Source organism: Parasteatoda tepidariorum, chromosome 1 (assembly GCF_982258835.1).
Source record: "Parasteatoda tepidariorum strain Cologne lab strain chromosome 1, Ptep-v5.0, whole genome shotgun sequence".
Classification (NCBI taxonomy): Eukaryota; Metazoa; Arthropoda; class Arachnida; order Araneae; family Theridiidae; genus Parasteatoda; species Parasteatoda tepidariorum.
The window spans coordinates 112,134,807-112,423,164 of NC_141755.1; the positions used below are offsets into that span (position 1 = coordinate 112,134,807).

Sequence of the window (288,358 nt, forward strand, 5' to 3'; positions counted from 1 at the left end):
TGGACTGCGACGTTAGGTCGCATGTTCGTGACCTGAAGTCTCTGAAGAAATCTAGCTCTTACAGATTGACATGTGTTTTCTTCAAATTAGCTAAGAATTCTATAAATAACATATTTAAATTAATAACATTTTTAAAGGGCTGGAGTGGTCTAGAGTAAGGTCCTGGACTGTGACTTGTTCGCAAGTGCGTGCCCTGAAAAAGACCCTAGTGCTTTAAGTGTTCTTGTGCAACTTGAACGTTCATAGTGTTGTGCAACTTGAACGTTCATAGTGTTGTGCAACTTGAACGTTCATAGTGTTGTGCAACTTGAACGTTCATAGTGTTGTGCAACTTGAACGTTCATAGTGTTGTGCAACTTGAACGTTCATAGTGTTGTGCAACTTGAACGTTCATAGTGTTGTGCAACTTGAACGTTCATAGTGTTGTGCAACTTGAACGTTCATAGTGTTGTGCAACTTGAACGTTCATAGTGTTGTGCAACTTGAACGTTCATAGTGTTGTGCAACTTGAACGTTCATAGTGTTGTGCAACTTGAACGTTCATAGTGTTGTGCAACTTGAACGTTCATAGTGTTGTGCAACTTGAACGTTCATAGTGTTGTGCAACTTGAACGTTCATAGTGTTGTGCAACTTGAACGTTCATAGTGTTGTGCAACTTGAACGTTCATAGTGTTGTGCAACTTGAACGTTCATAGTGTTGTGCAACTTGAACGTTCATAGTGTTGTGCAACTTGAACGTTCATAGTGTTGTGCAACTTGAACGTTCATAGTGTTGTGCAACTTGAACGTTCATAGTGTTGTGCAACTTGAACGTTCATAGTGTTGTGCAACTTGAACGTTCATAGTGTTGTGCAACTTGAACGTTCATAGTGTTGTGCAACTTGAACGTTCATAGTGTTGTGCAACTTGAACGTTCATAGTGTTGTGCAACTTGAACGTTCATAGTGTTGTGCAACTTGAACGTTCATAGTGTTCAGAGCGTTACATTTAGATATCGACACTAATTTAAAGGCTATTAAATTTTAAATTACTGTAATTCGTTTAAAAAGAGTATCAAAGGTTTGTTTAATCGAAATTGAGGGCTTTTATTCAGTTTTAAATGTTCAAAATATTTATAGTTGAATAGTTTATTTGTATTCCACAAATTCGAATGAGAAAGTTTTAAAAATTATAAAGTATTCAAGATGAAAAGCTGTAGAAATATACATCAAAAGCAGAAATTTTAAATTTAAATTGCAAAAGTTTTATTTTAAGAAATAGTACTTTAACAGAGATAGTACTTTTCAGATACTATTAAGATTGTCTAGGATAATTTGTTCTTAACGGACATTCAGTTATACTGATTGAAGTTTATGAACCTATGTACTTCAATTTCAATAAAATTAAATTTTTACTGCAGGATAAACTTGTAATACTAATCAAATATGCGTTAATGTTGTAAATAAATGTTTCGGCTCTGTGTAAAACTAAATTCTAGTCAACTTTTAATTAGAAATTGGAATAACTAATGCGTATTGACTTCATCTTTTGTAACATAACACATTGAACATGCACATCTCGCAATCAAATGTAAACTGATTCGCCATTACAAAGCCAATGTGACTGATCCACTACACACGCGCACCATAGATTCATTTGATTAGCCACTAGAAAATAGACTAGGAGCCACGCAGTTGGCTGTAGGGTTATTGATATGGGTGAAAAAATATCTGTGGCCAACTAATCGATAGTAACTTTTTTGTCCCCAATACCGCTAGCCTTTCGTGTTCTGAAACCCTGATGGATGTTACAGTAGGATTAACAAACTAGATTAACCATTACAGCAATTTTGTCCAATAGCTCTTCAATATTGGCCCAAAATTAATCAATAAAATCAATTTCTTTAAACTTTTCCTAAAACTAGAAAGCCGCGGTCACCAGGGGCTGCAACCAGACGATAAGTTAAGGACTGAAATATTTTTAATGCAGTGACCACCTCCAAATCTCCAAGTAAGAGCTGAAAGAATTAACCAATGAGTGTTGGACCTTTCTATAGGGAGTGGGCCAGTTTTCTAAGTCTTCGTATTTCCCAGAGAAAAACGAAACTACGTCTCGTATTTTTTCCCGACCTCCCAGTTTCTTAACAATGCTCTTTTAAAAATTTTTTAAGTTTCTGTACTGGTTGGGGGACTTGAAAGACTGTGGAACTCTAGTTCTAATCTCAACAAAATCAGTGGCACCTTAATTTCATTTCCAGCACTAGCTCAAACGACTAATATCAAGCTTAATTACTTTCCTTCATTAAAAAGCTTAATCTAACTAATATCAAGCTTAATTACTTTCCTTCATTAATAAGTCACTTTAATGAGTTTACAACTTACCTTGATATAGTCTTAATTCAACATCTTTTAATTTAACTTTTATATTGTGTGTCTACTAATTCATTCCCTTTGAGCTAGTCTGGACAGTCTTCAGTGGGTCTGTAGGATTGGGCATTGGACGCACAGGGAATACCCTCTTCAGGTTGGTTCCCCTGCCTGGGATTGTTTGTTGCGTAGGATACATCAAAAAGCTGCTAAAGCCGTATTTATCAAAAACTTGCCGTGACCCGCTTAGAGGGTCGACTATTATGTTTTTACAATTAAATCCTTTGTGAAAAATTGCGACATATTAATACGCATATATGGCAGTACTTTTACTTTCGTTACTTGTACCGCCGGTACAAGTAAAAAGTACATACTTTTACTTGTACTTCGTTACTTTTTAAATTTGGTACTTTTACTTGTACTTTCGTTACTTTTTTAGGGAAAAAGTACAAGTATTTGTAAAGGAAATATTGAATGAAATCGTTACTTTTTTCTAAAACTCGGTAAGCTTTCTAAAAAAAAAAGAAATTAAATTTAAAAATAAATGCTTATGTTTTAATTTATAAAATTAATGTGCAATATATATGCATTCACAGCTAACTTTGTGTTTAAATACTTTCTGTTTCAACTTATACTGCACATTCAATTATTTTTAACTAGCTCAAAGATCACAAAGCTATCTGAAACCCCGTGTTTGCTTTGCTTATGTTTGTGCTTTTAAAACGTGTTTCTAAAGAGTAAAATAATTTTAAATCAATGGTAATTTAAATAAATAAGAATAATAAATTAAAATTAAAATCAATAGATGAAATTTCTTTTTCGTGCAAATCCATAAAAAGTTTGATACTAAAATTATATTTGTTTTTAAAATTATATTATACGATTATATTATAAAATTATATCATAATATTCTTTCGAATTTAAAAATAAATTCATGTCCATAACTTCCAAAATTAAAAATAATTAAATAAATAACAACAATTTCGCAAAAACATTAAAGAACATAAGAATATTATTCAATAAAATTTTAGGTTACTTTGAATTTTCGATTTCCTAGAAATGTACTTTTTAGTCGTTATTTTTTTGTTTAGTACTTGTACTTTTACTTGTACTTTTTACTCGTTACTTTTTTAAAAATACTTGTACTTTTACTCGTTACTTATTAAAAGTAACGTTGCCATATATGTTAATACGTAAACATTTAATTGCATATTTAGGTTTGAAACTTGTAACTAAATTTAATAATTTTATAACGCTTGAATAAAATTCATTGTAACGAAACGTATGGAACGTAGAATAATTATTGTAAAGGAACATAACTGTTCCAACTGAATGAAACTAAAATTACCAACATAAGCATTGCTGAAAGATATTAAATTCTTATTACCTCTTTTTACTATAAACTTTTCATTTTTTGTATTTGTGTCAAATCTTCAAGTGGGCATTGTAAACTTTAAATCAGAAATTGTTTTCCCTAGATACTATTGTTTGCACAAACAATATCGAAGATGCAACAAAGTGTTTAAAATTATCAATGTTTTCTTGCTAGTGTTGTAATGTAGAAGCTTTAAATTCTATTCAAAGTTCACGAAAATAATTGCAACCTTCTCTCAAACTGGTTCCTAAAACATTTCTTAAGACAAACTTTGAACATTCAAAATCTTTAAAATAGAAGAAATTATTACAGGAATGTCAATCACTCGCAGCAATTTTACATTACGCTGGCTTTTAGGACACTGAAATCTTACAAATCACAATTTTAATTCGGTTAAAGCACTGATATCTATAGTTCCATAACAGATGACGATGCAATTAAGTTTTTTATCTAATATGAATCGTCCTAATCTTTAATCTTAAATTTAAGATAGTCTTTAATTTGCATTTTTACTAAGTTTCTAAAATAGCTAGAGTACAGGAATTAACTACATCACATCTCGCTGGATGACAAAAGTTTCAAAAGAACTATAATCAAAATTGTCAGTGAATTATCGTCCATTTTTAGCTTTGACTACATTGCGAAGACCTATAGTGTTCAAATTTCAACTGGAGCTCTGTGTCTTAAAAAATCTGACCCCTCCTTAAATAAAAGCTTTCTAAGTGAGCATCTGGAAACTCGTACCTTAAATTTTCCTAAAAGTTAGTTCAGTTTAATAATCTCTTCGAATCTAAAACTAATGAAAATAATTTTGTTCATCTGCAATTAAAGTTCAGGGAGGCTCACCGGCGAACGCCAGATCTAGAATTCTGCTGTATTTAATTTTTATCATTTTTGCAGGATAATTTTGGGGTAAGCGCACTAAAATTAACTCTGCTTCATTTTTGACAATTTATAACCAGTGCCTTGGTGGCTTAGGGGATAGCACGGCCGCCTCCTAATGAGGTGACCCGGGTTCGATCCCAACAATAGCTGGCTGCTTCGAGATCCGCACCCAGTTTGCACCGACCCAGGACTGACGTAACATATCTTCAGGGATAGACGGATCATGGGTTAGTTCTCCTTCCGTAAGGCTAACCATGGAAGGATTTAGTGGTCTTCCTCTCAGTGTAACTCAAATGCTGGTTACTTCCATGAAAGTCCTGCAGGAAGGCAAATTTCTCCCAACACTTGATCAAGATGTTCCCTTGTCTTCCGGATTGGGTTTGAAGTGAAAAGTCAATGGAGCTGAATAATAGTAGCCGTAAATCCGAAAGTGGATCTGCCATTCAATGACTATATTATTTATACCCATTGAAATGAACAATCACTTGCCTCCTTCTATCAGTAATTTAATGAAATTAAATCAGTTAAATGTAAATGAATGTTTGAGCCTGCAAATTTTATTCCTTATTGGTTCCTTTCAGTAGCGCATGCATCTTTCTTTGTTCTCAGATACAGAAAGAAAATATACTGTGGTTTAGATTGAAAAGTTTTAATTGCCTAAAATCTTGGTTTAGAAGCTATTTAATGTCCCCTTTAAAAAATAAAAAAACTTAATGAGCTATTAATGAGCTTGATTGTATGGGCCGCTTTAACACCACTTTATATAACATCTGTATTTTTGCTACTGAAAACAAATTTTGGAATATTAAAAATATTTCCTGTCTATTATTTGCAATAGAGTATGATCTGTTTTTTTCTATGCTGCGAAACTTCTACGAAAACAAATTTATTTCTTTAAAAATGTAATTTTAGTTGCTTAATAGGTATAATATCAATTTTCAAACCAGTCAATTGTATATATTTGTATAATATCTGTTAGCTGCTATCCTGTTCAGTAAAATTCTAATTTTTTAATGTGTACTATTTTGTACACTTTATAAAACTTTTCATTTTAGGAATTGTGATTATGTATTCACAAATGTTTAAATTGTACAGTACAGTTAAGTTTATTGATTTTGTGTATCATAGCTATTATGAATCTCTGTTACTGAACTGACTAGCTGGTGTGATCTACTTTAGATCAAAAGCAGTGGTAAAGAAACGTTTTTAGTGTTTCACTGTAGCTTTTTGTAATACACTAAAAATATTTTAAAATGGTTAAAAATGTATGCCATGAGGTATTTCTCTCAATTTTCTTTGAGAAAACTATACATATGTCCAAGTGATGGAATAGCTAATCAAAGAATTTGATTACTTTAATTTCTTGGAATAGCAAAACTATTCAGATTAGCTCTTAGATCTCTCTCTCAGAGATTAGATTAGATCAAAGATCTGAAACAGTTTGCTTCAGATCTTTGAAGTATTAGTTAAGGGTTATGCCTTATAGGAATGTGAACATTTTTGTATTTCTGTGTTATTAACCTGTCAACACGTGTAACTAGTCATCTATGATGAAGTTATAAAATAATTTCAATATTCGTAAATTGTGAAATAGTTTTTTCTGTACTTGATTATAAAGTTGCAAAACAGTGGGGCGATTTTATAATTCGGTACTTGCACTTCGAAAAGATCAAACATTCCCACTCATGTGATGACAGCGCCATCATATCGTCAATAAATAAAATGGCGTTTCAAAGTTTAGCTAAATTTTCCACATAAGTAAAAATGTTAAGCAACGTCAGCTTAATTGAATACAGCGCTGTATCGCACATTGCACTTGATTGATAATACTTAGTTTTATCTTTTGTTTATGTATTTTATTGTAACAAGTGACAAATATTTGGAAATTTTATTCACCTGCATTCACATAAGGTTCAGAAACCTGGGCAATATTAAAATTGCTTGACAATATAATGGTTATTTTTTGGGGGATTGTTTTGATAATTCTAGGTGCAATCTATATTAATGGTACAAGGAAAAACATACAATGAGATGTACATGCTCTGTAGAACTATATTCTACTGCATAAAATTTTCTGGAGACAGTTACCGATTTGGCTAATAGTCCTTAGCATTCAAAATCTTGAAGCCGATTAGAACTGTAATAAGAAGCAGGCTTAAATCAAGAGGGGTACACTGGATTTCAAAGTGCTTATAAGAATCTTTTCCCCTGGCAAAAAAGTAGATTCTAAATGAAAAATTCTTAAATAAGTTTTCCACGAGGAGCTGTGGAGCAAAATTTTACTGACTATTCACGTGAAACTAAAGCTCTTAATTTTCGCTGAGAGGTTTAAGTATTTGTTTGAATGAAAAATTTTAGTTCGCTTCAAATCCCCATAAACTGCTCTTATTACTTTATCTGAGTCTTTAAAAGTCCCTTTTATTTGACCAAATTGTATGAAATTTTTGTTAGTTTATGACTAATTTATAAATTTTAATTTTTAATGTTAACCCATAACCATTAAACTTTAGTCGTCAAAATCGTTCAGTTCTGTGAGAAAAAGAAAGTAAGACACGCATCACCTAATTTTTATTTTAACATTAGTAAAGATCGAAAAATACTCTAGAAATACATTACTTATTTTAAAACATAACTTACATGTTTAATATGTTAAAAGCCATTTGCTTGTAGTGATATTAATCAAAGTGATACAAATTTTCTGGCTTTTAACTAAATGCACTTCCTAATAGTCTGTATCAGCTTTAATTTTGGTAGATTTTACTAAATTATTTCAGCACCTTTTTCAAAATGACCTTAAACAATTTGAATAATCAATTTTCATTAAATATCAATTTATTCTTTTTTTCCCATTCGTTTCACCCAGCAATGAAAGCTTAATTGAAAAGCTCTTCTGTATTTGACAAGCATTCAAATGTGAGTCACAATGCAGAAGTTTAAAATAAATTCCTGCATAGTTTTTTTCTCGCTTTATAATAAAATATGTGTTTTAATTATCTTGAATACTGTAAAAATCGAAAGCACCTGACTCTGGTATAAAATTCAAGCTTTTAACATCAATAAAATTTGAGAATAAAATATTTATCTCTACAGTTACTCATATGATTTCTTTAGTAAAGCTTTAAACTATTACGACTCGACGCTTTTGACTATACTTTAGAAGCTTTAAAGTCCAAAAAGATCTTTACACCAATATGTATGAATATTTTAAAAGCTTTTAATGTATGAACAGTAAAAAAAAAATGAACATTTGTAGCTGTACGAACTCTTATCTATAATGTGTAACTCTAAATTAATCTTGCAGTGAACTACTGGGGTATGAAAGTATAAACGTATTACAGCAACTAAACTCTTACTCTTCTAACTATACTCTTCCTTTTGTTCAGGAACAATATTTAAAATAATATTGGTTTCTTAATACTACTTGTTTATTGAATTGTTTAATTTATCCTTTTTGTTTTGTGCCTAGGTACTGTTTTTGTCTTTTGTATTTTTCAGGATTGTCTATATTCTTGATTTGCGGCCGATGTGCAAGTTTTGAGGTGCCATGGCTACAACATAGGATGAAAAGTTTCAAGGAAGAATCAATTTTATGGGGAAACGACTGAATAGACGAAAAATGCTTCCAGCTCTAGGAACTTGCCAATTGTTTTGCTAGCTTTGTAGGTGAGCACATTGAACTTTAATTACAATACTCAGATTTATTATTTGTTTATGTATTTTATTGTAGCAAGTGATCTATTTTTCACATACCTTTAAATATTGATGCATAATATGTTATACATGGCTTCGTGCCTGTCTTTGTGTTAAGTAAGAAATATAGGGGTGAAAGAACTGAAATAAGTTTGAAAGAATTTTTGTGAAGTATTATAGAATGTATCAGTTAAGAGAATTGATACTTGTCATGCTTGGCTTACTCAAAATAGAATGGAAAGATCTGTTACTAACGTAAACAAAGCAACGTTTTTACAACCAATCAAACTAGAGATACCCACATTGCATCACTTGCAGATATCCTGTTCTGAACTCATCAGTTTTTGATACGTTACGATAAAACTAAAAAACTTGAAAAAGTAAATCCATAACTTTTTCTTGGAATTTTTTGTTAACTTGGTTAACTGTACCACTTGGCAGGCAAATATTAACATATTCATTATTTTTCTAATAAGTAAGAAAGTGTCAAAAGAAACTATTACCCATTTCTAACTTCATTTTTAAATGTAATTTAGCATTCTCCTTCCTGAAGCTACTAGTAACGATAAACTTGCCTATTTTACTATCTTTCAAAATTCATACGAATATAACTATTTGATTCGTCGATTAAAATAAGTCTAGAATGCTTTTATTTGTTATGTATGAAAACTATAATCGGATAGTCTAGATCTAAAGGTTATTTCTATTCTCCATGAACTGAGCGATTTAATTAACATTGTTTTATTGCAAAGTTATGTTATTTTACTTCTGAAGTTTTGAGCTACGTATAGTATAATTGTTCTTAAAATACGATTAAGCTCACTTTACTGACTGATTTCTGAATAACCACTAATATACACTTAGAAGTTTCATTTTTTCAATTCTATAGTTTGGAATTAAGTCTTCTCTTCGAAAGAGGACATAAGTGAAATTCGGCAACATTCATTATTTCATGACTCAGCAGTCCTTTCAGAGTGTGGACATTTAGAATCTTTCATTTTATACTACCCTCTTCCTAGCCACGATGTCCCATATGTTAATTTTTACTTTTTCAGAACCTCCATTAATACAGTCAATCTGGATCTGCCTCAGGTTCTAGTTTGTTTAAAATGCGAGTCTGGATAGTAGGAAGGATGGGTCAGCAGATATGTTCAGCAAATTTGCTGACGTTTACTTTAATGCGGCTCTTCCTCCAATTTTTGCTTCCCTGTACAACTCATAGTTTCCCAGTTACCGTTTATTCACAGAGCTCACAAAATCCTTCTCAAAACTTTTCTCTCTAAGGCGGCTATTCTTTTTTCATGGGATCATGACAAAGCTCAGGTTTCTGAGCCGCGTGTAAGCGCAGGTCTTTTTTATATTTAAATTTGCTTCTTTTTACTCACATAGAACTTCTAAATTCATTAAGACAACTATTCGAAACAACGCCTCGTTTTATCGCTATTTTTTTCACTGAAAAAAATCTTATTAATCACATTGGCAGTAAGTAGATTAAGATTCTGCCTAGATCTGTTTATTAAATAACTGAAAGGATCATTAATAACGACGTGAAAAGGACAAAATTTATCTTTTAATCATTGAGGATGTTTAGCATTATGAACGTCTGCAAGGAAATTTCACTCATACGCTTTCGTTGGATATTTACGAAAAGAAATCCTGAATTGTGGCAAATATGTTGCTATTGTAATAGAGAAACGTATTCTGAAACGAAAAACTTCAATGAACTGGTCTGAACAAGTGTGAAATCCGAATTGGAGCAGAACGGCCGTCTAGCACTCTCCTCTTCGAGCTTCACACTTGTTAGCCGTTTGGGAACTTTTCCGTTTTTCAGACTACGGTGCCGTAAGGGCCGGGGTTCCATAAGAACTGGGGGGTCCTGGATTGTGATGATAGCTCACATATCCGTGACCTGAACTCTCTGAAGTACCCTTGCTCTTACAGCGAAATTTAGTGGTTAAATTAGCTACATTTTTCTCGCTCTAGTTAAATTAACATTTAAAGGCTGAGGTGGTCTAGAGTAAGGGCCTGGACTGTAACTAAAGGTTGCAGGTCCGTGCCCTGAAAAGCTCCCAGCACTTTACTAGCATTGTAACTTAGTACAGACGTTCATATTGAATTCACAAATTTCAACTTTTACGGTATTTTCCAGGTAGATAAATTCGAAGTAAAATTTGTTAGGGAATAAAATGGGAAATTTATGAAAATGTTAGCTGGTGTCGTTCAAAGTTAAACTTTAAAAGCAAATAACAATTGACAATTTTTGATACCAAAATTTAATTTGAAAATCTAGCTTAATATTAGAATGAAATGCCTGAGACAAATATTGGGAAATTTTATTCACCTTTATTCATTCTGCATTCACATAAGGTTCAGAAACCTGGGCAGTGTTAAAATTGCTTGACAATATTATAGCTATTTTTGGGAATTGTTTTGATAATTCTAGGTGCAATCTATATAAATGGTACAATGAAAAACATACAATGAGCTGTACATGCTATATGGAACTATATTCTACTGCATAAAATTTTCTGGAGACAGTTGCCGATTTGGCCAATAGTCCTTAGCATTCAAAATCTTGAAGCAGATTAGAACTGTAAAAAGGAGTAGGCTTAAATTAAGATGTGTACATTGTACTGAGGTTTGTAGTACTGAACAAACTTTTACTAACTATTCACGTTAAACTAAAGCTCTTAATTTTCGCTGAGAAGTTCAATTATTTGTTTGAATGAAAAATTTTATTTTGCTTCAAATTCCCATAAATTGCTCTTATTACTTTATCTGAGCCTTTAAAAGTCCCTTTTATTTAACCAAAATGTGTGAAATTTTTGTTAGCATATGACTAATTTGTAAAATTTAATTTTTAATGTTAAACCATAACCATTAACCTAGAGTCCTTCAGTCATAAAAATCGTTCAGTTCTGTGAGAAAAAGAAATTAAGTAAGACACGCATAACCTAATCTTCATTTTAACATTAGTAAAGGTAGGAAAACACTGTAGAAATATATTACTAATTTTGAAATTACTTACATGTTTAATATTCTAGAAGCAATTTGCTTGTCATGATATTAATCAAAGTGTTACAAATTTTCTAGCTTTTAACTAAATGCACTTCCTAATACTCTGTATCAGCTTTAATTTAAGTAGATTTTACGAATTTATTTCAGCACCTTTTTTTAAAATGATCTAAACAATTTGAATCAGTTATCAGTTTTTCTCGCTTTACAATAAAATGTGTTTTATCTATCTTGAATAGTGTTAACATCGAAAGCATCTGAATATGGTATAAAATTCAAACTTTCATTATTCAATAAATTTTAAAAATAAAATATTTATTTTTACAGTTGCAGTATATTTGGCAGCTTTTAATATATGAAATGTAAAAAAAAAAATGTTTGAACATTTGTAACTGTACGAACTCTAATCTTTAATGTGTAACATTGAATTGGTATTGATATACTGTGGTATGAAAGTATTACAGCAAGCATACTCTTTATTGTTCAAGAACATACTGTTGTTGTTGTTGACGTATGCCATTAAGGCATGTGATTGTTCTTGTTTTCCAGTACTGTATTTCAAATAATTGTTTTCAAATACTTGTTTTTTTTCGAATTTACTGGATTGTTTAATTTATCCCTTGTTTTGTGCCTAGGTACTGTTTTTGTCTTTTGTATTTTTCAGGATTGTCTGTATTCTTGATTTGCGGCAGATGTGCAAGTTTTGAGGTGCCATGGCTACAACATAGGATGAAAAGTTTTGAGGAAGAATCAAATGATTTGATGAACCAACTACTGAATGGATGGAAAAACGTTTCCAGCGCAAAGAAATTGTCAATTGTTTTGCTAGCCTAGTTGGTGAGACGATGAACTTTGATTTTTCTCTTTGTTCCTCGACGCTCTTTTTTAATGAGCAATTGAAAGTCCAACAGTCACTGAATGCTCTCTAGATTATATGCTGTCTACGTCCAAATAAAACCCGCTGTGAATAAGACTAAGGAATAAGACAATTACCTCCCAATGAGTCGGCTCAATTTCTCAGTGATAAACGGAGTGTGAGCATACCGTCGAGCTAACCGTGGGAGGTTTTCCTGGTTTTCCTCTCCATGTAACGCAAATGCGGGTTAGTTTAATATAAGTCCTCCAGGAAGGCAAGAAATATGAAAGCTTTAAGATCACGTCAATTCTAATATGTAACGATAAAGTTATATGTAATTATCTGAGAACTTTCGAAATTTAGAGACTAGTAATAAACCCAGAAATGGCTTTTGTTTAACTCTGGCTCAACCTTTTTACGATGTAATCTATTTTGTATATTGTTGTCATACTGACTATAGCTAATTCTTGTTAGAGGAACATAATTCAATGGAGAATTAAAAAGAGTCACTCTATTAAATACAATCTGAAATATTTCAAATTTTTGCACAGACAGGGCCAAGTTAATTTTTAAAGAGCAATATATTTAAATTAAGGAATAGCAATTTTTAATGCTGTAAGAATTGAAGACTGGAACAGTAAAAGGCTACGGCGGCAGACAGACTAGTGGTCGAAGTTTAAAAAAGTGGTGTTTGCTTAGTAAGAAATTGCAGAATTAGGAAGAAAAAAAACCGCGTGAATTTTTTACTAGAAAACTAGCTAACCCACATTGTAAGAAATGTTTGCGTTCTTATATTTACAAGGAACTTTGAAAAATATTTATATAGGGCTATTTCAGAATTTAATTATTTTGAAAAGGGGTCAACTTCACTTTGGATCCATTGGAGAAAACCTCTTTTCAAAATAATTTAATTTTTGAAATTGTATATTAAATGCGTCATGTAATATTAAAATAAACTTTATTCAAAACTTTTTAAATGAAAAATTTAAATTTTCACTGAATTTCAAGTAATTAATAAATATGTTGGTTTTTCATATCTAGGCTTAATTTTCTTATGATGAAAATTCTATTTCCAAAAGCTTTTGCGTTGCGTTAGTTTTATTTAATTTTCTTGTATTAAATTTATTTGGGTAAGAACTGCTTATAGGGGATAAAATTTTAAACATCTATTCGGAATGATAGACATCTAATTTCATCAAGGTTTTTACTTCAATATGTTTTTTTAAATATATTTAACTATTTCATGGAAATCCTAACTTGTGAGAAAATAGGAAATTCTAAGTTAAATTATACTCTTCGATTAGTTCGTACAAACTGTAGGACATAAAATTTCTATTCTGCAACAGAACTTCAAATCATAAATATTAGTTTTATTAATAGTACACATATCTGAGAGCTAAAATTTTTTACATCGCCTTCGTTTAAATTTCATTATAGATATACCAGCTAATCTAATTGTTTTCTCGCTGAATTTGTTTTAAATGACATATTTATATAATTGTTCATCTGCAATTTCCTTAGGAAAATATTTTGTGCCCCTCTTAAGTTTGAGTAAATTCTAAAATGTTATATTATTCCCACACTTAGAATTGTAAGGACATGCCGAAGTCAAATCGGGTATTATATTAAACTAGTAAACAAAATAGAACTGATAGTAAACAAAATTGAACTATTAGCGTCACCAAAGCTTTTAACTGCTCCAGTCTTTTGTTTTATGTAAAGAATTTTTTCAAGTTTGAATTTTATTTACTGTAACATATTGGTCAATTTTCTTCAAATTTTAATATTAACTACCTTTAAATTTTACACTTGTATAAAACTAGAACTAATGTGACTCTTATTTTGATCCTAATTATGTTGAAAAGTGGAAAAGTTGTAGTAATAAAAATGTGTTTCTTTTTATAGTTTATTTCAAGTTTTTCCATTCAGTTTAAAGCTAATTGAGACTGCATTTAGATACATATGATTGTATTAAATTTTCGATAGATTGTTTGTATATGTTGTACGAGATGTTTTATAAAATACATGAAATTTAAATTTTATTTGTTTTTGTAATATATTAGATCTAAATAAATGTGTTGTAATTTTAATTTTTGGTCTTTTTTTGCGTTTTTCTCTCTTAGATTACGTTGGAAAATTTTAATACCCTTAATTAAACTTCGGCAATTTTAGTTTTTAAGATTAAAATGGTTTTCATGTTGACAAGACTTCAAAACTAGCTTTCGTATCTAAAATCTTTCTGCAATATCGAAGCAGTACTGTTGTACGATATCAACCTTTTTAAGTAACTCTTGTTTCAATAATCAGAATTTTAATTTTTCAAAAGAGTGACCTCAACTATTGTTAGCTTTTTGTCATAATTGATTTAAATGATCGGCACCTAGTTAGTGAAACTCTGATCATTAGAACAACTTATTCAGGGCTACATCTTTATTTTGCTCTCTGCTTACACCTTTCTTTTCTTCCTTGTGGAGAAATTGACCAATTGATAGCTTTCATCAACTACCTTTTTAATTAGAGATGAGCAACAACGCAATTAAGCCCAATTTAAATTTCCAAAAGTATTTATTCCAATGTTATCTCTTGTGGATTAAAAACTGATTAGTGAGGTATTTGTTGTTGTTTCTTGTCCTCTAATTGTCTGACGAAGTCAGACAAGATCCAGTAGGTTGTTGACCCTCAAAGTCAATTACAAGAAGTGGAGAAGCATATAAGTCCTCCTTGGAAAGGTTCAAGCAGTCGAGGCTGAGGCATTTGGAGCAGACTGCATAAGTCTTTCTTCCTTTAAAGTACGAGAGACTATTCGTGTGTCCACTTGCCAACCTGGAAATAGCTGTTTGAGATGCTCTATATGAACAAGTGAAGAGCCCGGTTTCTTGGCCGCATACCAATGATGAGAGGGGGATCCTCCACTTTTTTGATAGATGGCTTTTGATTTTGGACTGATACTCTGAAAAGGTAAGGGCTGACGACGAAGATGTTAAATGATTACAGCCTTCCTTGGCCAATCGATCCGTTTGCTCATTTCCAAAGACCCAGTGAGGTATGTATATTCTCTAAGTTTGGTTTTGATAATCTTTCATTAAGAATGTAGTTTAATTTTTCCTCGTTATTCGAAAAATTTTATAATTGGAAATTCTTAAAGCAAAGGTTTTGACAAAAACATCTTGCGTGAAGGTGCCCAGCAGGTAGTTTATATCCATAATTTGTTCTCCAAAGTCTTATTTTAAGCAAATTTCAGATTTCAATTTATTACCAAATGATAGGTGAATTATATTCATCACGCGCCGTTGTTTATGCCTTAAGATTCTTCTTACTCTAAATTTCAGGTTAAAATGTTTTATTTTTTGAACTATCAATGTTCTTAAAGTGCCCACGTTTCGATTTCATTCAGAAAGCATAAGGGTATATTTTTAGTATATCAGCATGAGGGCCTGGTTTAGTAATAATTAGAGTTTTTCGATTAAGTTCTTTGGAGCTGTAACGAGAACTTCGCAACAATAGGTGATAACAGTCAAATATGAATGATTTGTAGGGTATTTACCAGTGTGATACGGGCACATCCCCAAAGACAAGCCTTTGAGAATGTGCAGACGTGTTTTAATCACACTTTCAATATGCAAGTTTCCAGCTTAACTTATTGTTGAAGACCACTCCTAAATAAGTAAATTCATCCGTGTGTAACAATTCTTGTAAATCAGCTTTGGTCGCATATTCTGGTGCATCAATGAAAAATCTTGCACAGCAGACTTACTTAGGTTCACCGTCATGTTGTGGGGGCGGAGTTAATCGACCATACCAACCGTCATCTATCAAAAGGTACTTTGTAATAGAATCAAGTTAGCATGCTTTATATACTAGTGAATGATGTTAAACTTTTGTAGTGGTAGTTACGCCACAATGTTATTCTCTTTAAATAGGGGCTCAGTTTAAAAGTTTTTCCGTATCTTGTTTAGCATTTTGTTTTAAAAGTTGGATACCAGGTTATCCGCAAACAAGACATTCCATTCAGATTGCCAGCAAGGCCAGAATCGGATCGTTTATATAAACATTAAAAAGGGAACAGCTGCTCACTGCTCCTTGGGGCAATCCATTCTGAAGGGTATATAGCTCTTGGAGATTGATCGCCCGTAGCGGACTTTGCAGCTTCTTTGGCTTGAGAATGAAGAAAACCAGTTCATCATCTTGCCCTGCACTCCAGTTTCCTGAAGTTTTTCGTTCATTTTTTCTCGCCACACGGAGTCGTATGCTGATTTAAAATCAATGCAGATTGCTTTCATTACCTTTCTTCTATCAAAGAAATCTTTAACATTTGACTCAGATGAGCCACCTGATCGGCAGTGTTCTTATGGAAGCCAGCTGATTCATATCTAAGCAGGTCATTGGTTTCAAGAAACCAATTCAATCTGCTGTCAGCCATTAATTTGGCTGGTTAGGGAAATCGGCGCGTAACTTTCGGTACTCGAGGCATCTTTTTTTTCAGGATAAAAGCAATTGTAGTTCCTTTCCAAATATCAGGTACCATTCCCGAGATGCAGTTAAAAAACCTCAAGAAGAGCAGACTTTGCGTTTGGACCAATATGTTTGAGAAATTCGGCATGAATTTTGGTCCTGTTCTGGAGATTTTTTGATTTTTAAAATATTCAGGCAAACAGGTGAGTTCTTCTTCAGAGAAGGGCAAATCAAAGATGTTCTCTGCATCTGTCAGATCATTGGTCTGAAGTACAGGAGGTTTGCAGATGTTTCGTTTGGGAACTCTTGATGTTTTTCTAGCGTAGTCTCCTTTTTTACTGTGATTGGCAGTACAAATTTGCAAAAGACGTTTAGCAATATCGAGGTCGGAGAAGAATCTTCTATTTTGGTATTGTGTAGGAACCCTCTTAAGAGTTGCATTCTTGTTTGTTAAATTTGAAATGAATCTATACGTGTAAGTTGTCTTTTTTTTATAGTTTATATTTTCGATGAAGTTGTTAAAAGTCTTTCGCTTGGCCTGCGAGAAGATTCCTCTTGAAGGATTCCAGCCTGTTTCCTCCACATTTGTACGGCGATCGGTCTTTTCGTAAGCTCTGCTTTTTTTCCTCAGCCTGTCTCTCTTCATTTTTATGACCTTTTATAGTTCCTCTGACCGAAAGCACCTATAATTTTTAACTTTTCCTCTGGGTATGCAATTGAGAATTAAACTCATTAAATCTGTTTATCAGGTGACATGTGAAAATCCTGAATTTCACCTCTCACTGATTGGACGAGAGTTCCCTCCTTTCTTGAAATTCCAGGAAGTCCTTGGCGATTCTTGAGCTGCTTGGTTGGGTCATCTCAAGGACTTGTCCCGAACCTGGATCCCCAATAACGTTTCTTTGCGTGAATGGAAAAAGTCCAATTGATACAGAGTAAATCAGGATTTTTCTTTAAATTAGGGCTTTTTTTTTGACAAAATTAAGTAAACAATTTTAAAAAGGTTGCCATGGGTGATAAATTTATAGCAGTATATATTCATAATAGTTTAGTATTGTATATTTAGTCACTTTATCTTTTAGAATTCCGAATGACATCACTAGGGAAGTTACATCTTCTAATTACCTAACCATCCCAAAGAACTTTACCCCCGTGATTACGCTTAGTGTTTAAAAAAGTGAGTATGTATTTCTCGTTTAACACTAAACATACCAATACTTAATGCATTCCTATTTCTACCATAGACGGGAAAATGACCAGACTTTGTTTCCTGATTGAATGTACGATATATGGATATTAGGAAGGATATAAACTGAAAAAAAAACTTTATAATAATTGAACGAAATTGCATATTGCCAATTATTATGTATTATAAAACACAAAGAATAAGAAATCATTGCTCAACGAATTTTTTAGATTAAAAGGGTGTTTAAATTGTGCATTTTCCGCAAACATATTTCTTATTATTATTTCTACAATTCTTATTATAATTAGAAATATAATTCGTATAATTATTCTTATAATTAATATTTCTTCTTAGAACTTGTACTGGTCACGCAGTGGACTGATCGTTAAGACACGGTTCCCAGCAGATCACCGAAATCAAGCATCACTGGCTGCGGTCAGTGTGCGGGTGGGTGACCACTTGGATCAGTCTGCGTAGGGACCGATTGTGTGCGGTATGGGTCCTCGTTAAACTGTTCTACTGTAAAGTGCTCGACTTCGCGTGCAGGTCGTAGGGCTACCGAAGCGGGGGTGCCATCCCCTCCGCATAGGATCAAAATTGTGATGGCATGTCTTCGGATCATCCGTCGCCAATAGCCCATTGTGCAGCTTTAGTGCGACGTAAATGAACAACAACAAATAGAACTTGTGCTGTCTTGTTTCGACATTTTTCTGGGTCAAAACTAACAGTTAGTTAAAAAAAGAAATGAAGCTATCAAAATAAAACTTAAGCTACTTACCAAAACATTTAGTTTTTTTCCCCTCACAAAAATTTTAGGTACTTTCTTAAAATTTGAATTGAGTTATTCTGATTGAATTAACTACTGAAAGTCTTTGCAGAAATGTGCAACTAATGTAATGCAATGAGCTGAACATGCATTACGTCGTCATTATTTGATCCGATCACCTTATGAAGCAATAAATTGTTCTCCGGTTGTGGTAGAAATAGTTATACGACTAGTATTGTTCGAAACAAAATATTTATAAAAGATTATTAACTGGATACAACAGTTAGAAAATGTGCGAAAACGATAAGATGTTAAGCGCATTTTCGATGACAAAGTTCTTAAACTGTCTTCTGACCGGTTAGGGCTGCAGGTCTGTCGCGGCGCGAATTTCCGCGAAATTGTCATCTTTTTTCCTAAAATCAGCGAATTTCTCAATATGTCTTGACTGGCGCGAAAATTGCTTAAAATGTGATTTTTTTTTTCATTTTTTATTTATTTTTATTAAACAGAATTTTTTATTTTCCTGAACCTTAAATTGAACATGTAAAATTGATTAGAAATTTAGGGGAGTGAATTAATAGCAAAATGATATGAAATTAGTTCAGAGATAATCAATATCTTGTCAAGGAAGGTGGTCTTTCTACACTTAGGGAGGGTAATTACCTTCCTGAAGTCAGTAACAGTACAAAAGAAATTGGAATCACAAAAGGAGGAAAATATTATGAATCAAATCTTAGACAGAAAAATTGTTATGCATGCTATTGCAAGGGGCAATGAAATTTCTATTGCCTTACTACATATCAAGTTAATTTTTCCTAGGCGGCTTCTTGTGATTTCTTAAATATTGATCAGTTTCTTAGATGAAGGGGGGGACCAGTAGTTAGTAGGGACTTGTAACTAGTAGTTTGAATGTAGAATGTTTGAGTTTTCACAGCAATTACTTCTTACAAAGCAACGGTCAAGGAATTGCGCGTTGATGAAGGAAAATTGATCGAGTTTTGGAAACCAAAGACCGAACGCTCCAAAATTGGCAAAAGTGGCAATTCGAAGTTTGTCGGTGCCTAAAAACAGCGTTGACGCAGAAAAATCGTTTTCTAAGTTTAAAAATGTATTAAGTGATGAAAGACGAAGCATAAATGAGAGTAATCTGACAATGTACAATACTTTTGTATCAAAATTCTGTTCATTTAAATAAAAATATTAATATTGCTTGAAATTCAAAGAAATACTTTTGTTGTGTATTTTTACGCTTTTTTTTATTATTTGCGCAATTTCTGTCTTTTGCATCATTTATATAATAAATTTCTTTGTTTAGAATTTGCTTAATTTTCAAACTTTCCCGCGATTTTTTCCTCGAATTTGGGGTCTTTTTTCCCTCGACACATTTGCAGCCCTAATTATGGTACGTTTTGTGTTAATTGTTAAATTTCAACTCTGAAAAATAAACTTGAGCTGCTCTCATTTTTCTTACATTTGAGCTGTCCATCATAAAAGCTAGACATTTGAAATTCTGTGCACGGCGCCGTCTCTGCTGATCTTTGTGGAAAACTGCCTGAATGTGAATAACCCCCGTTTGACTATGTTTTAGTTTCACAGCCACTCATTTGTTTTAAGGTGACAAGGGACTTTCAAAGAAGCAAAAATTTGTCAAAAAATCGATATTTTATATTTTTGAAATCTAGGCATTTAACTGAAAATTAAAAAAAAGAAAATTCTGGAATAAGAGCAAAATTGAAGAAGTTATGGCCATTTCAGTTTTGACCACACCCCTTTGTTTACCTTTTTTTGTCTGCAGATAACTGTTAAAATTAGTTTCGTTTAAAATTAGTTGATTATTTTGTTATTATTTTTAATAAAAATTAAAGTATATAATTATTAACCTAGTTCATTAGAAAATATTTATAGGTATTTATATTAAAAACAAGAAATATTTGTTCAGAAGTAAAATTTGCAATGAAAAAGTAGTAAAAGTCATTTTTCTCAAAATGTCGTTTTTGACAAATTTACAATTTTCAAACTGTTCCAGCGTAATGAATTTTCATTCTATTGACCTGAGAATTTAATGCTATATATTTATGAATATCATTAACATTTTGTTGGAAAAGTTTTTTGAATTAAGTGAATAGTATTTTTTTTATACATGATATTTTATAGTTGTATGACGATTTTTTCCTAAAAATGTAGGTTTTTAAATGTTATTTGTTTCCATAATAAAAAAAGTACTCCTACAATTTTTTCAATATTACCTAATATGCAATATTTTAAAAGAATTTTGTCATTTTGACAAAATTTCAGACGCCAGGAGTAATATTAAAAAAAAACATAAAAAATTCAAAAATGTAAATTTTTAATTTCTTAAATTTTGAAATATTTTTTTGAAATTTTGAATAAAAATTGTTTTTAACAATATTAATATTCTGAAAATTATAGTATTCTGAAAATTTCAAGCAAATCCCTTGATAATTTCAAAAAAAAATTTGAAAGTCCCTTGTCGCCTTAAAACTAGGGGAAAAGCATTATTTTCAGACCAAAATATTTCTTAAACAAGAACAGCTGTAACGAGAAGAGATTTGAACAGTCCTACACAAGATCTCCAGTCCTTACAGGATTTTTTTGGGAAATTTCCTTCCTCCAGGTTAATTTATTAAATTGTGGCTCGCGACCCCAATGGAGGGTGCCAAACATTTTAGAAAATTTTTATGCTTTATCAAATACTTTTACAAAATATATTTGATTTGAAGCTAACTAGTTTTAATTGTGTAATGTTAAGTTTGTTACTCATATTAAAATTTTCGCATTAGTTTAGGTCTTAAGGGTAAAAATCCTAAAACTGTAGTATGCTACTGTAAAAGTGAAACATTTTCACTTATACGTGATTTGCGCAATGTTTAAGGGGGAGGGTCTAAATTTTGTTGCCCCCACACCACAAATTTAAGATACCCTGCTCTAAATAAAACTCATGGTCATAAGATTATCAAAGTGCTAAACATTAACCCTTTGTATCACCGCGTCACATATCTGCAACATACATGAAAATTCAATCCTATAATGAGGTGGATTTACCTATAAAATCGAACTAAATTTAGGTAAAGAAAATATTGCAAACTCGGGGGAACCAAATCTTGGTGCAGCTGCCAATATTATAATGCGTTTAGCAAGAATTGTTCCACGACATAATTGCAGGATGTACAATTTTTTTACAACAATCCCCTTGATTGTATATTTGGCTAAGGAGGGATTGAAAAATGTGGTGTGAGACCTTGTTACCATGAAAACAATAATTTCAAAATTTTTCACGTGAAGTTTTAAATATATTGGAATTTTTGTGCTATTTTTCACGATATTGGAGATGTTCAACAAATGCTTTTTATCAATAAATTTTTAATTTCAAGGTCTTAATTTCTTCATTATTTTTTACACGCTTAATATGATGTATTCTAACATCCACGTAAATATTTCTTAAATCAGAGTTGTTGAATTACAAAGGGTTAAGGCAGAGGTCGCCAAAGTGGTCTATATAGACCCCAGGGGTCTATTTAACCAAAGCGGGGGTCGATCTGAGACAGGGGGGCGAATGGGGGTCGATCCGAATCGGAAGGGTCAATTGTGGATCGAAAAAAAAAACAGTTCTCAATACGCAAATCACACATACCTAATTAAGTATGTGAAATTTGTGATTTTTTTTTATAATTGACTCAATATCAGTTTCTTTATAAAGCATAAATTAATAAACGTATATTTATTGGGGTGAAACAAGTATTTACGTACCACCGCTCAGTGGCACGAACTCAGCGCAGTTTATAAGTCATATGCATATGTGCGCTTGTCCAAATGTCACGTGTGACGAGCATTGACGTTACAAATGCAGATATCATACGCAGTTTCAGCTATCTTTGCAAACTGTGTTGAATATTTGCAGTGTCATTATTAAAACTTTTACAGTTTTGGATAATTAGTTATTGTTTCGATAAAACCATTCGTTTGGTTTAGATATCAATTTTAATTATCAATGCACAAAAAAAGGTAAGCATTAATAATATGGATTAGTACAGCCCGCGACAAAACTATAGCACACTTTGTACTTTTTTACAAAATTCACAAAATTGACCAATTTTGACGAAAATTAAAATTGACCAATTTTGAACCCAATATAGCGAACCTTGCAAAAAAACAACAGGCACACCCATCTCATTGATGAAGAAGCAGTAAATCTTTTATATTTTTACTTTACTTTTTTATTTATACTTTACTTTTTTATTTATACTTTACTTATTATATCTACGTATGCATAACTACTTATTATTTAATAATAAGGTATTTAAATTTCAATATTAATATATTTTTCATGAAACTATTGTTACACAATGTACTGTTAATTTAATAAATGTTTAAAATCATAAAGTAAATGTACAAACACAGTATCTAATATTGTTTTATTTTAATTAACAGAAAATTACTTTTGCGGGGGTCGATGGAGATTTCGAAGAATTATATGGGGGTCGATGATCAAAAAAGTTTGGCGACCCCTGGGTTAAGGTGATGTTCATAAAAGGTGTTAATTCTACTTAGAAAACTGAAATTTATTTCATTTAGCAATATATTTGTTCCTAATACTTTTTTATTTTATTTCAGGTATTAAAAAGTATCAACGTTGTCCGAGTAGAACGGTCAGTCTCAAGATGACCCTAGTGACGTCGCCATCCTCTCCCGATTGGGTGGGTAATCATACTTAAAGGAACATTTCTTAGATTCGTTAAAGTTCAGTTTTTGTAAGATTTCCTCTCATTTTTTAAATTTAATCTTGGCTCTGTGTAAGTTTTATTTAATAACCGACAAACAGCCAACCTAATTCTGGGTTTCCATGTTAAACTCCGTAGTCTTGCAATTTTTAACCCAACCCAGAAGACGAGGGAGCTCCAGGATTAAGCATTAGGACGAACTAGCCTTTGTGAAAGGAATTTTTGATGGAACTAATCCACATTTGCGTCACAAGGAGAGGAAAAGCCTTCTACGGTTAGCCCGACGGTAAAGGAATTCTAACCAATGATCAGTCAGTCTGCAATTGAAGATATTTGCACTGTGGTTGGTGATGCTAATAATAATCTGCTTTTAGACTAAAATATTCAGTTATGAGTAGAGCCCGGATTTTGATGCCCCTAAAAAGTGCAAAAAATTCCCCTTAAAAAGTGCAAAAAATGCCCTTAAAAGGGGCAAAAAATGCCCTTAAAAATGCAAAAATTGCGCAAAAAATGCCTTAAATAAAGTAAAAATATCGAATTAAAAAAATGTTTTGCTCTTTAAAATTATTATGAGTCATTTAAAAATTATAAAACAATGCAATACTTGTTCTACGCTGATTAAAGTTTGAAAAATATGTTTTATATCCTAAAATAACAAAAAAAGGAAAATATATTGACACCAAAATATTTTTATTTTGTATAGAAACTTTAATGGATATAACAACTTCCATCTCATAATATTACTAAATATCAAAATTACATTGGATTATTAAATGTTTTTCGATAATTTGAAATGTAAACGAGCGTCTCTTGTCGGAAAGTAAATTTTCATTCCTGCAGAAGCTTCTTTCAACGTCTACTGATGTTATAGGTGTGTACTTGAAAAAGACGGTCTCACTTACTGACGTTTCTTCAATTTGAAAAGATTTTGCTTCACCTGTTAATATCCTATAGATTTTCTTCATTGTTTGGAAGCCAGTGTAATAATGAAAATTGATAAAAAATAATAAAGATTGGAAAAATTGACGAAAAACTTTAAAAAAATGCATTAAAATGCAAAATACGCCCCAAAATTTAAAGAAAAATGCCCTATAAATCTAACAAAATGCTCTAAAAGACAAAAAATGTCCAAAAATGCAAAAAATGCAAGAAAATGCAAATGTCATCAAAATCCGGGCCTTAGTTATGAGCTTAAAACATCGAAAATTCTAAAGACCTGGTTCTAACGATTCCTGATAACAGCCAGATTTCTTTAAAATAAGTATTAAAATACTGAAATTTCTAGAATGTGCGTTACTAGAACAATGAAATCCTTTAAAACCTGTGTCATCACAATTTAGCGTTTAGGCTCTTGGCACTCTTTCATGCCGGTAACATAGTTTTTTAAGCCGCTTACACGTTCGAATCATGTTGCGAGAAGAGATTCACCGGAAGCTGCTTGCGAAGTATGGGGAGGGTTGCTCAAACAGCAGAAAAAAGCGTGCACACCTGAAACTCCTGGGGGAATGTGGGACACGAAGGGGGAGTTCTGCTTTCTCTTTGTGTTTCCTCACTCTTTCAGCAGTTTCGGGACTCTTCAGTTCATTCGTGCAAGCTTCTGCGGTGGAACAGTGTCCTCATAGTGTGCAGAGTGCTTCCGGTAGTACTTGTAATATCTTAGTGCAGAATTGGAGGAACTTGACTTTTGACTTTTTTCTTTTTAAATGTGCTTTCAAAATCATTTAAGATGCATAAAATTTAATAAAACTGTTAGTAAAAATCTCTTTGTATTACTTAAAAAATGTAGGTTTTGGCAAGAGTTTTGTACGATAAAGACCAGTATTTTCATCCTGTCTTACAACGCTCGTATGAAATCTTCTAAACAATGGGATAAAAATATTTTAAATTTAATTTGAGTCATTGTGGCTCAGAGGAAAGAGCGTTTGCCTTTGAATGAGGTGAACTGGATTCGAATCCCAGCGATGGCTGGTTGATACGAATTCCGCATCCAGCCCGCACAGACCACAGTGATGCGCGTTCTTATTGGTTACCGCCATTGACTTCAAAATGTTATTGAAGGTACACAATTTTTCTCAAATTAATTTTAGTCAGTGTCATCTCATGAGGAAGAAAGTGTGTTAGCGTCACGGAAACGGGATAGATGGATAAAATTTAGCATCACTAAAAATGATCTCTATTGATATAATTATGTGTAAAAACAAATTTTCCAATTATGAAGAATAGAACTATTTTAAATAGTTTTTTTTTGTTAACGCTTGCATTTAATATTATATCATAAAAATTGGTTAGCTTTAAAATATGAAGGTTTGGTTTGTTTGTGTGAGATAATTTATTTTAGAAGAAACTAATTTAATTTTCAACTCTAGAATTGAATGATTGATAGCATTGTCTTTAGTGCACTCTGACTGCTGGTTGTACATCTTGTTCAGAGATCGTCAAAAAGTGCTCTAAATGAGAGCGTCAAGCAAATATTTTGAATACATTTTAATCTAATCATTTGTTTTTTGTCACATTTACGCTTTGTGTAATGTAACAATTTTCTCTTTCAAATCTTTTAATAAAAAATTAAAAGAAGATTTAAATTAGAGTAAATTGTTACGTTACACAAATTAAGTAAATTATTGTATGTTACTGCTTTTAGTTATTAACTTAATATATGTATACCTAGAATGTAACTAATGAAGTATCATTGTAAAAAAACTAAGAAATACAATAGTCAGTAACTTTTGCATAATTTTAAAGGTGTTCATAATTTCATTAATGTGAAATATTTATTTTGAAATTAAAATATGCAAAATAAAGATTTAATAAAAAAATAAAAGTAAGATTTAAATAAAAATTCTTACATTACTCAAAGAGTAAATGTGAGTTTTTTGCTGATATATTTTTACTTTTTTTTGTGTCCTTTTTAATTTTTTCGGCATTTGTTGCAAAAGGTTTGCCCGGATCTGTGGGAGAGGTTTTAATGGCCTCTGCTAAAGGTTTTATTCGACACAATCTCTGGAAAATTCCGTTCCTCCCAAAAGTGGTCGTAAATGAAGGTAGCAGCTACATCTTTTCTGGAAGTTACTGAAGTTACTTTTTAGTGTTGCTGAATAATAAATACTTTACACAAAGTAGTGTATAAGAACGTTTTTGGTGTAATGCAACACCGTATGGTGATTCACTGCACCATTTTATCTGTAAAATAGTTGCCATCATTATTGGTGTTGCAATATATAAAATTTTTTAGTGTATTGAACATTTTTCCTTACATAAATTAAGTGAACAATATTTTTGTTTTCAGAATTACTGCTGGAAATTACCGTCACCACTGAATGTTCCTTCATCGCCAACTACAGTTATTCTGCTACATCAGATGTCTCAATTGAAACTGCTCCAATCAGGTTTTTCATGTTCTTATTGTCTGCTTTTCTTCCATGTTTTTCACAAATTTGATTGTTGTAAGATGTCAATTTCTGATATTTCAGATATTAATTTCTATTCTTTTTGAAATCTAAATTAACTTTTAAAAACTCAAGTTAAAAAAAAATATTCAGTTAAGAAAATTTTCATTTTGGCTTTAATATTTTAGCAGCTTTTGCCTTAATATAACTTTCAGAATTATCTCTATAAAGAATTTTTCATATCTACTTTTCAAATTTATCAAAATTACGAGCAAATGAACATAATTTTATGGACGTTTCTGTTAATTGACAATCTTAAGAAATCAGTTATCGGTTTCATCTTCAGGCACACAGTATCCTCAAAGGTAGAATATTCACGCTGTTTAATTTAATTGCATCACTTTCTATTTATAAACAAATGCCACCTTTTTTTGAAAAATACTTATACCTGGGCTTCATTCTCTTATCAAACATTATTTAAATAATTTATGAATCGAATTTTTCAGAATGCCTAAGGTGCGTTCTGATGTAAAAATATTTAGATTCGAACTTATTAATTTATTTTTTCTTTTGGGGTCAAGTAATTTTGGCCTATATTAGCGAAAACTAAGTTTTTTTTCTCAGTGATCTCGTTTTTCTGAATTTTAAATAGAAATTTGAGGCAAGTCGTTATTAATTTTAAGTCTTACTTTAGGTTGTCTCTATTTTACTGTATAAGAAATGAAACTGAGAGCATAGATATTTAAAAATAAAAAGTGAGAAATGATCAAAAGCAACGTTAGTATCGAGAATTGCCTAGCAGTGTAGTATATTTTTTGCTAATGCTTAAATTACAGAAAACATTTAAAAAAAGTAGAGCAATTATAATTTACTACAATGACTTGGACTAAACAATTATCTCAGCACTTTAAAATTACGAAATTTATTTATAGTGCATAAATAGTTGGTACAATTCAATTTTTAAGAACTCTAGTTTTTGTTTTGAAGAAAAGTAAATTAAATACAAAACTTTCAAATTCAACATCGTAATCGCGAAAACTTTAATTACATAATTTATGAATGTGTTTTGCGCTAGTTCAATCTTTTTTGCACAACATTTGGCTTTAAAGCTAAAAATTCAAAACTGCATGTGTAAAAGTTTCCACGTTTGTTTGGTTTTCCCTTCAATTTGTTGTACTGTTTTGTTGTAAATAGTAAATGTAATGCATCATACGGAGCAGGGGTCGATCCAGACATTTTGCGAAAGGTCCAGTTTTTGTAAAATTGTGAAAATTGCTCGTAATTTGAGAATATAAAATAAGCGTTAAGTCGCATTCTTTCAACCAGGGTCCTGTTCTGTGAATTTGTGCAAATAGGGTTCTGTTATTGCAAAAAAGTTTCAAGGAGTTTTTAAATTGTAAATGGATACAAGATTATGCTCAACACTGTAAAATTATAATGAAAAAAAATTGAATTTTCCAAAATAAACGGCTATTGCTGTTACTAAGTTAGGGATGCAACATACAAATATTTGGTATTTAGCCTATACTGCACAACATAGAATATTCATTTCGGACAAATAGTAGAAACAAAATCACTCACATTTTTCATAATTTCAATTGACATATTTTAAAGAACACGACTTAGTTACGTATCACTTCTAATGTGTTACACATTAAGTAAACTTAAACAATTTATAATATTTTTTTAAGAAATTGACATAAAATATAATGTAAATAAAAAATTAACTTATCAAATTTTATGAATAATATATTGCTCAATTATTTATTTACAGAAAAAATATCATTTAATAACAATAAGAATGTACACACCATGTTTGTAGAAATAAAAATATTTTCTTAGAATACTGCATTTGGAATTTATGAACTTTGACTTCGAAGAGGTTAAGGTACATAATATAAATGAAATGAGATCAGACTTAGCCTTAGAATTAAAGCAGAAAAACATGATTAACAAAATATTCGAGCAATGTATGTAGATTGCCAGTAGATTTGAAAATAGCTATAATTGCTGAACCCTCAGTATTGGTCAATTTTCCCGCCCATTTACAATAATACGCAAATTTCTATCGAGTGTCTCTTGTGAAGGGTCCGATTAAAAGATAAATTATTTTGAAGGGTCCGTTAACGGACACAAATTTCTTCTAAACAGACCCCTACGGAGTCAAACGAACCGTCGTACCAAACGGATGCTAGTTTTCCCGCACAAAGAATTAATACACTGAACTTGTGAAGAATAAAATCATTTCAAAATACTCTTTACATGTTTTACTAATTCATAGCTCAGAATTATCTACAGATTGAAATTAAATACTTAGACAAGACTAGGATATATACACATTGTAATGTACATAGTTATTATTTATAAGTTTTAATGATTGAATGAAATAAAATTGAAAAAATTCCATTCATAAATGCAGAATTAGTAGACTTTTGCTTTTAATATGCGATTTAAAAAATGTATTATACGAAACAAGATTTAAAGCTAAATATTAGACAGACTAAATAGGAGGGAGTTAATTAAATAATTAAACACGTTTACTGTTCTACATACTGAAACTTGCAATTAAAATGGCTATATATATACATTAAAATTAATATACTTTATAAACTTTACGTCAAACATAAAATTTAAATAAAAATAGAAATTGCTTTTAGATTAATCGGGATGCATAATTTAAAACAATTTTAGAAATTGCGCTTTAAAAAGCAGAAAATGTCCAAGTTTCTTAAATTTTTACAAATTTCGTGCAATTTTTTATTAAAGTACTTAAATGCTATTTTATATTTTTAAGGATTAATGAAATTTAAATTTTAAGCTTGACAAATTTTTATAATTTTTAGAAAGTTAAATGTCTTATTTTTGCTGCTGCAGTAACAAATAACTCCTAATATACTTATCTCTTAACTTACTTTAACATTACCCTAACACTAACTTGCTGCTTCAGTAGTGAAATAAGATTTTTAGATTTGTTTAGAACATTACCATGCAGAAATAAATGAATTAGATTTTCCAGAATAAGAGCCGTATCTAGTTAGTTTTCTAGAAATTTTGAGATTTAATAATCACTTTCGTATAAATTTTAACAATTACAATACCTAAGGCTTACTGAAAGTATGTAGAACAGTCTGTTTATTTGAACGAATACATTATCATGAATTCTTTCAAATACTCAACAGTTTAAAGTTGCAAAATCTAAAAATTTTTCGAGACAGTAAATTTTTAATGAAACAAATCATTTTCTACAAAGAAACAAATACTTAAAATCTTACGAAATAATTCATTACTTTATTGTGAAAGATCCGTGTTGTACTTTGTACCGTTCTTCGGTACTTTCAGACTTCATTTTTGTAATTCGAGAAGTTTATCATGAATTAATAGCAAAAATATTTCAAGAAGTTTCTTAAGTTAGTTTTACGATGGAAATAAAGTTAAAAGATAAAACTTGGTTCTACGAATAAATTTGTATCTTTTAGTCCTATCAACTTTAAAAAATTTGACTGTTTAAAACTTAACAATTTTAAGAGATAGTCAAAACAAAATGTAAAGAAAATATCAACAAACACAAGCAATTATTCACAATAGTAGTTTACGAAGACAGTGTACATTCTCTTAACTCACTTCCCCCCCTTTCATACAATGGAATACACGCCAGGTTTTGCTGTATTCGATGATGCAATTCATTAGAAATTACAACATAATTAGTAATCAAAGAATTAATATTAATCGTACTTTTACAGGTTCCTAAATTTAAAAAAAAAATTAGTGTCCTTCCCTAAGCGGAAAAAAAGGTGTCGATTCCTAATAAGACAAAATGTTAATGACTTCTAAATGGTTATACGGAAGCAAAATATTTAAGAGGCCGAATAAATTAATTAGCATAATAAGCAATTTAAAGTAGAATGAAAGAGATCTGCTTTTATGAAATCACACTGATAAACAAGCAATTATATGAAAAGCAAAACATCAGATTTGAAGGCTGAAACAGACCAGTCAATTAGCTGTCAGGGTAGTTAACCAAAAGTTATAAATTTTTATCTCCCCACCCTTTATTTGAGGTTTTTCGAATCTCCCTTGTTGACAGCTTGCAAGTTTTCAATATTATGAGTTGGTTATCAGTTTAAGAAAATAATGTAAATTTGATATCTAAAGTTTAATCTACTTTTAAACATTTCTAATTTGAACTAATAAATCAATTTAAGACTTCTGATGAGGCTATATTTAGGAAATTTCTGCTCTTTTCTGTTCCTGGTTCGTAGTAGCTCAGCTACAGCAAGAGATCAATTAACGGATAAGAGTTTAGGTATGTTGGTCATAGTATTAAGTATTGACATTTTTATGGGTTTATTATAGCAAACTACACTCGCCTTCGTTCGATCAAAGATCGTTCGAAACGAACTAAGTTTCCCTTTTTAGTTTAAATTCCAAATATAGTATTCTAAGAAAATATTTCTACTGTTGCAAACATAGTGTGCACATTCTTAATAAATGACATTTTTTTGTAATTAAATAATTGATCAATTTATATTTATTCATCAAATTAATTAAATATTATGTAAACAAAAATTTCAGGCAATTTTTTGAATAAAATTTTATAAATTTAAGAATTTAAGTTTACTTAATGCGTAACACTTTAAAGGTGATACATAACTAGGTTGTGTTATTTAAAATAGGTCAATTGGAAATATTAATGTGAGTGATTTTTTTCCCTTCCATTATTCGCTCGAAATGAATATTCTGCGTTGAGCAGTATTGTCTAAATACCAAACATTTGTAGGTCTCTAATTTAGTAGCAACAATTGTTGAGCATAATCGTGTATCTATTTACAATTTAAAAACTTCTTGAAAAGGTTTTCGGCAGTTTTTGCAATTACAGTACCCTATTTGCACACATTCACAAAAGCAGGATCCTGGTTGAAAGAATGTGACTTAAAGCTTATTTTATATTCACAAAGTATGAATAGTTTTTTCACAATTTTACGAAAACAGGACCTTTCACAAAATCTCGGTACAGACCTCTGAAGATTCCGGTTCGCTTTAAGGAAAATAATTTAGTCTACCTCAAATATTTGTTTATAATTTAAACTCAGTTTTTAAGGTGCTCGGCACTTTTCGACCGTTTAATTTTCTATCACTTAAATTCTAACTTGTCTGTTGTGTAAATCTGTGTGCCTCATGTGTTTAGTTGCAATTATGTACTGCTTGAATAGGCAGGCAATGCTGTTTTGATTTTAATAAAGGTACGAGTTGTAATTTAGTTTGTAAAATACAATAAATTGATAGCAATTTTAATGATAAGGAAATTCCAAAGTAAAATGTTTAAGAAGGACTTCTTACGCAAACTTCTAGTTTCTTACTGAATCAGTTTTTTACCCACTGATGGTTCTGCACGTAAAGTCTTATTTTAACCAGCATTCTTCTCCTCTTAGCAAAGACCAGTTTTTCCACGTAGTTAGTAAAACAGTGAATAAAAGAGTAACATTCTCTCAACTTTGCCTAACAAAAAAGTCAAATTTTAGAAAAATAGCTTAATTACAGAGCGTTTTAATCAGACTGTATAGACCTTGGAAGGGATCTTTTGGGGGCGAAAGTAACATCTCACACGCTCAAAATGTTAGAACTTTTTGATAGCAGGGAATAGTGTACAAGTATTCATCGATATAGTCTGCAATCTCAATTTGATATATTCTAAAAGAGTTAACTAGATTCTCTGCACAATATACTACGGAATTCAGGGTCGATTTGATACTAAACTTATGGAGATATATAGATTTCTAAACTGTGAACTTGATTACTATTCTTCGAAAAATTTCTTTTCAATTCGACGATTTCAATACCATATAAGTACAGATGTGCTAGACTAAAATTTCGAAATCTCTCAACAAGTGTGGAATTCGAATGGGTAGCGGTAGACGGCCGTTCTGCTACTTCTTCGAGCTCTACACTTGTTCAGCTGTTTCGAGAATTTTAGATTCTTTCGTGTGCATTGCTGTACATGAAATATACCAGAAGTAAGGGGTAGGCTTACAAACTGGGTGGACCTGGACATAGACACTGGTAGTATATTCGTAAGCCGAAGAAGCCCAGCTCTTAATGGTGACTAACATATAAAAGTTCCTTTTTGTTAAATTAGGTACTATATGCTCGCAATAGAATATTTGCAATAATTTTTAAACAGCTGGAATGGCTGTGAATAAGGTTCTTTGATCGTGAGATTTGATCCCTGAAACTCCTATAGATTTAAAATTTAAAACTAGAAAGTTCATTGTGCTTAGAAATCTCTGATTAACTTGGACTGCTAAAATTTTTCCAACTTGCGGAAGATTAGCCGTGATGGCTGAGGGGACAGAGCGTTCGCTTTCCATTTAGGTGCTGCGGGTTCGAATCTCAGCCACAGCTGATCGATGCGAATTTCGCTTTCGGATTCCGCACGTGAAATATCCTCAGTGGTAGACTGATCATAGGTTAGTTCCTCTTGTCGTGACACTGACCGTGGGCTGTTCTCGTGGTCTTCCTCTCCTTTTAATGCAAATGCTGGTTGGTTTCATCAAAGAGTAGTTTACGGAGGCAAATTTTTCCCAATACTTGATTCAGGAGTTTCTTTTTCTTCTGGATTGGGTGCAAAATTATAAGGTTATGGAGTTGAACATTAGTAGTCTTAAACCCAAGAATTAGGTCAACGACGGTTATAATATAAGAGTGAGATCGCCAATAGTAATTGATATCCATTAATGTTTCGTTTAAAAAGTTTCACATTGCGTTTATTTGGAATGATACTAATTTAAGTTTGACGCTAATTGGTTTTTAAAAAATTACAGATACCGCTAAACAAATATTAGTTTTATGCCGAATGTTTAACTAGCAAAAGTTATCATACTTTCTCAATTTCTAAAAGTCTGTATTAAAGTGATAATAAAATTTTCGTAAATCTTAAAAATTTTTGCAAAGTTTCAGTGGAAATGAACAATTAAAACTCGTACGTTTATTTAAGTCTAATAATAAAAAAAATATTACCTACCAAAAGGAGTTAAATTAGAAATAGCATTTAATAGTTTTCATTAAATTCTAAGTTTTTAAATTAACTATGAAATATGTCTACTTTAATAAATTATATTCCTTTGTGTCAAATTTATATTTTTGGACCAGCATATTTTTAGTATTAGCTTTTCGAACCCTAAATTTTATAGCAAAAGCAAAATTTTATAACTTGCATTAACTTGTACATTTTAGTTGTACTATTTTAGTTGAATGCCCAACTCTAGTGGAATTACTGAAATCCTAAACGTTAGTTTTTCCTAAATATCAGTTAAATTGACATCAACCTAAACTGTATATTAGTGGCGTTTTCTGTAGTTTTTTAGATATCATGTATATAATCCGTATTTAATATCAAATGTGTAATCTCTGCGTATAGTGTAAAATGAAATTAATACTATCAAACATGAATACTTGGAAATATTCATTAATTTTTATATTTTTTCATAAATATAAAAATGAATGAATGTATCAAGTGTGTAATGTTTATGTATGTCGTTGCAAAAATGCTATATTAGGAAAGATATATTGTATTTTGTATTTTTATTTTGAACTCTGTCATTAGTAGGGCTCATTTGCCACTAAAAGTATACATATGAAATAAAATTATCAGTGCAAAAATCCTGTCATTAATTCTTAAACTATAAATAGAAAGCAAACTTTAATATAGAGCTCTACTATCCGGTTAATTATTTGCTACTATAAAATTGACCCAAATCAGTTAAGCATATAATATTTAAAAGAGATTATTGAATAAAAATGCCAGAGTTTAAATAATTAGCTATTAAAATATAATAAGTGTTCTAAATTTATGACAGTTGACTTAATTTAAAAGTTTAACATTCTAATCAGCCTAGATCTGATATCGAGTGTAAGCTGAGATTGCCGAATATTTGATTTAATAACAAAAATACGCATAAAAATGATTCGTTGTAAGCATTTTTAAATTGACAAATGTAGAGGGGCTAAGTTTTATTTGGACTTAAAATATATTTTCTACTTTAAGGCTTAAAACTGAATCGATCGTTTTGAAAAGGGGATCCCCTTCACTTTGGATCCAATGAAGATATTCCCTTTTCAAAATGCTAAGTTCAGCTTTAACTCTACAAGTTATTTCAAAATTTCAAGTTTTTAAACAAATAAAATGTAAACTATAATTTAAACTTAAAATAAAGTTAAGTTTATTCTATGAAAGTTAAATTATGAAAGTTAACTTTTCTTGCTCACTACAATACAAGATTTTACACAAGACTACTTTACAAGATTCAGGAGCTTTGATTTTTTATTTTATTTTATTAAATGCAGTAGAGCTCTGCATTAAACTAGACAAACTGTTTAACAAGGTAGATAAAGTTAATTAAGTTTAAATATCAGATGGTTTAAAACTTAAAATATTTATTAATCACCTGATTTTTAGTTTCTTAAAGTTGAAATGTTATAATGAAGAAAGTGTAGATCATGATTTTGTTTACTGAATTTTTTCGCGAAACAAATTAGTGGCAAATGTTTATAATGTATAATTGTAATACACTAGTGTTAGAAACTTTTTACTGTAATTGAAAGAAATTGTACCATGGTGTATATATACAATGTTCAATAAATGTATTTTGGTTATAGAAATCTTGCGTTGGAACAATTTTTCTTAAAATATAATAAGACAAATTTAAAAATCTAACTGGTGTATGTATTTATATTTAGTATAAATAAAACTGTTTTGGTTATGAATTTTCGATTTTGTGTTTATTTTTAAGATTAAGGAATGTGCCTAAAGAAGCTCTTGTACTTAACACTCTCTCTGAAAATAAAATTTTTTGAGGTTTTTGAAAATCTGCTCTCAGATGAAAATAGTTTATGCAAATTTGAAATGTAATATGTTGTGAAACTCTGCATGTTTGGCAAAAATTTGTGAGCACAACTTTAATAATGAATATAAAGGAATACATGAAATTCTGGATCTAAGACTTAAGCTCTTTCAAAGCATTTTTGTTCTAAATCATTTAAGCTTATCTGTTTAATGTGACTCTAAACTGTCTCAAAGTTAAGATTTTTCCCTTAAATGAACTTTTCTGATTCAGTCGAAATTGGTATAATTGAGTTTTTTTTCAAAAGTAAATTTGTATAATTAAAAGTCAAGCAAAGTTTTGGTTCCTCACCTCAGGTCTTTGGCTCCTCACCTTTCAGCTACATTATTAGGTAAATTTTTCCGTGATACTACTCAAAAATGGAGCAAAATTATAATATATTTTAAGAGAAAAGTGAAAAAAAAATTTTTTTTTTTTGAAACGTTAGCCATTGAATATGATCTTTTATTTATTATTCAGTGTCCTTGAAATAAATGTTATTTTGAAGAACTCTCTGCTACCGACCTTCTACTGATGCAATCTATTATATAAGAAATATGTGACTTGAAAAAGTTCGTAGTTTTTCTCTCCTCCGATAAAACCAGTCTTCGTTCAACCCTCATTCATCTCTCGGTAAGTTTCACATACTAAGTTTTTTTTTACCCCCTTTCTAGTAATCCTATTTACTAAACACTGCTCCTATAAATATATATACAGTACCTGGCCCTATTAGACCCACTCTAAGATTCTATGTAAAATTATAATTAACAGGTGATACGGTTTTACTGTTCTTGCGCGACTGTTTGTAGTTGTTCTTGTATCAATGGTTTAACACTGTCATGAAATACGCTAAACATAAATACAAATAGGAAGTATATAAAAAAATCTCCCGAACTAAAACCCATTACATCAGGGGTGTCAAACCCAAAAGCTACTTTGGGCCAAATAAACAATGCTTAACTTCAGGTGGGCCGTAGAAAAAAAAAGTAAATAAATAAATCAATGTTCATAGAAACAAATATTTTTATTTTGAATAATACATTGTAATAAACATATGTAAAGTTAAATTATTGTATGATACTGGACATATCTTCTCTGCTACTATCTTGCCTATTTCGGGAGAAATTTTATTGGCCGTGACGACTTTCAAAATTGACCCAACGTGAGCGTTATTAATACGGTTTCGAACAAGAGATTTATTTCCATTCATAACGGAAAATAATTGCTCGCACTGATAAGTACTTCCAAAGATGGAAATAATTTCATATGCGAATTTTCGAGTATTTTCAAACCTTGCCGGTAAATATTTGTAAAATTCAGGCATACCCACTTCAATGAATTTTGCCTTCAAATTTGAGTCTCATTGAATCTCAATCTTTTTCATTTGCATATTACTGGGTACTGAGTCTATATTTATTGAGAAAATCGACTAAAACAAACGAAATTTGTCTTCCAAAGAATTAAAATCTTTAAACCTTGTTTTACATTCTGCTCTAAGATTTGAAATTTTTTCTGCGTATTTTTGATACGATGCAGTATCCCTGGAAGGGCAGGTGCCGCAAGTCAATTACAATTTTACATTTTCGAGCGTACAATTTAAAATGATCCGTATAGTTTATAAATAAAGTATATTATAATTTCATATGCTTGTTTTCTTTCTAATTTACATTTCTATTTTATTTTTACTTTGCGTCGGATATACTGACTGGGCCGCAAAAATGTTCATCTCTGGCCGCATGTGGCCCGCGGGCCGCGAGTTTGACACCCCTGCATTACATGCATGTTTATATATAAAAGTAATGCATCTTGCAAAACACGTTATTATTGAAAAAACCACAGGTTGTCTAATATTTTTCTCTAATTATTATAATGCACTAATATAATACCTGATATCATAAGTAATCTATATTTATATAATACATTTAACCCCTTGAACGTAAACAAGTACAGACCGATTTCAGTTACGTAATAACAATAAAGTTGTATAGTGTCATCTCATAATTAATATTTTAAATAGAATCTCACCACACTCGCTCCACTCACCGACCCCCCACTACTACTTCTCATTCATTTTGGGGTTTCTTGACGATAACAGCAGATTGTTTACATTAAAAGTATTATTCTATTTTTAATAATATCTGTCATATTTCATAAATAATACTCCTATTTCAATCAAGTTTTAGGAATTCGTTAATGGTAAAGTATTTACACTTATTGTACACTACTGCAAAGAAGTTTATTTAAAGAAATTAGACAATAAAAGCTCCATTATGTTATTGTAAATGATATCCCAAACCTCTCCACTTCACGCTCTATTCTTTTGATTGGTAAATGAATTTTTTCTATACATTTTTGGTTCAATTGAATGAGATCAATCCCGAAACTAAAAGTTGCGAAGTTATAACGGTTTTACGTACAAAAAAAAATAGCAGACTTTCAGCAGAATAGCAGAATGAATCGATTTGCACTTTTACAGACGCAATGAATCGATTACAGCCAGAATGAATCAATTTGCACAGGTGTTTTTTAAGGGACATATTTCATTGAAAAGAAAATAAACTTATTTTATAATGACTTTGCATTCTTCTAGAATAGTGATTCTCAACCTTTTTTTTTTCGTTGCGGCACACTTTTAACGATTTCGAAATTTGACGGCACATAATTAAAAAAATTAGATTTAAAGTAGTTTAATTACCTATTTTACACTATGTTAAATAGTTTGTGATAATAATTTTGAATGTGAACTAAAATAATATGTACTACAAAAGCAAATTTATTAAGGGATTAATTATTTCTTTCCACCAATTTTTTATTAGTTAGTAACAGTTATTTATTTTTTGCTAGTTATTAATTGTTAGCTTGCTTTCTATAGTAATTAACTGTTAGTTTTTTTTGCATTAACTGTTATTCTTTTGTGAATTCTTGTTAACTAGTTCTTTTGCTAATTATTAATTGTTAGCTTAATTCTTGTAAGTTATCCTTTGTTAATTTGCTTATTAATTGCACAGCTTACTTTAGTGATTAGCTCTTATAACATTTTTTTAAAATTGTGTGTCATATATAATTTAAACACTTCCATCTTATTTTATTATTGTCAGAGACGAGACAAAAATGTTCACGTGGTTAAAGCGTGGAAAAATTACAAGAAGTATATATGTATATACATATATATAAATTTTTCTTTAATTTAAACTTTACTCATCATAAAAAAAAGCATTATAATTTTTATTGTATCATTTCTAATACTTGGTGGCACATTTTAAGAATTTGGCGGCACACAAAAGTGCCGCGGCACAGTGGTTGAGAATCACTGTTCTAGAAGATTGTTCCAATTTGAAATGGATTTGAAGTACATTGTTTTTATTGGCTGAAATGACGAAAGAAATTAATTTAACTACTTTCTAATTAAACTTTACAAAATCAAGAACTGATTTGTTTGGAATTTTAATCGTAAGATTTCAAATTATTTAGTTAATGCAATAATTTTATGTAGTTTTTTTTTTTTTTTTTTGATTAATAGTTTTCTAACCGTCGTTGAACTGCCAACCCAAATTTTGGGTTTACGACTATCAATGTTCAATTTCGTGGTTTTGTCCCAATGCAGAAGACAAGAAAATTCCTGAATCAAGTATTGATAGAAATGTGCCTTCGTGGAGGGATTTTTGATGGAACTCACCCGTATTTGAGTTACGTGGAGAGGAAAACCACGAAAACCTCCCATGTTTATCCTGACAGCAAGGGGACTCTAACCCATGATCCGTCCACCACTGATGATATTTTACGTCAGTATTGTGGTCGGTGCGAGCCGGGTGCGGAATTCGTATCGACATGAAATCGCTGGGTTTCGAGCCCGGTTCACCTCATTGGACCATTGACATCGACATCGACATCGAGGACATCGGTTCCTCGGACCATTGCGACTCTCTGAATAAGAGTTTAAAAAAAAATGGGAGAAAAATTATAATTTTTATAGTTTCCTACTGACAACTGAAAGAAAGAAAACATCATTGAAGTGAAATTTTGTTGATTCAAAAAACAATAGAGAAGTAAGTTATTAGTGAATTTGCTCTTTAAAAAAAAATAGTGAGTGGAGTCCCTCCGCGCGGAAGAAGTTAAACTTCGCAACCTGCGACGTTAATTGTAGAAGAATCAGCAGTCGTGGAAGGATCACTAGTTCTATTCAACGACTCTTTTTCCTGCTCCGCTCGCTTCCGTGCTCTATAATAACGGTAATTATGTGCATTTTTCCCTCTTGAACCAGTGGAAGGGCTTGTGGTTGCCTCATCGTTTCGCCATGGAAAATGTATTTGTATTGATAATGTATGTGAATGCGTCATAATGTAATTTCAGAAGAGAAAACCTAACAATCAATTGATATTCACAAGAGACGTACCTTGACATAATCTTAAACCCGTCGCATTGTCCGTGGGATTGTTTTCACTCATTTTTTACTATTGTTATCCACTAAATTTGAAAATAAAAAAATACTACCCTATTAAATTATACTAGGAGGCTCCTGCCCCCTGCTCGCTAACCCCTGAGAATTGCTACGCAATCCTATGTGGTTCACGCCGTGAACCATGGCTCGCTGCGCTCGCTCGGCAATGAACACAATGTTCTAGCACAAAGACATAGTATATTATCATCAAAGACATAGTATTGTACTTATGTAGAGGAATTCTATCAATGTTCTTATTGGCTTTTAAAAAAGTATATTAGCTATTTAGATTGTACATGGTGAAAAAACCATTACATTAGCTAAATAAGAAACATATCAGCAAAATAAATTATCAAATATTGCAGTTACTCACCTAAATTCAACTAAATGTGTATAATAAATTAGTTAATGCTAGAAATTCTGAAAGTTTTAGAATTTTTTTTTATTATTTTAAAATATAAACTTTAAACCCTAACTTTTCCATGTGAGATAATAACCCTCAAAAAGTCTTTCATTTTCAAGAACACAAAAATTTGTTTTATCGCCAAATGAAATATTTTTTGGTGATCAGCATTATTGAAATCAATTTCTATATTAATTATCATTTGTGATAAAGTACATAACATTTTAGAACAGAATAAGGATGTTTTACTTACAATAAATTAAAATGCATGGCTGTAAGCATTACCCGAGAAATACCACGTGGAGGTCACCATGCTGAATTTCTAATCAGGGAGTTTTGATTTTGGCAGTTCCCCTTGCCTACTGCCAATAGAAGTTTCAATTAAATTTTTTCCAAAAAAACATTTTTTTCTGTAAAGCTCTAAGAAATTAACACTAAGCATTTAGAATTTCTTTGAAAACACAATTATAGATTTGGCATCTTGGAGCAATTACTGAAAGGCTGTCAAATGACTTAACTCTTGACAGGCCAACATAAAGTTGTCCATGACTAAAAACTTGTTTAGTCAATACTAAACTGATTTTCTCAAAAGTCTGATCTTGTGACTTATTTATAGCTATGGAGAAGACCAGCCTAATTAATTCCTAATTGAGTTTAAATTAAATATTATCATGTTCTTAGGACATGAATCTGAATTGAACAACCTGACAATGCTCACTCTGGTTATTGTTTCCGTTTTTAAAAGCGCTATATGTTGAGCCACCTCATGTGACATTTGCCATGTGACATTTATAGCAGCAATCATTGGTCAATTTTCTAACGTTGCCATTCGGGGAGTTGTAATGAGGCTTTTTTTTTGGTGCCGTGTAAGAGAAATATATATATAGATGTGTATCAAAACAAACTAAAAAAATATTTACAGAAAAACAATACTTTTATTATTTTTATGCTGGTGAGAACCAAAATAATGTGGAAATGAATGAGGGAAAACTGGATCCTACCACGTGATTTTCCGGCCAATAAAAATGTAGCGCTAAACGTTTAACGCAACCTTGTTGGAAGTCGCATAAGAAGTATAACTTCAATAAGGATATTAATTCAAAAACACATTTACTGTAAGTGAGAATAAAAAATAATTTTCTAACTCAATTTTACTTGGATGGCAAACCATGATGATTTTTATAATAAAATACTTTGTTTTATCACTTTATGCATTGGGACATCCTTTAAAAAAAATTTTCAAATAGGAGGACGTTAAATAAATTGCTTGAGTTCAATGACTACCAAATTTATGGATTATAATTCTTTTTTTTTTCAAATATTTATTAATAAGTTTTTTTAAAAAGTACAGCAGATTCCGTAGGAGAGACATCAAATGAAATACACCGAAAAACAATCTCCTTCAATATAGCGGGTATAGATAGTGGTACAAAACTTGGTCGAGGCATACAGAAGAGGTCATTTATAACAACATAACAAAAAAAATTTGTTTTTCAAATTTTTTTTCTATCATCAATGTACTAATTATAAGACAAGCATAATAATGAATTAATCTTTAAAATTTAGTTTTAATAAAAACGTATTACTAATTCCATTTTAAATATATTATTGAAAATTGATATAATAAAAATAAAGCATTAAAATTAACAAAATAGTATGATAATAGTATAATAAAATGCTATAAATAACCCAAAATATAAGTTAAGGTGATAATCTGCGTGTTATCAAAAAACCAAAATGATTGAGAAGTTTGAAATGAGTAAGAAATTTTGAGGAGTCGCTGAGCGAAGCGAGCAGGTGACCTATATTGCTCCATATAATATATAATTATTATAAAGAAACTATGTACAAAATATCCAAAATAGTCATTTCTTTAATAGATATCATTAGAAATCATCACAAATTTATACTTTTACAGTTGTCTGACATCACGCTCTTTTTTCTTCCAATTCTTACTATTAGTTCACATTCTCCCTACATATCTTGTTCAAAATTCAAGTTCAAATACATTTTTTTTACTTATAGTAGATGACATTTGATGTTAATGCCGATTTTTCAAAAAAAATTCATCAGTTAAATTTAATTTAATTAATTTTTGTTTTGTATGAGAGACATTTTTTTAAAATTATTTAATTAAAAGTAAACTAAAATAAAATTTTACTTTGTTGCCCTAAGTATTAATTGACTTTAATTTTTGTAATGTATTGTGGTACTTGATTCCGCTGCTGCAATTATTCTGCAATTTTTACGTCTTCGCGAATTGCATATAAACTTAAATCGATATTTCCGATAAAATATTTGCATAAATAACCGGTAGGGTCAAAAATAAAGTATATATTGAAATTTTCACACGCGTCGGGCATATGTCGGGGAAATATAAGCTACAATATAAAACCACTCTGTATTAAAAGAATATTAAAGAACAAGTTTTGTTATGCCATCATCAGCGTGACCTCGAAATACTATGTATTCAAGGCTGAAGAACGAGTCTACCTTTTTTTCTTTCTACTTTACTCATTCTTTCAGACGATATTATAATATCATGCATGAATTTAAATAATATAACGAAATCTGTTTAGTTAAAAAAAGAAACCTCTCGAGAAAATTTGCATGGAAGTTGGAGATTTTTACATTTATTTAAGAAATTGTTGTAAAATTTATAGTTTGCACGATGAAAAAAAATTTCATCGGAACTTTTTATTAAAAATAAAGTAATGCATACAATTTTTTTGAAAACCATTCACTTCATTTTATATATATGAGTAAATGTGAGGAAAATGCATAAATTTAGAGAAAATATATCTTTTATATATTAGGAAAAATTCTGAAATTACTTTTCTATTTCATGATCTTAAAAACGTTCTCATTTTATAAATGAAATTAAAATAGAGTAAAAAGCGCATTTTCTTCCATTTAGAAATCTTTTTAATAATTTTTAATGATATCGCACTATTTTTCAATATTATTTACACCAACCCTTCTATACGTTAGTCTCTAAATATCATACTTTCACTCTACACGTGTTAAGCTAGATTGTATAAATACATGGAAGCAGTTCGAAAAAAAAAAAGCTTTTGTAACAGATCATATTCTGAATTTTATTTTTAAATTTTAAGTATGTTCTTTTAAATATATTTGTGAGCATAGCAATAATAATAATTACACGTGCGTTTATTTGGTTTGAAAAATGCGAGACTTAACATTTTGTAACATTTTTGACAAAACATGTATCACATGTTTTACTTGACGAATGTTAAATGGAATATAATTAAAAAAAATAATGAATAAATCTTAAAAATAATTGTTTTAATTGAATGAAATTATTTTTGGAAGAACAAGTTTTATAATTGTGTGCCTAATTTTTTTTATTCGATTTGGGAGAGATTCCACCCCCTCCCCCCGAATCATCAGTTAAAACATCTTACAGAAACTGATGAGTAAAAAATCGAACAAGAGATCAAGAACTCAAAATTTTGTTTGAAATATTCTCGAAAGACTTATTTCAATCTTTCCCGTGGTTCAGAGGAAAAATTTCGCAGTCCGAGGAAATTGTTCTGCGCTGCTACTAACGCGCAAAAAAAGAAAAAAAAGAAGAAAAGAAATATCATTTTTTTTTCTGTAACTAGCATAGCGAAATTAAGCTTGATGAATAATGTCTTGTCTGAGGAACAATTAAAGATAAAAGCTTGACTTATTAATTTCAATAAAAATGTACCTAAATCCTTGTTGGTAATGAGCTGCATTGTTTTATTACCAAAATATCTTACTTGGAAATAAATTCAACTATAGATATTTTTTTTATAATTTTTGTTATACTATAACAGTCGTAGAACAACAGACACAATTTTTGGATTTACGAGTACTAAAGTTCAACTACGTAGTCGTGTTATTTTTATCCCCATTCAAAAGACAAGGGAACTCTTGGATCAAGTATTGGGAGTAATTTGCCTTCGTGGAGGACTTTTTAATGGAACTAACCCGTATTTGCGTTACATCGAGAGGAAGACCACGAGAACCGTCCACGGTCAGTCTGACGACAAGGGGACTCTAATCTATGATCCGTACCTTTTTTTTTCTTCTTATGAATTGCTGACCTCTGATTTACCTTTTCTTATGAATTGCTGACGTCAAATTAGAAAATCGTTTTAACTCTAGCACGTCAAGTTTTAAAGATAATGATAATATACTGATTAAATTTCATTAATATTCATGCACGCTTTTATCGGGGACGCACATTTCCACCACAGAAGAACAGTTACAGTCCCTGGCCAAATTATTACACTCACTATAAGATTCCATGTAAAATCTTAACTATCCTATTAACAGCTTTATTGTTTTTTGCGAGACTGAAACCAGTTTGCACTTGTTTACGTTAGTGTACCAATGGGTTAACAATATAATGCAATACGTTAAAAATAAATACAAATAGGAAGTATATAAAAAATCAATATTTTTACAAACACTTGAATTTAATGCTCAATTTTATTAAGTTTGTTAAACTCGAATTTAATGTTTTTTTTTCCCGATTTTTTTAACAGTACATAACACAATCATATAATAAGCTTAGTTTCATTATGATATGTAATGTATCAATCAACAATAACATCTTATTTTTAAGACTTTCTCAAAGGAATAATTTATGAAGGAGGAAAAGGAATAATTTATGAAAGGTTTAAGAATGTCAAAAGACATTAAGAAAACGTAAAAATTCCACAGTATTCCGAGCATTTTTAAAGAGAGTTTTTAAGAGCTATTTAACACTAGATGGCCCAAGGAAGTCATTTTGACTGGTTTTTTTTAATTTCAATGAGCAAAACAATAATGTATAATAATGACACAATTTCTTAGAATTTTTTTAAGACTTTTTGTACAACATACACTTTATTTTTATTGCTAATATTTACTAATAAGCCGACCGGCCTGTGTAGGGGTTAGGGAACTGCCCTTGCATCAGAAAGGTTCTGTGTTCGAATCCCGGGCAAGGCATGGATGTTCTTTCTTTCTCTGTACTGTCTGTCCTCACTGTGGGAGCAACGTTGGCCCACCTAATGTGGTGCCTCTGAAAGAGAGGCCAACAAATCTGCCCTGTAAATGCCTGAATTGGGTATAATATAAAAAAAACACAACTACTTCCACTTAGTAGGAACAACATTTACCATGACGCAATGCTAAATTATATGCCACTATCCACATAAATGCCACTATCCACATAAATCAATTATTAATCAAAAATCGAATATCAATTACTTTTCTTTATAATGCAATAAAATCTGGCGAGCAGCTATTTAAACGATCCAACACTTCGTTTGTTTATTTGTGGCTTGAAGTTAGGCTCGCAGAAAATGCCGTTCATGGGTTAAATTTAGTAGGAATAACACAACTTGTGACGTAGGCTATAGTATACCCAATTGACGAAAAATGTTAGCACAGGTGGGCATTGGGAAAAAAATATTTACTAATAACTTGTTATACAACTGCAAGTAATATAAAAAATTAATTTTAAACAAATTTATTTACACATTATTTATTCTTTAACAATGCAGTCATTTTGACTGCTTTTGGGCAATATAGGTATATACTAAGTTTCCGTCTTTCTAGTGTTAATAAAATTTTACTGTGGAAGACAGAAGAACCTTGTTACATCACTGGCCTACGGGGAAGATGTCTTGGCCCCCACTGCCTGAAAAAAACGTCTGTTATTTATTTTTGACATTGTTTTTTATTCTTTCTTTACTGATTAATCTGTATTTGATATGATTCTTCTATTTTGCAAAACATTTTTAGTTCGATTTAACATTAATTACCTTAATCAATTAAAAATCCATCCATTTCTACGCTTATACTATATTTATATAGTACCTAATTTCAAAGAATACCATTAGTATTTCATGCTAGAACTAACAGTAATAAGTCATAATTTTTTAATCGAGATCATATTTTGTATGACTTTTTTTCTATTTTAGATTTTTGTCTTTGAGATGGCTAAATTCTAAAGGAGATAGATGGAAGTAAAATCAGCCGTCCTCTAATATTTATTGCAGCGACATGAAGTCGGGCAGAGATGGTTTCAGAGCATGGGTGATAGCATTCGACAATTTCCTTATCAATTTCATTGTGGTGGGACTTGGGAGAATGTCGGGCATTCTGTACATCGCCTTCATGAAGATGTTCCATATAGATAGGCAAACAGCCTCCATGCCATTCAGTATACAACAAGCTGCTAGGACATTCTTTGGTAAGTTTTAAATAACATCTTCGAAAGCATTTTAATAAAATTATTACGTCATAAGTCACTAAATTTACTACGCAGAATAAGTTTTTAACTTACCACCATACACCTCGGATTTATTATGGAGGGTATAAATTTAAATCTCTTGTGTTCCATAAAATATTTTGGATTTAAAGCAATATATTTATGAGCAATCAATATGAATGTTGCAATCAAGAATTTTACTTTTAAATGAACTTGAATAATATCTATGATTAAAATAAATCTTGAACTAGCTTTAAATTTTTAAAATGTATCACTATAAAGGCATTAAAAATATCATTTTCAAGATTTTTTGGGCATGCTAAAATATCCTACTTGGAAATAAGTTCAACTATAAATAGGGTTTTTTTTACGACCCAATTGCTTTTGGGTTTACGGCTACTCATGTTCAACTTTGTAGACTTGTCATTTGGAACCCGATTCCAGAAGACAAGGGAACTCTTGGATCAAGTAGTAGGAGAAATTTTGGAGGACTTTTTGATGGAACTTACCTGTATTTGCGTTACATGGAGACGACGAGAACCGGTTAGCCTGACGGCAAGGGACTCTACCCCATGATTCATCTACCACTGATGATATTTTACTGTGGTCGATGCTAGCCGGTTGCGGAATTCGTATCTACCAACCATCGCTGGGGTTCGAACCCGGGTATCCTCATTGGAATGCAAACGCTCCATAGATAACGCTGGAATTCAAACACTCTTATATAATACATCTAGCATGAAAGACATATGTGCACGAATTAAAGAAAGAGAAGTAAATATTTTCGACTAGGCGATGTCACTGTCCTATGAAAAATAAAATTATTACGTATTTTTAAAATATTTGATCATTAATTTTTATACATTTAAAAACTTTAATTCTTTTAAACACTGAGTGAAATTGGAAATTTTTACCTGCATATAAATGTGCAGAAATAAATATATGTATTGTGACTTATTTTTTTCGTCCAGAGCAGAGGTCGCCAAAGGGGTCTATTTAACTAAAGCGGGGGTCGATCTGAGACAGGGGGGCGAATGGGGGTCGATCCGAATCGGAAGGGTCGATTGTGGGTCGAAAAAAAAAAACAGTTCTCAATACGCAAATCACACATACCTAATTATGTAAAATTTGTGAATTTTTTTTATAATTGACTCAATATCAGTTTCTTTATAAAACATAAATTAATAAACGTATATTTATTGGGGTTAAACATATATTTACTTACCACCGCGCAGTGGCACGAACTCAGCGCAGTTTATTAGTCATATGCATATGTGCGCTTGTCCAAATGTCACGTGTGGCGAGCATTGACGTTACAAATGCAAATATCATACGCAGTTTCAGCCATCTTTGCAAACTGTGTTGAATATTTGCAGTGTCATTATTAAAACTTTTATAGTTTTGGATAATTAATTATTGTTTCGATAAAACCATTCGCGTAGTTTAGATATCAATTTTAATTATCAATGCATGTAAAAAAAGAAGGTAAGCATTAATAATATGGATTAGTACAGCCCGCGACAAAACTATAGCACACTTTGTATTTTTTTACGAAAATTACAAAATTGACCAATTTTGACGAAAATAAAAATTGACCCATTTTGAACCCAATATAGCGAACCTTGCAAAAAAATCAATGCAATTGATCAAGAAGCAGTAAATATTTAGTTACTTTACTTATTATATCTACTTATGCATAATTACTTATTATTTAATAATAAGGTATTTAAATTTCAACATTAATATATTTTTCATGAAACTATTGTTACACAATGTACTATTACTTTAATAAATGTTTAAAATCATAAAATAAATGCACAAACACAGTATCTAATAGAGTTTTATTTTAATTAACAGAAAATTAATTTTGTAGGGGTCGATGGAGATTTCGAAAAATTATATAGGGGTCGATGATCAAAAAAGTTTGGCGACCCCTGGTCTAGAGTAATATTAGAAGAAATTCTGTAAATACATCATCACGTTTAGCTCTTGATCAGTTTACCGAACATGGTCTTATATTATGAATTACCTTCAAAGATTTACATGTATCGATAGAAAGTTTTGATGCTACAAAGCAATATAGTATGATTTAAATGTCTTGATTTTAGACCTGCCTTGTTTTTAAAAATTAGTTTGCAAAATAATTTTAGCAAACTTTTGAAGATAAATAACTTAAATTCTCTTTTTATTAAACTTTTCTTTTTTTCGGTGAAACATAAAAAAAACTAATACATTAGAAGAAAAAAAATTGTGACGTAACTACCACTATTGATTATGTTCCCATATTGGGGATCTCCTGACGCGATATGAAACTCTTCTTCAACATCGATGAATGACAGGCCCTTAGCCAGGGGGGGGGGAACGTCGGGACAAATCCCCCCCCCCCCCGAAATTCTGGAATTCAAAACTTTTTAGTCTTTCTTTGAGCCTCTCGGTAAAAAGAAAAAGAAAAACTGTCTTTCTTTGAGCCTCTCGGTAAAAAGAAAAACTGTCGAATCAAATCTTTTCCCAGTACACCACCTTCGCTAGTGCATCATCTTCACTTGACCTTGTGGCTCATCTTTCCTTCGGTTAGACTCCTCCCTCGAAATCAATTGTTTCTCAGCATATATTAATTTATGCAATTTCAGAATCTACGCAGATTTCATTGACATCGAAAATCTCATGGGAGAAATGGAAGTACAGTAGAGTCCCGATTATCCGAGTTTCCGCTTTAACCTAGCTATCAAATTTTTCAAGGATTTTTTTTGTTCTAGTTTATTTTTAAAAAAACAGCTGAAAAATAAATCTGAATTTTATCTTCCAAACACTCAGAAAAACTGTCTGAGGAAATTATCGTTTATATCTTCAATAATGATAATGAATCTAGCGAAGATGATGAAGACAGTGATTATTAAAATCAACATATAAAAATCTCTCATACAGATGGACTAAAAGCTATCGAATGTACTATTGAATATATAGAACAACAAAAAGTGGCGACACCAGCCTTCCTGTTATCCCTAAAAAAGGCGAAACATTACTACAGAAAAGCGCCAAAGTTACGTAGAACGAAAAACGATTTAGGACTTTTTTTAAGTAAAAACTATTTAATTCTCGTAAAGTATGCTTTTTAAATGTTTTTAAGTAAGCTTTTTAATTATAATATGAATTGTATGTGGTATACATTTTGTATTTCTTAAATATATTACATTTATATCTTCTCTTTTTCTTTCCGTTTTTATACTCTTCGCTTTAACCGAGTTTTTCAGTTATCCGAGTTTGTTGCGGTCCCCATTAACTCGGATAATCGGGACTCTACTGTATAGGCATCAAAGTGGAACTTGCGTGAACCTCTTAGTAGACCAGATACGGCACTTTCAGCAATGGAAGAATGCGACAGTATCTTTTTTCTCAAACATTTATTGCTTGTTATCAATATTGGCTACGTTGCCAATCACCACGGCAACTGCAGAAAGAACTTTTTCTACTCTTAAACGCGTTAAGACAGCAACAAGAAAAGCTACTAAAGAAGAAAGGCTAACAGGGCTAACTTTATTAAGCATATTTCGGGATATTCCGGTTTGTCCTAAAAAATTAATCGAAAAATTTTCTTCAATTCCCTGTCGCATGTCTTTGCAAACTTTGCTTACAAATTGATTATAATTATTATGTAATATTAATTGAAAAATAATTATTATGTAATATTTTTTAATTACTAGTTTAACTTTTGCAAACAACAGAATAAACAATATTTGTTACAATGTTTTTCTCCTACTTTGCATGTCTGAAACTGTCCTTGCTTCGTACCATATCCCCCCCCCCTCGAAAAAATATCATGTCTACGGCCTTGATGCATGGCCCACAATGACCAGTCGATTGGTTCCCAAAATAGAGCTCAAAAATCCGGTGAAGTAAATACAATTCTCCTGACCAGTAAATAAATAAATAAATAAAAATATGCCGGGGAAAATAATAATTAAATAAATAAAAAGCTTTAATCAGCTAGTGGCATCGAATTCTATCTCAAATAAAATTCTAGAAGGGGAGTCATGTGGCATAACTACCACTAAGATTATATTCCCTTATTCTTGGCACATATTCTGCTCTAGTGGTTATATCGTTTCTTTCGGTGTCTTCAGTCACGGGAAGGGGGGGGGCGGATACTCTGTGGCATATAAAATCCAGGGCTAAGGAGAATAGAAGGGCTAGTTCACTCCGCTCTTAGAGCTGAAGCTACGATTTCCCTCCTCATGACGTCACTGTGTCCACAGATCTCGGAAGATTGCACGCAAAGATATTATGTTAACTTTGCATCTTTCTCTTTGTAAAAATAAGTTAGACTTTTTCTGGTTATTAGCTTTCAAACTTTACGTAATTGACACATTATTTCCGTTCATAAACTTAGTTCAAAAAAACTTTCTCGGCCATTATATCAACAAAAAAAAATACCATTTTAAACTTATAAAAATGTTTTACTAGTTGGCGAAAATGACACTATAAATACTTTATTTTAAAAAGTTCAGTTTTAACTTTAATTATTAAGAAAAATGAAAGCATATATCGACACTAATTTAGAATACCTGATTTTAAAATATGCCGTTAATAGCAATTTGTTCATACTTAATCATTAGGAAACATTAACTTTAAACGCTAATTACTGAAACAAAATAATAATTTAGGTTCGCAATGACATTAGAAATTTTACAATTGTTTATAGATATTTAAAGTTACGATGATATAATTTATAGATATTTAAATTTAAGAGAATATAATTTTTAAAAAAAATCATAAATATTTAGAATAACTACATTAAAAAATATGTTATGAAATTAGAAGAATTCCAACTATATACTATATATTTTATTTATACTTTTTATTTACATTTTAATTTTCTTTGACTTTATCCATTTTTTAATTTTTTTTTACCTGCCTTTCTTTTTGAAGTAACGAGGCGGTTTCTGTTTTGATAATGAATTTTTATAAAAGTTCTTAACGACAGAATAAACGTATTGCTGTTTTATATTAACTGTGTCATTTCGGCATCCATTCTTTACATAGTTGTTCATTTACTTTAGGGAACACGCGGAAAATTATATTTTATCCTTTTGTTTTCCTATCAAATTTTTTTCAAGTTGCAATCGCACAAACTGGCATTTCAATAATAGTTTTAAATTCTTGTAAATTCGCTGCAAAAACTGAGGAAAGTCATTATAGAAAATAACAAATGTCTTAGAATATCTCGCAAAAAGAAATGCTCCAATATTAGTTAGAGCTAGTAATGCCGAACGCTCCGTTCTTGAAGTAAAAGTGCGAGCTTTGCGCCAAAGTAAAGTCACTAGAGAAAATCGGAGGATTGGCGCGGCGAGAGCTACTTCAAAGGAGGGAACCAGCCATTTTATTCTCTTTAGCCTTGTATAAAATCATCGCTAAGCGGACATAATAAATAATGCAACCCTAGAGCAGAACGTCTTTTGCAAATGTGCCCGTAATGGAACGTTAAAAAAAATTTTTTTTCAAGCAACAATATGATGCTTTTCTTTTTTTAGAACAAAATGCTCGTTTGACTAAATCTTTGAACTATCTAATATGGGATAATTCCATACCATCAACTGCCGCTATAAGTACAAAGTTGTACTTTATATTAATAAAACCTTCTAAGCAACGAGTGTGATCTCATATTTTCTAAACCACCTCATAATAATATATCTTCCCTTTGAATCTAAGTTCTTGAAAACAAATGGATACCCTATTTTAAATCAAAAAATGTAAAAATCAGTCATTACATTGAAACTATGTGTCCATCACTTAAATTTTGCAGGATTAAATATAACTTAATTGCAAATTATAAATAAATTATATACTTAATGTAATTAATATATTAAATTTCCAATAATTTAATTGTGATTGCATTAATAAGGCACAAAAAATAATAACTAAAGCTGGCTTTTCACATTAGTAGTCAGAATTGCTTTTTATTACAAAGAATGTAAATTATCTAAGTATTTATTACTTATAACCTAATATTATTAAATGATCCAATTTTCATATTTAGTCTACTTTCTTTTACATCGAGTTATCTAAATGTCGTGACACAAATTCAAATGGGTAAATATTAATCGGGGATAGTATTTATCGACAATGTCAACATTCATCTATGAAAAGGTACCCCAACACAGAATCGAGTTAACATGTCTTATATACTAGTGAACTGGAATTGTATTTTTGTAGTGGTAGACACATTACAGCACCACCAGAATCATAGCCGCGATAGAATTCGATGAATGGGATACCACTAGTTGATTCATTGCTGATTTGGGAAAAGTCGGGAGAGCTGTATTAAGATCACCGTACTTTTGAGTGCTGTATTAAGTCCGCGGTCACCCCTGTGTTGCCTTCAGCAGTCGAGTGTATACGCTGTGTGTGATCGGGACTGAGTAGCAACAGCGTGAGGAGGTGGATAATGTCGCAATCACAAATAGCAATTTAACCGTTGAATGTGGATCATCCACTGAAGTAGGTGTTTTCAAATCGAAGTGGGGGGGGTCTTTGTAAAGGGAGGCGTGTTCCCTCACCAATAGTAATTATCGACAATGTCAGCATTCAACTATGAAAAGGTGCCCCAACGTAGAATCGAGTCTTAGCGAACTCAAATCGTATGTTTGTGGTGGTGGACACACTACATGAATAAATGGAATCCTTAGTATTATTATATGAAATGAATTGATGTTTTAGGACCACTTGCTGGAATCTTGGGTCAAAAGTATGGAATTCGGTGTGTCACAATCATCGGAGGAATAATCGGGACGATAAGTGCCATATCCTGCTATTTCGTCATGGATATTACTTGGATCACAGTTCTCTGGGGATTAATGTTTGGTAAGACATCATTCCAATTAAATCAACTATTTCCACCATTTGCACAAGAATGACCATTTTCACATACCTTGAACTACCATTGTGGTCTTTTTGACCATAATTAAAAAATAAAAAATTAAAAAAAGGAAGAAAAAAGGAAAAAAAACGAGAACAAATATTTGAGTTTTAATTCAGATATCATTATAAAAAAATTACGTTAGGATTATTTTTATTTATTTCATTATTCTGCTTAATTTAAATGGAATTTTTTTTTATTTATGAAAAAAATTATCTTTACTTATAAAAGTGATTTACTTATAAAAGTAAGTTGGTTATAGTTTTTTTTGACCTATGAAAAAATTATCTTTTTTTCTTAAAGTAAATATCATCATAATAAAGTTGCATATCATATTTTTTGATCAATGAAAAAAATTATATTTATAAAAGTAATATCATAATAAAAAAGTTGTATATAATTTTATCATCTATGAAAAAAATTATCTTTATTTACATATCATCACATATTATCACAGTGATATCATCATAAAAATGTTGTATATCACTTTTTTTTGATTTATGAAAAAAATTATCTTTATTTATAAAAGTATCATCATAGAACAATTGTATAACACTGTAAATATTAACTCATTATTTGAAATAAAAGTAATGAATAAAAAATTCTTAACATTTTCCACAAAAATGTTTCATTCGTGAACAATTCTGACTTGTTTTGTCAGAAAGAGAATTGGCGGCGTTCATTTCTTCGTAGTTTCTGGAAAGTTAAGTTTCTTCGATGAACAATATGACCCATTCAAAGACAAAGCTCTAAATAAAAGAAATTTGCGGAAAGTTATGAACTTTAATTTTTATTTTCGGAAGGGAATTCATATTCTAGAAACCGTTCGTGTCGTATGCAATCAGCGGATGGAATACATCTACGGGTTTTAAACCGGTTATCTTTACGGTAACTCCATTCGAGTTATAAACTCTTTCTTAGTTAGGTATAGTATTCAAGATGCAGATGAGCTCTTTATATTTGTATTAGTTTTTTTTGTCAATTACTAAATTATTTTTATGCGTGGTATTTGTAGATTTGCCAATTGATGGGAATTATCTACCATTCAGCCAAATTGTAGCAACAACTGAAAATCCTCTTGCATCGGACAACCGAAAATCCTTTTTGAGAAAAACGTCCGTTTTGACTTTTTAAGGACACGGATGAATTAGTTTCAAAGTGGTCAAACTGATGCTTCTGTCTTTATTTGTTCCCAGAAAAATCTAACTCTTCCATCGAAATATTGTTCCATAGCAAGGCAGAATTTTAAGATTATTTCTCGCGTATTGAATGCATTTTTAACTTGATTTGCACGGCGGAATGTGTTTATTGAATTTCATAGATCTATCCTGCTTTAAGATAGAAATTGGGATTTTCCTCAAATCCTTATCATTTCTCGAGTTTAAGAGCAAATGTGTCATTGATCGCAAGCTCATCAATCGACGCCATGGAAGTTTGCCGGTCATTGGCGAACAATAATGAGCAGAAGATAGATGGTGAAAAACAATAATAAAACGAGTAAATAGTGTCGATCTAGTCCGGCACGTGAAGTTGAAAGAATGTGTTATTAGAAATAATTTCTAATCTCTGTAGCAATCATTTTGCTCGTTGTTGTTGCTTAGGCAGAACTTCGATTTATGCACTTAGAATACAGTGAACCTTGAAGGGACCGAAATTTCGGTTCGCTATACCGGGAGTTCACTATATCCGTACTACAAACAATTTTTCCGAACTGCTCCCTAAACTGAGATGGAAGAAGCAAACAAGAAGGAATGCTTATGACTCTACTCCACTCGATAGATGGTTTTAAAAATCGGTACATGTATTTTATGTAAAAATTTCAAAATGACCAAAAAATAAAGAAAAAAAAATCAGTCAAAAACAGAAAAAAAGTTCATAATATCCACTTTCCTTTCTTCCTTTGGTTTAACTATATCTACAAAAAATATTATATGTGTATAGCAAGGCACGGGAGGAGCGAACATTTCGTTCACTATACCCGGTAGTTTGCTATAAACCGTCCATGTTAAGTGACGCCAGAGGGCGTATAGGCCAGAGGGAAAATTGTTGTAGGAGTAGTAGTAGATGTTTGTAACTGCAGCGAGGAACCATCGCCGCATCTCTCAATAAAATTGTTTTGTTTGAAAAAGGAAGAAAGCTATTATAAGTGCATGAAGTACCTACTTTCCATGCAAAAACATTGATTGATCGACCCTTGCTGGTCCATGTAATTCTTTCATACAAATTAAATATTAAGTTTATTGTTACAGTCCTCTTTTCGTAATTTAGAATACTTCAAACACACTGACTCGATTCAGAAGTAATCGAAACGCAAACAATGGTCCACGCCTAGCCGGAACTTTGAACAAATAAAAATGGATATTAAAACAGCGAATCGTCAGTGTGGAGCTTTGAAAGCTAAATTAACAAATTTAGAACATTATGTTACGTCAATTAAAGCAATGTCTGCGGTGGAAGAGAAACCAACGCTCATTGAATTAAATCATAAACTAGATAATCTCAAGAAATTTGAAACTGATTTGGAAAATCTACGGCTACAATACTACAAAATTGCAAAAGATGAAGATATAGAAGAGATCGATTCATCCCTGTTGGAGATTGAAGAAAGAATAAACAAAACACAGATAAGTCTTCTTTTATTAATTCAAAGTGTATCTAACTGTACTGGTATAAAAGAGAAAAACATTAATGAAGATAAACCAAAACTATTTAATTCTTCTTTACCTACTATTCCTTTACCTATGTTTAATGGTGATTATGAAGAATTTAATAACTTTAAGTTAGCTTTTGAAAACTTAATCAATTGTCATACTTATTTATCAGATGCACAAAAGTTATTTTATTTACGCTCATGTTTACAAGGTAAAGCAAAACAAATTGAAACCAGTGAAGATACTTATGTTTCATTAATGAAAGCTTTAACCGAACGATTTGAAAATAAACGTGTTTTAATTGATACGCATATAAACAATATAATTAATTATCCTTCTATGATTAATGAAAATGCAAAGAGTTTACGGGATCTTTTAGACAGTGTAAACAAAAATATCAGATCTTTGAAATTGCTTAATTTTGAAAGAAATAGCCTTTCGGATGCATTGTTTATAAATATAATAATTCCGAAACTAGATAAAAATACCAGAATCCAATTTGAACTAATGTTAGAAACACAAGATATCCCGTCTTTAGACGATTTGTTGTTATTTATGGAAAAAAGAAGTCATGTTTTGGATTCTATCAATAGAAATGTACAAGCGAAAACCTCTACCCCTATGAATAAACTTTCTAGTAATTCATTTCAACGATCAAAAAGCGCATTACTTAATTCTCAACCTAATGCATGTGTTATATGTAAAGATATTTCCCACTCTATTTATCAATGCTCCATTTTTAAAAGTTATAGTGTTTCAGAAAGATATGAACTTGTAAAGAAAAATAAATTATGCATAAATTGTCTTCGCCCAAATCATACTGTAGCTTTTTGCAAAACGAAAACAAAATGTTTCTGTAAAAAATCTCACCATTCAATGCTTCACCGGGATAATAATTATTTCACTTCGCCCACTCAATCTACGATTCCCGATGTGAAGGTCGCTCCCCCCTCTACCTCTCCTTCATCAAATATCGAAACCGCAAGCTCGGCGCTTCTCACATCTGGAAATTCAAACTTTGTTTTGATTAATACTGCTATAATTTACATCCAAGATTCGCATAATAAAAAGATACCCTTGAGAGCTGTTCTCGATTCTGCAGCCCAATCGAATTTTATTTGTAGTGAAGCAGCAAATATTCTAGGAATAAAAAAGGAAAAAATAAATATTCCGATTAGCGGATTAAATGACAGTTCATTCAGCGTTAAATCTTATATGACCACTCGTTTATCTAATTTAAATGATGATTTCAAACGCTGTGTGGATTTATTAATTGTTCCAAAAATAACTGGACTAACCCCTTCTAGAACTCTAAATCTTTCTGATTTGAAACTTCCTTCTAACGTAACATTAGCTGATCCTCATTTCTATGAACCAAATAAAGTACAGATATTATTGGGAGCTGAATTATTTTTCCATTTTTTAAGAGAAGGAAAGATTTGTTTAAAAACCAACAACTTAATTTTACAGAACACTTGTTTTGGTTACATTGTCTCAGGAAGTATTGATTATTCAAAACCGGAAACAAATCTATTTTCAAGTAATCTTTGTTTTTTGACTTTGGAAGATATAAATAATTCAATTAAAAAATTCTGGGAAATAGAAGCGGTTGAGGAAAAGAAAACAATCAGTGATGAATTGGCTTTTTGCAACAAACAATTTAAAGAAACACATTATCGAAAGGATGACGGACGATATGTTGTTCAAATGCCGTTAAATTCTGATAATGTAGAATTAGGTGATTCTAAAGCTTTGGCATCCTTGCGGTTAGAACAATTATGGAAAAAATTAGAAAAAAATCCTAATATGCAAAAACTTTATTCTGATTTTATGCAAGAATACGAAGATTTAGGCCACATGGTTGAAGTAACATCGGAAGATAATTTGAATTTGGATTTTGTACTTCCTCATCATGGTATTTACAGACCGGAAAACTCGAGTACTACTCTCCGCGTCGTTTTTAATGCTAGTGCTAAATCTACAAATCAAAAATCATTGAATGACTTTTTGCTTAAAGGAGGTATCATACAAGATGATTTATTTTCTATTATGCTCAGGTTTCGAAAGCATTCTTATGCTTTTTCCGTGGACATAAAGAAAATGTTCCGTCAGATAGAAATTAACCCATCACAGACTCACTTGCAGAAAATTCTTTGGAAAAAAGGAAAGGATGAACCAGTTCGTGTTTATGAATTGAAAACGATTACATACGGAACTACTTGTGCTCCTTATCTTGCTCAAAAAACTCTCCAACAAATTGGCATCGATGAAAAAAGCAAATTTCCTCTTGCAGCTTCTGTAATACAAGATTTCTATATGGATGATTGCCTATCGGGATCATCTAATCTACAAGAAGCTAAAGATATTCAACGAGAATTGACACTAATGCTATCTTGCGGTGGAATGGAGCTCCACAAGTGGTGTTCAAATCATCCGGATCTGCAACTTGGGGATACAGAAATGTATCCATTTGATGATACACCAGAAGAAAAAAGTGTAAAGACTCTTGGAATGCAGTGGTTCCCTTCTAGCGACACCTTTGCTTACAAAGTTTCTGTGAATCCAAACCCATCCTATACGAAAAGATCTGTTTTGTCCGAGATAGCTCGCATTTTCGACCCACTAGGATTGGTTGGCCCTGTGATTTCAAAGGCAAAGATCTTCCTTCAACAACTGTGGTTGCTGAAAATTGATTGGCCTGATCCACTACCTCAATCCGCTGCTCAAGAATGGCATAAATTTGTATCAGCTCTTCCTCTACTCGAAAAGCTCAAGATTCCTCGTCATGTCATCATAAACAAAGCAAGTCAGATCTTTATTCATGGATTTGCAGACGCATCCGAATCTGCGTATGGAGCTGTTGTTTACCTCCAAAGTATCTCTCTAAATGGTTCTATCTGCAGCCACCTTCTATGCAGTAAGTCAAGAGTTTGCCCATTAAAGACAATGACTATTCCTCGACTCGAGCTTTCAGCTTGCCTTCTGTTAGCACAACTTGTTCGAAAATCTTTAACTGCTCTAAAGTTAGAGATAAACGGAGTGATACTGTTTACTGATTCCACTATAGCGTTAGCCTGGATCAGGAGCTCTCCTCATTTATTAAAGACCTTTGTGAGTAACAGGGTTACTCAAATTCAGCATCTTACAGACACCTTTCAATGGAATCATATTTCATCTCAGAACAATCCTGCAGATGCCATTTCTCGAGGACTTTCTGTTCAAGAAATACTAGTGAATGATTTGTGGTGGAACGGTCCATCCCATTTGACTCAAAAAACTGACTTTCCACAACAAACAGCTGAGAGTGTGGCAGATACTCTCTATTTGCGTGAACTCAAATCTCCTAAAGACATTAATTTGAAAAAGTGCACTGCTCCTGATCCCAATGACATTCAATCTGTTTCTCTTATTACCACCAATGATAGATCCTTTTTAGAACAAATTCTTAACCTTTCTAACAGTTTTGTTAAACTAATTCGTGTTGGTGGCAGACTTAGAAACTCTGATTTATCGAATAATAGTAAATTTCCCATTGTGCTGCCCAGCAAGCATAAATTAACTGATGTAATTTTGAATCATTATCATTTGAAGTATTTTCATTTAGGTGCACAAGCACTCTTATTTCAAGTGCGACAGAAATTCTGGCCGCTTAACGGCAGAAATAATTGTCGTAAAATTGTTCATTCTTGTGTGATTTGCTTTAAAAATAAGCCTGTAAGTGTTCAACAAATAATGGCCGATCTACCAAGGGAACGTGTCACTCCTAATTTTGTCTTTAATGTCATAGGGGTTGACTTTTGTGGCCCTTTTCTAGTAAAATTTAAGAATCAGCGTAAAGGAGTGTTAAATAAGATTTACGTAGCTGTTTTTATTTGCTTATGCTCAAAGGCTATACATCTTGATTTTGTTTCAGACTTAACCACTCAAGGATTTATAGCTTGTTTGAAACGTTTCTTTGGTAGACGAGGCAAGTGTTCGAAAATCATGTCTGACAATGGAAAGACATTTGTTGGAGCAAATGTGGAGATTAAAAAACTTTTGAAGCTTGTCAGTTCCCGCGATGAAAACTTGTCTAACTTTCTCTCAAACGAGAATATTGTATGGGAATTTATACCCCCAAAATCACCTAATTTTGGGGGCCTTTGGGAAGCTGGGGTGAAGGCTTTTAAATTTCATTTCAAACGAGTGATAGGTGGCCAAAAATTGACACTTGAAGAATTTGTAACTATTCTAGCTGAAATAGAAGGAGTATTGAACTCCCGGCCCCTCATTCCATTGTCAGCAAACTTTGATGATTTTCGAACATTAAGTCCAGGTCACTTCATAATTGGGAGACCAATAAATGGCCTTCAAGAACCACTACTTAGTGATATCAAGGAAACTCATTTGTCCAAATGGCAAAGGGTAACTAAATTTAGTCAACAAATTTGGCAATTGTGGAAGAAAGATTACTTAAATAATTTGCAGAGTCGAACCAAATGGAAATTTAGTAAGGACGATGTAAAACAAGGTACTCTTGTTTTAATGAAAAATGAGCAACTTCCTGCCACACAGTGGTCAGTTGGAAGAATTGTGGAAATATGTCAAAGTAGGGATGGAAAAATAAGAATTGTAAATGTACGTATGCCTAATGGTAAAATTTTCAAGAGAAATGTCAGGGACATTTGTATATTACCTCTTGAATGAAAAAAAAAAAAAAAAAAAAAAAAAAAATTGTTTTTCTTATGCATATTCTTTTTAGGAGAAATTATTTGAGTGAATTAATTTTGTTTATAATTATATGTATATTAATCAGCACATGTTATCCTATTGTATTTGTTCTCAATTTGTAATCATAGCAGAATTTAGTTATTCATTATTTTTTATGATTCTAATAGTATTCATATGTTCTATGTATTCTATTGTTAGTTATATTGTTTATTGAAATTATGTAATTGAATTTCAATCGGGGGGAATGTTAAGTGACGCCAGAGGGCGTATAGGCCAGAGGGAAAATTGTTGTAGGAGTAGTAGTAGATGTTTGTAACTGCAGCGAGGAACCATCGCCGCATCTCTCAATAAAATTGTTTTGTTTGAAAAAGGAAGAAAGCTATTATAAGTGCATGAAGTACCTACTTTCCATGCAAAAACATTGATTGATCGACCCTTGCTGGTCCATGTAATTCTTTCATACAAATTAAATATTAAGTTTATTGTTACAGTCCTCTTTTCGTAATTTAGAATACTTCAAACACACTGACTCGATTCAGAAGTAATCGAAACGCAAACAGTCCACTATAACGGGGTTTGAATGCAAAGCATAAAACTTTTATTAAATGCTTAAGAAAAGTCATGAAAAAGAAGTAAGCTAGTATAATTATTTTAGAACTTATTGCTAAAGTTATCTTTCGTCTTCCTTACGTTAAAATGTTTCATATTAATTGCTGCGAAATTCCATTTTATACAAACGCCGGCTGGAACACAGACAGCATTCAGACTAAACGAAATATCTAAAATTTTGCTTTCTTTTCTAAATGTAGCATCTTATTAAAAGTAAATTAATAAATTTTAAGAAAAGTTAATGTTTAATACCCCCGTAAAGTACAAAAAAGCGCACGCTGTGATAACTTTAGATCTAATGATCGTATTTTCACGTACTAGCACTTAACTTTAAGGGTTATAGTGCCTAACCTTAAATATGCTAACTAAAATGATTTGATATTTTGATACCTACTACTCCCTCCCCTCGTAGCACTCTCAGCAGGTGACTAAGTATCGTCCTATTTTAAACCAAAACACACTGCATTAAACTGTAAGACTTTTAAGGCTACTTTTCCTGGAAAATCCAACTTTGCCATAAAAATAGAGGTTTCTAAAAGATAAACATGGTAATGTTGCCCCAAGTTTTTGTTTGTAGTGGAGAAAACTTTAAGAATTTGATCTTGGTACGATTTAATGCATTCTTTTAAAGCTATGTAATGAATAACAACAGACATTTTCCATGAGAGTGTCAAGAGCATCTTGACGAAAGTCCATACAAAATTACTATCACCGGTACAATAGAAAAAACACTTGCATGGCAAGCAATCCTAAAAATATATGTTATGTTTGTATATGCATGCTTAATTTATTTCATTATTTTTATCAGGTATTTGTACAGCGCTGACCACTACCCTAAACCAAGTACCCATAGATCAATATTTTGACAAGTACAGGACAACCGCAGGCGGATTTGCGTTTTCTGGCGGATGTGTGGCGGCTTTTATTTTTCCTCTCATACTCGAACACCTCATCAGATCATACGGAATGGCTCGAACTTTTCTCGTTTTGGGTGCTTTCATATTCCTCGTGATTCCTGCCGCATGCTTGCTCGTCGAACCACCCTGGATCAAGAAGAAGAAAGCAAACACCGAAGAAGAAACACTGATTAGCAATCGCACCTCTTACAATACATTTTCCGAATCGAAAGAGACAATAGACTTTGACTATTTAAAGAAAGAGAGTGAAATAGTATTCCACCTCTTCATTCTGATGATGGAGGACTCGGAATTTTTTTCCGGTTCCGTTTCGACCATTTTGGGAAATTTCACGAACTCCCTACCCTTAGTGAAAGAGTTGGAAGATCTGCAAAATTATCTCCAAAATAAGTCTCCCAAATCGGAAACAACCAGTCGATCGCAAGAGACCTACAAGACGTACGAGGACAATCCTCGGTGGCATTTCCTAGCCGATAAACTGCAGCAGTTGTCTGAAAAAAACCACAAGGCATTGCTTTTATATTTTCCAGAAACATCACACGACGAAGTGGCGAAAGTGATAGGAATGTTGAAAACATTGAATAACGGTTTATCGAAACCGAAATTTCTCGAGGAACTGACGGAGTTTCGTCGACGATTGCAGGAAGAAAAAATGGCGAAACAATCCAACTCTTTCATTCATCACATAAAGACGGCTGTTAAACTCCACGCAAATCCCATCTTTTTGTTGATTTGTTTGTCACGGGGCGTTTTCATGCTGACCTTCATTCCCCTGGTGACCATCATAGTGGACTTTGCCATGGACCAAGGCTTGAAACAGAGTACTGGGAAATATCTTATCCCGGTTTTATCTTTAGGGGATTTATTGGGCAGATTGTGCCTCGGATGGATTAATGACAGCGGTCTTCTCAGCCTTCCGAAATTCATGCTCGCGGTGATGCTTCTTCTGGCATGCAGCACGGCCACTCTACCCCTCATGCACTCCGAAGTAGGCATCATTCCGGCCATCTTGATTTTTGGTATGCTGGAAGGATCCCTCTTCATTCGACACCAAATCTTAGTTTCGATGTATATGGAAGAACAAGAACAGGCCATAGGAATGGGATTCATTAATTTCCTGTCTGGATTCATTGGATTTGCTCTTCCATTTTACATAGGTACTACTTTTCTTCATCTTCCTTATCCTATGTACCACTCTTAAATTACTTTTGATATAATGATCGGATCTTCACCGGTGATCTCAAAGGATGAGTGCAGACAATGTTTTTTAAATTGCGGAAAATCAGACACGAAAATGTACTTTCTTTGAATAAATATACCTTTTTTTCAACAGATTCGGATTCTGATTCTCAAAATATAGAGGATAGCCGCCATTTGGTAAATAGGGTCCCATTAGGTTGTCCAGGAGAGCAGTCCAAAGTTTGAACCCCTCAATTTTTTCTTTTTGTGTGTTTCATCATATCTCGAGAACTTTTTTTTAAGCGAATTGAAAACTTTTTGCACACAATTATAAAATTTGCCTATCCAAAGATAATTTCATATAAAATATAATTTTTGCTAAGTATTTATTATTTTATTGAATGATAATCGAAAAAATTTTGAATTGCAAGGTATACAATTTTTTACATCATTTTAAAGAATGCAATTATAAATGACAAAATGGAAAAATTTGAGCGAAATCGATCGAATATTTCCTGAGAAATCAGGTTTTGAAAAGGCAATTTTTTAAAATTTGATTTTTCAGGAGCTAGACGATTGATTTCACTCAAATTTTCTATTTTTCCATTTAAAATTGCAGTAAAAAATTGAATAACCTTACTATTTACAATTTTCTCGATTATCATTCAATAAAATAATAAAAAATAATAAATTCAAAGTTTAAAATAAGAGTTGATTTTATATACGTAGAAATGTTTTTGGAAAAATAGACTTTTACAATTTACTTAAAAAGATCTCGAGGAATGGAGAAGTACGCGAAAAGAAAAGTTAACAATAAGGGGACCAAACTATTTGCACCCTATTTCCCATATTGCGACTACCCCCTATATCTCAAGGATCTGTCAAAAATAAAAACGAGGTGTGTTTATTCAGAGAAGTATATTTTTCGTGTTATTTCGCAACTCAAACTAAATCCTGAACAAATTAATTGATATATTTGAGATCAACCTTTCTCTCAAACTCTTATGATTGAGTCCTAGCACATCCAATCATTAGATCAAAAATTATTTAGGAGAGATCCACTGTACACATGCTTGTATCAGAAAACTTTTTGTTCTTAGAAATCTCTCCATATATATATATATATATATATGTTACGCTTTGAAAGCCTAAACATTGTAAGTTCGTAGTGTGGCCGGTGCTTCTTGAAAAAGATACAATCATAATATAATTTTATTAAAGTGAGGGCCAGAGCCCCAGAATGACAACCTTACATGCTGGTGGATAGGTAGAGAAAAGCACATTTGACCTTGGAAAGAGGGTTTTTATATCTTTCTGGACAATATATTTAAATGTTAATAGGTCTGAGTAGCGTGGGACTGATCAATTTCCCAAGCTGCTAAAGCCACATCATCACATTTTTTGAGATAATTTGATCAATATTATTACTTTCTTGTGGGAAAGGTTTTTAAACGTTTGCTCGGTAGATAAATGCTCTATTTAAGGATTATATTTAATATATAATTGTTTTAACATTACATATATATATATATATATATATATATATATATATATATATATATATATACAGTCCTTGGCTAAATTATGACACGCATCATAAGATTCTATGTAAAATCTTAATTACTCAGGTGATACTCTATACAGCTTTATTGTTTTTACGCGGATGTTTGAACTTGTTTGCGTTCGTGAATCAATTGGTTAAAAGAGACGATGTATAATATAAATATAGACTATTTATTATATCAGGCATTATATTAGTATATTATAATAATTAGACCCAATTATGAGACCCGCTGTAGTGTTTTAATACTTACATGTGTTACACGAGTTTATAGGCAATGCTTTTATAGTTAAACACGCATGTCATGGGTTTTTATTCAAGAGATTTTTTTTATAGACTTCCTATTTGTATTTATTTTTAACGTATTGCATTATACAATGTTAACCCATTGATACAGGAGAGTAAACAAATGCATCCGAGTAAAAGCAATAAAGCTGTTATAGAGTATAATTATAATTTTACATAGAATCTTAAGAGTGCGTCTAATAATAGGGCCCCAGGGACTGTATATACGAGGGGGGCTATTTAAACTGCTGTTTGTAGAAAATGCAACACCATGAAAGAATCATCAGAATCAAATGAAATTTAATGCAGAAACGACTTGTACTGATACAAATAAATGATGAAATTTTCAAAACAAAAGAAACAAATTAAGCGTCCGAAATCAGTATTTGGTGCAGCCACCACGCGCTGCAATAAGTGCTGCTATACGACGTGGCATGGAGTCAAACAGATGTTGAATATCTGCTTGAGGAAGAGAATTCCATATCGCTTGTATGCGCAACCAAAGTTCGTCTTTGGAAACTGCAGGACGCGGATCACGAGTGAGACGCCGACCAACCATATCCCACACGTGCTCAATAGGCGACATATCCGGCGAATAAGCAGGCCAAGGAAGAAGTTGCATGCGTTGTGCTGAACAGAAGTCTCTAACAGTCCGCGCAACATGTGGGCGTGCATTATCCTGCTGAAAGATAGCTCCAGGGATGCCTTGAAGGAAAGGAACGACTTCGGGCTGTAGCACTTCACGGACGTATCTGTTGCTATTGAGATTACCCTCAATTCGTATCAAATTGGATCGTCCATGATACGAAATCGCACCCCAGACCATAACTCCGGGTGTTCGACCACTATGTCGTTCAATAATACACTCAGGAAGGCAGCGTTGACCGGCATAACGTCTAACACGAACACGGCCATCATGGGTCCACAAATTGAAGCGTGATTCATCTGAAAAGACAACTTGGTGCCAATCAGCTCGCCAGTCTCTGTGCTCAAGAGCCCACTGCCGACGCAGCCGTCGATGATCCGCCGTGAGGGGAATCCTGTATAATGGCACCCTTGCACGCAATCCACGGCGCAGCAGACGACGACGAATTGACGAAGCCGACAATTGTACACCTGTAGCAGTAGACCAATGTGCTGCCAGCTGCCTGGAGGAAGCTGTGCGATCATTCACCGCCATGCGGAGCAGGTGTCGATCATCGCGCTCTGACGTCACCTTCTGTCGTCCAGTGCCTGTTTTTCGAGTTGTTCGGTGCTCGTCGGTCCACTGCTTCCAAACTCGCATCACTGTGGAACTGTTCCGCTGCATACGAGCTGCTATTGCGCGATAGGAAAATCCTCCTTCTCGAAGGCCGATTATCCTCCCTCGTTCAAACTCCGTAAGTTGCTTGAATTTCTTATTCTTCCGTCGTGGAGGCATACTCAGGTCTCACTAAACGTTTGCCACTAACAAATAATCATAGACTATTTTCAACGTCCCGCTACAGCACTTTATTTATACGCTTTCAGCATCAATTCAGAGGGCGCTGCGCGCGCCACGCACGCGCGATGGCTCTGAAACTTTATTAATTTGCATAATATCCTATAATTGACATTTGCTGCGAATTTCATTTGATTCTGATGATTCCTTCATGGTGTTGCATTTTCTACAAACAGCAGTTTATATTTCTGGCCTAATAATGAAAAAACAAACAGGTAGGAACGAAATTGGTTTTTTATTGTTTTTCAAAATATTCTCCATGATGATCAATACACTTTTGCATGCGTTTGAACCAATTTTCAAAGCACTTTTTCCAGTCCGATTGCTCCAAAACATGCGATTTGAATGCATCAACCGCTTCTTCGGGGGTCGAAAATCGTTGTCCACGTAATTTATTTTTGATGTGTGGGAATAAGAAGAACTCATTGGGTGCCAAATCAGGGCTGTACGGTGGATGACCCATCAGTTCGATCTTTCGCTCCGTCAGAAATGCCTTTGTTTGAGTCGATGTGTGAGAGCTCGCATTGTCATGATGAAGAATGATTCGCCTGCTCTTCTGCTTTTTTCGAATTTCTCCGATGACTTCTGGCAAACAAATGGTCGTGTACCATTCAGAATGGACCGCCCTGCGTTGCTCTAACGCCACTGTTGCCACATGACCGTTAATGCCGAAGAAACAGACAATCATTTGTTTCGATGTGCTTCTTCCTCGAACAACTTTTGTTGGTTTTGCCTCGTCTTGGAAGACACATACAGTGGATTGCTGTTTTGTTTCCGGCTCATATGCATAGATCCATGATTCGTCACCTGTGTAGATGTTATACACAGCCTTTGATGTACCTTGAACGTATTTTTCCAACATTTCCTTGCACCAATCGACACGAGCCTTTTTTTGAGCGTTTGTCAGATTATGCGGGATCCAACGCGAACGAATTTTTTTCCCGCTCAAATGTTCATGCAATATTTTATTGATGCTAGTCATACTAATGTCCAAAGACGCCCCTATCTCACGGTATGTCACATGACGATCTTACTTTATCAGTTCACGCACAGCATCGATCTTTTCTGGCACAACAACGGATTTTGGACGACCTGCACGGGATTCGTCCTGGATCGAACATCGACCACGATTAAATTCGTTATACCAATTTTTACAGTGCTGTAGGATGGCGCTTTATCGCTGAATAAAGAATTAAGTTCATCGAAGCACTCTTGTCTCGACAATCCACGTCGAAAGTTATGAAAAATAATGGCACGAAAATGTTCACGATTCAATTTCATTTTTTGAAAGAGAAGAACTTTTCAATTTACTGTCAACAACACGAATGAAGCTATAATGGTAAATCGTCTACTGAATTTATGTTTAAAAATATCAAACTTTCGATTAAAATCGTCTGCGGTCGCCTAGCAACACTTACTGTGGATAGTGGCAATAAAGATTTTGCAATAAATAATTTAATATCCCTCATGGCTGCATTTGGTGAAATATAAATGGCAATTCGAGAACAGAAAACCTAACAATCAATTGATATTCACAAGAGACGTACCTTGACATAACCTTAAATCCGTCGCATTGTCCGTGGGATTGTTTTCACTCATTTTTTACAATTGTTATCCACTAAAGGGTAGACTATACTTGAGGGTGCCCCAGCCAAGTTGTGATCGCGATTGATCGCCAAGCTAGGCGATGTTGAAAACCAATCGTGATTCTGATTGGCTTAGATTTTAATCGTGATTCTGATTAGTTTAGAATTTAGCGTTGTTTTTACATGAATTTTTAAATGTAATTTCAAAGATCCGTTGGTTCTACTTTGGATACCGGCTGGTAAGGTTATTTTTGCTTCTGGTACTAAAAATGAATACTGTCAATAAGATAAATCTTAAGTTTCTGTACGAATTTAATAACAATGAAAAAAAAACAGTGATTGACTGGTGTATAATTGAAGGTTTACTTAGTAAAAGATATAAATGTCCTGTTTGTGGGTTACCACGGCGTTACGGGCAAACAAGTATGGCGCCAAACATAAGTCGCCAATTTCGCCAAGGGGCACCCTCAAGTATATTTTCCCCCCACTAAATTTGAAAATGAAAAAATACTATCCTATAAAATTATATGTGTATCAAAACAAACTAAAAAAATATTTATAGAAAAATCAATACTCTTATTATTTTTATGCTAGTGAGAACCAAAACAATATGGAAATGAATGAGGGAGAACTGGATCCTACCACGTGATTTCTCGGCCAATAAAAACGTAGCGTTAAACGTTTAACGCAACCTTGTTGGAAGTCGCATAAGAAGTATCACTTAAAAAAAACGCAAAATAAATCAAAATATTTTTTTTATATTTTATTAATAAATACAAGGAACTAAAACAAAACATGTTGTACAAGTTATAACATGAAATTTTAATTCTTTTTTATGTGTAAGAAACATTTATTTTAAAATCAGTTTAATGTCCCGTGTTATCTCGGGAAAATGAAATAAGTTAGATATCATCAGTCTCTGTGGGATTTGTTCTTAAAACAATGGGGCAACACAAAGTGATACTTTTCAAAAGTCAGTGAAGAAATACGACATTTTTTTTACTCTTACTGCTGTGTCTATTCAGCAACCATCGTATATACCAGTGGCATCCAACTGACGGCCCGGGGGCCGCATCAGGCCCGCGAAGCTTTTTTTTTGTGGCCCGCGAACTAAAATATAATAGTTCAACGGTGTATAATTCAACGGTGCAAAAATATTTATTTCTCAGGTTTTGCATCCAAGAAAATATTTATTCAAATACAAAAATAATCGTGTATGTTGCTCTTTTTATATAATTTAGCATGTGTGTATCAGAAATTTTCTCGAAGAAATTCTTCGATTTAACTTTCAGAAACCACTCATCTTGGACGAAAATATTTACATACACATTTGTAAATTTTAAATTTAAAATGTAACTATCTATTCTCTGGTGGTTGCAGCAGACAAACCTCAATTTTCTCATTGAACATTTTGTGTGCTACTATGTAAGTTTTAATACCAACCTTTATACCAAGTTTCATATCTTAACAATTAGATATCTGTTGCGCATTAATTGTTTAATACATAGGTGCACATTAAAGTTATTGTAGCCCGAAATTCTTAATATGCAATTAAATATTTTTAAAAATCTGCTTCTTATTTTAACTTGTAATTCAATACGTTTATTTTGTACAACTTGATATAAAAATCTGACAGTAATATTTAATGTTCCTTCAAACATAAAAGAGTCCTTCATAAAATTTTCATAAAGTTGCGGCCCGCCATTTGATTTGTGTTTTTAATTGTGGCCCCCGTCCTCATGTAAGTTGGAAACCCCAGGTATATACAATCACACAATCCAACAGCAGAACTTCCAATCACAGCAGATTATGTTGTTTTTTTGCTTCCGACCGAGTAAACACGTGATAAAACAAAATGTACTGACGCATTCTGCTACGCCCTAGTTTTCTCGGTATAATAAATATTGTTAATATAATAACTCGAGTTAAGTTGTGAGGGAAGCTGCGGTTAATAATGAATTTATCTGTTTGCAGGTTATTTCAGAGATGTGCGTGGATCTTATGACGGAATGTTCTATCTGAATGGTGGTATATGTGCTTTCATCGGAGCCTTGTGGATTTTCGTTCCCTCCTCTTCTAGAAAATAATCATCTAATAAATATTTTAAAAGGTTGTTGACTGCAGTCCTTTTACTGACCCACACGTGAAACCTTGGCAGGGAGGGCAGCTAAATCTTTCAACAAAAAATAAGCACCTTTTAAAGTACTTTTAAAGCATCTAAAAATATTTTAAGCGATATACAGGGTGATTCTAAAAAGATGGACAAAATTTTAGGAGGTGATAGTACACACCCAAGCAAACAATTTTTATCAAAGAATGCGTGGTCGAAAACAAAACGACTTTCATTGTGTATAATAGAGATTTAAATTATCTATAGAGATAGCAATATTAAAAAATTTCGATAATTACAGCTACAAAAGTGACATTTTCATAATCTATATCTACTGTTATCAGTGATATTCTCTTATTTGATGCACTTTTGTATTGCAATACATTGTAATAATATTAGTGTTCACAGATTTTTCAATTTAACTGCTTTCTTACTTTCACATTTGTCAATATTTCCAGAGTTAGATAGCGCACAAGACTCAAATGCATTTTAGAGTATGCATCCGCCATAAATTAAATGCAGAATTTGTCAAAAAGTCCACACAAAAAAGGCACGATATGCCAAACAAAGTCTTTTAGTATTTGCTGTAAAGAGTGAACGCTTAATACAAGGTTAGTTTCAAACTTTTTTGGATGGCTGTATTGAAAGAGTAGTTCGATTCGAATGCATAAGGGATCGTATAAATATATTACAAAAGCAAAATAGGAGAGGTTTGAGATTATTTATGCTGACAAGAGTGAGAATTATGATCAAAGCTTACACATTCAAACGGCATTTTCAAAACTTCTTGAAAAAACTGAAAAATTTGTATTTTAAACTATTTCTTAAATTAACTTTATTTCAAATTTAAAGAATTGGATAAAACTACTAAGAGTTTCAGAAGTGAAGAGATTGAAGGTAAGCACAAAATTCCTGAAGAATATTAGACTAGAGAATTTGTAAAGAGTTGAACGCTTTTGTAAACTTCCACATTTATTTTAAACTGATTTTTACCGAAATATTTCAGTTCTAATTTTCAAAACAAATCTTAATTTTTTTCATTACGAGTTTCTTTGGTTAGTAGTATAAGTGCGATTCTTTTTCTGACAAGAGAGGAAAGTCCAAAATTCCCAAAACAAGCTTACGTAATATTTGTTTACCCTCGCCCCCCCCCTAAAGAAGCTAAATCTGGTAAGAAGTTATATTGAGTAATGAACACTAAAAATAATTCAAAATTACAAATTTATTCAAGATATTTACAGGAGTAGTTTAACATTTAATAAAACAATGCATTTGTACAAGAGATAGTTTAATGTTTGCTTAAAATAATTTCGTACGATTACAACACAGATTCCAAAAATTTCTAGAACAATTTATTCCATTTTCAGATGTCCAGGTGCAAATCTTGCGAACTACAGCAGTTGAAAGTATGTTAATTTTATTAGCCATATCTGTATTCTTTAAATATTTATTACTTTAATTATTCAAATCAGAAATCTGTTTACATGCTTCTTAAAAACCTTGTTTTTAGGCAGCAGTTTGAAGGTTCTCTTACAATAGCAGAAGTATACATAGTTCATTTCAAAATTGGTAATTCAATGAAACAGTGCATATAAGTATGGAAGCAAAGTCTCAATAAACTAATATAATTCACAATTTTCGTAATAAACGAATTAATTAAACAGCTTTCAAACAATTTTAAAAGTTAAAAATTTAAATTCTCAATTCCAGACAGTTTTAATAAATCTTAATTTTTATATCAAATAATACTGTTCCTTAATAGAACTCTTTATGTATGAGTATATTGTTAAACCCAAAGCATTTCCTGCGATTCAACACTAGATAAGACTTGTCACTATTTTTCAACTAATTTGCTATTTTTGTTTTAAATTATCTTAAATTATTGAAATAAAACCCAAGATTATAAAGTTTAAACTTAACTCAGTGGTGCGACAGCCCTAGAGGGCCAAGGCCTACTGTGCCCATCTCAGTTTTCTTGACCTTGGGCTCTGGGGTGCAGGAGCAGAAGTTCCGGTCAGGTGGTCAGCCGAACGCGTAACCCCCAGTGTTTAGTTCCCAAGTATGATTGGTACTCATTTATCGACCCACTGAAGGGATGAAAGGCTGAGTCAACCTTGCCCAACCCGAGGATCGAACCAGGGACCTGTGGCACGACAGCGCGAAGCACTACCGCTCAGCCACCGGCCGTCATTATAAAGTTTAAGTAACATATTATTTAATAGACTTAAATTTTATCAAATTTCATAGACTTCATTTAAAATTACAAGTTACTAATGGCACTGAGATTTAACGGAAGCTTTTCACATAGTTCGAGTATATGCTGATCTACTACAGAAGCTTCCATGCATGAATCGAGAAGTTCTGCTGAAAGAGTGCGGAAGTAGGAAGCAGAACGGTCGTCTACCACTTCCAATTCTTGCATGCATGCGAGCAGCTTCTATAGCAGATAGTTGCCCTCGTATTGTGTAGACTTCAGTAAATTTCAGTGTATTGCAGACGCATTAAAAATTAAATGGATACGGAATTTTACGTAGATTAAATATAAAAAAAAGTAAATTTCTTTCAGTTTAATTACTTAAATTTATTCAGAAGTGCAGCTGTTTATTTCGAAGTAATCTGTACATTTTAACTTTAATGTGTATAATCTATTTTTGTAAAGGTCGATAATATATGAACTTTAATATATTTCATAAATTTAGTTTTGATCATTTTCTTGCAACCCTATGCAAAATTACCTTTTTTTAAGGAACAGTTCTAAATTAAACCTATTCTTACTTTAATTGGAAGGTTCAATACTTTTCTAATTCAAAATTTAGGATTTCCCCTGAAGAGTTTTGCATTTGCTTAAAAGTAAAGAAATTATTGAAAGTTTCGCTTTAAATTTTTCCTGCATTAAACCAGTTACGCATTTTTAAAGTATAATTACCTTTTAAAAATTATTAGGTTAATTGAAGTTTAAATATCAAGTTACTCACTTTTATACCATCATCACTATTAAAATACTGATTAAGGTACAATTTAAGTATAATTAATTGAAATATACACTTTACCTATTACAGGAACGGTCATCCAAACTGGTTTCTTCCCCAATTTATTAGAATTTTATGCACTTATAAATGTATAATATGTTACTTCGAAGAAAGATAAAAAATTTAATGAAGTTTCTGAAAACTAAGGAGATAAGTTTTGTACAGAATTTACCTCGCACGCTCTTTTACGTAATTCTCATCCAATTGGGTCAATTGTAACATTTTTTGCTTAACTATTTTTAACTAACAAAAATTCCAATATATTATAAGTATTAATTGGCAGACGGGTAAAGTAGACTATCCTCTACTAGAAAAAAAAAAATAAATACCTTATTTTAAATGTTATTATATTAGTTATTAACAATTTTCGACAGTCGTGCACTTGTTACAATCGTCCCCACTTACGGGGTCAATTGTAACAGTTCATAAATTCAACTAAAACATAGTTAATTATGCATATTATCATAGTTGATATTTTTTTTTATTGATAAAAATAGTAGTGATATTTTAGGAGTAAAAATAATAATGAGCAGAGACCTAAAGGGTTAAACTTTTAACTTTAAGGGGTTAAAAATTTCAATTTATGCTGTGAAAGATGACAAATAAACTAATGCACTTGCAACATAATATAAATGATATAGAACTAAACTATTTGTGGTTCTTAAGGAGTTAAGTAATGGTTTGTAAACATGAGTTTATTTATTTTCAGCTGTTACAATCGTCCCTTTACTTATTGTTACAATCGTCCCCAAGACGCCATTTCAGCTTCATTTGTTAAAAACAATGCTAGTTAATTAACAAAACTAATCTTTTTTTTGAAATGTTAATTAAGGTGTCCACTTGCATATTCTGCTAATAATTTTTACGTGTTTAAACAAAATTACTTTGTTACAATATAATATTCTAATACCAAAAAAGTACTTGCGTATTGTGAAAATATCTTTTGTGGTGTAACTCTTTCAAAAGTACATAAAAATGGTTGCCAGCAGGGGTGCGCATGTAGATTTATTAACTAGATCTTGTACGCTACCTAGGAACTAAATCTAGAACCCGACACTCGAAATTTTTGCTCTGTTACAATCGTACCCTGTTACAATTGACCCCACTCTCCCCTACTGCTCCTTAAATTTCTATCAAATTAATATCGGCATAGCAATATCTAAATATCATGTATTTATATTTAAATGCAATATTAGATTGAAATCTTGATTGCCTTTTAAAAATTTTATTTGCATTAAGTTTAAAATCTTGATCAGAACCTCCAAGATTTTTAACTCAGAGGGATCAAGATTTGGTTAATGATTGTCCAAATGGGACTTTGATATGTCCCACCTCATCCAGGCTGAATAATAGGACCCATGAAACGATTGGTTGGTATCTGCCCCTTTGGCTATCTTAAGATGTCCTATAACAGCCCTAAATTTCTTGGTAACATTGTTTAATCTATACCTATTAGAAAAGCAGACAACTTTAGGTAGTTTTAATATAGTTCGCTTTAATCTCTTAAAGCCGAATTGGATTAATTGTTGTTGTTAATTTACGTTGCACTAGAGCTGCACAATGGGCTATTGGCGACGGTCTGGGAAACATCCCTGGGGATGATCCAAAGACATGCCATCACAATTTTGATCCTTTGCAGAGGGGATGGCACCCCCGCTTCGGTAGCCCGATGACCTGCGCGCGAAGTCGAGCACTTTACGGTAGCACAGTTTAACGAGGACCCATACCGCACACCCTCGGTCTCTACGCAGACTGATCCAAGTAGTCACCCACCCGCACACTGACCGTAGCCAGTGATGCTTGACTTCGATGATCCGCTGGGAACAGTGTCTTAACGATCAGTCCACTGCGGATCCAAATTGGATTAATATTTTATATACTTCACACTGGTTAATAAAATAACGTTACGTCGGATTCCTCACGGATTAAAATTTATTCCGAAAGGACATTAATAACTAGCCTTAAGTACTCTAGAACAGTGATGGACATCATTCACGAAAATTTTATTCATGACTAAATTTATTCAGAATAAATTCATTCTGAATGATTCTAAATTCATTCTGAATCATATGAAATTTTAGTCATTATTCATCATTCATTAAGCAAATGTATACAAATTTTTGAATAATGATTGATGAATAAACTCATTAGTCATGACTAGGACTGGGCGATATTAGAAATTATATATCGTGATATATCGTCAGTTTTGCATCGCGATATAGCGATGTATCGCGATATAGTATTTTTGAATTTCATTTACTTTAAAGCACAGAAAGTCAGATTTCTATCAAGACTTCATACGCATATTGATTTAAATCAATTTATAAATTTGAAAATATATATGTTTTGCTTAAGAAAGATATTAAATAAATTGACTAAGATGTACAAATCTTACTTAAAATATTTATTGAAAAAATGTGTGTAGATACAGAATGAAATATTTGCACTTCTTTATCGTTTATAAGGTATAAGCAGTCTTAATTTAAGTTAACCCCTAAAACACCCTTAATGAAAAAAAATATTGTTATTAAACAAAAGCTGATTTTAAAATTTCAAAATATATTTTAATTAAAATAAAAGTTAGATTGACTAAAAGTCGAAGTTTAAAATTAAAAATGTTCGAATTTTAAACTAAAAAGTAAACATAAGATTTGTAATAATTTCTTAAAATTTTCGTTCTCCGAAAGATTTCTCAGTTTAAAAATAAAAAGGGAATTTTATAAAGATATCTAGCTGAAATTATTGAAAGAAAATTTAAAAAATTAAAAAAAAAGTTTGTTAAGAAATTCATTATACACTTAAAACAAAGTGTTAAAAATATTTTTTTTTTAAAAAAAGAAACTTTTTTTAACAAATCAATATTTGCTTGTACTATTATGCGTAAATAATTACAGAATTATTAAGTTCGATCGTAATGTTCAAATTCTTAATGAAGAAGTAAACACAAGTTTTGCTATATTTTCTAAAAATGACCACGCAAATAACAAAAGATTTCTTAGTTTAAAAATAAAAAAAATAAATAAAAGTGAAATTTATCAATATATTTACCTAACAGCATAGGAACAAAATTTAAAAAATAAGTTCGTTAAAAAATTATTTGTATGCTTAAAACAAAGGGCTAAATAAAGTTTAGAAAAAAAATGCTTCTTAAACACTATTTTTATTATTATTTCATATAAATAATTCAATTAAATTAAATAATGACCGAATTATGAACGAAAAACAAAGTAAGGCAAAGTTTCTTAATTAAATTCTTAAAAATAAAAACAAAAGAATTGTGATATTCGGTAATATATTTAACTAATTAACTAATAATATAAAACGAAAATTAAAAAAAAATAATGATTTTACTCTCTAATAAAACGAAGTAGTAATTGATAAAAATAAAAAAAAGAAATGAATAAAATTCGCAAACTTTTCGAATTCTTTTGAACAAATAAAGTTTATTGACTTATGTCCAAAAAATAAGTTTTGTTTTTAACTTTACTTCTAAAAATAAAAACAACTCAAGATTTATAAATTTAAAATCAGTAATAGAAGCCCATTAAATTATTAGAAGTTTTATCCGAAAGGTTTTTAATAAATTAAAAGAAAGTAAAAAAATAACCTAACAAATTTATTTACTTTGTAATTCCTTATGGATGCCTTAAATTAGATTTCCGATAATTTTCACATTTAAAAATATAAAAAAAGTTTTGTCAGAAAATAAATAAAAAACTTACCTAATTAATGAAGAAACTTTTCTTTATAAATTCTTTTCAATAATAGATTGCGTTCAGAACAAGGTTACGACGGCGATCACGAAGTTAATCCCATTGAAAGTAATCTACAAGAAACGATTTCAAATCGCGAAGGTGCGAAAACGAACATGTGATATAACGATATAAGGTCTCAAAAGTGATTCTGATTCTACCGCTCATCAGTCAAGGCTGTCTCAACATAACGAAACAATATCGTCTTCCACAGCGCGAGTTGGCATCGGAACGTAAGAGAAAGTCCTTGCGTGTATCGCTATATCGTTATATCGTCTTCTTCACTCGACGCTTAAATCAGATTTCTGATGCATCGCTTGGAATGAAAGTTGCTGTATGCATTTATGCTGTATGCATTTTTGCCGATATAGGCGTTAAATCGATGTGTCGCGATATATCGATTTATAGCCCAGTCCTAGTCATGACTAATTTTTCTGAATAAAATTTTGAATAACCAGCAAAAAATGCAATCGATATGTCCTTGTCTATAACGAGATGCAGAACATCGTTTGCTCTTAAACGTCTTATTTTAGGAGATAAACTATAAAACTAAGACTAAGAATGACTATTTATTTTTATACTATTTTAACTAACTCCAGCGAAACATACTTAATTGTGCTAGAAAGTAGGTTTATAACAGTTTAGTTACTTAAGTTCATTCTAAAGTTTTGTTCTAAAATCTATAAAACGCAATTTTTTTGAAAACAAACTATAATACTATTTTAAATTTTTTAATAAAATTTTAACTTAAAAAATTAAACGCTTTTTTGCCATGTAACCATTTCTCAAAAGTATGCATTATGTTAGACAAAAGTAAATTTTCTCAAACATTATATAAATATACTTGAAAAGGATTAACGTTTTATTTGTAGTTGTCATAATCGTAGTCAGAGTATTCCGTGCCCATTTTTGTTGACCAGTGAAATTATTGAGTTATTCTTGACTAATGAATAAAGGATACTGAATAACGAATAATGAATGATTTATTCCTTATTCAAAATACTTCTGACTAATGAATAAATCTTTATTCATCATTCATTATTCAGATTTTGAATAATTATTCATCATTCTTTATTCATTATTCTGAATGACGCTGCTCTAGAACAGTTTCTTTGAAACTAGTTCACGAAAATACAGTCATCGTAATGATAGGGTTGATTTATTAAGAGGGAACCGTTTTCTTTGAAACAAAATTTTATTACAATAGAAGTTATTTTTCAATTTCAGAAAAATAGAATTACTTTAAACTGGCTCTTAAATATTTCGAAAAAGTTAGGAAAGTAATTTTACTCTTCGATTTTATGAAAATATTATAAGCTTCACCAACTTATCCTCTTAATACACTCTAAACAGTGGCGCGACAGCCCCATGAGGGCCAAGGCCTACTGTGCCCATCTCAGTTTTCTTGATCATGGGCTCTGGGATGCAGGAGCAGATGTTCCGGTTAACCGAACGTGGAACCCCGAGTGTTTAGTTCCCAAGCATGCTTGGTACTCATTCATCGAACCACTAAAGGGATGAAAGGCTGAGTCAACCTTGCCCAGCCCGAGGATCGAACCATTGACCTGTGGCACGACAGCGCGAAGCGCAACCTCTCAGCCACCGGGCGTCTCTTAATATACTCACAATACGTAAAATCTTTTCCTCTCATACTTTGTAGCGTCATGAAAAGTCCTTGAATTTGATACGGTTTAAAACCAAACAGAGAAGCTCACTCGGAAATTAATCGAGAAGTTTAACTATGATTAACTTCTGGGTTTTTCTTTAAACAGGCCAACGATGCAAAATATCTATAAATAATTACAGTTCCTCCAATTCTGCACTAAGATATTGCAAGTACTACCGGAAGCACTCTGCACACTATGAGGACACTGTTCCACCGCAGAAGCTTGCACGAATGAACTGAAGAGTCCCGAAACTGCTGAAAGAGTGAGGAAACACAAAGAGAAAGCAGAACTCCCCCTTCGTGTCCCACATTCCCCCAGGAGTTTCAGGTGTGCACGCTTTTTTCTGCTGTTTGAGCAACCCTCCCCATACTTCGCAAGCAGCTTCCGGTGAATCTCTTCTCGCAACATGATTCGAACGTGTAAGCGACTTAAAAAACTATGTTACCGGCATGAAAGAGTGCCCTAAACGCTAAATTGTGATGACGCAGGTTTTAAAGGATTTCATTGTTCTAGTAACGCACATTCTAGAAATTTCAGTATTTTAATACTTATTTTAAAGAAATCTGGCTGTTATCAGGAATCGTTAGAACCAGGTCTTTAGAATTTTCGATGTTTTAAGCTCATAACTAAGGCCCGGATTTTGATGACATTTGCATTTTCTTGCATTTTTTGCATTTTTGGACATTTTTTGTCTTTTAGAGCATTTTGTTAGATTTATAGGGCATTTTTCTTTAAATTTTGGGGCGTATTTTGCATTTTAATGCATTTTTTTAAAGTTTTTCGTCAATTTTTCCAATTTTTATTATTTTTTATCAATTTTCATTATTACACTGGCTTCCAAACAATGAAGAAAATCTATAGGATATTAACAGGTGAAGCAAAATCTTTTCAAATTGAAGAAACGTCAGTAAGTGAGACTGTCTTTTTCAAGTACACACCTATAACATCAGTAGACGTTGAAAGAAGCTTCTGCAGGAATAAAAATTTACTTTCCGACAAGAGACGCTCGTTTACATTTCAAATTATCGAAAAACATTTAATAATCCAATGTAATTTTGATATTTAGTAATATTATGAGATGGAAGTTGTTATATCCATTAAAGTTTCTATACAAAATAAAAATATTTTGGTGTCAATATATTTTCCTTTTTTTGTTATTTTAGGATATAAAACATATTTTTCAAACTTTAATCAGCGTAGAACAAGTATTGCATTGTTTTATAATTTTTAAATGACTCATAATAATTTTAAAGAGCAAAACATTTTTTTAATTCGATATTTTTACTTTATTTAAGGCATTTTTTGCGCAATTTTTGCATTTTTAAGGGCATTTTTTGCCCCTTTTAAGGGCATTTTTTGCACTTTTTAAGGGGAATTTTTTGCACTTTTTAGGGGCATCAAAATCCGGGCTCTACTCATAACTGAATATTTTAATCTAAAAGCAGATTATTATTAGCATCACCAACCACAGTGCAAATATCTTCAATTGCAGACTGACTGATCATTGGTTAGAATTCCTTTACCGTCGGGCTAACCGTAGAAGGCTTTTCCTCTCCTTGTGACGCAAATGTGGATTAGTTCCATCAAAAATTCCTTTCACAAAGGCTAGTTCGTCCTAATGCTTAATCCTGGAGTTCCCTCGTCTTCTGGGTTGGGTTAAAAATTGCAAGACTACGGAGTTTAACATGGAAACCCAGAATTAGGTTGGCTGTTTGTCGGTTATTAAATAAAACTTACACAGAGCCAAGATTAAATTTAAAAAATGAGAGGAAATCTTACAAAAACTGAACTTTAACGAATCTAAGAAATGTTCCTTTAAGTATGATTACCCACCCAATCGGGAGAGGATGGCGACGTCACTAGGGTCATCTTGAGACTGACCGTTCTACTCGGACAACGTTGATACTTTTTAATACCTGAAATAAAATAAAAAAGTATTAGGAACAAATATATTGCTAAATGAAATAAATTTCAGTTTTCTAAGTAGAATTAACACCTTTTATGAACATCACCTTAACCCAGGGGTCGCCAAACTTTTTTGATCATCGACCCCCATATAATTCTTCGAAATCTCCATCGACCCCCGCAAAAGTAATTTTCTGTTAATTAAAATAAAACAATATTAGATACTGTGTTTGTACATTTACTTTATGATTTTAAACATTTATTAAATTAACAGTACATTGTGTAACAATAGTTTCATGAAAAATATATTAATATTGAAATTTAAATACCTTATTATTAAATAATAAGTAGTTATGCATAAGTAGATATAATAAGTAAAGTATAAATAAAAAAGTAAAGTATAAATAAAAAAGTAAAGTAAAAATATAAAAGATTTACTGCTTCTTCATCAATGAGATGGGTGTGCCTGTTGTTTTTTTGCAAGGTTCGCTATATTGGGTTCAAAATTGGTCAATTTTAATTTTCGTCAAAATTGGTCAATTTTGTGAATTTTGTAAAAAAGTACAAAGTGTGCTATAGTTTTGTCGCGGGCTGTACTAATCCATATTATTAATGTTTACCTTTTTTTGTGCATTGATAATTAAAATTGATATCTAAACCAAACGAATGGTTTTATCGAAACAATAACTAATTATCCAAAACTGTAAAAGTTTTAATAATGACACTGCAAATATTCAACACAGTTTGCAAAGATAGCTGAAACTGCGTATGATATCTGCATTTGTAACGTCAATGCTCGTCACACGTGACATTTGGACAAGCGCACATATGCATATGACTTATAAACTGCGCTGAGTTCGTGCCACTGAGCGGTGGTACGTAAATACTTGTTTCACCCCAATAAATATACGTTTATTAATTTATGCTTTATAAAGAAACTGATATTGAGTCAATTATAAAAAAAAATCACAAATTTCACATACTTAATTAGGTATGTGTGATTTGCGTATTGAGAACTGTTTTTTTTTTCGATCCACAATTGACCCTTCCGATTCGGATCGACCCCCATTCGCCCCCCTGTCTCAGATCGACCCCCGCTTTGGTTAAATAGACCCCTGGGGTCTATATAGACCACTTTGGCGACCTCTGCCTTAACCCTTTGTAATTCAACAACTCTGATTTAAGAAATATTTACGTGGATGTTAGAATACATCATATTAAGCGTGTAAAAAATAATGAAGAAATTAAGACCTTGAAATTAAAAATTTATTGATAAAAAGCATTTGTTGAACATCTCCAATATCGTGAAAAATAGCACAAAAATTCCAATATATTTAAAACTTCACGTGAAAAATTTTGAAATTATTGTTTTCATGGTAACAAGGTCTCACACCACATTTTTCAATCCCTCCTTAGCCAAATATACAATCAAGGGGATTGTTGTAAAAAAATTGTATATCCTGCAATTATGTCGTGGAACAATTCTTGCTAAACGCATTATAATATTGGCAGCTGCACCAAGATTTGGTTCCCCCGAGTTTGCAATATTTTCTTTACCTAAATTTAGTTCGATTTTATAGGTAAATCCACCTCATTATAGGATTGAATTTTCATGTATGTTGCAGATATGTAACGCGGTGATACAAAGGGTTAATGTTTAGCACTTTGATAATCTTATGACCATGAGTTTTATTTAGAGCAGGGTATCTTAAATTTGTGGTGTGGGGGCACCAAAATTTAGACCCTCCCCCTTAAACATTGCGCAAATCACGTATAAGTGCAAATGTTTCACTTTTACAGTAGCATACTACAGTTTTAGGATTTTTACCCTTAAGACCTAAACTAATGCGAAAATTTTAATATGAGTAACAAACTTAACATTACACAAATAAAACTAGTTAGCTTCAAATCAAATATATTTTGTAAAAGTATTTGATAAAGCATAAAAATTTCTAAAATGTTTGGCACCCTCCATTGGGGTCGCGACCCACAATTTAATAAATTAACCTGGAGGAAGGAAATTTCCCGAAAAAATCCTGTAAGGACTGGAGATCTTGTGTAGGACTGTTCAAATCTCTTCTCGTTACAGCTGTTCTTGTTTAAGAAATATTTTGGTCTGAAAATAATGCTTTTCCCCTAGTTTTAAGGCGACAAGGGACTTTCAAATTTTTTTTTGAAATTATCAAGGGATTTGCTTGAAATTTTCAGAATACTATAATTTTCAGAATATTAATATTGTTAAAAACAATTTTTATTCAAAATTTCAAAAAAATATTTCAAAATTTAAGAAATTAAAAAATTTACATTTTTGAATTTTTTATGTTTTTTTTTATATTACTCGTGGCGTCTGAAATTTTGTCAAAATGACAAAATTCTTTTAAAATATTGCATATTAGGTAATATTGAAAAAATTGTTGGGAGTACTTTTTTTATTATGGAAACAAATAACATTTAAAAACCTACATTTTTAGGAAAAAATCATCATACAACTATAAAATATCATGTATAAAAAAAATACTATTCACTTAATTAAAAAACTTTTCCAACAAAATGTTAATGATATTCATAAATATATAGTATTAAATTCTCAGGTCAATAGAATGAAAATTCATTACGCTGGAACAGTTTGAAAATTGTAAATTTGTCAAAAACGACATTTTGAGAAAAATGACTTTTACTACTTTTTCATTGCAAATTTTACTTCTGAACAAATATTTCTTGTTTTTAATATAAATACCTATAAATATTTTCTAATGAACTAGTTTAATGATTATATACTTTAATTTTTATTAAAAATAATTACAAAATAATCAACTAATTTTAAACGAAACTAATTTTAACAGTTATCTGCAGACAAAAAAAGGTAAACAAAGGGGCATGGTCAAAACTGAAATGGCCATAACTTCTTCAATTTTGCTCTTATTCCAGAATTTTCTTTTTTTAAATTTTCAGTTAAATGCCTAGATTTCAAAAATATAAAATATCGATTTTTTGACAAATTTTTGCTTCTTTGAAAGTCCCTTGTCACCTTAAAACAAATGAGTGGCTGTGAAACTAAAACATAGTCAAACGGGGGTTATTCACATTCAGGCAGTTTTCCACAAAGATCAGCAGAGACGGCGCCGTGCACAGAATTTTAAATGTCTAGCTTTTATGATGGACAACTCAAATGTAAGAAAAATGAGAGCAGCTCAAGTTTATTTTTCAGAGTTGAAATTTAACAATTAACACAAAACGTACCATAATTAGGGCTGCAAATGTGTCGAGGGAAAAAAGACCCCAAATTCGAGGAAAAAATCGCGGGAAAGTTTGAAAATTAAGCAAATTCTAAACAAAGAAATTTATTATATAAATGATGCAAAAGACAGAAATTGCGCAAATAATAAAAAAAAGCGTAAAAATACACAACAGAAGTATTTCTTTGAATTTCAAGCAATATTAATATTTTTATTTAAATGAACAGAATTTTGATACAAAAGTATTGTACATTGTCAGATTACTCTCATTTATGCTTCGTCTTTCATCACTTAATACATTTTTAAACTTAGAAAACGATTTTTCTGCGTCAACGCTGTTTTTAGGCACCGACAAACTTCGAATTGCCACTTTTGCCAATTTTGGAGCGTTCGGTCTTTGGTTTCCAAAACTCGATCAATTTTCCTTCATCAACGCGCAATTCCTTGACCGTTGCTTTGTAAGAAGTAATTGCTGTGAAAACTCAAACATTCTACATTCAAACTACTAGTTACAAGTCCCTACTAACTACTGGTCCCCCCCCCCTTCATCTAAGAAACTGATCCATATTTAAGAAATCACAAGAAGCCGCCTAGGAAAAATTAACTTGATATGTAGTAAGGCAATAGAAATTTCATTGCCCCTTGCAATAGCATGCATAACAATTTTTCTGTCTAAGATTTGATTCATAATATTTTCCTCCTTTTGTGATTCCAATTTCTTTTGTATTCTTACTGACTTCAGGAAGGTAATCACCCTCCCTAAGTGTAGAAAGACCACCTTCCTTGACAAGATATTGATTATCTCTGAACTAATTTCATATCATTTTGCTATTAATTCACTCCCCTAAATTTCTAATCAATTTTACATGTTCAATTTAAGGTTCAGGAAAATAAAAAATTCTGTTTAATAAAAATAAATAAAAAATGAAAAAAAAAATCACATTTTAAGCAATTTTCGCGCCAGTCAAGACATATTGAGAAATTCGCTGATTTTAGGAAAAAAGATGACAATTTCGCGGAAATTCGCGCCGCGACAGACCTGCAACCCTAACCGGTCAGAAGACAGTTTAAGAACTTTGTCATCGAAAATGCGCTTAACATCTTATCGTTTTCGCACATTTTCTAACTGTTATATCCAGTTAATAATCTCTTATAAATATTTTGTTTCGAACAATACTAGTCGTATAACTATTTCTACCACAACCGGAGAACAATTTATTGCTTCATAAGGTGATCGGATCAAATAATGACGACGCAATGCGTGTTCAGCTCATTGCATTACATTAGTTGCACATTTCTGCAAAGACTTTCAGTAGTTAATTCAATCAGAATAACTCAATTCAAATTTTAAGAAAGTACCTAAAATTTTTGTGAGGGGAAAAAAACTAAATGTTTTGGTAAGTAGCTTAAGTTTTATTTTGATAGCTTTATTTCTTTTTTTAACTAACTGTTAGTTTTCACCCAGAAAAATGTCGAAACAAGACAGCACAAGTTCTATTTGTTGTTGTTCATTTACGTCGTACTAAAGCTGCACAATGGGCTATTGGCGACGGATGATGCGAAGACATGCCATCACAATTTTGATCCTATGCGGAGGGGATGGCACCCCCGCTTCGGTAGCCCTACGACCTGCACGCGAAGTCGAGCACTTTACAGTAGAACAGTTTAACGAGGACCCATACCGCACACCCTCGGTCCCTACGCAGACTGATCCAAGTGGTCACCCACCCGCACACTGACCGCAGCCAGTGATGTTTGATTTCGGTGATCTGCTGGGAACCGTGTCTTAACGATCAGTCCACTGCGTGACCAGTACAAGTTCTAAGAAGAAATATTAATTATAAGAATAATTATACGAATTATATTTCTAATTATAATAAGAATTGTAGAAATAATAATAAGAAATATGTTTGCGGAAAATGCACAATTTAAACATCCTTTTTATCTAAAAAATTCGTTGAGCTATGATTTCTTATTCTTTGTGTTTTATAATACATAATAATTGGCAATATGCAATTTTGTTCAATTATTATAAAGTTTTTTTTTTCAGTTTATATCCTTCCTAATATCCATATATCGTACATTCAATCAGGAAACAAAGTCTGGTCATTTGCATGGTAGAAATAGGAATGCATTAAGTATTGGTATGTTTAGTGTTAAACGAGAAATACATACTCACTTTTTTAAACACTAAGCGTAATCACGGGGGTAAAGTTCCGGACTTTGGTATGGTTAGGTAATTAGAAGATGTAACTTCCCTAGTGATGTCATTCGGAATTCTAAAAGATAAAGTGACTAAATATACAATACTAAACTATTATGAATATATACTGCTATAAATTTATCACCCATGGCAACCTTTTTAAAATTGTTTACTTAATTTTGTCAAAAAAAAAAGCCCTAATTTAAAGAAAAATCCTGATTTACTCTGTATCAATTGGACTTTTTCCACTCACGCAAAGAAACGTTATTGGGGATCCAGGTTCGGGACAAGTCCTTGAGATGACCCAACCAAGCAGCTCAAGAATCGCCAAGGACTTCCTGGAATTTCAAGAAAGGAGGGAACTCTCGTCCAATCAGGGAGAGGTGAAATTCAGGATTTTCACATGTCACCTGATAAACAGATTTAATGAGTTAATTCTCAATTGCATACCCAGAGGAAAAGTTAAAAATTATAGGTGCTTTCGGTCAGAGGAACTATAAAAGGTCATAAAAATGAAGAGAGACAGGCTGAGGAAAAAAAGCAGAGCTTACGAAATGACCGATCGACGTACAAATGTGGAGGAAACAGGCTGGAATCCTTCAAGAGGAATCTTCTCGCAGGCCAAGCGAAAGACTTAACAACTTCATCGAAAATATTAACTATAAAAAAAAGACAACTTACACGTATAGATTCATTTCAAAATTAACGAACAAGAATGCAACTCTTAAGAGGGTTCCTACACAATACCAAAATAGAAGATTCTTCTCCGACCTCGATATTGCTAAACGTCTTTTGCAAATTTGTACTGCCAATCACAGTAAAAAAGGAGACTACGCTAGAAAAACATCAAGAGTTCCCAAACGAAACATCTGCAAACCTCCTGTACTTCAGACCAATGGTCTGACAGATGCAGAGAACATCTTTGATTTGCCCTTCTCTGAAGAAGAACTCACCTGTTTGCCTGAATATTTTAAAAATCAAAAAATCTCCAGAACAGGACCAAAATTCATGCCGAATTTCTCAAACATATTGGTCCAAACGCAAAGTCTGCTCTTCTTGAGGTTTTTTAACTGCATCTCGGGAATGGTACCTGATATTTGGAGAGGAACTACAATTGCTTTTATCCTGAAAAAAAAAGATGCCTCGAGTACCGAAAGTTACGCGCCGATTTCCCTAACCAGCCAAATTAATGGCTGACAACAGATTGAATTGGTTTCTTGAAACCAACGACCTGCTTAGATATGAATCAGCTGGCTTCCATAAGAACACTGCCGATCAGGTGGCTCATCTGAGTCAAATGGTTAAAGATTTCTTTGATAGAAGAAAGGTAATGAAAGCAATCTGCATTGATTTTAAATCAGCATACGACTCCGTGGGGCGAGAAAAAATGATCCAAAAACTTCAGGAAACTGGAGTGCAGGGCAAGATGATGAACTGGTTTTCTTCATTCTCAAGCCAGAGAAGTTGCAAAGTCCGCTACGGACGATCAATCTCCAAGAGCTATATACCCTTCAGAATGGATTGCCCCCAAGGAGCAGTGAGCAGCTGTTCCCTTTTTAATGTTTATATAAACGATCCGATTCTGGCCTTGCTGGCAGTCTGAATGGAATGTCTTGTTTGCGGATAACCTGGTATCCAACTTTTAAAACAAAATGCTAAACAAGATACGGAAAAACTTTTAAACTGAGCCCCTATTTAAAGAGAATAACATTGTGGCGTAACTACCACTACAAAAGTTTAACATCATTCACTAGTATATAAAGCATGCTAACTTGATTCTACTACAAAGTACCTTTTGATAGATGACGGTAGGTATGGTCGATTAACTCCGCCCCCACAACATGACGGTGAACCTAAGTAAGTCTGCTGTGCAAGATTTTTCATTGATGCACCAGAATATGCGACCAAAGCTGATTTACAAGAATTGTTACACACGGATGAATTTACTTATTTAGGAGTGGTCTTCGACAATAAGTTAAGCTGGAAACTTGCATATTGAAAGTGTGATTAAAAAACGTCTGCACATTCTCAAAGGCTTGTCTTTGGGGATGTGCCCGTATCACACTGGTAAATACCCTACAAATCATTCATATTTGACTGTTATCACCTATTGTTGCGAAGTTCTCGTTACAGCTCCAAAGAACTTAATCGAAAAACTCTAATTATTACTAAACCAGGCCCTCATGCTGACATACTAAAAATATACCCTTATGCTTTCTGAATGAAATCGAAACGTGGGCACTTTAAGAACATTGATAGTTCAAAAAATAAAACATTTTAACCTGAAATTCAGAGTAAGAAGAATCTTAAGGCATAAACAACGGCGCGTGATGAATATAATTCACCTATCATTTGGTAATAAATTGAACTCTGAAATTTGCTTAAAATAAGACTTTGGAGAACAAATTATGGAAACTACCTGCTGGGCACCTTCACGCAAGATGTTTTTGTCAAAACTTTTGCTTTAAGAATTTCCAATTATAAAATTTTTCGAATAACGAGGAAAAATTAAACTACATTCTTAATGAAAGATTATCAAAACCAAACTTAGAGAATATACATACCTCACTGGGTCTTTGGAAATGAGCAAACGGATCGATTGGCCAAGGAAGGCTGTAATCATTTAACATCTTCGTCGTCAGCCCTTACCTTTTCAGAGTATCAGTCCAAAATCAAAAGTCATCTATCAAAAAAGTGGAGGATCCCCCCTCTCATCATTGGTATGCGGCCAAGAAACCGGGCTCTTCACTTGTTCATATAGAGCATCTTAAACAGCTATTTCCAGATTGGCAAGTGGACACACGAATAGTCTCTCGTACTTTAAAGGAAGAAAGACTTATGCAGTCTGCTCCAAATGTGAAGCCCAGCTGGCCTCAGCCTCGACTGCTTGAACCTTTCCAAGGAGGACTTATATGCTTCTCCACTTCTTGTAATTGACTTTGAGGGTCAACAACCTACTAGATCTTGTCTGACTTCGTCAGACAATTAGAGGACAAGAAACAACAACAACAAATACCTCACTAATCAGTTTTTAGTCCACAAGAGATAACATTGGAATAAATACTTTTGGAAATTTAAATTGGGCTTAATTGCGTTGTTGCTCATCTCTAATTAAAAAGGTAGTTGATGAAAGCTATCAATTGGTCAATTTCTCCACAAGGAAGAAAAGAAAGGTGTAAGCAGAGAGCAAAATAAAGATGTAGCCCTGAATAAGTTGTTCTAATGATCAGAGTTTCACTAACTAGGTGCCGATCATTTAAATCAATTATGACAAAAAACTAACAATAGTTGAGGTCACTCTTTTGAAAAATTAAAATTCTGATTATTGAAACAAGAGTTACTTAAAAAGGTTGATATCGTACAACAGTACTGCTTCGATATTGCAGAAAGATTTTAGATACGAAAGCTAGTTTTGAAGTCTTGTCAACATGAAAACCATTTTAATCTTAAAAACTAAAATTGTCGAAGTTTAATTAAGGGTATTAAAATTTTCCAACATAATCTAAGAGAGAAAAACGCAAAAAAAGACCAAAAATTAAAATTACAACACATTTATTTAGACCTAATATATTACAAAAACAAATAAAATTTAAATTTCATGTACTTTATAAAACATCTCGTACAACATATACAAACAATCTATCGAAAATTTAATACAATCATATGTATCTAAATGCAGTCTCAATTAGCTTTAAACTGAATGGAAAAACTTGAAATAAACTATAAAAAGAAACACATTTTTATTACTACAACTTTTCCACTTTTCAACATAATTAGGATCAAAATAAGAGTCACATTAGTTCTAGTTTTATACAAGTGTAAAATTTAAAGGTAGTTAATATTAAAATTTGAAGAAAATTGACCAATATGTTACAGTAAATAAAATTCAAACTTGAAAAAATTCTTTACATAAAACAAAAGACTGGAGCAGTTAAAAGCTTTGGTGACGCTAATAGTTCTATTTTGTTTACTATCAGTTCTATTTTGTTTACTAGTTTAATATAATGCCCGATTTAACTTCGGCATGTCCTTACAATTCTAAGTGTGGGAATAATACAACATTTTAGAATTTACTCAAACTTAAGAGGGGCACAAAATATTTTCTTATGGAACTTGCAGATGAACAATTATATAAATATGTCATTTAAAACAAATTCAGCGAGAAAACAATTAGATTAGCTGGTATATCTATAATGAAATTTAAACGAAGGCGATGTAAAAAAATTTAGCTCTCAGATATGTGTACTATTAATGAAACTAATATTTATGATTTGAAGTTCTATTGCAGAATAGAAATTTTATGTCCTACAGTTTGTACGAACTAATCGAAGAGTATAATTTAACTTAGAATTTCCTATTTTCTCACAAGTTAGGATTTCCATGAAATAGTTAAATATATTTAAAAAAACATATTGAAGTAAAAACCTTGATGAAATTAGATGTCTATCATTCCGAATAGATGTTTAAAATTTTATCCCCTATAAGCAGTTCTTACCCAAATAAATTTAATACAAGAAAATTAAATAAAACTAACGCAACGCAAAAGCTTTTGGAAATAGAATTTTCATCATAAGAAAATTAAGCCTAGATATGAAAAACCAACATATTTATTAATTACTTGAAATTCAGTGAAAATTTAAATTTTTCATTTAAAAAAATTTGAATGAAGTTTATTTTAATATTACATGACGCATTTAATATACAATTTCAAAAATTAAATTATTTTGAAAAGAGGTTTTCTCCAATGGATCCAAAGTGAAGTTGACCCCTTTTCAAAATAATTAAATTCTGAAATAGCCCTATATAAATATTTTTCAAAGTTCCTTGTAAATATAAGAACGCAAACATTTCTTACAATGTGGGTTAGCTAGTTTTCTAGTAAAAAATTCACGCGGTTTTTTTTCTTCCTAATTCTGCAATTTCTTACTAAGCAAACACCACTTTTTTAAACTTCGACAGCTAGTCTGTCTGCCGCCGTAGCCTTTTACTGTTCCAGTCTTCAATTCTTACAGCATTAAAAATTATAGCTATTCTTTTATTTAAATATATTGCTCTTTAAAAATTAACTTGGCCCTGTCTGTGCAAAAATTTGAAATATTTCAGATTGTATTTAATAGAGTGACTCTTTTTAATTCTCCATTGAACTATGTTCCTCTAACAAGAATTAGCTATAGTCAGTATGAAAACAATATACAAAATAGATTACATTGTAAAAAGGTTGAGCCAGAGTTAAACAAAAGCCATTTCTGGGTTTATTACTAGTCTCTAAATTTCTAAAGTTCAGATAATTATATATAACTTTATCGTTACATATTAGAATTGACGTGAGCTTAAAGCTTTCATATTTCTTGCCTTCCTGGAGGACTTATATTAAACTAACCCGCATTTGCGTTACATGCAGAGGAAAACCAGGAAAACCTCCCACGGTTAGCTCGACGGTATGCTCACACTCCATCTATCACTGAGAAATTGAGCCGACTCATTGGGAGGTAATTGTCTTATTCCTTAGTCTTATTCACAGCAGGACTCTGTTTTATTTGGAAGTAGACAGCATATAATCTAGAGAGCATTCAGTGACTGCTGGAATTTCAATTGCTCATTAAAAAAGAGCGTCGAGGAACAAAGAGAAAAATCAAAAGTTCATCGTCTCACCAACTAGGCTAGCAAAACAATAGACAAGTTCTTTGCGCTGGAAACGTTTTTCCATCCATCAAATCATTTGATTCTTCCTCAAAACTTTTCATCCTATGTTGTAGCCATGGCACCTCAAAACTTGCACATCTGCCGCAAATCAAGAATACAGACAATCCTGAAAAGTACAAAAGACAAAAACAGTACCTAGGCACTAAACAAGGGATAAATTAAACAATCCAGTAAATTCGAAAAAAAACAAGTATTTGAAAACAATTATTTGAAATACAGTACTGGAAAACAAGAACAATCACATGCCTTAATGGCATACGTCAACAACAACAGTATGTTCTTGAACAATAAAGAGTATGCTTGCTGTAATACTTTCATACCACAGTATATCAATACCAATTCAATGTTACACATTAAAGATTAGAGTTCGTACAGTTACAAATGTTCAAACATTTTTTTTTTACATTTCATATATTAAAAGCTGCCAAATATACTGCAACTGTAAAAATAAATATTTTATATTTAAAATTTATTGAATAATAAAAGTTTGAATTTTATACCATATTCAGATGCTTTCGATGTTAACACTGTTCAAGATAGATAAAACACATTTTATTGTAAAGCGAGAAAAACTGATAACTGATTCAAATTGTTTAGATCATTTTAAAAAAAGGTGCTGAAATAAATTCGTAAAATCTACTTAAATTAAAGATGATACAGAGTATTAGGAAGTGCATTTAGTTAAAAGCTAGAAAATTTGTAACACTTTGATTAATATCATTACAAGCAAATTGCTTCTAGCATATTAAACATGTAAGTAATTTCAAAATTAGTAATATATTTCTACAGTGTTTTCCTACCTTTACTAATGTTAAAATGAAGATTAGGTTATGCGTGTCTTACTTAATTTCTTTTTCTCACAGAACTGAACGATTTTTATGACTGAAGGTCTATAGGTTAATGGTTATGGGTTAACATTAAAAATTAAATTTTACAAATTAGTCATATGCTAACAAAAATTTCACACATTTTGGTTAAATAAAAGGGACTTTTAAAGGCTCAGATAAAGTAATAAGAGCAATTTATGGGAATTTGAAGCAAACTAAAATTTTTCATTCAAACAAATAATTGAACTTCTCAGCGAAAATTAAGAGCTTTAGTTTAACGTGAATAGTTAGTAAAAGTTTGTTCAGTACTGCAAACCTCAGTACAGTGTACACATCTTAATTTAAGCCTACTCCTTTTTACAGTTCTAATCTGCTTCAAGATTTTGAATGCTAAGGACTATTGGCCAAATCGGCAACTGTCTCCAGAAAATTTTATGCAGTAGAATATAGTTCCATATAGCATGTACAGCTCATTGTATGTTTTTCATTGTACCATTTATATAGATTGCACCTAGAATTATCAAAACAATTCACAAAAATAGCCATTATATTGCCAAGCAATTTTAACATTGCCCAGATTTCTGAACCTTATATGAACGCAGGTGAATAAAATTTCCCAATGTTTGACCCAAGCATTTCATTCTAATATTTAGCTAAATTTTCAAGTCAACTTTTGGTATCCAAAATTGTTAATTGTAATTAAAGTTTAATTGACTTTCGACGACACCAATTAAAATGCTCAAAACTGTCCCATTTTATTCCTTAACAAATCTTAACCCGAATTTATCTATCTGGAAAATATCGTTAAAATTAGAATTTGTGAATTCAATATGAACGTCTGTACTAAGTTACAATGCTAGTAAAGCGCTGGGTCGTTTTTCAGGGTACGGACCTGCAACCTTTAGATACAGTCCAGGCCCTTACTCTAGACCACCTCCGCCTTTAAATGTCAATTTAACTAGAGCGTGAAAAATGTAGTAGCTAATTTAACCGTTAGATTTCGCTGTAAGAGCATGGGTACTTCAGAGAGTTCAGGTCACGGATATGTGAGCTATCATCACAATCCAGGACCCCCCAGTTCTTATGGAACCCCGGCCCTTACGGCACCGTAGTCTGAAAAACGGAAAAGTTCCGAAACGGCTAACAAGTGTGAAGCTCAAAGAGGAGAGTGCTAGACGGCCGTTCTGCTCCAATTCGGATTTCACACTTGTTCAGACCAGTTCGTTAAAATTTTTCGTTTCAGAATACGTTTCTCTATTACAATGGCAACATATTTGCCACAATTCAGGATTTCTTTTCGTAAATATCCAACGAAAGCGTATGAGTGAAATTTCCTTGCAGACGTTCATAATGCTAAACATCCTCAATGATTAAAAGATAAATTTTGTCCTTTTCACGTAGTTATTAATGATCCTTTCCGTTATTTAATAAACAGATCTAGGCAGAATCTTAATCTACTTACTGCCAATGTGATTAATAAGATTTTTTTCAGTGAAAAAAATAGCGATAAAACGAGGTGTTGTTTCGAATAGTTGTCTTAATGAATTTAGAAGTTCTATATGATAAAAATGAGTAAAAAGAAGCAAATTTAAATATAAAAAAGACCTGCGCTTACACGCGGCTCAGAAACCTGAGCTTTGTCATGATCCCATGAAAAAAGAATAGCCGTCTTAGAGAGAAAAGTTTTGAGAAGGATTTTGTGAGCTCTGTGAATAAACGGTAACTGGGAAACTATGAGTTGTACAGGGGAGCAAAAATTGGAGGAAGAGCCGCATTAAAGTAAACGTCAGCAAATTTGCTGACCCTATCTGCTGACCCATCCTTCCTACTATCCAGACTCGCATTTTAAACAAACTAGAACTCGAGGCAGATCCAGATTGACTGTATTAATGGAGGTTCTGAAAAAGTAAAAGTTAACATATGGGACATCGTGGCTAGGAAGAGGGTAGTATAAAATAAATTATTCTTAGTGTCCACACTCTGAAAGGACTGCTGAGTCATGAAATAATGAATGTTGCCGAATTTCACTTATGTCCTCTTTCGAAGAGAAGACTTAATTCCAAACTATAGAATTGAAAAAATGAAACTTCTAAGTGTATATTAGTGGTTATTCAGAAATCAGTCAGAAAAGTGAGCTTGAACGTATTTTAAGAAAAATTATACTATACGTAGCTCAAAACTTCAGAAGTAAAATAACATAACTTTGCAATAAAACAATGTTAATTAAATCGCTCAGTTCATGGAGAATAGAAATAACCTTTAGATCTAGACTCTCCGATTATAGTTTTCATACATAACAAATAAAAGCATTCTAGACTTATTTTAATCGACGAATCAAAGTTATATTTATATGAATTTTGAAAGATAGTAAAATAGGCAAGTTTATCGTTACTAGTAGCTTCAGGAAGGAGAATGCTAAATTACATTTAAAAATGAAGTTAGAAATGTGTAATAGTTTCTTTTGACACTTTCTTACTTATTAGAAAAATAATGAATCTGTTAATATTTGCCTGCCAAGTGGTACAGTTAACCAAGTTAACAAAAAATTCCAAGAAAAAGCTATAGATTTACTTTTTAAAGTTTTTTAGTTTTATCGTAACGTATCTAAAACAGATTCGTTCAGAACAGCAAAGTGATTCGTTCTGCAAGTGACGCAGTGTGGGTATCTCTAGTCTGATTGGTTGTTAAAACGTGACTTTGTTTACGTTAGTAACAGTTCTTTCCATTCTATTTAGAGTAAGCGAAGCCTAACAAGTATCAAATCTCCTAACTGATACTTTCTATAATCCTTCACAAAAATTATTTCAAAATTATTTCAGATCTTTTACCCCTATATTTCTTACTTAACACAAAGACAGGCACGAAGCCATGTGTAACATATTATGCATCAATATTTAAAGGTATGTGAAAAATAGATCACTTGCTACAATAAAATACATAAAGAAATAATAAATCTGAGTATTGTAATTAAAGTTCAATGTGCTCACCTACAAAGCTAGCAAAACAATTGGCAAGTTCCTAGTGCTGCTAGCATTTTTCCGTCTAATTCAGTCGTTTCCCCATAAAATTGATTCTTCCTTGAAACTTTTCATCCTATGTTGTAGCCATGGCACCTCAAAACTTGCACATCTGCAGCAAATCAAGAATATAGACAATCCTGAAAAATACAAAAGACAAAAACAGTACCTAGGCACAAAACAAAAAGGATAAATTAAACAATTCAATAAACAAGTAGTATTAAGAAACCAATATTATTTTAAATATTGTTCCTGAACAAAAGGAAGAGTATAGTTAGAAGAGTAAGAGTTTAGTTGCTGTAATACGTTTATACTTTCATACCCCAGTAGTTCAATGCAAGATTAATTTAGAGTTACACATTATAGATAAGAGTTCGTACAGCTACAAATGCTCATTTTTTTTACTCTTCATACATTAAAAGCTTCCAAAATATACATACATATTAGTGTAAAGATTTATTTGGACTTTAAAGCGTCTTAACTATAGTCGAAAGCGTCGAGTCGTAATAGCTTAAAGCTTTACTAAAGAAATCATATGGGTAACTGTAGTGATAAATATTTTATTTTCAAATTTTATTGAATGCTACAAGTTTGAATTTTATAACAGATTCAGGTGCTTTCGATATTTACAGTATTCAAGATAAATGAAACATAATTTATTGTAAAGCGAGAAAAATGCCATGCTGGAATTTTTTATTCTAAATTTCTACATTGTGACTCACATTTGAATGCTTGTCAAATACAGAAGAGCTTTTCAGTTAAATATTCATTGCTGAGTGAAACGAATAGGAAAAAATAATAAATTGATATTTAATGAAAATTGATTATTCAAATTGCTTAAGATCATTTTGAAAAAGGTGCTGAAATAATTTCGTAAAATCTACCAAAATTAAAGCTGATACAGACTATTAGGAAGTACATTTAGTTAAAAGCTAGAAAATTTGCATCACTTTGATTAATATCACTACAAGCAAATGGGTTTTAACATATTAAACATGTAAGTTATGTTTTGAAATAAGTAATGTATTTCTACAGTATTTTTTGATCTTTACTAATGTTAAATTAAAAATTAGGTTATGCGTGTCTTAATTTCTTTCTCACATAACTGAACGATTTTGATAACTGAATGACTATAGGTTAATGGTTATGGGTTAACATTAAAAATTAAAATTTATAAATTAGTCATAAACTAACAAAAATTTCATGCATTTTGGTCAAATAAAAGGGGCTTTTAAAGACTCAGATAAAGTAATAAAAACAATTTATGGGGATTTGAAGCAAACTAAAATTTTTCATTCAAACAAATAATTAAACTTCTCAGCGAAAATTAAGAGCTTTAGTTTCACGTGAATAGTCAGTAAAATTTTGCTCCACAGCTCCTCGTGGAAAACTTATTTAAGAATCTTTCATTTAGAATCTACTTTTTTCCAGGGGAAAAGATTCTTATAAGCACTTTGAAATCCAGTGTACCCATCTTGATTTAAGCCTGCTTCTTATTACAGTTCTAATCGGCTTCAAGATTTTGAATGCTAAGAACTATTCGCCCAATCGGCAACTGTATCCAGAAACTTTTTTGTAGTAAAATGCATTTCCATATAGCATGTACAGCTCATTGCATGTTTTTCCTTGTACCATTAATATAGATTTCACCTATAATTATCAAAACAACCCCCAAAAAATAGCCATTATATTGTCACGCAATTTTAACACTGCACAGGATTCTGAACCTTGTGTGAATGCAGATGAATAAAATTTCCCAATATTTGTCACTTGTTACAATAAAATACATAAGAAATGATAAAACTAAGTATTATCAATCAAGTGCAATGTGCGATACAGCGCTGTATTCAATTACGCTGACGTTGCTTAACATTTTTACTTATGTGGAAAATTTAGCTAAACTTTGAAACGCCATTTTATTTATTGACGATATGATGGCGCTGTCATCACATGAGTGGGAATGTTTGATCTTTTCGAAGTGCAAGTACCGAATTATAAAATCGCCCCACTGTTTTGCAACTTTATAATCAAGTACAGAAAAAAACTATTTCACCATTTACGAATATTGAAATCGCTTTATAACTTCATCATTGATGACTAGTGACACGTGTTGACAGGTTAATAACACAGAAATACAAAAATGTTCAAATCCATATAAGGCATAACCCTTAACTAATACTTCACAAAGATCTGAAGCAAACTGCTTCAGATCTTTGATCTAATCTAATCTCTAAGAGAGAGAGAGAGATCTAAGAGCTAAACTTAATAGTTTTGCTATTCCAAGAAATTAAAGTAATCAAATTCTTTGATTAGCTATTCTTCACTTGGACATATGTATAGTTTTCTCAAAGAAAATTTTGAGAGAAATACCTCATGACATACATTTTTAACCATTTTAAAATATTTCTAGTGTATTACAAAAAGCTACAGTGAAACACTAAAAATGTTCCTTTACCACTGCTTTTGATCTAAAGTAGATCACACCAGCTAGTCAGTTCAGCAACAGAGATTCATAATAGCTATGATACGCAAAATCAATAAACTTAACTGTACTGTACAATTTAAACATTTGTGAAGACATAATCACAATTCCTAAAATGAAAAGTTTTATAAAGCGTACAAAATAGTACACATTAAAAAATTAGAATTTTACTTAACAGGATAGCAGCTAACAGATATTATACAAATAAATACAATTGACTGGTTTGAAAATTGATATTATACCTATTAAGCAACTAAAATTACATTTTTAAAGAAATAAATTTGTTTTCGTAGAAGTTTCGCAGCATAGAAAAAAACAGATCATACTCTATTGCAAATAATAGACAGGAAATATTTTCAGTATTCCAAAATTTGTTTTCAGTAGCAAAAATACAGATGTTATATAAAGTGGTGTTAAAGCGGCCCATGCAATCAAGCTCATTAATAGCTCATTAAGTTTTTTTTTATCTTTTAAAGGAGACATTAAATAGCTTCTAAACCAAGATTTTAGGCAATTAAAACTTTTCAATCTAAACCACAGTATATTTTCTTTCTGTATCGAAGAACAAAGAAAAATGCATGCGCTACTGAAAGGAACCAATAAGGAATAAAATTTGCAAGCTCAAACATTCATTTACATTTAACTGATTTAATTTCATTAAATTACTAATAGAAGGAGGCAAGTGATTGTTCATTTCAATGGGTATAAATAATATAGTCATGGAATGGCAGATCCACTTTCGGATTTACGGCTACTATTGTTCAGCTCCATTGACATTTTACTTCAAACCCATTCCAGAAGACAAGGGAACATCTGGATCAAGTATTGGGAGAAATTTACCTTCCTGCAGGACTTTCATGGAAGTAACCTGCATTTGAGTTACATGGAGAGGAAGACCACTAAATCCTTCCATGGTTAGCCTTACGGAAGGAGAACTAACCCATGATCCGTCTATCCCTGAAGATATGTTACGTCAGTCCTGGGTCGGTGCAAACTGGGTGCGGATCTCGAAGCAGCCAGCTATCGTTGGGATCGAACCCGGGTCACCTCATTAGCTGGTGACTGCACTATCCCCTAAGCCACCAAGGCTCTGGTTAGAAATTGTCACAAATGAAGCAGAGTTAATCTTAGTGCGCTTACCCCAAAATTATCCTGTAAAAATGATAAAAATTAAATATAGCCCACTTCCACATCTGGCGTTCACCGGTGAGCCTCCCTGAACTTTAATTGCGGATGAACAAAATTGTTTTCATTAGTTTTAGATTCGAAGAGATTATTAAACTGAATTAACTTTTAGGAAAATTTAAGGTACGAGTATCCAGATGCTCACTTAGAAAGCTTTTATTTAAGGAGAGGTCAGATTTTTTTAAGACACAAAGCTCCAGTTGAAATTTGAACACTATAGGTGTTCGCAATGTAGTCAAAGTTAAAAATGGACGATAATTCACTGACAAAAACTGACAATTTTGATTATAGTAGTCCTTTTGAAACTTTTGTCATCCAGCGAGATGTGATGTAGTTAATTCCTGTACTCTAGCTATTTTAGAAACTTAGTAAAATTGCAAATTAAAGATTATCTTAAATTTAAGATTAAAGATTACGACGATTCATATTAGATAAAGAAACTTAATTGCAACGTCATCTCTTATGGAACTGTAGATATCAGTGCTTTAACCGAATTAAAATTGTGATTTGTAAGATTTCAGTGTCCTAAAAGCCAGCGTAATGTAAAATTGCTGCGAGTGATTGACATTCCTGGAATAATTTCTTCCATGTTAAAGATTTTGAATGTTCAAAGTTTGTCTTAAGAAATGTTTTAGGAACCAGTTTGAGAGAAGGTTGCAATTATTTTCGTGAACTTTGAATAGAATTTAAAGCTTCTACATTTTGACTAGCAAGAAAACATTGATAATTTTAAACACTTTGTTGCATCTTCGATATTGTTTGTGCAAACAATAGTATCTAGGGAAAATAATTTCTGATTTAATGTTTACAATGCCCACTTGAGGATTTGAAACAAATACAAAAAATTAAAAGTTTATAGTGAAAAGAGGTAATAAGAATTTAATATCTTTCAGCAATGTTTATGTCGATAATTTTAGTTTAATTTAGTTGGAACAGTTATGTTTCTTTACAATAATTATTCTACGTTCCATACGTTTCGTTACAATGAATTTTATTCAAACGTTATAAAATTATTAAATTTAGTTACAAGTTTCAAACCTAAATATGCAATTAAATGTTTACGTATTAATATGTCGCAATTTTTCACAAAGGATTTAATTGTAAAAAACATAATAGTCGACCCTCTAAGCGGGTCATGGCAAGCTTTTGATAAATACGGCTTTAGCAGCTTTTTGATGTATCCTACGCAACAAACAATCCCAGGCAGGGGAACCAACCTGAAATGGGTATTCCCTGTGTATTCAATGCCCAATCCTACAGACCCACTGAAGACTGTCCAGACTAGCTCAAAGGGAATGAAATTAGTAGACACACAATATAAAAGTTAAATTAAAAGTTGTTGAATTAAGACTATATCATGGTAAGTTGTAAACTCATTAAAGTGACTTATTAATGAAGGAAAGTAATTAAGCTTGATATTAGTTAGATTAAGCTTATTAATTAAGGAAAGTAATTAAGCTTGATATTAGTCATTTGAGCTAGTGCTGGAACTGAAATTAAGGTACCACTAATTTTGTTGAGATTAGAACTAGAGTTCCACAGTCCCCCAACCAGTACAGAAATTTAAAAGTTTTTTTTCAAAGAGCATTGTTAAGAAACTGGGAGGTCGGAAAAAAATACGAGACGTAGTTTCGTTTTTCGCTGGGAAATACGAAGACTTTGAAAACTGGCCCACTCCATATAGAAAGGTCCAACACTCATTGGTTAATTCTTTCAGCTCTTACTTGGAGATTTGGAGGCGGTCACAGCATTAAAAATATTTCAGTCCCTTACTTATCATCCGGTTACTGCCCCTGGTGACCGCGGCTTTCTAGTTTTAGGTAAAGTTTAAAGAAATTTATTTTATTGATTAATTTAGGGCCAATATTGAAGAGCTATTTGACAAAATTGCTGTAATGGTTAATCTAGTTTGTTAATCCTACTGTAACATCCATCAGGGTTTCAGAAAACGGAAGGCTAACAGTATTGGGGACAAAACAAAAAGTTACTATCGATTAGTTTGCCACAGATTTTTTCACCCATATCAATAACCCTACAGCCAACTGCGTGGCTAATCAAATGAATCTATGGTGCGCGTGTGTAGTGGATCAGTCACATCGGCTTTGTAATGGCGAATCAGTTTACATCTGATTGCGAGATGTGCATGTTCAATGTGTTATGTTACAAAAGATGAAATTGGAATAACTAATGCATATTGACTTCTAATTAAAAGTTGACTAGAATTTAATTTTACACAGAGCCGAAACATTTATTTACAAAATTAACGCATATTTGATTAATATTACAAGTTTATCCTGCAGTAAAATTTAATTTTCTTGACATTGAAATACATAGGTTCATGAACTTCAATCAGTATAGCTGAATGTCCGTTAAGAGCAAATTATCCTAAACAAGCTTAATATTATCTGAAAAGTACTATCTCTGTTAAAGAACTATTTCTTAAAATAAAGATTTTGCAATTTAAATTTAAAATTTCTGCTTTTGATATATATATATTTCTACAGATTTTCATCGTGAATATTACTTTATAATTTTGAAAACTTTCTCATTCGAATTTGTGGAATATAAATAAATTATTCAAATATAAATATTTTGAACATTTAAGACTGAATAAAAGCCCTCCATTTCGATTAAACAAACCTTTGATACTCTTTTTAAACGAATTACAGTACTTTAAAATTTAATAGCCTTTAAAATAGTGTCGATATATAAATCTAACGCTCTGAACACTATGAACGTTCAAGTTGCACGAAAACACTTAAAGCACTAGGGTCTTTTTCAGGGCACGCACTTGCGAGCAAGTCACAGTCCAGGACCTTACTCTAGATCACTCCAGCCCTTTAAAAATGTTATTAATTTAAATATGTTATTTATAGAATTCTTAGCTAATTTGAAGAAAACACATGTTAATCTGTAAGAGCTAGATTTCTTCAGAGACTTCAGGTCACGAACATGCGACCTAACGTCGCAGTCCAGGTCCACCCAGTCTAAAAGTAACTCTAGCCCTTACTGCCTTATTCTACATCAACGTGAAAATCGAAAATTTTCAGAAAGATTGGACGAGTTCGAAAAGGGAGCAGAACGGCCGTCTACCGCTACCAGTTCGGGCACGCCCAACCATTCTGGAACTTTCAATTTCACGCCTGTACCTCTAATTGTCGAGATACTCTTATTCCTAAAATTGTTTTTGGAGAATTTCCTTATAACTGATGAAAACGTGCCGCTGAACGCTCATAGTGTACCATGTCTTCTTGGAAATTTCGCTTTCTTGCTTCGGCTATACTTTTCAGCTGGAAATTTAAATATATAGCCGTGGGAATAGTATATTTGCCGAAACAATGGTAACTGAGAGTAGAACTGATTGCGTTACCTTGTCCAGTTTCGGCTATAAAGAATACAGAAGGCTTTTATTTCTCGAAACATTTTAAAATTTAAGGTTTAATTAGATGCGACAAACAGACTGCAGCTAAATTTTATATTAAAATTCCGAATTTAAGTGAATTTGTTCTGCATAAAAGTTGCACTTATAAAGCTGGTAAAACATTAAAAATATTTATCTTATATCGAAGCTAATTCTGATTTCAGAATTTAGAAAAAAAACTTTAAAAGAACTATTGTCAAGAAATATGTAATCCTTAGAATTTTATTTCAAAATAATTTCAAAATAATCCCGAAATCCGATGAAACCTGAGATTTAACTTTTATTTTTGAAAGAGGAAGAAAACTGCATTGATATTCAGACATATGAAAAGGATTTTGAAATTTAAAACAAATTCGTGGAAAATGATAGTTGTTAAATTGATATGTTTCACTTTTGTATTCTCTAAGCTTTAAATCAATTTGGTTTTATGAATAAAAAATTCTCAAATTAATAAGTTATACGAATCTTGAATGACGCAGAATTGCGGTATTTAAGTCGAAACTTAAAGGGTCAGCTATCCAATTCTTTATCGGAGATCCGGAGCTTATAACCCTGTAAACAGAACACTGGTGAATCAGTTTTTAATTAGAGTATCAAAATTAACCATCAGCTATTTTGGTTTACTAAACGCGCCGAAAGCAGATGCTTAACCTATCAGACAAAATTTGCAAAGTTCTTGGAAGGCTTTTAAGCGTTTAGCTTTAACAAGAAATCCTACTACTTTCGAAGCGGCTGTTGAAAACGCCCTTTTAAATGAAATCAATTCACAATTTACTGAATGTGTTCATAATTATTCTATGGAAACAAAACGAAATTTCCAAGAAAATGCTTTAGATCTCAAAATATCGCAAGTCCTAGATCAGTGGTTCCCAACCTGGGGGCGATAGAGTACCACAAGGGGGCGATAATTCTTTGGGGGGCGATCAGGGGGCGACGAGTAATCAAAAGATAAAAACTGTTAATAATATTAATAACAAAAGCTATTTCAGGATTGGATTGAATGTAGGGTTTAGTGGCACAAAGTCCAAAAGAGGACATGCTGCGCCAAACAATACGGTAAAAACAGTTCATAAGACATGATGCGTGCAACACTTAGTTATTCGTATAATTATAACTGATAAAATTGTATAAGTTGATGAATAAAATCAGATAAAAGTGTGAATATGATATAAAATACATGAAGTAAGTAAAGTGAATAAAATTGCAAATGTATTAAAACATTTATATACAGTTAAAAATACCAAGAGCACGTCAATACGCAAAAATGTTTGGATGATGAATATTATCTAACAAATCTTGCATGCATAAAATAGAATACGTTAACCGATACTGGTTAAGACATGGGCATGTTATATGATGAATTGTGAGAGAAACGCTACAACCATGGTTCTCCTAGCAACAAATGGAGGTGTGTCAACCGGGTATGACCAATTCGAAGACGGGTTAGTTTTACATCTGCTCTACGCAATCGCAGTACTGGGAAATGGTCCAAATCAGATTTGATGCTGTGGAGTTTATTGAAAACGTTGAGGTCCCATTGTTGTTGCCATAATGATTTTACAATTTTTCGAACATGTAGTTTCATGTCAGATTGATTGATTGAATGTAGAGGTTTTATGGCACAAGATCCAAAAGAGGATATGCTGCGCCAAACAATTAGTTTCATGTCAGAGAAGGGTACGGACAATGTTAAAACAGATGTGGCAGATCGTGCAGCTGAGTCAGCTAGTTCATTACCTGGAATACCAACATGACTTGGTACCCAAATCCCTTCTTCTGAAGAGTAGTTAGCAAATGAATAATGAAACATAAAATTGGATGAGTATCACAGTGAAACTTTTCTAATTGGCTCAAAACGCTCATACTATCGGAATATATACAATACTTCCGAGTAGAGCGTGTAGAAATTAGTCGTAATGCTAATAAAATAGCTTCAGCAGTGAAAACGGAGCATATATCAGGAATTCGGTAGCTGTATGTGAAAAAGCTATTTAAGATCGAAAGCATATGTGAAACTTATGGTTCTGGTGCAGACAAAGAATTATGATAGTTAAAAAATTTCAAGTTCATTATCGCTTTCGTCATACGCTTTGGTATCGCAGGCGGAAATCAGACCTTCAAGAATTCCCTTTTGTTGAACGTCTTTTATATACCTTTTATAAATCTTGTTATTAGTTAGTGACTGTTAATTGTTAGGTTGTTTTATATAGTTATTAATTGTTAGCTTGTTTCTCACCGTTAATAATTGTTAGCTTGTTTTCCACATCCATAAATTGTTAGCTTATTTTTTACAGTTATAGCTACAATGCTTGCATATTGAAATGTCAATGGATTCGAAAAGGAAGTGCCTTCAGTATTCATCCGAATATTTAAAATACAGTTTTATCGTGTCAATGCAAAATGTGCAATTTCCATATCGTCTTTTGTGTGCTGAAACATTTACTAGTAATGAGGCGTTGAAACCCTCACGAATGAGAGACCATTTATCGAGATAACATAGTGTGGTGACCATAGCCGGATTATACCTTTCGTAGGCCCTAGGCATAGCCGTTTTTGGGCCCTCCCCTCCTTCCCCCACTCCTCCCCTCTTTTCAAAATATATGCTAAACTTTTCTTGCATATTTTTTTTTTAACATTTTTATTAATATCTATGGATTTTAGTTTACAAATTTGTTTATCGAAATTTTGTCAGAATCTGAGATTAAACTAAAAGCGCAAAATTTGGTGAAAATTTACTCATCCGATTTAGAGGAAAACTTTGTAGATGAATTTTTACTATTTTCAAATTTGTATGAACATAAATCTGCACAAGAAATGTTGAAGGCTCAAATTAAAGCTAAACTTGTGAATACTTTTCCTAACGTTCACATTGCATTAAGAATATATTTGTAGATTCTTGGATCAAATGTAGAAGGAGAAAGCTCTCTTCAGATTAAAATTCATAAAAAATAATTTGCGTTCAACAATGAATCTAGATCGTTTGGCATCGCTCGCACTTATGTCTATTGAATACGACATTTTGCGTAGTTTGGAATTCGACAGCATAATACAAGATTTCGTTGAATCCAAAAATCGCAAAAAAGTAATATATTACATCATAAGATTCTGCAAAATAATTTATCACCGCAAAATATTAGATTTTTATTTGTATCTTCATAATTTTGTGCAAAATACACTTGTTTTTAAAGCTAAATTATTTTTGTCAAAAAATTTTTTTCTCCCAAGTTTTTCGTAGGCCCCTGAATTTTGTAGGCCCTAGGCACGTGCCTAGGGTGCCTATAGGTTAATCCGGCCCTCGTGGTGACCCATAACTATTTTCCCTTTTCTTTATCCTTCAATCACAATTTTCACGAAGTGAAACTTCTAATTTGAAACTGAAACCCAAAATTGGGAACTGAAACTAAAATCTGTCTATCAAAATTCTAATCCAATAATATAATTTCTCAAATTAAATCTAGCCAATCATTGCACATTAAAGGTGTGGCTAATTCATTTCTCTGGTCAGATCCGAACCGAACACGGCATCTTTTCGCTGCTTAAACTCATTGCCAATGGACGTGCAGTCCTAACTCTCCATTAATTTTATTATTTTACATGTAGCGTATATGTCTGTGATGTGGTTAATAAAATCTTAATGTTTAACCTGTAAACCTTCTGATACTTTAAGTGTACCTGTGGCGTAACTACCACTACAAATATTAAATACCAAATCACTAGTATATAAGACATGTTAACTTGATTCTATCACGAGGTACCTTTTGATAGATGAAGGTTGGCATAGTCTAAGATTAAACTCCCCACATTGGTGACCTACGGACGTGATAAGAAATTGTGAATATTGATGGATGAATCCACATTAAACAGTTGATTTGCTTAAAAATATACTGCTCAAAAAAAAAAAAAAAAAGAAATCCGGTGAAGTAAATAAAGTCTCCCGGTTAATAAATAATAATGAGCGAAATGCTAGAAAAAAAATAGCGAAAAACTATAAAAAAATGAGAAAAATATACTGCTCAAAAAAAAAAAAGAGCGAAATGCTTGGAAGAAAATAAATATAATGAGCAAAAAATTGAAGTTAATAAATAAAACAGCATTAATCAACTAGTGGTATCTGTTCATCGAATTCTATCACAGATAAAATTCTGGAAGGGGAGTAATGTGGCGTAACTACCACTACAAATATTAAATACCAAATCATCAGTATATAAGACATGTTAACTTGATTCTATCACGAGGTACCTTTTGATCGATGAAGGTTGGCATAGTCTAAGATTAAACTCCCCTCATAACTACACACCACAATCCCATAATAGTGATAAAGTTAGCAAACACCTAAACTATTTTCAAGGTCTGAAATCTAAATTTGAAAAATGGCCTAATTTAAATGAACTATTTACAAAAGAAACAACTGATCTTGACGAAGGTCTTCTTGCTTCCTACAAAGTTTCCTTATTGATTGCTGAATGTGGTAAACCTCACACGATTGGCGAAACTTTATCTACTACTAAAAAAAAAAAATGATGAAATAATGTTGGGTGAGAGATTGAGCAATAAGATAATTCACTCTGAGCAATAATACTGTGTCCAGGCGTATTGATGAGATGGCCGTAGAATCAAAACTCAAATTTTTGAAAGAAGGTAAATTTGCGTTGCAGATTGATGAATCAACTGTGATAGATAACAAAGCTATTGTATTAGCTTATGTGAGTTCATAAATGAGAGTAAAGAGACTAACGAGGAAATATTGTTTACAAGAACTTCGATCACTGATATAAAAGGATCGTAGATTTTTAAATTAGTCAAAGATTATTTTAAGGAAAAATAAAATTCTCTTTACAAATGTAAGTGCTTAGGCTACAGATGGTGCTCCTGCCATGTCTGGTCGTCACACTGGGTTTCTGGCACACTTTAATAAAAAAGAAGTACCGGAGGTCATCACCATTCATTGTGCCATTCATCGTCAACATTTGGCTGCAAAAAAGTTGAGTGGTGCCTTGCATGACACTTCACAATTCGTTATTTCTGGCATCAATAAAATCAAAGCTAATTCTCTCAGTGACCGTTTGTTCAGAGAACTTTGCCTTGAAAATGATGAAGATTTCGAACGCTTGCTCTGTACATACAGTTGTGAGATGGCTTTCAAAAGGAAACTGTTTGTGCCGTTTCTTCGAATTATTAGACTCTGTTATTGAGCTTCTTGACCCCACTGATCCTGTTTTAAGTGCGAGTTTGAAGCAACGCAAGTTGGAAACTGTGTACCTGACGGATATTTTTGAAAAAATGAACGAAATCAACATAAAACTTCAAGTAAATAAATGCAACACAATCAAGGCCAAGGGAATCATATCTTCATTCATCGCCAAATTTTATATCTACAAGTCAAACATTGGACGCAGAGAGCTAATGCAATTTCCAACTCTTAAAAAGTGTCCAATGGCAGATATCGAGATTCTCGAAAATAAAATCTTAATTTTTACTGATCACCTTGATCAGTTAAAAACGGATATGGAATCAAGATTTAAAGATTTGATGAAATTATAAATTCCGGATTGGATTTTCGATCCTTTCTCTTTTGAAGTTGGGGATAAGCTCACTTTCTCTCTGCAGACTGAGTTTTTAGATTTGAAGTATGACTGTGAGGCTAAAGTCGTCTATAAAAAATAGAGTTAGCTTGGGTAAAGCTTAGACACTTTTCCACAATTTTGGAAACAAACTGGGCCGCTTCTTATCTCGTTCCCGTCAACATATTGAGTGGAGAGAGGACTTAGTTCTACCACCCGGCTGCTCACAAAGCTAAGAAATAGGTTGGACATTTGCTTCAAAGGAGACCTGCGTTTAAATCTGAAGAACATAAAACCTGACATTCAAGCTTTAACTGAAATACGCCAAGCACAGGGCAGTATTTGAAGTGATAAAAATATACTTTCTCACCCTTAATTTTTTCCTCAAATTTTAGTTTTTAACGTTTTAACTTTTTCTTGATTACATTAATATATGAATTTTAAAAAATATACTTTAGTTTTCGTTATTCCATTTTAAGTGTCATTTCTTTTGGAAAAGAGGATACACAATTTTTTTAATTAATAAAAATGGCAGAATAAAATTGCCTCCTTATTTGTATTTCAATTTAAATCAAAATCAAATATAACTTAGCATATCTTCAGTGTTTGGTCACTCCCAAGCAGCAATGAATGGTTTTTGAGCAAAAAGAGAAAGGGGCGATATGTGTCAGCCAACCCCAAGAGGGGGGCGATGGTCCACAAAAGGTTGGGAACCACTGCGTTAGAGATTCATTAAGTCAAACGTTTTAAATATTTGTTTTTACAATTCATTGTTTTCTGAATACTATAAACTATTAAAAGAGTCAATCTGTAAAATAACATCAAGTTTTATGCGTCAAATTGATGAAGAAAATTGAACTTATTTCACCAAATCAAAAATTCTAATATTCTATGCCTAATTGAAGAAAACCTGAACTCTGACTGGCAGTTCTTGAAAATGTGACAAATTTAAATTAATGGTTAGTCATTTGACAAAAATATTTTAGACACAAAAGTGACACAGCATTAATGATAGACAATAATTAATCAGATAATGCAACTGAATTGATTGGAATTTAAATTCATGAATGTTTATATAGGCTAGGTAAAGAGAATTTTGAAAATTAAAAAACTTTCACCTCAATTGTACCTCTTGTATTGCCTCAAATTTAAATTTACTACGAATAAAAATAGATTACCTCCCAAATTAAATAAAGGTGAAACTTGATAAATCGACAATTTTTAGAGTTTCTTTTTTAGATATTTCAACATTTTGAGCATTACGAACTACAATATACACACTTTAAAAACTAATTTTGAAAAATACAAATTTTGAAACTACGTTTTTCAAGCAGACTAAAGGAAAAATGTCATGTTTGATCTAAAACAAAAAATTTAGGCATTTGAGGTCTCTTAATTAGTCGTAAATTGACTGAATCTTTGGAAATTCTCTAGCACAAATCTAATATTTGAGCAGAATAGTTAATCTAAATATAAATCTTTTCGACTAAGTTCCCTTTTTATTTCTATTTGACGGTCAGAAAAATATTCACTTTGTTCTGTTATAAAGAGTCAAAAATCTATTTAAAAAGTTGACGGCGATAAAATTTGGACGTACATTTTTGTTCAGTAGCCAGAAAATTTTAAACTTACATTACTGTGCACGGAGTTTCATTAGAGATTTGATAGTTCTAGCTAGTCGGAAAGTGATTAAGATTCAAACCTCACTTACAATAAAAAAAGCTAAAATATTTAAAACTGAGTATTAAGATATTAAGTTTATTTTAAAATAGCATGCATCTATGATTAATCAGTTTTGTACAATTTCAGATTTTTAAAATTAATTTGGAAGTTTTGGAAATTCTGTTTGAAAGAAAAAATTTCAAAATATGTCCCCAAATTTTTTAAATAACTTAAAAATTCATTCATTTGAGACTTTTAAGTTCAATTTATGCAATTGAATCAAATTTAAATACATTATTTTCCTAAAAAAAAGGAGACTATCTTAAAATTTACGTTATAACACAGTGGCATTGTATTTTGAGTATCAGGAAAGGTTATTTTACAAGAGATTAATATTTTTAAAAAAATGCAATTAAGCTTTAAATATTTGGTACACTGTGTGGTTGGTCTAAAGACGTTAAAAAGAAACTAAAACCTCGAAGACGATTTCAAAAAATAATGAAATCAAACCTAGAAAAAAAAAATCTTTTTTACTCTAATCATTGACTCACTTTCTTATTTCAATATTTCTTTTACGTCCAACAATTTAGTGTAGATTAAAATATCTTTCTTTAAATTTAGACACATAGAATTAAGCACTTGAAATCTTCAAGTATTATATTAACAAATCTAATTTTACAAACTGGAAAAAATAGTTTAAGAATATTACACTGGTAAGAATTAAAACAATACAAGTTAAGGAGAAAAAATGCTTATCTTTGTTTTCTTCATGTACTTTCACAGATCCAGCAAACGTTTCCTTTATTATTGTAGTAGCATCTCCAGTTAAATTATAATTTCCACAGAAATCATTACCATGTAACCTGAAACAAATAATAGCATTAAGAGATAGCGTCTTTACTTTTAAAAAACTAAAATTACAGATACTTAAATCATAAAAGGATAACATAAATAATAAAATTGCATCAAAAGGTTGTAAAATATCTTGAACGCTGTGCTTCAAGATGTTATTAAAGTTGTCTATTAATTCCTGTATTTTCTTTAAAGAAATACCTGCATTCTCTTATAAATTTTTGCTAAAAAAGATAACTTCAGTTTTAAACGTTCGTATATGTTGAGTACGGAACCAAATGTTGCTGGTCAAACACTCCTTAAAAATTAGATTTAGAAAACTTATTTTCTAACTACAGTTACAGCAGGCGCGAGAAAGCAAAGTTATTTTTTATAAAGTAAGTGAATTTGTTTCCATTAAGTAAAACGTAATGAGAAAGTAAATAAAAAGTAGTATTGTAAAACAGTATTTTATTAATAATTACAAAATATTAGTTAGGATAAAAGGATAATTTTAAAACAAAATAGCTTTTAAAAATTAGGTAAAAAGTAGAAGTCAAAAATTAGTTTTTAAATAGTTTTCCAAAAAACTGTTTTTCTAATAAATAGTTCAATCACTCTATAAAAAAAGACAAGAGCATGAAAATAAGTTTGATTTTTCTATTATGAATTTTTGCAATTTTTTTTAGGGATAAATTGCGAAATGATATTAATATTTAACAAATTTTAAACTTTTAACAAGCATTTTTATCATATCATATCATATTTTATCATGCATATCATATTTTAAATGCTTTTTATAGAATCTAAAATAAAATACAGCTCCTTTCTTTTAATTAAATTCTGAATGCGATGTACATATTAGGACTATAAGGATAATATTAAGATTAATTATTTAGTGTGCAGTAAAAAAAAATGAGGTCCATTTACTTCATGAAAATAATGTCAAAATAGCTTGAAAATAACAATAAGTATAACACTTTATTGAAGATTTAACTACTTATTTTATGCTCTTTGAACACGTAAAAAAGTAAACTGAAATACATTAAACTTTAAATATAATCCAGTAAAAACTTTGAAAACTTGACCTGCTAATTTAAAAAGAATATACTAGATGCAAGAAGTAACGATAGTAAACTTACCTTTTAGGATTGAACTTAGAAAACTTTCAGGGCCCACAAACTTCAATACGAAGGCATATTATTCAATTGCGTTTGCAATACTCGTGGGCAAAGAAAAATGAATCGATGAGCTTTTATATACGTTTTTTTAAAAAAATGTGCGTGAAATCACTTCCGGTCACTTGTGTTTGTTTAATTAGAGAAATTTTATATGTTTGGAACCGGGGCCTTCCATGCCGAGCGGTATCGCCCGCCAAACGGTCTTTTAAACGTGGAGGTGGCGGGGTTCGAATCCCGCCGTAACACTGGATGTATTCTTTGGGATGTCCTTCTACTTGACAAAGGTTTATAAGCCTTAATTAAGCACACAAGCCTGCAAATGTTTATTGTATCAGTAAACAATATGCTTAGAACCTCCTCCTTGTGCTAGAAGTATTGTCCTTCTGATAACGCTTGCCCAGCAATGGACTGATCGTAAAGACGTGGCTCCCAGCGGAACACCGAAGTCAAGCATTACTGACTGCGGTCTGTAAGCGGGTGGGTGACCACTTTGATCATCATCCGTAGGGACCGAAGATGCGCGGTATCGGTCCACGTTAAACTGTGCCATCGTAAAGTGCTCGACTTTGCGCGCAGGTCGTCGGGCTACCAAAGATGGGGAGCCATCCCCTCTGCAGAGGATCAAATTGCGAAGGCACGTCTTCAGATCATCCTCGGGGATGTCTCCCAGATCGTCGCCAATAGCTCATTGTGCAGCTCTAGTGCGACGTAAATCAAATACCTAACTACCTTCTGATAACGCTATGAACAATTCCGTCAAACGCTGTGAACGTTGCGGGCCGTAAGTTCGATATATCTTTGAACTGTACTTTCTTATTTAGTAATTTCTGATCACAAGAATTATCACTTTGTATCGAGCACGCATGCACGTACGGTTGAATAAATAATTGTCGTCTTCGTGGCAACAAAATAGTGTCAATACGCTGAACACTTTGAAGTGTGAAGGCGTCGGATTCCTACTCCAAACCCTGAATATATAGGTCCTTTTTTTATCTGATGTCTATTCCCTTATCCCTTAATGGCAAATAATTGAGTACACAGGATTTTATTTATTGTTATATACTAGCTTGTATGCTCTTTTCAGGAGGCCGGAATATAGCTCGGATGGTAGAGCGTTGGACATGTCGAGAGATCTTGAGTTCGATCGCCTCCGGCAGAAGACGGGTTGGAAGGAGGTTTTCAAAATGATGACTAGTGCACGTTAAATCTGTCCGGGTCACAAAGTCTACCAAATTCCTATAACAAATCAATACCTCTGGGTGTACTGGATCTTAGATTGATCATGCTCTGGTTCAGGTCGAAATTATAATCTGTGGATGGGTATGTAAATGTGTCTTCCCTGTCAAACGGGTAGTGACGTATGAATGTTGTCTCCCGATCATCCTCAGAGATGTTTCTCACACCGTCGCCAATAGCCCATTGTGCAGCTCTAGTGCGACGTAAATAAATGTACCTGTATGCTCTTCAGGAAGTACTGCTTTTAAGATCTTGTCAATTTGTAGAGCAGATAGTTCAAGTAAGAGAAAAACATCACAAAGATGCATCCAGGACTGTTGCGGAATTCGAACCCGCTACGCCCACGCTGCAGAAGATTTTTCGGAATGGCGAGACTACTCATAGATAAATAATGTGCATCAATATGCTTCGCTTCAATTGCCAGGGTGGCCGTGAATCAAAGAACTTGATCATTAACAGAAAAAAGTCACGGATTCTTTCTACGAGAGATACTGAATAGCATCAGCGTTTTGAAAGCACGGAAATTTTAAATCGAGATAAGAAAGAAAAAAACAACAACAATGGTGGTCCAATGATAATTACTGAAGTTACCAGTTGAAAAGTTTATCATTTAACAAGGGCTTTTAACTTTACATACACAAAAGCTTTTAACTTTAGAACTAGAGAGGGTCTTATATTTTGCCGGGATGAAATCGGTAACAACTGGTTTTTACTACTAGTCGAAACTTCTTTCGGAAAAGGTAAGTATAGGTACTTTATTTACGTTGCACTGTGGCTGCACAATTGGGTTATTGGCTGGCCTCAACAAAAACTCAAAATTCTAGGAATTATAACAACTGTGCTTTCTTAGGTTTGACAATTATGTTTAAATAATTATTTTTTTTAAAAAATTAAATTACTTTCTTGCTTGAGTAGTAAATATTCAGAGTTTTCGTTGTGGGCGGGTAACAAATATTTTGAAAGCAGATTTTTTTTTTAATTAACAAATGATACAGTAATAATATCAAAATTTAATAATAATATTTTTCTTTGCCTCTCAATCAGATTTTGTCTCTGAAATTGTTTTTTCTTCTCAGTTGCTCTTTCAACTTTTTCTTCCTCGCTTTCTCTCTTTTTTGTTGATAATCTGCAAACTACTTAAGGGGATTTTCTTCGATTTCTTTCGGATAATTTCATGATCTTCTTCTGCTATTCCTTCTCCGGGAAAAGAGACTAATGTATATGTTACCGGCAAAGTATGCAATCCGGCATTATATATAATGCCTGAAACTAGCCGGCAAAGTATGAAAAGATTTATATTTCACACATTGCCTAGGCATTCTACAGAATGCCGGATGCTATTTAGGCAAAATATGAAATAAGCGTCCTGATGAGTACTATTATGTAAATGATGTGCATGTTACTGTGAATGACCGAAATCGGTGGTTATTGACTTTCACCGGTGAAAGTTGACAATCACATAGTCGCTTTGCTGAATATCCGAAATATGTATTACATCCGATTTGATATTAATTTATTCGTGGATATGATTACATTTATTCGATATTTTAATACTTACTGACGATAGATTTGAAGAAACATCAGTGTTTGGAGTATCGGGCAAATATATACCGGGCAATGATACTTGACCTTAAAAAAATATCAGTGTAGGGTATACCGTTCAAATGTATACCAAACAGTGGCACTTGACCTTAAAAATCATCAGTGTAGGGTATACCGGGCAGTGGCACTTAACTAGACCTAGTATAAATTTAGGACATTCACCAAAGATCTAGTCATACTAGGTCTAGTTAAGTGCCACTGCCCGGTATACATTTGCCCGGTATACCCTACACTGAAGTTTTGAAGGTCAAGCTTCTTTCAAAGCAGGGCAACACTCTCAACTAAATAGTTTGAGTTTCTGGTCTGGACGAACCCTTTCGAGGGTATTAACTTTAATTCTGCACTCACTTGCAGAAGATTAAAATTTAAAATATAACTGGAATTTAAAAACTGGAATTTTTCTTGTGTTTTATGTGTATTATTATCTGTATATCTGCGTGTGTATATATATATATATATATTAAATTAAAATTATAGAGAAAACATGGAAAATAGTAAAGATTAAGGAAAAGAGAAGAAATATTATTAAAATAAAATAAAATGTAAAACAAATTCTAAAATTTAGCATTTTGTTTCAATTTTCTTCGTTTTTATTCTCTTTACTTTTTATCTTTTTTATCTTCATTGTGTTTTTGGACAATGACTTGGGGGCCATTCTCAAATTCATCACGAATTAAGAAAATCTTTGCAGATAGAATGTTAAAAATTTCTTTTTTTATTTTTTATTTATGAGCCAATTTTCTAAATTTTACAATTATTGGATAGAAGAAGACAAAACTACGTAATTAATCAATTAAAATGCTGAAAATATTTAGATAAAGTGGAAATATCGGAATATTTTTGGGGGGAATTTTTTACTGGGAAGTAACACTTCTTCTTATAATTTTAAATATCATACTTTACAATCTTTCAATATTAAAAAAAAATCAAGGGTGTGTTAAATGAAGTTTCATTAACTCAAATGAAGATTTAAAAAAAGAAGAAAAAATGTCATATAATTAGAAACATTTTCGTAGATTACTCAAAAACAGTCAACCCAATTAAAATGTCCCACGAAAACTACATTTGATGTAAATGTTACCGTTAATGGCCATTTTCACCGGTGAATGCCAACAATCACATAGTTGCTTTGGTGTGTGTATATATATATATATATATATATATATATATATATATATATATATATATATATATATATATATATATATATATATATATATATATATATATATATATATATATGATAGAAACTAATAACTAAACTGTGTGAAAGAAAATTAAGTCAATATATTGTTTAAAACCAATTAAGGAGGGGTTGAATAATTAGAATACAACTGTGCAATTGGTTGGGTAACCATTAAAGTTTATATGTTGTAAAAGATAATTTTGAATGGCCTAGTCTTATATATTTTTGCAAAATGATCTTTTCTAAAAATCGTATTTTATGCTGCATATTATTTTTGGACAAACTAGATTTACATTTCTGTGCAATTTTTTTTTTTTTTTTTTGATTCGCTTAAATAATTAGAGATAAATGAAGTAGTGCATTAAAGAGCACACTCCTGTCTGCTGGTACCCTATGTTTCAGATTGCCCTTGAATTTCAGGGCCAAAAAACTCCGGAATGCAAATTGTTCAAAGGAATTAGCCCTGATGATTTTGTAAGTTAAAATATTGTCTGCACAAATGAATCAGCCTATTTAAAGTTGTTTTTTCGAACCATTAAGGTGCTATCTTAGCACGCGCAAAAATTCCGCATCGAAATTTTTTTGTTTTTCTTCCATTTTGAACATTGTATTTTTCAGGTAATTTTACCTTTACTTATAAATGTGGGCACATAAGATCACTTGTCATATCTTTTAAAGGATTCCGGGGGGGAGGGACATTTTAGGCTGCTACAGTATTTTTTACTCACATTCAAGAGACTCATTAAGGTTGATCTCCTTCAATTTGATTTCAGAATGAAGTTGACCTATATCCTGAATGGACCGAAGGGAAAAAAATGCATTGCTTTGTATTGCTCATTATCTAACAGAAAAATGTCTGCATTTTTAATAAATGTAGTTAGCTCTATCCATGTTTCCATAACGACATGGAAAACTTCTAAAAAGGCTCTTATGTTTTTGTGACTCACAAAAGATTACATATTTCATAAAAAGAAGAAGCGTTTTGCCCACAGGTAGGAATTCACTTTCATTAATTGTTAACTTTAGAATGAACATTTAATTCAATATTTATTTGAATTTTTTTACTACCCCATTAAAGTGTATGAAATTTTGAAAGGAGAAAAAAAAATCTCTACTTTTATTGTTTAGAAAAAGTTTTGAACTATGTTTATTAAAGTATTCTTGCATCTTCGTAATTTTGTATTCTTGCACTGATTTAAATCAACTAATTTTTCAAATTGAATCTGATTTACGCGTAATTTCAAAATGGTTTACAGTAAATGACTTAAATTTAAATCTAAATAAAACTAAATATATTTATTTCTGTTTAAGAAAATCAGAATTTAACTTAAATTTAAAATTTCACTCTCTGTCCTGCAAAAGTACTAATGAAAATTGTCAATGCTATATTCTACAATCTGTAAATAATATCAAATATTTAGGACTATATATCGATTCTTATTTGAAATGGAAAACACATATTAACAATTTAGTTAAAAAATTGCGTTTTGTTTTAGTTAAATTTTATCACCTTAAGAATAAAATTCACTTTAATTTTGTAAAAGCACTCTATTACTCCTGGTTTTATTCCTTAATTAATTATGGTGCAATAATATATGGCGGTGAATATCAAACTAATTTACTTCCTTTAATCTCAGTTCAGAATAAATGCTTCAAGATTATTAATTCTCTAAACATAAATAATTCAAGTATAACTACTACCAATATATAGACAAGAATTAACCTATTACCATTTCGCCATAATGTATTTTTCCTTATTTTACTCTATTTACACAACAATAAATTAATATGTAAATTAAAAACTAATGTGTCTGAAAGGAGACCAACTGAAATGTATGAGATTTCCCACTTTACAAAAGAAATTTCACGAAAACAGTTTTTTTACTTAGCACCTAAATTATATCATAAATTACCATTCCAGTTGCAAAACATCCAAATATATTCTTCTTTTAAGCGTGCTTTATTTCAATTTGTGATGAACATTGACGATTTAGATCTCTATTTTTCACTTTAAAGGAAGCATTTGATTTTTTATACCAGTCTTGTGCCAATCCAAATGAATTTCTAATGTTACCTTTGTTATTTTTTTATATAGTTTCATGCATTTTTTTTTTTGTTTTCTATTATTACAGTGTTCAACAATATATGACGTCTTATGATGAACAAAATAATTTATGATTGTAATACCCCCCCTTTTTTCCCTTTTTTTTAAATTTCTATTTTAAATTTATTGTATTACTTTTCTTTGTCGCCTGGACAGGATTTTCCTCTTGATGACGAATATATATTCTTTGTATTTATGTGTTTTTGTTCCCAATAAAGTTATATATATTTGTTTGTAAAAAAATTTAACGACATAAACTCACTTTTAAAATAAATAAAAAAAATAAATAAAAAATAAAAAAAGCAGTGTAGTGTTTTATCATAATCGTTTATCATAATAGTGTTTTATTATCATCACCCATTTCTTTCAATTTTGCAGTTTTTAATCTTTTTTTTTCAATGATTTAAGTTCTTAAGATATAATAAAATTTAATATAAATAGAAAATACAATGCATTACAGGATATTGCATTCTATACACATCAATAGATATTACAGTGGGGATAAGTCAGCTGAAATGTAGAAAATCACAGGATGTTTAAAAAAAATAGTATTTTTTCAGAGAGTAATGACAGAAAATGTCGTTTTTACTTTCAATTACGTAGCTCAGATGAACTCATAAATACAATGAAATACTTCTTTTTAAAAAAGATCAATTCATTAAATTTAATTAATAATCTTTTAGTGTTGCATAAAAATGGTAAGTTGTAATTTTTAGCATAATATAGAATATTTTCACATAGTATATCTTCGCAGTTCGGTCCTGGAACACAATGCGCTTCACTTAAATAATACATCCGTGAGTTAACCTGAAAATCACTTCTCATAATTTTTCATAACAATGAAAAACACAGGTGGATAAATCTAATTTTATATATGCTTCGCTTTGCAAAGGTTCTTTAAGATGCATATATCGTCTGGCATTTCAAGCATCCAATTAGATAAAGCCGTTTGAGAAGAATCTTAGATGTCAACTGAAGCACAATTCCTTGGTTAATTATGTTCGAACCACAGTTCTAGAAAATGATTGTGGGTTCTGTTTTAGAATGGCTGTTTTATTAGAATCCAGTGCTGTCTTCGCAATCCTTGGCTCCTACAAAACGGGAGCCAACAATAAGACTTTCTTGATAGAGTTATCGCCTCCCAATGAGGTGAACCACGTTAGAATCCCTGAGATGGCTGGTCGAAATCAAGAGAATGTCGACTTTCACAGGTGAATGCCAGCAATCACATAGTCGCTCTGGTGAATGTCTGAAATCTTTGTTATTATCCGATTTGATATTAATTTATTCGTTGATATTATTCGATATTTAATTATATCTGCTGAAGGTAGACTTGGAGTAACATCAGTGTTCGGAATACCGGGAAAATGTATTCCGGGTAATGGCATTGAACCTTAAAAAAACATAAGTGTAGGGTATACCGGACAGTGGCACTTAGCTAAACCTAATATATATTTCGGACATTTACCAAAGCGACTATGTATATTGTAGGCCTTATAGTTAGTCTATAGTAGCTGATTTTGTGGAGTGTAGAAAAATCCAAAATGGCTGACGAATTTTTGAAATCGGAGGGAAACTTAGCGACAGGACTTTGTAAGATTTTTGTGTGGGACTACCAGAGTTCCCCATTAACACATCCCAATGGGTACTGACATTCTAATAATAAGTTTAGTTCCAAAACAAATCACTATTTCCACACAAAAAACGAAATATTTAAAAAATCATATTTTTTCCTAAATATTTTTATATTTTGACACATCCAAATTTCTTATTTTCTATTTCAAAAGCATTACTTTATACACATTTTATTGAAATAATGAATGCTCTAGCCCAGGGGTTTCCAACTTGCATGAGGCCGGAGGCCACAATTAAAAACACAAATCGAATGGCGGGCCGCAACTTTATCAAAAAGTTTTGTAGGACTCTTTTATGTTTGAAGCAACATTAAATATTAGTGTCAGAGTTTTACCAAGTTGTACAAAACAAAAGTGTTGATTTACAAATTAAAATAGGAAGTAGATTTTTAAAATATTTAATTTTTATTAAAAGCATTTTTAAAAATAGTAAACAAATAATAAAAATCCGGGCTACAATAACTTAATGTGCACCTATGTATTAAACAATTAATGTGCAACAGATATCTAATTGTTAAGGTATTAAAACTTACATAGTAGCATACGAAATATTCAATGAGAAAATTGAGGTTCGTCTGCTGCAACCACCAGAGAATAGATTTTGCAATTTAAATTTAAAATTGACAAACGTGTGTGAAAATATTTTCGTCCAAAATGAGTGGTTTCAAAAAGTTAAATCGGAGAATTTCTTCGAGAAAATTTCTGATACGCACATGCTAAGTTATATTCACAAAATATGAAAAAAAGTGAAATAAAAAAGAGCAACATACACGATTATTTTTGTATTTGAATAAATATTTTCTTGGATGCAAAACCTGAAAAATAAATTTCTTTGCACAGTTGGTATATTAAATTTCACAGAAGCGAAGAAACTAGGTTTTTATGAACGAGAAAAGTATTTTAAACACATCTAGATTTTTTGCGAAAATATTCCTAAAAAAAATGACAACTAATATATTTTAGTTCGAGATTATATTTTAATATATTTTAATATATTTTAGTTTACAAAATATTTAATATATTTAATATATTAATTTAATATATTTTAGTTTATTTAATATATTTTAGTTTACAAAAAAAGGATTCGCGTTCCGGATGCGGCCCCCGGGCCGCCAGTTGGAAAACCCTGCTCTAGCCCTAATACTTCACTTGAAGTAGCAGTCTTTATTAATCTTAGAAAAATCCAATACGGCCGGCTTCTTTTTCAAAATGGTGGAAAATCTATCTACAGATCTTTAGGGATTTTCATCTGAGACCACTTGACCTCCCCCCCCCCAAAAAAAAATTTTCCAATTTGTCCCTACTTATTATTTTGAATATTTGGGTTTGGTCAAATATTCGTTGAATTTGACGGAACTATTAGAAAATACCTGGTACGATGTTTGACTTTTTTTCCTCAGCTCATCCAAAATGCAACAGAAGTTCTAGAACCATGCATAATGGCCTACACTGTGAGAGTCTGCCCTACCCATGGAAGGGTGTGGTTTCCATCATCATCCGATCGGAGGAAGAAGAGGAAGAAGAACGAATTGTCGGATTCCGACGAAGAGAAGACGGTCTGGGAATATTGCAGAAAAGTGTTCGGAAGTTCCTCGGTGAGTGGTGTCAATCATATTGCACTCGCAAAAACTAAGAGGAGGAGATTCTTCTGGGCTTTCATCTTCCTGGCCACTCTCGTTGGCTTCTTCTATCAGTTTGGCGCCTTTCTTCTCCAATACAGAGAGTTTCAATCCATTGTTCAAATAGATATACAGAATGCTGGATCGCTCATGTTTCCTGCCGTCACTCTCTGCAACGCCAACAGGTACTTCATCATTGAATGTCTATTTAAACTCTTATTTCCCTCCATTTTTCACAGAATAGTTATAATCACCTTCATTTCAAGTATAATCACTGCTACAAGAGCACCAAAAAAGATAACAGAGAACGATCCATCTCTAATTCAGCGCCCCCATAGGTATAATTTGTTATGAGAGCATGAAGGACTATGTGACCCGACCGATTTAACATGTGTCAGTCACCATTTACTACACGGGGAGTCTTCGGTCGGCTGGATTTGAACTCCGGTTCTCATGAACTTGAATCCAACGCCCTGCCAACCAGGCTATTCTGGTCCATTTTAGTCTCGCGTAAAATATTAATGTACAAACATTTTGTGTTGTTCAGAACAAGCACTTTTAAATTAATACTAAATGCCTAATTTGATAGTTGCCAGATTTGGCAAATGAGAAGTGTTTCATCTTTCGAAGCTTCGTCTAATGAATTAAAAGAAAATGAGTAAACGCCCACGAAAGTGGTGCAGCCGATTCAGAAGACACACTTCAGAATCGGAAACAAATATGCATATTCTCTTAATGACGTTCTAGGAGTATACAGTCTTTAACAATTTTTTACAGCTCCCAGAACGTCATTAAAAGATTATGCAATTGTAGTTCCGATTTTGAAGTGTGTGTGTGTACAAATAAAGCATTGACGCATATCTTTTTTTTTTTCTTTCTAGATTCAAGAAATCCTCATTTTGTAGCAAGTTTCGTGATTTCTGCCCTCGAAATTTATCTGCAATGGATGTGAGTATATATATTAAAAAAAAAATTTTTTTTTCACTTACAAAAGACTTTTGAAATGTTGACTAAAATGTATGAAAATATTATTCAAATTTTGGTGTTCAAAATTAAAAGAATTTTTAGATTTATTCGGTTATCAACAAAATTAATTAACCGATTTTGAAAGATTTTTATATCCTTGGGCCGGGCAGGGTTGACTCAACCTTTCATCCCTTCAGTGGGTCGATAAATGAGTACTCCAGTGTTTTGTTCCAAGTACCCTAGTGTTTAGTACGCGGAACCCCAGTGTTTAGTTCCAAGCATGCTTGGGAACTAAACACTGGGGGTTCCGCGTTCGGCTGACCAAATGACCGGAACATCTGCTCCTGCACCCCAGAGCCCAAGGTCAAGAAAACTGAGATCGGCACAGTAGGTCTTGGCCCTCTATGGTCTGTCGCGCCATTGAGTTTAGTTCTTTTAGCCTTGTAATTTTGGACCTATCCAGAAGACAAAGAAACTCCTGGATCAGTACCCCAGGTGTATTGATTTATTATAGGAACATGGAGGACTTTGTGACTCGACAGATTTAACGCGCACTAGTCACCATTTACTACACAGGGAATCTTCGGTCGGCAAGGATCAAACCCGCGACCTCTTGGACTTGGGCCCAGTGCCCTACCAACCAGCCTATACCGGCCTAGAGTAAGCATTGGGTTAAACAAGCCTTCGTGGAGGACTTTAAATGAACGCTTTCATCAAAGAGGCATTATAAACTATCAACTTTTGAGGAAGCACTGTAATGGGTGAGCGCCATGGAATCAGAATTCGTACTGACCAGCCATCATAATCGAATAAATTATTTTAATTTTGAACACCGGTGAGCATGAGATAATTCGCTTGCTACTTAAAATGCTTGCTGATTAAAATGATGTACTAGAGATTAAAATGTCCCTTTTTCATCTCTAGTCTTTAACAGAGAAGGAGCTTTTCAACTTTCAGTTGACTATTCTAAGGGAAGGTCGTTCCGATCTAAGACACTCATTGGGACATTCCATGGAAGATCTGCTGGTCAGTTGTGCTTTTACAGGCAAGCCAACTATCAGAGGAGATGCCTGCTTTCGGTAAATATCTAGCATTTTGCAATGTTAAATGCTTCCTCAAATTTAAGCATTTTATTTGTATTTTAACACAAAAAAGAAAGTGTTGATTGATAACGATTCGCTAAAATTTAAAAAAAAAAAAAAAAAACTTTATTTTACGTTATAACAATGTTTCCTTTAATGGTTACATACGTTCTTCGTCTTGGTTCATTGTGCGCATGCGCATTCATTCTCCAGCAACTGCTTGATACAAAAAGTAGTGTGACGAAACACTCGTTCTTGCTGTAATCAGGACGTAAAGCATCGTTTCTTGACATTTTTTTTTTTAGTGGAAAGTATTTGACTCCATCTTTTTCTATTCAGAAACAATCACGCTTATGCACACATGACCCAGTAAAGTTGGGTTTCTTATGATACAATCAAGAACAGTTCGTTCAGAACAGTGTTAAAATAAACAAGTTTGTAATTCAAACATACGCATAGCAAGACAGACTCATTAGGCTTTACACAACAGAAGCGGAATTAAATATTTCATAAATTAGAAATTAAAATATCCTTATTATATAACTGACTGCTAACTTAAATAGACGTTCAACTAACACAGCCTTTTGATCTGTTCAACTACAGGCCCTGGCCAAATTATTAGATGCACTGTAAGATTCAGTGTAATTTGATCGAATTATTATCTGATATAATCAATATTCTGTATTTATATAATAAATCGTCGAATTTATCCAATAGTCGAATTTGCATTACATACCGTCTAATTTAACCAATTGATACACGTACGTAAACGAGTGCAAACCGGTTTCAGTCACGTAAAAACAATAAATTGACCTGATAATAACGATTTTACATATAATCTTATAGTGCGTCTAGTAATTTTTTCAGGGACTGTATAATATTTAAAATTGAAAAAATCTGTTAGTCTGATGTCTTAAAAAATGAAGGGAGGATTTGTTGCAGAAGATTCAAGGAGTTCTATGATCCAGACTTGGGTAACTGCTACACGCTGTCACCCCTCCCCACCGATGGTGAAGAGGAACTCAGATCTACGGAAGCAGACGTTTGGCAGAAAATGAGTGGTAAGCCATTCTCTAACACCTATTAGGAGCAAATAAACGAACAATTGGGTATACTATAGCCTACGTCACAGGTTGTGTTATTCCTACTAAATTTAACCCATGAACGGCATTTTCTGCGAGCCTAACTTCAAGCCGCAAATAAACAAACGAAGTGTTTGATCGTTTAAATAGCTGCTCGCCAGATTTTATTGCATTATAAAGAAAAGTAATTGATATTCGATTTTTGATTAATAATTGATTTATGTGGATAGTGGCATTTATGTGGATAGTGGCATAGAATTTAGCATTGCGTCATGGTAAATGTTATTCCTACTAAGTGGAAGTAGTTGTGTTTTTTTTATATTATACCCAATTGAAACATAAAGTTTTTGAAATAAGGTAAAAATTGAAAGAATGACATTAGAAACTGTCATTATATTAGTTACATTTTCAATTAACTGATTCGAATCTCTCTATTGGTTCCACACTATTGATTCTTACTCAATATTCACATAAGCATTTACTTTGTTGACTTAATGTCTGATTCTAAAAATATGTTTGTAGGTTACATATCAGAGATACTACTTCAACAGAACGTGATGAGTTAGCGCAAAAAGTCGCACTTGTACGGTAGCTTTTGCATGTAAGATTTGAAGATACTGAGCATGCTCACGTTAATTTTAGATGCTACGTTATGTTGGTGTAGTTTATTCCACGAAGACAAAGCTACTGGCACGCTGTTTATAGCTAATAAATGTTGTTTTCTGTTTAAGCCGACCTTCAAACTGAAGACATGGAATGAGAATTTGAAGAAATGTATTTAACTCGTAGGTTAGATTTTCTGATACTTAATTAAAACAAGAATAACAAAAAACTTCGTTGAAATTATGAAATTCTCTTTTATTTGCAACCCGGGAAGAGGTTTACAGGATCTCTCTGGTTCATACCTTAAAAATAAACTCACTAACTTGTATAATAAAAGTTAAAAATGAAAAAAAAAAGAATTCTAAAAAAATTATCAAACAGCAGTGGTCGCCATAGCAACTCATGCTGAGAGGACGCATGCGCACTATTTACTGTTACTCTTGAACAGTATTGACGAAATTTAGAAATGAATCGTGCTATATAACTACTGATTTACCTATGTAGTTTAAAGCAAGCTACTGTAAATTATTTGTGGACCTCATGCAGGAACTAAATTTCTTTAATCTTCGGTCACAAATCTAAATAATATGCCTCATTCTTTCTTTATCCCTGACTTCATCAAAATCTACCAAATATTTCTACTCACAAAACAGCAGTTTTACATCGAGCAAAGAATCTTGAGTCGTATGCTACAGCTTTGTAGAGATCGTCTACGCCTATTGTAAATGTTTGTTTTGATTTCGTGGTTCGAAGTTAAAATGACATTCCACTACGATAGCGTTTCTTACTTGCGGATTTTGGCGAAATCTATTATTTTCCCTTACGTAAGTTCCATATTTTTTCAATAGTGCATGCGTACTAGAAGTGAGCATACACAATTACTTGAAACCTTACGTACAGAAACTAACGTGAATTTGCGAAATCTCCCTATTATAAACATTTCGTTAAATATTCCCGACTTGATCTGTCATGATCCCTTACATAGAGGTACTGATCTCAAAATAAAAATAGTTGAAAGGAAACAAATCAAAAATTTTAAAAATTATTCTTTTTTCTCTTTATAGGTGTTCTAGATCGAACACCAATTGGGAATTATTTAAAACATAATTAAAGTTGTTTAAGGTTGCGTGCTTTAATTATTGGAACAATAAAAAGAACTTAATTTAAACCATTTTTTTAATAACAATAATAAAAAAGGATAATAATAAAAAATGCAACTGGCAACTCGAAATTAGCAATTCTAGAGCTCGAATATGAATAAACAGAACGTATAAAAAAGAAAAGAATGAGTAAATAAAATGTTTTTTCTTAGAACTAGTGACGCCATCTGTTGGCGTTTATTGAAGTTACGGTCCACCACACTCTTCAAGTGGACTAAAATCACAAATATTGGCATCACCCCTACAATCCAAAAACACTTCGAAAAGACATACGCTGAGGGGGGGGGGAGGGTAATTGAAGTGATTGCAAAATCAGTGAATAGTTCTTGTGAAATGAAATTTTGAATATACGAATTTTTGAAAATGTTAGAACTCAGAAACTATCTGACTGAACGCGCACAAACTTTTGCATTTTCCCATATGAAACTACATTCTTTAAAAATGATGTAAAAATGTTAATAATTATAATTAAATATTTTTTTTGAGTTCAATTAAAAAAATATATAAAATAACAAATAATTATATTAAAAAAAAATTTTTTTTGGAATATTTTTGGATAAACACATTTTATAACTGTGCGTACAAGGATCTCTCAGTTCGCTTTAAAAGCTCTCGGGGGGGGGGGGAGGTACAGCGAAACGCGCAAAAAGTAAAATTAACATGAAGGAGACCAAATGTTCGATCTCTCTCTTGAAACTATTAGGACGATATTTTGAGAGTCCTACGGAAAAAATATGAAAATTCAAAGCAAGTCTGTTTCTGTGTCTTAAAATATCGCCTGAACTAAAGGCAAGATTAAGCTCTCGAACCTTTCATTAATGTAATGACACATTTTCCTCTTATTTAGAACTAATTATGATAGCATTGACGTGATGACATTGTTTCTTCTCATCTAGAATTAATGTTAGTACGTGATGATGACAATGTTTCTTCTTATCTAGAATTAATGTTAGTACGTGATGATGACATTGTTTCTTCTCATCCAGAATTAATGCTAGTACGTGATGATAACATTGTTTCATCTCATCTAGAATTAATGCTAGTACGTGACGACAATGTTTCTTCTCATCTAGAATTAATGTTAGTACGTGATGACAATGTTTCTTCTTATCTAGAATTAATGTTAGTACGTGACGACAATGTTTCTTCTCATCTAGAATTAATGTTAGTACGTGATGACAATGTTTCTTCTTATCTAGAATTAATGTTAGTACGTGACGACAATGTTTCTTCTCATCTAGAATTAATGTTAGTACGTGATGACAATGTTTCTTCTTATCTAGAATTAATGCTAGTACGTGATGATAACATTGTTTCATCTCATCTAGAATTAATGCTAGTACGTGACGACAATGTTTCTTCTCATCTAGAATTAATGTTAGTACGTGATGACAATGTTTCTTCTTATCTAGAATTAATGTTAGTACGTGACGACAATGTTTCTTCTCATCTAGAATTAATGTTAGTACGTGATGACAATGTTTCTTCTTATCTAGAATTAATGTTAGTACGTGACGACAATGTTTCTTCTCATCTAGAATTAATGTGAGTACGTGATGACAATGTTTCTTCTCATCTAGAATTAATGCTAGTACGTCATGACATTGTTTCTTCTCATATAGAATTAATGTTAGTACGTGATGACAATGTTTCTTCTTATCTAGAATTAATGTTAGTACGTGATGATGGCATTTGTTTCTTCTTATATAGAACTGGTACTTGTTGTGAACGTGGAGACGACTGAATATTTAGAGCCAGATCGAGATGCCGCTATACTTGTCACTTTCCACAGTCCTGAGGTGTATCCCGATCCCTTCTCTGATGGGACAGAAGTGAAGCCAGGAAACGCCTACAATTTCGGATTAAAAAAGGTATTTTGCATGCTTCCCTTAGATATAGCACAATCGGTTTTTACTTATGTTATGGCCTGTACTAAATGGATGGGCTGCACGTGGAATTAATTTCACGATCTCTAACATATTGGAAATCAGTTAAAAATCAAAATAAAATAAGAATAGAATTTTTGTCGCTTAAAACGTACAAAATTTGTTTATACTGAGACTTCCAATGTATTTACAGTGCAACAATCAAAAAGAAGAAAAAAAGCTGAACACCATTTCAGATGATATTGTTTCTTGCTTAACTAACTAAAGTGATCATCAACCATTCTTCATACTGTTTGACCATCACGAGATGAGACCTGATATCAGGCTATATTCCTGAATTGTGTCGCTTCCTCTTTTAATAAGAAGCTTGACAGCCCAGTGGTTAGAAAATGGGTCGGGGTTCTATTCTCGATCCTGCCAAAGATCCACCGTGGTATGCATGCTCAAAAAATCTGTCGTCCCACGGTCGATCACTGAGCAGTACCATGGGTGCAGAGATCTAAAATTTCCCACTTCAGATCTATGTCTAAATTGAGGCCACACAAATTGTGATGGCAAGTCTTCAGATCATCCAGAAGGATGTTTCCCACACAGTCGCCAATAGCCCATTATGCTGCTCTAGTGCGACTTAAATAAATTACTTAACTATAGTTTGTCTATGTAAAAACTTCCCCTAGCCATTCGTCTGGAGAAACGGCAGTGACAATGGTTACAAGGTTTTGCCATTATTCAAGACAGGGTTTGGTTTGTTGGGTCTTTATTTAAGACATGGTTTAGTTCGATGAGAGAAGTTGTAGTTATAGTTCATCTACGTCACACTAGAGCTGCACTATGAGCTATTGGCGACGGTGTGGGAAACATCCCTGAGGATGACTCAAAGACATGCCATCGCAGTTTTGATCCTCTGCAGAAGGGATGGCTCCCCTGCTTTGGTAGCCCGATGACCTTCTCGAGAAATCGATCACTTAGCGGTAGAAACGCGGTCCGATAGCACGCATCCTCGGTCCCTACGCAGGCTCATCAAAGTGGTCACCCACCCGCTTACTAACCGCAGCCAGTGATCTACTGGGAACTGTGTCTTTACGATCAGTTCACTGTGAGACATATCATGAGAAAAGTCATAACATAAATTCTTCGATACAGTTTCTTATAAAACTAAAATTTATTAAGGAATATAAAATTTTAGGAATATTCATATTTTTTGAAACTTACGTTAAGTTTTAGTTTTTTAATCTAATTTTATAAGAATAATTAGATAGCCCCAGCGAGTGGTGAAAAAAATTATCTAGGTTCGATCTTAATTGAATAAATATCACCATTTTCATTTAATAAATATTTAATACAAGGTGGCTTCGATTTTGAATGTTAAATTTTTGTAACTTCATTCCTAATAGCAATTTATAATTTTATATATTTTAAATTTTTATAATTATTTATAATTTTTCAAATAATTTTATTGTTGTAATACTTTTCTGCCGCCTTATAGTTTATACTAAAAGTTATAGGGTAGAGTCGGGTGGCCCCGCCCACTCAAGGAGTATTGCTTATATTTCTGTATAATATTGAGTAATAATCAATATTTTTGAATTTTTCTACTGTTTTATCATCTAATTAAATAATGCAAAAAGAATAAACCAAAAAAAGAATAGTTTAACTTTAAAAAATAGATATTTAAAAAAAACATGTTTTTCAGCTCTTTTCAAAATGTGTCGGGTAGTCACGCCCAGTTACAAAAATTATGTTTCTTGACTGTTTTTTCAGGTGTAAATGAAAATGACCAATGTATTGACAATAGATAAACCTCATTTATCATTTTTATCACAAAATTATTTTATTTATTACATATTTATATACCTTTAGTGAATTCTATCATTTAATAACAATCATTTAATAACAACAATATTTGTAGTTAAAAATGCATATAACATTCAAATTTGAAGCAATAAAATAATAATCTTTGCAACCGTACATTTATCGACGAAATAAAATTAGGCGGTGATACCCGACATTCATGTGAGCGGGGCTACCCGAAATCCAATTTTTTTTTTAAATTTGCAATTACTCGAACAATTTTTCACAAATAGACTTCTTTCTTTGTGCAAATTAAACTTAAGACTACATACTTTAATGCTGCATGTATAGAAAAAATTATTTTTTTAGTATTAAAATGAAGTTTAATCGAAACATTCAACCAATTTTTCTTAATTTCATGACTACTGTATTCAATATATTTTCAAAACTATTGTTTAACATGTTACCCAGCTGCATAAATACTTGAAACTTTGAAAATAATCTTTTTTTAAAATAACAATTAATGTCTGATGGCCCATTGACTTGTGATCCGAATATAGTGAACCGAAATTTTGGTTCCATGAAAGTTCATTATATCCGGGTTTGACTGTAATTGTGTTCAAAACTTTCCGATTTTTTTCATTAGTTTTGGAAATACCTGTAGGACAAAATGCACTAAAACTGAAATTGATATTGAGGGGCCCCCAAATTATTGGGAGGGTTTTTCCAAATTGTGTTTATACCCTCGATATTGAGGGTGAATAATCTAAATGCATCAGTAAAAAATATTTTTTTATCTAAAGATAAATTATGTTTTTGTAATTAAAAATGTTATTCGCACACATTAATTAGCATATTTAAAGTTAAATCCTCGAATCATTAAGGTTAAGTCGAATTTTAAAGAATTCGTTTATTAAAAATTCGATTTCTGAGGAATTATTCGATTGATTCCCTTCACATTGCATATTTTGCCATATAGAATTACTTTCTTTAAAATGTTGTCAAAATTTGTGTGCCTAAATAATTGCGGACGATTACAAAAATTCTATTCGTATGAAATTGACAGTGGGCGGGGGTACCCGACACTCCCCTATAAGAATTTCTTTATTTCCTTATAAATGTTTTTAATACTAGTTTTAATCTATAAACTTCTATTTGCTTAATTGAAAGAAAGCCTAATCTGAGTATCCAAAAAAAAATTTGTTTTTAAAATACGTTTTCAGAATTATAAATGAACAATTTATTCATACATTTTCTCTGTTTACCGTAAGAATGGCAATGGTTCAAGTGAGAAAAATGTGTGAAATTTTATTTAAATAATATTATTATTTTCTTTAATAGTATATACTGCAATTTATGTTATGTGAAAGTTGAAGCAGAATACATTATTGTTTTTTTTACATGATTTTATTTTTAAAAATTTTTTTAATGAACTGAATGAGAATTTAAAGAAGGTAAAACGTATTTTTAATAATATTTAAATTGCATTGATAATTTTTGAATTAAATATTCTACCCAGATGCTATTTATATTTATCATAATAAAGTAACATTAACAAGAACCTTAATATGAAATTATATGTAAATAATTTATAACAGCATTCAAAGAGTTACAGCGAATTAAAAATATGGCGAGAATCTATGAGTAGGTGACGTCATAAAGAGTGGTGAAGAACAGATGGGGAAAATTTTCCTAGGAATAGGATTTTCTGCGATCAAAGTTTGTTTAGTGAAGAGTATATATATTAGAAGAGTATATGTATGTATATTGTTGTTGTTGTTGTTAATTTACGTCGCACTAGAGCTGCACAATGGGCTATTGGCGACGGTCTGGGAAACATCCCGAAGGATGATCCGAAGACATGCCATCACAATTTTGATCCTCTGCGGAGGGGATGGCACCCCCGCTTCGGTAGCCCGACGACCTGCGCGCGAAGTCGAGCACTTTACGGTAGCACAGTTTAACGAGGACCAATACCGCACACCCTCGGTCCCTACGCAGACTGATCCAAGTGGTCACTCACCCGCACACTGACCGTAGCCAGTGATGCTTGATTTCGGTGATGGGAGCCGTGTCTTAACAATTAGTCCACTGCGGGACATATATATATATATATATTTGCCGGAATTTTTTCGCGTACTAGGATAACATCTTAATGGTTCGAAAAAAACAGCTTTAAATTCATTTGTGCAGACAATATTTCAACTTATAAAATCATCAGAGATAATTTCTTTGAACAATTTTTATTCCGTAGTTTTTTGGTCCTTAAATTCAAGGGCAATCTGTAAAATATTGCACCAACAGGCAAGTCTCTGACCTTTAATGCATTGCTTCATTTATCTAATTTTTTAAGCGAATCAAAAAAGTTTTGCGCAAAAATCTAAAACTCCAAAATAATATGCTGCATAAAATATGATTTTAAAAAAAAATCATTTTGTAAAAATATATAAGACTAGCACCATTCAAAATTATCTTTTACAAGTATATATATATATATATAACTTACTATTTTCCAATCTTTAAAATACCAATAGAGGTGGAAGAGAATTTTGCCATGAAAAATTTCCCCCATGGTATAGCGTCCTTTTAATTAGACTAGCTGTTTGTGGGGTACTTGGGATTTTTAGTTTAATAAGATTGACCCTATAAAGATGGATAATATGTTTGAAATATTTAATCCACAGAATACAGTTGAAATGTTACCAGCTCCATACAGCTCCAACTGCACAAACTACGAAATACTTCCATGGGAACGGCTACACGACAAATCTTTGAGTCCAAGGGTAAACTGTGCATTTCATCATATCTTTTATTCATTTTAAAGAACCATGTAAAGCTCTTTCTGAGAAAGGAATTTCAAGACACCATTTTCCCTCAGCATTGATTATCTTCACTGCGTAATAAGTCTCGGAGAGAACTGATTTTCCACATTGTTGATGGGTCAATATTTAGTTGTGCCATTCTATCGTCATTTTTGCGAAAAATGGACATAAACCATTCCCACCCCTTTACAATTACTATTTCTATATAGTCACGATCAGTGGCGTATGCAAGGGAGGGGTTTAGGGGTTTAAACACCCCCCTTGAGCTCAGACAAAATGGCAAAAATAAAAATTTTAGTAGAAATTATGCGGGATATTATTTTTTAAGACTATATATTTTTATTTGCCTTATGCCTACTTTTTTTTCTCACTTTATTTCTCAGAATACTGAAAAAACATTTACTATAATAGGGTTGTACTTTTCTTTTGAAACCAAATTCACGTGATACTGTTACGGACTGGTTCCTTTCTGTTCTGCCAGTCGCGATAGTTTTCGAGACTGTCATTCGCAAGGTCTTTAAGCGATGATTCTGGAATCGACGTTCTGTCGCCTTCGAGACAATTCGAGAATTTTGGAGATGCGGTAAAAAATTACATAAAAGGGGTAACGGAGTAAAGTGGAGTTAGTTAGTCAGACAAAGAGTTATTTCTGCCGCTTGTCTTTCTGAGCTTGTCGCTAAATCTGTTTTGTTTTGTCTTAACAAAAATTCATTCAAAAGCTATTCTTATGAAATTCTTAAAAAGTTTAATCAAATGCCGAACTCCACTATTTTGCGTCGCCACTATTTCGACTAGTGAAGAAATCAGTAACAATACCATTGGAGATACTGTGCTCGTTGAAGTTGTTCATTCCAGCTCGAAATTTTGAGATCGTAGCATAGCGGATATTTCTGTGTTAATATATATATATATATATATATATATATATATATATATATATATATATATATATATATATATATATATATATATATATATATATATATATATATATATATATATATATATATATATATATATATATATATATATATATTGTTACTGTTCGTGGATCTGTAGGAAGTCAAAACGCAAGAATTTAACAATCTATCTATCTATCTATATTATATAAAACGCTAATACGTATATGTATCAATAAAACCGATGATATTTCTTTTCTCGCGCTGGTAACAGTTTTCATTTTTAATTGTTAGGTTTCGGCGCGCAAGAGCACGTAGTGAGCAACCAGATAACAATAACCAGAGTGAGCATTATCAGGTTGTTCAATTCAGATTCATGCACTAAAAACATGACAATATTTAATTTATACTCAATTAGGAATTAATTAATTAATTGAAGTGAAATGCTTTAAAAGGCCGCTGTTGAATTGATATTTTTCTACTGGGAGCTACCTTAACGTCTAAACGTTAACGTCTAACGTTTTTCTGCTGTACAGAAATGTGATACTTCCGTTGAAGAAAACGTTTCTAGCATAACAAAATCTGATGAATGTGAGAGTGGCCCTCAAAGTGTTACTTCCCACCCATATGACATTGGACTGTTTTCAGAAGATATTACATGCGAGAAGATATTACATTATGTTCTTAAACTTAAAAAATCAAATCGAAATTTAACTAAACAATGTTGTCTAAATAAAAAGTCAAAACTGTCTAAATTAGGGAAATAATAGTGCTTTATTACATACTCGAATTTCTTTTAGTAAATTAAGTTACAGAAAATTATGAAAACCCCCCATTGAAAAAATTCTGCGTACGCCACTGGTCACGATGCTCTCGATTTCAAATTCATTTTAGTAAGTGAAAATCATATCGCAGATTCAAGATTTGATGAGTGCTGCCGTTCATTACCATAAGTAATAAGAACATCTCTCTGGTCATGCACTGTAAGAAATTTAATATTAAACAAAACAAAGAACACTTTATTTCAAGTTTAAAGAGTGCAGTTAAATTTAAACACTGTAAGGTCTCTGACCAAATTATGAGACGCATTCTTAAGATTCTATGTAAAAACTTCATTATCAGCTGATACTCTATACAGCTTTATTGTTTTTACGCGGCTGAAACCGGTTTGCACTTGTTTACGTTCTTGTATCAATGGGTTAAATGAGACGATACATAATATGAATTCGACAATCGGATAAATCAGACGATATATTATATAAATATAGAATATTTATTATATCAGGTATTATATTAGTATATTATAATAATTAGATTAAATTATTAGACGCACTGTAGTGTTTCAATAATTGCATGTTTTGCACGAGTTTATAGGCAATACTTTTATATTTAGACATACATGTAATGGGTTTTTATTCGGGAGATATTTCTGTAGATTTCCTATTTTTGCACTTACTTTTAACGTATTGCATTACAATGTTAAACCATTGATACACGACCGTAAACAAGTGCAAACACTCGCGTAAAAACAATAAAGCTGTATAGAGTATCACCTGATAAGTATGATTTTACATAGAATCTTAGAGTGTCGTGTCTCATAATTTTGCCAGAGACTGTACTAAGAGACTGTACTTTGCCAGAGACTGTATTTGGGTGAAATGTAACGTATCGAGAGAAAAAAAAATAGTGCGTGGAGTCCCTCCGCGCGGAAGAAGTTAAACTTCGTAACCAGCGACGTTAATTGTAGAAGAATCAGCAGTCGTAGAAGGATCACTAGTTCTATTCAACGACTCTTTTTCCTGCTCCCCTAGCTTCCGTGCTCTGCTGTAATCATTGTGTATTTTTCCCTCCTGGACCTCTTGAACCAGTGGAAGTGCTTGTGGTTGTCTCATCGTCTCGCCATGGAAAATGTATTTGTATTAATAATGTATGTGAATGCGTCATAATGTAATTTCAGAAGAGAAACAATCAATTGATATTCACAAGAGACGTATCTTGACATAACCTTAAATCCGTCGCATTGTCCGTGGGATTGTTTTCACAAATTTTTTACAATTGTTATTTGAAAATAAAAAATACTACCCCCTTAAATTATATGTGTATCAAAACAAACTAAAAAAATATTTATAGAAAAACAATACTTTTATGACTTTTATTATTTTTATGCTAGTGAGAACCAAAACAATATGGAAATGAATGAGGGAGAACTGGATCGTGATTTCCCGGCCAATAAAAATGTAGCGTTAAACGTTTAACGCAACCTTGTTGGAAGTCGCATAAGAAGTATCACTTCAAAAAAATACATAAGAAACAATGCCTTTTAGTGTAGCGTTTAAGTTAACCCCTTTTTGTCTCCCCCTCCCCCCTCAATAAATTCATGACTTAAGCTCACTCGAGTATCCTTAATCATTGAGACCAAACCTCAACTTTAAAAATAACTTCCAGCTTTTCCCTCATTATTTCTGTAGTGAAAGCATTTTTTAAGTTTTTGACACTGGAATTCTGTACTGTACGTTTTAAGTTATTTCTTTGTATTAGATGTGCACGGCAGAATGCTCTCAAAGTCTGCAACTGAAACAGTGCAACTACGTCACAGTGGAATTGAGTTTATTTTTCGATGCATTGCCATGGAAACAAGAATCATTTGATCCAGGTATCCCATCTTTTCTTAGAATTAGAACATTTTTATTTTAAGCAGAATAATTTGCGAAATAAATCAATTTAAAAATCGTAAAGCGCTTTGTAATATACGTCTTGAAGCTTTTAATTCTTTGATTCTGACGCAGAGTTTCTACTTTTCATTCATCAAATCTCCATTTTATACGCAAACAGAAATTTGTTTTTAATGATCCGTTGAGTGACTTTTTTTAAACTAAATTATTCTTTCCCCGGCTAAATTATTAGACGCACTATAAAATTCTATGCAAAATCTTAATTTATCACGTGATACTATACATGTTTATTGTTTTTACACGAACTGAAACCGGTTTACACTAATTTGCGTTAGCGTAAGAATGGGTTAAAATTGTAATGATTGGATAAATTAGATAATAAATTCGACGATGGGATAAATTAGACGATATATTATATAAATATAGAATATTAATTATATCAGGTATTATATATTAGTATATTATAATAATTGAACTAAATTAGTAGAGGCACTGAGTGTATTAATAATTGCATGTTTTTTTACGAATTTATATGCGATACTTTTACTTTCAAACAAACGTGGAATGGGTTTTAATTCAAGGGATTTTTCATATACTTCCTAATTGTATTTATTTGTAACATATAGCATTACAATGTTAACCCATTAATACAGGAACATAAACAAGTGCAAACCTCGTAAAAACAATAATGCTGTACAGTTAATTAAGATTTTACATAATTTGGTCAGGGACTGTCTATCAGTTTCTTGTTATCGGCTCTGATTCCGGTACAAGAAATAGAATATACACTCTATAACAAATGAATCGAAGCACCAAGAAGGAGTTGTCCGATTGAAACGAAAATTGGTGGATAGGAAGACAATGTGAAGAATAAAAAATGATTAAAATTTCAGAACAATTGAATAATTTATTGCAGAGTTACAGTAACAAGTTCAATAAGGTGTTGACCCGCCTCTAGCCTGGATACAAGCTGCCACACGGCGTGGCATAGACCGATAAAGCTCCCGGCTGGTCTCTTGCAGTATTTCCTGCCAAATTCGATTCAATTGTCGAACGAGGTCATCAACATTCCGTGCCAGATGCAATCGCCTTCCCATCATATCCCAGACATGCTCGATGGGAGAGAGATCTGGTGATCTGGCAGGCCAAGGAATAGTTTGACAAGCTTGCAGACAGTTCATAGCAACACGCGCCGTATGTTGTCTGGCATTGTCCTGCTGAAAAACCAGCCCAGGGCGCTGCAAAAGGAACGGTAGCAAAACAGATCTTAGGATTTCGTCGAAGTACCGCTGTGCAGTAAGTGTACCTCTAATGACGACCAAAGGGATCCGGCTGTCAAAGGAAATGGCACCCCAGACCATAATGCCTTGTTGAAGGCCGGTGTGACGTGCAATAGTGAAGGCAGGATCCCCCCCTCTGCGTCTCCAAACACGTCTTCGATAATCGTCAGGACACAGCTGGAAGCGGGACTCGTCGCTAAAGACTATACGTCCCCAGTCGGCATCATTCCAGCCATATCTGTTCAAAACATTCATGCATACGAAATTTCAAAGCAATCGGATGATTGCTTCCTGGTGCTTCGATTTTTTCGTTATAGAGTGTATATATCCAAAAATTGAACACGCAATAAAAGTATAATTTTCCCCCCCTACATTTTTCTGATCTAATTTAAACAGCGATATCTGCAATTGAATTTTTAATTAATACTACTTATAGTAATATTTTCAAAATACATACTATTTCAATTACAGGACAGACATTTTAAAATGTGTAATATAAATACTCTTACATAAATAAATAAAAAACGAAAGTAAGCTGTGAAATTTGATGATAACTTAAGTTTATTTGAAACTAAAGCCATCATCGTTTATGATTCGATGCGTATTTCACAACATACATTTATCAAAACGAACCCTCTTTTCCTTTTAGTGATTTTTTAGAGTTGCTTTTGTAGCCAAAACTAGAGAAATAAATTTTTTAAAAAAAGGCCGTATATCTGAAATGATTCTCTAAGTATTTTTTTGAGAAAGTTATTAAAGAAGTCCTTCATTCAAAAAGGATCCAAAATGTCATCCAAGAAAATAATGGTTTTAAATTATCTATTTCAATAGCAATGGAACAGTACATATTTATGTAAGATTCAGGAAAAAGATTTCGTAATTTATTCATTGGGCATAATTTTTAAAAGAATCAATTTAGTTCCTAAATCCAGAAAAACTACTGGATCAAGTATGAAACTATTTGCCTGACTTGGAGAAAAACAAAAGGAGATTTTAACCCTTCGACCGAATAGGCTAATTATTTAGTGCTAAATATTAATTAAGTTACGAAATCGAACACGACGTATTTTCTTCGAATAAATATATTTATTTACATATTTGGATTCTTAACCTTCAAAATACGGGGAGTAGCAGCAATCTAGGAAATAGGCTCCCAAAGTTTGGTCGCGACCAAAGTTCGGACCCCTTCATGTTAATTTCACCTTTTTGAATTTTCGTTATATTTTTAAAACTAATTAAGTAATTCAAAAACAATAGCACCCACTCATAAAACCCGTTTTCCCAAAGACAATTCCATGCAAAAGATAATTCTTAATAATTATTTATTATTATTTTAATTAGGGATGAAAAAAATTTGAAAGATGAGGTATACATTTTTTATACCGTACTAATCTGCATATTTTCTAAAGAAATATCTAATGTTTCCAATTATTTTTATTGAGTAGCAGCCAAGAAAAATTAATATTAATTATCTCTTAAAAAAATAATTTGGTGATAATAAAGAAATATTTAAATGGGTCGATTAATATTAAAATGTGGGTTAACTTGACTCTCGTGCACGAAGGGTAAAATTTCATTCATGTTTTTTTTCGCCAATAACAGATTACTAATGCCTTTTATTAAAATTATAAAATATGATGTTTCTTTTTGAGTCTTCTAAAACTTTATACATCATCTTAACCTTACAACAAAATGTTTTAAAAAACAGAGAAATCGAATTTTAAATACACGACTTTTTTAAAAATTCGATTTCTCCGGAACTATTCGACCGATTTCGCTCACATTTTGTATTTTGCCGTGTAAAATGACATACTTTAAAATGAGGTAAAATAGTGTATACCTTTCAATTTAAAATTTTTCGACTATTATTAAATAATGTAATGAATATTTACTAAAAATTAATCTTTGCATGGAATTATTTTCAAACAATAGAATTTTAAAATTGTGTGAAAAACTATTTCAAAAAATCTCGAGCTATGGCGAAATATGCAATAAGTAAAATAAACATTATGAGGTCGAATCTTTGCGATCGCTCTCCTGACCAAACTAAGGGAACCCTATTTCGCGGATTGCGGCTGCCCCCTATATTCTCGGGGTCAGAAATCCGATTCCGTCGAAAAAAGGGCATGTTTATTCAGATAAAGTACGTTTTAGTGTCTGATTTCATAACTTAAAATATCATCTGCATTAATTAATTAACATATTTAAGGTCACTCCCTCGAATCATTAAGAATGAATCCTAGAACGTAAAGACCCGATTGCGTATATTGTATAAACAAATGTTTTTATTGCAGGTCTATCATATATCTGATAATCGAAATTCTCTCTCTCTCTTACTGTACTTTGATTATTTGTAATCAATATTACTCGCAATCACGTTTCTTGATGTGATTGCAATTAATCATGATGTAATCGAATATCAATATTACTTGTAATCGTAATTACCTCTGATTGCGATAACAATAGTAATTGATTACACAGTAGTAATTATCTGCATTAATTATTATGAGCAATCGACTCCTGACTCTGGTTTTAAAAATTAAATCAAATGCTTTGTCCATTTTCTTAATACTCATTTTAGACTACGCCCATTTTTCTTAATATCTATGTCGATTTCCATAAACGAGCATCTCGAGCTTTGTCCATTTTTGTAAACATGCGTTTCGAGCTAAGTCCATTTTCGTAAACGCTCGTTTTGACCTGTGTCCATTTTCGTAAACGTGCATTTTGAGTTGTTTTCAAACTTAAAAGTTTTTTCAACCCCAGCACGTTTTTATATTTAAATTCGAACCAGAAACTTAACGTAGCTTTCGTTGAACCATTATGATTTCAATCGTAGAAATTAGATATCTACGTTTTCTTTTCAGAAAAAATCGAATGTGCGGAGCGTGTCTCGAATGAAACGATGGAATTTTGCAGATCCTTATGTCGAGTTCCATGCAAGTATGTTTGAATTCTTCGTTTTAATAAAGAACTAGCCCATTCTTCGCATTGAGTGAATAAACGTAATCAATATATATATATCTAATAACGTAATGTCTGTCTGTGGATGTATGTCCTTCGTAAACTCCAAAACCATCCAAACGAGAGAGATGAAATTTGGCATTGTTCAAAGGTCGAGGAGTCGACATTAGAACATTCTACGACGAACCATTCATGAGCGAAAAAGGAATTTTCAGATAGGTTAAACTTTAGCCATTGTTTTAAAATTTTGCTATAAATGATTCAGTTTTCAAATATTTTGAAGATAACACCCCTAGTAAAAATTTTACATTGGCCCCAGTTGGTCGAAAAATTATCTAATACAGGTCCCATAAGAACATGCACAGAGGGACCTATATTGGGATGTCCAGATTTTTCAATATGGGGTCCTAGAATGATGGATCTCAATATTGGAACAAGATTCATTTCTATATATCTAGGACCGAGACCGGGATAGCCTTGTCTGTAGGGCGCTGGGGTCATATCCAAGAGGTCGTGGGTTCGATCCTCGCCGGCCGAAGACTCCCAGTGTAGTAAATGGTGACTGATGCACGTTAAATCTGTCGAGTCTCAAAGTCCTCCATGTTCCCACAACAAATCAATACCTCTGGGGGTACTGATCCAGGAGTTTCCTTGTCTTCTGGATTGGTTCAAAATTACAAGGCTACGGAGTTGAACGTAAGTAGTCGTAAACCCATGAAATTGGGTCGGCTGTTCAACGGCGGTTATAAAATAAAATATATATCTAGGACCAATATTGAAAACATCCCAACATTAAAAGTTCCGACATATAATAATATTGGTTCATTATTGAAAGCCATTCTAGGACCAACATTACAAAATATAGACACGCCTAAAACTTAAGAAAAATATCACACACAAGATGAATAAAGTTTGCCATGTTTTGAGTATTATCTCTTATTTAGTAAGTGTGCAATTTATCGCAAGTTAGTAATTTTTTGGGTTGCATTATAGCATGTTTGCGGTGTCTTTTGAATTCATTTGTTAAGATTTAAATTGATAGAGCGCACTACATTTAAACACTACAAGTATCATAATATTTGTTGGGTGTCGTGATTTTTCAAGCTTAGGTCGGAAGTTTTACGACGAATTTCAACCCCTAGCACCCTCCTTGCTTAACTTTTCATGGTCAACCATAACCATATATTCTGTCGATCGCTTTGCGGTAAAAAAAAACATTTCTTAACAAAAATTATTTGAATAAAATATTGAACCACTTCATTGAGGCTGTAATAATAATTTTTTTCTCATTTGTTTTAAAGGCAGTCAAACTATGAGGTCACAATGGACTCTTCCACCTGGCCACGGAGAGCTAAAGTAAATAAAATTCCTTTTTTTTAAATACATATATTCAATTCTCCATTTTTCCAAAAATATAGTACAGTCAATGCTCGATATAACAGCCCTTGTTGTCTAGACAAAAATAATATGAGATTGTTGTATAAGGAATACAGAAAAATATTGCAAATTTTTACTCACAACTAATAAATACAGGAATAAGTTTTCAAAACATGATATGAAATAAACTGCCGAGTTGGATTGCATCTTTCAGGGAGTAGTATGCTTTGCAGAGTCCACCAAATTCTTATGTTGTTTGCTTCGTTGAAATTTTTAATTAAAAAACGCCTTATAGAGCAAGCACTACAAAAATCATAATATTGGATGGCTCCCGTTTTCCAGCTTTGGCGTAAAAATAAATCTGATGTTGTAACCCCTAGCGAGCTATCCGGGCTTAGCTTTACACGGTCGACTCTCCTCCGTCCCATAAAACCATCCACGGTCAACCAATCACTAGAATGCGAAACGGCGGGATTTAATGTGAGTAGTCAAAATTGTTCACATAAACAATTTTATACACATTTTTTTTCGTTGTAAATCAAATGATAACATTAGGGCCGGGGCACTAGGCCCATGTCCAAGAGTTCGATCCCAGGTTGGCCGAAGGCTCCCCGTGTAGTAAATGGTGACTGATGCACTTTAAATCTGTCGAGTCGCAAAGTCCTCCCTGTTCCCATAATAAATCAAAACCTCTGGGGTTACTGAACCAGGAGTTTCCTTGTCTTCTGGATTGGGTTCAAAGTTACGGAGTTAAACACTAGTAGTCGTAAACCCAGAATTGGGTATGGGCAGTTGAACAACGGATACAAAATGATTATATTAGTTGGTAACTCTAAGTTAACCTAGTAGAAGACTATTTCGTCATACTCAGTGGACAAGTTAAAGAACGAAATATTTCGCCATTCACGAAATACTATTGCAATGGGCATCATATTACTGGAGGCGTGATAATAAGAAACGAGTTGAAAAAGTCTGTTCCCAGATTAATGACAAAATTGGACTCGAACCATCAGCAGTGTTTTCAAGATTCAGCAATAATGCTGTTTTGATTTCATCATAATGTATGCAAATTCTCTTCTCTTTAAAGAAGATAATTATAGACGGCCAGGTCATCGCTTGAAATTCTAATGACTAAATTTTCTTTACTTCCATCCCTAGTGAATAATAAAAAACTGATTTTTTTCAACTGTACTAAATTTTAAAAATATATATATATATATATATATATATATATATATATATATATATATATATATATATATATATATATATATATATATATATATATATATATATATATATATTTTTAATATTTTTTAGATTTGTATATTTGAAAACTTTACTAATTATTAATGTGAGATTTTTTAACATATAATTTTAGGTTTCTGAAGAAACTGAGCTCGGGAAGTGGAAAAAGAGACCTTTCTATGAAATAACGTAAGAATGTATTTAAAAAATGAATAATCAACAGAGATAGGAAATACTAGATTCAGGGTATCTGCTACATTTTAGATTTTCAAATTAATGACTTTTCATGACTCATTCCAAAATTTTTCATGACTTCAGGAAGTTACCATTTTCTCCGACAAAAACACAACAATACATTAAAAAAAGCATCATAATAACATTCATTGAAATGATGAGTGTAACCAAAACTGTTATACTCTGCATCTCCATATTTATAGATTTTAAATTTAAAAAACAGAGTTGAAGCAATAAAATAGCTGAAAAAATACAAAAGCAAATATTTTTTTTCTACAGTATTATATTCCAAAGATACATTTTTTGTTTATCAGAAAAGAAATAAATACTCATGATCTTTAAGTTCCCATTTCGGAAAAAAAAATGTTCGCCAATGACTGGTTTGCTTCAGCTAGAATTTGAAATGGATAAAATAAAAATAATAACAAAAATTCTGAAATCAGAGAAGTTTAAAAGATAATTCGCTCCAGAAATGTTTTTTCTTTCATTTTTTGAAAGAACTCCATAATTTTTAAGGAACACGATAAAAACATTTTATATATTTATAAAATATGACTGTGAGTGAGGATTTTGTTGCCAATTCAGATATTCGGCGCGCCCTGAAATTGGGGGGGGGGAGTAAATTCCATTTTAAGAATTAGATTTTTCGCTGACCTAAATTCATGACTTTCCATAATTTCTCATGACTTTCCAGGTGCGCAGATACCCTGTTATTAAAAAATGTAAATTTTTCTAAATTCCAAAATTTTTTTCATTTTATGATAATTTTTACTTTTGGTGAAATTGCCCAAAATTTATAAAAATTTAACATTTCAAAATGCTAAAGCTTTTTATTTTAAATCCTTTATTTAAATACTCAAGCAAGCAGCGAACTGAGTGAATAATCCATATTTATTCAGAAACTCTCCCAGTTTCTGAACTATACAAAAACTGGGAGATACTGTCAAAATCTGGTAGATTTGGCAATAATAATCATTTTGATAATCAGCCGATTTAAAATAGTTTAACCATGTCACACACTCTCTCTGTGAACATGTATATTTTTATGAAAAAAAGGATCCTTAAATTTATGTATAACAATGAATTCACAGACTAAAAATTGCAAATTCTTTTGTCCATTAGGAACAACTTAGCCCATATTAGAGCCTATTACATAACAATGGAGGACACTACACTGAAACATGCTCCTAAGTATCAGGTAATTATTATATTTAGAGTATGAAACAACAATTTTATTACTTGAAAAATTTTTTAAAGTTGGATTGTGTATGTAAATTGGATTGTTATTGTATAATCTATTTGTATAAAAATATATGCTAATATTGTAATGCTATAGAAGGTGAAATAGCTTAGTATAACTGAAATATCCCATAGATTGCACTTTCAGTGGTCACCATTTTTTGAAATAAGAAAATAAATTTCCTTGTACTCTCCTAGCTTGTAAAGAAAAACTCAAATTTCCCTGTTATTTTAGGCGATGTTTAAATTCCCTGTATTTTCCAGGTTTTCCCTGTGGAGTTGCAATCCTGTAAAGAGTTCATAATTTATTTGATATCTTGGTTGCTCATAGAAAATTGAGAAGGAAAAAAAAAATTCCATAACACTATGTTGAACAAATTAAGAAAGATTATATATTAAAAAATATTCCATAAGTATCTTTCATGGAGCTTTTAAATTCTAACTAAGATAAATTACAAGAATAAAGAATTATTTTTTTCTGATAATTATTCTCAACACCGTTCTCATGGTCATTCTTCTTTTAAAAAATATCATTCAACTTATTTTATTCATTTTTGGGATATGCAAACACAAGGAACAAACTCATACCTAATATTAAATGTTTTTATTGTTCATATTAAATATTTTCAAAATAAGTTTTCTTTTTTAGCATATACACAGCTACTAATGAATTTTGAACCCTTTTTTTAATAATGCTGGGATTTTTTAAAATCAAGCTCTTTTATTTAAGGTACCATAATAATACAAAAAAAGAGGAGAATTATTTAGTTAAAATGTTGTATAAAAATTAAAAATGCTACTCAAACCTGTATGAGTCACGTCTCGCAAAATACAGTTCATGTAATTTCACATACTATCGAATCGTGGATGTTTTATAGCACATTTCAGTTTAACAGGATTTTTTTTTAATGCTTATTTTAAACTTATAAATTTCAGATCTTGACACGGCACGCAAAAAATTTGCTCAATTGAGAAGTGTGGAGTTTATTGTCAACATGAAACAAAAGAGAATTACTAAAAGATTCAAACGGTAGTTAGATCTAGATGATAATTTCATAAAATGAAGATATTTAAGATACAACACATTTTTATTTAGCATACATTTATTTTCAGAAGATGTAAAAATTTAGAAACAATTACACTTCATAAATTTGCCTTAACAGCTTCCCTGATTATCCGAGTTAACTCGGGTATGTATATATTTATCATCCCGAGAAAACTCGTGCTTAGGAGGTGTCAGTACATTTTGTCTTATCACGTTTTTACTCGGTCGGAAGCAAAAACACATAATCTGCTGTGATTGGAGGTTTGCTAAGTTTTATTTGGAAGTTTTGCTCTTGGACTGCACACGTGTTTTGAGCCATTGTAAATACAATGGTTGCTGAACTTACATAGAAAAAGAGTAAAACAAAATGGCGTATTGTTTCACTGACATTTGAAAAATATCACATTGTGTTGTTCCTTGTTTTAAAAACTATCATACAAAGACTAATATTTAACTTTTTTCATTTGCCTGAGATAACTTCGGATAGTAAACTGATGACAAATTAAATATTTTTAACCTATAAAAAATATTATAATTTCATCTTAGAACTTGTGTATTATGTTGTGCTTTTAGTTCCTTATATTTATTAATAATAAAAACAAAAAAATTATTTTTTGCATTTTTCTGAAAAAAATAGGAAAGGGAAAGCAGTTAAACAATGCCTTATGAAAATAATTTTTATAATGATTTGATTGCCTTGCCAGGAAAATAAAATAGCGCCAAAGGGCTCTGTATTATTACATCACTTTTTGCAATCGTCACTTTTCCTTTTCATTAATAATGTGAGATAAAATATAGTTTTCAATATTAGAAATTTGATTTGCAAGAAGAGTGTTAAATAATAAAATGGCTGCAAGAGACTCATTATTTTACATTCTATTTTTTAGGCATTGGAAATGTTTAGTCACATTGGAGGGTATGTTGGAATTTGGCTGGGAATCTCTCTCTTGGCTCTCTGTGAATTTATTGAAGCAACCATCAGAGTTGTCACCTTTGCGCTCAGTCGAAGGAAAAATAAGACAACAACTAAAAATAAGTCTCAACTAAAGAAGAAAGTTTTCAATTCACGCAATAAATAATTAAAACGAGACAAGCATTACTTTTTTTAAACTTTTATAGGCAAATGTTACAAGAACCAAAAATCTCGCAGCTATATCAAAGGAAAGTTCTAAATCAATTGCAAGTTCTATAATTTTCAAATAAAATATTCAATTTAGGATGTATTAATTGTCATAGGGAACCAGTTTATTTATTTTTTTTTTTAAAGATATTATCTTCAAAATGAATGAAATTAGTAGTCAAAAATAGAAACTTCATAATGTGTAAGTGGTTTCAATTCACATCTTGTAAATCAAGCAATGTGCAAGAATGTACAAGTGACTGTTATCGAAACAGTAGCTAAAGATATTTTTGATACTTGTGCAAGAAGGAAAGAAGAGGAAAAACTATTCTTACTGCACTGAATTTAAGAAATTAAATTCTCTGACTAGGGTTTAATACTATCTTTCATCGGAAAAACAATCTCTTTTTATTTAGAAAGTCAAAAATTGGATTTTGTAAGAGACCAAAGGAAGATAAAAATCCTTCATTGAAATTTTAAAATTAACTACTTTTAATGGTTGGTGAAATTGCACCTAAATTTTAACTATTGCCATTTTCTGTGCTAATTTTAAAATAGGTCAGTTTCGGGGTAAAGCTTGCCCCTCCCCCAAGCTTTAACAAAAATCATATACCCAGACTGTTCATGTTCTGAGTCAGAACACACACACTGCCTGATCAAAACTCTTATACTATCACTGATACATAAATTCAATACAAAAATTAAGTTTGCTTAGCAATAAGGAACTTTATTAATACAATTTATTAATACTTAAATACATTAACACAATAAAAATGTATCACATCTTAGAAATAAAATAGCTCGAACAATGACTGCCATTAATAAAATCACAGAAATATAAAAAAACCTGGCTTTTTAAAAATCCAGTCTCCAAGAACAAAATCGTTTTAATATCAGAACATGCCAAAATCAACCATAGGGAAAAAAATCCAAATTAAAACTGTTTATGAATTGAGAAAAATAATGGAATACTTAATATTATTCAATGTCAATGATCATTCAATATAAAGTAAATCAATGCACTACACATGTCAGAAAAATACATTTAGTTTTTAAAATAAACTTTATAGCAAAGAAAAGGAATTATTAAACAGGTCAAAAACTTTGATAAACTTTCAAATAATGCTGAATCTTAAATTTTGCTAATCAAACAAATATGTTAATAATTTAAAATCTTTCAGTAAATTTAAAAAAAAAAAAAATGTAATCCATGTTTAATCGATATGTCAAATGTATATTCAATAAAATTAAAATAGAAATGAAATATAAATAATGAAATCAATTTATCTTTTAGTGTATTTGTAAAGTAAAACTTCGGAATTTTTTTTCCTATGTGTAAATATTTCGGATTATGAAATCAAATGTTCTTAGGATTATAGCGATTTTAATGAATGATAGGCACTGTATTAACATTGCATAAAATTTTTTAAGCAGATAATAGAAACAACAGTACAGGGATGCCACTCAAATCTGGAGAAAAAAAAAATTCCCTGCGTTTTCCCAGTACATATTATACACTATATATTAAGATGAAACACAACAATTACTGTACTCTTGTGTCAGTTACAGTGGGTTAACTATACTAATTTTAATTGAGGGAAAAAGTAACATACTTAAATAATACTATAGTAAATGAAATAGTTTAGTATAGCAGCAATATTCCATAGATTACACCTAGAGTGGCTTTTATTTTTTGAAAGAGGAAAATATATTTCCTTGTATGTTCCTAGTTTGTAAAGAAAAACTCACATTTCCCTGTTATTTTAGGCATTGTTTAAATTTCCTGTATTTTCCAGGTTTTCCCAGTGGAGTGGCAACCCTGTAGTAATGTTCTGTAAAGTAGAAAAAAATGTACAGACACAGAGAATAGGAATATATTAATAAAAAGAAAAGTAGAAAAAAGATAGCATTGATGTATCGAAAATATTTCACACTTTATACATAACAAAAAGAAGGTGCCACAAAATGTTTTCACTTAAAAAAAGATGCAACAAATTCCTTCAGACCTCGTTTGAAACAGTCCCTGCATTTCTCAACTTCGTTTCAATGACATTGGATTTTGGTTGGAAATCAACAGTATTTTGTTGGTCTTCTGATGTCGTCCATCCAGCATTCTCAGCTTTTATATGCTTCTGCAGTTCTTCTTCCTAAAAACAAAAATCATTTAAAAAGAAAATGATTGGTAGACATTTTATATACGCCACACTATAGCTACACAATGGGCTATTGGGCAACGGTCTGGGAAACATTCCTGAGGATGATCGGATGACATGCCTGTCGATTTTCATCCTCAGCAGAGGGGATTGCTCCCCTGCTTCTGCAACCCGACCACCTGTGCGCGAAGTTGAGCACTTTATGGTAGAGCAGTTAAACGAGGACCGGTACCGCGCGCTCTCGGTTCCTTAGTAGGCTGATCAAAGTGGTCACCTTCCCGCTTACTGATCGCAGCTAGTGATTCTATGCCTTTCAGATAAATCTACAGTGGGGAGGCACATTTAAAAAAGAAAATAATTGCGACTTTATTAATATTCTTCTTCTTAGCTGCTGTCATATTGGACAAATTTATGCACATTTACAACACATATGATTGTATATTAGCATGCAAACTAGCAGTTAATGTTTCACAGAACTTAACAAATACAAAACGATAGCTAAAAACAAAATGTAACCTCATGCATAATATTGAGAGTGTGGGGAGCGGAGTTATCGACCATGCCAACCGTCATCTATCAAAAGGTACCTCGTGATTGAATCAAGTTAGCATGTCTTACATACTAGTGAATTGATGTTTAATATTCGTAGTGGTAGTTACGCCACAAGAGTATACTCCAATAAAATCAAGTAAAATATACTAACTTCTTTAGTTATCTTCTCATATAAGTCTAATTCATACTGGTATTTAGGCGATGTTATTCCAAGAAACCAGGCCAAATGTTCTCCAAGGTAATCACAGACTAAAATAGAACAGAACATGCATTAATACATTTTATTGAATGTTTCTGAATCAAAAGAAATTTTAAAACAGCTGAAGTAGATTTTTTTCTTGCAGGGTATAGACTTAACAACAAAATAGAATGAAACTAATCTCTCTCTATATTCAAATAATAAGTTTGCATGTGCTTACTGTAGATGTGAAGGGTCTCAAGTTCAAGAGTCTGTCCAGGCCAAACTTACAACTGTTTAGCGGTACCTTCACTAATTCAACTTTAGGAATAACGGTAGTAAAAATATTTTATCTCGAAATTTGTAACCCGTAAGAAATGATAAATCCATATTTTTGTGTTGATTTTTTAACATAATTTTCAATTTTCACAAATTACGTGTAAAGTTTCACAAAATAGGTACCCCTCAGAAAAACTTAGACGTACCCCCGACGTAAAACAGGATCACTTTCTGGCACAAAATTTAATATGAATGTAGATAGATGTTCAAGCCCAATAATTTAGAAATTTTTAAAATTTTTTCATACAAAAAAATAGTTTAAATTCAAACTTTAAGGTATACTAGAAAAATTTTAGCTATTAAAATTGCACATAAATTAAAAAAAAAAAAAAAAAAAACTGAACTAAATATAGTCTAAAAAATAGGTCTTGACTATCAGCTATGTATTATTTATTAATATTTGAGATAGGTTATAATGTATTATTTTTAAAACAAGTCCATCTGTGAAAATTGAATTGATTTATCATAATCAAGTTTTAATAGTACAATTAAATTAACTAACCACATACTAATCATAATCTTTACTTCATACAATATAATCTGAACCAACTTTTAGATAATATGATACAAAAATTTGCATAAATTAATATAAAAATTAAAATTTTTTACTTTATTTTCAAAAATTGAACAAAAAAATTTAAACTTTCTGGTACATTAAATTTTTATTAATTATATTTGAATTAGTTTACGCATGAGGGCTGCTAGAAGGAAAATGGCCGAAGCGGCCGACTTTTGGAACCAGGAAAAAATTGTTTGAACCAGTGTTATAATACTTATTGCTAAAGCTAAACAAAGTTATTGGTTATTTCTAGTTTTTTTCATTTCATCTAGTTTCTAATATTTCTTATCCTGTGTCTTGGACAGTAGTGTACGCAGGAATAAGGAAGTATAATAAATAACTTGTTATACAGAGTTCTCCCTAAGAATAAAACAGGGTAGGGAGCTGCCTCTCACAAAAGGACTTTTTGAGTTTTACAGTGTTAAATGCTTCTTTTCTTTCTCGTTTAACACAGTAAAAATTTATCAAAATGAGTAATGTTATGGAATAACTAAATTTGATACTTAAAAATTTTTAAACTACCCTCTTATACTATTTTATGTGCACATTTCAAAAAAATAATTCTCTCTCATTATCAGAAGAAGAGAAAAATTTGTAGTTTGAGAATAATTAAAGGGGTGAAATATTTTTTTTAAAAAAAAAAAAGTTAACTAGAAAAAATTATTAACTGATAATAAACTTGAAAGTTTCTTATATAATTTAAACTGAAAATTATGAGAAAATAAACATTTAAAAGTGCATTAAAAAAAAGGTAGTTATTTAAAAAATAATTTTAAAAATTAAAATCACTAAAAAATTATTAATATCCCCCCCCCTGAAAAAGTTAAGAATAATCCTAACAGAGTAAATATTTGAATTTAGTAATCAAAATTAAACCAATAAACACAGATCATTTTACCAACGTGTAATAATTATTTAAACAGTGAATTAATAGTTTTTTCAACGGAATAGGAATAAAAAGGTTTCGAAGGATGGCGGCTAATTTTACGAAAAGGTCAAAGAGGATGTATTTACAGGGATCAAGTATCAAGCAGGGTGGATGGCCCTTCTAAAAACGCTTAGAACACTGAGTTATATATATGAAATTTTAGGGCACCTTCGTGCTGAATTACAATTACAGGGTATTTAGCAGCTTTGAACTTCAGAAAAAGGGATTTAGGGCTAAAATATTTCTTTAGAAAAGTCTCATTTTCTACAGGGTGCGTAGCCAAATCTTTGAATCAAAAATAAGCACTTTTTAAAAAATATTCAAGCACTTCACAAAAATTTTCAAGCACTCAAAAAATTCATATTCAATCAATGATATTATTGAAAAACAAAAACTTTCTATAAACAGTTTTAGCGTTAAAAAAAACCCAAAAAGAAACAGGCGTAAATCGAAACAATCGGTACTTTCCCACATCACCGAGTGAATTCAACTTGACCCTGAACTCAGAACAAAATTACCCTTACCCCCTACGTCAAAAAAAGTGTTAGAAGTAAAATAAAATAAACAAGAACAAAATTAAAATAAATTAAAAAGGAAAACATTTCATAAGGATCTGATATTCTCTATCCGAATTAGAGCACTCGGGTTTCGGTTTCAAGTGTGCGCGCATGAGCAAGTCATAACGTGAGTATGACATGAAGTCCGCGTGAATGATTAAGTAGCAAACTCCCCATTTTTCTTGAAATGCATGGGATCCAGCAGATATCACTGAAGGGAAAAAAAGTATTATTCGAAAAAAAGCACTTTTTAAAAACGCCAGCTGAAAAAAGCACCTTTAAAAGCTTTTAAAAACGAAATCCCCCAAAAAGCACCTTTAAATACTTTTTACAAACGCTACGCACCCTGTTCTAAAAGCTGTTTTTTCTTTCACAAGAAAAACATGTTTATAGCATTGCCAGTCAACTTATAGTCTCTCAAAGGATGATTTTTTCCAATGGTAGTAAAATAAAAATTTAATTACAATTATAAACAGAAATATCTGTTTTATTTGGCTGACAGTGCAAAAATAATATGGTATAGCTACCATGTACTTTAATAAATTTTAATTTACTCATGTGTAGGGGATAGTCACAATCATTTTAAATTAAACTTAGAAATCCAAGAAACAGCAAGCATAAAGTTTAGTACCAATTTAAATGTAAAAATAGAGTGTTAAGGGAAATGCAAAGAAGTTTGTAGCTATGCTCAATATTCACTACATAGATACACCTTATGAAAGTAATCTATGAATACTGACTTGCAACTACTTGAAATATGCAAAAACTTGATAATTAATGCCATAATCCATGCTTTTGTTTCAAAGTGATTAAAATTTTCATGAAAATAAACATAAAAAGACACATATAAAATTATTTTACTAAACAAAAGATAATTTTCAAATTTAAATGATCATAGACTTAGTCACTTACACATTTCTCATTTTCAAAAATAAAAAAAAAATAGGCAAGAAATATTTATCATCATACTTTAGTTTTTGATTCATTAATTTAAAAATTTGTTTTATCTAATTTTAGACTAGAGCAAGTTGATTAACTGTTAATTTTGCTTTGCCATCATTATCCCACTATTTAATTTTATGGGTTGCCTTCTAAGTAGTTCTTGTAGCTTTGGTGAGCATTAAATGCTAACAAAATGAATTCCGTTATAGTAGGGACTAAGTAACCTTTTTCAATTTTATTTTTTTCATTCCTGAAAAGACCACGATTTTAGAAAAACCAATTAATAGTTTCTATAATTTGGCTATAATTTTTACACGATATATAATATAAATCCTAATTATACTTTAATTCAAAGCAAGTTTTGTATATGATTTAATATCCAATAAAATCCACAGTGACAAAAAAGAAACTTAAACCAGGTTGTTAACAGTTTTAGTCATATTTTGACAGCTTTTGACGCGTCATGTCAAAAACCAGTTTTTTACATCAAAAACCCAACTGTGGAGGTGAGTTATGCTTTTGAATAAATTTTAATGGTGAAAATCATGTATTGCTCCTTTGAAAGAAAGCCGGTAGGAAAACAAAAAGCAATTATTTAATTTTTGTAAACACTTTATTATACATCTCACCCCCCCCCCTGATCTCATCATAACAAAATTGAATTTCAAGGAAATAAAAAAAATTAGATGGACAAAACATATCAAGTAAGAATACTCCCTAAGCTTCAAAAAATTATAAATTGAATTTTATTATTCTTCTAAGATTTTTAACTTTTTTTGTTATTGCTAGTTTTACCGACACAATTATTTAAAATACTGACAGAAGAATTACTTTAAACAAAGAAACTATAAACTGAACCATTCAATAAATCAAAGTTAAACAATCGCTTTGAAATCGAAAGATCATTATCCCTTCATTAATTGATGAAGGTAAATATCTTACCAGCAAGTGTCCTTGAACCAAACATCCACAGCAGGTATTCAAAATATGGGATCCACTTCAATGAACTCTAAAAATAATCACATAATTTATATAAGTACTTTTTTGTAAATTTCATGCCAAACAATCGCAGAAAAACTTCAAGCAATATTTTTATATTGAAATAATTTAATAAAAAAAAATATTTCTTTAAAATTCGGAGGCCAAAGCTCTTTACACAAAGTGTTTGCTTGAACCAAACACAAGTAAGTTTGTGAACAGTGAAGATAATAAAATAAGATTTAACATTGTTTTACGTGTGTTTTGTGCAATTTAAATGTAACTGGTTCAAAGGACCAGTAACTTACTGATATACATATAGGGTGCAGAGCCAATGTTAACCTTCATCTATGAAAATGTACCCCAAGATAGAATGGAGTTAACATGTCTTATATACTAGTGAACTGGAATTGTATTTTTGTAGTGGTAGACACATACACTACAATGTAATTATATATTTAGTATCTTTCTTGTCAGAATTGAAACAATAACAAAAGAACATTATTATTTGACAATAAGAACATTTCTTGTAAACATAAGAATAAATTCAAGATTATTATATATATATATATATATTTTTCAAAGGGTGAAATAATCTACTTAAAGTGTTTAGATGGCAGACATGTGATTGCTGGAAGGAGAAATTTTTTTTTTTTTTTTTTTTTGTAAGTACATAATTTTTATAGCCTTTTTATCTTTAAAAAATAAAAATAAAAGCAGCTCAGCATCAATTGAAAGAATATTTTTCAACTTTTGCTTAATTCATTTAAAACTGAAATGCAAGCTTAGATTACAGAGGGCTTTGAAACTCGTGATTTATAATCACATGTTTCGTGGAAAGAATTTAAAGGAGAAGTATATGAAAACTCAATAAGGAACAAGATGATTTTTTAGAATTTTTTTATAAGATGATTGTTCTTGGATTCAATAATTAAACAAATTAACAGATTAGATAAATTGCCATTTTACACATTTTTATTTATAATTATGTAATAATTATAATAATAAACTATGATTTTCTATGGAAAAAATTACTGGTTTGTAACAGTAGTTGTCAAAACAAAAAGGGGGTTCACTGTCAAAATGATTAAAGGATTGAACTGATTATCAACAGAATATATTTGATTGACGACTTGTAATCTTATAACTACTTTTGTTTAAAATTGCTTCATACTTATAATAGCTAATAACTATTATTACACCAAAATGTTTGTTTTTGACAATTATCAAGCATATGTTAAGAAGAGGTTTTTGTCATGATTATTAAAACTGGATAATCGTCAACCCTGCCCAACTATTTATGAATTCGAAATGTTATCTTTGTAAAGTAAAATAAGTATCCATATAAAGTGAATATAGATAAAAATATAGCTTAAAAAAATTAAATTTAAGCTGTATTTTTATTGATTTGCATTTGCACTTTTTTTTATTTTTAATAAGAATTGGATAATATAGAATGTTTTCACAATCGCTTTAAGATATAATTTTAAAAACTACACCAGAATTTCATAAATTCTATTTCTAAGTTAGTTTTAATTCAAAACATTTTGATTATCAACATTAATTTTGATACTAAAAACAATTACATTAGATAGAAACTTGTGTAATTAAAGTTTCAATCTATCATTACCATTTCTTAATTGTAAATAAATTGTTCAAATAAATGTGAAATGAAGAATAAAACTTCAACCAGAGTAAAAAGTCAACTGAAATTTTATTGATCTATTTGAAAGGAAAGTTTATTAGTTACAGACACAAAATATATAGATAAAAAAAAAATTATGATTAATTCTGAAGAAAAATACCACCAATCTACCCATTTCGAAACCATAAACAATTTAGATGAAATAGACAAATTATATTTTAAAATATAATATTAAAAAAATATATCATGCTTTTATATTATTATACAGCAAATCAAGTAATTAAGAAAAATATATGTTAAAACTAAACAAAAACAAACTAATTATAATTATCCAGGGTTGGGTTTTTGACGTCAAAAAGTGGTTTTTGACATGACAAGGGTATAATACTGGTTTAAACCGTCAAAAACCCGTCAAAAACTAAAGTTTGCCAAAAAAATAAATAAACTTCAAAACTACCAACAGTTGCCATGCATTATATTGAAATTTAATTATACTATAGGTAATCAGCAGGTTTTAAAATATTTTTTAATTAAAATTAAAGTAAAATAACAGATTTAAAATCTCAAAAATTTATATTCAAATGCATGTGCAGAAAAATTTTGCACAAAAATTTTTTAAATATTTATATTTTGAAAAAAAATTTTTTTTTTGATACTTAAGAAGATTAAAAGTTTATTAGTATGCATTTTTGACATAAAAGGAACATATAACTAATATTTATAAGGAACTTACAAGTTATGTTGTATAAATACAAACTTGATACAAGTGTATAAAAAATTTTTTAATGTTATACCGAATATCTTTATTATCCAGTATGTTAATTTGAATTTAAAAGTAGTTATATTTGTGAATAATTATAAATATAATTCATATTGTTTATTATATTTATTTATAATTATTACACTTATCATTTTAAAACAATTTTTACCTCTTAATTTTTTTCCCCCACTTGTATTAAGAATACAAATAATGCATATCTTGAAAGCAAGAAGTAATTATTCAACAGCTGAATATTTAGATATTCAACAAAACTATGTATATAGTATTCAGCAAAATGAAATTCACAAGTATTTGGATAAACTAAATTTTCAGCATAGTAAATGAATAGGCTGAATATACTGTAAATCGACAACTACTCTGTGTATTTAACAGAAAGCACTTAAATTTGTATTGTCTTATGTTAAAAAGATTATTAAGAAGATTTAAAAGAATATTAAAAAGATTTTTCTTTAAAAGATGTCTAATGTACAAAACTGCTAATGTTTATCTTTAAAAATGTCTAATTTTTAGTATAATCTATACTATACACTAAATTTGGTTATAAATAAATTTCTTAATAATATCACTGCAGATTTTCAATAACACATGAAAATGAATACATAATATTACAAAAGATGTGAGCTTTCAAAAGTACAAGATTTTGGTTACTATTCAAAATATAAGTGTTTCTTCAAAATTTAAAATTTATTTTTTCTAGAACATATTTAGAAACACTATCCTTTATAAAAAATATATAAATTTTATGTATTAATTAAATTTCACATATGAATATAGGTTTTTGACATTTTCGACATTTTTGACAGTGAGGTTTTTGATGTGACAGTTTAAACCATGGTTTAAACTGTCAAAAACTGTCACATGTCAAAAACCTGCCAACCCTGTAATTATCCAGTTAAATATTATTACTATTCTATTTCTCAATTACGGGTCCTGTTTTCACAAAAATGCATGTTAAAATTACAAGTAAGAATTTTGTTTTTAAATCATCATGTGTTTGTTTACAAAATGCGGTTTTATTTAAGGTAATATAAAAATATAAGTGATACAATTATTGTGATACTATTATGATTATAAGTAATACTATTTTTGCAATGAAAAAGTAAAAATTCTAAATATTTCTTCAAAATATTAGATCATATATCATTTAAAAAGATTACCTATAACTACATATCAGCTATATTGATTCATATAAGAAAAAATATTTTCTTCGTGCGTATTTAAAGCATTTAAGGACAGTCATTACATTTTGCCAAGCACTGATTTGTATAATATAATCTTAAAATATTCAACATTTTTTTAAAGATGAGAAGTTCTAGTTATTTTAAGCAAGAGTTTTGTAAAAATCAACCACATACTGAAAATATGAAGAAGAAATATATATTAATCAAATATATTTAACCAAAAAATTCTCTCACTTCAGGTTATATTGTGCTGGAAATGAATGGTTACAAAATATATTGCAACTTGTTACGATAATTTTGTGGTTGACAGTTAATGTAAACAATAATTAAGAAATTTTTTAAGGTAACTTTTTAATAGTTTTAAATTATCAGTACACAACTACAAGAATAAAAAGTGTAAGCATGCGATCAATAAATTTAGATCCCAGTTTGATTTAGAATAGTATAAAAAACTAGTCACAAATATAAGCTAAAAACTACCCATACAGGATCAACGACTGATTGAGACTCTTTTCCCTGAGCATCTACAACTTCTTCTTCATCGGAACTGAATTCTTCTAAGATTCCATCACTGAAATAAATCAACCGTTTAGGAGCTTTTTTTCGTTGTAGATCCATAAGATTGACTTCAGTGAAGCTTTCTTTCTCCGTAGTAGTCTAAAATTTTGAAGAAAACATTATAAATGTAAAGCATTAATATCTTTTGCATACGTTGCTAAAAAAAATGAAATAACAAAACCGAACTATTCCAATACCATGGCACAGAATTTTCGGACTATATTGTATATTGCAGAATACTTCCAGAAGCTCTTTGCGTATGCTTATAACTTCATATATAAGATTTATTTAACGGATGGTTCTCGTTGGGAAGTTGGACTAAATGTAAACAAAGGATGGTTGATCGATATATTCATCGCGAATTATTGTAACTAAAGTATATGCAGCTTGTAGCTTTCATATAAAAGAAAGTAAAAGATCATTTGTGACAAAGCAAATTTAAGTCTACTTGGAGATCCCAAATATTAAATTTTATAAACTGAATAAATGGAGAGCCTGTATTTCTTTGCAATTTTTTCAAGTATATATACATTTAAAGAACGAAAAACTGTTACGTATCGGATGCTTTTCCAATACTGAATTGTAAAAGTTTATTATTTATTAATCAGCATTGTAAACATGTGATTGAATACGAAACTGATGACGAATTAAATATTGGTATCTTTTGGAGTTTACTTCGAGCAGGTTGCACTGAAATCCTTAAATTTTTTTATAATAAATAATGTCTGACGATAATTTATTACAGTTCGTTCCATTTGCGTCTGCACTAGAAGCAGGATTTTGGTATCAATTGACTAAAAAGAAACTGGAAGTTTTCAAATTAGATGACAAACCTGTAGAAATTCAAGCGTTTTACTCTAACAGTAAGAATTTGTTTTCTTTGTCTGATGATTTACGTTAGTGCTCTTAAATTTCATGTTGTCATTGTTTACTAATGTTTCTTTTTGAAATTGGTTTTAGAGCTAATAATGAGAGCCTAGCATTTTTTACCAAATGCATGTCTGGCATCAATTCTTTCTTTTAATTATTTATTTTTAGTATTTTATAAATAAGAACTATTGGCTAGGGGGGAGAGATTTCCATATTGTGATCATTGGTGGAATAATCACCAAGTCTTTGCAACTTCTGAGCAGCAGGCAGTGAGAAACTAAAAAAAAACATCACGGATAGGGACAAACTTCAAGGGTATAACTCGTAACCAACCTTAGGTAAACTGTTTTTTCATTTTAAAAAATTGCAAGTTTAAAATCTATTTGGCAACTTTGCGGTTGTAGTTGGCTCGACATATCACAATACAGAATAGGAAAATGACTGTGAAATGAGAGGAACATTACATTTCAAAAGTATAGAAGTTTCTCTTTAAAAAAAAGTGTCTTAATTTACAGTAGTGATGGCCAGGAGCAATGACTAATAGGTTAAGGCACTGTGAACTATAATTGTGAAGTACCATAGTTCAATCCCTTATTCAGTCTTGTTATTGGGACAAGAATTAAAATTGCCTTTCTAATTAATGACTAATAGGTTAAGGAGCAATGACTAATAGGTTAAGGCACTGTGAACTATAATTGTGAAGTACCATAGTTCAATCCCTTATTCAGTCTTGTTATTGGGGCAGGAATTAAAATTGTCTTTCTAATTAATTTTATTTTATAATCGTCATTGACAAGCTGACCGAATTTTCGGGTTTACAACTACAACAAAATTACCTTACTAAATAATTTTATTTTATAACCTTCGTTGAACAGATGACCGAAATTTTGGGCTCACAACTACTCATGTTTCTACTCCGTAGCCTTGATCCTTCTACCGCTGAGGATATTTCACGTCAGCATTGTGATTGGTGCAAGCCGGATGCAGATTGTTATTGATAAGCCATCGCTGAGATTCGAACCCAGGTCACCTTATTGGAAGGCAAACAGTCTGTTCCTTGAGCCTTTGTGATTTTTTCTAAATAATTGCTGATAGACCTCTTATGGTATTTGGGTATCTGGGGTTTCAAAATATACATCCTGATATAGGGTAAAATTTTATTGCTGGCCAGGTGTAGCATTTATAATTGTGCTAACTTGTGAAAACATGTAGCAATTTTAAACTATTTTAAAAACAACTGATTTATTAATGTTTGCCTAAACCCTAAAGTTTTTCATAACGTGAGTTTTTTTTTATTTTTATGGATATAAAATTTTGAACTCATTGTTTTTACACTTCAATTATATCATAATCATTTAAAATTTTAATATGTGAAGCTTATTAAATTAGGATGTTTTTCTTTATATTCTCTCATCTTTTGTAGGTGGACCCACTGGATCCCCTTGTATTGTGAATATAGATTATTCTTCTCTGGAAGTGTAAGTATTTCACTTGCATCACATTAAAAGTTGTTCTTTTTATAACTTCTAAAACAATATTTGTAAAAAAAAGTTTTCTTAAGCATGATAGCCAACTACAAATATTTATTTTACATTTCTTTTCTGTGCAACTTTTACCCAATACCATGTAAACATGATGCATAGAGTTTTTAAAAAGTGCTTAAAGGTGGTTACTTTTGATTTTCATTTTTTAAAAGCCTTTAATGGTGCTTTTTTCATTGGGTTTTTTTAAAAAGTGCTTCATTTTTTCTTTTCAAAAATTAGATTTTTTTCTTTACCATGACGATTTTCACCATGATAAAGCTTGCTTTTACATTGTTCTATTTTCACAATTCATTCAACAAGCCATTTGGTCATACCGTCGGTCCATTGCGTATGAAAGCGCCAATCATTTGGTATGCTAGATGAAATAATTGCGAGTCTGCACGTGTGTCTAATGAGCTGGGTTCGGTGAGATTCTTGCACTCTTGTGCGCAACTCTACTGCATTTTGCAAGATTCTCTCGATTTCGGGTTCCATTTTCCACCCTCTGATATCGAACTGAAAATCTCTCCATCATTTTATGATGGCTAATATAATCAAGAAAAGAGTTCTTTGTCAGAAACTAGCTATTTTATCATGATCATGTAAAGTCTTTGAAAATTATTTTGCATTTTGTTTATGTACATAGTGCTTAAAAAGTACTTAAAAGTTCTTATTTGTTGTTAAAAGATATGGCTAAGCATCCTGATAAATATGTGGAAAAACTGGTATTTATCAGTTATCAGGTCGCTGTGTTCTTTCCCAGTTTGAAAATGTATTCCCTATAATCAATAAGTGCGTCAGTTTAACATTGTGGTATATTGTTAAAAAAATGTCAATATTTCCTAATTTAGCCAAATTATATTATTTTTACATTGGTTTTAAGCATAAAATGGATGAACACACACAATGATACAATATTCAATAACTATTATGTATAATATGACGGTTTATTTTTCATGGTATTTATTAATAGTTATAGATAATGTTTAGGATATTATAGTATTTGATATTTATACCAGGGCTCCTGTGGGTTAGGAAAAACTGGAATTGTCAAGCAATTTTATTTTAACTCTAAAAAGTCAGGAAAAGTTGCAATTTTTTACAAAAAAACTAAAAAATTCCTTTATCATAACCTGGAAAATAACCTGTCTTAGAATTTTCAGTAACAATTGAGATTCCAGTTAAATAGTTTCAGCATCTATTGGTTATTTGGTTGGTGTTGTGTCATGGACAGAAAATAATTTTAAATGTGATCAAAGGTCCTATATACAACATCTGCTATTTGAAAGCAATTTTCTTCATATAAGTCCGCCCACGGATTGTCACTTATTTGCTGCAATTGCGCCAGTATAGTGGGACAGTTGAAAAGATCCAACATCTATTACAATTATTTTATAAATTTCATCCTTTTCTTGAAACTTTTCCATGTTTCCATTCTCAAGGAGTTTTGAAATCAAGGGGGAACCCCATTGTTGTTAACAATGTTTTTGCTTAATATTGAGAACATTTGCAAAATCTTTCAAATATAGAAAATAAAAACTTATTTCTTATAGTTTATATAAAAAAAAGTAAAAAAAAAGTTAGCATTTGTAAATGTTTTAGAGCCATTTGTGTCTAAAAGTAGAAAAAACTATGCTTGTTACACTTTCTTATTGTACAAAAAGTAAGATTATTTTATTGACTTCAAAGATTTTTCCACAATTTTTTTAATTTTAAAACTCAATTTATGTGATTTTTCTTTTAAAAAGACAACTCGTTTGAGACAAATTTTTTTATTTAATGTTTTAAGCATGTTTAAAACAAAATGTTTTAAATGTAACAACCCTGCTCTCACATGAGCAAAATATTATGCTTCATTTCATGAATAAAATTAATATTATACTTCATAAATAAAAAGCAACTAAAGGTGTTTGATAAATAAATAAAAAGCATTACTTTATAATTTATTTAAGAGTATTTTGTATAATTTTGTTTAATGCACTCGAATAAAATATATGCTCTCCCATCATGCAGGGACACAGCAGTCTCTCCTGGTAGTTTTGGACTGAGAGGAACTTTGATCAATACCAATACAATAGAAGACTTCAAACTGAAAGATAAAAAAGATTTGTTGAGGTCTGTTGGACAAAAGGTATTTTAGAATAACTATACAATAGATTGTTTTTAGAAAAAGAAGTTTCTCTTTTTTAGTAACTTTTGAGAAGTGAAATTTTTTTTTGATGGTAGTTTACTCTTGTATAAATTTTGATGAGTGAAATTTAAAATAGAGGAGGGAAAATATTTTAGAAGGTAAGTTTATTCCTCTAATAATTTTTGAATAGTGAGAAGTTTTTAGAGAGTACTTTCCCTCCTTTAATAATTTCTGGGGAGTGAAATTTAAAATAGACGAGTAAATTTCATAATAGATATTATGTTCGTAAATGACTACCATTTTCTGACATGGATTGATTATATTATAACTAACCAGTTGTTCACAGTGGCTTCTGTAAAACCTTAGTGATTTGCTTAATCTGTAAAAGTAAACATTTTGCCAAATGAAAATGTTAGCAAAATGAATTCGCCTCCCCCAGGTTCTGATTTGAGTGCAATTATCAGCTTTAAAAGCAATCAAAGCAATAATACTCTAGAAATTTTGGAATTAATTAGATTAAGGATTAGGAAGAAATTAAAATAATGTTGCAGGGTTTCTACACGGTCGGGAAAACCTGCAAAAGTCAGGCTATTTTAAAATTAAGCTAAAAAGTCAGATTTTTTTTTACATATTTGTAAAGTTAGGAAAATAAAAAAAACTATAGTTCATTCAATGACTGACAGGCAAAAATAAAGTTTCAAGGAAAAATTCTGTAATTCAAAATATATAATTTCCTCATAATAACATTCCTCTTTCCCTGGTAGAACCTGTCCTCTTAGCAATTTTCCTCCTGTTTATCCAATGATAAGGAATTTTTGATAGGGTTGCTAGGTTTATTGCTCTTTGTGTGAATAACTGGTTTACAGACAATAGTAGCGGAAACAACAGCAGAACAATCAAAAAAGGAATTTTTACTGTTTTGTGATACTGCCAAAAAAAAGAAAAGCAAAAGAGTTTCTTAGAGTTTAATCCACAGCAAAAGAGATTAGATAATTTTTTTTCGAAATATTTGCACAAAGAAAAAAAATGTGAAAATTTGTGGGAGGGTATAAAAATTGTTCTTATCCTCTCTCATGGTAACGCAACAGTCGAAGAGGGGTTTTCAATCTATAAAAGCTTATGGGTTGAAAACCTCAATGAAGACTCTATTATTTCACAAAGGCGTGTGTATGATTATGTTTCATTTATAAGTGGAGTAAGAAACATAGACATTAATGAAAAAATGCTAGATGCTGTAAAAGGATCTAGAACAAGATGGAGACATGCATTAGAAGCCAAAAAAAAAAAGAATGAAAAAGCTGAAATTTCTAGAAAACAAATAAAAGAAAAGATAGATGATTTGAAATTGATGATTGAGAAAATCTAAATTGACAAAAACTGCTGCAACAGAACTGGATGTTCTTGATTCAGAAATTGTCAAACAACAAAATATGTTGAGAAATATTACATAACATAGGAATGCCCCTGAGTTTCTCCGGAAACATATTTAAAAGACAGAAACAAATTTAAAAATACTGAAAAGAAGATATTTTTGATTTTATTTTTCTCACAAGTTGCATAATTTTTCTATCTGAATTTTTATTTGTGTATAATTAACTTTTCTTGACTTTTTTCCCCTTTATATTTCAATATTATCTTTTAAAAGAAAAGTCAGTTTTAAGTGAAATTGTGATTTTTTAAAATTATTATTATAATGTAACAAATGTTCTAGTATGTTTTAAGAGTAAATATTATTTGAGGATACTGATACATATCTCGCAGATTTGATTAACCCTTTATATCCTGACGACACTCATGCATTTGGTTCCACTTAACATTAAATAAAGTAATATTTCCATAATCCAACAGATTTTCTTGATCTTTTTATTCAAATAGTTTTCGTATCTAACTACAAAAACACGCTAAAAGTTTAATCTAATCATGATAATTAAAAATATGTTTCACAAGTTTTCTGAAAATATAATTTGGGATATAAAGTGCAATTACGCAATTCCACTTTAATCTATAAGTGTTTATCCTATTCAATCTATGATACTTATGACTCAGTAGCATATTATTAATAATTGAAACTGCAATGTTAAAAGTTTTGTTGGAGTGGGAAACGACGGATCAGGAATTTTATTGTAAAAGGTCAGGAAAAATCAGCAAAAGTCAGAATATAGTTTTCTCAAAATAAACCCTGTGTTAACTTTTATAAATAAAGGGCAAGACTGGAAAATTTATCTGGTTGCCACTGGCCTCTAGAGATAAATTTATTAGTGGCCTCTTTTTTTTTTTTTTTTTTTTTTCTTTCTACTGGCCATTTTTTGCATTAAAAATACCTTAATATTAATTTTGCTTCTAAATTTAAAAAAAAACAACATTTATTTCTTTATTTTTTTTAATTTAAAAGAAATATTGTTATTAGTATGAGTAACTAATAAAATTAATGGATAATTTTATATTTAAAACAATTATAAAGCACATGATATTAATTCACTTTTGGCAATTTAAAATTGTAATACTCATTTTAATATCTCTTATGCACTACTATCAAAATTTAATATGCAATTCCATATAAATTGTTTGACAAAGGCTACCATACTTAATATCAATACATATTTATTGTAAATTAAAGTATTTCAAGCTCTCTGCACAGATCTATGCTAATGCCTAACTAATGATGGAACTTTACTCTTTAAAATGTGTCCTGTGCTAATATGTATTATTTATGTTCCTGTCATTTGTTTATTTTCAAATTAATAGAGCTCTTGCAGAAGAATAATCTGTAATATACGACATTACTTTATATTGTAATATTGTCATTACATTTATAAAAAAAAAATTCTTTCAATTTCTAAGAATTCTTATATATTATATTTTTTTAAATATTCATCGTGTAGAAAAATCATTTACTTTGAGATAACATCGCTTTCTTATGAGAGTAAAAGTAACCAACAATGGCCGTTTTAGGTCAGTCCAAAAATATTCTTGTTTTAGTGTTAAACTCATCTGAAAAGAAAAATTAACAGATTATCTTATTATTGTTGTAAAGTTATTTATTTATTTGATATTATTATTTACGGTCTTTATTTTTCTTGGTATTATTTGCATTTTGTTAAATAAAAATATCGACGATATTATTTAATAATGTTGTGGCATTGTTAAATAAAAATGTCTTTTTTTCTTTTCTCAAGTATTTTCTTAGAAATGTTTTTTGGCATATTGGAATTTACTATAATTTATATATTACATATAGTTCAGATCAAAAATTTCAAGTATAAGATGGACCAAAAATTAATACTTTCCAAGATTATTAATTACATAATTATGCAAATTTATATTTGAATTGTACATGTATTTATGCTTTCTAAAGTAATGCAGGAAAAAAGAAATTAAATTTGTTGTTTTAATTAGTTTGTTCGGGTGTGTATTTATAATTTTAGCATACTTCCAGAATAAATGCATTCATATAATGTTTAATTATACAGAAGTGACATTTCCCTAAAATTATTTTTTAAATGTTTTTAGATATGGAAATCTATTACAGATGAATCAGCCCTTGAAAATCCAACAAATTTACAATCTTTGGTCTGTTTAACATTTGCTGTAAGTTTTTTTTATCGAATATGTTTTTATCAACTTATTTTTTATAGCTTTTCAGTCTCAATTTTTATATTGAATTAATTATAAGTGATTCTGAAACCATCCTTTATTTGTTGTTTATCTAGGGTAGTTACGAATAAAGTTACTTTACTCAGACCAACATAGTCTGCAACATCTCCTAGAAGAGAGAAGGCATCCGCTCGATTTACCCTAAACGTGAAATCTGGTTCTTTCGTAGTCCCAATGTTATGACATTTCTTGTATTTTCCTACTACTATGCAGTTTAAAACCCCAAACGTTAAGACATCGTTCTCATTTTCTCCCACTAATCAGTTTATGTTTGTTACATCGAACTATTAAATTGATCCGTACAGGGGCCTTCTCTGTTCTCAGAGGTGTTGCTTTTAGTAGATGAAACTCAGTATAAACTTAATATGGAGTGTGGAAGAAAAAAAAAGCATCTGCATTAAAATTTATTTGGAATTTTGACCACAAGATAAAAAAAATTATAAAAATCAGACATATAGTACCAAAAAAAAATTTATAAATGAAACTTTACATAATATATGTTGAGTCACGATGGCCCAGGGGATAGGGCGTTAGCCTTCCAATGAGGCGAACCGTGTTCGAATCCCAGTCGATACGAATTCTACATTCGGCTTGTACCGACTACAGTGCTGCCGTGAAATATCCTCTGGGGTAGACAGAACATGAGTTAGAGTCCCCTTGCTAACCATGCCGTCAGGGTAATCATGGGAGGTTCTCATTGTCTTCCTCTTGATGTAACACAAATGCGGGTTAGCTCCATCAAAAAGTCCTTCACAGAGGCAAACTTTTCCCAATACTTGATTCAGGAGTTCCCTTGTCTTCTGGATTGGGTTTAAAATGACAAGGCTATAGAATTAAACATTAGTAGTGGTAAATCCATAAAATTGGGTTGTCTGTTCAACGACGGTTATAAAATAAAATAATATATGTTTGTTATGTATTTTTTTGTCATAAGCATATTTATTTACATTAAGCTTGAAGCATCAAGTTCTAGCAATCCAGATTCCTGCCAAGTCTCCTGTTTTTTAATGAAGACTCTTGCATTTTATGACTATCTCCTGTTTACCCGTATATTCTCCAATTTCTCTGTATTTGTTGAAAAAATTGTTTTTTTTTTTTTTTTTTTAAATATTCGATTAAATATCTGCTAATGGCAAAAATGCTTCTCTTATTCCTCAACAGGTGCTATTGCCAATACTGCAGTATGTTGAGTGTCAATTCTTTAAATAATTTTAAAAAATGGTTTAAAATAATCTTCTTTAGATGAAATACACAATTTTTACTTCACTAAAATTTAAAAATAAACTTTCACCTTGTGCAAGTAAACACCACATTGAATTCAATCCGATTACTGTTCTGATTATTGTCGTTGTCAGATAAAATTTATTGGGGTAAGGGGACCATATTATAGTGCCATTTTCTTTGAAAATAATGTGACTATAGGGTCTAATTTTATGAAGAAATAATTTATTGTATTATTGGTCATAGGAAATCGTATGAATATTTACCTAAATTAATAGAATGTGATTTTTAACATTTTCTCAGACTACTCAACCTAGTGTTTTGTTTGAAAGGGAGAACCAATTTCAGCTGTTTTTTTCTACCATTAAAATAAATTCTTAATGTTCTCTTGTTTAAAACAATCTGCAGAATCAGCTGAAATAAATTCTTACATTTTTACCTCTTCTTTTTATGTCAAATAGTCAGGGTTTAACTGTAATATAATTTTTTTAAAATATGTTTTTGTGCCAATTTAAGTCTTTGTTGAACTTATCCACTTTGTATAACTGAAAAATTATTGCGATAATTATTATTATTTTTAATTTTTTTAAATTTTAAGTGCCGCAAATTGAAATTTATTTAGTGTTCATTTCATTATAATTTTCTGTCAATAATGTCATAAAAACAATGCAATTATTTTTTTTAAAACATTGATTGATCATGTGGTGACTGCAATTGAATAATGTTTTCTGCCTTAATTTCAACAGGAATTGAAAAAATACCATTTCTACTATTGGATTGGTTTTCCTGCCCTGGTTTATCCGAGGGTCACTAAATGTGGGGAAATACGTGGAATTTATGACTACTTTAGTTCTGAGCAAGTATGTAATGTTATAATCTGTCTAACATTTGATGGTTGTAAACCTTAACAAATTGTGACTTAATATTTTTGTCAGAAATTAATTTTGTTTTAAAGACACACATTTAAGGCACATTTCATCTTGTTATTAATTGCATTTAATGTAACGTACAAGCTTATCCAAAATTATGAGGAAATTAATTTATGGTAATGCCAAAATAATGAGGAATTGTTACTTTTATATAAATGCCACTTTTTTTATTTAATAGAAAATTCATGCATAATTTTATTAATGTTGTATATTTATATAATATCAAGAACACTAACTCTAGATATTTTTATGTTATTGTTCTTCTAATTACTGATAGCTAGTAAAGTTGACCTTTCTGATTTACACATAATAATAGAATTCTTTGTGAAGGGAAAATTCTCGTTTCAAACACTACTTTACACAGCAACAATTGAAGCTCATTTAAAAATGTTAAATGTAAACGAAATTTTTTGAAATAAAATAAACCTATGTGTATATTGTTTCCGAAATTGATGCATTGTCTTTGCTTTTGAGTATTTTATTAATACAATAAAATACTTAATTAAAAAAAAGTTGTTACTTAATATTTTTTCAGAGATTATTTCTGTTTTAAAAGCAGACATTTAAGACACAAGTCATCTTGCTATTCATTTCATTTAAACTTACAAGCTGATCCAAAATAATGAGGAAAGTATAATATTTCTGGATCAAATGCGAGAATTTTAGTTATTGTAAAATCTTGTAGATATAATTTTTTTTTTTTTTTTTTTTTTTTGTAATCTCTCTTAAAAGTTCTGCAAACGTTTCATACGAAACAAACTTCACACCTAATATAGTAATTAAATTCTTAAAACATCTTTTAAAAAATGAGTATTCAAATATTTTTATAATTCCTGAAACTCTTCATGCTTTGAAATATGTCATATTAAATGTTAATTTGACCCATGTTCTCACAATGCTCTACACCAGTGATTTTTACTTTTTTCTGCTTCATAACCAGATTTGTCAAGTTTTCGACAATTGACGTTTTTGTCAGGTTTTAACCACGGTTTTATCCATCTTGTCAAAAACCCTATATTTTTCCGTAGGGATAATTATTAGCCATTATAAATAAGAAGTCTTTATAAATAAACAGGCATATAAAATTACAAGTGATCAATCAGTTAACGTTTTTGAATTTTATCATTAAAAACTTTTCATGTTTTGAGGATTGACGTCAAAAATCCGAATTCTGCTGTAGAAAATATTAAATAATTATAAATAAAGGTACAAAAGCAATAATCTTGATAAGAGAACTCCCAACAATCATCTTATTCATTATATGTAAAATCAATTATTATTTACTCTCATTTCAACTCCTTTCTCTGAAGCCTTCTGTAATCTAAGTTAATTTTTTAATTTAGTATAATAAAACCAAAATAATTCTTTCGATTGATGCTGAGATGCCTAGACTAGAAAATAGACTTACTAAAGCTATTATAACATAATAAAATAACATATAACTAGAAAATTTATTCTAGTAACTGTACTAATTATTAATAGTCATTTAATTAAGCCCTTTAATAGATTGATTGAAAAAAATTTAACTCATTTAAACAAACATTTATCTTTTTTTGGAAATTATAATTAGGTCATTCATCAGGGAATATATTAGGGTCAAGATGTATTGAAAATATTCACATACATATAAGCAGGAATGCTGAAAATCTGAAGAAGTTTCTTTTTGATTCAAAATTTCCCCCAAAATGTAAAGATTTTCTTTAGTGCAATAACTTTTTTAAAATTGTTTTGGAAAATAAAGTTCATATGAGAAAAAAATTTTTTTTTGATTTTACACTATTCTTGAATAAACAAGCATATGTAAAAAATAATAGGAATAAAATTATATTGAACTAGTAGTGATTTATAAACTTAAAAATTTAAGGACCCACTTATAAACTTAAGGAATTCGCACTAATAAAAACACTAATCATTTTTTTCAGGATATATTAATGAATTTTTTAAGCTATTTTATTTTTAAATAAATTCCTTTTCTTCAAAGAATGCACCTTTAAATATTCATTTTTTCCTACTTTTCAGTTTCAATTATAGAAAGAAAAAAAAGCAAATTTTGCCACTATGTTAAATTTTTTGATTCTCTTTTAGTAATAAATTATTCCAATTGAGAGATCAATAAGTAATGGCATTTTGAGAAAGCTAACGGAAGAGTCTTATAATTTAAAGTGAAATTTGAGTATAAAAATGTTTTTTTTTTAATTTAATTTTTATTTTGATTAATATAACAATTCCTTAGAAAGGTAATTTTTATTGTGAAATCTATGATATTGAAAAAAGTTTCTGAAGTTATTTGTTAATGCTTAAAATTTAGTCTTTTTTCCCCAAAATTGTTCTGGCATGTCTAATAAAATTTTCTTAACGTGTTTTAGGTGACACAAATTCTAAATTCCTACGATTCCTTGGAATTGTCCCATAAAACAGCATTTTTAATTTGTAAAAAAAGTAACGATGAATGCTGTGTTTCCGAGCTCAAGCATTACAGAGAGATTAAAAATTCTTGTTCTCAGGTAATATAATTTTGAATTCTCTTTAACTGCATATTTTTCTGTGTGTTATTTTGAGTTGGTTTTATTTACCCAATTCCTTAGATTCTAGTTGGATTTACAGACCCATCTTCATTAGAAAAATATCCTGGCTGGCCTCTAAGAAATCTGTTAGCCCTAGTCGCTTACCATTGGTAAATTTATAATGTTAATTACTCTTTGTTAATTATTCATTTATTATTCAGTTTGATTGTATCTTAACATAATTTTATTTTCTATGTAAATTCTTGTAAAGATGAAATACAGTAGAGCCTCCTTCATCCAATTTCTAATTGGAATATTAAATAATATTTCCACTTATTGTTGCCTCACTGTCACAGATTTTTCTAATGAATTCCTTGTTTTTAAAACAACTCGCTTTATTCATCATTCAATAATGCATTCAAAACAATCACAGTTTATCTGTAATTATTACGGTTTCATAGTTAAGATTACGTTCTTACAAATAACAGTCATAAAAATTATGGTATTTGACATTTTTCTTAATAATCTTCTTTAAATACGTTTTTTCTTTCTTCATTCACTGCTAAAAATGATCTAATCTAAAGGGTCAGCGATCTTAAATCCTGAGTCAGTTAATCTACAATAATATTTTTCTACTCCTTAAATGATTCTGAACAATTTAATAAATAATTCCATTCAATTCAAAAACAATTTAATAGGAAAAAAATTCTGTTTAACAAGCTGTTCTGAAACTTAAGCTTAATTCCTCGTAGAAGAGCTAAAAGTTTTTAATGGTTTTAATGCTGAAGGGTAAAATGGCAATAAGCGATAGTTCCGATTTCGCTAAAAACTAGAGCACTGATTCCATGTAATCAATTTAATTTTATCATCATTATCATAGTTTGCCAGATAGCCCAATGTGGGCCAATGCCTTCCTCTAGAGATTTCTCCATTACGACTTCCGATTTATTCTTCTCATTAATTGCCACCTAATCAACCCATCTCAATCACGGCCTTCCCATTCCTTTCTTGTTCCAGTTTGTCTAAAAAGCAATATCTTGTTTATTACTTTTATATTAATGTTGTATACTTATATAGAATAAAGTAGTATAGACACCTTAAAATTTCATAAATTTAAATTTCTCGAACACTAACTGTAAATTTTTTGTTCTTCTAATTACTGTTAGTTAGTTTGGAAAGTTGGCCTTTCTGATTTACACATAATAATAGAATTCTTTGTGAAGAGAAAATTCTAATTTCAAACATTGCTTCATACGGCAATATGCATGTACACATTCAATGTGCATTGAATGTGCCTAACTTACTTTAAAATCATCAAACACTTTTAATAATTCTGAAACTTTTTAACTTCCATGAATTTGAAAATTTTGTAAAGAAAAAGAATTGTCTGTTGTGAACCTCATTTAGGCAAATATCAAAATGTAATAAATTATACCGAATTTTTAGGAAAATATTTCATATATATAGGAAATTTTATTGTTTTTGAAAACATTAAAAAACTTTAAGATTGTGACTTTAATAATTATGTTGAACACAAATTAATTTGTTACGGAAGTAACATTTGTTGTTACAGTTGCAACACTCAATAATTTGAAATTATGGATAAACTTTTACAAAATAGAAACTATAAGTATATAAAAGATAACAAATTGTAAATGACTTAATTTTAATAATTTTATGAACATATTTGATAAGCTAGAAAGAACTTTATTAACAAGTTTTGGAATAAATACTTTTTTGTACACTTTAATATAGGAAATGATTAGATAAAATTCCATTAAATATGAAATTCCCTTTTTTAATCATAAGAAGTAAATAATGCTCCTATTTTAATTGTGATGTACCATGGCATTTTAAGGAGTTGCAGCAACACGGTGACATTGTCGCAGAACATTGCTGAATTCCTGCAGAAAGATTTTTAATTTAGGTAATAAAAATTCTAATTTTCCTTTCAGCTCAAGTTTTACGAATTTTAACATGGCTTATTAAAGTCCCGATGTCTTTCATTGCTTAATTATTATTATTGATATTCTAATTTTTTTAGAATCCTGACATTTTTATGACACAAAATTTGAATCACATATTCAAGTAATCATTTTTTGACAGCCACGATTTGTGCCAATATCGTCATAAATCCAGTGTTTTGATCATTATTAATCCATAGTTATTGGCATGAACTTTCACATATTTTTTTTCAAACCCAATATTTCATGTAGTGTTATTATGAGAATCGCATTTCGAGTCATACACTTGATTATTCACTTCTTTCGTAAGTTTCCACTGTTATTGTTTTTGTTTTTTTTTAATTTTCTGTATTGGTGTTGATCAAGTATTGGGAAAAATTTGCCTTCGTCATGGAGAAGTTTTTGATAAAATTAAACCGCATTTTGCATTATATAAAGAGGAAACCCGCAAAAACCTCCCACAGGAATCTCGATGCAAAGGGATTCTAATCCATGAACCGTCTACCACTAAGGGGATATTTTATGTCGGCATTGTGGTCGGTGCGTTGCATGCCAATTAGAACCGACCAGCTTTTGCCAGGGTTCGAATCCGGTTTATCCCCTGATCCACCACGGCTCAATCACTAGTTTAAAGAAATTTTGAGAACTTTTGTAACTGTGTATTTTAATTTTGTTTTATTCAAAAATTGGAAGCCCATGCCAACTCCTTATCTTTTGCTTGTTTTGTCAGATCAGATAAAATTAAAAAGGAACAAACTGTCCATTAGTCGGGTTGATGTATGTTTCTCTTGTGACTAACGATTTTTTTAAAAATTATTGAATAATTTGGAAAAATGTTGAAAATAGTAAAAAGTAGTTAAAATTGTTGTTTAATTAAGAAGAAGCAACCGCCTAGAAGTCACTCTGAAATATGGAACAAAAATATATTCTTCTTCATTAGTTATTTATTTTTAAAAAATAAGCTTAATTGCATAAATATAAATCAACACCTGAAATTACTTTGTTGTAGGTCCAATGATCAAAAGGAGTGGGATGTATTGTGTTTTAGGACAAATGTTAGAGAAGGAAGGCGTCACTGTGAACATAGCATTATCATACCTATTCAATTGGATTCAACCTCTATTTCTGATGAAGGTCATTTAAGTACCTTAATTTTTATTTTAGAGTAGTAATTTAATTTTAATTGCAAAAAAACATGACAGGAGAAATTAAATGATAGAGAAATTAAAATTTTTGAATGTATTTAATTTTTATTTGATGATGATAATATTGTTGGGAGTAATTTTTTTTTTCCGTATATTGTTTAAATTTTTTGTGTGGATATTTTACCTTTAATATAGAATGCATATTTTAGTCATGCTTTTTGAATTAAACTTTATATTTTGACTTAATAGATAAAGGTAAAAATAACTTTGTAGAAAAATCATTTATACTAATGCTGTAAATGATATAACTCTAAAATATGATATTTTCACGTAAATTAACAAGCAAGGGCAGAAGAATCCCTCTTTAGCATGCACTATACATCATTGACATATTACTATGACATTTAGAAATTAAATATTTATTTTCATGTTATGGGTAAACTTATGTGTAAGAATTTTTTTAAAATTCCAGTTATTCTTTTTTATAAGAATATTATGGAATAAAAGTTTTTCATTCAATACTTTTTTGTGATTGCTTAAAATTTTATGTTCCAAATGTTATTTGTAGTCTTTAGTTTTGAATAAACTATAAAAACCTGGTTTAAATCAAAAGAACCAGATTTTCTTTGGTTAAAATCCAAAGAAATGCATTTTCCAACCCTGTGAATGTATAAATTATAACATCATGGTTAATCAGTATATAAAAATGTATGTATCTTAACAATTAAAAGCATAAAGTTTATTGCAATCATTGATAGATTTGATTACTGTAATTCAGACATTTTCGCACCTCTTAGAACTCCATATTTTTTATTTGAAACTTAATACTTAAAAACTTAACAGGATATTATATGTATCTTTGGAGTGTTTGAAAATTAAAATTTAATAAAAGGACAACAAAATGAATTAACTCTTTTAAAAAGTTCTGCTTGTTGTTCAATTATTCTATAAATGTTATCTAAAACAACCCATTTGTAATAGAAGCCACTTTACCTACATACTGTTAAATTTTTTAACAAATTGAATAAAAATTAATAAAAACTATTCAGTTTGAAAAACTTTGTTTTAAAGTAACACGTTTATGCTTTTAAAAATGTTATTCAATGTACATTTATTAATCCAATGCTTAGCACACCAAATCTTTTTTATCTTTAGAGTTTCAACTTTTACTTTCAGGAAAATGTTTTTAATGTGGTGGCAATTTGGGTAAAGTATAGTGGGATAATTGCCAAATTTAGTTCTAATGCATTTTTCAACTAATGCCAAATCATCACCAACACATACAAATAAAGTAAGATATCTGTCTGGAAATAATGATCACAAAGGGAGATAATTTACTTCAGCAATTTTAATGATGATTAACTCAATTATCAAGATTTACTCATTAAAATGAATTTGACCCTGTGGCATAATAAAATAAGGTCATGACAAATTATACTAAACTAAATCAACATGTGACAGACAGATTTGGAGAACATTTTAAAGAAAAGGAATTTCGCAGCTGAAGTCAATTGAATTTAAAGTCACTTATCTTGCACATGTGCTAGACTTGGCTTGAAATCTTGAGGAGCTGATAAACTATTTGTAGGTATCAGGGATATATATATATATATATATATATATATATATATATATATATATATATATATATATATATATCAAAAACCTCTTTTTCTAATCACCTTCCACCCAGCTCACCCTCTCTTCTTCACCTCTGTCCTGCCCCTCTTCTCAGGTTGTCCCTCCTTACCCAAAAATTGGCAGACTAAAACTGTTTATTTTATTCACCGAGAAGCTATCTCAGACAGTTTGGGCAGAAATAGGATGACTGATACTCATAAAAAGGAAAGAGAGTTGTAGCAACTCTACATTAATTATATAGAAAACAAAAATCTTTCCCCCTTTTTCTGTCGCAGTTATCTTTCTTTTCAAATCGAGAGGATATGATAATTAAATGGATAGTTTATTTATCATAATTTTTTTTAAATTTAATATTTGGATTAGTTTGTGTTTTTTGAAAATGCCTAATTAATTTCAAATCACAAATGAAACTTGTGGTTTTTAATTTTGTGATAAGTGAATAAGTTCTGTTTAAATATTTAAATTTTTTTATTTGTTTTGTAGATTGCCCTGATGTTGTTGGTTGGGAAAAGAATAAAAACAAACTTGCACCAAGAAAGGTTGACATGAGTGCTAATATGGACCCTAAAAAGTAACTATCTTCTCACTCACTTTTCTATTTTACTACTCATGGAGTGCATTTTCCCTTGCAGTTTGGAGGACCGAACTATTTTGAAGGGGGAAAAATGCTCAAAAACTGTATGTATGCTCGTACATCACTTATAAGGGCATTGAATAAAACTTTAATTGTTTCCATACTTAATGTAAATTTTCACTGTATTTTTTTGTAATTTTTCTTTATTGTTGCTTTTTGAAACATCACTGGGATTAATAAATATGTATTTTAATTTTAGAATATTATTTTTAAATCAATAAAAATCTTAATTATTATTTTATTAAAAAAAAAAAGATGAAGATTAACTTTGTTTGCTGATCCAAATACTTGAAAGAAACACTAAATTAGTGTGTTGTATGATTGAGTTTCTTATGTTATCAAATTAATATAATAAACATTTTGAACACATTTCCTCCCCCCCCCCTCCTCTACATTATAAGCATTTTGCAATATATGTGAAATTAGGTAAAATATTTTTAGAATATTCCCTTGCTGAATCATCCTTGTCGGTGGCTCGACAGCCCAAGGTGGGCCTTGGCCTTCTTAATAAGTTTTTCCTGCTAGCGTTTTCCAGTTTTTAATTTTTAAGACCAAAATTTCTTCTTCTCGTCCATCTATCCATTTTATAGTCCGCCCGCCCCTTTTCGTGTACCAACTGGTCTGGCATTGAAAACTGTTTTTGTGGTACAGCCTTTGTTAATAATGTCAGATTCATTATATGAGTGATAAAAGCTCTTAAGCTTGTTCTTCTAAGCCACACACCATTTTCTTTTAATTCCTCTAAAAACTAATTTTTTGAAAATGAATTTTGAATTCCTGGCTGAACAATCAATCTAAATATTGGGTGAACCTGACAACTCTATAAAGGACTGTAAAACTTCGGGTGAATCGGAAAATTCTGTTATAGTGCCAATAATGGAAAATAATGGCTCTTTGAACCCTTATTGACCTCGTGATTATGGGTCCAAGTTATTTTGCTGCTAGATTTTTTAGGATGTCTCATAATACGGTTACAAATATTTTACAGATTACAATTAATCTTATTAAAAAATATGAAATACTTTATTTCTATTTAATACTGTTTCTCTATATGAGGGTTCATTGATTTAAATCAGCTTGATTTAACCCACTAATGAGTCTGCACTTAAAAAGTCTTCTCTCATTGCTAAACCTTTCTTCCCTTTTGTTATATGAACATTCTTCCACCCATTTGCTAAGTGGATCAAATCATGATTTAAATCACTTTTTTTTTTAATTTTAAGAGTCACTAATTTAAAAAAAAAGAAGGAAGTTTTTTCTTATTTTTTTCAGACATTTAATGAGTAAAATTTAATACTACTTGAACTTATTTATCACTTATGCAAAATTAAATCAGTGTCTATAAAGCATTTTTGGGGGGAAGGTAGTTTACTTTCAAATTTATTATGCTGAGTGGCAACAGAATACTTTCCTTCCAAAGTGTTCTATTTCAATATCATTGAAATTGTGCTTTACTTGTCTTATCAAGTCTATTCTGTTATCAGATCTGCTCTCCATATCATACAAAAAGAGGGGGGGGGATTTTTGCTACAACCAAGTGTTAGAGCCTCCATTTCTTAGCTTATTTGGTTCATCTACATTTCTGAAATGAATATGAAAAGGAGAAACATTTTTGACTGAGCTCAGAAAAAAAGTAATAATCTAGTAACATTAATTATGAATTTCATATCAAGGGCAGATCTTTACTATATATTTTTGAGGAAGGTATTGTATCTCAAACCTTCATCATGGAATGCAAGATAAAATTCTAATTGTTACCAAGAGACAGAAGAAAAAGCAGTTGCTTACTTCTGCTGGCCGGTGTAACTTGTTTTTTTTTTTTTTTTTTTTTTTTGTTGCATGGTTTAGTACACTAAAAGCTTTAAATTAAATTGGGAATTAAAGAGCCAAAAAAAAAATATGTTTTTCTACATGAATTCCATACTATTATTTTTAGAATATGTATGCTGTATGTTATTATATCTGAAGTTTTTGATTGTTTTTCTTTGAAGTTTCTTTACTTTTAATCAATATCAAGAAAGTGCATGCAAATTACTTTCATATTGTTTCCTGTATATTTTTCCAACAAAAATATCCTTTCTTGTTATTTAATTTTAGTGATTTCATTCATTCTTTTTCTCCTTCTGAATGTGTGTGTCTTAACCTTTGATAATCAGTAAACCAATAAATGTGTATGTATTTATTTAAATTGAACCATAATATTTTTTGTGGATATAGTGAACCTAAAGAAGAGAGGAAATTGGATATTGTGAACTTTTTTCTGTCTTCGACTGATTTTTTTTCTTCATTTTTTGGTAATTTTGAAATTTATACATAAAATATATACCGATTTTTTAAATCATTTATTGAGTGAAATGTAGCCGTAAGCATTTACAGGGCTCGAAAAAACTCAGAAATTTAACCCGTCATCGAGGACGGCTTGTCCAACGATGTATCTGTCCTCCTTTGAAACTAACCCGTCGCTTCTAAATAAATAAAAATTTAATTTTTTCTTATTTATTACAAACATTTATATAAATTACACAATGAATTAGTAGCTACTAGGATTACATTATGCAGTAATAAAAGAAATACTTGGTTACTAGTAGTAAAACCTAGTATTTCTTTTATGAAATAATTTATTTCTTTTATGAAATAATTAAAATGACAAAGGTCAAGTTATCTGGAATGTCAATTTATCCGAGGGTGCTGCGTTTTTTAAATGAATCAAATATGACATTTGCCAGTTCCACAATCAAGCCTATGATTTACAGAGGTTTCTGCATAGAAATCTGAAAGGAGTTTTCCATTTAGGTGGATTTTCATAATTGCGTTTAGTGCTTACGTAATGTGTTTTTTTGTAAGTTCATTGCTGAAAAGTCCCTTTCAACTGCTGCAGTACTCCCAGACGGAAAAAACATAAATCCACCATGCGTAGTATGTTGCTGTACGGGATTTCTAGATTAGAGGGTCATTTCAGAAGTGAGGTGCTAGACTCTTGTAAGATAACAAAAATTTAAAGTGTATCACGAACATTAACGGGAAAATGGCCGTCCGCGCGGACGTCTGATTCGAGAAATTAGTTGTCCGCGGGAAATTTTTGACCGCCGCGGACGGGAGGTTTTTCGAGCCCTGAGCATGGGTGCAAGTCTTCCGTCCCCAGGACGGATTTCCGTCTTTCGAAAATGTCCGCGGACGGAAGTAAGACGGAAACAAGACTGACTCGATGACGGAAATCGGAAATTTTTTTTTCTGTCCCTAAAAATATTTTTTAGGTCTACGTTATTGGTCTACTTTCTTATGTCCTGTTGTTATTTTATCAAAAGACAGATGAATAAATATTTTTTGTACAGTATTTAAACTTGATGTATTATGGTAAAGCTTTCTTAGATAGTTTGCATATGTCGAGGGGGTATTGTATATGTTAGGTATTTCAGTCAAAAAATTTTCAGTCTTGGCCTTTTTTCCAACTTGCACCCATGGCCCTGAGCATTTATTCTTGTTAGCTTCTTCTGTCTCAGTTTCCCATCCCTAATTTTTTTTGTTCGCAAGACGAAGAGCAATATATAAAATAAAAATGAACACATTTGTGTTACTACATATCGTTTTTTAATCATTTTAAATTTATTTTTATGGCTGATTTAGGTAAATTTATGGACCATTTTTGTATTTATTTTTATGGAGTTCGGAAAAATGAGTTAAAATTGTTTGCAGTACGGATATGGTGAACTTCTGGTTACAGTGAACTGAAATTTCGGTCTCTTGAAGGTTCACTAAAGCGGAACTTGACTGTATTTATTTATTTATTTTTTAATTTTTTTTCTTGCAGCAAAAAAAAAAAAAAAACATAAGTTGATGATTGTCAAGATTAATGATTTCTTTTCAGATTAGCCAATTCAGCTGTGGATCTGAATCTAAAGCTTATGAGATGGCGTCTTTCTCCTGATTTAAAGTTGGAAAAGATTCAATCATCAAGATGCCTTTTATTTGGAGCTGGCACTTTGGGTTGCAATGTTGCCAGGTGCTTAATGGTATACAACTCTTTTATCATTTGAAAGCAAAGTTTAATAATAAAATAGTTGCAGGGTATCCGCGCACCTGGAAAGTCATGAATTTCGGTATTGAACAAAATTTGTCATGAAATGTCATGATTTTTACTATTTTTTTAAAAGAAAATCATGGAAAGTCATGGATTTAGGTCTGCAAAAAATCTAATTTTTAAAATGGAATCTCCCTCCCCCCGATTTCATCCTGTTCCAAATATCTGAATTTCTAACAAAATCACCACTCAGTCATATTTTATTTGAATATAAAATGATTTTATCATGTTCTTTAAAAATTATGGTGTTCTTTCAAAAAATGAAAGAAAAAATATCATTTCTAGAGCGAATCATCCTTTAAACTCTCTTCTGTGATTTACGAATTTTTACTATTATTTTTTTTTAATTTTATCAATTTAAAATTCTAGTTGAAGCAAACCAGTCATTGGCAAATTTTTTTTATTTCGAAATGATCAGAAAAATCAGGAGTATTTCTTTCCTTTCTGATGAACAAGAAAAGTATCTTTAGAATATAATTCTGCAGAAAAAAAAAAATTTTGCTTTTGTATTTTTTTCAGCTATTTTATCGTTTCAACTCTTTCCTTACTCTGTTTTTTAAGTTTAAAATCTATAAATATGAAGATGAAGAGTATAATAGTTTTGGTTATACCTATTTTGAATGATTTTATTATAATGCTTTTTTTAATTTATTGTTGCGTTTTTGTTGGAGAAAATAGCAACTTCGTTAAGTCATGAAAAATTCTTGGAATTAGTCATGGAAAATCATGAATTTGAAAATCTAAAATGTAGCAGATGCCCTGTAGTTGCGATAGAGGTTGTTGCGAATTATTTAATTTTCTGTGGAAGTGATTTAAAGCAGATTTTTGTTAAAAAAAAATTTGCAGTTTAGAAACTTAAACAGTATCTCTATAACATAACACCATAAAATATTTTTAGGTGAAAATATCTTCCTCTTTCCGTCAGGCTAAACGCGGGAGGTTTTTGTAGATTTCTCTCCATGCAACACAAATGCGGGTTAGTTCCATCAAAAAGTCTTCTACAAAGGCAAATTTCTTCAAATACTTAATCCAGGAGCTCCCTTGTCTTCTAGATTCGGTTCAAAATTACAAGGCTACGAAGCTGAACATTAATAGTCGTAAACCCAAAAAATTGGGTCGACTGTTCGAAGACGCTTATAAAATATACAACATAATATGTATAAATAGTGTAGTTTTTAATTACAATCAACTCAGAGAATACTGACTTTTAAACTTCCGAAGTTTCTAAAATCTGGTAAATTTTTTTCCAACTGACCGCAAAACTAGAGACGAGATTCGGATATTCGTAATGTAATAATATTGTGTATTTGAAAATAGGGGTGCACAACCTGTGTCCTGCTAACTGTTGGTGTGTGTGGCCTGTAGTAGCTTCTAAACACAATATTAAAAAAAGAAGAAAATTTTAAAACAATTTGAACGTAACACATTTGATTAAACATTTGAGTAATAACTTTTTGATGCACTTAATTTGCACAGAGTCTATTGTAAATCTGTATTATTTCTAGATCGCTTTTTCAATGATTATTGCTACAAAATTCCACATGGTTTCAAAAAACCCAATATTTTTGTCATAAATACAAATGACATTCTGGTCTTTTTTTTTTGCATCCATAACTGTCGATTTCCATATGGTTTTTAAAATTCCAATGCATTCATTGCGATATTAAAACTTGTGAGCTATAAATTGTGCATTTACTTTATCTCCTTTTCCGTGTTTTGTTTGTGCCAACTTCATTTTAAAACTAAATGAGTTGTTGATTTTTTTAAAGGCAATTATTGCGATGCTTTTCAATGTGATTTGACTATCACATTATTTGAACTAGATTGTTATTGAGACTTGCAAGGTTTGGAAAGTCATAATAACAATCAAAAAGTCATAATAAATAATGACTTTTTGATACTATTTGAGCATATTTCATCATAAATATAAGTTTTTTTTTTTTTTTCTTAACACCATGCAATTGTATTAGGTATTTAGAATTCTGATATTTTAATGGAATGTGTAATTGCAACATGAAAAATTTTAAAACTTAAATTTTCAAACTGCTCATTTTTAATAATTTTGTTCTAAATTTTTTGTAACTTAGGTGATTGTTTCAAAGAAAAAGAAAACATTTCCTATTTAAAATTCATAAAGCCTCTAATAAATCAAGAAATAGAAGTAATATCTGAATTATTATACCAAATAAATATTGAATCTTATTTTGTGCTATAATGGTTTTGTTTTAAGTTTTTGTTTTTGTTTAAATCCTACAAATTTTCTTTCATTGAAATATTTAGTTCAAATTCATATTACTCATTAAAATATGTATTTTTTTTAACTCTTTCATTCAGGGAACTTTACAGTTTCTTATGTTAAGTAATTTATTTTTCATTTCTTCAAGATATATATATATATATATATATATATATATATATATATATATATATATATATACATAAATAAATACAAGAAAACACGAAGAAAGTTAAGAAAAACAATGAGTTTCATTTATTGCGCTTAAGCTGCAAGTAAACAGAACTCATTAGATAAGTTCAAAATGAAGAATAAAACAAAAATTATAGACATATAAAAAGAAAGGGGGGGGTGAATGATAAGTAAAAAAAACAAACAATAGTTTATATAAATAAATAAAAATTAAAAAAAGAATGAAATTTTATTAAAAAAACCGGGGGGGGGGGAGATCTTTTCTTCAGCTCACACGACTATATCCGCAAAACAGAGTGTGAGCTGAAGAAAAGATTATATCTTTTTTTCTTCTTTTTTTTCCCGGTTTTTTTAATAAAATTTCATTCTTTTTTTATTTATTTTTTTATTTTTATTTATTTATATAAACTATTGTTTGTTTTTTTTACTTATTATTCACCCTCCCTTTCTTTTTATATGTCTATAATTTTTCTTTGTTTTATTCTTCATTTTGAACTTATATATATATACAGTGAAACTTCCTGTTAGGAACACTCCTAACAGACATATTTTAATTCCCTGTGAATTTTCTATAAATAAACCATAATGTACCTTCGTCGCGAAACAAACATTCCCCTTACCGGATGCGGACAGTCATTTATGCCCTGAAACATAATTTTCTATGACTACAAACTAGATAAGAATTTTTCAAAATTAAAAAAAAAAAAATTTTTTTTGCTTTAAATTCTAAGAAAAAAAATATACAACTCTCAACTATTTTTAATTTCCGCAACTAAACTATTTCACTACTAAAAAATCAATCATTCTTCTCTTTTATCTTTGCAAAGAAAGAACAGAAAAATAATCATGTGAAATATTTCAGACAGTGGCATCTTTTCATCCAGACGAAACTGGTTACGAGACCCCACTATCCTTTAAATGATCTCAATTTCTCTTGCCCAACAAAAAATTCCTATATTTAACAATGACATATATTTACAACAGACACTAACTTATTCTTATTTTCGATAATTATGTTGGTGGACATTTTTTTGATACTTTTGATCAAATTGATTGTTATTCTTCATACATAGGATCTATTAAAATGTATGAATTGTTTAGAAACAATTTAACAAAGGGATTTTTCTTGTATCAGGGATGTGATTCTTTCGCGGATTTCCGCTTTTTTTCAGATTTTTCCATTTTCCCCCCCTAATTTCCGCTGAAATTTTTTTTTTGCACAAGTTAAAATATTTTATGAGGAATTAAATTTTCAGCGAAGCGAAAGTATTGAAGTCCTCATTCCTCCCTCAAACATTGATTTTCGTATTTACCTGATTTAAAAGTTGAATGTTGCGATTCTTAATCAGGCGATTTAAATGTCGTACATTGCGATTCTTATTTACGAGATTTAAAAATCCAATATCGCGATTTGCAATTACGCGCTTTTAAAACCCTATGTAGCGATTTGTATTCATGCGAGCTTAAAATCCAATGTCGTGATTCGTTTTCGTAGTTGTAATATCAAACATCGATTTTCCTATTTATGCGTGCTTTAAAAATTAGACAGTGGGATTCGTATTCGCGCTATTTAAAAATTGGCATCGTGATTCGTATTTACGTGATCTAAAAATTACGCATCATGATTTGTATTTTCGCATTTTTTAAATTCGATATAATTCGCATTTTTTAAATTTTCATATTCACGTGATTTAAAAGCCTCATTTCGGGATTCATATTCTCTCAATTTAAAATCATGCATGTGATTCATATTTATATATTCATGCAATTTTAAAATTAATCATAGGGATTTATAATCACATGGTTTACAAGTTGAAAAATTACATTTTTTTGTCAAATTTTTGTGTATATATATATATATATATATATATACACAAAATGGCTTTATATCTATATATTCATATTCATTCGTGAATTTCCTCTTTTTTACTTTCCAACTACTCTCATCCCTGTTATATGTATCAAAGCTATAGAGAACATTATGCTGATTGATAAAAGGCATTAAAAGCATATTTTTTCTGTTAATTTTTTATTTTTATTAAAAAGCAAAATCTAGAGTTGGTATTTATTTTTTAGGGCTGGGGCGTGAAGAAAATCACGTTTGTTGATAACTCGAAAGTTTCTTTCTCCAATCCTGTTCGTCAGACACTTTTCACATTTGAGGATTGTCTTGGAGGTGGTCAATTTAAAGCTACAACTGCTTCAAAAGCGCTTCAAGGAATTTTTCCAGGCATTGTAAGTGTAAACTAGATTTAAAGTTTTCCATTTAATTTTACTGAAAAATTGATGCTGTGAAAATCTGTGGACTTTTTAATACTAGCATTACATTTTGTGAAGATTTAAGAGAGTTTTCTTTTTAACCATGGTGCATAGCATTGAAAAAAGAACTTTAAATGTGTTTATTTTTAGTTTGTAATTGGTGCTTATTTTTTCTCTTTTCAAAAAAGATTTTTTTCTCTTTTTTTTTTTTGCTCTGCAAATTATCTTTGTAAAATATGCAAAAGGTCTGTTTTTCAAAGCCGGGTCCTTTAAGCATAATCTGTTTCATCGTACTGTCATGCATATTGTGCGGATGCACCAATCAGTTCACATATTGAGAAAAACATAGGTGTGCACCATACACAAAATGAAAAAGATATCACCCTATGTAACTTTTGCTCTAATAATCAGATTTTAGAGTCAGTTTTAATGGTCCATAGGGATAAGTTATGAAATCAGACACGTTTTTTGTCTTTAAAAAAAAATGGCGTTAGTAGCCTTAATCTGGAAAATAGGATCCTAATAGTTTTGTCAAGAGAGTGTTTGGGGGGTTGAGCAGCTTAAAGTTAATCATTATATTACATTAATATATTGCTAATTTTAAGTTAATTATACTCATATTTTGCTATATCTCAGGAATTCTTATGGGTAATATTTGTTTGGCATGGTCAATAGGCAGCTTGTTGTTTCTAGCAAATTATAAAATAGTAAGTCATGGAAATTCAAAAAGAGAGAATTTTCTACTATTATTAAAGTTATTTTATTTTATTTTTGTAACCATAGAACAGCCGACCCAATTTTGGGTTTACGACTACTAATGTTCAACTCTGTAGCCTTGTAATTTTGAACCAATCCAGAAGACAAGGTAACTCCTGGATCAATACCCCTAGAGGTATGATTTGTTATGGGAACCTGGAGGACTTTTAAGACTCCAGCTTATTAAAATTATTTTATTTTATAACCGTCATTGAACAGCCGACCCAATTTTATGAGTTTACGACTACTAATGTTCAACTCCATAGCCTTGTAATTTTGAACCCAATCCAGAAGACAGGAACTCCTGGATCGAGTATTGGGTGAAATTTGCCTGGCTGGTAGGACACTGGGCCTATATCCAAACGGTCGTGAATTCGATCCCCGCCGGCCGTGTAGTAAATAGTGACTGATGGGCGTTGAATCTGTCGAGTCACAAAGTCCTCCATGTTTCCATTACAAATTATACATCTGGGAGTAGTACAGATCCAGGAATTTCTTTGTCTTCTGGATTGGTTCAAAATTACAAGGCTATGGAGTTGAACATTAGTGATCGTAAACCCAAAATTGGGTCGGCTACTCAACAACGGTTATAAAATAAAATAAGTACAATTAGAGACTTTGTGGATCAGCTGATACAGCACTTGCCTCCCAACGAGATGACCCTGGTTTGATTCTAGTGATGGCTGGATGATTCGAATTCCGCATCGATTCGAATCGTGGGCTAGAGTCCCCTCGTCGTCCGACTTACCGTTGGAGATTTTCGTGGTTTTTCTCTACATGTAACGCAAATGCTGGTTAGCGTCATCAAAAAGTCCTCCACGAAGGCAAATTTCTCCTAATACTTGATCCCTTAGTGTCCTTGAGTTTTGGATTGCGTTCAAAGTTACAAGGCTACAAATTTGAACTTAAATAGTCATAAACCCAATAAATTGTTGCTCAAGAACAGTTTTAAAAAATAAATAAGTACAATTCTCGGTATTAATGAAATATATTTTTATGAGACCACTCAAGAAAAAAATCTTATCAATTTCACTAATTACTTTCTTGCTAATTGTTTTTCTTTTAAGGACTCTGAAGGCTATGTTTTAAGTGTTCCTATGCCAGGGCACTCTGTACCTGAAAACAGTAAGTGACATCCTATTTAGCATCACTTTTGTGTCACTGCAAGCAATGCTTATTTTTAAAAAAGTTTTCTAATGCATGAATTATTTTGTTGTCAAAAATCACTTATTTTCAAACATTGTATGTATGATTCCAAATTGTATGAAAAGTGTGATTTTTCTCATCAGTTGCACATAATTTTCTATTCTGAGTAACTATATTTTTGCCTGGCTTTGATCTTTTGTTATGAAAAAGTTTTACACAAAAAAAACTACAAAATCTATATCAAGTTAATAATTTATGAGTGATTTTAAAATTTAAAAAAAAAAAAAAAGAATCAAGCTGTGGTTAATTTAGTATAAAGTTGGGAATGTTCTATTTCATGGTAAAAATAAATCCTTAATTATCGTCTTTATTTTTCAATTTTCCAAAGCCTTGATAAACTATCAAAGGCTAACTTACTTAACCGTCTCAATTAGCATATAATTATTTAATGTATTTTTCACCTATCATATTTTTGCATAGATATTTGTATTAAAAAAAAGAAACACTTAGTGTTATTATCCTGTTATTTTGTCTTTTTAATGAAATATAACATTGTTTTGTTGAAATGAGTCCACTCAGATGGATGGGTACACCAGTTGGCTGTGTGCAATGCTGATCAATAATCATGTTGTTGAAGCTGTCTCAATTGTAGAGCCTTAACACTCCTCTGGCCCACAATGAAGTTCTGTTATGCTATTTTATCATCCCCTTTGTTGCGGGAAGGTTCTGCTTTTCACTGTCAAAATTAATTTAGTTTTTCTTTAGTAATGAGTAAATATTTATGACATTTTGTAATGTTGTGACATTTTGAATATTTCATAATTTTTTGTAAGGAGCAAATAGTTTTGATGTTTAAAAGGAATAAATATTTAAGGTATTTTGTAACAAGTAAAAAGAAAGCTTTTGCATATTTATCTTATATTAACAGTAACGCTAACTTTATTTTCTATTTTTGGGGGTTATTAATGGGGACATTTTCGTGCATCCATTTTGAAGCTCAAATAGCGTTAGAGTTAGGGAGAGTCATAAATGCTAGAGTGATTGTCCTCCAGGGGTACCCAAGACTTCCGGATTTAATAACTGGAAGCGGGGTGTGCTGGTTTTGCTCGATGGAATTCCTCATATCTCAAGATAATTGATTCACAGACTTACGTGGCTTATAATCCCGCAAAATTTTGAAGCTTGTCTAAGTCCTGTTAACGAGGCGTTTACATACATTCTTCCACCCATTGCATGAAGAATTACATGTCATGTGATTCTTCCGCCAATTTGATTGGTAGGAAATTCGCTATTTTGAATACTTGGAACTGTGCCGGAATCTGCTATTATCGCAATTCTTATTCACACGATTTTAATAACAATTTTTGCGCACAAAATTTTCATTGTTTTTCACTTTGTCGCACAATCACCCCTGTAAAACTTCTTTTTGTTCTATTTCTGTGCATTCAGACTTACTAATGGCATTTCAGTAACTCATCATTTTTAGTTTGGAGTTTGAGCATTCGCTGTGCCATAGTGACGGTTTATATTAAATAGTGGTATTTAAAGACTTGTTGCAATAAACTTAAATAAATTACGCGTGATTAAGTACTTTTTACCGAAACATGGTGTCGTGATAATGTTGAAATTTTTTACTTGTTGCTTTTGATTAGTAAAGTGATGGTGATATTTTAAAGAGACCCTTTTTTAATAACCTTCCAACACTTTCACAAAATTCAAATAATAAACTATCTAATCAGGATTTTAATGAGCTTTCTTGTAGCTAATAAATATTTTAATAATTATTTATTTGCAAAAAATGAGTATTTCTTTGCATTTCAGTGGTGGATCAAACAAAGTTAGATGTGTCCAAAATTGAAGAATTGGTAGAGAATCATGATGTTATCTTTCTCCTGATGGATTCTCGTGAGAGTCGTTGGTTGCCTTCTTTGCTTGCAGCTCACAGAGGAAAAGTAAGTTTTTTTCATTCCATTTCCATAATTGGATATTTGTTTTTCATTGGTCTGCATATGGTTCTTCTGAAACATTGTGCCTTCAGACATCTAAGAGTTTCTTCAACACCATTTATCCTCTTAAAATTAGAAATGAAACAATATTAGACAAAAGCAAACCTAAGATTAAATCAATGAAAGATTCTGCGGAGAGAAGGCACGTTTCCTTTTCTTTGACTCCTGATGAAAGGATATACCAAGAATGACTTGGAAGAGAAGATTGAAGGTGCACAATGATAAATATAAATGTTTAAATATAAATGTTCTGCTTTTATAAAGAAATAAGATCAGAAGATTGTTTATTAATATTAAATATACAATTATTTATTATTAAAAGCAGGCAATTTATGAAGCAGATTGCAGCTTTCTCTTTTTAAAAGTGATATATATCTGATTTTTTTTTTTTTTTTTTTTTTTTTTTTAGTGAACAATAAATAAGTTCTTTTTCATGAATTTTAAGACTTTTTTTTAATTCAGTTGATTTCCTTATGTCCTGCCTTTTCCTGGTTTTCAATTTTTATTTTAGAGGTTTTATGTTAACTATCATTTCTGTTTGGTAATTATTGTTGAGTTGCAAAGTGTTCTTTTTATTTATTGTGATTAATAAGTTTTCCTTACACATTATCATTTTCTTTTTCACTTATAATTAGATATGAAATATATTGTGATTTTTAATCAATTGTTTTATTTTATATTAGTTAATTTTATATTAGTTAATTTTGTAATTTTATTAAATCTTTACTTTTTATAATTTGTCTTCACTTCAATTAAATAAATTTCTTCAGTATTTATTATAGTTTAGTATTTATCATTGGAATAAGTTTTTTTTATTATTAATTTTGCAGTTTTATCATCATTTATATTTTTCTATGTTTTTATCCATCTTATTTATGATTCATTTCTTTAAGCATATTGTATTTGTGCTTACAGTACCGCTCAAAAGTATCAGTACATCTGGAAACTTATAAAAAAAAATGGCAAAATTCAAAGTGTCATAACTTCTTTAAAAATGATCAAAAATGCTTCTGCTTTAGCTCATTTTGAAGCTTAAAATCTCTACTTTTATGTACTCTAATTGTTTTTAATTAATATATTTTGCAACTGTGTACAATTACACTCTAAACAATCATAGAAAATTGTATTAGTTTTTTGTGAAGTTTGACGCGATGTAAGGGCACAAAGGGGTTAGATATTGTTAATTTTTATCATACCATTGAAAAATTTGGACTTATAGCTTTCATTTAAAAAAAAAAAATTCCAAAAAAACATGTTTTTTGACGAAGTTATTGTCAAATAAAAAAAAAAGTTTTTTTTTTCAGAATTTAATGATTTTTCAGCAATTATAATGAATTTTAGTGTAATTATAATATGATATGTAAATTTTTTAATTAAAATAAATTAAAATTTAATATTTCTCGATAATATTATTTCATAATTTATTATAACAATTTGAACTTTTTTTTTTGGAAAATATAATAATGAAATAAGAATCAACGTTTACAATTTAATATTTTGAAATTTATTTTTTCGTATTTTTCTCAGAAAAAATTTGAAAACAAAAATGTACATACATTTTTGTTTTCAAATTTTCACAAAATCTGCTTAAAGAAAAGGATATAATATAAAATAAAGAAGAATTCAATGGTTTAGACCCATGGAGACAATTATAGACAACCAACATGCAAATATCTATATATCTTTAAGACAATGGCAGGTCAACAAAACTTGGAAAAGCGATGGATTAATAATAAGATTCAAGTTTTTGAAAGGAGGTTCAACATGGACCCCTACCAGCTAGTCTGTGATAAAACATTTATTTTTAATCAAAAGTGATCATTATGTTCCGACTTGTAACGTTGAAGTAGTTGCAAAAATTAAGAATAAAATTTCCACTCTTTTGAATATTTTCAACCAATTGATTTTATTACAGTTAAGTATTGTTGTTTCAGCTTGTGATTAATGCTGCCCTTGGATTTGATACATTTCTTGTAATGAGGCATGGCTTAAAGCTTCCAAATACTTCTGGCGGTGATATTGGCTCAAAGATAATTGAAGGCTATGACCTTGGCTGTTACTTTTGCAATGATATTGTCGCTCCAGGAAATGTAAGTATCTATCTGTGTGTAAGTTTCAGGGTTGTAGTAGCCCCATCTATCATCGCTGATTTTATCAATAGTTTATGTAATCTGTAATTTTTTTTATGTTTTTAAATTTTTTTTATGTTTTAAAGTTTCTCTAAACTGTAAACAGTGACTGACATTATTAAAAGTAGTGAATGTTACATTATGAACTGTATGAGTGGTAGTGCTGAATTTAAAAAGTTTGTTCTTGATTACCTCTTATTATTTCAAGTCTGTGGGGTTTGGAAACTAGTGGCTTGTATAGCCTACCGATATAACAACACTGCTTATATTTAAGTTCAAATAAGAGTGTTTCTGTATACTTAAATTGACACTATGTTATTTTTTGATGTTTAAAAATTCAAATTAATTTAAGCAACAAATTAGTTGATAGAATCGATCACGGGCAGCCGTTAATCTACACATTACCTAGGTAAAATGGGGAAAACTCTTGATTCCTCTCTTTAACAGATAACCTTCGTTAATCGACAAGCCACACCAGGATAATACAGGGAATTTAAAAAATCACCCAAAATAACACTGAATTTTGATTCTTTCTTTACAAACTGAGAAAATACAGGGAATTTTGTTTCTTATTTTCGTTTTTTAAAAAATGTTGATTACTTAAAATATTACCTATGGGATATTTAAGCATGATATTTCATTAGCTATAGATTATTTAAGTATGTTCAGCCATTCCTTTTTCCAGCAATTAAAACCAATAACTATACTTAGCCCAATATAGCTCACACATGATAACACATTAATTGTTGTGTTTCCTCTTAATATATTGTGTATAATATGTACTGAGAAAACGCAGGGAATTTTTTTCCAGATTAGGCATCCCTTAAATGGTAAAAAATTGAAAAGTATTGTACTCATTTTGTAATAACTGTTTTTTTTAGCATTTAATTACTTTATAAAATTGAGTTTGTGCTTACTTTTGAGACTTAAATTTTTCTTCATGTCCCATAAAAAGATAAACCAAAATAATTCTACTTGAAACAGTTTACAGCGAAGATAAGAAAAATATATTTTAACTTAAACTTAAGGCAAAATTATCACAAGTGAAATATTTACGCAAAGGGGAATTAAATGGTGGGGGAGGAGCTAAAGTTTTATTCTGTCAGCATCATCCTGTGAAATAAAGAGTTCATCAAGGTGATTAAGATAGTTTTGGTTATAGTTAAGAGTTTGACGCTCATTACAAATTGAATTTTAAAAAAACTTTCTTTAATGTAGATAATTCGAACGTAATGGGTATTAAACCAAATACAGTTTGAAACAAAAGTTTTTATAGCACTTCAGGTTTTTTTTAAAAATATGCACATAAAATGTTGCAATTTTTAAGGTTTTCTTGCTAAAAAATGTGAGGTTACAAAACTAATGTGTTTTTATTCTTAGATTTGAATATTTCTGGAAAATAGTGTCATTTTTGACAATGTGCATGTTCCTGACGTTCTTAAAATGCTGAAGTGCGTGTTGTCTATTTCTGCTCATTGTGCAGTTAAAAGTGTCTCTCCTATTTTTAGTACAGATTCTCATTTTCTATAAAAATAAAAAAAAAGGTTTTATTTTTTGTATTGAATTCTACACTCAATTCGAGATTACTTGAACTGCACTTGTTTTATTATCAGGAATTATTAAGCATTTTATTATCAGGAATGGATCCCCCATCTAGTTCCCATTAAAATATTACAGGCTCTGATATTTTTGCTGAATAAAATGTTGTCATTATTATATCAAAATAATGTCACCTAAAGTATTTTAAACGTAAATAAATAAATTTATTATGCATTATATAAGGAAGCAATTATTTCTATAAATATAAATAAGTAAAATTAATGTATCGAAGTAAATATAATTTTACATTTTTAATATTATCTAAGCAGTTACTAAATTACATATCTGCCAACTTTTAATCCCTTCCATTATGATTTTCCCCAGTGATATTAAAATGGAATAAATATTTCAATTTTAAGCAAAAAAATACGTTGTATTTGAAAAAGTTTAAGCTGCCTACTATGATAGTAACACATATTAATATATATGCTTATTTTTTTTCAGAATAGTGGTGATAAAAATCATTTAAAAATTTAATTAATAAAAGGAAAAATAGTATATATTTGCTACCACTTTAAATACAGTAGAGCCTCGATTAACCGAGCTTCGATTAACCGAGGTTTCTGTTAACCGAGGCAAAAACGAAGTCTAAATTTTTTTTTCTCCTCTTCAAAATGAGCTTGGAAGAAATTATACACATATTAGTCCGTTGTCCGTGTTACAGGCACTTATTCCCCACAAAAGCACTCAACTTCCATGAAATATTACACCCTGAGAAGACAACATCCATGAATGCTTTGTTAACAGTGGTCATGTGACTTGTAAGTTTAATCATGTAAATTTTAAAAATACAATATTTTCTTGAGATTTGTGATATTTTTGAAAATGCGTCTTTCGATATTTAACTAAGTATAGTTAAAAAAAATTCCATTTTACTTTTCAAAATTTACTACTAGAGTTGATTTCCTTTTAAGTCTTTTTAACTGTGAAACATAAGTTCATATATGTTGATTTTTATCATTTAAAAAACGTTCTATTGTTTTTTACTTTAAAAGTAGTTAAATTCGCTAGCACGGAAGGTTTTTATACATGGTTCCTATTAACCGAGATTTCCGATATCCGAGGTACTAGCGGTCCCAATTAGCTCGGATAATCAAGGTCTTACTGTATAAAAATAAAATTTTACGCCAAATGCGTAAAAGTTGGCAGGTATGAAATTATCATTTGCAGAGCAAAGTGGGGACCCCGCTTCAATTTTCTGTTTCCTGTATTGACATGTTTTTTTTTTATGATTCTATTATTGACTATCGGTATGATGGATGACACATTCTTACTGACCCTCTTTTAATTAAGCTATATTTCTACACAGAAACCAAACTTTTTAAATTGTTAAAGTTTTCTTTTTTTTAAAAAAAAGAAAGCAATATGTTGTTTCACGTCATGCATGTTTCTAATGATTGACTTTTTGCAGAGTCTTCAAGACAGAACCTTGGATCAACAGTGTACTGTTACCAGACCGGGGGTCTCTTATTTGGCTGCTGCTTTGGCTGTCGAACTCATGGTTTCTGTTTTACAACATCCAAAAGGGTAAAATTTATTCTGAAAAAGCATTGTTGTTGTTGATTTGACGCAGTAGCGTGGGTGCCACTCTTCGTTCCCGGGGGACTGAAATCAGTCAGTGGGAAAATTAAGTGGATTGAGTACTGTCTCTTAATCCTATCAAATAATGAAACTGATTGACACAAATTCAGAAAAGGACATAATAAGAAAACAACTTTTAAAATAAGTCAAAATGGAAAAATTGTTAAAAGCAACTAAAACCAAATTTGTCTTATTTTAATAATTAAGAAAGTTTGAAACACAAGTCAGGTGAAAAACGAAGAATTTTAAAAATATATGCTGTTAGCAAAGCAGCACTTCATCAGGGAACACGCTATCGGCCAACGTACAGAAGCCTTTCTGTGGTCAGTGAAAAAACTAAAAACTGACTGTGTCCCGAGGCCCCATAATGGATAAACGAAATAAGAATAAGCAGTTAAGGCCCACATAAATAGGCCTATGCAGTGAAATGTAGGATTTTTTGTCCCTAAAGCATATAGATGGCAGCACTTTTTTAAAATTTTACTCTGAATGTTTTTCCTTTTTTTAAAAAAATCAAGGGGCCAGCAATTGATTTATTTCATAAAGTTTTTAAAGATTTGGCAATTCATATTTTATATTGATTTGGTTATTCTAACTTTAACTTTATATCTTATTTATTTTTCTTATAAGCGGGCATTTTATCATTAGATCTTACTCTATGTACGTTTGGATTGCGTATGTATTTCATTAATTTTTCATTACATTTACAATTTATTGCTAATATAGTGCATGGTGCGTAGCGTTTTTAAAAAGTGCTTAAAGGTGCTTATTTCCGATTTTCGTTTTTAAAAGCCATTAAAGGTGCTTTTTTCATTAGAATATTTTTAAAAAGTGCTTAATTTTCCCTTTTCGAAAATGAGATTTTTTTTCTTTACCATGTCGTTTGTCGCCACGTATTATGCAAAAGCATGCTTTTTACATTGTTCTATTCAATGTTTTCACAATTTGTTTCAACCAGAATTCAGTTCGACCTACCGTCGGTACTTAGCGTATGAAAGCACCAATCATTTTACATGTTTGATGAAATATTTGCGAGTACGCATGTGCGTCTACTGAGCTGAGTTCGATGAGATTATTGCCTTCTCATATGCAATTCTGCTGCATTTTGCAAGATATTCTCCATTTTAGGCTTTTTTTTTCCACCCTCTGAAATCGAACCCAAAGATGTCTCAATCTTTTTATGGTGGCTAATGTAATCAAGAAAAGAGTGCTTTGTCAAAAACTAGTTGTTTTATAATGATCCTGTAAAGTTTTTGAAAATAAGTTTGCATTTTGTTAATGCTTAAAAATATTTTTTGAGTGCTTAAAAAAGTACTTAAAAGGTGCTTATTTTTTATTGAAAGATTTGGCTACTGTTCATGTAGAATGGTGTTGTTAATGTAGAGATTATTTTGTTCATGCATGATGGTTGTTTCTGTATATGTAGGGGACATGTTGCTGCCAGCACCATTGATATCCCGAACACTTTTGATCCAGAGCTGTCGACTGACCTCGGATTGGTTCCGCATCAAATCCGAGGATACCTGGACAGATTTCAAAACACGTTGCTTACCAGTAAAGCATTTGACTGTTGTACAGCCTGTTCTAATAAGGTGATGTGTATTTATATAATTATCTACATTCATTCTCATACTATGGGTCGTAGTTTTCTTCCTTTACACTGAGACTAAAATTCTAAAAAAAATAATTTTTTAAATATATTTTTTAAACATTGTACTCTTTCTGTTTCGCATCCATCCTTTTTTTTTTTGTTTCTGCTCTAATAATGATGATCCTCCTTGTAGCAGAATAGTTTCGAGCAATTTGCGAAAAATTTCTCAAATGCTAACATCTTTCTGCAAGATATTTTTAATAATGACAAACACATATCAGGGTTCTGTTTAGAAGAAATTTGGGTCCGTTAACGAACCCTTCACAAAATAATATATCTTTTAATCGGACCCTTCACAAATTTGTTTATCTTCTTTATTGTTTTATTAATCGAATAAACCCTTCCCGGGGCGGGGGGAGTTTAAGACAAAGGGGAATAAAAAGTTATTATTTAGATTATATTCGTAGTATATTTATAGTTATTTATATATTATTCGTGCATAAATATTATTATATCTTATTAGCATTCAATGTAACTTCTGTTGAAAGATTGAATTTAAAGTGTTTTAACTGTTTATTTTTTTAATATAAATCATGAGTAGGGGATATAATTCATGAGAAGGGTAGTACCAGCTCTTAATGGAATAGATCAGCATTACCAACATTGAACAGAAGATTCATGTATTTGCTGTTTTTATTTTCATTTGTATAAAGTCAATCCTGGATCTCTATTTTGTTGATGAAACTACTGTTTGGGATATAATTATTTTCTTAATGTAAATTATTCATTATTGAAATTTTGCCCACCCGTTATTTAAACTAAAATTATTCAGAACCTGTTGGGCTATGCAATTGTTTAGCATAAGTTTTAGGTTTACTAAAATGTTGTGTTGAATATTGGCACGTATTCCCTAGCAAAATTAGCTGAGAATCTATAACTGGGTCCTGAGTAATAACTAAGAAATGAAAATTTGCCCTTCTCAAATATATGTATGCAATGGGAAGAAATAGGATCCATTTCAATAAACACTCCTACCCAACTTTTACTCAAGACTTTAAGGATTCATCGTGGGTTTAAAAATGTTTCACAGTAGTTAACAATTTAGCTCTTGTGTAACAATTGTCTAACAATGTAAACAGTTTAGCTCTTTAAAGACTAGGTGGCCCGAAGTGATCTAGACCACTTAACGGCCTTCTCGGGTCCATTGGGGCCACTGAAGGGTGCATGGGTAGTAGCGATTTGGATGGGATAAACTGCTTGACAGTGATGTATAGAAACTCATTAAAAGGAAAAAGGTGTGCAAATTTCACGCTTCATTTAGGAACATTTCCCCCTGTGGTAAACAAATGTGTTCGTTACTTTGAGAAAGTTGATTTTTTAACACATTTTTTAGATTAAATATTATTATCTTTGTATGATATAGGCATTTAAAAATCAGTTTTAAGAAAAAATAATCCCAAACTTAAAAAAATTAATAAAAAATAAATAAATATTTAATTATAAAGGAGATATGGAAAAAAAATATAAAAATCTTATTTACTTTATTCCCGCTTTTAAACATTTAACCAGAAAAACGTCTTAAAGGGGGGGGAATAAGTGATGTTCACAAGCCGATTGAATGCCAACAAGTTCAACTTTCAAGAAGAGCACGTCTTTGATTTATTAGTGACGTGGGGGAGACTTGCCTACTGTGAAGCAAATAAATGACCAAAGAGAACACCAGACAAAATGGGTGAGTTCATTTGCAATTGAATTAACGGTGGTAAATTTTCCTCTGCTTGGGTTGTTAAGGGAGAGAAAAATCATTCATTTCTGGGTTTCCTGATCTTGAGTACAGGGATTTTATTTTTATTTGCATAGTTAAATGTCATCAAAAAGAGAAATAACTGTATAGATATTTATTCTACTTTCTTTAATATTAATTTAATGAAACTCAACTTAAATTTAGATAACATAAAGTTTTTATGTATATGTAATTTTTTAAGGACCTTATATATGCAACGTGTATATTAGATGAAGCAAAATTTATATAGTAAAAATCTCTGTCTTATTGCTTTGAGGTCGCAGAAAAATTTGGATGTATGAAGGTGGTGTTCACTTTGTGAATTCAGCTACCAGATGATAATGAATTTGCTTTGCGGGCCATTTTTATTTTTCATGTACATACATGAATATTTCATTCGTTAATTTAGGTTATAGAGGAATACAATAAAGAAGGATTTAGCTTTCTTCTCAAAGTGTTGAATGATCCCTGTCACCTGGAAGAAATCACTGGATTAACTAAATTGATGACTACCATTAGCATGGATGAGGTAATTTTATCTAATTTTTCGCAGTCATTAAAATGTATGACTTAAATTTTAGAAAATCAAATTTAAACCAAATAATAGGATTTTTTTTTAATATATCGTGATTAGGACTGGGCGATATTAGAAATTATATATCGTGATATATCGTCAGTTTTGCATCGCGATATAGCGATGTATCGCGATATAGTATTTTTGAATTTCATTTACTTTAAGGCACAGAAAGTCAGATTTCTATCAAGACTTCATACGCATATTGATTTAAATCAATTTATAAATTTGAAAATATATATGTTTTGCTAAAGAAAGATATTAAATAAATTGACAAAGATGTACAAATCTTACTTAAAATATTTATTGAAAAAATGTGTGTAGATACAGAATGAAATATTTGCACTTCTTTATCGTTTATAAGGTATAAGCAGTCTTAATTTAAGTTAACCCTTAAAACACCCTTAATGAAAAAAAATATTGTTATTAAACAAAAGCTGATTTTAAAATTTCAAAATATATTTTAATTAAAATAAAAGTTAGATTGACTAAAAGCCGAAGTTTAAAATTAAAAATGTTCGAATTTTAAACTAAAAAGTAAACATAAGAATTGTAATAATTTCTTAAAATTTTCGTTCTCTGAAAGATTTCTCAGTTTAAAAATAAAAAGGGAATTTTATAAAGATATCTAGCTGAATTTATTGAAAGAAAATTTAAAAAATTAAAAAAAAAGTTTGTTAAGAAATTCATTATACACTTAAAACAAAGTGTTAAAAATATTTTTTTTTTTTTTAAAAAAAAGAAACTTTTTTTAACAAATCAATATTTGCTTGTACTATTATGCGTAAATAATTACAGAATTATTAAGTTCGATCGTAATGTTCAAATTCTTAATAAAGAAGTAAACACAAGTTTTGTTATATTTTCTAAAAATGATCACGCAAATAACAAAAGATTTCTTAGTTTAAAAATAAAAAAATAAATAAAAGTGAAATTTATCAATATATTTACCTAACAGCATAGGAACAAAATTTAAAAAATAAGTTCGTTAAAAAATTATTTGTATGCTTAAAACAAAGAGCTAAATAAATTTTAGAAAAAAAATGCTTCTTAAACACTATTTTTATTATTATTTCATATAAATAATTAAATTAAATTAAATAATGAACGAACGAAAAACAAAGTAAGGCAAAGTTTCTTAATTAAATTCTTAAAAATAGAAACAAAAGAATTGTGATATTCGGTAATATATTTAGCTAATTAACTAATAATATAAAACGAAAATTAAAAAAAAATAATGATTTTACTCTCTAATAAAACGAAGTAGTAATTGATAAAAAAAAAAAGAAATGAATAAAATTCGCAAACTTTTCAAATTCTTTTGAACAAATAAAGTTTATTGACTTATGTCCAAAAAATAAGTTTTGTTTTAACTTTATTTCTAAAAATAAAAACAACTCAAGATTTATAAATTTAAAATCAGTAATAGAAGCTCATTAAATTATTAGAAGTTTTATCCGAAAGGTTTTTAATAAATTAAAAGAAAGTAAAAAAATAACCTAACAAATTTATTTACTTTGTAATTTAATTCCTTATTAGTGCCTTAAATTAGATTTCCGATAATTTTCACATTTAAAAATATAAAAAAAGTTTTGTCAGAAAATAAATAAAAAACTTATCTAATTAATGAAGAAACTTTTCTTCATAAATTCTTTTCAATAATAGATTGCGTTCAGAACAAGGTTACGACGGCGATCACGAAGTTAATCCCATTGAAAATAATCTACAAGAAACGATTTCAAATCGCGAAGGTGCAAAAACGAACATGTGATATAACGATATAAAGTCTCAAAAGTGATTCTGATTCTACCGCTCATCAGTCAAGGCCGTTTCAACATAACGAAACAATATCGTCTTCCACAGCGCGAGTTGGCATCGGAACGTAAGAGAAAGTCCTTGCGTGTATCGCTATATCGTTATATCGTCTTCTTCACTCGACGGCTTAAATCAGTTTTCAGATGCATCGCTTGGAATGAAAGTTGCTGTATCGGTTTGCCGATATAGGCGTTAAATCGATATGTCGCGATACATCGATTTATAGCCCAGTCCTAATCGTGATACTAAAAAAAATTGGATTTAAAAAAAGAAACGTTTCTTGTCTTGGAGAGGATATATTTTTGCTATCCTTACTAGCTGATGACTGTATTGTATAAGAAAAAAAAATTGAAAAGAAATTCTGATCAAAATGAAAGAGCTCTTTAACTGCTTTCTTTACCAATTTTTTTGGGGGAAAAAATCATATTTTTTTATTTCATTAATCAATACAAGAAACTAAAACAAAACATAATACACAAGCTCTAAGTTGACATTTTATATGTTTATGTGTACGTTATGTGTATGTTATCAGGGGTCTGTCAAGGCCGAATTTACTACCGTTTAGCGGTACCTTCACAAATTCAACTTTAGGAAAAACGGCAGTTTCACAAATTCAATTTTAGGAGAAACGGTAGTTTCACAAAATACTTTTTCTTAAAATTTTATTTTTGTATCCCTTAAGAAACCATAAGTCCATATTTTTGTGTTGATTTTTTAACATATTTTTTAATTTTTCACAAATGATATCTAAATTTTCACAAAATAGGTACCTCTCAGAAAACCCTAGACAGACCCCTGGTTATGTGTATGTTATGTTTATATGTTATGTGTATGTTATGTTTATCTGACAGCTACGAAACAAGGTGACCCCACGACAAGTGCTTGGAATATTTCTTCCCTAAGCCAAAGTACATAAGAGGTTTACTACCTGTCTGAGCTTCAATGCTTAGATTCAACGGGAGTAGCCAAAGTAAGCTCCCAAGAGAAGCCATGGGAATGATCCTGAAACAGCCCGACAAGGGCTACACAGACCATTTTTTGTAGTCTGTTAAGACTAAACCTGAAGGATATCATCCTAGTCCTAAACCACCAGACAATATCGCCATATGTGACAACAGGAGCGGCAATGGCTCGGAGGATTGAGCATTCGCCTTCCAATGAGGTGAACTCTGGCTGGTCGATACGAATTCCACATCTGGCTTGCACCGACCACGGTGCTGATGTGAAATATGCTTAGTGGTAGATGGATCATGGGTTAGAGTCCTGTTGCCGTCAGACTAACCGTGGGAGGTTCTCATGGTCTTCCTCCCCATGTAACACAAATGCGGGTTAGTTCCATCAAAAAGTCCTCCATGAAGGCCCTTGTCTTCTAGACTGGGTTCAAAATGATAAGGCTACATAATTTAACATCTGTAGTCGTAAACCCAAAAATTGGGTCGACTGTTCAACGACGATTATAAAATGGGACTTATAATCATTGCATCCAGTAAACTATTTTGGGGGATAATCCCCAGGTATCTCGCAACATTTCTGCAAAACCAGAATATTTTCTTGGCCCTGTGGGTACAATATCCTGGATGATAACCCCTAGAAACTTGACTTTCTCAGTGAGTTCCAACCTATAATCAAGGAAATACAAATTTTCTCTAGATTAAGACTCCTTTTCGTCGTGAAGGCAGCAAGACTAATCTTGGAAGGGTTAACAGATTCAGAGCACCATGTAGCTATTTCTAAAAGTGCACCAGTCATGATTTCAGTGACTGTTTTGCTATACATGCCTTTGACAACAATAGCAACATCAGCACAGGGTGATTTATGGGACTTAAAAGATTTTCCATGGGAGATCGCCATCTTCGGACAATTAAAACTAGTAAATTTAGACTAATATAGGCCACTCAAGAGTATAGGGATTGTGTGTTTATTTTTAATATATTATGTACAGGGAATTTTTTTTCTCCAGATTTGAGTGCCAACCCTTTATCAGTATGCATTTTATTTTCTAAACTGATGGATTGTCTTTGTACATTTTATATAATAAAATTTTAATGTGTATTAACTTTATTTTTAATGTCCTATTATGTACTTTTGAATTTATTACACTGACTAAAAATTGTGTAGCAACTACTTGAAAAACTGCAATTAAAAAAAAATTTCATCTCAAACCAATCGAAATCTTTAATAATAATAATCTATATCGATTAACGAAGTATCACAATCATTATTGATAACTATAATAATTAAATATGACTAAATCCTGATAATTATCGATAACAAAAAGGTAATATATCATGAATATTGTTATAATTATTGAATATGATATTGTGAGGGTTGATAAATTATAATTGGATTTCCGAAATGTAAACATAATATAATTGAGTTAAATTGGAAAAATAATACAATATATTGGTGAAATATCAATATTTTTTTATAGTACAATGTGATAATAAAATCAGTTATAGAGACCAATCTTCATGTGGGTTTAAAATCAGAAAAGTAGTCGCTTAAATAGTGGTCTATATCTTATAAATATCCTCAGAACGTTACCACATGAAAACAATTTATTGTTGATCTAAAAATATAAATTAAAAAACTGGAGTTTAATTTTTAGGTTCTGGAGCTCAGTGATGATGATTCTGCCTGATGATAGAAGTATAACTGATTTACACTACTATTCTGTGATTTTCAGTGAAGCACTCTTGGGATTTTCATTTCACTCTTTGCATATTTATTATTTTGGGCCCACTCACTTTGCAATATTCAATGTTCCTTTTTTTTTTTAAAGGCTATTTTTTATTTATTAAAAATATTGTACATTTTGGATGGTTTATTTATAATTTAATAAAATGATTCTAAGATATAGTTTTTATGTTCGTCTATTTAATTAAATTGAAGCGTTCATTTTTATACCCTTTCCAAAATGTGGGATTATACTACCGATATTTCATTTTTAAGAATATGAAGGTGTTTGGCAGTTCTGAATGAATATGTTACACAATTTGTTGGGTCCACAAAAGCAATTTAAGTTTTATAAGTTAACTAAAGTTAATCTTAAGTTTTAAGACATTATTTCTATGTACTTTTATATTGTGCTTTTTTTTTTAAATGTAGTTTACATTATTGTCAAACTTTAAATAAACTGATGATTTTCTTAAAAAACACAGAGAGAGAGAAAATTACTGTGCTCCCCTCAGAAAATTTTTTTGCATTACACTGAATGTGTTGATCTGCATTATTGTATAATAATATCTAATATATTTTATCTAATGCAAGTAATAAAAGAAATGATTTTCTAAGATTCCGACCGATTTGAAGCCGTCAAATCTTTATAGAATTTATTCCAATAGTAGCATCATAGTGGTTTTTTTGGAGGGAAAGTCTACTGTAGACCAAATACACTCAGACAAAACCTCGGAAAGACAAAAGAATACGGAATTGATTCTTACCACTTGTTTGTCGATTTTAAGGCAGCTTATGATTGTATCAACAGAAGTAAGCTATTTGAGGCCTATGTGTGAACTTGGAATCCCTCCCAAACATACCAATCTTGTCAAAATGACATTACGAAATGCAGAGTTAAACTCATGTCTGACGTATCAGAAGTATTCTATACCGAGAGAGGTCTCAGACAAGGAGACTGTCTTGCATTTTATTTAATATTGCCCTTGAAAAAGTTGTAAGAGATTCATGGATCAACACTAGAGGCACTATTCTGCAGAGATCTATACAACTACGCTGATGACATTGATATAGTTGGATGAACAATGCAGGATGTGGTGGAGACGTTTACTGCCCTTGAGAAAGCTGCCAAGGATATGGGTCTAGCAGTAAACGAAGAAAAAACAAAATTTATGGTAGTAAACTCTAGAGTACATCAGTCACTGAGAATTGGGGATTATACCTTTGAAGGAGTTATCCAGCTCAAGTATCTGGGTATGCTTGTTACCAACAGAATTGAGATAAGGGTTGAATTAATGAACAGACTTTGGTCTGAGGAACCAATTAAAATCGAAATTATTCTCCATTGGTACGAAAGTAAATCTATACAAAACCTTAATCAGACCAATTATTCTATACAGTAGCGAGACCTGGGCAAATAATAAAACAGAGGAAAATGGACTACTCATTTTTGAAAGAAAAATCCTCCGGTCAATTTTTGGAGCAATTAAGGGAAATAATATATGGAGAAGTTTATATAATCATGAGACATACAATAAATATAGATAACCTAATATTTTGAGGGTTATTAAGGCCCACAGGATCAGATGGCTGGGGCACATTTTTCGAAGTGAAGAGTTGAACCTAGTTAAAAAGCTTACTTTTTCAAGATGGTTGGACAGTGTTGAGAAGGACTTAAAATTTTGGGAATAAACAGGTGGAAAAATCTTGCTCAAAGCCTGGAGGCAGCTAATTGAGAAATCCTTGGCCTGCACTAGGCTGTAATGCTGACGAAGAAGAAAGCAAACTAATATTTTTACAACTATTTAATGTTTTATCCTTGTACGCTTTCTTGCAAAACGAACTAGTTTCTTTCCAATCTTTTTTTCTACAGTGCATTAATCTTATTACGGTAAATAAAATGTATAATGTAAATTTGCAATGCAATTTATAAATATGATATACAGTTAAATAAATATTTGCTTTTTAAGATTATAATAAAACGAAGAGTGTTTCTCTTATAACCATTTGTGCTTGCATCCTGAAATTTGGACAGTAAGCCAAAGACAATTTCAGCCCCCCCCCCAACCCCGATCCAAAAAAATTCTTGAAAAATTTAAATTAAATCGTTTTGAAGAGACATTTAAAAGATGGAATATTCTCATTGGTTTAGAGCCATTGATATAAATAAAAGACAGGCTTTAAAGATGTTTGCTTGCTCATTCACCAGAAAAGTATTTTATTGAAAGTAATTATTTTTGATTCCTTATATCAGATAAACAGGGTAGCGGGCAACTTCACTAGATTAGTAATATTAAATTACTGTTTTAATAATTTCTTATGTTTTTTTTTCTTCTTTCTAATGTTGAATTTTATGTTCATTCATATATAATTAATGCTTATAATTTTTTTTATAAAACTAAATAATTTTAAAATGAAGAGATTAATTAATTAAAAAAAATTATATACCGAAAAGCAAAATTATTGTTGAAATAGTACTTAATCGTACAGAAGAAAAGTAAACAATCAAATTATTGAAGTTACGGAGTGAGTCATCTTTTATTTAATGGTTACAGGAGACAATCATAAAATGCAGGAGTCTTGGCAGGATTGCTAGAACTCAATGCTTCAAGATTAATGAGAATAAATATGTTTGTGACAAAGGAATACATAACAAACATATATTATTTTATTTTTTAACCGTCATTGAAGAGCGAAACCAATTTTATGGGTTTACGACTACTGATGTTCAACTTCTTGTCATTTTGAACCCAATCCAGAAGACAAGGGAACTCCTGGATCAAGTAGTGGGAGAAATTTGCCTTTGTGGAGGACTTTATCAAGCATTTGAGTTACATGGAGAGGGGAACCTCCCACGGTTAGCCTGACGACAAAGGGACTAACCCGTGATCCGTCTACCACTGAGGATACTTCCCGTCAGCACTGTGGTCGGTGCAAGCTGGATGCGCAATGCGCGTCGACCAGTCATCGCTGAGATTTGAACCTGGGTTTACCTCATTGGAAGACGAACGCACCATCTCCTGAGCTGTCACGGCTTGACTTAAACAATTAACACTCATTGAATATTTTATCACTTTTTTATTTTATTTCTTCAACAAATACGGAGAAATTTGAGAATATATAGGTAAACAGGAGATAGTCGTAAAATACAGGAGTCTTCGTTAAAAAAACAGGAGACTTGGCAGGTATGAGTAAATATCTTTAAAACCAACCAACCATAAAAGCAGATCTAAGTTTCACATCAGCTAAACTTTTCACTAAGCCATTCTAAGTTAAGAATATCTTAACTTATTCACAAGCTGTGTTATGAAACTTCTGGTGTGCTTCATATTTTAACGGGGCGTATCTTAAAAACTGCTGTTTTAAAGGAAAGATTTCTCCAATTTAAGTAACATTATATAAGTAATATCAATAGCATTGCTTAATTCTTTCAATTAAAGTAATACAGATGTCTGAAAGTAAAAACAGACCCAAGCTTTATTTTAATTTTTTTAAAATTAAAAATGACTTAAGATTTATTGGTTTAAGAATAAGAATAAAAAAGTAACAAAATATTTTACATACATGCATTAAAGGGAAGAAAAACGAAAGTAAAAAATAAATGTTCACTCTAGTAAAACATTTTTTAAATTATTTGTTAAAAAAACAAAACCTGCTTTTAATACATTGTTAGACTTTCTTTTATTTATTTAAAGTAATAAAGTTGTATTTACAAATGGTCAAATTCTATACTTAATGTAAAAATAAATTTAAGTTTTTATTTATTTATTATTATTTTCTTTTTTTTGAAAAAAATCGACTAGAGATTTTTTTGTTTAAAAATGATTCTGACTATCTAACAAATTACGAAACAAACAAGTATTGAAAGAATTTTAAGAAATATATATATACTTTAAGTACTATTGTTAAATTATAAAAAAGCGTCAAAACGTTTCTTAACTTTTTATTTAATCAAAAAAAAAAAATACTTATTTAAACTAATAGCCAAAATTTTTTTAAAAAAAAAGCCAAATTTGTTTAATTTTTTTCAAAAATAAAAGCAAATTAAATAAATGCAGGCTTTGTTTTAATTTTTTTATAATTAAAAATGACTGAAGATTTATTGGTTTAAAAATAATCAAATTATTGTACTTACGTGCATTAAATAAATTCAAAAAAAACTTTTTATCACAAGTTAAATGCAAAATACCCCGATTGAATTTAATATCGCTTAAATGATAAATAATTTTAAAAAAAACAATAAAGAATCTTTTTTTTATTCATAATTTCTTTTCATCAGTTTATTGAATTCAGAACGAAAATATAAGATAACAGCGATTGCGCAACGATCGCTAAGTAATAGTGGGTCAACTAAAAGTAATTGACAAGAATCGTTAAATCCCGACAGATTTATTTTAAAATATTTCCAATTTTTATTTATGATCAGTGGATGGTCATAGGTTACAAGTATGGGAGTGCAAGTACCCAATTGAGATAACTTGGCATAATGCAAAGAAATTTAAGTATTACAAAGCGCGCAATGAACAGCTTGTTTGCTTAGAACTGTAAGCTAATTAACAGCACTGATGTTATTTTAAAAATAGTTGACTAAACTGAATCGTTACTTTAGGTAGATAGGTACTTTACTTACGTCGCACTAGAGATGCACAATGGGCAGACTGTCTGGGAAACATCTCTGAGGATGATCACAATTTTGATCCTCTGCAGAGGGCTCCCCTGCTTCGGTAGCTCGACGACCTGCACGCCAAGTCGAGCACTTTACGGTAGAACAGTTTAACGAGGACCCATACCGCACACCCTCGGTCCCTACGCAAGCTGATCAAATTGGTCACCCGCCCGTTTACTGACTGCAGTTAGTGATGCTTGACTTCGGTGTTCTACTGGGATCTTGACGATCCGTCCAGTGCGGGACTATAATTAACTTTTAAAAAAACATTTTGCTAAGCCAATGTGAAAATTCCAATTCTTAAATGTCTCTGAATTTAAAAATCCGAAATCGGGTTTCGTAATAAGTTTACAATTGTGCTCATTCAGCTTCTTGTTTTTATTCATATAATCTACCGCATACCTTTAATCCCGTAAAAGACACACACACACAAATTCTTTATTTTATTATGCGTATAGATTAATTTATTTTTTTGATTGAAACCAAAATTATGGTAGCAAACTTTATTGTAATAGTTTATAATCGGGGGTCCCCCCTCATATTTTTGGCGATTTCCAAATAAACGAATATATATATATATATATTAATAAACCAATCACATAAAGGAAAACAAAAGTTGCGGTAACTCTAAGGTGACGTCATTGAAAGCTAAGAGCGCAAAGTATATCATGATAACCAGAAATGGTATTTAAGCAAAACTGAACGAAAATTATAACCAAACTAAGGGGCTCCCGATTCTACACTATAGCCAACTTTTTATAAATCGACGCGCTGTGGCTGAGTGGTAATAAGTAAATACAAGAGAAGGTCAGTTATTTTATCCTTACCCCGCATTGGTGACCTTCGGACGTGATGTGAACACGCCTACCTTGGCAGAAACGCCCACTATGATTTGAACACGCCTACTTCGACGGATGGTTCACATTGAACAGTTGACTTGTGACTGCGATATTATCCACCTCCTCGCGCTGTTGCTTCTCAGCCTCGATCACACACAACGTATTCACTCGACTGCTAATGGCAACACAGGAGCGACCGTGAACTTAATACAGCACTCAAAAGTAATGGTGATATTAATACAGCTCTCCCGACTTCTCACAACACAGCAATGAATCAACTAGTGGTGTCCGTTCATCGAATTCTGTCACAGATATAATTCTAGCAGGGGAGTACTGTAGTGCCTCTACCACTACAAAAATATAATTCTAATTCACTAGTATATAAGACACGTTAACTCGATTCTATGATGGGGTACCTTTTCATTGTCGATTACTCACTCTCCGCATTGGTGACCCGGACGGGATATGTGCTCATTGACGAGTTTTCAGAGCAGCTAAATTAAATAGGCGTGTTACTGCCTGCAGAGTGTTTTGTTTCTACGAAACGTAAAGCTTCGCAAAATCAGTGATAAATATATCCCAAACGTATCGATGAAAGTTCTATTTTTTTCTGCTAAAAACAAATTGAACACGTTGGGTTTTGATGATGTGTCGGAAAAAAAAATGGAAATTCATTCCAAGAAGTTAGTTTGGAGCATGGTGTAGGCGGTAGTGTCGTTGTGTGCATCTGAATAAGATATTTATTGGTGCCATAATGAATCAACCTGTTCATTTGAATATTATATAGGATAGAATTTACAATTGGGTACTTCCACTCCAAATAGACAATCTATACCCACACGTGACCTATGACATCAGAACCAACTAATCTTAATCAACAAAATGGCATATTAAAGTTGAGTTAGGTTTCTCTCAGCATGATAAACAACGTTAAGTCAATTAAATACAGAAACGTATCACTTATCGAATTTGTTAAAGTCTTTCTTTCCTATTTGTTTATGTGTTTTATTGTAACACGTGACATGTTTTTGTTTTGTGTTAAAATCTATGCATAATATGTTCTATATGGCTGCCTGTCTTTGTGTAAATATATAGTGAAAGAATTGAAATCTTTGAGAAAGAATATAGGTTGTGTTACTAAAGAGAATGGGTACTTGACGGGCTTGGTTTACTCGAAATCGAATGAAGAGAACAGTTGCTAACGTAAACAAATGCAATGTTTCAATAGCGAATCAGGATCGAGATGTCCGCACTACGTCACTTGCAAGCATTATCAGCCCTGTGTTCTGCGATGGATGCGCATAAAATCAAACTTGGACATTTGTGGACTGTAATACTTTATTTTGATGGTAGCACTGCGGAGATGCAAATATCTAAGTGTATGTGCTCTTTGGTTGTTTTACATTAACTGACTCTTGGCTGAGAACAATGACGCCAAGAAGCCAACGGGCGTGGCAACAAACCCAAATGTTGGGTTGATCATCAGTCCTCTGATAATCCACTGCAAATGATTTAAATTGAGATGGCATGTCATCGACTCATCCTCGGGCACGCTTCTCAGACCATCGCCAATAGCCCATTGCGCAGCTCAAATGTGACGTGAATAAAATACTACATCCGACACTTTATATAATTTTTTTTTTTTTTTTACATGTGGGGCGTTGGTAAGCGTATCGTCGTTTAGAATAATTAGAAAGTTCTCAATTCCGTGAACTTTCTCAAGGTATTTGATGATTGAACATTATAGACAAGGAAAACGGACATTTCGATGTAAAATTAATGTATTAATTTATAAGACATTAATAGTAAAACAAACCATAATAAGTGATTAAGTACATATAATACAGAAATGGAAGGTTTTATTATCATGAATTGGAAATAAAAGAACATTTTAATATTAAAGGTAACTAGTTGGAAAAAATTGAGCAAATATATATATTTTTTATTTCAAAGTATATAATTTAAATTGCTCATGGAAAACTAAAGTGAAAGGAAAACAAGTGCTCTAGGGCTTCTGACATTTTCTTCAGAAGGAAGCCTATCATTTTTCTTTTTGTTTAGAATGAAAACAAAAGTGCTTATATGGTGATCGTAGTTATTTAAAATGGTTCTCATGTTTAATTCTGCTTTGAATAAAAAAAAAATTAATTTTCTTCACAAAGATTACAATGAGAGGATAAAATAGTACTAAGCAATAAGTAAACCCATTACTATTTTCTTCTTTTGGGAGGGGGAAACAATTTAAGACATTCCTAACAGCGTTTTATATCTCTCGTTTTGTGGAAAGTTTAGATTTTATATCATTTTATTTGCAAGTTGTATAACAATTTGTAAATGTTTATGCAGAGCAGTAATATAACATAAACAAAACATAATAAAAATATACATTGAAAAACCATCCCTATTATTTATATTTCTGCAAAACCCTATTCTCTTTTTTCATATAATATATATATATATATATATATATATATATATATATATATATATATATATATATATATATATATATATATATATACACATAATATGATATATATAATATAAAATAATATATATAACATAATATCTATATAATTTAATATAATGTAAGTAGTATATACCTTATATTTTGTATCAAATTATTATCTATTACTAAAATTATCTAAGTATCATTGGCATCAATTATAATGCGATTTTTCTAACGCTGTTCTCAAAGGAGCTAAACTCTCCACCCACACGATATAACGGGATACCTGTTAGTGACGCAGTGTCGGTATCTCGAGCCTGATTGGTTGTTAAAACGTGGCTTCTATTTGGGATAGCAATCGTTCTTTCAATTCTATTTCGAGTTATCTTACCTCACGCATCAATTTTCAAGTGATACATTCTATAATCCTTCACAAAGATTCTTTCACCATGATTTCAATTCTTTCACCGTGTATTTCTTACTTAACACGAAGGCATGCAGAACATAAACAAACTAATTATGCATCGAAATTGCCAGGTACACAAAACAAGAATATATCACGTGTTGCAATAAAATGCGTAAGTAAATAATAAATCTCAGAAAGAATTATATTTCAAAAAATGTGAGATAATGCACTGTATTTAATTAACTTCACGTTAATTAAATTTCTAACTCATGTGGAAAAACTTTGATATGCCACTTTGTTTATTGATGATCAGTTGGCGCTGACGTCGTAGGTCACATGTGTGATATTTGATATTCTTCTCGAAGTGCAAGTACCCAATTGAAACTTTTGAAAGAATTTTAGGATTTGGGGCAAAAATTGCCCCCTTCACCTATTGTCAGGATTAAGCATAAATGAAATGGAGAGTTATAACTCGCTAATATAAGAATATCAGTCATAAGAGTTATGTTGGTATAATAAAGTTGGAGACACGCGGACGAACACTTCATTTTACTATTTACTTGATGAATACTCGTTCATTGTACGTAACAACAAAAAATAAATACTTTATGAATCAGCACTGAATAACACTACAAAATCGGTCACAAAACTGAAAGGCAAACACCAACACAATTAAGATAAAACCACCGATCATCCAGATGAAAAGTTCTTTTATTTCAATCCCCGCGCACCTCCCAAGCCTTGAATATCGAAATAAGGAATAAAAATCGGAAAGTTCCGTCGCAAATAATTAGGTATAGTTCGTTCACCAGAAGTTGAGACTTGGCTCCACCTCCTGGGACGCAGAGTTCATTTCAGCGTGGGAGTTAGAAGAGAAACATCTCTGTTGTTGAAATTGAGACAACCCTTAATTTGCGCCAAACACAAAAAGTGAATTATTTTTCAGTCATTACTTTGCTTTATCATCTGCTATTATACCTTTTGTTACACTAGCTAATTAAATATAGTTTAAATTTAAAAACTGTTGTTCTCCCAGCGAAATGGCTCATAAAGGACAAACTATTCACTCAAAAGAAAGAAATATCATAAGAAATGGTGCAAAATATAATCAAATTTATGAAATATTTATTGTTAAAAAAATGCACATAAAGTTTGCGAAATAAATATTTTTGCCAAACGATCGCCAAATAGCAACATTGTTCAAGTTTGCTCACAACCTACTCCCAAAAATAGCGAAATAGTATCGTCGCATACCACGTGATGAAGGCGGAGCCAAGTGCCAACTCCTGGTGAACGAGCTATACTTGCCACTCGATAAAAAGTGAAGTGATTTTAAGCCTAACCATGTGATTGGATACCTGTAAGTGACGTCATGAGTGTGTACCGAATTTGATTGGCTTGATGGGAATAGGTATTAGTTCTTGGATAACGTCACTTACCGGTATTCAATTGACATGACAGTATGCAACTCCATAGCACCATTTATGCTTAAAATGACTACAGCCATTTTAGAAAGGATCCAACATAAATTTAAATTCTGATTTCTATAAAAATGCGAAATTATTCATAGTAAATGCTTAACGTTTAACTAATTATTCAGCAGCATTAAAATTGTTGGCTAAGATAACCTAACAAAATGAATCGAAATAAACACTTAACTCATTTATTTAACACTACTTAAAACAACTTAGAAAAATGAATACAAAGAAATACTTAGCTTATAACTAATTATTCAACGCTACTTAAATTATTACATAAGACAACATGACAAAATTAATTATCATAGATGACTATAGTGTTGCCGATTTAGATAGAAAAATACCCGAGTTTTCGGTGCTACGTTAGAGAAAAAATTAAATAGATGATTTGTTTTATTTGTTTCTTTTTTCTTCCTTTTCCGGTGTAGCTTTACGTTATTAGATTCAGAGAAACACGTTTTTTGTAGTTCATCCAATCAAGAATAAAATGAATTAACTGTATTTAACACAATTGGGTATAATATAGCCTACGTCACAGGTTGTGTTGTTCCTACTAAATTTAACCCATGAACGGCATTTTCTGCGAGCCTAACTTCAAGCCACAAATAAACAAACGAAGTGTTCGATCGTTTAAATAGCTGCTCGCCAGATTTTATTGCATTATAAAGAAAAGTTATTGAAACTAAATACAACTAAATGAACAACAACAACTAAAACAAATAACAACAACTACTAATAACAATAACTAAATAAACAACAACTAAATTCCATTCGTTTAGCATTGCGTCATATGTTGTTCCTACTAAATCGAAGTAGTTGTGTTTTTTTCATATTATACCCAATTTGTCATAAATCATTATACCTTGACGACGAAAGCACGTGAGAGTTAAAATTTAGCTATTTATTATTATCCGTTTCCACAGAATCTATGCACCCATGCCCAGTAGTGCCGATTACCAAAATTAGTTAAGCATCGTTGGCCTAAAGCGAATTTTCTACATTTCTAATAACCGAATGAGTAAGATTTTTTTTCTTCATGCATTTTTTTTTTAACACATAGCTTATTTTTTGAAGTTATACTTCTTATGCGACTTCCAACAAGGTTGCGTTAAACGTTTAACGCTACATTTTTATTGGCCGGGAAATCACGGGGTAGGATCCAGTTTTCCCTCATTCATTTCCATATTGTTTTGGTTCTCACCAGCATAAAAGTATTGTTTTTCTATAAATATATTTTTTTAGTTTGTTTTGATACACACATAATTTAGTATTTTTTTATTTTCAAACTTAGTGGATAACAATTGTAAAAAATGAGTGAAAACAATCCCACGGACAATGCGACGGATTTAAGGTTATGTCAAGGTACGTCTCTTGTGAATATCAATTGATTGTTTCTCTTCTGAAATTACATTATGACGCATTCACATACATTATTAATACAAATACATTTTCCAGGGCGATACGATGAGACAACCACAAGCACTTCCACTGGTTCAAGAGGTCCAGGAGGGAAAAATTCACAATATTACCGTTATTACAGAGCACGGAAACTAGGGGAGCAGGAAAAAGAGTCGTTGAATAGAACTAGTGATCCTTCTACGACTGCTGATTCTTCTACAATTAACGTCACAGGTTACGAAGTTTAACTTCTTCCGCGCGGAGGGATTCCATGCACTATTTTTTTTATTTCAATTAGAACCTTTTACGTAGAAGAATTAAGCATCATTTCGAAAAGAAATTAGCATCCATAATACTATGGAGATTTTTTAAGCTAAATGAATTCGCGTCATTTCATCATTAATTTTTCTTATTGGTACATGCAGCTTATTTTTTTTAAATCTCAATTAGTATCTATCTATTAACACTATTAATCGTGCATTATCTGTAATAGTGATTTCTTACGTTTCTCTGAAACGAATGAGTTCAAATAATTGCTTACAATTGAACTTGCTTTTCAGTACATATTTTTAATTTCCTTCAATTTTGAACTATTTAGTTTTACTTGAACGCGTTTTAAAAGCGTCTCTATACTAAATAGCCACGTGTTTTCAGATAACTTAGTAAAAACTAATTAGATGACGTAGTTTCGCTAATGATACGACCAGGGCCGGATTAACCTATAGGCACACTAGGCACCTGCCTAGGGCCTACGAAAAACTTGGGAGAAAAGAATTTGTTGACAAAAATAATTTAGCTTTAAAAACAACAAGTGTATTTTGCACAAAATTATGAAGATACAAATAAAAATATAATATTTTTCGGTAATAAATTATTTTGCAGAATCTTATGATCTAATATATTACTTTTTTTGCGATTTTTGGATTTAACGAAATCTTGTATTATGCTGTCGAATTCCAAAACTACGCAAAATGTCGTATTCAATAGACATAAGTGCGAGCGATGCCAAACGATCTTGATTCATTGTTGAACGCAAATAATTTTTCATCAATTTTAATCTGGAGAAAGATCTTTCTCCTTCTGCATTTGATCCAAGAATCGACAAATATATTCTTAATGCAATGTGAACGTTAGGAAAAGTATTCACAAGTTTATCTTTAATTTGAGCCTTCAACATTTCTTGTGCAGATTTATGTTCATATAAATTTGAAAATAGTAAAAATTCATCTACAAAGTTTTTCTCTAAATCGGATGAGTAAATTTTCACCAAATTTTGCGCTTTTAGTTTAATCTCAGATTCTGACAAATTTTTGTGTAATTTCCTTGTAATTCGGGTTCGATAAAACATCGATTAATGACACTTTTTGGTCGATCCAGAAAACTGGGAAATTCAGACATCCGGGATAGCGATGGTCCCGAGCATCCCAGATAATTGGTTCTCTACTGTATAAATATTTCTTGTAATTAATCTCACTATCAATTTCACTGTTTTCTTTGCTGGTTTGTTGTTGTATTGTTGACGTGAAGTATATTCATAGTTATCGATCGAACTAATCATAATGGTATTATCGATATCAACTGCAATATCGGAAGTATGTCGGTATTGCAGATAAAGTTCGATAAACAAATTCGTAAATTAAAATCCATATTAATAAAAATGTAAAAAAAAAAAATATGCAAGAAAATTTTATCATATATTTTGAAAAGAGGGGAGGAGTGGGGGAAGGAGGGAAGGGCCCCGAAAACGGCTATGCCTAGGGCCTACGAAAGGTATAATCCGGCTCTGCCGAAGACTGACGTTTTTCTTAATCTATCCGAATCTATATCAATTAAGATATCGAATAAATATAATAATATCAGCGAATAATTAATATCAAATTGGATATAGAAAAATATTTCGGCCGTTCACCAAAGCGACTATGTGATTGTTGACATTCACCGGTGAAAGTCGACATTCTCTTGATTTCAGTCATTCACGGTATCTATGGATGGGTGGCCTAATGTAAACAATAACAAGCGTCCTTAAACCGGAAGAAATTAAGAAAATTTTCGGTGTATCCCTCCGCTTATGTTATGACTACGAGGCGATGTGTGAACAAGCCTAATATTCTAAGCAGTTTGTTATTGCAATTTGGGTTCAAATCTAAACATAATTGTACCATTCATAAGAGCTTTCAGAAATGTATTGATTCTCAGAGTTCGTAAGGCCAAAAACAATTTTGGAAAGTTAATATCTCATTGTGAATAATTCTTAAGGTTTGCCATGTTTTGTATTTTATCCTTTATTTGGCTACATTTGAATAAAAAGTCGCCAAAAATATGTTTAATTTTTTTTTTTTTTTTAAGTTAGCGTAATTAGAAAATATTCTAATGATTATAATATTAATATGATAATGCTGAAGTTTAAAGGCTGAAAGAAAGAACTCGGTACATGTGAAATACTGCAAAAGATATGATGCAATAATATGATGGCGCGTTTTTTCAATCTGTGGCGTAAAAAAATATCGGAAGCAGTAACCCGGAAGTCTTCCGAGAGCAATTTAGCCACTAGCGCCACCACCCTTAGCTTTACACCATCACCCATCCATATGCACTCATGGACGAAAAAAATGAGTTCACCAAGAAGAAGTCGTCAAAGTGAAACGAAATTTAACATACGTTAATGACTACTTTGATATAAGTAAATGATTAGAAAATTAAAGATTATCGTTTTTCTTTGATTTTCGTCACTTTGACGACTTAATAATGCTACGACTTGCTAAATAATGATGTTTAATATGTATGCACTCATGAACAAAAAAATGAGTTCACCAAGAAGAAGTCGTCAAAGTGACGAAAATCAAAGAAAAACGATAATCTTTAATTTTCTAATCATTTACTTTTATCAAAGTAGTCATTAACGTATGTTAAATTTCGTTTCACTTTGACGACTTCTTCTTGGTGAACTCATTTTTTTGTTCATGAGTGCATGCATATTAAACATCATTATTTAGCATCCAAAAGAACAATCGCGTCTTTAACTACCTCAGCAAATATTAATTTCTTCAAAAAAATGCAAAGAATTTTTTCTTCATCCTTTTTTTTTTTTTTTTTTCTTTTTTTTTTTTTGAGAATTATCCATAGATTAATCTGAACACCCTATTTTTATTTTTGAAAGAAAAATATGCTTTTAGAGAACATACATATATATTAAATTACAGAAATTTGTAGGAAGTCTTTATGTATTCAAAAAATTTAGCTGACGTCTCGAAAAATGTTCGATTTTTCCCCCTACCGCGAATAAGAAAGTGCTCTCCCCCCCTTTTTTTTAATAATATTTTTAGTGCTAGGATTGAAAATATTTTTACAAATTTATGAGCATTTATTATAATAACTATTTCATGCTCTCGGGAGTTCTTTTCTCGATCGAAAAGTTTTTCTTGTTGAGTTCACTATATAAACTCTAACAATCCTATTTTAATTTTTCTTGTGTTCGTTCGGTTTATTCGATTAAATGATGACAATGTTTCACATTAAGGCTAAGAAACTTTTCGTTATCATTCCTCTTAAATGCATCAATGCGTTCACAATAACTGATACCATTCTTCTATTCATTTAATTATATTCTATTAATTGCTTAATATATCATTTATATATATATATATATATATATATATATATATATATATATATATATATATATATATATATATATATATATATATATATACAGGTTGATTAAATCCACTGTTTTTAAATATTTATATCAGAAAAAAGGTTATTCAGTAAATTCGTGTAACAGGACATAACTATTTCCTTTGGGAGTAACCGGCTTTAGATCAAAGTTTTTTCGACAGATGGCGCAGCAGGAATGATACGAAGAAATATACATAGTGAACCTTCAAGGAACCGAAATTTCGATTCACAATTACCGCTACTTCACTCTATCTGTTCCGCAAACAATTTTAATGAATGGTTCCAAAATCCCCCCCCCCTTTTATTAGTACATTATTCAAATAAATGACCCATGAAATACAAAAATGACTGAAAAATAATACGTAGTCACAAAAATGTGTTCACTTATATTTTTTATGACTCTTTGACTTGCGCACAAAAACAAATTAGAAATTTTCAGCTGATGAGTAACATCAGATATGGAAAAACTTTTTCCGACTCTCCGATAATTTTTCCTGAATTTCTGTTATTCCGCTTTTTTTAGCCTGTCTAACCAGTCATTCGAGCACATAAAAGTAGTCTAACAATAATCACTTAGCAAATTCATCGGCTTTGACTCGAACCATTTACCCAGATACTGGGAAGATTGCTGTTTTTTGGAATGATGGACACATTCAATTATTTTGCAACCAAAAAAAAAAAAAAAAAGCATTGCCTGTTGCAACATTCCGTGCTACAGATGGTTTAAAAATCTTCATGTGTATTTATTTTGAGGTAGAAATTTCAAAATTATTACAAAAAAATGAAGAAAATCAGTCGAAGACAGAAGAAAGTTCATACTATCCCTCTCTTTTTTTGGTTCACTATATCCACAATAAATAACATTATACTTGCTTAGCAAGGCGGCACGGGAGCGAACATTTCGTTCACTATATCGAAAAGTTCACTATAAACAGTGTTCACTATAGCGGGATTTGACTGTGTTACTTTTTCATATGAAGTGTTTATAGTTTAAGTTGAAAATGTTTCTGACAGGTGCCGCTGCCATACCTGCCAACTCTGCAGGATTTTCCGGACGATTTTATTTATATATTTAATGTGGTAGAATGTTTTCAGAAGGTTCTTGTTTATAGTTATAAAGTTATAAGACTATATGTTTCATTTATGTACATTATACAGTTTATTTATGTTCATTTATATTCGTATTTTACTCACTTTATCTTTTGATTTATTCTTCATGGCATAAAGTATTACCCTATCCTTTCTCTAAAAACGAGACCATTTCTGTTATCATAATTATTTAAAGAATTTCTTTCTTATAATTGTAAACATAAAAGTTCAATTTCTGAGGTCACAAGCTAGAAATAATTTTTTTATTGTATTTTTAAAACGGAAAGTACAGCCATTTTTTTCCCCTTCTCATTTATAGCTGTAAGTCGCTTACAATGAAATAGCTCTATTAAAAAAATAACAGTAAAAAAAGAATAGTTTTTGTGATATGGGGGGAAAAAACATTGTGTTTTAAAGATCAAAAGAGCACCTAAACAAATCGTTGTCAGTAAAAGGTCATTTGTTTAACGACGCCTCCTCAAAACTTATGATTTTTCTAGAGTCATTTCAAACTAGAAAATAGTTTCTTCCTATTTCTAGAGAATGCCCTATTGCATACGTTTATCGTGTTTTTGAAAGCAGTAAAAGAAAAAAAATCGCCCTATCACCTCAAGTTCTGGGTTCTAGGCTATTTTCTGCTGGGCTCTTTTCTTCAGTATTTGTCTTCGCGGGAAATATATTACTTTGGGTCTCTTTCTTTATTTGTCTCTAAAAGTGTACTCTTTTATTCTGACTGAATAATCTTGGCTTTTATAAATGATTTTAGACTTTGCTATTTAAATATTTCCGGATTATGCATAAATATATTTTTTTCTTACTCAATATTTGAAATTGAGAGGGAGATTATTTTACTATTTCTAAGTGTTTACCACTCTCTATATTATGATATAACTCAAGATAGATTACTTTATTTGTTTTAAAAAGAAGTGAAGATTGTGATAAAAGTCGACATGTTGAGCACTGAAAAATAAACTCGTCAGTTACAGCCGTTTTTTTTTCGTTTTTTTCTTCCGAAATTCCAATTTGTTCGAAAGTTATTGGAATTTTAAATACCTATTTTTTCCGATTTTTGTTACATTTTTTTAAACTTCTATTTTATAAACTTGTTGATATCAAAAGTACCAAAATAGATAGGAATCAGATGTTGCAGAATAAATTTTTTTTTTTTTTAAGGACAAAAAGAGAGAGCGGCAAAAAAAGTTATTTGAGCAAGTATTGTCAGAAAAAATGACAAGTGGTGAGTTTCCAATACCAGAATTTCCTTTTACTTAATAATAATTGTGTTCTTAGAAATACTGTGGTTCATCATACTTTTGTTGCTGCCACGGTATTTGAGTAAACTTTTTAAAAGGGAAATTTTTTTTTCTTGAGGATTAGAAATTTATCACTAGCTATTTCTTTCTTTTTTATTTCGTTGATTTCAGCTTTAGAATTAAAAATTACTTAAACATATTACTAATTTTTTATATTGGATAATGCACAGCACCGTCACTCATATATATGTTGGGATCTTCCATGTAATTCCACTGGCGCTAGTATCGCGGTTGTGATGTAACTGCAACTGTGTTTACATTGTATGTTTCAGTTTCGATTTCCAGTATGTTCTATTGTTGATGTGTTCTATGTATGTATTGTGAATAAAGTTATTGTTATGTTATAAGTTATCAATATGAGTGCTATCATTGTCAATCATCCTAATTACATATACCATGCCTTATAATAAACGATCACAACAGTTTTGGCGACGAGGAGAAAAATAAGAAGAAATAATCAATAGAATTTCAAGATCGTTCAAAAACGAAACTTCAAAATGGATGAAATTTCAAAACGGAAATGTTTCAAGTAATTGAATTCAGGTACTGTAATTAATTTAAATTTTCAACTATTTTTTCAAACTTTCAATAAATAAATAATGAATGCTGAACAATTCCAAACATTTATTGCTGCATTTAATCAGCAACAACAAGCAATGATAGCACAAATCGAAAAACATTTTTCAAAAGAACAGTCTATTGATTCATCAGTAAATCTTGTTAATGTGCATCCTTTTGAAAATTATGATTCAAAACGTGAAAAATTTTCCTGCTATTTAGAACGATTTGAAAATTATTGTTCTATGAAGGGTGTTATTGATAAAGATAAAATTGCTCAACTTCTATGTGTATCTATTGGTTCATCACACTATAATAATTTGGCAGCTTTTCTTGGACCAGAGAAACCAGTCAAACAATTATCACATGATAATCTTGTGAAAGCTTTCAAGCAAATGCTAATTCCTAGAAAAAATGTAGTCGTTTCTCAACATTATTTTTTAAATATATATCAAAAAGAACATGAATCAATATCAGAATTTGTAGCTGCTTTGCAACGTGATATAGTTGAATGCGAATTTTCTGTGAAATGTGACTGTGATAAATCAGTAACAATAGCAGATGTTTTTCTCCGGGCTCAGTTCATTCGAGGATTGCGTGATGACTGGTTGCGCGAACAGGTGCTACAATCAGATTTAATAACTTTCGATGATGTCTTATCAAAGGCGATTGCTCTGGAGGCGTCCAAAATCGAAAGTAAAGAACTCACTCAAAAAGGTTCTCCACGCTCTACTTCTTACGCTTTAAGTGACAATAATAAAGTTTCAATTTTCTCAGCACGTCATAGAAATCGTTCCAGTTCACGATCTAGTTCTCAACGCCAGAAACCAGATTATAGAGCCCTTGGTATTGAAAATCTATGCATCAGATGTGGCAGAAATAATCACCAAGTCAAAGATTGTCGAATTAATAAAACTAAACTAAAATGTGATTCATGCAAAAAAATAGGTTATGTTAGTAAAGTCTGCATTTCAACTTTAATTAAGATGCCACGAAAGTCAATGAATTCCAGTCCCAGACCTTCTCTTCATGCTGTTTCAACTGAAGTACATGATCAAAATATTACATTTGGTGTCAACTCTATTCACATCTCTTCACCATGCTATAAAGTTATAGATTTATTTGAAGTTTGCCATGACTCTGACAAATATATCGTCTCTGTATACCTCAATGGGAAGCTACAACATTTCGAAGTAGATTCTGGAGCAAAGTTTTCCCTACTTTCAGAAACTGATTTTGAACGTTTAAATTTAAATGTGCCCTTGGAAAAATCAAACATTGCTTTTCGTACTTATTCTGGAGATATCATTCAACCCAAGGGGAAAGTGCATGTAAATGTTGCATTTCAAAACAAAAACATTACAGGTGAACTTCATATTGTTCCAGCTGGATGTGCAGCTATTCTAGGCTGTCAATGGATTCGAGCCTTAGAAATCGAACTTTTACAAATAGATGCTAATATATCAAACACTTCAATTCATAAATCACCAGTGTATCAAATCAATCCTCTCAATTCACTTTTGGAAAAATTTTCACACCTCTTTGAAGAACGAGTTGGATGCGTCCCTCATTTTCAAGTATCACTTCAACTTAGGGATGGAGCAAAAGCCATTTTTACTAGGGAGCGTGACGTTCCTTATGCTCTCCGGGACCGCGTCAATAAAGAATTGGACTCTCTTGAGGCAGATGGAATAATATCCTTAGTGCCTGCGAGTGATTGGGGGTCACCATTGGTTGTCATTCCAAAACCAAACGGTGGCGTCCGATTATGTGTTGATTACAAATGTGGAGTCAGTGAACGATTAATTCAATCAAATCATCCAGTAAGAAGGATAGATGATGTGCTTCATAGTCTTCGAAATTCAAGATATTTTTGTAAACTTGATTTATTTAAAGCCTACCTACATTTAAAAGTTGATGAAGATAGTAGCATGATACAGACCATTTCAACACATCGTGGTACGTATCGCATGCATAGGCTTAGTTTTGGAATCAAGACAGCACCATCAGAATTCAATCGCATTCTTTCTCAAATTCTCAAAGGGTTACCAAAAACAGAATCTTACTTTGACGATATTATTATACATGGTGAAACACTTCAAGAATGTACTGAAAATTTAGAAGCTTGCTTACAAAGACTTTCTGACTATGATCTGCACATAAATAAACAAAAGTGTTCCTTCTTTCAGGAAAAAATCGAATATCTCGGACATGTTATTGAATATAATAAGATAAGTAAATCGCCAGCGAAAATTCAAGCTGTTCAAGAAATGCCAAGACCATCAAATATTGAAGAAATCAAACGATTTTTGGGACTTGTAACTTACTACTCCCGTTTTATGCCAAATTTTTCATCTATATCATACCCACTTCGACGGTTGCTAAGAAAAAACCAGCCTTGGTTATGGACTGCAAGTTGTGAATCTGCATTCCTGAAACTGAAAAATGAACTTACCAGTGATAGAGTTCTTGTTCCTTTTGATCCTAGTTTACCAATTGTCCTGACCACGGATGCCAGCCCTACGGGAATTGCAGCAGTATTGAGTCACTCTAAACAAGGTGTAGAAAGACATATTGCTTACGCATTTCGTTCACTTACCAACTCCGAACAAAACTATAGCCAATTAGATCGAGAGGCTTTAGCTATTATTTTTGGTGTTACACAATTCTTCAATTACTTATTTGGTAAACATTTCAAACTTATTACTGACAATGAGCCACTAACAAGAATTTTTCATTCTCATAAGGCACTACCACGTATGTCTTCAGCACGATTACTTCGCTATGCTTCCTACTTATCAAGTTTTGATTACTCAGTGCAATTCAAAAAGGGATCTGAAAATGAAAATGTCGATTGCCTGTCTAGAGCTCCAATTCAAAAACCCGAAAACTCAGTCGATAAATTTATAGGGGAAGAAGCAAATCAAATATGTGCCGAAAACATTTTCCAGATTTCAAGTGAAAAAATAACATCTTTAACAATCCAGTCTGAAACAAAGAAAGATCCACAACTCAGTGAAATAATTGAAAGGCTGAACAACAACTCTGAAGATGCAGAATTTACATTGTTTGATGGCATACTTTTTCGAAGAGAAAGAGTAGTTATTCCAAAAAGCTTACGTTCAAGCATACTAAAGGAACTTCACGAAACTCATCTAGGAATAACTAAAATGAAGCAACTGGCAAGACAGTATGTTTATTGGCCTGCCATTGATCGTGACATTGAGAATTTAGTCAAAGGATGTGAAGGCTGCGCATTGACAAAGTCTAATCCTCCAAAGGTATCTGTCCATCCGTGGGAATATCCAGCAGATAACTGGGACAGAATTCATATAGATTATGCAGGTCCATTTGAAAATTACTATTTTTTGGTGTGTGTTGATGCTAAGTCCAAATGGGCAGAAGTCGAAGTCATTAAAGATGCCCCAACTAGTTCAAAAACTATCCTTTTGATAGAAAAAATTTGTTCTTTTCATGGCTATCCACAGGTTATTGTATCTGATAATGCTTCAATATTTCAAAGTGAAGAATTCCATTCTTATTGTTCTAATCGAGGAATATTTCAAAAATTCATCGCTCCAGGACATCCTGCCACCAATGGCCTTGCAGAGCGAAACTTCCAAACCTTAAAGCAAAAGTTAAAAGCTTCTTTTCTTGAAAAATCCTCAATCCCAAGTAAAGTTCAAAACATATTATTCCGTTATAGAGCAACACCTCTAGCTTGTGGACAGTCACCTGCTCAATTATACTTACATAGAAAAATCCGCATACGTTTAAACGCAATCTTTCCTTATCATCCAACACCATCAACAGTTTCCAGTACTCCTGTAAGATCTTTTTCAGTGGGGGAGAGAGTCTAGGTGAGGTTGTTCATAAATAACCATAACGTATGGCAGTTTGGCAAAGTCGTGAAAAAGTATGGTACACGTCATTATTTGATTTTACTAGACTCAGGTCGGCAATTAAAGAGACACATAAACCAATTAAGATCAACATTAATTCCAGAGAAAAAAAAGTGTGTGACTTTTGGGCCAACCCAGTCTTTTGACATACCTAGACCATCTAAGATCTACTCACCTACTCAGCCTAATATTCCAGAACTTCCAACAAATTCCAAACAGGACGTTCTGACAAAACCAAAAAGAAAGAGACAATTACCTACACGCTTTAGGGACTTCGTAATGTCATAAGCATTTTTCAAATCTGTTTTAAGTATTTTCAATTAAGTGTATTTTTCAATTATATATTTAACATATTCAATTTTTAAGTAGCTAATGTTTTCAATTAACTGTTATTTCAATTCTAATTAAGTGGGGGAGACTGTTGGGATCTTCCATGTAATTCCACTGGCGCTAGTATCGCGGTTGTGATGTAACTGCAACTGTGTTTACATTGTATGTTTCAGTTTCGATTTCCAGTATGTTCTATTGTTGATGTGTTCTATGTATGTATTGTGAATAAAGTTATTGTTATGTTATAAGTTATCAATATGAGTGCTATCATTGTCAATCATCCTAATTACATATACCATGCCTTATAATAAACGATCACAACAATATATATACACTGAAGAGCCAAAGAAACTGGCATACCTGCCTAATAACGTGTGGGCCTTCTGCTCCGAAAGCCCATATCGATGATGTTTCGTTGAATGGTTCGCACGCTGATACTTGTTGATGGCCCAGATTGAAATCTGCTGCAATTTGTGGAAGGGTTGCACGTCTGTCACGTTTAATGATTCTCGTCAATCGTCGTTGATCCCGTTCTTGCATGATCTTTTTCCGACCTCAGCGATGTCGTAGATTTGATGTTTTACCGGATTTCCGATACTCACGGTATACTCGTGAAATGGTCGTAAGTGAAAATCCAAATTTCATTGCTATCTCGGAGATGCTATGTCCCCGTGCGCCGACTATCACACCACGTTCAAAATCACTTAAATCTGCATAACCTGACATTGTAGCAGCAGTAACCGATCTAAGAACTGTGCTTAGGCTGAGGTTAGATGCGAAGTACCTGTCCGCTAAGCGGACACTTCACTTCTTCATCTGTAATAGTGCCCGTAGGCGCCTGGTATGATGTCTCTAAGAACTGTGCTAGACGCTCGTCGTCTTATATACGCGTTGCCGATAGCAGCGCTGTACTTTGATTGGCTCCATACCCCTTTATTTGCATACTCATCCCTGTACCAGTTTTTTTGGCTATATATATATATATATATATATATATATATATATATATATATATATATATATATATATATATATATATATATATATATATATATATATATATATATATATATATATATATATATATATATATATATATGGGACAGCACAACTTTCAACTTTTAAAGTGAATGTGTCTGATGCGCATTGAAAGATGTTTTAATAACTGGCTTTAATCGTTTGACGAAATTATACCTTTACCTTTGAAACTAGTTTTGAATGAAATTATTCTTTTATTATTCTTAATCATACCTTTTGAATTTTTTTTATTTGTTGTACCCTTATGTTCTGTTAATAAAATTATATTAATTAGCTTCTTGGTTTTGACAAATTAGTTCATTACTTTACTAATTAGCATCTTAACTTTTTTTCTCCTTTTAAATTATGCATAGTTTAAAAATGCTTTAATTTATGTGCATTGAGGTTTTGGGGGTAATAAAAATCTGTTTTAGTTTGTTAAAATTATTGCTTATCTTAACAATAATGCTTTATTTTATGTATGTGAAGTTTTTAGTTTTATTTTAAACAATTTTTGTTTTGTTTTGTTTCCGGGGGCCCTGCATGCTATTAAGACGGCCTTGATACTACAGGTACTACGTAGTCGGTACGGAAAGTAGTTATAATAGTACGGATTACTTATTGAGTTCTCACTCATTCATCTGGGACATTTAAAAAGTCATCAACTTCCTGTAAATATGAAAATATTTAAGTAGAAATGTAAAATTCTCGGGATAACTTTTTGCAGAATATTCTCGAGAGTGAGTATTTTTGGAAATATTTTCAATTCGAGAATCTTTTCCTGACCAATACTTATAAAATTAATATAACAATGTGCAGTGCTCAAAATGAAAAAAAGGACCACCCCGAATAACTTTTGATCTCCACGTTCTAGCACTCAATCTTAATGGTTTGCGAGGGTGACTTAAAATACGCTAATTAGTTCAGACGATATTTTAAGTGACGAAATCATGCACAAAATCGTACTTTCTCTCATTAAACATATCTTTTTTTCGACACATTCGAATTTCTGACCCCCAAAATATAGAGGATTGCTGCAATTGCAGAAATGGTGGTCGGGAGAGCGGTCTTAAGTTTGAGTCCCTTAATGCTATTTTTATTTTGTTGCGTATTACGTGAAGTATGATTTCTCAGGAACTAAATGGTTGATTTCGCTTAAATTTTGTCTTCTGCCGTATAAAATCAAATCTTTTAAAATTATGCAAAAAATTTCATGCCTCTACATTTCAAAATTTTTTCAACACTTTTTGAATAAAAAATAATAAATACGTATTTACTAATAGTTGTATTTTGCATGGAATTCTCTTTGGATAAATGACTTTTATATTTGTATGCAAAAAATTTTGTATTCCTGAAAACTAAAATTAGCATTTAAGGGGTCTAAACTTTGGACGGCTCTCCTGACCAAAATATGAACAACATTTCCCAGATTACGGCTTTCCTCAATACTTTGTTGAGGGTTAGAAATCTGAATCCGCCGAAAGAAAAGTTATGTTTATTCAGAGAAAATTCATTTTTGTGTCTGAAAATATCGTCTGTGCTAATATATATTCAAAATATCGTCTGTGCTAATATATATTCAAAATATCGTCTGTGCTAATATATATTTAAAATATCGTCTGTGCTAATATATATTCAAAATATCGTCTGTGCTAATATATATTCAAAATATCGTCTGTGCTAATATATATTTAAAATATCGTCTGTGCTAATATATATTCAAAATATCGTCTGTGCTAATTAATTACCATATTTGAGGTTGCCCTCTCGAATCTGTCAGTTTAAATCCTGGAACGCGAAGATTAGGTCAAAAATTACTGAAGGTCTTTTATTTTACTCATTGTACGTATGAATTAAGGTCTCAAAAATTAAAAATTAAATTATATTAACTATAATCGTCAATATAAATAAATAAATTTGATCAAAAAAAAAATATTTTTAAAAGAAAAATATAAATATCATTAAATATTCCTTACTTAAGATAAGATACCTATATGCAGAAACATTTATTGAAAATTGTTCACAAAACATTAAAATAACAATGAATTAATGTCTAAAAAATAATGGACATTATAGTAATAAGCATAAATGTATAATCAATTAATAAATTTGATCATATATTTTTTAAAAAAAATTAATACATTTCATTTGAGATGAAGTAGTTCAAATAATTAGAATTAAACATTCTTTGAAAACTATTCAGAATAAGACATTAAAAATTCATTTCAAAAACAATTCTGAAGATGAAATTAGGATCTAAAAATAATCCTACGGCACAATTCAGTTATAAATGATGTTTTTTAAATGTTGTTCTTAATTTTTAATTTTTATTTATTCTCAAGAATTAAGCTATCCAATTCAACCCATCTATCACAGAATAAATTTCTAAACGTCAAACATAAAATCAAAACAAACAGATTCGAACAATTTCGGCCGAAGTTAAAGTGAGTCATTTAAAGATACGAATTATTAAAATTCTAATCAGCTTTTTGTTAGTTTGACTGTTTGCCCATTCTTTGGTATTGTTTTTTTCTTCTTTTGCAGGGTATGGCTTTTAATTTTTATGAATTTTAAATGTTTTTTTATCTTGGAGGTAAAAAAAAAAATGAAATGCATTAGTTTAGTGAAATAAAATCTGTTAGAATCACATTTGAAATGAAATTCGTGATATAAAAGCCACCCATTATCTATTATATGCAGTAACAATGGAAAACGGTTTCCCGCCCCGGGCGATACTGAAAACGGCGCCCTTAAAGCTCATTTTTAGAATTTTTTTTCTTTTATTTATTAATTTATTTTTTATTTATTTAAATAACTTGAATTGTTCTTCCGGTGTAGTCATAGCACTGTAGAAAATAGTTGTGTTTTAATTCTTCTTTATTTCCCATAACAATCCTTAATGCCCCTTTGAGAAACACATGAAAAAATTAGCGCATACGAGGCTAAAAAAGAATGCCGTTAATTTAATGAATGTCACCTCAAATATTTTAGAATAAATATTAATGACATGTAATATTTTTATTATTTATAATCGTTATAATATTTTTATAGATCATAAACTTATATGACATACAAATATATAAGCATAAACATTAAAAATTATTTTTTCCGTGTTATAGCAATTTTAGATCAAATATTTTTTTGCGGTTTCATTTTCCATAAATAGTGTCGTATTTTGCATTCGATATATTTTCATTTTGTTAAAAATTAATTTAAAAAATGAAAAATTGTTGCCGTTGATTGCCGTCCAACAATTTATAACATTTTTATGCATATACTGATTCGACTATGCACTAAAATTACCTTGAAAGACTCATGTGGGGTGAATATCTATCGATAAATGTCAACCTTCATATGTGAAAAGTTAACCCTTCATAGAATCGAGTATTGGAATTCTATATTATTGTAGATAGAGTACAACTCACCCATTTAATACATCTGATTGGTTTGCCCTACACTTCATTCACTCACTAAAATCATTTATGCTAACATTCACGAAGGGAATTCGTAATTAAATGTCTATCTATCTAAAAAACAGTCATTCATCGCCTCAAATATGAAAGAATGAACGGTCGTCATAGAGGAAAATATTAAATGATTACACGGGTGAAAAATTGTAACTTGCATACAATTTTTTAACGGATCTTCCAAGTCACTCTCCAAGCTACAGTTTTTTTCCGTCTTTTTTTTTTAAATGACATTTTTTGTCTTTTTTGTCAAATTGTAGAAGTTTCTTATGCATAATGCTTTTAGAGTGTGGGATAAATATTGCCACAAACTTCAAGGAAAATCAGAGTACATCATCTGGATAAAAATTGCTTAAGAACCCATTCCTGGAATCGACGTCATACGCCTCCAGGGGAACTTCCCTATTATGAACATGCGTTTCTAAACGGGTCATAATAAGGAAGCGCCCCTAGCGGCGTGTGTCAACGTTTCCTGGCGATGGTTCCTAAGCAGTTTAATTCAGGTGATTTCAAATTTGAAATTCCCAAACCTAAAATGAGCAAGATCAAACATTTGTATTAATGAGGTAAAAGGTTTGTTCCTCAGTGTTATTGCTAAGAAACAATTTTTGGGAAAGATTAAATATGCTTCACCCAAACTATTATATATAACTATTATAAACATATACAGGGTGTTTCATATTGAATGGGACAAAAAGAAAACATGATTATAAACGTTATAATTAATATATTTAGAAAATTCAAATTTACTTAAAAACTACATTTATTCAAGTTTTTACTGGTGTTCAATATGTGCCCCTCCGGTGACACGACAAATGTCTACACGGTAATCCTGCCACACTCGTGATAGCATATCCCCTGTGATGGAGTTCAACACTGCAGTTATCCGCTGCTTCAGTTCCTCTAAGTCCTGAGGAAGTGGAGGCACAAACACCTTGTCCTTAACGAAACCCCAGAGAAAAAAAATCACAGGGCGTTAGATCTGGTGATCTCGGCGGCCAATGAAGACATGTCAAATCCTGTGGCCCAGCTCGGCCAATCCAGCGATGGGGTAGACGTTCGTTCAGGATCTCACGTACGTTGATATTCCAATGTGGGGGAACACCATCTTGCTGCAAAATTAAATCAGGAACAGCTTCCTCCAGCTGGGGGAGCAACTACTCAGAGAGCATGTCTTGGTAAATGTCCCCATTAATCGATTTTTCAACAAAGAAAAATGGACCAAAAGCACAACTGTTTGATAAAGCGAATAAAACGTTCACCTTGGGAGAATTACGCTGATGTTCTAATGTTACATGGGCATTTTCCGTGCCCCAAAATCGCAAACTATGACGATTAATTTTGTCACATAAGTGGAACGTGGCTTCATAAGTGGAACCAGTGTGTTCTCGAAACCATTCACGTCGAGCTTTTCCTGAAATTTCACACAGAAATTCTTACGCAACGGTTTGTCAGTAGGTTTTAAAGCCTGGACCTCTGTACGGCATGAGTTGGAGACGCTTCCGTAAAACACGCCACACCGTTATGTGAGGGACAGCCAGTTCTGCGCCTGCACGTCGCGTTGATTTTGAGGGACTCCGTAAAAACGAATTCTTTCAACCACTTCGGGTTTTGTTTGTTTTCGTCCTGGGCTTTTGTTCTGGCATAAGCAGCCGGTATCCTGGAACTGCTTCACCCACCTGCATGCTTAGGTTCTGCCGATGAGGTGGTTGATGAAAATTTCTTTGCACAACCGAAGAGGTTTTGGGATATTCGAAAACGCAGTACGCTTTCTCCTGCATGGACGACATTTTGTTTAACAGCGCCTCTAGCGGCGAGTTCGTCATTCGATGATGTTTCCCTGTTGCCAAATAAAACTTGTATTATATATATATATATATATATATATATATATATATATATATATATATATATATATATATATATATATATATATATATATATATATATATATATATATATATATATATATATATATATATATATATATATATATATATATATATAAATCTGAGTGCGACGGAAACTATTATAACAATAATAAACATTTAGATAACAGGACAACTTTTTTATTCAACCGTTTTAACAAATAGTTTTAGTGAATAATAAATTTCATTTTAGTCTCTCGGAAAATCTTTTAATTACTATTTTAAATATATATCGAAAAACAAAATATATAAAATATTGTAAAAATGAATACTGCAAGTGCAATTGAAAAATTAACGTAAGCGACAAAAAATTCAAAATTCAGATTTTATACACTTGGCATCTTTGTATATTGCAAGGAAAAAAAAAAGAAAAAGTATTAAAGGAAATCAAAAATAAATTTTGTTTTATCAGTTTTGTGACATTCTATTTTAACATTTATAGTATTAGCTATAGAAGGAAAATAGTTGTCATGTAAGCCACTTTTCTCGGAGTGAAGCATTTACGTTGTTTTCTCTCAGTTGCACGGCAGAATACATGTTTCTGGTTGTTAACATAAAATTGATCACGATTTTGGATCGATTTTTCACGATCTCATCTTTCCTAATCATCTTGAAAATTAAGCTTCCAATCTTGAGTCCTACAGACTTTCTCAAAACAATCGATCGTGATTTAAATGAAAAACTTAAATTGAAGATTATTTTGAAACTATATGAACATTTACATCACCCATTTCACATTATATTAAGAGTACGTTTCTGCAGCGTGCAATTGAAAAAAAAATACTATAATAGAGTAAGTGACCCTGCGTTGTAGTTTTTTCCAATGCGGGTGGCGGAGAATGTGCCATGAAGGGTTTCTCTCCGGGTATAGTGTCCTCTTGAAGAATAAAGAAGAATTAAATACAAAAGTGATGAGGTAACAATGGACGCTAAAGTTTATTTTTAAGCGTTTTTAATATGAACTATTTTAGGGTATTGTTATTATTTAACCACTGGAGTGGAATTTTCGAAGAAGGACCGAAACAATTAATTTCTTATTAAGGAAAGCGACTTTCTTTTGATTAGAATTCTTTTGTTCCTTTTTCTCTCATCGAATTGACATATATAGTGTCTGAAACAATGTTTGCCATTTTGGGATATATTTCATCCATTATTGATTGTGTGTTTCATTAAGAGGTCACCTATTCTTCAGAAACCCCAAAAGGGACTTCTGAAGTTTATGTAAGTAAAATTAGTTTCTGTAAATTTCTATGTTATTTTAAAATACTTCCAAGCGCAATGTTTAACAATCGTTTTTTAGAATCATTATATATGTATTTTAAGTGTAAAATTTTCGGATGGTATTAAAAAAATAGTTATGTGGACAAGTTGTTTCTTTTACGTCGCATAAAGTTCCTTTACTTTACGTCACATAAGTGCTTTTTTTAATTTTCTACCTCATTTTGATCAAAAAACATTTAAAATTTCTTGGATAAAAAATGCATAAGTTCAGTAAAAAATCAAATTTATTTCTTTTTACTTTTAAAATTTATAATACTTCTCTCAATTTCTTCATACAGAATATTATTGACGTACAGGCCACTCAATCTTATTTTAATGGACGATATTTTTAAAGAATTAAAAAATTTTAAAAGTTTTTTTTCACTTTCTGAAAATGAAGCTTGAATGTTAAAAAAAGTTTCAATATTTCTGAATGCAGGTTAATTTTGGTTCATTTGGTATAGGATCATAAGACCGGATCATATCTTCAACTAACCCTGTTTTAACCAAGGGTCTTAAAGAAGCTGTTTAAAAATTGATTTTTTGTAGATTAACTACCTATCATTACGGTTGATATATCAACAACCGAGAAAGCAAAAATCATCGGTCAAGAAATGCCTGGAATAGGAATGCCTGGAATGATGTTGATATTTAAAATTACTTTAAAATAAAGACAAATTGAAGCAGTTCGTTTAAATTTTAGATCAAGTTAGAACAAAAGATAATTTTTAAGACTCTGGTAGAGTGAACAAAAAATAAATTAAAACTGAACCACTCAAAATAACTTTTTTCTTAATGATCGGAATTTCATGTACTTCTTTAAGATTAGAGTCCTAAAGGAATCAAACCTAAAGAACTCAAATTGATAAAGGACTAAAAGCACCATTTATGATTGAGTCCTGAAGGACTCAATCATAAATGGTCCGAACAATCAACCTTATACACGCTTGTTTTTAATGCTCAAATATATTTTTTTAATATTTATATCTCATTTTGTATTATTTTATTTAATGATAATCGAAACAATTTCGAATTGTAAGGCATATAAATTCTTACATCGTTGTAAAGTATGTTGTTTTAAATGAAAAAATACAAAATTTGAACAAAATCTTACTCAATTTTTTAAAAAAAAATACTTAAAATATTTATTTCTCGAGTGAATCGATTGCGTTTCAGTTGATCGTTCCCTATTTCGTTCCGTTTAGTTGTTAAAAAAAGCACCTTCCTTTTAACAACTAATTTGTCACTTATTTAATTGACTTCTTTGTCATAGATATTGATTAATAAATAATTGCAAATATATTTTCGTTCATTAATGTTTGATTATTTGCATTATATGGTTTTTTTGGTTAAAGATGCTTGAATGTTGTGTTGGTTATTTGATTGTAATCATTTGGTTGATAGTGAAAAAAATAAACAAATAAAGTTAATTTAGGCGTACAGAAACGTTTGCTGTTCCCGCGCAGATCTTATTCTCACGATGTAATGTGTAGATCATCTAGGTAGTTTGAGATTAAGTCAAGTCTGCAGCGACTAAATTAAAATAAATTTCGCTTCATTTCCGTAAAGGTACATTTCTGCTAAAACACGTGTTTCATAAAGCCATAATGGAATACATGCAAGTGACGTAGGTGGGTATCTCGATCCTGATTAGTTGTAGAAACGTGGCATTTGTTTACGTTAGCAACTGCTCTTTCCATTCTATTTCGGGTAAAAAATATGTATATTTCATATCCATTCTCTTCTTCACATTTGAGGAAAAGAAAAAAAAAAAGAATTCTTCGATGAAACTAGTTAAGTTTAAAGATTGAGTAAATTCCGCTTTTTTTTTAATTTTAAAACTTAAAATATTGATTTTAATTTTTGAGAATGTATATTTTTCCTTTTTTTTTTGAACACGTGATCGTCGTTGGCGGGGAGGAGGACAGTGGGTAAAAAGTCATCAATGAATATCACTTTAAATTCACTAAAGTTTAAAAAAAGAAAGATTTATGATGCTTATTTATTTATTTTTTATTAAGAGTGAAATTTAGGAAACTAATTTGACCCCCATAAAAATAGAACACCAGCGACACGTTAACTTTTTGCTGTTTTAAAATTAATTATTTACCTAAGAACTATACTTAAAGGCAGTTTTAATGAGTCATATAATTTAAACAATACAACAGCATTTGGATCCTAAATAACATTTTAAAGATTCTGTCATTGTTGGAAAAAAAATAGTAGGAAAAAAAAAGAAAAATAAATAACAATGTATTTTGAAATAAATTACAATCGGAATAAATTAATTTTAACGCATAATGAAGAAAAAGCTGATTCTCAACTTAATTTCATCAGTTAACAAATAAATAATTTTATTAATATACTGGAAATGTAATACTTTATCTTGTTCCTCTCGCTGCATTCTCCCGTTATAAATTGTTTTCCCATCGACCACCAGAGGGCATCCTAATCAACCTCTTATTGAAGATGCTTCTCTAATGTTCCTTCCTTCTTTGAAAACTCTCAAGCAAAGAGTGCTTCTCTCATAAATCCATCAACAGGTATCATTTATTAAATTATATATTTTTACTATGTCTGTCGTTTTATTAACAGAAAATTCTTGCATAATTTTATGAACTGAAGTTTTAGAAATTTATGTCATGAATTTAGCTACTCTAAGAATTTAATCATTATTTCTTAAAGAGTAAGTTTTATTTTTATACTTTTGAGGTTAAAAGATAGTATTAATAATTATAATAACAATTTTTAATACTTTAATTGAATAAACGGTTTCTAAGAAGAAGAAAAATACAAATTAAAATTAGTGAGTCGAAGAAAATATACTTTTTTCCAAAAGTTTGCTCTGTCTCTTTAATGCTTCAAATTTATTGTCTAAACTTTTTTTTTCTTTTTTCTTTGAGTTTTAAACACATATAAATGTTTAAAACAAGCCACATATTTTGATAAAATATTCAAAATTTCGGCCTTACTCACTTCGCTCAACAAACCCCATAATCGCTACTGTTTCTTGATGATAATATCAGTTTGTTACAGCAAAATTAAACAAATATTCAATTATATCAAAATTAAAGAGTATCGAAAATTCCATTTAAACACAGATTAGGTTTCATATATTTGGTTCCCAATATATACAATGTTTTGTATTTTTGTATTCATTCATTTGATCATTTTTGTTGACTGCGAACAATTTTACTCAAAGTTTATTATAAGCAAAGTAACATATTTAAATTTGATGTAATATGACAATTTTTTTATTGTGAAATGAATTATAAGTTTAGATACCGTTTTAAATACGATTAATATAAAATATTGCGTTTGAATATAATGTCTTAGAACTACCCGAACATAATGCATATGTAGATAATGTCTTAGAACTATTCTAAGATAATGCGTATGAAGGTAATGTCTTAGAATTACCCTAAGATAATGCGTATGAAGATGTTTTAGAACTACCCTAAGATAATGCGTATGAAGATAATGTCTTAGAACTATCCTAAGATCATGCGTATGAATATAATGTCTCAGAACTACCCTAAGTTAATCGTATGAAGATGTTTTAGAACTACCCTAAGATAATGCGTATGAAGATAATGTCTTAGAACTATCCTAAGATCATGCGTATGAATATAATGTCTCAGAACTACCCTAAGATAATGCTTATGAATATAATGTCTCAGAACTACCCTAAGATCATGCGTATGAATATAACGTCTCAGAACTACCCTAAGATAATCCGTATGAAGATAATGTCTTAGAACTATCCTAAGATCATACGTTTGGAGATATGCGAGTAGAAAACCTCTATTACCTTCTATAAATTGCGGAATAGTATTTAAATTCAAAAACGTCATATGATACGAAGCTAGGATTATGAATAAATACGACAATACATAGGATAGAGAAATATTTTTCAGATTAAAAAATTTAATCTTTATAATTTTTACTTGCTTTAAGCTGATGACAACGAAAGAATTGTGGATCTTAATGAAGGAGTGAAATTATTTTTATTTGGCCATTAGGAATGCTCCGTTGGCAATTATGTGTGTTCATAAATGATGTCACAGTTATAACCCCTTCCTCCACACTTGAGCAGCGTTGTAGATACAGCTCCCGATGAAGTGATTGAGGCTCGAATCCCAGCGACTACTAGACACGAATTCCGTTCCAGACTCGCACAAATCCACAATTCTGACGCTAAATAGACTCTTTGGCAGACCGATCACAGTTTAGAATTCTCTTGTCATTCATCGTGGGAGTGACGCGGTCCGATTAAAAAGTCTTCTTCCACGGCTATTTTGTTCTATTGCTTGTTTCGGGATTTCCATCATCTTCTGGTTTGGGTTCAAAATGACAAGACTATGAAGTTCAACACTAATAGTCCAAAATTGGGTAAAATAAAAATTCAATAAAATATAAGAATTCAATAAAATATAAGAATTCAATAAAATAAAAATGTGTCACGCTATATTTAAGATCAAACAAAGACTTCAGATTTTATTTTTAAATCGTGCGTTCTAATGGCTTTGGAAAAGTAACAATAATAATAACTAGTGTACTTTTCTGATGAAAAAAAAATGAAAATACAATAGATAGCAAAAAATATTTATTATCCTGGGTTTAAATTGTGCCTACTTTAACAAAATAAGGGTTGTCACACTTTTTATTACTCTCTCCCCTTTCCCCCCTCTCACCATCCTTCGCCCATCTCACCATTTAATGAACCCCTTCCTTCCCCCATCTCACCATTCAATGTACCCCATCTCACCATTTAATGAACCCCATCCTTCCCCCACGTCACCATTCAATGCACCCCATCTTTCACCCCATGTCACCATTTAATGAACCCCATCATTCCTCCACCTCACCATTTAATGAACCCCATCCTTACCTCATCTCACCATTTAATGAACCCCATCATTCCCCCATCTCACCATTTAATGAACCCCATCATTCCCCCATCTCACCATTTAATGAATCCCATCCTTCCCCCATCTCACCATTCAATGTACCCCTTCCTTCTCTCATCTCACCATTTAATGAATCCCTTCCTTCCCCCATCTCACCATTCAATAAACCCTATCTCACCATTTAATAAGCCCCATCCTTCCCCCATGTCACCATTCAATGTACCCCATCCTTCCCCCATCTCACCATTTAATAAACCCCATCCTTCCCCACAAGCGTGGTATCATTTGTAGAAAAGGGATCATAGACCATTTTTTTTTCTACACAGAGAAAAAAGAGCAAATTGAAAGCATTCAGTTTTAGTTTATTTACATTATAAACCAATAATGATTACACGATTCACTACCCCATATTTATTTCTCGCAAATCAGACTCAGAAGACGTGGGAACTGACAGTTATTTAGAGCGTGAACAGTTAAGTACTCCCGGGTTAACGGTGAAATGAAAATTTCGCTTCAGAACATCTTTATCGGAGCTCTGAAAGACACCTTAAAAATCTTTCACGAGATCAAATCTTTTCAAATAAAATAAATAAAATAAAATAAAATAAAATAAAATAAAATAAAATAAAATAAAATAAAATAAAATAAAATAAAATAAAATAAAATAAAATAAAATAAATGAAATGAAATAAATGAATTAAAATAAATGAAATAAAATAAAATAAAATAAAATAAAATAAATGAAATGAAATAAAATAAATGAATTAAAATAAAATAAAATAAAATAAAATAAAATAAAATAAAATGAAATAAATTAAATAAAATAAATAAAATAAATAAAATAAATAAAATAAAATAAAATAAAATAAATGAAATAAAATAAAATAAAATAAAATAAAATAAATGAAATGAAATAAAATAAATGAATTAAAATAAAATAAAATAAAATAAAATAAAATAAAATAAAATGAAATAAATTAAATAAAATAAATAAAATAAATAAAATAAATAAAATAAAATAAAATAAAATAAATAAAATAAATTACTCTTGAAAGAATTAGTCTTTCTTCATTATTTGCATGTACAGACTTATTATTGAATAAGTTTTACAACCACTTGCATAAAAAAAGAGCAATTATATGAGAAATATTTTAAACTTAAATAAATGATTTACACAATATAAAAATTTGCTGATGTAAGTCAATTATATCTTTTTTTTAAAAACAATAATGGCTTTATATCACAGTTTATAGCGTAATTTCTATCAAGTGAACAAAACCATTATATATATATATATATATATATATATATATATATATATATATATATATATATATATATATATATATATATATATATATATATATATATATATATATATATATATATATATATATATATATATATATATATATATATATATAATACCGTTTAAGTGTCCTTTCATTAAAAAATGTAACACCCTAAACGGTGTGTGCAAAAAATAGTAAATATAAAAGCTGAAATTAAAATTTGAAAGCCAGAATTTTGTTTTAATAATTCTAATACATGCTTACTTCAAACGATCTCAACCTGCTTTTTTCTTCAGATAATTGTTTTGTTTGTAGTTAAGTTCCATTAAAATTCTTTCCTCTTTAATTGTTTGTTTTTCGGTAAGATGGAGCATTTCATAGTTTAGTAACGCATGATGCCGCTAGGGGCGCCATTTTATGAACTGTTTCTTCACCTGTTTTTTTATTTAGTTAAATTATCTTTATCTCAAGTTTTCTTAAAATTAATTTCTGAAATTTACATTCAAATGGATTCAGTATTAAGTGCTTTATTATTATTTGATAACTAGTCGATCTCTAAATCAATAGATTACGATAAAAGAGCTATTTCACAGAATTTTTTAATTCAACTTTCGACAATAATTACGAGAAAACATAAAATTGAAATATTTTTAGTAAACAAAAGTATCTAAACCGCCATTAATTCTCAAATATTCTTTAAACCTTCATTATTCTACTTATTAAATATATATTTTTAACTGAAATGTTTATTATTTCACGTTAATAATAATCATAAAAGTTTTTCCCTTCCCCCCTCAACAAGGGAAAAAAGAGTGAATATTTCCTTCCTCGATTATGACAAATCTTGCAACGTTTTTCCTAAATAATCCTTACTATAAAAGCACTCGAGATTTGGTGGGCTTCTCCGATATTAAAATGATTCCATAAAGTATTTCTTGTAAGTAGTTTCCTAAACTAAATAAAAGCAGCAGCAGCAATGTTATTGAAAAAAATATTTATTTATTAAAAGGGAAAATGAAAAGAAGATTTTCCTTCCTAGAGTTAGGGGGAAATGCTTTAGTCAGAAGGACGAGAATAAAGAAGACTCCAGGCGAAATAACAACAGTTACGGTTAAGAAAAGAAAAGAAAAAACAGAAAGGAGAAATATTTTCGAGATTTTAAAATAATGAGCTGTTTCTTGCCCTAAAGTCAAATGATGGGATATATTTTTAATCTTCAGAAGAGAGGCATTTAAAATGTGAACTGCAAAAATTGAATTCAGTTTCACACTATTTTCGAAATACTAAATTGTAATATTTGAAATTTAAAAAAGTTTAACGAATTTTCAAAACCAGTAAAGTTTGAAAATTGTATTTAAAAGAGGAAATGATTGTGACGTCATCACAGAAAATTAAAGTATTCATTTAAAGTATGTTATTTAATTTTTAAGAAGATAATAATATTTGAACTAATAATTATTAATCTAATATAAAGTCAAACCCCGCTATAGTGAACGCAGTTTATAGTGAACTCCCGGATATAGTGATCGAAATGTTCCCTCCCGTGCCTTGCTACACACGTATAATGTTATTTTTTGTGGATAAAGTAAACCTAAAGAAAAAAGAGAGGAAGTTTGATATTATGAACTATTTTCATTCTTCGATTAATTAATTTTCGTTATTTTTTTATAATACTTTTGAAATTTCTGCTTCAAAACAGAAACGTATACCGATTTTTAAAACCACCTATAACATGGAATGTAGCCATAAGCATTTTTTGCTTGTTTGCTTCATTATTGAAATGGTTCAGCATTCAAAGAATCGTCCAGTATCTGGATAAATGCTTCAAGTCAAAGCCGATGAATTTTATTAAGGGATTTGGTGAGACTTCTTTTATGTGCTCGAACGGCTGGCTGGACAGGTTTAAAAATAGGAATAACATAAATTGGGGAAAAATTATTGGAGAGTTGGTAAGAGTGTTTCTCCATATCTGATGTTGCTCGTCAGCTTAAGATAACAATTTTTTTTTTTTTGTACGCAAGACGTCATAAAAAAAATAGTGCGTGGAGTCCCTCCGCGCGGAAGAAGTTAAACTTCGTAATGTGGAAATGAAAATAGGAAGGGGTAGAAGTTGATTTTTAGTGAAATCATATTGTTTCTTTAAGACAAACTTTATTACCAATGCTTACAGTTCACAATGGATCGCATCTTTTAATTATCATTTTCGAGTGGAGAAATATCCAAATCTATAACATTTACAATGGGATTATGATAACTAAAGTAAGATACGAAATGTTTGAGTTCTATTTTTTCAATATTTCTTGCAAAAACTGCATCAATGGCAGTTACTCCTTTGGTTGTTGGATCATTCCTACCATTTATCATTTCCAATCCAAATGTTTCTTTAAGGAAGGTTAATAATGTTTCAGCTTCAGGTAACGAGAAATTCACATTAAAATCTCCTGCAAGGATCACAGGCGGCTCACAATAATCAATTTCTTCACCAGTAACGTCTACCAGAGCTTGTGAACCTGCAGTGGATAGTGGCAATGAAGATTTTGCAATAAATAATTTAATATCCCTCATGGCTGCATTTGGTGAAATATAAATGGAAATTAGAAAAGAAAAAACCTAACAATCAATTGATATTCACAAGAGACGTACCTTGACATAACCTTAAATCCGTCGCATTGTCCGTGGGATTGTTTTCACTCATTTTTAACAATTGTTTTCCACTAAGTTCGAAAATAAAAAATACTACCCTATTAAATTATATGTGTTTCAAATCAAACTGAAATATTTATAGAAAAACAATACTTTTATTATTTTTATGCTAGTGAGAACCAAGAACAATATGGAAATGAATGAGGGAAAACTGGATCCTACTACGTGATTTCCCGGCCAATAAAAAATGTAGCGTTAAACGTTTAACGCAATCTTGTTGCATACGAAGTATAACTTCAACAATAAGTTGACTCCTTTTTGTTACTACGTATTATTTTTCAGTCTTTTTTGTATTTCATTTTATTCGTCAGTTATTTAAATAATGTCTTGGGTTATAAGAGGTGGAGTTTGGACTGTAATAATGAATATTTGGAATAATAATAACCTTATTTATTTCTGCCTGGAAAGTATTAATAAAAATTGATATTATGTAAACTTCCTTATATATGTTGCATTGATCAGTGGGAATTTTCAATAATTTAATGACGCTATTAGAAGTGATAAAAATATAAAAGGTTTCAGAAGGAAAAAACAGATGAATATTTTCAATCCATACATCAAGTTAAGGTACTCTATTGGATTCTATCTCGAATTTCCGACCTCCCCCCCGAAAAAGCAGTTTTTTTTATTGCGGAAGATTAATATGTATTTTATCCTAAATTCGAAAATGTAAAATATTTTTGTCAGCAAGCAGTTTTTTGCTTGAGTTATTGGAGGTGAAATACGTGATGTCCAGTTTTCGATGCAATGCAGTTTTATTTTTAAAAAATACGCTGTAATTGGGTATAATATGAAAAAAGCACAACTACTTCCACTTACTAGGAATAACATTTACCTTTTAGTTTAATTAATAAATTAAGTTTTAAATATGCGTACTAAATTCATAAACTTCGGTAAAACAACAATATAAATTATTTCCAAAGGAACTAGACTAATACAATTCCAACCTGGCGAGTAGCCACTTATAACAAGACACTTCGTTTGATGCTTTTACTTGTTGCTAGAAATCAGGTTCGCAGAAAATTCTGTTTACTAGTTAAATTTAGTAGGAATAACACGATCTGTGACGTAGGCTATAGTATACCCAATTGCGTATTTATGAACTCGATTGCCTTAAAGTGCTTAAGATAAATATTTGCATAAGATAATTATTAAAATTAGGTAAAAAATAGTTCGGAACATGATTTTCTAACCGTTGAAGCATTTTTACAAGAGAGCGTAAAACATCAGAGCATTACCAGCGTGAAACAGCTTTACATCAGAGCATAAAAATCACATTTATCATAAAACAGAAATAATGAATTACAACAATGAAAGTTAAATGAAAGACAAGTACAAAAGCTACAGTGTTCATTTCAATTTATTACACTCTATATTAACCGAGCGAAAAGTTATTTCGACTTCTAATAATAATTTGAGAAATATAGAAGATATTTACTCAAGAAAATTAATTTTGATTTTATGAATAAGCAATTGATAAAAATTAATTATAGTTACATCTATTATGCGATTATAATTGTAACAGTTGTTGAACAGCCGACCCAATTTTATGGTTTAACTACTACTAATGTTCAACTCCGTAGCCTTCTAATTTTGAACTCAATACAGAAGACAAGGGAACTCCTTCAAGTATTGAGAGAAATTTGCCTTCGTGGAGCTTTTGTCTTTTTTATGGAACTAACCCGCATTTGCGCTACATGGAGATGAAGACTACGAGAACCTTCCAAGGTTAGCCTGACGGCAAGTGGACTCTAACCCATGATCCATCTACCACTGAGGATATTTCACGTCATCACTCTGATCGGTGCAAGCCGGATGCGGAATTCGTATCAACCAGCCATCGCCGGGATTCGAACCCGATTCACCTCATTAGAAGGCGAATGGTCTATCCCCTGAGCCATCGCGCCTCTATATAAGATTTCCCCGAAATATTAAGATTATTTCTTAACTTCATGGGTGTGAAAATCCAATTACTGGATCAAAAGTTATTAGGATTTTATTTATTTAGAGCACTTCACTTATGTCAGTGATACAATCTGTTGAACAGAAAATTACGGCCAAAACACGAAGAACGATAATCATTTTAAATTTATACCTCACTCATCCGAAACAAAACTCAAATTTATCTTAGACCATTGTATTGAATTAAATTTTGCCTTTTTTTTTAAATTCTTAAAAACAAGTTCTTAAAACAATTGTTTTAAAAATCATATACAAAATTAATTTCGATAAAATTTTCTTTTCCAATTGAAATTATTAAAATGAAATAACTTTTTAATTAATGAAATCTCGTATATTTTAATTCGAGCTCAGATTAAATAAGGTATTAGAAATTAAAAAGTCGATCCCAACGAAAAAATGAAAGAAAAAAAAAAACAGAAATATTTGGAAAGAGGAGACCTTGAAGGAAGACAATTAGGATGTTTTCAAGCTATAGACATTCCAACGTTCTTCCAATTTTTATTCCATTTAATCTTTCTTTCAAAATTAAAAAACTTCATAACATCGAACATCGATCGACCGGGGAAAAATTTGCACCCTCTCTCACTTCAAAATGAAGGTACAAAATGAAAATTCGATAAAATGCAAAAATTAACATTTCTTCCCCCCCCCCTTTTTTTTTCTCGAAATTCCTTTGAAGAAAAATATAATTTGATTCTTTCGCAATTAAAAGTTGAAATAAATCGAAACATATAATTTCTCATTTTCGAAGAATATTATTTTCTTAAAATGAGCACAAATAAATGAACGATTTTTAGTATTCTTCTATATTCGAAACTATTACGCATATAAATTTGACAAAAAAATATTTTTAGTTATTAATGACTACCACTAAACATACATCTAATTATGTTCGTTTCACAAGCTTTAGTAGTTTCTCCTATTTTAAAAAATGAATTCTCTAAATTTCATTAACAGTGCTTTGAATGTGGTTGTAAGTGATTCACGCATAGCCACCAAGATCCCCAGATCTTACACCATGAAACTTCTTTTCATCAAAGACAGTATGTAGGAATCGCACTGCCAGAAACTGTACAGCAGTACTGATAGTGTGTTAAACGAATTTGACTATGGATTGCACGTTCGTCAAGGGATCCAACATAGAACATTCGTAGAATAATATATGTTTTTTTCTCTCCAATTTTATGTGCTTTCGTTCTGAAGGTATAAAATGATTAAAATTCGATCATAGATTTGTGCTACTAACACTGTACAACGATTTTAAGAATGATAAGTTTGAAATATTCAGGGGAACTGGCTTCGATTTAAATAAATAAATAATCTGAAGAAATTAAAGCGGAAAAATATACTTGTTAATTAAAAAGTACAAGGTGTTCAGAGAATTCACAAAGAGATCTTTTTAAGACTTGTTAGTCGGGAGGGAGGAAGGAAAACCAAAGCAAATTTAAATAGATATTGATTGTTTATACGATCAAAGTTCTTGGACAAAGATTGATTGAAATGGATTTTGCTTTTGAGCTTGAATCATGTAAACGATCATCCAATTTCTTGATCCAAGTCATTGGATGAGAGTAGAGCAGTGTTTCCCAGGTGTATCGGAACAGTTTAGCTGGGGTACGCTTTCTTATGCGAAATATCTTGCAACAAACGAAAATTAAAAAAAAATAATAATTAAATACAAGACTAGCCATGAAAATTTACGATAGCGTATTTTTCTATTGTCTATTTTTTGCAGAGTTAACAGTTAATAATGAGTGGTGTCAACAGCCAGCTGTGATGCTTAACTTTTGTGAAATTTTATTTATAGTAAAAAATAAATTAATTTTTTTATGAGTGGTCCTCAGCGTTACGCAAAATTTAGAAAGGGTACACAAAAGTCATAAGTTTGGGAAGCACTGGAGTAGAGTATGTTCTACTTTAGTTCGAAGTTTTTCCTCCCTTAACCAATCTGCTTCTTAAGTTTTGTGACGTCAACAAGCAGGCATCCGATTATATCATTTTGTTGTCCTTTTTCATATATTTTAGTTGAAATAAATTAATCTGATAGGGTCTATTTCTGTTATTCATTTGAATTTATTTCGTAGTATTCAATTCACGATTTTATAATGTTGAATGTGCGCAGGTGTTGTTTCATCCAACCAATCAGTGACATTCAAGAACTTGGATTGTGTCGACGAAGCATCCAATTTCTCGGATTCAAGAACTTGTAAACAGGCTCATTCATGCATGCGTTGTTAGATGAATATTTTGAGGGACGTGTTTCGGTATTTTTTTATGTTGAGACAATTAAATACTTGCTTTAATATTTCCTGTTCATTGCTCATTCAAACAGCCGGAAAAAATATATTTCTCCAAAAACAATTTTTGGGAATTACGGTTCGTTATAAGCATCCTTACAACGAATTAATTATTGACTCTTAAGCATTAGCAATTTAGCGTTAATAGTAAACCAATCTCTGTTACACTGAGCATTTATCGAGTATTTTAAAGAAGAATACATTTCGATAAACTATTTCTCCAACAGGTTTACAATACATGGGTTGAGTAAGATTAATTTCATTTAATAGTTGCTCCCATTAAATTTTCCGGTTTTATTGTCAGCGGAAATTCTTAAAGTAGCTGACTTCTTTTCTTGGATTATTTTTTGATTCTGATATATATTTTAATGAATGTCTTAGTGTTGGGACAAACGCGAAATTCATCCTAAAGTTATAGTTTGTTTATGGAAATAACTCCCTTCGCCCCAAAGTCTAAGGCTGCCATGGAAACAAAAAACTGCTACTCTCTCCTCCGATTCTCTCGCCGAACTATACCAAAACCTGTTAAATAGTGACCCTGCACCCCTGCTAAGAATAGTTGAACCTCGTAACCATAGTAACCGCCACTATTTCGGTGGAATGGCGAGGAGAGTTCTTTCTGTAGACAGACTATAGCTCAGCGTGAAAAGGGACACTTGTATACCAGTTTTTGATTATGTCCCTTTCACTCGATAGAAATTGCCACTTTACGGAAGTTTTCATTCTTTATAATTTATTTTCAAAACCTTAGATTTTTTTTTATAGGGTCATTACTTGTTCATCTGTCCAGTCAGCTGATCGAAAGTACTGAGAGCAATTTAATGACTCTAAATGAAGATGCATTGTTCATGATTGAATACTTTTCAGCAACAAAATAAAAATAATAATTCCTTTTTTTTTTAATTCTAAATTGCGCAGTGCAATAAAAATGATTTAGTTTTGACAAATAAAAAAATAAATAACTTAAAGTTAAGTTATATTAAGATCTACGCGCTCTTTCGGTAACCCTGCTGATTCCGCAGATCACTCGGTCTAACATTAAAATGTATACATATGTTAAAAAATTGAAAGTAATTTTTTTCTTAAACCGTGTGTGATTAGATATCGAAAATTAACATTTAAATTGAAAAAGCGTTATTTCTTATTATCTTTCATTTATTAAAAAATAACTAAAAGTATCGTGAAAGAAACTAAAATCAAAAGTTTTAAAAGTTCAGGGCAAATAAAGTCTGAAATCAAAAAGTCAATATTTCAAATCATAAAAAAAAATTTAATTTTTACGTGGTAGTAAAAGTTGCAAGAGCGAACTGGGCATACCAATACCTGCAATGACGACGCTCTTGAACATCTGAGCAAACAGTGCGCACGCGTCGTCATTGCATGCGTTGCTACAACGACCACTGCTCGAATAATTTTTTGAATTCCTTTTTTTTTTCAAAGTTCATTATGCATTAATATTGTGGTGATTTGTAGCAGGAGAAAGATCCTATAAAATGCTGTTAAAGTTGTAAATAAAGAGAATTTGATTTTCATCCTTTCTGTTTATTTAAGAAACAGAAATCTAGTCTAAAGATGAGTAAACATCAAATCTAAACTGAAACAGAATGAAAATTTAATTGATATATTTATAAATTTGTGCCATAAAGATTGAAAGTGAAGAAATATTCCTTCCACACATGTGACCTATGGCGCCAGCTATCAGCAAAATAGCGTATTAAAGAGCTACTTTTCTCTACATAAATTGGAATGTTAGTTAACGATAATTTAATTAAATATAGAACCCTATCGCACATCGAATCAGTTGAAATATAATTCTTTCTCGTCTATTTCTTTTACTTAACTTAGAACCGTGATATATTTTTGTTTTGTGTAACTTCCACGCATGATATGTTCTTCATGTCTTTCGCATTTGTGTAAAGAATCTTCGTGAAAGAAAGGAATACGGGCTGTGTCAGAATTGGTAATTGAAAGGCTCGGCTTACTCGAAATAGAATGGAAAGAAGAATAGTTGCTAACATAAGCAAATGCCACTTTTCCACAACCCCATCAGTATAGCCATACTACGTCCCTCAAAATATGCACAAAAAGGTAAATTTAACATTAAGGGGTGCTATCCTGACCAAAGCTATTGTGATCTTATGAATGGCTTTTGATCCCTACTGTATATCTCTTGATAAATAACTTTTATGTGCACTAAAAATTTCGCGCGTGAGTTATAAAAATAGAGTTTCTATAATCTGGGTTCATTTTATCAAGTACAATTTATATAAAATTTATATCTTATTATTACAGGAATTTCATTTTTAAAGAAGGCAAATGGAAAGTATTTGATTTATTGTTGTAAAACCACACTTTGAATACGTTAGTTTGAAAAGCATAAACTAAAGGAGCGAATGGTTTCAGATAACTTTAAAAATGCTAATTCGTGACTGAACTTGCAAAAAACACTAAAAAATGTGCGATTCAGTTTTGTGTTTTGGCGAAAAAGCATTCTGTAAAATAATTTTTGTGCCTTACAATTGAAAATGTTTCCGATTATTATTAAATAAAATAAAAATTATGAAGTTATTTAAAAAAAACTTTTTTTGCGTCAAATTATCTTTGATTAAACAAAATTCATAATTGTGCGAAAAACTTTTTTCTATGCGCTTAAAATTTTTTTACTATATGATATGATCTAATATATATAATTCTCTTACGTGGCTCCCAAATTTTGGCTGTATTTCTTAACCACCGGTGGCAACAGTTTTCATTTTTAAAGAGGTACTTTGTACAACTAAATAAGATTCTTTTCACAACACTTAAATATTTACTTTATTTTCTTCATATATACAGAGAACAGTCGGCAAAGAATTCTGTTAGGTTGAAAAACATTTCTCTAAAAAAAGAACGAATTTCAAACGAAATAAAAATAAACAACTTAAAAAATAAAAATGCTGTTGCAAGCCATAGACATTTTTGAAAGTTAACTTAGCAACATAAATCAAAATGACATAGAAGCGTAACTAGATCAAAATTGTGATACCTGAGCGCTTGACGTAACAAAGCCTTCAATTCTATAAGTGTTGTATCTCCAAATGCCCAGATTAACAATTGTGTTTTTAAAGAAATTCTATAAAAAGTTTTAAATAAAAAAACTTCTATCCAGCTACTTCTTCTTGAGCTTCTATCCAGCTACTGCTTCTTGAAGAACTTGGCTCATTGATTAGAAATATTGTTTTAATTTTACAGTACTAACTTTACTTCGACTTACATTATTGCTATGACCCTCTTTCATTACATTTTACAACTTCATGCTAAATTTGAGGACTTTAAGTTGGTTTGTGGTTGAATACTGACATTTAGAAATGTGTACATAAAAGAAATAATATTTAGAGGTTAAGAGTTGCCTCAGAAAAATTTGAATTGTTGACACTGAATTTAATAATGGAAACAATCGTTTTTGTGAAAAATTGAATTGTATTGCTGACATCAAAACTAAAAATATTGTGTTTCAACTTAACAATACTACCTTAATTTTTACTTATATAATTACTATGATCCTTTCCTGGTGGGAAAGACTTTAAAACAAAACTTACAACAGTTACTTTTCTCAACAACTGAAATTTAGAATAGTGTGATTAAGCAAAATATGTGAACTGCTTGCATTTTCAAATTAATATTGAAATGTACAGGCTTAGAATTTTCTACAGTGAAAAGTTTTCGGAACTTCAGTATTCAAAAAAGTATACAAAAGCTGGACGTTAAGAAGGTATCCAATGAGCGAGCAAAGCGAGCATTGGATTGCGAAGCAATCCGAAATGAACTGAGAAAGCAGTTCCGGGGGTTGGCGAGCGCAAGCGAGCAGGAGGCGATGCCTCCTAGTATCATACAATTAAAAAAAAAAGTTATTAAATAAATAATGAATAGGTTATCTTTTAATTCATAAATTCCTAAACCAAATTCGGTTATTTAAAGGTTAAAAATCATTTGAAAAGATGCGTATTATTTGTAATAAATCATGATTAAAGAATAGTTTAATAGTAAAAATCTTATCATAGGATAGGCACGTGATATATCAATATTTTGTAATATTTTTGCAGTTTTATTAAATTTCTTTTGTTTGTATTACAGTTCAATATACAATTTATTCTTTTAACCTTAGTCATACTTAAATAACATAAGCTTTTTTTTTGTCGTATACCTGTTTAGGCAGTGGGGGTGCGATTGCTACTGTTTTTCAGTGGCGCCATCTATGGCCAGGAAATCGACTTATGCCACGCCATTCACACAACCCGTTTATAGGGCGGGTCACATTCGCACACAAAGGAGAAAGGACACAGAGAGAGAGAAAGAAGCATTCATGCCTTGCTCGGGATTCGAATCCAGGACCTTTCTGATGCTAGGACAGTTCCTTGCCCCCTACACGGGCCGGTCGACAGCAGAAGCTTTTTTTTTATAAGTATACTGTCCATGGCCAAATTATGAGACGCACTCTAAGATTCTATGTAAAATCTTCATTATCACGTGATGCTACACAGCTTTACTGCTTTTACGTGACTGAAACCGGTTTATATTCGTGTTGGGTTAACATTGTAATGCAATGTGTTAAAAATGAATGCAAACAGGAAGTATATATAAAAAATAAGAAGTACATAATATAGTTAGAACTCGAGCCCACAGAAAAATTCACAGAAAAACATTTCAACCTTACGTTGAAGCTCAATCTTAATTCCTATAAAAGAACTCTTATTTTTTTTTTAAATTTTCGAAAGATTGAAAAAATAAATATTCGCCGTTTTAACTCTCTTCCAAAGAAAGCAGAATCTGTTTACAAGTGGGTGACAACCACAATTACTTCCCAGTTTTGTTTATTGCGTGCTCATTCGTGCCAAAGACAAAACGGAATAGAATAAAATATGTTAACGTTTCGCCATATATCTTTCTGCTTCTTATTCTAAACTCTGTTTATAAAAAGGATCTATACGTATGCTTATTTTTTTTTTTTTTTAACTTCTCAATAAAATGGACTAGAAACTATTTAACTATTCGATAATTTGCTTTCGATAACTGATAATTCGATAATATTATTCCTGGAAATAAACAAGTATTTTGCCTCTTTAAATCTATTGGCGAAAAATTAAACTACAGTTTAACAAACATGTTAATCAGTTAAGAAATAGTTATTGTGAATAGAGAATTATACTTCAAAAAAAGTTATTAATTATTCAGGGACCGCAGAATTATGGGGGGGGGGCTTCAGATCCCTCACATTTAACCAATTAAGCCCTTTATATGATTTCAATTTTTCGCTTAATATTCCTGTAATTAAATTTCAAATTGAAAGAAAAATATATAATTTTTTGTGTTTGAATTCTAAATAAGAAAAATGTCTATTTCAAGCGAGCTTTAACATTTCCATATTAAAAACTTTTACCAAATCATCCCTTACTAAACATCCCCTCCCCCCGCAGAGGAAATATACGTCCCTATTGCTGAGCAATGGGGGAAAATTCTTTCTTTTAAATGCTACAGCGAACAGAATAAGGTGTTGTGAAACAGAATAATAATAAAGTACAGTTAAATGAGAGATAATAATTTACAGGCAAAATATATATACATCATTACTAAAAACCCTCGATTAACTACAGAGTCCAATAAGCTCTTTATAGCCCAAACTCTTTTTAAAGAAGGGTCAATAAAATCGAATTGGCCTCCGTTTTGCCGCGCAAGAACAACAACAAAAAAGTCAATGTAAGCAACATAAAAGTTAAAAAGTGAAATTCTTAGGTATTTAGCATTCTTGTATAATGAGCTATTTACTGCAAAAAAAATTTTTTTTATTAGTTTTTCCTCGAAATCTATAGACGAGCACTAACGTCCTCTTTACAGTTGCACGGCAGAGTTGATGTTATCCAGAAAAAAAAACATGATTCTCTTCAAAAAATCTGCAAATGAATGTCTGTCTGTCTGTGTATGTGTGTATCCTTTATAGACTCCTAACCATCTAATCGAAAGCAATGAAATTTGGCATGTAGACAGTTCAAAGCTCGAGGAAGATCACTGTCGACATTAGAACATTCTACGACAAACCGTTCAAGCGGGATGAGCGAAAAACGAAATGGAATTTCTTGATGGGTTAAACGTCAGTCATTATTTAAATTTTACTGTAAATGATTCAGTTTTCGAATATTTTCAAAATAACATCAATAATATTTTCTAGCTTATAGCTCTATTTGTTCAGAAAAGTTAATGACATATACTTTAGTATTTAAATATTTCTTATACGCTATGTCAGACAAAATCAATGGACACTATTAACGTGGTATCATTCATGTCACCAAATTTATATTTTTAAAGTTATCTGATATTACTTGTTTATTTTGCTTACAATAATTCTTTTCAAATGTAAAGGGAAACCGTTAAAAATCAGCATTCCCAGAAGATGCTGACTTAATATGTACGTCTGACGATAATGTGTACTACTGGTATTATGGAAATCTGTGCAATTTTGATAACAATTCTACAACGGGTTTTCCGTCATTTCAGAAAGTATTTTTTTTCAATGGTAACATTAATATTTTATTGCATTAGAACTAAATGAACTTTCCCCGCCACTACTCATAACAGTAAAGTAAAAAGTGGATAGTCCTAAATCCTTATCAAGTTCTAATAAGAATTCCATTTTAATTTGGCGATAGTTGGCTGCCACAGACAAATGAATTACACACAAAACTTAAATGGTGAAAGATTAAGTATATTAATAAAGGTATAAAATATTATCTTGATATATTTGGTGATTATTAAAATTAATCTAATACTTTTAATGACAATCACGGCCCCTCTAAAGGGATATGTACCGGTGAAAATATACTCGAAAGTGTTAAATATCAAGTAATGCAATAGTATCATGACAAGTGATGCATTTTATCTTTATTCTACTAGGATACGAATACTAGGCGGTTACTTCGATAACCACCGAAAAGGGCAACCAATATCATTAAATTAAAATAGTGAAATTATTTTAGCTGTATTAATTGAAAAACTTAGTGAAAGAACCAGGTAAGTGGCATTTTCTGAACGAAAAAAAGTTTTTTCCCAACTGTTTTATTACCAATTTATCAGAAGAGGGGAGCCATTGTTCTTTATTTTACTTACCACTGTCTAATTTCAAATAAAAATCATGCAAGCATACAAGAAACTAATGCGGATGGGTGATGTTAAGATTAAAGCGGAAACTGTTCTGTTACATTAAACATGTCCATATACTATTACAACCATTTTACGTTATTTTCTATAATCCCTAACAATGTCATTTTCCTGGTTCTTCCATGAAGCTCTTCAATGGAATCGGAATATGCCTTTCAGTTTAGAGCATGATTTCGTACGTGTTTCTCAATAGTGATTTTTTACTTCTCTTATATTCCCCCCGAGGAACGGGTATTCAGCTAGTAAATAAATAAGTAAAATAAACGGAATAATAAAAAATGCCCTACTTTATTTGAAAAAGATTGTTTGGAGTGCCATTTTATAAATGTTTTTCTCATTTGTATACGGATTGTTTCGATTGACTCTAGAAATATTATATTTTGTATTGAAGAACAGTATAAATACATTCTAAAATGATAATTTATTCATGATTTATTCATTGTTTTTTTGCAGGTTTTTTTTCCGAATCTTGAAAGAAACGTTTCAATTCGAAATTGAAATCGGATGAATGAATTAGTTTGAGACAATGAATTAGTGCATGAGCGACGAAACGAAGAAAAATGCATTTCGAATGAAAGAAAAAAAATGATATTCCTTTGAAAACAACAATTTGATTGGTATAAATGTATTTTCATACTCAGAAAAGATCCATTGTTTATCTGACTATAGAACAAAATGGATTCGTTTAAATTATGTTGCATTTAACAACTACAATCTCTGTGCATTTATCTAAAAACAGTTTCAATTGCTCTAGTATCATCTACAAGATTCCTGGCTACTAAAAAATATGGCTGGTACCTGCTAGATTCGTCCAGCCGAAATTAAGAGCTGTATACACAATCATGAATCTCATCAGTACAGACGACGTACTCACAAAGGAACCATTCTTCATCTGGCAATAGTGCAAAATAAATTATGTTCCATGTTGCCATCTCGGCAAATGTACGTTTCTTTACATAGAAGTAATTTCCAACAATCTTGCTGATAACTATTGAACTGTCATCATGAATCTCATCCCCACGGAAGACATGGGTGAGAACTGGACCTATAGTAATTCGTCTTCTGGGCGCTGTACAAACGAGTACTGCGTGTCCGACGAAGATTACCTCTCGATGATCGAAGACTACATATTTCCCTCTTCCACCTACGAGTGGATTCTCATCTTCTTGCACATCACCGTCTTCTTGGTGGGACTGATAGGCAATGCCCTCGTCTCTGTCTCCGTCTACAGAAACCACAGCATGAGGACGGTCACCAACTACTTCATTGTCAATCTGGCAGTGGCCGATTTCCTGGTCATACTTATCTGCCTCCCCCCCACAGTCTTGTGGGATGTCACCAAGACGTGGTTCTTCGGAAGCATCACCTGCAAGCTTGTCCTCTATTTGCAGGCAAGAGTTTTCACTACAGATTCACATTGTACAGATTAAATTACACTCTTTAACTCCTTCCCTTAGCAAATTTTTTTTGAAGGAAAAAAAATATCAACATTATTTCATTAATAAATACAGGGAACTAAAGCAAAACACAATACGCAAGTTTTAAGTTGAAATTTTAATTTTGTTTATGCGTAAAATATATTTTGTTATGCGGATAATAAATATTTGCAATACCCGAGTTGACTCGGGATAATAAATATTTGCAATACCCGAGTTGACTCGGGATAATAAATATTTGCAATACCCGAGTTGACTCGGGATAATAAATATTTGCAATACCCGAGTTGACTCGGTATAATAAATATTTGCAATACCCGAGTTCACTCGGGATAATAAATATTTGCAATACCCGAGTTGACTCGGGATAATAAATATTTGCAATACCCGAGTTGACTCGGGATAATAAATATTTGCAATACCCGAGTTGACTCGGGATAATAAATATTTGCAATACCCGAGTTGACTCGGTATAATAAATATTTGCAATACCCGAGTTGACTCGGTATAATAAATATTTGCAATACCCGAGTTGACTCGGGATAATAAATATTTGCAATACCCGAGTTGACTCGGGATAATAAATATTTGCAATACCCGAGTTGACTCGGGATAATAAATATTTGCAATACCCGAGTTGACTCGGTATAATAAATATTTGCAATACCCGAGTTCACTCGGGATAATAAATATTTGCAATACCCGAGTTGACTCGGGATAATAAATATTTGCAATACCCGAGTTGACTCGGGATAATAAATATTTGCAATACCCGAGTTGACTCGGTATAATAAATATTTGCAATACCCGAGTTGACTCGGGATAATAAATATTTGCAATACCCGAGTTCACTCGGTATAATAAATATTTGCAATACCCGAGTTGACTCGGGATAATAAATATTTGCAATACCCGAGTTGACTCGGTATAATAAATATTTGCAATACCCGAGTTCACTCGGGATAATAAATATTTGCAATACCCGAGTTGACTCGGGATCAAAAATATTTGCAATACCCGAGTTGACTCGGTATAATAAATATTTGCAATACCCGAGTTGACTCGGGATAATAAATATTTGCAATACCCGAGTTGACTCGGTATAATAAATATTTGCAATACCCGAGTTCACTCGGGATAATAAATATTTGCAATACCCGAGTTGACTCGGGATAATAAATATTTGCAATACCCGAGTTGACTCGGGATAATAAATATTTGCAATACCCGAGTTGACTCGGTATAATAAATATTTGCAATACCCGAGTTCACTCGGGATAATAAATATTTGCAATACCCGAGTTAACTCGGGATCAAAAATATTTGCAATACCCGAGTTGACTCGGTATAATAAATATTTGCAATATCCGAGTTGACTCGGGATAATAAATATTTGCAATACCCGAGTTGACTCGGTATAATAAATATTTGCAATACCCGAGTTCACTCGGGATAATAAATATTTGCAATACCCGAGTTGACTCGGGATAATAAATATTTGCAATACCCGAGTTGACTCGGGATAATAAATATTTGCAATACCCGAGTTGACTCGGTATAATAAATATTTGCAATACCCGAGTTCACTCGGGATAATAAATATTTGCAATACCCGAGTTGACTCGGGATAATAAATATTTGCAATACCCGAGTTGACTCGGTATAATAAATATTTGCAATACCCGAGTTCACTCGGGATAATAAATATTTGCAATACCCGAGTTAACTCGGGATCAAAAATATTTGCAATACCCGAGTTGACTCGGTATAATAAATATTTGCAATATCCGAGTTAACTCGGGATAATAAATATTTGCAATACCCGAGTTAACTCGGGATGATGAGGGAAGCGGTTAAAAGGGAAATGAGCTCCTAATTTTGGAACAACAGCAACGCTTCTGTGCATTAACATAAGTCAATTTATTTGTTATTATTTTTTTTTCGAAATTTACTGTAAGGCTCTTAAGTTGTTTTTTCTTTTGCACGGCAGTAAGAACAATGAGTAAGACACTCAATAAATTATTATTGTAGCTACTCTTTAGCATCCAGCATTATAATTTCTTGAAGAAAAGAAAAAATTTTAGCTGTAAGATATTATTTCATTAGCATTGGTCTGGGCTAAGCGAAATATTTGTATAATTTGAGACATGTGTGTCGCAAAAAATATCATAATATACCCGTCGGACTTGTTGTAAAAAAATATTTCCTGTTGTTAAAATACAGCTTCATAATTCTCTGAATTATATATTTAAAAATTATTTTTCTTTCCAATTTTTCCCTTATTTAATTTCAGATTTTTCAATGGTATTTTTTGATTGCATAAAAAGAAAAAATGCATGAATTTAACTACCACGTGCGAGATTTCTACAGTAGACACTATTAGAGTTTCATCACCAAAACTGAGGATGTGAGACCAGTAAAAGTTTCAAACAAAATTTTTTTTTAAATCGAAATGAGAAACAGACTCTAAATATTTTTTGATCTAAAGATCGGATTTAAGGAGCTATCTCAATAATTGAAGAAGCAACTTTCAAATTAAGTCCTAATCAAAGGCTATAGATAAATTATGAAATCAGAAGAAAACCTACAGTAAAAGCTAAATATAACCATAAATCCACTATGAGGACACATTTCATAGTCACCCTATTAACACCCTGATTAACCCGAGTGTGTGTTTATTATTATGTTAGCTCGAAGAATTTGTCAGTCTTGTTTTATCACGCTTTTACTCAATCGAAAGCAAATAAATAAATAAGAGAAAACATAATCTGCCGTGATTGGATGTTTGCCAAATTTTGTTTGGGAATTATGCTGTTGGATTGTGGGACTGCAAACGCGATTGTATATACGATGGTCATTGAATTTACACAGAAAACAAAAGAACAAACAAAAATGGCGTATCCCTTCACTGGCATTTAGAAAGTATCACTTTGTGTCAAAAATTATCCCGCGAAGACTAATATTTAACTTTTTTTTCATTGGCCGAGACAACTGTATAGTAAACTGATTATAAAATAAATGTTTTTTACGCATAAAAAGTTTTAAAACTTGTTAATATGTCTCGCTTTATTTCCTTGCATTTATTAGTGAAATAAATTTTTTTTTTATAAAAATATTATTAAAAAAACGATGTTAGATAATAACAGAAAAAGTCACCTAACCAATGCAAAATAATATCACGAAACAAATTTGAACGAAACACATGCATTAGTTTGTACAGAATCTAACCTTTTGTAATGCAGAGAAAAAAGCGACCTCTTGTAGGCACGAGAGAAGCTAGATTTTTCTGCTTTTCTAATGTTCTCTAATATTGTGTGAGGAGGTAGTTTTAATTTTTTGTTTGAGGTTTTTACTTGGTTCTTTGAAAAAAATACACTAAACTAATAGTATCTACTTAGCTTTAAAATCTCTCAGACCTATGAGTAAATACTGGAGATTTTTCCCAAATATCCCGGTAAAATGTTTTTTTTTTTTTAAATTTACCCAGAATGTATATTTCATTTTGTTTATCACCTACCGTTTTTCAGAAGTGAAAAAAAATAGTATGTAAAATCTCATCGTAAAATCCTCTTAAATAGTGTAAAATCCCATCGTCCATTATCGTTAAAACCTATAAAAAATGGCGATAAAACAATTTTTTTCGATATCCATTGAAAACTGTATAACAAAGACAATGTTTCCATTGTTGGTTAAAAGTAGTGTTGGGTCGAAAATGACATCCGGTACTTTACAAAAGTACCTCTGAACTATTATTATTGTATCTTTTCAGAATGTCTCTGTTGGTGTTTCGGTGTTAACGTTGACTTTTATATCTGTTGATCGGTGGTACGCCATATGCCATCCTCTTAGTTTCAAGAGCACGCCTTCGAGAGCTAAAAGTTCTATCTTTTTGATATGGTCCATCGCCATACTGATAGCTTTGCCAGAAGCCATCGTGTTGGACACCCGGAAGAAAACATTGCCAGTAGATATAGTCTACCTGACTGACTGCACCCATACCTGGAGTGAGAATAGTGTAAGGATCTACCAGCTCTTCCTTATACTCGTTCTCTACGTAGCGCCATTTTCATTAATGGCTTACACCTATTATCAGATAACAAGAGTTCTGTGGAACAAAAACATTCCTGGATCAGCACGAACATGTAAGTTTCTGTATTTTAGTTTCGATGCTGGAAATTATGTATCATAGATATGCATTCGCTTAGAGTTGTGCTTCTTTTTTTTTTTTTTTTGGTTTCTATGGTATGCACTATGAAGTGGGTTGTTATACTGTAGAAGACATAGCTATGGATAATTGACCGTGTAAAGCTAAACACGAAATTGGCCGTAAAACTTAAGGCTTACTATTTCCTTTAATTGTGATTTGATTTATTTGTTATCTTTGCTACAACTGACCGAAACTTTAAAGATTAAAAAAATTTCAAAAGACTAAGTGAAAGCTAGGATGACATTATTATGAATATAACTTGCAGAGTACTTTCAAGGTTTATTTTTAACCAATTGAAGCCTTTTATTTACCCTTGAAATTATTAAATAAATTTAAAAACAATTGAATAGTATCTTTTTATATACAAAGTAATAATATAATAAAATAGTATCTTTCTATATACAAAGAAAGCATATAGTTGCCAAATTTTGCTATCATTTATGAACATAAATACATTATTAGCAGATTATTTATTTTATTCATTTATATTTTTTGAAGATTAAAATACTTTCAAGACTAATTCGTAATCAAATTTAAAAAAAAAATTCTTTTTCACTGGGATACATTTTTTTGTGTGAAAAGTGTGGTAGTTGGTAGCAACGTAGAAAACTTTGCTTTGTTATCATTTAAAATTGATGCCTACTTTTTCTTCCATATTTTATTAGTATTAAATTCAAAATAATAAAATAGCCGATTATCTGGAGTTTAATAGTAAAAATTTCATTTGTTCCTCAATTTAGCAGTTTTACCTAATCTAGATGGGTAAAACAAAATGTAACATTTAAAAGCACTATTGGTGAGGAAAGAAACTTTTGAATGAATCTGTTACTAGATTTATTAATGAAGAAGGTTGCAAGTATATTCTAAAACTAAGATGCAAAATTTTTTTTTAAAAAAATAGATGAATATAAAAAAAAAAATTCTTAAAATACAAATTTCTTAAAAATATTTGCGTTTCTTAAAGTCACAGGCATAAATTATTTATTTGAAAAAAAAGATTCACAATGCAATCTCAATCGAATTAGATTTTGGCGATGTCATCTCAAAATGCTGTGTCACTTCAAACCATTCTATAATTTATTTATTAAAATAACAGAGTGATCATAGTTTGATCCCTTTTAGCGGTTAAACTACAATTAACCAAAATAACGGTAACCACCCCCTTATGGTAGTGTGATAAATCGGAAAAGGTATATTTCTTGTGCATGTTTTGGAAAAAACAAACACACTTTTCCACAGTTACAGTTAACTACTCTGCATATTTTGAGATATTGCCAAAGCATTTTACAGAATGAAAATTCGATCAACCCTTCAAAAGTTATAATGGTAATCTTTTCTGACTCTACAGTCCATGGGCATATTATTACACCACACTCTAAGTTTCTATGTGAAATTATATTTATCAGGTGATATTCTACAGCTATATCGTTTTTAATCGGAGGAAACCGATCTGCATATGTTTACGCTCCTATTTCAATGGGTTAACATTGTCATGCACATATATGGCAACGTTACTTTTAAAAAGTAACGAGTAAAAGTACAAGTATTTTTAAAAAAAGTAACGAGTGAAAAGTTCTTATTTTAAAAAGTAACGAGTAAAAAGTACAAGTAAAAGTACAAGTACTAAATCAAAAAAGTAACGATTTAAAAGTACATTTCTGGGAAATCGAAAATTTAAAGTAACCTAAAATTTTATTGAATAATATTCTTATGTTCTTTAATGTTTTTGCAAAATTGTTGTTATTTATTTAATTATTTTTAATTTTGAAAATTATGAATATTAATTTATTTTTAAATTTGGGAGAATATTATAATATAATTTTATAATATAATCGTATAATATAATTTTAAAATGAAATATACTTTTACTATCAAACTTTTTATGAATTTGCACGAAAAAGAAATTTTATCTATTGATTTTAATTTTTAGTTTATTATTTTTATTTATTTAAATTACCATTGTTTTAAAATTGTTTTACTCTTTAGAAACGCGTTTTAAAAGCACAAACATAAACAAAGCAAACAGATAGCTTTGTGATCTTTGAGCTAGTAAAAAATAATTGAATGTGCAGTATAAGTTGAAACAGAAGGTATTTAAACACGAAGTTAGCTGTGAATGCATATATATTGCGCATTAATTTTATAAATTAAAAAAACAAGCATTTTTTTTTAATTTAATTTTTTTCTTTTTTTCTTCTTTTTTTTTAGAAAGCTTACGGAATTTTAGAAAAAAGTAACGATTTTATTCGATATTTCCGTAACAAATACTTGTACTTCTTCCCTAAAAAAGTAACGAAAGTACAAGTAGAAGTACAAAATTTAAAAAGTAACGAAGTACAAGTAAAAGTACGTACTTTTTACTTGTACCGGCGGTACAAGTAACGAAAGTAAAAGTACTGCCATATATGGTCATGCAATACGTTAAAAATAAATACAAATAGGAAGTCTATAAAAAATCTCATGAATAAAAACCCCATTACATGTATGTTTGACTATAAACGCATTACATACAAACTCGTGCAAAACATGTCATTATTAAAACAGTACAGTGCGTCTAATAATTTGATCTCATTGTTATAATATACTAATATAATGCCTGATATAATAAATATTCTATATTTAATATAATATATCGTCTAATTTATTCTATCGTCGAATTTATATTATATATCGTCTAATTTAACCCATGGATAAAGGAACGTAAACAAGTGCAAGCAGTCTCGTAAAGAGAATAAAGCTGTATAGAATATCACCTGATAATTAATATTTGAAATAGAATCTTAGAGTACGTCTCATAATATGTCCAGGGAGTGTTCATATTAAATGTATTTCTTAGGTGGCAACAGCACATTTGTGGGTCGATCAGCCGTGAGGTCAACAACGTGTGAGAGCCAAATCAGATCGAGAAGAAAGGCTTCCAAAATGTTGATTGCTGTCGTCGTCATGTTCAGTCTCTGTTACTTTCCCGTGCATCTCATAAATCTTTTGAGGTATAAAGAATCTTTGTTAAATAGATACAATAATAGATACTTAAATAGATACTTGCACATAAAGCTGCGCGACTTCAGTGGGCTAGAAGTCACCGAACATGGGCAGTTGCTGACTGGCGGAATGTAATAAGGTCTGAAGAATCACGTTTTTGCATTTATTCAAAAGAAGCACGTCTGCAAGTGCAACGCAGACCAGATGAAGCATTTCATCCTGACTGTGTGCAAGCATAGGTTCAAGCCGGAGGTGGGTCTGTCATGACTTGGGGGTGTTTTTCTTATCATGGATTGGGTTCCTAACTGAGGGGGCGACTAACATGATCCAACATGTTTATTTGATAGTTCTGGACAATTAGGAGTTGCTTTTCAGTCACCCTCTTCATGTAAAGTGTGTCGTCGATATCCCTATTTTTCAAGATGACAACAGCAAAGTTCATGGGGCTGGAAGTATATGTGACTGGTTTTATGAACACTCAGACACTCAATTACATCTCGGCTGGCCAGCAAAATCACCTGACTTGAACCAACACCTCCTAGAAAAGAGTAGGCCTCTGCACGGGTTACCATAAATATCTTTTAGTAGTCCAAACGTAATGACATATTTCGAATTTTCAACCACTGCGCAGCTTAGTACCCCGAACGTAATGAGATCTTTCTTATTTTTCATCAACTGCGCAGTTAACTTCGTCACATCGGACTACTAATTTGATCCGTGCTGAGGCCTTCCTTATTCTAGGAGGTGTTGCTTGAACCCCATTGAAAATTTGTGCGACATGCTGGAACTACGGGTAAAACGCCAAAATCAGCATTCTCACAATTCGGTGAATTTGAGAGATCAAATCCTCAACGAGGGGCTTAAACTGGATTCGATGTACTTGCAAAACCTTGTGGGCTCACTACCTAACCGAATCCAGGCGGTCATCAAATCTAAAGGCGGTGTTACACGTTATTAAATGATCTTTTTCATGATTTCTCTAAGGGTAACTAATTTTTTGTCCTGTGAGCTTATATATATCGGGGTTATTTTTAATGACATTTTTAGAGGTTTTTATGCGGTTAAATTTGAGGGATTAGAAATTTCAATTTGCCACCTCAATGGACCAACGCATTGTTAAAATCGATCGTGGATTCGATTCCGTAATAGCAAAATCTCCTTACATTAAAGTTCTATACACAACATGAGTGAAGTCAAAAAATAAAAATATTTAAAATAAAATGTCTTCATAGGAGACTGTTTTTAAATGTTTATCGTACGTGCTACAGACTGTTGTCATTTCTAGGTATACAGTTGGTTTACCTCAGACTCCAGCCACAACTGTTGTGTCTCTTCTATCCCATTGGCTGTGTTACGCAAACAGCGCCATTAATCCAATCATATACAATATCATGAATGGTAATTATTATTCTTTTTCTCTAAAACTTTTTTACTTTATAAATAGCCGACCTGATATTTTTGGGTTTATGACTACTCATGTTCAACTCCACAGCCTTGTCATTTCGAACCCAATCCAGAAGACAAGGAAACTCCTGGATCAAGTAGTCGGAGAAATTTGTCTTCGTGGAGGACTTTCTGAGGGAACTAACCAGCATTTGCGTAACCTAGTGAAGAATACCACGAAAACCTTTAATAGTTAGCCTGACGGCAAAGGAACTCATCCATCATCCGTCTAACAATGAGGATATTTTACGTTTGCAGTGTGGTCGGTTCGAGCCGGGTTCAAAATTCGAATCGACCTGGGACCGAACCCGGGTCACCCCATTGGGAGGGGTCTATCTCCTGAGCCACCAGGGCTCTTCACGTGCATTTATAGCTCCCAACCATGGTGAAATTTTTTACAAAGGGAAAAATTCATATATTTCTAGTGATTAATTTGCGCATTCCTACGAGACCTGTAGCATCTTTACGGAACAATTTCTTCAATTTTCTTATAAGCCATTAGATTTAGTACGCATTCTATGTTTGAAGAGAAATAAGCTTCAAAAGTCTATAATCTGTAAATCATATCTAAAAGTTGCAACGATTAGCTTTGTTTTTGGGTTTTCGTATCAGGTATTCAAAATTCGGTATGTGACCTGCGCTGCAAAGTTTCAGCTCTATTTCATTAATGGAAAAATATGCCAATGAAAAAGAAATCACTGACATTGGTTTAAAGAAAAAATAACTGAGAAAACAATTGTAGGATGCTGAATGTTTGCCCTTTTCTCCAGAGGCGAGCATCTTGAATTGATTAGGGGGGAGGGGTTAAAAAAGATAAACTTGAACATAACTATCAAGAAAAGTGAACTCTTGTTTAGTATGTATTTTTTACAGTGGCTTGGGATAACAGGCTTTATGGGATTCCGTAACATCTGTTACAAAAGGTGGACAGGAAAAATCTAATAGGCCTACGTATTTAAATACGGACATAATTAGGGTGGCCTATTGTTTTATAAGTTGGGGGTTGGGCCCCAAAAGGAAGTGTGAGTCCTGAATTTAATGAGAAAGAGTTAAAAGGAAGAAAAACAAATATATAACTTTCTAGACTAGTGAGGTATTGCAATATCTATAAATGAAACCTTTATAACTTCTAAACTATTAGGTCTATCATTCAATTTAGCGTAATCGAGCTTCGATATCATTCAATTGATGGTATGTATTAAATATCGTACCCTTTTGCTCCTATCGTTTTTTGTTTGATGTAATTTTATTAAATGTAAATACCTCTTTTGTGTAGATAGGTATTGTAAATAAATTTTACTTTCACATACTTCATGCTTTGTTTTTTTTAAATTTTACTTGATTTTGGCGTTATTTAATTATGATAATAAAAAAAGTAAGAGACGATACTTTCTTAAATAGAAATTTCTTCTCTCTTTTATACCTCTCAGTCACTTCAAGATAGTGGCTAAAGCTCATCTCTATTGGGCTCAAACCGAACCTCGCAAGGCTATTTCTGACTAATTGGAGCACTCCCATTTCATTTGAGGTTGAATCAAAATTTTAATTTCTTTTAAAACAGCTTCTTTATGCGGGATAACAATGCAAGTTTGAATCTTTTCTACAAGCCGAGAATATGTGTCCACGTAAAATGTATCTTCAGTAGGCGGAGCAACTAGAGTTTTGTGCCTCATCTCTGACACGAACTTTCACCCAAAAACTTTGAACTAACGAACTGGGCTCTAACTTTCATCCATTTTACGGCATTCATAAAATTGCATTGCATTTTGCGTCCACTTGCATCGCGCACAAAATCAAAATGTAAAAAAAAAAGCCTCGGATAACCTTTAGATTTTTTAAACTTTTAATTTAGTGAAAAATACAAAGAAAACAGTGAAAAATAATAATGTGATATCTTTATAATTTGATTACAATTATAAAAAGTATATTAAATTAAAAGTTGTGTTCGCCTCATTAAGATCACTGGTCACCCATGGGTCAAAATGCTTTTTCTTTCTGGATTAACATTTCAAATCGTGGGTCGCAAAAACTGTCATCAATTGATGTTAGTCGTCGGGTTGATCCTGGTCTATGTACGTGTTTCAAGACATACTTTTCCTCCTTCAGCATTCATATTTATATTGAAATCACCGTCAAGAGCCAGTCATTATACTTTAAATTATTATTATGATGTATAAATACATTAAGAATGCCTGCGAGTGAAAAGAAAAAGAGCAACGGTCACCATAGCAACGCATTGTTTACTATTACTCTCGAACACAGTGTGTGAAAGCCATCCAATCCAAAGCAAGACCCATTTGGCCAATGGGTAAAAAGGAAATAAAAATAGCGTTTTTTCGTGTAGAATAATTTAATTGCCTTTTTTCTTTGTGTGACAGACATTGATTGGTATCTAGTTTTTATTTCATTTCATTACAAACCTTTCATCTTATTTGTTTTTTTTTAATGTAATTTTCTTCCCAGGTAAGTTCCGGCAAGAGTTCAAGAACACTTTCACCTGTCAATGCTGGAAGAAGAATAGTCGAGCCTCCTACTTTTGTAAATACACCAGCACAGTTTCACACAGTGACAAAAGAATTCATGAACTAGCAAACTTTTCATAACATCTTGTATTTGCATTCAAATTACAAAAACCTCTTCAGGACCCTTCTTCTAAAACGGACCTTCTCCAACTCTAGCTGCCCTAGATCACACGGACTCCATAAGGTACTCTTGTATTACGTCTCGTATTAGGATGTATACTTACATTTTAATACGTATACTGTCAGAGTATGCAGAAAGTATGGTCCTGAAGGGATTAAAAACAAAATATCTATCTGATGAATATCAGTTTCTGCTATATATTTAATTTAAATATACCGAACATTTCGAATAAGATAAGTTCTCAAATGTTTGCTAACAATAAATAAAGTAGAAAGGAACAAAAACGATTATTTTCTTATTTTTCTTTTGGGAAAAATTAACCCAGAGGACAAATATTTATGTTTTGAGAAAAACTATAACCTTTATTTCATTAACTTCTGAAAAATAAATGCAAAAACTAAATTTGAACTTTTCTGAATGATATTTGAATATTTAACTTTTAAATAGGCTAATCATGCATTCAATGTTGTATCTGAAAAAGATCTATTATACCGAGGCCACCATTTCTATAGGAAATACTCGATATTTTTTTATTTTATTGCTGGCTTTTATCTTTACGGTTTAAGACTTGACGGTTTTGGTTATTTTGAGCTTTATTTTTCAGAATCTGTTTTTTTTTTCTCTTTTTGAACATTAAAAAAAACATTTTTAGTGGAGAAACTAACAATGTTATTGAGAAGAATTAAACGGGAACCCATATTTAGAATCTGCGACATTCGAATGTCCGTGCTCTTTCAATGGGACTGAAAATCTCAATTTTCAAGAAATGTCCAAGTTTTAAACAATATTATAAAAATTCCAAGTCTGTTCGAACTATCTTTCTCTCATTTATGATGTGTATTAAATTAATATCTTTTCATGTACAAATATTTATCTTTGTATTTAAAGCCTATCTAGTGTATTTCAGTGCTTTATCGTCTGTATTAAATTTGATGTCGCACCCAGCGTCTGTGTATTTCAGTATTTTCATTTTGTGTTCTAAGTAAACTGGGTTAGATGTATACTATAAGAACTACGAATGTTTTGTTTAAGAACAAAAACAAAACAAAAATACAGTACATGGCCAAATTATTGGACGCACTCTAAGATTTTATTAAAACCTCAATTCATTTTATTAAATCCTAATTATCAGGTGATAATTAAGATTTCTGATTTTAATTATCTTTGATTTGATTAGAATATAATCTCTTAATTATCTCTTAAAATTACCTTTTAATTATCTCTGATTTTATTAAAATCCTAATTATCAGGTGATAATTAAGATTTCTGATTTTAATTATCTTTGATTTGATTAGAATATAATCTCTTAATTATCTCTTAAAATTACCTTTTAATTATCTCTGATTTTATTAAAATCCTAATTATCAGGTGATAATTAAGATTTCTGATTTTAATTATCTTTGATTTGATTAGAATATAATCTCTTAATTATCTCTTAAAATTACCTTTTAATTATCTTTGATTTTATTAAAATCCTAATTATCAGGTGATAATTAAGATTTCTGATCTTAATTATCTCTGATTTGATTAGAATATAATCTCTTAATTATCTCTTAAAATTACCTTTTAATTATCTCTGATTTTATTAAAATCTTAATTATCAGGTGATAATTAAGATTTCGGATTTTAATTATCTCTGATTTGATTAGAATATAATCTCTTAATTATCTCTTAAAATTGCCTTTTAATCATCTCTGATTTTATTAAAATCTTAATTATCAGGTGATACTATACAACTTTACTATTTTCAAGCGGCTGAAACCAGTTTGTACTCGTTTACATTCGTGTATCAATTGATTACCATTACGCTAAAAATAAATACAAATAGGAAGTATGTAAAAAATATCTTGAATAAAAACCCATTTTAATATAAACCGTTTAAATATAAAAGTGTTGCCTATAAACTCGTGCAAAACACGTCATTATTAAAAAAAACTACAGTGCTTCTAATAATACTAATATAATGCGTGATATAATTCTATATTTATATAATATATCGTCTAATTTATTCAATTGACAAATGTATATTAAATATCGCCTGATTTAAATAATTTATACGCAATCGTAAACAGGGGTGAACTGGTTTCAGCCACGTAAAAATAATAATGCTGTATAGTATCACCCATATATGGCAGTACTTTTACTTTCGTTACTTGTTCCGCCGGTACAAGTAAAAAGTACGTACTTTTACTTGTACTTCGCTACTTTTTAAATTTAGTACTTTTACTTGCACTTTCGTTACTTTTTTGGGGAAAAAGTACAAGTATTTGTAACGGAAATGTCGAATGAAATCGCTACTTTTTTCTAAAACTCATTGGTAAGCTTTCTAAAAATAAAAAAATGCTTTCGAAATGCAATTATTTTGCAAAATGAATAAAAATATTAATTAGCAAGTTATTTTCATTCATTTTCGAGTTTTATGCATTTGTTTAATAAATTTTAAATAAAAAATGCTGGATTTTGTTTTCACGTTTTTCAATTTTCTTTTTGAACTCACTAATAATACATTTTTGTCTTAATACATTTTTTACTAAATACATTTTTACCCAGTACATTTTTTACTAAAATTATGTCTATGCCCGACCTTGTCAAACAACGCCCAGTCAAATCTCTAAGAACTTCAGAACTCTTTGTGCTATTGAAAATTATAATTACTATTTTAACTCTTGAAAACTCGAAGGTATTAATTTAGCAGCTGATACTAAAATTCGTTTACAAATTTTAACTATTCCGTTAGGCAGAAATGTTCGGAAAATGATTTTCTCGCATGACTTCAGCATTAGCCATTGTTACAAATAAAACTGTAGACTGTTCTGTTTCAACTTATACTGCATATTCAATTATTTTTTACTAGCTCAAAGATCACAAAGCTATCTGAAACCCCGTGTTTGCTTTGTTTATGTTTGTGCTTTTAAAACGCGTTTCTGTAGAGTAAAACAATTTTAAATCAATGGTAATTTAAATAAATAAAAATAATAAACTAAAAATTAAAATCAATAGATAAAATTTCTTTTTCGTGCAAAGCCATAAAAAGTTTGATATTAAAATTATATTATACGATTATATTATAAAATTATATTATAATATTCTTCCGAATTTAAAAGCAAATTAATGTCCATAACTTTCAAAATTAAAAATAATTAAATAAATAACAACAATTTTGCAAAAACATTAAAGAACATAAGAATATTATTCAATAAAATTTTAGGTTATTTTGAATTTTCGATTTCCTAGAAATGTACTTTTAAATCGTTACTTTTTTTGTTTAGTACTTGTACTTTTTACTCGTTACTTTTTAAAATAAGAACTTTTTACTCGTTACTTTTTTTAAAAATACTTGTACTTTTACTCGTTACTTTTAAAAAGTAACGTTGCCATATATGGTATCACCTAATAATTAAGATTTTATATAAAATCTTAAAATGCGTCTAATAATTTGTCCAGGGAATACTATTTTAAAAAAAAGTGAAAATTAAGTGCCCGACTAAAACACTTTTAGTGAAAAAAATCCATTAAAGTAATTCCCTTTTGAAACAATAGATTTCGTATCAATTAAAAAGAACGCCTTTTTATCTCCTCCCACCTCCAAAAAAAAAAATAGAAATTGTGGAACTGTATGCATGAGCCAACCACTCAGCGACTCCATATTTATTCAAAAATAAACAAAAAGAAATGATGGAGATGAAATCAGATATACATTAGTATTTGTATTATTGTAATCAGTATTATAGAGGGTTTAGAGCTTTTTTTTTAATTAATATTTACAAAGATTTTTTACGATTCATAAAAACTTTCGCAATGGAAAAAAAGATAATGTAAAATATTTTTTTAAAAAAAACTTCCCCCACCTTTGTTAAAGAAATATATCGACTACTGTTTTCTTTAGTAATACAAATTTGTACACCATCTAAGAAGAATGAGGGAATACAAAAAGTTAGAAAGAAAAGAAAAAATGGAACATAAATTATCAATTGGAGAAGAATGAATTGAATTCATAAATGGTTTAAGAGCTTAATGCATTTTTTTTCCCTTCTAAAGCACTTAATTGCCGTAATAACTACTTCTTTGGCAGATACCTATGGTTATATCAAAGTTACACACGTAGAACACACGGAAACACACGTAGTTTAAGAAATTATGCAGTAATTATAAATCAAAGGTAGAGTTACAACGCTTGTAATTAAATAATAGGACAACAAATTTAGAACTAAGAGAAATCTAAAACAGAGTTTACTATGCATCTATTTCTTTAAAACTTTTACATAAAAAAATAAAACATTTCCGACATTAATGAAATGAGAAAAACGTAAACATTCTTTTTTAAAATTTTATTCGAAAAATTTGGCTGACAGGTGGAGGCATAGTGATCAACGTATGTACTGAGAAGCTAAGCTACTTCCAGAAAAATTAAAAAAACTAATAGATTCAGTAAAATAAATGTTTTAACTAACCAATTTTAGCTAAAAGATATTTTTAAATCGAACATCTGTGTGATATTAGTATGGATAGAAGATAGTATAAACTTTTTCTTGATGGAAAATCGAACATCAAAGCAATATAGTATTTTATAAATGATTCTACCAGTTATTTTCTGGTATTAGTTTCATTAAAAACAAGTAATATATATAAAAAAAAATTATAGTCAATTCCTAGTGAGGTCAACAAAGGAAAATTTTCTTTTAGTTACTTTATATTAAATTATTATGACTTTTTCACCCTTTTAGAACTAAAATTAATTAAATAAATTTAACTGAGGAATTAATATTTGAAAAAAAACTGTATTAACATCAACTGTCATCCAGTACAAGTTTTAAAAAAAATGTATTTGAAGTTGTGTGGATGAATAATAAAGTATTTTTATGATCGAATGAAAATTTGAACATGTATGTGAAACTAATAGTGGGAATTGAAATAAGAAGGACAATGATAAGTCACATTTTTAAGTCATTCAGGAGAGCATTTAAACAACACCGGGAACGAGTTCACGAAGGTGCGGACTAACTTCGCACTTTGTCTATAGAATACTGCGAATCCAGTCTCTAGAATATTTACACAATTTTGTTTAGAAGGTATATCCTTAAGTTGAATGTGTAAAAAAAATGCCATCAATTGATACATACTTACGAAATAACATTAAGCTGAATAGCGTTATAAACAAAGTGCAACAATTAATGAAGACAAGATAAAAGTTGAGTTAACTTTAAAAAATAATGTTTCGTTCTAAATAACGAAATTTCTGAATACAAAATATTGCTTTCCTTTCATTTGGAAGAACCGAAATTTGTTTCCAGATTGGGAAAGTATTTCACTTTATTGGAGTCAGTAAAACAAACTGAAACACTAAATACCCCATTCATTCAATGATAAAAAAGAAATGATGTTGAGGAAGATAAAAATAAATAGGATAGAAAAATTATTTTCAATAGAACCAAGTCTTTTGGAAAATACTTCACTAAACAACTACTTCATAAAATTGCTTCTTGGTTTTGTTGAAACTAATGAAATAAATATTCACATAATAGAGAAAGTTAAGATAATTGAAAACAAATAGCATCTGATAAAAAAAAGGAAACTTTTATAAAATAATTGAAAAATTCGATTCACACCAGATTTTTTTATTCAAAGCAAATCAAAGTATCTATATGAGTAGTTTGCTATCAACAAACCTAGAAAAATTAACACAATTCACTGAAAAAATAAAAATAACAAATATTTTAATTCGAACTGTTATCTCAGTTTTTTTCTAAATGCCCCAATAAGTTAGGTGCAAAAAAAGAACATTTTATATTCCCATAACATTTTATAACCGTTGTTGAACAATAGATCCAATTTTGGGTTTACACCAACTAATGCTTAGGTCCGTAGCCTTGTCATTTTGAATCCAATCCAGAAGACAAGGACCTTCTGGATCAAGTAGTGGAAGAAATTTGACTTCGTGTAGGATTTTTTGATAGAACTAACCCGCATTTGCGTTACATGTAGAGGAAAACCACGAAAACATCTCACAGTTATCCTGATGGCAAGAGGAGTCTTAAACCATGATCTGTCTACCACTGAGGATATTTTAAGCCAGAACTGTGGTCTGTACCAGCAGGGTGCGGATTTCGAATAGACTCGCCAGCGATGGGATTCGAACCAGGCTCACCTCGTTGGAAGGTGAAGGCTCTATCCCCTGAGCCACCACAGCTCCAAAATAAGGACATATAATTATTATTTTATTTTCAAAGTTCTTTTTTATTCTTTTTGAGTCGCAAAACACAGTGACACTATATACTGGGGTATTTTTCCCCTCCTTGACATGTCGCATGTAATTCTGAGCTCACGAATAATTCCGATGTAATAAAAGTGTGGGTAAAAATTATAAGATAAAAATTATAATTTTCTCATGCGAAACACACATTATTTCTATACTATTAGGCTGTGTCAGCATAGTTTTGAATTTAATGTATTGAGAGCGTAGAAGAAAAAATTTCCCAATTATATAGACAGAAATTTCAGGCGCGTGAATGTCAAAAATCAGTACATGCGGGCACTTAACTTGTATAATATTTTGATTGAGCATAAAAAAAACAAGACATAGAATCTTCTGTGTAAGGCACTGTCAGGCGCGTAAATAGGTGCAAAACTGTATGTTTTATTCACAAAACAGTCATAACTTCTCAGCTCTGTGTTTTTCTTGTGATTCGAAATACCTCATTTTTCAAGATGTTTCTCCCCACATAATGCAAATGATACTCACAAATCAAGGAATATTTTCAACATGCATTGCCAGATTGTTTTTGCATTTTCTACAGAGAAGGATATCATTTATTTTCCACATCAGAACTATACACTTTTTTCTTTAAATATTTCGTTTGTTTGGAGATTATTATGAAGCTTTTCTCTAAGAATAAATCAGAAAAAAATCAGATGAGGGAATATCGGGCAAGTATAAACCGAATCTTGGCCAATACCGCCTTGTTATCCCAATTATTACTTATAAAAACCACGTCTTTTAGGATAATTGATAAAAATGCACATTTATCACTTTAACCAGACTGTCCCAACACTAATGGTTTTGTAAACGTTAAGGTTAAACCAAAAACACCTACCCTGATGATTTTTTAACAGTTATTGCTCAAAATTCCCAGCATTGACTTTCTTTCTAATTTATCTTCTGCGTGAAATTGGTGATCCATTACGGAGAAAAAAATGAGATTTACTGAAAGGAGAAGTGCTTTTCGAATTCTGTGATCGAAAATTGATTTTATCTGCTGTGCCTGTCACGGGAGAAATGCAGGCAGGTATGCATTCCCTAACTTTTTCTTAGAGGCAAAAAAAATTTTAAAAAATTCACCATCTCGTGGTAGTATAATTAAGAAATAGTTCTCGTCTTAAAACGGTTCACTTATGTCATCAGGGTTCCGCAGTGACGTAAAGACCCAATAGTCTAGCATCACTGGATGCGGTTAGTGTGCGGGTGGGTGATCAGCCTGCGTAGTGATGGAGGTTGCACGGTATCGGTCCCCGTTAAACTGCTTTACCGTAAAGTGATTGACTTCGCACTCAGGTCTGCCAATGCAGAGGTGCCATCCCCTCTGAAGAGGATCAAAATTGGGATGTCTTCGGATCAACCCCAAGGATGTTTCCCAGACCGTTGCTGTTGTTAATTTACGTCGCACTAGAGCTGCGTAATGGGCTATTGACGACGGTCTGGGAAACATCCCTGAGGATGATCCGAAGACATGCCATCACAATTTTGATTCTTTGCGGAGGGGATGACACCCCCGCTTCGGTAGCCCGACGACCTGCGCGCAAAGTCGAGCACTTTACGGTAGCACAGTTTAACGAATACCAATACCGCACACCCTCGGTCCCTACGCAGACTGATCCAAGTGGTCACCCACCCGCACACTGACCGCAGCCAGTGATGCTTGACTTCGGTGATCTGCTGGGAACCGTGTCTTAACGATCAGTCCCCAGACCGTTGCCTATAGCCCATTGTGCAGCTCTAGTGTGACGTAAATAAAACACCCACCTTTGTCGGAAATATACGCTGAGTTGTGTAAAGTGCAAATATACAGATGGCAGTAGTATCGAGTACAAAATTTAAATGCGGATAGTGGCACTGATATCAGTTAAATCTGCGTGGAAGTTATTTATCTGCGCATGTGTCTGATGCAATTATAACCGTAGGACGAGAATTAACAGGCTTGGACATTCTATTTCAGAAATTGTGACCGAATTCAACTTCCCTAGATTTACAGTGTCAAGAGTGTGCCGGAAAGTACCTAATTCAGGTGTGACGTCCCACACCTTGGAGAACGTAGTAGCCGTACACTTAATGATCACCAACGAGGTGCATAGAACAGACGAGTGAAATCTAAGTGGGATGTGAAATAGACGTGTTAGTCAGGTACAGTGCGGCGAAGTGTGGCTGTCATGGGATGTGGCAGCAGACATCAGACTAGAGTATCTTTACTAACATCACGTCCAGCTCCACTCCTGGGGCACGTGACCATACTGGTTGAACGAGTAGAAAACTGTAGCTTAGTCAGATGAATCACGATTTCAGCTGGTCTGAGCTGATGGGTGAGTTCGAGAGTGGCCCAGACCCAACGAAGCCATGAACCCAAGTTGTCAACAAGGCACTGTGCAATCGGGTGTGAGCTGCTGCATAAGCAACTGGTTCCTATAAGCCGATTGCACCCATTATTGACTGGTGATGCGCAACTAGCCATTCATTCACTTCATGCATCTAAACAACGATGTCATTTTTATGGGTGGCATGTGACCGGATCTTAATCTGCTCTGAAGAAATTCTGGGCTGTTTCAGCGAATGATTTGACCACCTAGATCTCCAGACGTAAATCCCATCGAACATTTATGGGATATAATAGAGATGTCAGTTCCTGCACCCGCAACACTTTTGCCGTTATGGACATCTATTAAGGCTGAGTGGCTAAATATTTCTGGGAAATGCCACGTCGAGTTGTATAACAAGAGGAGGTCCCGACACGATAATAAGATTGTCGCCTCTGTGTAGAATATTGAGGCTCAACTACCACTACTATTATTAAACATATTCCATTCACTAGTTTATAAAACACACGAACTCTATAACTGTCTGGAGAAGGTACTCTTTGATTGATGAAGGTGGGCATTGTAGAATAACACTTTCCCCGCAATATGAAAAGAATTTATTCAATTAAATATAAAATTAGTTTCTTTAAAAAAACTCCTCGTCATTTGAAAAGAAATCCATATTTTTCTTTCAACCTTTTTGAATAAAAAAGAAATTATTAAATATTTATGATTTGCTTACGGACTCAGTCATGTTTTTTTTAAACATTATGATACCCTATTTTTAAAAATATTTATGCATGTTTATTAAAGAACTTCGTCTATTAAAGGATTCGTTCGTTCATAAGAAATAAAATTATTTATTTATATATATATATATATATATATATATATATATATATATATATATATATATATATATATATATATATGGAATGGTTCAGTAAACGTTCAAATCTGAGAAATTAGATGTGTTATCTAATTGTTACATTTGAGTAACATTTTTGTTACTCAGTGTGACTCAAATAGGACTATTTATAAGTATTAGTTCAAGTATCAAAAACTTCCGTTTGATTTTTAAACGACTCCGCATATAGCTCCGGTTAAAATAAACGAAGGTTGAACATAGACAATAGTTGGCCTTCTTATAGCGACACTTTTAATCGGAACTTTAAACTAAACGAAATGACATTTGCGATTTTCAGACGTTTATTCCTTCCAAATTTTTGATAAGAAGTTATTTTTTTTAAAATTAAAATGGAACACTCTTTTTTTTTCTTCGCGAAAATCAAACCTCAATGCGAAATTTTTCATCAAATTTTTTTCATCTTTTATAAAATTAAAGTAAATTCAAGACGCGAGTAAAAACGCATGATGATTTAAAAACAACTTAACTTATACTTACATGATAATAACTTATATGGTAACTACAGGAACTGAAGAGAAATTACAGATTTTAAACAGACAGTTTTTAGAAATACATATTTCATAATATATGTTCGGATTTATCATAACATCAAATCAATACTTCTACCGCGCACACCTAGTAGTGAACATATATGGCAGTACTTTTACTTTCGTTACTTGTACCGCCGGTACAAGTAAAAAGTACGTACTTTTACTTGTACTTCGTTACTTTTTAAATTTAGTACTTTTACTTGTACTTTCGTTACTTTTTTAGGGAAAAAGTACAAGTATTTGTAGCGGAAATATCGAAAGAAATCGTTACTTTTTTCTAAAACTCGGTAAGCTTTCTAAAAAAAAAAGAAGAAAAAAAAATTTAAAAAAAAAATTCTTATGTTTTTTTAATTTATAAAATTAATGTTCAATATATATTCATTCACAGCTAACTTCGTGTTTAAATACCTTCTGTTTCAACTTATACTGCACGTTCAATTATTTTTTACTAGCCCAAAGATCACAACGCTATCCGTAACCCCGTGTTTGCTTTGTTTATGTTTGTGCTTTTAAAACGCGTTTCTAATGAGTAAAACAATTTTAAATCAATGGTAATTTAAATAAATAAAAATAATAGGCTAAAAATTAAAATCAATAGATAAAATTTTTTTTTCGTGCAAATCCATAAAAAGTTTGACAATAAAATTATATTTGATTTTAAAATTACATTATACTATTATATTATGAAATTATATTATATAATATTCCTCCGAATTTAAAAATAAATTAATATCAATAACTTTCAAAATTAAAAATAATTAAATAAATAACAATAATTTTGCAAAAACATTAAAGAACATAAGAAAATTATTCAATAAAATTTTAGGTTACTTTGAATTTCCGATTTCCTCGAAATGTACTTTTAAATCGTTACTTTTTTTGTTTAGTACTTGTACTTTTACTTGTACTTTTTACTCGTTACTTTTTAAACTGAGAACTTTTTACTTTTTACTCGTTACTTTTTTTAAAAATACTTGTACTTTTACTCGTTACTTTTTAAAAGTAACGTTGCCATATATGGTAGTGAAACAGTTTAAACATAAATTAATTTCATCCACTTGATACAAAAATTAAAAAATAATTTGTTCCAGTTCCATTAAAATTATTTAAGATTTTAATTACCTCGGACAAACATCGCTGTATATCTTTCTTCGACTATCTATAACTAATCTAAGAGAATTTTAATTTTGTTTACTGGACTTTAACCTAAACTGACATTATTTACTGACTATCATTATTTAATTACAAACAATGTTGTAGAACTAAAAGAAGAATTTTAAAAATTAAATTTGAGGTAAAAAAAAGATACTATAACATACGTTTAAAGTCATAAAAATAATTATTTTTTTTTAAAGTCAGTCAAATATGCTCTTTGTAAAACCATACTAGCTCAAAGAAACTGAAAAATAAATCTTTTAAAATAAATTAATTTTGAGACATTTATAAAAAGTTATTAAAACCAAAAAACTATAAAATAATTTACACTGCTCAAGTGTTAGTGTAAAGTTAAGGAACACGCTATACGAAAACAATTAGTTGATTAATTTGGGAGAAAACATTTGAATTGATAAAAATAGATTTAAAGGCAATATTTTGTATAAGTAACATTTTAAAAAAAATTTCGTGATTTAGCAGACTTTTCTAGTTTAGAAAATAAGTGTGTAATTTTCCGTTCTTAGTGAGTTTCAACATTTTTGCTGTAACTTTAAAAGGTTTTATGCAAACAGAAAAGGGTCCATTCTTTCAAAAATTCGAGAAATTTAATAGAAAAAAACCTCTCTAGACTCCTTAAATTCGTGATAAATATAAAGGCAGAAATCACATACATTAAAAAAACAGAAAATATAAATTACATTAAAACATAGAAAATAATTTTTAAAGAAACTTGCCGCCATTCTTGCAATTTCTGTTTTAGGTAAATAAATGTCTGTCAAAGATAAAATCTGACTTCTTTAATTTTTCTACTTATAGAATTTTTTTTTTTTAAATGTTTTCAATATTTATTTGATGATTGTCAAATTCATGAAAAACACAGCAACTAAAATATCTTACGGCCTCAAACTGAGTGACAATTAACTCCTTAATAACTCCTACTAATCGTTGAAAAGTTTCACTACATGATTACGATAGTGCTGCACATATTCTAATAAAATCAATATTTAGTTCTCATTAAATTTAGGAGTTTAAAATGCTTACTTCGGATTTCTTTTTCTGCTGACGTTGTTGCACCAATTAATCACAGATCTCTAATTTCACCTCTTCCGCCAAGGATTCGATTTATCACGGATCAAGATTCTTTGAAGCTCTTTCGATTTTTATGTTAAAAATAAACCTTTTCATTTCTCGAAAACAAAATAAAAAGTAAAGGATTACGGTTAACGATCACTCTTTAGTACCCGTTCTTTCCAGTAGAAAAAGTACCGGTGGCCGGGATTCCTTGTTGTTGCAGTTCATTTACGTCTCACTAGAGCTGCACAATGAGCTACTGGCGACTGTCTGGGAAACATCCCTGAGGATGATCCGAAGACATGCCATCGCAACTTTGATCCTCTTCAGAGGGGATGGCACCCCCGCTTCGGCAGCCCGACGACCTGCACGCGAAGTCGAGCACTTTACGTTAGAGCAGTGTAAGGAAGACCCATACCGCACACCCTCTGTCCCTACCCAGACTGATCCAAGTGATCACCCAACCGCACACTGACCGCAGCCAGTGATCGGCTGGGAACCGTGTCTTAACGATCAGTCCACAACGGGACTGAATATCGAATGGGTAAAGTGAGAAGTGATCGACTCGAGGAGGGAGTAATCGACGAATCTCGCTAGTTTTATATTATTTTAATACCGGAGTTAAATAGGCGACTCATTTTTTTGTGTAAAAAAAGTTACGACTACAGGCTATGGAGTTGACCCTTGTCATTTTGAAATGAATCGACTGGGTTCGAATCCCAGTCGATACGAATTCCGCACCCGGCTTGCACCGACCACAGTGCTGACTTGAAATAACCTCAATGGTAGACGGATCATGGGTTAGAGTCCCCTTGCCGTAAGACTAACCAGGGGATTTTTCTCGTGGTTTTCCTCTCCGTGTAACACAAATGCGGGTTAGCTCCATCAAAAAGTCCTCCACGAAGGCAAAGTTCTCACAATACTTGATCCAGGAGCTCCCTTGTCTTCTGGATTGGGTTCAAAATGGCAAGGCTACGGAGTTGAACATTAGTAGTCGTAAACCCAAAAAATTTGGGTCGGCTGTTATTAATCGACAGTTATAAAACAGAACAAAAAGTATTTTCTGGTTCAAGACAAAGTAGAACTTTTTGAGAGTATTAATCCACATATGCGTTGCATGGAGAAGAAAGCAATAAAAATCTCCCACTGTTAGCCACAAAGCTAATGGAGTCATATTTCGTCTACGACTGAAGATATTTTACGTTAAGCAATGCGAATGATGGGAGCAGAATTCTTATCGACCAGTCATCGCTGGGATTCGAGCCTTGTTCCCACAATGTGGCTCAAACTTTCGTATTTTGTTTGGAGAATAACAGTTTGTGTTAAAACTTTGGATAATCTGGTAAAAACAACCGTTGAGGAAGACGTTTTGAGCCTAATAAATTCAATTTGTGTTTCCGCGGAAGTCGTCCTGAACATAATACTGATATCCCTGATTTATGGGGTCGACCCAGTTTGTCGGAGAAGCAATTTACATGGTCACCCACGTTAAATATTTAGTAGTCGTACTTCCATTACGTAGCAACACAATTGGCTATTGGCGACGGTATGGGTTAAATATCTATAATGATCCGAAGACATTTTTCTTAAAAAAACCGTCGTTGAACAGCCGACCCAACTTTGGGTTTACAACTACTAAAGATTCCGTTATCTTGTAATTTTGAACACAATCCAGAGGACGAGAGAACTCCTGGATCAAGTATTGGGAGAAATTTGCATTCGGGGAGGACTTTTTGATGGAACTAATTCTCATTTGCGTTACATGGACAGAAAAATCACGAAACATTTCCACGGTTAGCCTGACCGCAAGCGAACTCGAAACCATGATTTGTCTACGACAGAGGATATTTTATGTAAGCACTGTGGTCGGTGCCAGCCGGGTGCGGAATTCGTATCGACCAGGGATTCGAACCCGTGTCATCTTATTGGGAGGCTCTATCCCCTGAGCCACCACGTCTCCCGAAGGCATTTTTGATATTATATCGAGGGTTTCTTCTTTGATAATCCGATGACCGAACACTTTACTGTAGAATAGTTTAACGAAGAATAGTTGAATAATGTGTTCATCAAAGTGGTTACCCACCCGTTCATTGACCGTAACCAATGATACTAGGTTCGATTCCCACAGTGGCTCTCTTCTTCTCTTCCTTACCTTTTTTTTCAGTATCATTCGTTTAAATATTATTTATTATATTTCAATCGTCATTTAAATTACAGTATTTTTTTAAATTTCTTTTAATAAAGGTTTGCTTTTTTGTGTTCACAAATAGTATTCAATTTGAAATGTAAATTAGTTTATTCTATTCATTGCATTTTAGTTATGACTTGACAATAAAATTGCAATAACAATCCAAACTTTCTACTTCATTTTGTTAGTTAAAATAATGTCTTATGTACTACAAAAAAAGTTAAGATTTTAAAGTGATTTCTTCAAAATAGGGTAGTCTCGTTCAACTTTGTGCCATTTATTTTCACAGACACGTTCAATATCTTATTAAGTGTTTACAGAAGAAATAAATTCTGGAAAAAAGGCTGTGCATATTAAAATGAACGCAATAGTTCATCGTTAACCTCCATGCCCGAATTTTAATGCATGATGGATATGCTTCTAAACTTTCAAAATATTGAAAAATCTTTTTGTTTTAATGATTATGTAATATGTTTTTCACCTTCAGTCACTAAGTTCGTTGTTAACAATCAACTTTTATTAACTGTGTAAAATAACAAATAAGTTTTTTTTTGTCTTCAATTTTTTTCCTTCTTTGTACTAGGAGGCTCCGATCACAGTTATGACTTGCCTCGCTTAAAAGTCTTATTATTATTTTTTAAATTATTAAACCTAAGAAATATTTAATTATTATCATTTTATGTCAGAACATTTTGTTTATCCTAATAAAATGATTGAACTGAATTTTAAACTACAGAATATGTTTAGCATTACTTTTTTCATCATTCACTTTTGTTATATTAGAGCTTATAAAATGACCTAGTCAGAGACATTTCTTATCGAACAATTATTAATCAAACTTAAAAAGATTTATTTTATAAATTAAACTTAAAAAGTGGGCTATTTTGTAACAACAAAAGAATACTTATCATAAAAATATATACTTAACATAAAAAAATACTTTGTTTTGAAGGTTATTAAAATAATTATTTACATAAGTTCTATCATTTCCTGGCCATTACATAGAAATTTTATGGCCGTAGTATTAACAAAATAAATTTATCGATCATTGTAATTTTGACCACTTTCCAGCTAGTTGAAGCATTTAAGAGAGAATTGTATAGGATGGTCATGCTAGTATTAATCATTTACTACTTTCCGCGTAGCTAGAGCGCTCACATTTCAAGTTTTTTGTATGATAATAATTCAATCCATTTTGTAAATACTAGCAAAAAGTATAACTCATTGAAATTTCGAACACTTTAAAACAAACAGACAAAAACAAGAGCCGCGGGGTATATTCATTTCGATATATATATATATACGCTTTATCACCCTCCAACGTCTTTAGAAAGATGACGTAGTTTAGGTGTGTCAAAAAATAGACTTGTTTTCTCATTTTTAATTCGATAGAAAAACCTGATTTTGACATTTTTTTTAGCTATTTCATTATAACTAGTCTCACAAATTTTTAATTTAAATTCTATAAACAATCCCCACATTTACTTTTCAAGAAACATTAGTGTCATCTAATCAAGAAAATAAAATTTAAATTGAGAAAACAAATAATAACAATATTTTTTTTATAATATTTCTAATAAAAACAACACTCATAAAGATTCAGAGTGATGTCATTTATCATTGCTGTAGTTCATTGACGTCGCACTAGAACTGCACAATGGGCTATTGGCGACGGACTGGGAAACATCCCTGAGAATGATCCAAAGACATGCCAACATCATTTTGATCCTCTGCAGAGGGAATGAAACCCCCGCTTCGGTAGCCCGACGACCTGCAAGCGAAGTCGAGCACATTACGGTAAAACAGTTTAACGAGGACCCATACAGCATACCCTCGGTCCCTACGCATACTGATCCAAGTGGTCACCCACCCTCTCACTGACCGCAGCCAGTGATGCCTGACTTCGGTGATCTGCTGGGAACCGTGTCTTAACACTCCGTTCACTGCGGGACCATTTAACGTGGATAGCATATTATATAGTATAATATTATGTATAGCACAGATTTCGAAATTGTTAACATCATTTAAAAATGTCGAAACCTGTTGAACCTGAAAATGAAAGTTTTAACACTAAACATATTACAACCGGTCAAATGAGCGTTTATTAACTTTTGCATCGAAAATGCGCTTATCATCTTATCTGTTTTGCACATTTGACTTCACAACTTTTTCTAACAATTATATACAGTTAATATTCTATTATTTTTGTTTGGAAACTAATACGTGTCGTGTATACCTATTTCTACCACAAACCGGTTATTTGAAGACAATGTATTGCTTTATAAGGCATCAGAAATGACAATGAGTTGCACATTTCCGTAAAGATTGTTGCCTTCAATCAGAATAATTGTGAATTCAGATTTCAAGCAAGTATTTAGATTGGCATTTTTGTGTCAGAAAGAGCAAAATGTTTTGGTAAGTTGCGTATATTTCATTTGGAGAGCTTTACCTCATTTCCAACTCACTGTTAGTTTTTACCCAGAAAAATTGTCTAAGCAATCGACACAGCGCAACAAATAATATTAATTATAAGAATAATTACAGGAATTATAATTCTTATATATTCTTAGAATTATAAGAATAATTATAAGGATTATAGAAATAATAATAATTAGAAGAAATATTTTTTTCTGAAAATGTACAATGGGAACACTCCGTATAAAATGCGTTGAGACATTCTTATTCTTTGTGATATATTAAAATTGGCAAAATACAATTTTGTTTATTTCCTTCCTAATATCCATATATCGAACAGTCAATCAAGAAATTTAAGGTCCGGCTATAGTAGAAATAGGTATATATTAAGTTGTCCACATCAAGATTTATTAAACGATTTAACATTGCTTGCTTTTCAATGTTTCATATTCAACACTGTACAATATGGTTCAACACTGTACCGAGTTTTAGGACAGCGTCGGGACATTTTTTTAAAGTTTACAAAAAAATATGACATTCAATTATTATCTTAAAATAATTCTTGCATACACACACGATAACATAAAATCCATTCTTGAAAAACGAGACACTTTCGTCTGTTCAACAGATATGTATTTCTTTCCACTCCATTAAGTAAGGAAGAAGAAGGAAAAAAAAGGAAATTATTTATTAGCATGTACAATTGCTGAAATGTTCAACAGTCACATCGTTATGCAGCACCACTCTTTTTTTTAAAAAAAATTCAGAGAATAAAACTCTGAATTAGCTAGTTCCCCCCATCAGTTCATCTTCATATTGTTTCCTGAAACAATCACCCACAGGAAAGAAGTCCCAGCACCTCTTCTGATAGAACTCCCACACATAGGTCTCCTGAAAAGATAAGAGAAATCATGAATCAGCTTTCAAACACTCTTGAATCATTTTTAACTTGGAAGTCACCCAACTGCGAATTTTATTCAAAATAGTTTGTATTCAATATGACGCTTACTATTTTCAAATTTTTAACTTTTTTTAATAGTTAAAACTTTGAAACATGGAAAAGTTTATCGTACAGAATTTCAGATTTGTTTCATTATTTATACAGCTTATAAAACCACGTGGATTTTTTTATGCTCTCTACATCAAAGTTTGAGTTTGACTAAGATGGAAATAGCAGACACTAAATCTACTTCAAAATAAATAAAAATTTTAAAAAAATGTCATAGAAGATAAAAAATATTTCAACTGTTTTGACCATAATTTCTTCTTTAGGGCTGGTGAAATGTAGTTTTTTTTTTTAGCAGTTGAGTGACAGATTCCAGAATAAAAAACTTAACCATTAAAGTGACGAGGTGTGCATTTTAAGTAACGGTCGTTAGAAAATAAAAAAACCAAAGGCAAGAAAACTTTCAAGAAGCAACATTATTTTCAGATTCTACATAAGTTTGTCTTTTTTTCAACGTGTTCACCAAGTTTGTTAAAACGCTTATCATTAGATTTAGAATACCCTCTTCATACAATTTTGCAACCTGCTCCGTTCACTAAGAGGTCACGTATTCACAAATGATTGCAGCAATAATGATGTTTGAAATATCGGAAAAGATGAAAATCACTCAGAGCGAGGTCTGGGCTGTAAGGAGGGGCGGACCAAAACTTCCCAGCGTAAAGAGTCCTGGGATTTGAGTTGCGGAGAGAGTCAGTGTCATAGAGTAGCAAAATTACCTGTCAGCATGGCAGGGAGATAAGCTACTTCACGAATCTGCCAGTGAATGTCTGTAGCAGACATGTTTTACGCCGACTGAAAACGCATCACTGACCGGTGCATGGCGGGCGATTTGTTAAACATTTAAAAGACACAGCTGCAGTTGAGAGCAGTTGCTCCCAAGGAATGCCGACCTTACTTTAAAAACCGTTGGAAGATCATATCACTTGTAGTTTAATCAGTTGTAAAAAAGAATATTAAAGACAATAAATAAGTAGAACTGTTCTCAATAGTTAAAAAAATTATAATATAAAACAAGAACTAAATTATCACTCAATAACAGCACTTAAACGAATCATCGCAGTCTGATCATTTGTTAGACCTTCCAAAATTGTAAATTTTAATAATAAATTTCATAAATTCGTAAAAAAAAAAAAAATAATAATAATTTTGAAAAATATACAGTTGCTTATATTAAGACAAATAATTTTAAAAAAAATTATTCCAACTACACTTACTTGACCAGTATATTCTGTGTCAGGTTTGTTGATGAGATGCATGAGGAAAAACCTAAAACAATAAGAATTAAAATAAGTAGTTCATTTTAAATAGAATTTATGCCAGACAAACGCAGTATTGAAGCATTATTTTCAAACATTTAGCGAAATAGTCTTGGAATCACAAGATCAATGAAGGATAGCGAAGAGAAAGATACATTTTGAAAATCTATAGCGAAAGAGAATAGTCTACGTCATCGTCAAAAATATTTTAAAAAAATACTCAGGATACCTCATAGGCTTTTCCTTTAAAAAAAACATAGGATATCGTCAGTGTTGTACCTGGACTACCTAAAGCCCTAGATTATAGTTTGTCTACGGTAAGAACTCTCTCCACAACAAAGTCTGAGGCCGTCTGCTGCTATGGCAACAAGAATAGCGTATTTCAGGGGCGTTAGCTTCTCTTCACTCTAAAGCTAACACAATATACTTCAGAAAAAGATTCCCTTTCCCTCGCCAACTCGTACCAAAACCTGTCCTAAACAGTGACCCCTACATGAAATAGTTATATCTCGTTAACATAGTCACCGCCACGGGTCCAGACGAATAGCTGGGGGAGTTCTTACTTAAGACAACTTATACTTGTGGCGTCACATTTTTCCTTGCGACCTTTGTGCCGTTTTTAATTTTGATTGGCTGGAGCCGATCACATGGATAGACGGTTGACTGGTTTGAACGGTGAAGTGTCATTTCACTTGATCTGTTATTTCTATTTACTTTATTCGTTACATACTTTTAAATCAATAATGACTGGTTGTTGCGCACTTGGGTGTTCTAATTAAGCCAAAATTAGGCTATAAATTATATTGCTTACATGCTGGTGATCGCAATAAAGAACAAATGGCTGCATGGAATTGGCAGAGATAAATGAACTCCAAATATAAAAGATACGACGATTAAACTTAAATAATCATCCAGTTCATAATTTTATGCCAACTTTGCGAAATACCTTGTCTTGTTGAGTCCATTAAAAACTGAAGCTCTCACGTAGTTTTGCCAACTTAAAGCTTACCATTAACTAAAACCACGAGAGAGAACAGAGTAGCGTTTCTTATGCTCTTTTAAATGATGGGTGGAATAGACTTCAAAACAAAGTATGATGCCGTAGAGATTTGGCAACTCTGTTTTATATTAAATTGAAATAACCACTCGGTTTAAAAGTTTGCATTCAAATAAATTTAAATATAACCCCACCCAGTTGAAACTCAGAGAACAACCGACATGACACCGATGAGACATTTAGGAAGGTTAAAAAAGAAAAAAATAATAATACTTACATATAGTTTGCGAGATTATGCTCTTTCTGAACATGTGTATCAAAACCGTGGGGAACTTTGTCAAAATAATCCTTTCCAATTCCACAAATGAAACAATTAGACTGAAAAGAAGTTTAAAATACACTTAGAAACGTGTTTAAAATCAAGAAGCTATAATGAACTAAAACCGATTATTAACTTATGCTCTATTCGTGTTGAATTTCATTCGAATATCAAAGTCGTTCTTTTGTTAGCTTCTGAGAACTCATTCAATACAAGTCATGCAGCAGACACACATTGAACAAACTATTTTCAAGAATTTCCTGATCATCTCAATAAATTAGGACTTGCAATATTTCTTTTTTTCATAAAATATTACGAAACGAAAAGTAGCGTAAAATCTTTTTAATGTATTCAATTCAGACGTATAATTTTGAATTCACTATTATCTAAAAATAAATTCAGCGCTCAAAATAAAAATATTACCCTGAATCACTTTAATGATCCCATACACAAGTATCAATAATTATAGTATTTGGGAATGACTATTAATTACAGTCCCTGGCCATATTATGAGACGGACTCTCTGTAAAATTGTAATTATCAGATGATTCTTTACAGCTGTATTGTTTGCACTTGCTTACGCTCCTGAGTCAATGGCTTAACATTGTAATGCAATACGTTAAAAATAAGTACAAATAAGAAGTGTATAAATTGTATTGCATTGTACTAAAAAATACTTTTAACTTCAATTGCTCTAAAAAAACATTTTTCAAAAATATAAAAACAGACAAATAATTAGCTGTATTAATATCTCGTTAGAAAAGAAATACCGCCTATTTTATGACTAAAATGGACTTGCATTGCAGGGGAAATATGTGAAAAGAATGAGGATAAAAAGCAACATAAATACCTCCATATCATCGACGACGCTTTGAAGTTGATCTCTAAGCTCACCAAATGCATCAATGATCAAACCTGTGTTCAAGTATTTTAAACAATCAATTTTGATTCATACAGAAGTTGATAAAAAATTTAAAAAAAAGAGAGAAGGATTTCTTATTGAAGCGATGAAGCATTTAAATGAAAGAAACAATAATAAGATTAATAAGTGAAATAAGACAATTTATTGAAATAAACAACCCACCTTGTATAATAGCCAATAAGATGACAATGATGAAGAAGAAGAAAGTGATGTCAAAAAGAATTCTATAAGCCTCGTATTCATCACCATCAGGAGGATCAATTTCATCACCTTTAAAAAATACACAAAATTCAACACATTAACACAATACGGAAATGCAATCACATTCTCAAATATGTTAAATATGCAGTACATTATAGTCGGGGTGGCTTAAGGGATAGAGCGTTAGCCTCACAATGAGGTGAACCGGGTTCGAATCCCGGGTCGATTTGAATTCCGCATCCGGCTCGCACCGACCACAGTGCTGACGCAAAATATCTTCAGTGGCAGACGGATCATGGGTGAGAGTTCCCTTGCCATCCGGCTAACCGTGAGAGGTTTTCGTGGCTTTTCTGTCCATGTAACGCAAATGCGAATGAGTCCCCCACGAAGACAAATTTCTCCCACTACTTGATCCAGGAGTTTCCTTGTCTTCTGTATTGGGTTCAAAATGGCGGAGTTGAAGATGAGTAGTCGCATCCCGAAAATTGGGTCTGCTGTTCAATGACGGTTTCAAAATAAAATATGCAGTATCAGCGAGGGCCAACCACGGAGATTTTTTCAAGGGTGAAACCAGCGGAAAACATACATTAAAATGTTTAAAATATCCTGTTCATTTTTTTTTTTAATTTTTGCATTATTGAAAAATGTTATTAAAAATATACATCGAATATTTTTTCAGACGATATCCATAATTTCAACTAACACATTTTAGCTGAATATTTGTGTTCTGTATAATTTTCTTTTAAAATACTTTTTTTTTTGATAAGCTATGCAAACTAAAAACACTTAAAGACAAATTATA

At 31.2% G+C, this 288,358-nt stretch overlaps 6 protein-coding genes and 2 long non-coding RNA genes across 25 annotated transcripts in view; 5 read left to right on the plus strand and 3 right to left on the minus strand.

The window, feature by feature from the left end:
• Positions 1-1,460: 1,460 nt before the first annotated feature.
• Positions 1,461-14,257, plus strand: LOC147816726 (uncharacterized). The gene is made up of 2 exons (XR_015428839.1): positions 1,461-8,269; positions 11,976-14,257. It is a non-coding gene; the product is annotated as an uncharacterized LOC147816726 (long non-coding RNA).
• A 21,811-nt stretch (positions 14,258-36,068) lies between these two features.
• Positions 36,069-70,670, plus strand: LOC107449695 (uncharacterized). Of its 2 annotated transcripts, none has more exons than XM_016065298.4 (5): positions 36,069-36,205; positions 46,377-46,648; positions 53,381-53,524; positions 62,358-63,623; positions 70,532-70,670. In XM_016065298.4, the coding sequence occupies exons 2-5, from the start codon at positions 46,459-46,461 to the stop codon at positions 70,642-70,644; spliced, it is 1,713 nt and encodes a 570-aa protein (XP_015920784.2). In that variant the 5' UTR covers positions 36,069-36,205; positions 46,377-46,458; the 3' UTR covers positions 70,645-70,670. The 2 variants fall into 2 exon arrangements, with proteins under 2 accessions (XP_015920784.2, XP_071035431.2); XM_071179330.2 differs by lacking the exon at positions 36,069-36,205 and adding an exon at positions 46,017-46,104.
• Positions 70,671-93,027: 22,357 nt separating this feature from the next.
• LOC147816727 (uncharacterized) lies at positions 93,028-112,398 on the minus strand. The gene is made up of 2 exons (XR_015428840.1): positions 112,291-112,398; positions 93,028-111,180 (listed from the first exon to the last, which is right to left on the minus strand). It is a non-coding gene; the product is annotated as an uncharacterized LOC147816727 (long non-coding RNA).
• Positions 112,399-113,985: 1,587 nt separating this feature from the next.
• Positions 113,986-148,365, plus strand: LOC107450498 (epithelial sodium channel subunit beta). Of its 5 annotated transcripts, XM_016066306.4 has the most exons (14): positions 113,995-114,305; positions 117,127-117,345; positions 121,492-121,895; positions 122,592-122,658; positions 123,601-123,755; positions 124,701-124,819; positions 128,314-128,474; positions 132,965-133,063; positions 136,540-136,654; positions 140,821-140,896; positions 142,219-142,273; positions 143,676-143,731; positions 144,899-144,974; positions 146,948-148,365. In XM_016066306.4, the coding sequence occupies exons 3-14, from the start codon at positions 121,531-121,533 to the stop codon at positions 147,137-147,139; spliced, it is 1,536 nt and encodes a 511-aa protein (XP_015921792.1). In that variant the 5' UTR covers positions 113,995-114,305; positions 117,127-117,345; positions 121,492-121,530; the 3' UTR covers positions 147,140-148,365. The 5 variants fall into 5 exon arrangements, with proteins under 5 accessions (XP_042910631.1, XP_015921792.1, XP_015921793.1 ...); XM_016066307.4 differs by lacking the exon at positions 117,127-117,345 and having other exon boundaries at positions 113,999-114,305; XM_016066311.4 differs by lacking the exon at positions 121,492-121,895 and having other exon boundaries at positions 114,011-114,305.
• LOC107450499 (protein FAM177A1) lies at positions 147,887-158,893 on the minus strand. The gene is made up of 5 exons (XM_016066313.5): positions 158,729-158,893; positions 158,460-158,630; positions 154,331-154,397; positions 150,037-150,134; positions 147,887-149,327 (listed from the first exon to the last, which is right to left on the minus strand). Exons 1-5 carry the CDS (start codon positions 158,729-158,731, stop codon positions 149,181-149,183), a joined length of 486 nt encoding a protein of 161 aa, XP_015921799.1. The 5' UTR covers positions 158,732-158,893; the 3' UTR covers positions 147,887-149,180.
• Positions 158,894-158,960: 67 nt separating this feature from the next.
• Positions 158,961-203,351, plus strand: Atg7 (Autophagy-related 7). Its single transcript, XM_016066305.4, has 18 exons — positions 158,961-159,394; positions 160,825-160,879; positions 162,938-163,055; positions 166,566-166,643; positions 168,677-168,790; positions 171,226-171,363; positions 171,445-171,533; positions 174,337-174,461; positions 176,597-176,684; positions 180,613-180,757; positions 185,330-185,488; positions 187,336-187,393; positions 189,236-189,366; positions 191,355-191,510; positions 194,560-194,675; positions 196,156-196,321; positions 198,513-198,632; positions 203,101-203,351. The coding sequence occupies exons 1-18, from the start codon at positions 159,253-159,255 to the stop codon at positions 203,131-203,133; spliced, it is 2,031 nt and encodes a 676-aa protein (XP_015921791.1). The 5' UTR covers positions 158,961-159,252; the 3' UTR covers positions 203,134-203,351.
• Positions 203,352-235,414: 32,063 nt separating this feature from the next.
• LOC107450501 (orexin receptor type 2) lies at positions 235,415-266,959 on the plus strand. The gene is made up of 6 exons (XM_016066314.4): positions 235,415-235,486; positions 253,749-254,686; positions 258,501-258,873; positions 261,775-261,928; positions 263,206-263,318; positions 265,827-266,959. Exons 2-6 carry the CDS (start codon positions 254,300-254,302, stop codon positions 265,964-265,966), a joined length of 1,167 nt encoding a protein of 388 aa, XP_015921800.1. The 5' UTR covers positions 235,415-235,486; positions 253,749-254,299; the 3' UTR covers positions 265,967-266,959.
• Positions 266,960-283,524: 16,565 nt separating this feature from the next.
• The window catches only part of RyR (Ryanodine receptor), a 286,011-nt gene continuing 281,177 nt past the window's right edge, over positions 283,525-288,358 (minus strand). For all 13 annotated transcript variants that reach the window (XM_087150450.1, XM_087150444.1, XM_087150445.1 and 10 more), the window contains 5 exons: positions 287,518-287,625; positions 287,284-287,348; positions 286,392-286,492; positions 285,076-285,127; positions 283,525-283,746 (listed from right to left, as the gene is read on the minus strand). In XM_087150450.1, coding sequence (XP_087006576.1) covers positions 283,639-283,746; positions 285,076-285,127; positions 286,392-286,492; positions 287,284-287,348; positions 287,518-287,625 — 434 coding nt within the window. In that variant the 3' untranslated portion in view covers positions 283,525-283,638. The remainder of the gene's footprint in view (positions 283,747-285,075; positions 285,128-286,391; positions 286,493-287,283; positions 287,349-287,517; positions 287,626-288,358) is intronic.

Coding starts and splice junctions, on each gene's coding strand:
- LOC107449695 (XM_016065298.4), top strand. CDS start 46,459: ATGAAGTCGGGCAGAGATGGTTTCAGAGCATGGGTGATAGCATTCGAC. Junction 46,649..53,380: donor AGCTGCTAGGACATTCTTTG/GTAAGTTTTAAA, acceptor TTGATGTTTTAG/GACCACTTGCTGGAATCTTG. Junction 53,525..62,357: donor TCTCTGGGGATTAATGTTTG/GTAAGACATCAT, acceptor TATTTTTATCAG/GTATTTGTACAGCGCTGACC.
- LOC107450498 (XM_016066306.4), top strand. CDS start 121,531: ATGGCCTACACTGTGAGAGTCTGCCCTACCCATGGAAGGGTGTGGTTT. Junction 123,756..124,700: donor AGAGGAGATGCCTGCTTTCG/GTAAATATCTAG, acceptor GATTTGTTGCAG/AAGATTCAAGGAGTTCTATG. Junction 124,820..128,313: donor CGTTTGGCAGAAAATGAGTG/GTAAGCCATTCT, acceptor CTTCTTATATAG/AACTGGTACTTGTTGTGAAC.
- LOC107450499 (XM_016066313.5), bottom strand. Junction 154,398..158,459: donor CTCAATCAGTCGTTGATCCT/GTATGGGTAGTT, acceptor GATTATTTTTAG/AGTTCATTGAAGTGGATCCC. Junction 149,328..150,036: donor ATGAGAAGATAACTAAAGAA/GTTAGTATATTT, acceptor TTTTGTTTTTAG/GAAGAAGAACTGCAGAAGCA.
- Atg7 (XM_016066305.4), top strand. CDS start 159,253: ATGTCTGACGATAATTTATTACAGTTCGTTCCATTTGCGTCTGCACTA. Junction 163,056..166,565: donor TGAGGTCTGTTGGACAAAAG/GTATTTTAGAAT, acceptor AAATGTTTTTAG/ATATGGAAATCTATTACAGA. Junction 174,462..176,596: donor AACCTCTATTTCTGATGAAG/GTCATTTAAGTA, acceptor TTTGTTTTGTAG/ATTGCCCTGATGTTGTTGGT.
- LOC107450501 (XM_016066314.4), top strand. CDS start 254,300: ATGAATCTCATCCCCACGGAAGACATGGGTGAGAACTGGACCTATAGT. Junction 258,874..261,774: donor TCCTGGATCAGCACGAACAT/GTAAGTTTCTGT, acceptor TGTATTTCTTAG/GTGGCAACAGCACATTTGTG. Junction 261,929..263,205: donor CATCTCATAAATCTTTTGAG/GTATAAAGAATC, acceptor TGTCATTTCTAG/GTATACAGTTGGTTTACCTC.